Below are 280,890 nucleotides of genomic sequence, written 5' to 3'. Positions count from 1 at the left end.
TTGCAAGGTTTTTCTAATATTTTTGCTTCTCAGTATATGAATGAGGTGGACACAATATTCAAAATCATTTGTTTATTATTTGTCATAATCAAATAACTATTTAAAAACAGACTACTATGTACATTTCCGGAGTTAGAAGTCTTCAACACTTCCTGTGTTGAAGTCTTAACACAGTTCATGGTCCAACATTGAGCACAGGGATGTCAAAGAGGTCACATAGGCCTTCACTCTCATCCAGATTATAGACGTATTCATGTTCAGATGGGGGCGGAGACAGTCGAAGGAGCGGAGAAAAAACTGAGAAGCAGAGGTACACATGTGATTAATACAAATATACTACAAATACCAATATATCATGTATGTATGAATATAATATATATAGATATGAAGTCAGAAAATAAAGTGCACTTACCTTCAGAGGCCATAAGCTCTGTGATTAGATCTGCATTCATTATTTCTACAAAATGAGGGAAGACACACTTAATCATATTTCATATGAAAATAAATAATTCAGAGATACAAGATACAACAAGGGCCCTACCTTTGGTTGGGTGTAGTAGGTGCCCCCGGTCTTTTGATAAATCTCGCACTGGAAAAAAATATTAAATCACAAATCAATGTAAATGCCCTCAGCAATGAAAGAAACATGCATAAGGCATGAACACATTATTGTGTGAGCATGCAAGATATAACCAAAGACACAGAGAAATATATTGTATAACCAGCAACCACTGAGATATATAACTGATAAACTGTTTTCATCAGTCAGTGAAGGAAGAGCTTGACGTCTGTGCTATCTCCTCTTCAGTTCAGATAAGGAGTACTAGCGATGCTAAAAAGCTATTTTACCAGCAGTAATGTTGGTCACGTATTAACCTGATCAGTGTTATAAATAAATGGTGTTTTTAACTTAATATTAAATCCACTTTTTTGATTTAGTAATTTACATGCCACTTTTTATACTGCTCAATTAACTGACTCTGGTCTCAAACTAAAGTCGTCGTTGCAACAGCAGTTCTTTGCCTCGTACCAGAGGAAACGGAGTAACTGCGGGAAAAAAATCAATGTCGTTGTTTTGTTCTTCATGGCCCTGAAGTTCAAAGCAAAGTCATATTCTCTCCAATCTAGACGTTGGATCAATATGGGAAGGGGTTGATTTCAAGCTAAGATGGAGTATTAGGTTTCTCTTTCAGTGGCATATCAACAAAAACACACTCCAGAAATTGTACAAACTAAAATACTCACATTCAGATGCATCAGTCCTGTTAGGCACAGCTTTTAGAAACGACGATGCCTGAAGACACCGCGTGTCCTCCATGGCCGTTCGTATAGATCTGGTGCTATGTTTGGTATTAGCTGAAGCCTGACAAGGTGTAATACTGCTTTCTGTCTCATATGAAGTGGACATGGCTGATTTGGCGTTCCGTAAAATTTCTTCAGACGGTGGGACTGGCAGTACGACAGGATCAGAGCTGACAGAGCCTTTGTTAAGAAGTAGGACATCTATCGGCCCATTGGTGCTTTTCAGATGGATCTGGTACTTTGCTGGGCTGTTCTGGACCTGAAAGAAAGATGCATGCACATACTGAATCATCTCATCTGAATTAAAGGAAGCCTAAAAGAAGAACCTACAGTGGGTTCCAATGAAGTAGAACTTACAGCTTTGGGAATGGGAACATCTAGCTGAGTGCCAGATGGCGCTCGCACTGCCAAGAGAGTATGGCCTGGAGAAAGAAGAGAGTAAAAATCATTGGTCAAAAGACAATAATTTTGTTTGGTCTTTATGTATTTTTAGCAAAAAGAAATGTGTAGTTCTGTTTGCCTCTACTCTAAACAAACTGCAATAATGTCAGCTGTTGTGGTGACGCATGTGCCAGCATGAGCACAGCTGTGTTGATGTTAGTCCAACTAGGAAAATACACTGAATCACCAAAACATCAGCTGATTCGGAGCTGCAACCTAATTTTATAACTCTATATCTTGCCTAGTCAGAGCTTAAAATTCTCCTGTAACACATCTCTCTGGTATCAATCTAGTAAGGGAAATCAATGAGAAGTAACAGTTTTTAACTTTGATTTACCTCATATGTGGACTTCATGAAAAGTCCCTAATGTCCCAATTGTTTCACATGCTTTGATGTACATTTACAGTCAAAAACTTGGAACACACTATTCTCTGAGTTTTCCTACAGATACTTTAAATCACTTCAACTCAACAGCAGCAGAGATGAGAGAGGAAGAAATGTGCTGAGGAGATATATTCGTCAAAAAGCAGGGCTAGGATTTGTATTTCACTCTAATGACACTCATTGCGTCCTCCACTTGGATTTTCAACTGTATCAAAATTATGCTGACACAAAAATGTAAACAAGAGTAACTGTTAAAAAGGCAAGAATGATTATACATTACCACTGAAGCAGTTGCAGATGTCTTCATGATTCACATAGGTCAGAGTTGACTTGAGTTAAGGTCTAATTTAATTGCATTCAAAAATATTTTGTTAGGATTCTGTCAGTGTGTCAGAAAGTAGCAGGCCTGCACGATATACTTTCTTTTGCAAAAGAAAGTACAGCATTTGTGTCATAAAAGAATAAACCATATGAAATCTGATCTGATCTAAATCTACTGTCCAACATCTCATTTTCTATTTTTTTTTTTTTTTTTTTTTTTTTACTATTTTAACATATACTTACATTTCTGCACTCTTTGCTATGTTTTTTGTAAAAAGGATATTTGCTGCAGTCTTCTGTTGTGTTCCTGACGCTCTGTTCAACCCAGAATTTCTGCTGGTCCAACATATGTTCCTTCTGCTCCAAGTCCTCCAGCTCAGACTTTAACTCTATCATTCTCTTGTTTAACTGGTGTCCATTTTCGCCTGGCATTGTACCCCTCATTTAGAAAAGGCATATGTGTTATATTGTAAAACATATTTTGCATCATACACTTGGCACACATGCATATCCAAATGCATGCACACAAGGCAGGGTTAAAAACTTACTTCCACTTTACAATGCTCTTGGACATTTTCACAATCAGACCAACGCCCTCCAGCACATTCGTGATGTCATATATTCGCCTTTTCTGTCCGACAGCCAGGACCCTGACAGCCTAAAAGAACACACACACACACACACACACACAAAGAAAAAACATTTATCCACCACAGCCTCCATAGCCTCATCCTATCAGAATTTTTCTTTCACAAATGTCCACACAGTCTATGATCTGGGTGTCTCAGGGGATCTGCTTGCAATTCAGAGATCAATTAAACAGTGGATATTAAAAGTCCAAACCTGCTTTCAAAAAACCCAATCAAGCTCTCAACACACTCTTAGTTGTTTGTTTAGGAGGGATACACTTACAATTTTGATAACATTGAGCTTTTGTTCCAAAGGAGGTCAAATGTACTTATTGACAGTTGCTTCAGACAACAGCTTCTGTTACATGAATGAAATCTAATGTAATTTTGGAGGTTTTTACTTAAATGTAATATGAAATAAAAATCTGAGGGCTTTAGTTCCTAAAAGATCTAAATCTGTATTAAGTAAACTTTCTTCCCCCACTTTGTTTCACATTTGGTTATAGTAGACAGAAACACTGAGGTATGAACAGTCACACCTTTCTGACAAAGCATCTGTGCATCACACTGTGAACACTGACAATCATGGGAAATAAGATGCAGAATTTTAAGTTACATTAAAACTTTTGAAGGTGTTCTGTAGGTATGACCAACTGGGTGTATGTATATTTTGTGTTTTATGATACTGAAATGTAATACATTTATTGTGCAGGCGTTTGTAGCCCTGGTCCAGATACAGTTACATCACATACAACAGTCAAAAAGAAATCTAAAAGTGTCATTTTATTCATTGTCCAAATATGATGAAACATTATGGTGTTTGGATCAGTGTTTGTTGTACTGTGTGACTGATTGGTCTCGTCTCACTTACGTCTTTGAGGTCCAGCACGCCGCCTTCAGCTTCTTGTAACAACCTGACAAACCTCGTGGCGAGCACGTTTAGGCTCCTCAGACTCCTCTGGTATTTGGGGTTCTGGTCTGGCATGACGGTCTCTCCGTCTGGACTATGTGGGCTATCGGGATCCATTCTGGACGTGAGAAGAAAACAAACCCGGGAGCCTCCCTGCGCTGTGCTGTTTGAATCAGCTGCAAAGAGCACACAACCGGAAAGATTTTACTTCGAAATAAAATCTTGTCAGGGTTTCCTGATTCCTCCCTCTTTTGTAGTTTTATGTAGATTTTAATATACATTGTGAAAAGAAGAAAACATTGTCATGTAGGCTACTTTTCGTCTCTAATTTCACCACGGGTTGCTTCTCTCTGGCGCAGACCTATTGTGAAAGTTTGTACCGGAAACACTAACATCTTGTGTAGCTTTTCACTTTCGTTTAGCTAGTGTTAATACAAAGTGCTTAATTTGTTGTATAAGTGTTGGTTGTTCGAAAGAGCGCGAATACATACATGCAAACAGACTATATACATGACCTCAGTGGCGAGAGTGAAAATTATGAGAATTAATTGTTTTTACCTGGATCGTTGTCGCTACCAGCTGTACAGAGTTGCTACCGAGCTAACGCTAGCAGTGCGAACGACGACAACCGATAGTATTTTATCTTTAGATACACGTTTTGGTTGACAGGTACATTTATCCACAGTTTAATTCCAATCTAAAGCAAATGTTTACGGCAATGTCCCAACTTTTCTGATAGTCCACCCCACTGTTATGGAGTTAGGCGCGTATTTTTTCCGCCTGCCGTATATATCTGCCTTCACAATAAAAGTCCAAACGTTCGAGCGACCACAATAAAATCCTCTCTCACTAAAATTATACAAAATTTGTTTTTAAAAAAAGGCAACCTGGAACAGATATTAACTAAATTCTTTATTTGATATGTATTCCATCTATATTAAACCTTAAAAAACGAATTTAGTTTATTTGCACATACATTTAGAAAAAGCCAGTAAGCATATTGAACTGTTTAAACATTGTGCAGGAGAGGTTGGAAGTCAAAAATGGCTTATGAAAATACCTCGGCTATATAGGCTAAATAGTAATAGTCTATGCAGTTCTGGAAAAATCCAATACCATAACAAATACCATAATATAGAGCGAAGTAATGTAACTAAGGTTAGCTACAGTTGCTGCTGGAAGCTAACATGCAGAGAGGACGAGACGGTTTCCCAGCGCAGCACAGCAGCTCCAGACAGCGATGCTCACAACTCTCCTGCTACTATAGCTAACAATACAACAACAGCAGATCCTGGCAAACTAGAAAGTAAGATGAATGTCCGCGGGCAAGTCATTTAATGTGACCTGACACAAATCATGGCTGGAATAGTGTTGTGTGGCTCGGTCTGAGCCACTTTGTTTATTTCCCATTTACAGAGCCAGGGCTGTGTACAAACACTGGATTAGCTGACTGTGAGGAGATATTCGCTGAATTTGACAAAAAGATGTGTTTCAGATTAGAATCGCATACCACACCTATAAAAGAGAAAAAATAAAAGCAAAGATTGCGTAATTCATCAACCGTCATCCTTAAAAAGATCTTTTTTTAATTAAACTAAAAAAATTGTCCAATAACATTCAGAAGTCCATTAGCTATTATTGTTATTTTCAGAGAATGCCCACATTAAGCTAAAGTCTCATCTCCCACATGAATTTGACCACAAAATAAAGTCTCAAAATGTTTTAATTTTCTCAGATTTTTAAAAAACATTTATTTCTTTTATATACTTAATTTATTTTTTAGGAAATAATGGGTCATTGATTTATTTGTTGGCCCAGAATTAGTCAAATTTAAACAGCTTATAGATTATTCACCAAGTGTTAGTTTATAATTGTACATTGTACATACCCCCTACTCACACTGTCAATAATAAAACAAAATATTCATAAGAGGCCATTTATAAGAGGAAATTAAACAAACGACAAAGCAATTACAGTGAGAAAGACATTGAAATTAGTATATACTGAGACAATCAAGTATATATTTTATAAGACCCTCTTTTTTTATTACAAGGGCAATGTTTCCCCATTTGCATACATTAATATATTTTCACATAAGAATAATTACTTTCCCTGTAAAAGATATATTTGTATTAAAGTTCATGTACTACATATGACAGATGAATTAAAGGAAGGTACGTTGTCAGTCTTCTGTGATAAAAAGCTATGAGTATTTTTCCAAAACCGTTGAACCCCTAAAATTTGGAACACGGACTGATGTAAAAAGACTGGTTACTGGTTTACTCAAAGAACTCAGTAAAACTTTTTGGAACAAACCTCAGGGGAAAAACAGAAATTGAAAGAGAAAGTTAGAAATAAATTAGGTGAGTCACAACCCTCTGAGAAATGATATGCATAGTGTTTATTATTTTCCCAGTATACTGGAGGTTTATATAGCAGTTCATTTGTTAGTTTTTAGTCTATAGGGAGTTTAAATAAGACATCCTTTACTAATCAAACAAGTAAGACCCTATCACCATGGACATGGGGATTGGCCTTTTTCACAGCAGACATTTTTAGGAAAAGCACAGGCGTTACTAATAACATTAACGATTGCTCTGTGGGGAAAAGTGCAGGTCTCTTATTTTTATTTTATGTTTGCTAATGAGCAAGCTACTCGCTATATCTTGCCAGCGTTGACACACCCACCGCGACGAGCGAGAAGTGGCGAGGCGCTGTATTTTTTTATTGATCATATTACATATCATATATTACAATATATTGTACAAAGAGATATACATTTGATTGACAGTTGATTATGTTGGCGAGGTGATGTTGCGCGCTACCACTGGATCAGGACAGACTTCCGTGTAGAGTCAGGCGCTGGTCACGTGGCCCACAGCAGCAGTCATATGACGTTCTAGTTCTAGTTGTTCACGCGGAGCTGCCGTTGGAGGAAGTCAGAAGCCTCGTCGTCTCTCTCTGACATTGGTGAGAAGTGTAGTGTAGTGTAGTGTAGTGTAGTGTAGTGTAGTGTTTTCTGTTACAAGTGAGTTTAGTTCAGTTATGTACGCCGGTGGTTTGTTGGTGTGTTTGCTGGCCGCGTTTCAGCTCGGCTCCCGGGCTCAGTACGCTCCTGATGAGGTGACTCACCTGCCAGGTATGATGTTCAAACCGAAATATCGACAGTGGTCGGGACACCTCCAGGCACAACCGGGAAAGTTTCTCCATTATTGGTAAGAAACAGTAACCGACTGGCTTTCTGCAGTTTCTCAATAAGCATCACCTTGCGCCACCTCAGTTTCGCATGAAGTAACATGTTTGTTCTCTGGAAGTGGACCAGGACCGTCGAACAACGTGAGCTATAGATGCAAATAAAAAAACAATCAGATCACCTGCAGGGTTCCCATAATCTAGTATTTTTAGTCTAGGCTAAAGTTTAATTTTAAATTAACAGAATATTACTGCTAATTGAACAAACACTGTTAATACTATCAGTTGTACTCATCTTTGGAGTGCCATTAAGTAATTTTGAATAAGGTGTAAAGGTATGTGTGGCCTTTCAGTACTTAATGCAGTACTAATCCTGGTCCTGATCTCCTGCAGGTTTGTGACTTCTCAGCGGGATCCAGTCAAAGACCCTCTAGTGCTCTGGCTGAATGGAGGCCCAGGCTGCAGCTCGCTGGATGGATTCCTGTCAGAGAATGGACCCTTTCATGTGAGCATGCTAACTTTATAAATAATTGCACTGAATAAAAGTGACTTTGACTAGGCACTGTTAATTTCCCTTTTCAGGTAAATGATAACGGGGCCACTCTGTATGAGAACACATTCAGCTGGAACAAGATTGCCAATTTGCTGTATGTAGAATCTCCTGCAGGAGTAGGATATTCCTACTCTGATGACAAAAAGTATGCCACTGATGATGACCAGGTGAGTTCAGTGACTGACTGACACCCTTTTTGAAAAGTAATGAAAAGCTTAGAAACAGCCTTTCTATTTTACATGTTCTTCTCTTAGGTCGCTGACGATAATTACAAAGCTCTGCAGAGTTTCTTTGCCAAGTTCCCAAATTTCACTAAAAATGAGTTCTTCATCTTTGGGGAAAGTTATGGTGGAATTTATGCACCAACCCTCAGCCTGCGCGTGGTTACTGGAGCTGCCAAAATCAACTTCAAGGTGAGATGCAAGTAAAGTGCAAACTCATCTTGAACCTCTGTTTTGCTCATCAGCACCATCAACTGCTCAGTATCAGTACCTCCACCCGAATGCAGTTTCATGATTAGATGTTTTGTGAAATTCAGAAAAGACTTTTGTAGTAAAGCAGATGGATATTTTAACTACCAACATTTATCTTTGAATATATTTTTGTTTTCAGGGCTTTGCAGTGGGAAATGGCCTCAGCAGCTTTGCTCTGAATGACCAATCTTTGATCTACTTTGGTTACTACCACGGCCTCTTTGGAGAAGAGTAAGTGGCACTTTGTTGTAGAGGAAGCTTGTTTTCTTTGAGGGAATACAGTGGTGTGAAAAAGCGATTGTCCCACCTGTTAAAACATATATGTGGTTTATCACACCTGAGTTCAATTTCTCTAGCCACACCCAGGCCTGATTACTGCCACACCTGTTCTAAATCAAGAAATCACTTAAATAGGACTTGCCTGACAAAGTGAAATAGACCAAAAGCTAGACATCATGCCGAGATCCAAAGAAATTCAGGAACAAATGAGATAGTAATTGAGATCTATCAGTCTGGAAAAGGTTATAAAGCCATTTCTAAAGCTTTGGGACTCCAGCGAACCACAGTGAGAGTCATTATCCACAAATGGCGAAAACATCGAACAGTGGCGAACCTTCCCAGGAGTGGCCGGCCGGCCGACCAAAATTACCCCAAGAGTGCAGCAACAACTCATCCAAGAGGTCACAAAAGACCCTACAACAACATCCAAAGAACTGCAGGCCTCACTTGCCTCTGTTAAGGTCAGTGTTCATGACTCCACCATAAGAAAGAGACTGGGCAAAAATGGCCTGCATGGCAGAGTTCCAAGACAAAAACCACTGCTGAGCAAAAAGAACATTAAGGCTCGTCTCATTTTTGCCAGAAAACATCTTGATGATCCCCAAGATTTTTGGGAAAATACTCTGTGGACAGACGAGACAAAAGTTGTGTCCCATTACATCTGGCGTGAAAGTAACACCGCATTTCAGAAAAAGAACATCATACCAACAGTAAAATATGGTGGTGGTATTGTGATGGTCTGCGCTGCCACAGGGCTGATTGCAGTTGTTGCTGCTAAGGCTGCCCCAACCAGTTATTAGGTTTAGGGGGCAATCACTGTTTCACACAGGGACATGTAGGTTTGGATTTTGTTTTTCCATAATAATAATAATAATAATTAATAACCTTCATTTTTAAAAACTGCATTTTGTATTTACTTGTTATCTTTGACTAATATTTAAATTTGTTTGATGATCTGAAACATTTAAGTGTGACAAACATGCAAAAAAATAAGAAATCAGGAAGGGGGCAAACACTTTTCCACACCACTGTATGTTAAAAAAGCAATGCCTTCATGCATTGCTTTTTGTGTTCCCCTGGTTCATTCAGCAATGATGCACACAACATGCGTAACCTCCAGTTTGAGTCCTTTTGGCTCTTAGTTTAAACAATATGATGCTGCATTTGAAATGACACTCACTGGAACATTGGGACAAACAGGTTTCAGAAGTCACAAACATGTGATTTGTGTATGTAAAAGGAGATATTGTCTATAGTTGAAGAGCACCTACAGCTTGTATTTTAATCAGTCAGTTAGGAGGAACAGCAGTATTTTAATGTTCAGAGTCCTTTTCTTTACTGAATGCCAAACGACCAAAGAAAAACATTGTTTTTGTGGTTTTAATTGTGCCAGTGAAATCAATGTAACTGATAGTATGTGGAGTGCCTAATGCTATTGTTCTGCATTAATATACAGATATTGAAAGTATCGACAAAAAGCTATAAATGACTCGCATGTAGGTGATGCAGTGATTTTTCAAGTTATGTTTCATGTGCAGTTTGTGGCGTGATCTGAACATAAATTGCTGTGACAAGGGGGGCTGTGACTTCTACAACTCCAGTTCAGAGACCTGCACGACACTGGTACGTGTGCACTGTTTCTTCAGAATTTGGCATTTCTGATGCTACCGGATGACTCATTCAGGTTTTACTTCCTCCTTGTCTCCCTTCAGGTGAATGTAGCCTTTGGTATTGTGTATGGTAGCGGACTTAATGAGTATGCCCTGTACTTGGATTGTGAGGGTGGCAGAATGTCCCACAGAGGCTATGAGAGGACCATGAGCCATCTGTTTAAGAACTACAGGAAACACTCACACACCCACAAGGTGAGGGTTTCCCAAGTGCTGCTTGCCCATGCACCTGTGCTTCAAAATCTTCTTATTGACTTGTAGCGTTAATGATAAAAAATCTTTTAATGAAGTTTTCAGATCGAGTGCCTCCCTCCGTGTCTCTGGGTGAAGTCCCGCCCTGCATCAACAGCACGGCTCAGATTAACTGGCTGAACAGAGGCGACGTGAGGAAAGCTTTACATATTCCAGATACGCTGCCACCATGGGACATCTGCAGGTATGTTACAGCAAAATCATGAATGTGGTTAGATGAATGTAATGTCGGTATTTGCCTGTAGTTGGTCAAAACATCCCTAACAAAATGAAAGGGAGGTCCTTGTATTGCAAGATTCCAGCAAATCTCACCGTACCAACCAAAGGTGCGTAACATATGTCAAAGTGTATCTTCATTTATCAATCTATACACAGAATAAAGTGACCATCTCACCTGACAATGTCACATGAAGAACGTGATAAGAGACATTTAATTAAAAAAAAAAAAAAAGGTTCCAAATGACAAAACGGCACAGTTTGCCACATGAACATCTTACTCACAGTGCAGCAATTTTTATTAAAAGACAAAACAGGTAGGTATGCAGAGTACAGTAAAACAAGACTAAGCGTCTACAGCCATGGTAGCTGCTCTGTGAGGCTGTACTTTAGCACAGCAGTGCTTTGAGCTAAATGCTAACATCCACATGCTAACCTGCTGATAGTAAGAAGGTATAATGTTCTCCTTAGTTTAGTTAGCTGTATTTTGTGTTTAGTGCTTATTGACTGAGACTGATGGGAATGTCATTACTTGAGCAAATATTTGGTCATAAACTAAGTCAGGGGATCACCAAAGAGATTACAATTCATCCTGAGCAGAGCATGAATGTATGTACCAAAATTCATGTCAATCCCTCCAATAATTGTTGAGACATTTCACTCAAAACTAAAAATATGAACATTATAGTGGCACTAGAGGAAAAGTCCAGGGATCACCAAAGTCAGGATTCATCATCTGGGGACCATGCATATCTGTTGCCTTGATAACTGCTGTTGTTTTTAACACCCTGAAGTAGTTTTTAGACAATAGCACAAGCCAAATTGCAGTCTAGAATCCATTGTTCATTCATGTACCAATCCCATCAAATGGGAGTGACTAATTTGTAAATGAGGCATTTTCCCCTCTTGTCTGTGTACAGTAGGAGGTCAGCGACATGTTGATCATAATAAACTCTTTTCTTCCTTGTAGTGATGAAGTTGGAGAGCAATACACCACCTTGTACCCAACAGTGAAGGACGTGTATCTGAAGCTGCTCTCTCTGGGCCTGCGGGCGCTCGTCTACAACGGAGACACTGACATGGCCTGTAACTTCCTGGGAGACCAGTGGTTTGTGGAAGACCTCGGCCTGAAAGTAGGGACTTGAATTTTAGGATTCTAAAAATGTTGTTTTCCCCTCAAACTGTAACCAGATGCACTTCTTAATACAAAATGTTGTTCTTAGGCAACCACTAAGTACCAGACCTGGCTTCATGATGACCAGATTGCTGGTTTCTACCAACAGTTTGGAAACATAACTTTCCTGACAGTCAAGGTAACCACCAATGTGTTGTTTAGTGTCTGCCATGGAAGCATGGTTGCTGTTTTTTACATTGATAATATGGTTGCATTATTGTGAAATGCCACTGTCCTGTGTTTCAGGGTGCAGGTCACATGGTTCCTCAGTGGGCTCCAGGTCCAGCTTTCCACATGTTTCAGTCTTTCTTAACAAATGACTCCTATTGAGCCATGATGGAGACTGCTGTATGTAATATACCTGCACTCATCACTTAGTAGATGGTACATTTTTCTCAGGGATGTTGATTTTGGAGGGAAAAGGACTTTTAGGGCACGTATTCTCATAATTTCTATTGTTCATAGAGTACCTTCAGTGCAGTGTGAGTATTTGGAGAGGGACACATTATTTGTTGTGTTGTCTTTGCAACACATTGGATTTAAAATTTAACAAGTCTTGTGCCAACCTCCAGCTTTGAGGATGTTAACATCTATATAGGCTAATAGTGTAGAACTGGAACCCTCTTAAGACAGTCTCTCAAATTTTGACACATTAACAAATGTGAATTAAAATAATTCTTTAATATTTGGTTACCAGCCAGCTTCACTTCTTGCTCAATTTGGGGATTTGTGCCTTCAGTCTGATTTTCAGTAAGTGAAAAGCACCAGCTCAGTTCTGCTTAGCCTTAAACTCGTTGGTGGCCTTGTCGTCTTATTGAGAATTATCCGGAAACTGGGGAACTACATATAGACGTATAAAAGGGTACAAGTCCTTTACTAATCACCCAAAATAGAAATGAAAACCCTGTCAGCTCTTTGAGCTCACCATTTCATTTCATATCTAATGTGCTGATTAAAACGCCAAAACAGAAATTGTACATCCACTTAGACTTAGCTTAATTTGATCATGTAAAGGTATATTCTGTGGCACTGATATAAAGCTGAATCTTGTTTTGTGGTTTTCATTGACATTTTCAGCAAAAGTAAATTCAGTGATACAAGGTGATTGTTCTGAACTTAGACTTTTGGTTTTGGTTTGGTAATTGCCATTTATCAAAAATGCAACTCCACTTGCATTTATCTCTTTATTAAATGTTTTGAACTGCCAGTGACATATGAATTGTTAGATTTATTCACATGCCTTGAATGTAGTTCATTTATTGGAATATCACAAGTATTTCCATTAAAACTTGACATGGACACATTTCTGATTTAACTAATGCCTTTGGAATAAATTGTACATCCTTTAGCCTGAAAACACAGTAAATCAGGGACAAATCATAAACGCACCTTCACTCATGACCAGACAAATTGTTGTCTGCAGCACCAAAACAGTAAATCTTTTTTTTTTTTTTAAATTAAAAAAAAAAAAGACACAAATGGTTCAACACCAAACCATTAAAACAATATATATTCCAACAATGAATTCAAGAAATTTCAGTAAACAATCTGATGTTCTTGTACTGGTCACAGACACCATTATTGTTTTGACTATAGCTCCTTTCCCTTCCTTTTCAATACAGTAGCTGTATCAGTGTATTTAATCCAACAGTGTGTCCCTCATTTCCACAAATAAAACACTGTATATCGCTGGGTTTCATAAAACCTGGATAAACAAACACAAGGCTGTCAAGTCTTGAATCTCACTTGACTTATGGATCATAACATGCTTAATGTACCCAAGATTATTAGCTGTGATAATCTAAATAAATGTAGAACCAGTGATTAAAACAATTCAGTTTAATCTCAATTACTGTCATCGTACACCCCTGAACATTCATTTTAAATATACTTCAGCTGCATTTGCAGCTTGTTTTAACTTGCAATCCAACTTAATGGTCTCTAATTGTGTTATGTGTTAACATTAATTAGTGTTAAGTAGATACGGTCTTGATACAGAATATAGGGGCATTAAAAAAAGATTCCTCACTTTTCATTCTTGAACTTGAAACAATGTCTGGTGTGTACTGATTCAAATAAATAAAATCTCAAACTCAGTTTGACTAGTTGGCTTCTCCCCACTGACAGCCAAGCTGTATCTCACCTGTGCACCAAGACAAGGTTTTTTTTTTTTGTTGCATACATATACATTTAAAGACTACCATTTCCAGACCCACCCTGTGAGGATCCTGAGGATATCTTGAATGTGGAGGTGCTGCTCGTCTTGGACACCCTGCAGATCTGTACTGTGTTTACAGAGGCACGCTGCTGTGGTTATCAGCCTGTGTGGCAGTTGACTGTTTGCACATTAAAGTGATGTTGGCCTACATGAACGTAGCTTTATACTTTTGCAAACTTGTCTTAAATGATTTCACCTCCAAACCAATTGTAAAATCATAGTAACTTTATAAAATATGTAACAATATAAGAAAACAAAATAACTCAAATGGTTTCCTAAATATATTTAAAAATATGATTAGTTGGCCGTGCCCAAATAGTTAAGAACCTCACTTTTTTTTAACTCATTTAGAGGTACTGACTGGAAACTAAATCAGCAAGACACACTGCCCAGCCCTGCTGCTGACATCACTTAATGATGCAAACATATCAATCAATTCAATTTTATATTGAAAAATTTGTGGACAAACTACGAGCAGCACCAACAAAGTCTTGACCTGGGAACCACAGCATGTCATTTTCAATAAGAAACATTTACTTTGACATGCAAGTTAAAATACACAAATTGGTACAATTTCATTATTAAAATCAATTTGATTGTAAGACCTTTCTATACAAAGTATTTCAGCTCTTGTAAACAGGACAGGAACGGGTTGCCCATACAAGGTCCAGAGACAGGGGAAGTCATTCTGTGCCCCTGTGGATGGCTAAACCGTCAAAAACTGTTTTCATGGTTAGGTTAAACTATCATAAAAATAAAACATGCAGTTTAACCTTTACATAAAATAAAAGGCAAAGTGTCTGAAGTGACTTGGCAATGTGGGCTGTCTCTGACTACTACCTGACTGAATCAAGAGCTCTGGAGCTTTAACTCAGCATGGAGCAGGGATGTGACATGCCGTAAAAGGTGTTGATTTTCTAAATGAGTGTCATGAGACGCTTCTCTAATTTATCCAGTAGTTCAGAATAGCAGCACAGGACTAAGCACCCACTCAATAACGAGGACACCACTGGCTCCGATTTAAAAAAAAAAAGTTCTTTTTAGCTGACGACATCTTGATAAATGGAGTTGGTCGTAGTAAGGCCAAAGATGAATGCTCCGATTGTAACCATGACAACACCGAAGCTCACCAATCCGTGCCAGCTGTAACAGAAACCAATATTAAAGAAAATCATCATAAAAAAATGTTTAATGCAGATTTGAGTAAACTTATTTCTGTGAAAGAAACTGAATCAAATGTCTCTAATGTGAAAGGGTCGATAATAGTGGCAAAATCACAGTAACACCCAAATACAATAAACTTTTTCACCATCAATTAATTTGCTGATTATTTTATCAATTATTCAAAACCAAACAATATTCAGTTTACATGGATACAAAACTCCAAATGAATGCTATGTTACTCTGTCTGCTAAATGTTTAATAGTTTTTTGACTGTTAAGCCATAGCAATTCCATAAGCTAGCGATATTTGTTTTGATGTTTTTCCTGCACCCCAATGGCCAAAGTGTGATAATACATCTTTAAGTTATACTGTGAGGAAATTCATACTGTTTTACCAATCCTAACTACATAGTAGTAAAGGGCCACTAAAATGCAGCACCCATGGACCAACTCTAGTTAAAAAAGCATGCAAACTCCACACACACTGAGGCCCCTCGTGGGGTTAGATCTAAGAACCTTGTTGCTGTGCCACACTAGAATTTAATAATTTTTTTTAAATTTCCAAAGACACCGAAAGACATCCAAGAATAAGCAGCATCTCACCTTGCAGATCGACTGTCTGTCTCTGACAGCTTGGCTTGCATCAAACATAGACCTGTTAAGTTAGAGATGTCGGACAGACTTTACAATGTGACATTAGAATTGCACAGAAATCTGAAACCTTGCAAAACTATGAGGGAAATGTTACCTGGGAAGACAAAGATAAAGCATGCTGCCAATCCTCCAATCAGTGAGATCACCCGACCAATATCTGGGATGAAGAGGGCGAGGACGAGGGTGACGGCAAACCACACCAGCGTCTGCAGGATCCTTCTCCTCTGCTCACGACGTACACACACCTCCACCTGCTCGCCTTGGAAACGCAGCCAAAGTCCTTCTATAACTGCCCTGGAAGCACACGATTACACCAGAGTGCAATGAGGAAATGCTGCATTAACTGCATCGTAAAATAAAGTTCTCTTTATCACACACTAGGGATGCACTGATCCCATGTTTCCTTTCCCAAAGAAAATATATATATATATATATATATATATATATATATATATATATAGAATACTTACTCTCAGGGCTGATACCAGGTACCCATTTCAATACCAGTGCTCTTTTCTTCCTTTTTTAAATTTAAAACCTGTATATCTCACTGTATGTAACTGATCTGGATCATTCTTCTATGTGTAAGGTAATACGAGGCTGTAACTACACGTCACTGTACTATAGGTAGAAATATTCATACACAAATATTCTTTTTAGGTTTGTGCAATTTAACAATCTTTATTACAATCTTAACAACAGTGACTGAGATACAGTATGCTGAACAGGGAGACCAGACGTGTGGAAATCACTGTATCTTACCTGCCACAGAAGTGTAAAATGGGGTAGGAGGTGATGACACAGATGACAATAAAAGCTCTTGCAATGGCCACAGCAATATCATCAGGAGGGTATGACATCAACACATCCTGACTGACATTGGAGCCAAATGTCAGGAATCCACAGACACCTGATCAACACAAAAACACAACACAAAACACGACAAGCATTTAAGTACTGACAGCCAGTCACGAGCCATCTGACTGGTAACAGCACTACACAATAGGTGTCTTCGGCTATCAGCATAATTTTAACTGACATCAAATATTCAGACCCGTTATATGTTGAAAATTATGAACGACTTTATATCTGATCCATGTGATAAGAATCAATAAAGTAGACAAGTTTCACTGTATCAGATGGTTTATCATGATTGTATAATGTCATCAAAACCTCTTTACAAGCAGTTTCCTAAATGTAATCACAGGTTATAAAAGGTACATTATTGAGAATGCCAGTGCAAACATTGATAATACCTGTTCCTGTGTAAACGAAGAGACAGATTATCATACTGAGAGTCACTACAACTCCCCAAGGTTTGATCTCTTTTCTGCTCATGCTGTCGAACACTGGCACACAGCTGACATGGCACTGGGGGGGACGACACAAAAATAATTAATCATTATTAAACTAAAAGAAAGGCATATAGTTTTATGATCTCAAATGATACCAAATGAAGAGATACCTGGAAACCAAAGCATATGGTGGGCATTGCATTGAAAACTGCAGTCCAGGAAGCAGAACTGTAACAAACACAACGATTTAGCAACTCAAGCAAAGCATGACGACGAGGATGCAAAAGTTTCTGCTTGAATGAGTAGGTGGACAAAGCTAAAATGATAAAAAGCTCACCTGGTGGGAACGTAGCCCGGAGTCACCTCTTTATCCGGCCAGATGTACTTTATAATGACCACGATGGTAACATACCAGGTTCCCATCACGCTCAGTGCACTGCAATGAAGAACAACAACTCCGACATGATCATCACGCAAGGTAAAAGTGTTTTTTAATCCTCAGTGAGAAAATAAGCTGAGTGAGGTGACTGAGTGTTTGTACCTGGCATACTTCTGAAAGCCAATCTCCTTGGGGATGGAGAGAGGAAGAATAACCAGGACTGCAGTAACAACGATGGTAAATTTGCGGTCAGTGTACCAGTAGCTGCTGACTGTAGTGTCTGTTTCATGAGCCATCGCAGCTATCACTGCAACAAAAAAAAGGAATTACAAAAAACTTTGAGAGGGACAGACAAAAGGAGGCAGTAAAGTGTATGCTGGATTCGAGTAGAGAGTTCCACATTGGGAATTAACTCCTGTACACATGGAGATTTAGCAAAGCAGATAATTAATGTCATAAACACTCCATTCGTTCATTTCAAAACACCAAAAGAGGTGGAAGGTCACAGTTTCCCAGAAACAGGCAGAAGTAGGAATTCTACACAGTCAGCATCTCAGTACATGGAAATGTAAGACCGGGTCACATGATGGACATTTACTGAGAGAAAAAGTGGTGACATTGTTGATGCTCTTTGCCCTCGTCGATGATGGCACAGCCTTTTTGTTTTGTTTTTTTGTAAAAAAGGTAATCAACACTACTACTAGTAGACAAAACAATAAATAATGACAATTATGCAAAGCTAAGCTCTGATAAATGGCATTTTTAACTGTAACAGGTTAAGGAAAATATAAGATCACAGATTGACCAATCTGATGAAATGAGACAGAAACAGGGTGGCAGGTGGGTGATTCACTGCAACAGTGTGAATATACTTACAGCGATCCAGCTGGTCTCCAATGACAATAAAGAATGCAATACAAGTCCCAAAGGTGTAGACAGCTATGGCTACTTCACATAGGACTCCTGTGACTTTCCCACATGAGGCTCGAACAACCTCCTGATAGGTGCTTTCATTACTGACCTGAAGAAAACAGATAGATATTTAAAAAGTGGACATGGATTCAGCAGTAAAAAAGGTACTGGAATAGTCTTTTTGCTTGTCTGAGAAAAATAAATTATTGATGAAGTGTAAGGCTGTAGGCTTCAATGTCAAGGTAAATAAATACATCCTAGTCTGTAAACATTAGCCGGTTTTATATGCAAACATCCTGCTGTATCATTACTGAAGGTTCTTTAAGTCTTCTGGCATGAAATCTTAAACTGCTAGCCACCGGAGTAAAAGTCACCAGTTTCTATGACCATCTTGAGATGATGGATGTGTTGTGAGATGGTGCATTAACATAGTGAAGTTATCCATTTGAATTAGGGTAAACTGAGGCGTTGAGGTGATGCACCTGCTCAGCCAACAATGTCTAAGGTAGCCTGTGGCTTTTATACAATGCTGGGTCATTAACAAGGCCCTAAATGGTACCAAGAAAACAATCTCCATCGACGTTAAAACACGACCAGCATTATTGTGTCTCAAAAACAGAAACTAAAATTTGCCAGATCCAGGAAGAGTCCTCACATCGTCAGTGCCAAGCTCTTCCTTTAATGCAGTTGTAACACAGCATGAGTGGAGTTTAAAGCTAAAGTCCAAATAAGGTATCAGATAAGTTGTCAACCATAACAAAAAAGGGATCAAATTTACTGGTGTATTTGTCCTATGGCGGATTCCTTTCATCTGATATTTCCAGCAGGTTAAAACTGACATATTTTGCTAACTGTACTCATCTTCAGTTTAAGGCATGTTATAGAGAGAGTAATGATTGAGGCTGTTGAGTACAGTCAGTCAATCATACTCGATTCTCATGGTACCACGTGCTTTAAGACAAAGTTCATCCTACAGCTCAATATGGCTGATTTTTGCATTTCAAAGCAATATTCCGCAGATGTTTCTGGGTCAAAACGAATATCATCTATAAAGTAAAAAAGTGATCAACAACTAAAATGTATTTAACTGACTCAAACTTGGATGGACTCTCTATCCATGATGTTTTAACATGCAAGCACAAGTCTGAGCCATCAGGAACTGAAAGTTGTGCAATGCACTACTCTTGATCAGGAATACAACCACAGAACCAAGACATTACACAAGGCTGCTCCAATTATTTCATCACTACTGAAAGAGAAAACGTGAAACTCGTGAAAGAAAAGCAGTCGGATTTAGAAGGCTGCAGAACACGGTGGAGAAAATGAAAGAGAAACACTTGGAACAGTGAGAGATGGAAGTAAAGACTTTCAGGAAGTCAGAATCTGACGGTCCTGAAGTGACACAAACCTGTGAGCAGTAGCCCAGGATCACCAGTCCACTGATTATGAATATCAGCATGAACTGAAACAAAGAAACAGGAAGCATTACATTATAGTTCCCGATAATAGTGTCTATAGGCAGTTTTGCGATGGTCACAAGAAAACAGAAAATACATTCAGACTATCAGCAGTTATCAGATCTAACATTTAGTGCAAGGTAGAGTATAAGTACTGTGTTCAGTCCTAAGATTCTAATTTAGATAATCGATCAGTAATTTCATACAATTATGAAGTAAAACACCATGTTTTTGTCCTATCAGCTTCTCTTAAATCCAAAAAATACTTGCATCTCTGAGTTACGTTTTATGAGGGTATATGTTGGTGGACATAGTGAGCAATTTAAAGACATCCCTTTGGCCTAGGGATGAACACGTGCCTCATGCAGTGGGCAGAGGGCCTGTAAAAGGGGCCTACAGCATTATGTGCCTCACTGGGATCTCCTCACCATTTGAAGCATCACTCCTGCAGTTACTCCTCCCGCCATATTGAAGGCTGCGGGGAAATTGAGTAGACCCGCTCCCAGTGCCGCGTTCACTACTATGAAGACCGCTCCCAAAGGCGACACGCCCCCACTCCTCCTGTCCGTCTCAAGATGCCGGTCAGACTCCACGCTGGGGCTCTGCAGGAGCCACGCCCTTTCTCCAGAGTCATTACTCCCAACTCCGCCCCAGTCCTCGACATCAGTGTTAATAGCCATGAGTCAACAGGCTGTAGCTCGGCCTGCCAAGCCTTACACACCCCACAAAATGAGCCTCCAACTCTTTCGATCCAAGTGGAGGAAAAGTTTATCAGAAAGTCTGAGTGACAGGACAGGAAATCATGCAGTAGCACTTAATATTTTATGTCCAGTGTCTTAAGTTCCACAACAGACAGGAGGCAGCTGATGTTTCTCAAAGTGGTGGAGCCATTCGGTAATCTGTAATGAAATATTGTTTGCACTGAGAGATACTTGCATTTGTAAATAAAAACTGAGCATGCACAGTGCTGTTATCATATCAGCATGCAATTTAAAGTAAAGTAGTTATTTTACTTAGTGTTTGGATTATTGTGAACAAATGTCAAGCACTTATTTAGTTCCCAAGCAAATAATATTAAGTTCCATCGGTGAATAAACCATAACTCTTAAATCAACAATGAACCTTAATAAAAAAAATTATGTGAAAAGTCAAGGCAGGTTAACTTTTTATTCTATTGTTCAACCGTAGACTGTTTAGTTTTTGGTCATGAAACCTGCATACTACTGGTCTTTGTGAGTATATTAAAAGGTTCCCTGTGGAGTTTTTGACCACTATTGGTTCCTTAGAGCAAATAATTGATGAGCCAGTTCCTCAAATGTTTCTATCTTATCTTCTACTAACAAACAACACGAGGAAGTACACACTCAGGAGCATGGGAGTGTCCTGATGCAGTACATTACCCATTTAACTGTGCGAGGAATGCATACCTTCACCCAAGCAAGACCATGGTAGCTTTTGAGTCAGATTCTTCACTTCAATTTAACAATCTGACCACTGCACACCAGGGACCTGTAAAAGAGACATATAGCCTCAAGTCAAGCAGCTAAACTAGTATTTCCCATTATTACTGATATGCATGTTTGTAGAGTCTTAGAAATAAAAGTGGAAGAGGGTTAAGCCTTTCATACAAGCCAAACTAGGTAAAAGTAGGATTACTTTTTTGTTATTTTGTTTGTTTTAAAGACCCTGACACTTATCTTATGTCACTGTATTTAGTGACATGTCTTTTAAAAAGATCATGTAATACGACAATGGCTCTCGAGAACAAACAATCTCAAACTACAAGGCTATTTCACCGAAAGTATGCCGGGTGGATCTCTCATTAAATCACTAATGATCTTAAACAATGTCGACATAAACTGTAGGAGAAGAAGTAAAGCAAACGTTACCGGGAACAAGGGAAGAGGCTAATGTTGTCCAGCTGACCTTAATTTAATTTACTGCTATCGTATTCCACGCAGACACACCTACAGCTGCCGACACGAAATACTGGTTAAATAACGCACCTTTAAATGTGATTAGATTATTGCTTTTCTTTTCATTAACGTAACAATAACATCTGTCAACGATTGTCAAACCGGCCGCCGCTCGGCTTTTGATGCGCGTCCATTCGTAGTGTTACGGTATGGGTGCTTGGGGCGCCCAAAAAGGTCTAAGAAAGACGTTTTTTAGCAATAATTTGTGAAATATAACAAATTAGGTAAAATTTGTAAAATTGACTTATTGTACTGTACTGTTTTTTTACTGTACTGTTTTTTTTTTAATTTAAATTACTCAAAAACAGATCAAATATGAGAGAATGTTTTTATGTTATCATGTAATTGGAGCTGACTGAGCTTGAGCTGACTTTCCCTTTATATTTCTCAGAAACTGTACAGTAAAATCACTGAATATTTGACACGGGCATAGCCAGGGTCATCCTGAACAGAAATCCACTGAAAATTTCATGTCACCTATGAAGGAAAGGTTTCTTAAGGCAGGTCAAAGACCAACATGTGATTATGTTTTTGAGTTCTCTCTCTCTTAAATAAAAAAATACAGTACAATAACTTAAAATTTGATTATAACTGGATTTACTATAATGTGCAACATAATATTCTTTTAACTTGTTACCAAATTTTATAAATTAATTCCAAGCACCCATACCGTAACACCAAGATTAGACGCGCATCAAAATCCAAGCGGCGGCTGGCTTGAGAGTCGTTGAAAACGAAGTCAACCCCTTCGATAGTGTCCTACAACAGCTAGCTAGCCAACGTTACACCTAGCTGAACACAAAATACAACTAGATTAGGCACACAAAAAAATTACCAAACAGTTCACACACTTAAATATCTTATCATTTATATTCACTGTAATTTCGTCGCTGTTTAGTGATGTGTAGAGGATAAAATGCGGATCATGAACAGTACCTTCGATGTTAAACAGCCTCCACCGCAATGAAATGACTGAGCCGTTTGTGTTTTGGCGTGCAGAGCACAGGAGCATGTGACACTTCGTCACGTGACTGGAATTCTTCTTGTTTAGAATTGTGGGTATTGTAGTTCTCTGTAATTATATGCCTCGTGTTCAATTTAGTAGGAGCAAATGAAATCCCTTATTTATTTTATGGAAGAACGCTTGAAAACATTGATGTGTAGATATAAAGTCTCATGTGAGGTTTAGCATTCAATAAAAATAGTTACTGAAAATACTCATACAAGTAAATATCCTGTATTCAAAATCTTAAGTAAAAAAGTATTAGCATCAAAATATACTTAATGTACCAAAAGTAAAAGTACTCATTACGCAGAATGCAGCCCATTTCAGAATAATATATATATTACATTACCGGATTGTAATTAGTAATGCATTAATGCCTGCATCACTTTAATGTTGCAGCTGGTAAAGGTGGGGCTTGTTTTAATTACTTTACATACTGCCGGGTAGCTTATCATAATTTATTAGTTGATTTATATGTTGTATTAATAATCAAAATCTGCAAAGTAACTAGTAACTAAAGTTATCAAATAAATTTAGTGCAGTAAAAAGTAAAATTTTTGCCTCCAAAATGTAATGGAGTTGAAATATAAAGTATCATACAATTATTATACTTAAGTAAATAACAAGTACCTCAAAATTGTACTTAAGCACAGTACTTGATTTTTAGATCAGTTCTGCATTATTACCTAATCTTCCATCCTTGTTTTGTGTTAAAATGTAAGGGCCCACAGCTGAGGACCCTTAGTGAGTTAATCCAGCCGTGCTGCAGGTCCAGATGCCCGCTTGTAAATTTGAAGAGGACTGTGATCAGTAAATTTTCTTAAACACCTCTAGTCAATGATTAACAGAAGGAAGAAAACTATCAATGACAAAAATGAATCACTATACAGAAAGTTTTTAAATGAGCATTATGGCATCTCCATGTAGGACTACAGTGTACTGCAAGTGTGACATTATTGAAATAAGCAAGATGCAGGCATGGAAAGGTGGGTAAATTGTAAGGAAAATGTTCAAGTTAACTGATCTCATTAGGAGAAAAAAAAAGCACAGAACAGATCATTACTCTTTAACCATTTATTGTTTGTTCAATATGACCAGTGATCCATTATTTTATGACAGAATGCAAAACGTGAAGGCGAAGTGCCATAAGTTTCAGAAGTACGAGTAGACTGGGGGCAAACCCCACATTTCTAAATGCCATTTGTGTCTCAGAGTCTCAATGACGAACAGATTCATACACTGAACCATGATGTCTGAGTGAATGAGTGGCATGTGTCATGAACTGTCCAATGTTCACCCCAACCACTCATCTTTAATAACCACACAGAGTAACATTTGTACTTGTACCAAATACAAAGACTCCATTATGAAAAGAAAATAAGACATGGGGCGTTCAATTTGTCGCTATGGTGCAGCATGAAGACAAATTTCTCCATTGTGGAATTCATTCAAAGTATTGATCACTTCTCTGTACTGAGTTTAACTCTTTTTGGCTTGTGTGCTTGTTTGTATCAGGGGTTGAATGGGACTGATTGAGAGACGGCTGCCCTGTGACTAACTAGACTGAAACAAAAAAAGATTCACAAATCCTGCTGAAAAAGTACTGAATACAAGGAGATGGATAGGCAAATTCCAACCCGAGATAATATAGGAGACTAAATTACTGGATGATTGATTAGTTCAGATGAACAACCACAGATTAGCCTGATAGTGCACTGATTACCTGATTTACACATAACAAGTGCCTTACAGCTTATAAAGTGCTATGACGCCACCATTAAAATTAAGAAGAAGAAAAATAAAAACTCACATTTTCAACAGGCTTTCACATAGCTTGTACACAAAACTAATGCACCGTCTAACATTACCCCGATGTTGGTTCCTTGATCAACAAATAAACAGCACACATTTAGGAGGACACTAATGCACAGCCAACAGTTGATTCCACATAATAAATAAGCAAGGATGATCCATCAGTAGTGGGAGAAAACATGTCTTTTACAATTTGGCAGGGGAGCCTGTTCAGTGAAATGTAAAAAAAAAAGACCAACAGAAACTAAACCATTTAACAGCAGCAACTGTTCCAAGTTGAACTCGTGATGAAATCCAATCAAGAAAATGTCTAACTAAATATTGAGCTCTTTTCTAAAGGTGGAATGGAGGAGGCAGAGAATAATTGACGCACAAAGCTCCTCTTCAACACTGCTGCTTTGATTTTTTTGCTCCAGCAGGATCCACTCTACTTGGTGACAGCATGGATCGCCTGTGCCAGGTAGCCCACGTTCCCAGAGGACACACCTGCCATGGAAATCCTGCCATCCTTGGTCATGTACACTGAAAACTCCTTTGTCAGGCGCTCAACCTGCAGGAGAAATAAATAAAACCCACACACAACTCAAAATCCACATGTCAGAATTTTTAACAATAAACATTCCCACAGAGCTTTGGTCTCTCATTGTATCTTGTTCTGAATCAGCTGCAGCTCGACCTTTTAAAGAGACCTGTAAAGACAGCGTTACAGTAGTCGAGCCTACTGAAGATGAAAGCATGGACATGTTTTTCTAAATCCTGCTAAGATATAAGTCCTTCTGCATAATTATGGTGGGATATTTTGTTGTTTTCCAAAATATAAGCTAGTAGGAGCACGTAGATGTTGAACAGAAGAGGCCTGACAATGGAGTCTTGGGTAATTTTTCAATTTAAATTACAGATCGACACAAAACAGTCCCTGTCCTTCAAATAGGATTTAAACCAGTTTAGCGTTGTGCCATCTAGTTTTCCAGTCTGTCTAATGTGTTGTGCTGGACTGTGTCAAATGCAGCACTGAGATCAAATAATACCAAGACTGAAATTTTGCCACTGTCTGTGTTTAAGTGGATGTCATTCAAGACCTTAACAAGAGCAGTCTCGGTACTGTGGTGAGGTCGAAATAATACTGGAAAAAACATCAAAACAATTATTTAAGGCCAAGCTGTTCAGCTTTTAAAAAACAGCCTTTTCAATGAAGAGCTGATCAAAACAAGAACACAAACTCTATGATAAACATAATGTCACAGATTAACAGTATGGTGTAAAAATATAAAAAGGGACATGTGATTAAAAAATTAAATTTTGATCAAACAACCTTAAAAACAGATTTACAGTATATATTTTGTATGTATTATAATTTATAGAGTGTATACTTCTAAACTATAGACTACTTTGAACTAGACTAGACTGTATTAGAGCAGCTCTATGGGACAAATACAAATACTGATTTGTAATCATGCAAGACAAATGTGTGAATTCCCTTTTAAGATGGATTTTCAATTTAATACCAGAGAAAAAAGTTTCAATGTACAAAATCTCCTAACGTGATGAGCCAGACTGCTGTGCTAAATTTACCTTTAAAAAGGACAAGGCTGGTTGGGTTTCTCTGTCTCAAATACTTCTTCGTAAGCTGCAAATGTTTTCTTAGTGCTATTTGTATAATCTTAAAGGAATAGTTCAACATTTTGGGAAATACAAATAATTGCTTTCTGGTGGAGAGTTAGATGAGAAGATTGAAACCACTCTTAACACTGTACAGTAAATAAGAAGTCAGCAGCCGGATAGCTTAGCACAAAGACTGGAAACAGGGAAACAGCTAGCCTGTCTCCATCAAACAATAACAAAATCCACCCACCAGCATCTCTAAAGCTCACTAATTTACACATTATATCTTGTTTGTTTAATCCATTAAAAATGGGGGATTATGTAGCAGAGTATTCCTTGGCTATGAGCATTTGCCAGGCAACAAGTGGAGACTTCAGGAAGTTACTGGTCCCTGCTACTGGCTGTAGCCTTATATCTAACAGACAAATATGAGAGCGGTATCGACCTTCTCATCTAATTCTCCGCCAGAAAGCAAATTAGCATATTTCCCAAAATGTCAAACTATTCAATATGGTTTTTTGGAGAATTAGCTATTGTTGTACAGCATCATTTGATAAAGTCTGTTTAATTTTAGATTATAACAATGGGTAATTTGTCTGATTCAGTGATGAAAATATTTTTCTGTTCTCTACTGTCAACTGTAAAAGGCAGAAATGTGTGTGCGTGTACCTGTTCGGGTTTGAGGCCTGTGAAGCAGAACATCCCGATCTGGTCGATGACGTGCTGCCAGTTGTGGGTGGAGCCCTCCTTTTTCAGACCAGCCACCAGCTGCTCTCTCATCTTAATGATGCGGTTAGCCATACCATGGACCTCCTCCAGCCTGGGATGAATGACAGCAAGGTCAAACTGATCAAGGCATAGATTTTGTATTATATCTTCATCAGTTAGAGACTTGAAGCTTAAGTGTGGAACTTTTTTTGTAATATGTCTGTAGATATGCATCGATAAGCACATACCACAGTGAGCGCAGATCTGGTGTGTTGAGAATGGTTGCTGCAATTCTGGCGCCATTCATTGGTGGGTTGGAGTAAATGGGCCTGATGAGGATCTTGAGTTGAGACTCCACCCTCTTTGCCTCATCTAAGTCTTTACACACCACAGTGAAGCCTCCCACACGCTCACCTGTGAATATCAACATGCACATTGAGTGTTAAACAAAGTGATTTGCAGTGAGTCTGACCAACTCTTGTCTGTGAACTGTTAATCTCCTCAAAGAACATATTGTAAATTTGCAACCAGTGAAGTGTATTTTAGGCATTATAAATTATGTTCGAGGTTACACAAGCCAACATAGACAGGTGTTTCCTTCAGTAAGACTTCAGTTCTCGAAGTATTATTTTTCATCTGAATGAGATCTAGCTAATCCTAGCTATCACAGTGTTCACATTGTGAAACATTGTTTTGGTGAAGAAACAAACCACTCTCTGGACACAAACACATCTTCTTTAATGACTATTTACTAGATTACTTAATAGTTAAAGGTGCCAATTTGGATACTTGCAGGACAAAGACAAGAGCTTTTCACCTCTGAGAAAATATATGTCTTGTCACGCTAATGGAACAGCGAAATTTAAAGACAATAAATTCACTCTGGCTTAGTTTAAAGGTCCAGTGTGTAGGATTTAGTGGCATCTAGCAGTGAAATTGCAGTATATATATATATAACCATGTGAATACTGCTCACTTCACCCTCCTGTTCCAAGCGTGTAAGAGAAGCAGCGGTGACTGCAAAACTAGCGAAAAACGCAAACGGCCCTATCTAGAGCCAGTCTTTGGTTTGTCCATTCAGGGCTACTGTAGCAACATGGTGGTGCAACATGGCGGCCTCCGTGGAAGGGGACCCGCTCCCTCTGTAGATATAAACGGCTCATTCTAAGGTAATGAAAACACAACGATTCTTAGGAGAGGAGAGACTAAACACACACACACACACACACAAACACCCTCTCTCTTTCTCCCTTAATAGTAATACAGATTTTTTACCCTTTTTACTGCTGACCCTGTACACAGCAATAGGTTGCTTAGCTTCTGTGCCGGTACAACTCTGCTTCTCCAAACTGGGGACGTGCCGACCGCCATCTACTGCAGGTAATACACCAACTACTGTATGGATAAGTGCCTCATATAGCCCTGCTTCTAAAAACCCAAACTATCCCTTTAACCTCTTGTTTACCATGTGACAACTTCATCTACTGACCAACAGACATAAGTCTCTGCAACTATGGCCGCTACGAATCTGTGTAAGATTATAGCTTATTGTACTGTACTAAGTGATCAAAGTAAGTGTTGGCTAACCATGTGCCACCTATTAATAGTGTTGAAAATTATGTTCTGATAGTCAAATAGTGTTAGGAATCATCTCAACAGCTGATTAGTCAGGAATGTCATGTAAATGATTGAATGATCTGCTGAAATAGTTGCTGGTTAAACTTTGTTTCCCTGAATGTTTTCTTATAATCACTATGCAAATTTTATGTTTTGGATCAGAGTTGATTGACCATAGTGATGGTATGAGAGCATGTGAATTTTGCGCGTACAACTTAAATTATCTTAACTTAAATCTTTAGAGTCAGAAAATGGAAGAAGACGCCACTTTAGTTCCACACCACGTGTCCCTTAGGACAAAGGAACAGAAGATTCAGCGCGAAAAAGCTTCCTCCATTTCCTCCTTTGGCTAGTTGACAAAAAGAGCTTGACAGGGACTTTCCCTTCAGGCTGGCCCTCAAACCCCCTGAGCTCAACATCTTTGCATCTTTTTCTTAAACGTCTTTCTTTTTCGAGCCGCTAGAATCCAGACAACTTTATAAGTAAGAACTTTTTGAAAGACGCCTGCTGAATGGCTGAACCTGGTCCGGACCTTTGCCGTCGACCCTGAAACAAGACTGCCAGGCCGGCTAGGAGACCTCATCCGCTCGGTGACCAACTGCTCTCAAGGAGTCACACGGGAATGTAACCTGCAGCTGGGCTCCTAAACAACGGAGCCTAAGTCACAGGCAGACAGGTCTGAACCTCCCACTGCCACGGCTGACTCATCCTGGCACAAACTCATCCCAACACAAACTTTGGGGACGCTGGAAAGCCAGCAGGAACGTCTCACTCTGCCAGCACTTTGAAACAGTAGGCTAAACCATGGTTTTTGCTGTGATAAAGAATGGGGGTCAAATAAAAGAAATTAATTCCCATTTAGAGAAGTTAATTTCTCTAGTGTTACATTAGCGTCTCACTAATCCTTCATTTATTCAGTTATTAGGCATTAAGATATAAATAAATGTCCTCATTTAATCAGTAAGAAGTTGTCTTTGAAGCAGAAACAATGGTCAATCTATCAAAAAGAATTCAATTCCTTCTTAAGAGACTGATCAATTTAATGATTGAGTAATTAATTCATTCGGATTATTTGTTTTCCCTGTTTCCAGGGTGGTGCCCCATTGAATGAGTGTAACTTAAAGATTTAATCTTAAGGTAGTCACAGTAATCACGTTTCACCAACTAGTTTTTACTACTGGGTGGTGGTAAAACACAAGCTACATCACCTAATCAGTCAATATGTAGATTTTTCATTCTCTAACAGTCACCTTCAGACATGCACTCATCTTCCATAAATTAATCTCCAGCTTCAATGTATGTACAGTAGAGCATATCAATTATACATTCAGCAGTTTGGCTAAAACTGTATTATCACAAATAACCAGATACTCAAATAAGCAGACCTTGACCAGCACTAGTTAAACTTACCAGTACCATTTCTAATTTTTTTCTTATGTCTGTGCTGCTATCTGCATATCATCTTTATTAATATTTATTTAAGAACAGTACTGAAGTCTGACTGACCATAGAGACCCATATTCTTGGCAAAGGACTGGGACAGCAGGATGTTGTGGCCCTGCTCGATGAAGTAGCGCACAGCCCAGGCATCACGATCGATATCTCCACTCGCAAAGCCCTGATAGGCCATGTCAAAGAACACGAGCAGGTTCCTTTTCTGTAAGGTGAAAAAGAAGAGGGGAGGACACAGGAGTGAGACGCAGACAGAGCCAACCAGTTAATAATAATTCAAGTGATGGGCTTTTGAACTGTTCTGATTTTGAGATTAAAGAAAATGTGTGCTTACATTTTATGAAAATGTAACTGCAAAAATTTCTTAGACTTCACTGAGATGATGCGCACTCACCTTCACAATGTCAGCGATCTCCTTCCACTGCTCGGGCTTGGGGTCCACACCAGTGGGGTTGTGGGCACAAGCATGCAACATGATTACACTCTGCTCTGGGATTTTCTGTGACATAAAAAAGGTTTTGGTTAGTCACAATAAACATTCTTCTTTATGTGAATGCAAAAATATGATTAACTTTGGGCTTCCTAGCCACCAAATGTCAACCAAGTCTCTTCATAATATTTTGGTTCTAAACAAAAATGGAGGCAAAAACATAAAGTTCTTCCTCTAGGCTGTTACATACAATAAAATACACAAGTAAAAATACACAAATGAAAACATACACCACAGACTGGGTGGCGCTGTTGAAAACCCTCACGGTCCAACTCTAATGGTAAACTCAATAACTAATTAAACTGAAAATTAACGCAATTCTACAAAAAAGCATAATAAAATACTCATTGATTGTGTTTTGAATGGAATTACGATTTCATGTAAAGATGCTAAACTGGACTCATTTATCTAAATATTTCCCTTAAGGATCATGATGTCAGACAACCCTAAGGGACTTATTGTTGGAAATAATGATGTAAAAATGTCATTTTCACACATATCGCCTGCCCCCTTCCTGGCTAGTCCATCATTAATGTCTTACTGAGATGTCATCAAGAGCTCCTTTGAAGTCAAAGCCACAGGTGGAGGGGTCGTAGTATCTGTATGCTTTGAGCTGCATGCCAGCGTCTCTGAAGATGGGTGTGTGATTTCCCCAGGACGGTTTGGGCAGGTACACATCACGTGGACCTCCGTGGAATCGAGACTGTGACAAAGGAAAAAATCTGGTGAGATAACCACCCTGACCTAAATATTGTTTGTGCCAGGAGACCAATGCCTCACCAAAAAGTTGGCTCCAATGCGCAGAGATCCAGTTCCTGAGATGGTCTGGACAGTGATGTTCTGTTGGGAGAAGAGAACTGCTGCACTGATTTGGACTAAAACTGTCAGAACCGATTTGAACTTCATTTAGTTTGGAGTAGTTAACATGACCCCAACTTACCCTGCCACTCTTCAAGACCTCATTATCAGCACCAAGAGCAAGTTGGGCACAGGACTTGGTAAACTCCCCCAGACCACCAATGGCAAGGTACTCCTTATCCAGCTGTTTGGCTGTGAGAATAGCCTCTGCCTAGAAGGAAAGCATGAAAATCAAAAAAGGTATAAAACTGTAATTTCCTTAACTGGTATTCCCTGTTTTGTACATAAAACATCTATGATTTAGTTAATATTTTGTTAGACACCAAACAAATGCATACACACTTTGTCATGGGGATAAGGCAGAAAGTGTCCTAACATGTGTGTTTCACCCCAAAATACACTGAATGCTAAAATGTTCAGAAATGCTGATGTTCTACGGGGCAACTGAAGCTGAGCTCAGGATGACAAAGCAAGAATGCACCAATGAGAAAGACCCTAATCAGCAACAACCTTTTAACCCTTCAATCACCCGGTGAAAATGTAAACCATCCAACTCCCTGAGTTACCCCTCCATTTTCAAAAGACTTGCTTAAAGGTCACACAGTCTAATTGTGGAGTACTGTGGTTTTCTTTGAGTTCATTATCATAAGAAATTAAGACTCAGTGAAATGTGTTCCTCCCTTAGGTGAAGGGTTACATCTGAATTGCATGGGGGATATTCACTGTGTGCATGTGTGTGACATGAGAAAAACGTAGCATTAGTGGATTCGCTGGAGGGCTTGGTGACGGTTATACCTTGCGGACACAGCTGAGCACAAAAGGCTTGCCCTGGTCATCCCTGTAGGCTCCCACTCCCAGGTTCATCTTCTTGGGGTTGGTGTCCTTCTTGAAGGCCTCGCTCACCCCCAGGATGGGATCGGGGGGACCCATCTGCACTCCACCCCACCATGAGCTGCAAAGACACCAAATCAGGTGAATATTGATGTGGATGGGATGGCAAACACTGAAGAGAGTCAACAATTCACTGACAAGAGTTCATCTGTTCACACTGCACTGAAAAACATCTATTTCCCTCATAAACAGAAACACTAATGCGTCCTTACAAGGTCATGAAATGTGCTGCTTCTTAAGTTTTCATGTCCTTACGTGACACCGGTCACACTAATGTGATGGCCGTATTAGCCAGGCTCCTGTAACACCCTGTCGACCTAATGCTCGAGCTTAACTCCTCATGTGACCTGAGGATACCACATAGACATAGAGACACATGAACAACAAATGCTCAGTGGGCACAAGTTTCATGAAACAAACATTATTATAATCCATTCAGAAGTCCAGAGTCCAAAGACAAGAGTGAACAGTTAATCTTGGTATAAAACACAGTTTCCAAAATCACTCCCTTGTTCACTAAGTCACTATTCCCACCATAATAAAACACAAATACTCTCTGTAGTGAGAAAAATCTGAACATCATTCAAGAAAATGTTATTATGAACAAACACGCTAATTTGATTTACTATTTTTGTTACCTTTACTTATGCTTTTGGCAATATTTACAATCATTTCTTCTTATTTTCAACCTATTACTTTTATTCATATTTGTCTAGTGTTACGAAACACTCCTGACTGATTAATCATTAGCTTGGATACTGAAGACTGAAGATACTGATTCATTTAAGGACCCAATGTAATGTCATGTCAACCTTGTCTTTCAACAGTCTTAAAATGTATTGTTTTTTACATGCTGCTCTCAGCTAAAAAGAATGAGTGAATTTATTTAGTAATTATCTTTTTTTTCCCTCCACTATTAAGGAAATGCTAAAATATTCTCATGAACGAACCAAATCACCTACAATAATTTTGGAAATTACTGATCTGTGAAAATATAAGTATTACTTGTAAGAAGAATGAGGTAATACCTGCGCAGACACAAAAGTGAGTAAAGGCAGAGGAGTAAGTAGACCAGCATTAGACAGCAAATGTAAGCTGTGTATCAAATGTAAAAAGGTCATGCACTCTGACCTCTTGACCTCAGCCTGACACTGTCTACAGCAGGTTATGCACATGACAGTCATGCAGGCTGTGTAAATGTATTTGCCTGTATTCCACTGGCCTTGCTATGTACAACACACCATAATAAAACATAAGCATGCCTACATATATCAGGCTTTATATAAAGTAACATTGACCACTCCAATTTCAGTTGGGACAGATGGTTTTCAAATACTTTTCTTTCTAACTGAATGTCGGCACACTGGTGTAGGTGTCAGGTCCAGGATCACAGGCCCTCCATCCCTCTCTCTCTTTAATACATCCATCTATTATAAAATATCATATCTAAAAAAAATGAGTTTCTAGAGGAAATGAACCTTGATGTAAGTGAATCAGGCAAAAACTTCCAACACTTAGAATATCAACAACAACACAGATGTTTCAGTTAGTGTCTCTCTCAGTGTGGCTTCCAGGAAAACAATAGCTGAGTCATCTGTAAATGATGTGCGCTCTGCAGTGAAAAATAAAATGGCATCATGTGAAATCTACTGAAGATATCTCAGTGGTTTTACCACGCCAACAAATCAATGATGAATGCAGTGACTATCTCTACAAACATTAATTAAGGAGTACATTATTTTACATTTCTACTATTTATAACATGCAACTACCACTCAAAATAAAGGTCTATATTATAAATAAAGCTTATAGCCTACATTACATGAGAGTTAACAGTATGAAATTCAACTGCAAATTGAAAACTAAACTTTGGTAGATTACTAGATACCACTTGTGTGTTAAAGGCCTAAAAAAATCAGTGCATTGTTGATTGCTTTGCTACTGGATATTTGGCTACTATGTCACAATGGATTGCTACCAATATAATAATCGTCTTGTCACTGTAACCTTTTGTACTTTAGATGAATAAAGTAAATACATTCTGTCCCACATCTGCTGGATAAAAGAGGGTTGTTGCATGGTGCGACCTTCGCTGCACTACTGCTCAAGTATTGTCTCAGGTTTCTTCTACTTTGTAAACCCTCTAAACTTTGCAGCTAAATTTAGGACTGAACACTTTGCAAAGGGCAAGTGTCTCCAATCTCCTACGAATAATTTAAAAAAGATCACACTGGTTTATTAAATAGTGACTACAGTTCACTGACAAACATACAGATGGGTGACAAATGAAAGGAAAAACCAACATGAAGTGTCTTAGTATGGAGTCAGGCCACCATGAGCCTCCAGAACAGCTTCAGTGCTCCTTGCCAAGTCTGTGGATGAACACTATTCCTCCACAATATATTCCCTCATTTATATTACAACCTTTATTTAATCAGGTCATCTCATTGAGATCAAGATCAAACAAATCAAAGATCAACAAACACAGCCAGACATAACGAAAGGACATACAGCATCAGAGACAGTCACAGACGTCACCAAACAGATGTGAAGATGAATGTTTATGTTATATCATTTGGTGTTATGGAGATTGTGGTGGAGATCATTGTCTTACATGTTGGTCCAAAATCTTCCATAGGTGTGAAACTGGGTGGAGATCTGGTGACAGTAAAGGCTGTAGCATTTTATTCACATCATTTTCATACTAACCAAAAATTCAGTGAGCCCTGGTCCACAGAAGCATCTGCATTTGATATGTTTCTCCACTCTTTTATTCAGGTTGTTCTTTAATTTGTCTCCCATCTGTATGTTTATTGCAAGAAAATCAAATAGTGTGAACTGTTGAAGAGATCTGATATAATCATAAATGTGTCTGTGCAAAGTGCAAACAGAAGAGGTTGCATTTATTTTTCTATGTAGTTTTATTTTCAACACTACATAGTATTGTACAATTGAGGATCACAGCAGCAAAAATGCTGCATACTGTATGGGACATTTGGGTTCAAGTGGTCTTATTGTGCCTGCAGTGTGCATGTACACAGAACCTTTGAACAGCCGAACTTCAGCATTTCATCACAGTGACTGACAAGTTATCAGTGATCAATAGACCAAAGGCCTTTTTGGCAAGCTACAGGGCAGGACTGCTGGGCTTAACAGGGTGTTCCTTCCCCACCATCAGCTCTTGATACTACCATTAAATAAAAACGTCTGGTTACAAGTGGTGTCATTTATTTAGGTTTTGAAACCAGACAAATATGCTTGAACATGAGACGACAAGATGAGACAAAAGCAGAAATTCTGAAACACACCCACACATGCATCAGGAATATGATGGCACCGGCTAGCAAAACGAAACCGACAGTTACAAAGACACAGAGGCACGTACAAAACGCCTGATGACACTGTCTACATTTACAAAAACTACATATGAAATATTTTAAGCAAATAAAAGTGCTGCAGCAGATTTAAATAAGTTTGCCCTCCAATCAGTCCTGAAAGGACATCGGTATCTATCGCAGATTCACCGCTAGAAATAAGCCAATCAGCGATCAAAGGCGGAACACGATAGCCAATCAGGTCGCACGACTTCAGCAACTACGACAAGCCGCTTGGCTCTAACTGTGCGTGGGATTTGACAGTTGAAGCCACCGCGATCGTGTAAATCTTCAATAAAAATGCCTTTAAAACCAAACAAAGCAACATCGCAGCCATCCTAGACGATACATTATAATAAACAAGTTATTTATAACAAACCAAACCTAGCTGGGCTGTTATTTCTACCTAGTTACACACCAGCAACTGCTTCATGGGAACTTGTGCGGCTGACACGCCAACGTGACTTTCATCAGCAGCGAGCTTCACTGATAGCAACACCAAGTTACCCACTGAGGTCAACTTGGTGCAAATCGGAGAGGATGTCTAGCACAACAGGTGCTGACCTGTGAGGTTACCGAGTCATAAAGCTGGAGTCCGCAACATTAACCAACATATGAACATTAGCTGCACTCTCTCCACTGTAGCTAACCTCAGACAGCACATCGGGGCCTATTGAAACCATTTGACCCCTGTCTATGTTCGCTAGCCAGCTAGTATGGATAAAGTAAACAGAGCAGCGAAGCTTCGGCATACATTTGATGGCTGACAGAACCGTTAACGTTAACCTTAAAATAACGGCTTGTCTGCTGGTCAAGCTAGCTGTAACACTAATGTAACGGCACACCGCTGGCGTTTAAATGTTTCTATGTCCGTTAGTTTTGAGCGTATTATTGCTGTTTACCTGTTGCGGGAGGACAGAACTCCCAGGGACGGGGAAATGTTCCCCAGACAGTAGATCATCTTGTGTGACTTGAGCAGGGCCATGGTTGTGCTGCACTTGGGAGTCGAGCCGAGCAGGATGTGGACGGATGTGAAGGGCAGTCAGGACCACGACGCTACGCTCTGATTACGCGCTGACGTCAGCAAGCGATCAGTACAGTGCTACAGCGTCTGTAAAGCACACACACGAAGCAGACCTGGGATTATAAACTGACTGTTAATCCTTAGACTGGTGTGGTGGAGAGGGCAGCCACACACATACATACACATAACCCCAATACAATATTCTTATTTTAAATTGTACAGATCAATCCACATCTTGATATCTGCAGGATAAAAGCCATCTGACTGACATAGTGGAGGCCTTTGTGTTACAAGTGACTGAATCCAGTATGAGTATTAATAGTCTGAATCTGTGAATTAACTATTAGCTAAATTTATCAAATAAATGTAATGTAATGCAAAAAGTTGCAATATTTCCCTCTGAAATGCAGTAACACCATCACATATGTCCAAAGCAAATACAAAATAGAGAAACACAGAGTAAAAATCAGCATGAGAAAATAATATAATGTAGAAAACCTACAAAAGAATATAAATATGTCCCCAAGCCATTTCCAACATATAAGGGTCAAGATGGAAAATAGCAAGCATTATGATATAATAAATATCCCATAAATAAATGTGTACAAATGAATGTAGAATATAGAAGGTCAAAGAGTAAAAAAAAACATTGTAGGAAAAAACATTGGGTGCATATATAAATAGAAAAATAAGCGCACAACTAAATTCATCATTCATCACTGTCAACATTAGTCTCATGCAAAATTTTAAATTCAAGTATCAAAAAAACATGAATGTTTGTCACTATGTCCTCTGTGTAAATATGTAGAAAGAACCAGCAGTGAATATCATAGAGGATAAGTTATCAATTGGGTCTAAACCCACAAAGATGCAAAAACACAATAGATCATAGATAGGATCTATGGTCTTAAACCTGCTGATCCAGCCTGCCTCAGTAAAACAGGTGTGTGTTTTCCATCAGTTCTTCATTGGAGAAGGTAACAAACAGCAAAATGTAGGAGCATCTGATTGAGCAACACATTATTTAAAGAGATAAAAACAGAACTGTTTTACAATATTATGAAATGTATGTGTAAAATATGTTTTAGGGTTTAATGTCCCTTTAAAGATAGGGATGTCGATGAAGTTGCCTACTGTATATTTGTATATTTACCTCACTACATTTACACTCACTGTTCAGGATAAACCCCTTAATGCCAATTGACAGATGGGCCTTGTTTTTATCTAAACAACATATGATAGCAGTGACCACCTTTCTGGTGGTGGTCTTTTTAATGATAATATGACAAAAGTTTATTGTTATGTCTTCATTAACGCCAGTGTGCCTGCTCCTGAATGTTTGCTGTCCAACAAGTGCTCATATGCAGCACAGTTGGCTGAAGTGACAAACACAACTTTTATGGTACTTTTTTTATGGTACACTTGATTGCAGAAATGGTGGCATTCTGCAGTTACTTGATTTGTCCACTTGAGGGCAATGTCACACAATAGACACTGCATCATCTCTGATCTGTAGCTGCTTTTCTAGTTGCTCCATGCATGTTTATCTTTCCAGCAGTCTTCGCCCAGTTCAACATGGAGACTTTTCTAGTTGCTGTGATGATTACAGTATTTAATGCCAAGATGACATTCCACCTGTTTGCCTGAGCACAGGTACCTCCAACCTCCCACCAGATGGAGTCCTTCTCTACATGTCACTCCTCAAAGCTCACCAGCACTCACTCTTTGTGTCACAGCCTAATAATTATCACATTATTTGTTAACAGACTAGATGAAGACCAACCTTGCAATCATCAAAGTCTCTGAAATTGTTGACAACACTTGTGGTGTAAAATATTCTTCTTCTTCTATCCCTCTAATGACTCGGTGTTATGTGTAAGTCTACCTTTGCCTGATGTTAAGGGCCCACTGCAATAAGTAGCAGCATCAAGTGAAGATGCCAGGCATGTCATACAAGTTAACAAGAACAGCAACCTCGCTGTCACTCAGTCTGTGTAGAAGGAACAGCAACGTGGAAGAACATCACACAACAACGCCTGGAAGTCCATGAAACATTTTCCTGCAGCTAGACAGACAACTCACTGGCACCCCAACAGAGTGACAGAGCAGGACATGTGCTTGGCTTGCATGTGGGACTGCCAGTGTGTGGAGGAGATATGGATATTTCCAACAAACCCGTCATGTCAGAGAGAACTCGCACTGACACATGCAATGTTCAAAAACGAATCATTTATAGTTGGATTGTTTTGTATCTTGTGTGTGTTAGTACTGTGCATGTCCAAGAACCCCAGAAAAGAGCGGAAATCATTCTACAGTTGTCCTCAAAGCACTTTGTGGAAAGAAACTGATGACAGTATAATATCAAGCAAACCTGAAAGAAGCATTAAAATGAAAGAGAAGCAGAAAAATAATAATGGAAGAACTGATAAGAGAGAAGTGTTACTGACTTGTACAGACAACCCCTTATTTGGCCTTTTGTTTACATAAAGATTTTTCTATTTTCAAACACAGTACAATGCGAGTCAAGTCAATTCAAGTCAATTTTATTTATATAGCGCAATATCACAAATCACAATTTGCTTCAAGGGGCTTTAAAGAAAAAATATTCACTAACCTAACAACAGGTACACTGCATGTTTATCGTTTTTTTATTTGTGCCTGCCATTTGCTTGAGTAATGTCAAGTTGCAATGCATTCAGCTCTCTCTGTCAAAAGACGAAATAATAAAATAATGACATATAATTATATTTGATACAAATCAAAATGTCAAGATAAATCATAATATGTGCTAAACCGTGTTCACTTATCAGAAAAATCCTCCCTCTTCTTGCTGCATCTGTGATGTGGGGAATTCCTGAGGAGGTTGTTAGAGCTTCTTTAGTTTAGCCTTGCATACCTGTCCAGTGTTTGATGTGTGTGTGCTGGTCTTTTATGACTGAGCGTACATCCCATCCAGTGCATGTGTGTGTGTGTGTGTGTGTGTGTGTGTATGTGAATTAACAGGAATTATCAATTCACAATAATGAGACAGAGAAATTAGGGTTAATAAGTTCAAGCTAAAGTGAGTGCCCTCATAAATCATGTTTTTTACAATGAGTACAGCCATACAGTGAACATGATACTTGACAGTCTGTTAGTCTGAGAATGAATATTGTGACTTTAACGGCCCTGCACACCCTCACAGGTGTTTTTCTTTTTGCTGATTAGAGCTCTTCTCTGGACAGGCCTTTTTCACATCAGACAGTTTGACTTGTTGTAGAAGGAAAAGCACGTGTTACTGATAACATTAACAATACCTGTTCTGTTCATGTGCACCAGTGAGCCATGACAGTGTGACAGTGAGGCAGCATGGAAAATACCAGGACCCTGAAACTGAAGCAGCTAGATGGAATTCGGCCATCATTCATTTTCTTCTTTACACCTGTGCTTTTCCTACTGTGACATGTCAAAATGTCTTCTGTGAAAAAGGACAATTGACATGTCCCTCTTTTAACTTTGTTGTACACTTTTATTCTAATTATTACAAAGGCTGTGGTGACCTCATGTAACTCCCGGCATTGGTCCACTCAACCTCAGTCTGAGCAAGAGGTCTAGTCAGCCAGAATAAGTGAAAACACCTGTGAGGGTGTAAGGGGCCTTTAACAACATTGTTTGAGTTTAAACATGCAAGTGAATATGCCTCAGAGCCACCATGCTATCATAACAAATGTTGTTTTACTTAGAGGTTCACACATTAGGTAATGTTTGGATAAGATGCACCTGTCTTGACAACGTAACCTACAAACCTTCAATTAATTATGAATTATACTGTAATATTATTGTGACCCCAAGTGTGTCTATACGGTGCTGAGTACCAAACACTTTATGCAGCTAAACTGGAATCCCACATAAAAATTGGATTTGTATGCTATTTGAGTGTTTAAGTTGGATGCTGCAATATGATTTCTGTGGTTAAAGAAAAGAAAAAAAAAACATTGTCCCCAGTGTCTGTCATAAGAGACAAACAATTAGACTAAGATCTAAAAATAGAGCTAATATTTGCACAGATTTTCTAGGGCAACAGAAATCTTTGAAACAGCATTCATATCTTAGAAAACACTGCAATGACTAAAAACTCCACCATGAACATTGTCAATATGTTAAATTGTGGTCTTAATTACTTGAATCCAATAGAACACACAGTCTGATGTGTTGAATTGGAGATAAAGACAATGATAATGGAATAAAATACAAATAATTAGCATCATGGCATCTTTTGAGCCATGTGCAAAAGAAATGTTTGTTATTTCTGAGTGGTTTCACTACAGATGGAACTAATGTGACATGTTTTACAGTAAATTTCAATATCCTTATATAGTACACAAATAAATGTAACTATACAAAGGTATACAGTGCAGTTTATCTTGTCCAAATACTGTCTGTGCTTTTAAATCCATAATCATATCATACATTAAACTGTGTCTACTATCTTTGTAGGCTGTGTGTGTGTGTGTGTGTGTGTGTGTGTGCAGCTGGGTAAATAACAGAGGGAATCTCATCTGCATGTTTTTCTCACTTGTCCTCTCACTGAGTTGGGACTGATGTTTGTGAAGGAATCAGAGCGGATATAACTCTTTTTCCTTGTTGTCAGCAGTTAACAGCTTAAACTACAGCGCAATGTTACACTGTGTGCCCTTTTATATTTCTGTGTGTGTGTGTGTATTTGCACAACATGTGTATAACATTAAACATGCGTTGAAGGAGGTGAACACTGTACTGTTGTTATGTATGAGAGAGTGAGTGTGTAGCTACAGTGATAGTGTGTGCTTTAAAGATAGTGAGTTTAATTAAAGATGAAAGAGTTGATTATTAATTGATGGAAGGTAGACTGTTCCATAATGCTGATATATGGGGGTGTGTTGACGCTCTTTCCTATAGAAAGAAATAGAAAATGAGTAAATGATTAATGGCTTTTTGAGTCAACCAGGACAGCATATTTTAAAAAGAACTGTCTTTTGTAGTTTAAGTCACTAATAAATGTTAAATAATCCAAATAAAGTGTAATCTACAATAAAGATATGTTGTCATTAAGATATTATGGAGGCAAATATAATCAGTACAATATTGGAGAATATGTTTTGTCTGGTGAGGTGTGGATGCTCAGATACACACATTTGGACGAGAAAGAGACATATTTCAATTATTTAAAAGTGCAAATTTTGGTTGTCATGTTGTATTTTCCTGATTTTTATACATGTAGAAAGAGGTAGACAATCATCCTGCTGTATTTTTGCTGTCCCTGATCTCTCAGCTTGTCCCACTCTGCTCACTTCATCTCAAAGTGTCACAGAGGCTTCAGAGAGTCCTCTCTATGAAAAGCACAAGCTTTTTCGACACACTTTCTGTTACCGGGAGATAAAAAAAGTGAAGGTGGAGCACTCTGGAGAAAATACTCTTGCCCTGGGCATATGTACCGGAGTTGTAATCTTCACTGGAACCACACAACTCTCAGAGCGGGGGGGAAATTATTTTACACGGTGCTGAGAGAAAAGACTGAACAAACCTCTCACAACCGAGGCAGTCGCACAGTTGAAACGATCCCCCTGATAGCTGAGGTGTAACAGAACATCGTTTAGATGAAGATATGACTTGTTAATGCACGTGAATAATTGGGACAAGAGTTGTCATGGTATATTTATTCATTCTCTCAGCAATATCTTTAATATATCTTTAACAGAACAATACAAGCCTCATCAAATAAAACAGGATAATATTAAATTAAATAGAAATAAATAAAGTAAATGAAAAGATGATTAAGAACAGATGTATTCATTTTAAATGAATTGGAAGAGAACACATATAGATATGAGATGAATGTATAAAAACAAACAAATGCATATTAAAAACGGGAAGTCAATTAAATAAATACACAATATATTCCTGTAGTCATTGCTATGGCTATCTCACTATGGAACTGCATGTAAAGTTAAAAAAAGAAAAGACCTCAGAGGGGTTCAAAGCTAAAACAGCAGGGCCAGCGGTATACTTTGTGCTCTTAGGAGCACTTTTGTTTTCACTCTAAGTGGTGTAGCGAGGTTAAGGGTCACACATGCACCAGATTACATCAGGAGGTAGGCAGTGGGGGGTGGCAGGGTCCCAGGCAAGTAGGTCACAGCGTGGAGTCCCGGCAGAGGACGATCTCCAGCTCAGTGCGGTACAGTTTCCCTCCGTCAGACAGAGCCATGATGCTCTTCTTGTACCCCACCAGTCCTGTTGAGTCCACGTCCTGCCAGAAACAACACAGGCACACACGAGCAATGAGCACAAGGTGGTCTACGGATGGTGCAAACATAAAGTACATTGCAGAGGCATCTCAGGCAGCTATTCCATCTCAGCTCTATATTTGGCAAGTAGAAAAGTAACCTGAACTGATCAATCAATAAGCAAACTATTCATTACCATTTTGTTCTTGTCACAGAGGTCCTTCAGCAAAGCATCCAGCTCCTGCTCATCAATATACCCATTACCATCCTGGTGAAAGAGACAACACGAGAGGTCTGAATTGTACAGAAGAAATGAAAGTATTTAATGTAAAAACAAGACAAAGCATCTACAGCCATAGTAGCTAACATGCTGATGTTTAGCAGGTATAATGTTTACCACGTTTACCGTCTAATTTTAGTGTGTTAGTATGCTAACATTTGCTAATTAGCACAAAGTACAGCCAAGGATGATGGGAATGTCATGTACTGGATAAATCAATATTTTGACTGATGATTTTGTCTGATGATGGTGCTAGATAAAAAGTCAGGGGATCACCAAAGTTATTACAATTCATCCTGAGCAGAGCATGAATTTGACTACCAAATTTCATGGCAATCCATCCAAAAGTTGTTGAGACATTTCACTGAAAAACAGAAATGTCAAACTTCATGGTGGTGCTGGAGGAAATGTCAGGTGATCACCAAGTCAGTAGGATTCATCTTCTGGGCACCATGAATGTCTGTACAAAATTTCATAGAAATCCGTCAAATAGTTCTTGGACGAAAGTGTTGGACCGACTGACCAACTGACATCGATATCCCTAGAGCCGTTAGCATGGCTAAAACCTGAGCATTTATCATATACTTGTTTAGGTTAAGTGGCATCAAGTCTAAATATGCAATCAATTTAAAGCCATAAGTGCATAAATAAGAGGTAGTGTGAAATCAGTCATATATAGTCTCATAGGAAAAATGGAAATGTTACTTTTTATGCATTACACATAACATACAGACAAACATGCTCTTTTCACCTTATCATAGAAGGTGAAGAGGGAGTCAAACTCTTTAACTGTGAGCCTGATGCCCTGTGAGTAAGAGAGAGAGAGAAAGAGAAAGACAGAGAGAGAGAGAAGGGTGAAAATTGCTAGAAACCACAGGATATTTCTAGAGAGGTAAAAGCCCCATCAGATCCAGAACTGATATTAATCCATGCAGATTATGATAACTGGGACTAGAGTTGAGTTAATCCTGATCAGACTAATCCTCTGTCAGAAAGGAATTGTTGATCTGCTCTCACAAGCTATCATGTACATATGGGAACATACATGACAAAATACATGTGGGAGATGCAGTATATGTCGATCAATATTGTCACTGTGTTACAAATATTGAGGCATCCAAATGGTATACATACTGGCTATGTATTCCCTCAATAATGTCTTCTAGCTAAGAATATACATGAAACTGTGCAATAAGTAAAGCTGTTTTCAATTTAAGGTGCAAATTAAAGTCCTACAAAAAAACAACAACTCACAACCCACAGGATTTCAGTTTCAGTAAGTAAACATGCATGTGTGTCAATGACCCACATTTCCATTCAGTACTCTGATGACAAATAATCCTCTTGTAGTGAATCCAATAATGTTGAATTGTACCATTCTGACTTACAGGTTACAGGACTTCAATCTTAAGTAGCTACAGTTGTTGTGATTTTATGCCTAAAATCAATTTGAGTGTAATCTCACCTCAAACTTCAGCAGGAAGTTTTCCTGGACTGGCAAGAGCCTGTGGTAAAACAACAGGGGAGGTTTCATCTTGGCAGCATCCTTTAAGAGAGGGTTAAAAAAAGACAAACAAAACTGGACACGCACTCACCTCGCCATCTCAGAGAGGCCCAGCTTACCATCACCATTCAGATCAAACATCCTCAGCTGCACAGAGAGAATTTATCAGAGAAACCACAGCAAACAGAAGGTCTTCGTGTACGGCCCTACACACACATTTTACATGTTAAACACATCCATTCAAGAAAGCTTCAATGGCTGCAGTTGAGTGTGTTTAGACCACAGATGGCTGACTGGTGGCGAGAAAAGTGATGTATCAGCACCGCAGGTGAGCTGGAGGGTGATTGCAGACATTGATGTTGTTCAGTACATTCAAATTCAAGCCTTTAGGGATTATTATTTCAGTTACATTATGTAGAAATGTAGCGGCAAAGTGCTACATTTTGAACATATGGGCATGAAGGCATTGTTGATAAGCATACACGTGATGTATGATGTACGTGATCTGTATGTGTTAAAATGTTCTTTTTTAAAAATGTTAATTCTTAGAGTTACTGACAACTTTGTTAACTGATACACTTCAGTATATATGTAATACAATAGATTTTTTTTAAATGACACTGGGTCTAAAAGGTACATAGTTCTTTTCAGCTTATGTGCTGTCAGTACCAGTTTAGGCATCACTGTAATGTTAATATAAATAGAAAGAAATGTTGTATTTTCTACAGTGAATAGTCTGATTAAACTCTTACTCCATTATAATTTTGAGTTTGCTGAAGCAGAGTGAAGGAAAAACATATTCTATGCCTCATGATACTCACAATTGTCTGTGTGTACTCATTGAGCTTCTTGTCATCGTAGTTTCTGTTAGCCTTCTTCAGCAGGTCTGACAGGAAACCCTGACGAGACAGAAAAACTTCCCCAGTCAGTGACTAGATGGCATAATGCATTTATGATTGGTGGTTAGCAGTTATGGTGAAAATGAATGGTGTCTATGTACAGAGTCCAGGATGTGAAAGCAAGTGGAGTGTTTTTCACATGACAGTGAGAATATTCAGTGGAGAGCACAACACACATGTGTAGGTTCAGAGTAGCTCCCTCAGTGGAGACATTAGCACCAATTATACCACTAGCATGACACAGAAGCTAATCATCATCTCAACCAAGGTCTGGTTTGTTTACAGTGATTACAGTTATACACATTACTGACTCTAATTATCATGTGTGAGGGCATTTTTTAATACTTCATGGGTCGGATGCAGAACAGAGAGTGTGCATGTTTTTGCAGACGTGTAAATGACAGAAGCACTAAACCTCTGTGAGAGTGCTGTACGGCTGTCAGAGCAGCTGTGTCTTTAGCATGTACTTTAAATGATTCTACAGTACATGAATTGGCTTTAGTGCAGAGTTTTGGCATACTGTGTTTTACCTTCAGCTCATTCGACTCAATGTATCCACTCCGGTCAGAGTCATACCTCCGCCAGGCCTGCAGGAGAAGACAGATGTTGTTACAGTAACTCTCAGAAACCACGTGTGCTACTTTATGACGAGTCAAAATGCACACTTGACTATACGACTGGCAGACCTTCTCTGTATATTATCTGATTTACAGGGAGAAAAGGTTACAATAAAGAGAAATGACACTGGTACGAGGGTGTCATCTGACATTGTGTAAATATAAAATTTGTCCTTATCAAAGATGGATACCTAAACCCCTTCAGCACTCACTGCCTTTCCCCCTGCAGAAAGCTGTGCTCCATTCATAATGTATAGCTGTCTGAGAATAGCTTTAACACACAAGAGCAGCCTGAACATCACACCACCACTGAAAACCCTCCTCAGCCCAAACTTGAGTACACCAAGTGGGTGTATGTGCAGGTTATTTTCAATCACAGAGGACCAGATGTTCGATGCCTTACTGTTTTCTCTCTGATTATTTTAACATGTGCAACCGAAGAAGGCGAGAGGTTACTGATGTTTTCCTAGAGTGTGGGTCAAATATGCTGTTGTTTACTTGCTGGCAAAGCGTTAAATACCAACTATCCTCCTATATTCCTACTATTTTTGAGATTGGAGTTCATGTTTGGTTTGATAAAAACTGTTACACTAACATCAGCAAACATTAGCCACTAAAAATGCTGATTTGTGGATATTAACTGTGAATTCAGTTGATTACAATTTTTCATTAAAACTTCTTTGTTCAAAAAGACTATTTAATTCACCTTTATGCTGTCAGGGATGACTCTGACCATAATCTTAAACATGGTGCAGTTTAAATTAACAATTTATACCCTTACTGTATTGTTATCTACACAAAACAGGCATCCTAACTTGGCAGAGACACAAAAGGAATCGCAGGGCAGCTGAACATGTGTCCCGCAGGACGAGCTGTGATGCTCACTTGAGGCATTTGTGGGGAGATTTCACAGCTCAGTAAAGTTAATCAGCCAGTCAGTGAACAACTTTTTCCAACAGAAACAGAGAAAGAAGAAGGCTTATAGTGGCATTGTGGGCTGTCCATGTATCCTGTACCATATTTAAATTGAATCAGTTTTGATGACTGTGAGACCTTAAGGTGAGGGACACAGATTTACAATATACACAAACTTACAGCCATAAACTCGGCACTGGATCCCACAAACTCCCTAAAACAGAGCAGGAAGTTTTCCTCTGTGGGCAGAAGCTGAGCCAACTACAGAGTGGAAGGTAAAGAGACAGAAGGATTATTATTCCAGAGACCTATATTTTAGGTTTAATGTGTATGTTTATAAAGACAGGAAACATTTAAAATGAAGGCTTTGTTTAAACAGTTGCTATATTTTACAAGGACTTTTGTCCTTATTGGATACATTCACAGTTTAGATGCAAAAAAAATATAGGGACAGAGAAAAGGGAGATGACATGCAGCAAAGGCTGGAGACGAACCAGGGATGTTGTAGATATACCTTACAGTATGTGTCTTAACAATTAGACAACTATAGGATGCCCAAGAAGTAGCTGTATTTGATTTCTCACCTCTGACATCTCAATTTTCCCATCAGCGTTCTTGTCAAAGTTGGCCATGAACTCCTTCATCTTCTCTTTGAACGCAGCATGTGAAGGATCCTGCAAACACATTAAATCACAGATCACAGAGACATCCGATAATGCGGCCTTTAATTTAAACATATATTTAAGACAAAACCCTATTAAAACATGCCAACTAAGCCAACCCTGTCCCCCAGAAATTACATTTATAATACTACTGACTTGCAACAGCAACTCAGTTTTGTATAAAACTAAGTAATGGTTCCTATCAACATAATGAGTGAAACGTTGTTAACTAACGTATGTGGCAAGTCGCAAAATGTTGATACTGAATGTATCGGCAAAACATTCACTGAATATATTTCATGTGTTTTCCCCTGCACTCACTTTGTACTCCACCACTACCACCTAAATGAACTCTGAACCTGAAAATGAACTCAGGTGTCAGCTCCAAGAGACACTTTGGGTAAAGGTAGCTATGTTAAGTATTCAGAAATGTGTCACAGTAAGCACATGCTCACCACGCCTACTCCTCGTCTTGCAGTCTCCAGCTCTTTGAAGAAGTTCTCCAGCTCCTTCCCTTCGATATAACCGTTTCCTGTGGAGCGCCAGAAGAACTAAATTAGTTTGGCACAAATTATGTTATGAAGCTTTTAAGTCGCCTGAAGATTTGTTGACCGTTCAAAAGTTTGATGAAAGACTTAGATGTGGATGAAAGATTAAAGTTCACTGGGGGTGTTTAAATTTTTGGAACAGTCATCAAACCTTGAGTGCGAGTCCAGTCTCAAGTTCTTCTGTGATTGGATCCAAGTAAGCAGTTTACAGAACTGCTTACTTGGACTAAACTGCTTACTTGGACTGTATACAGAACATATACATACTTACAGCTGTACTTAAATCAGTTTCTTTGAGAGTATTTGGTTGGTTTAACCCTGAATTTAGTGCAAGTCAAATCACAATTCTAGGTCGTCAATATTTTTGTCTTGAGTGAAGCCCGGAGCACTGGGAAACAAGATTAACACGTTATATCATCTCTACACAACTTTTAATTAAAAACACGCTTTGATGAACTGAACGCATGCCGCACAAAAACAGCTCATGTCTAGAGAATATTCTCTATTCACGTTCATATATCGTGCCAAATTGGCATTTAGCAGTGGCAGGGACTGTGAAGATTCAGTGATGTGTTGCAGCAGAAAACCCCCCCACAAGCGTCCAGTGCAGCTGGAGTGTAAGCAGTATAATGAGTGTTTTCTAGGCTAAGAGGGTGAAAGTGGGCAGTCAGACTGATGCTTATTGGGGCATTCTGTCCCTGCTTCTGGATTTGTACTTCTTATGACAGCCACATGACAGGAGATGATTCAATATGATAATTTACTCCACTGTTTTCCCTGCAAGTCAAATGGTAACATATAGGACATTCAGCGTTCTCTTTTTAATCATAAGTGAGTCCCAACTGTCTACAGTCTGTGCAGAGGGATTGGGGGTTCATGCATTTTATCGTACAAAAATAGACTTTAATAAAATTGTTATTTTTAATTTAGAATAAAATACAGATGTACAGAATAAAATGCAGGCATTCACCCTGCCGTCCTCTTCATCTCTTAATCTCTTATCCTCTTATCTCCTTTCCTTTCTGATCATCCCCCCCTCCCAGATTCAATTGCACACTGTATTTTATAGGTGCTCCATGTCACCATCTGTGCTTCGGTTGAGCTGGTGTTTTAGAAATAAACAAATCACTGCATGAGCACAAAGCTTTGGGTGTGGAAAACAAAGCAGGCCGATACAAAGCTGCATTTACTCAGTATAACCTAACATTCATCTTCAATTCAGTTTCACTTTCAAACTTTAACTGCTAATAATTTCTTATCATCAGTGAGCATTCAAACTGAGTAATGGCTGGATTACCCCTTGTTGGCCAAATAATCAAATTCTGTACCGCCTGGGAAGAAATGTTAGATATCAAATCAGCAAGACATTCCACCAATGAAATTATCATATCTGCATCTTCAATAGCACTGACATATAAAGAAAACACTGGACGAAAAATTTATTTTAAATAATAATTAAAACGTCACATGTAGTAAAAAAAAAAAAAAACTACTTTTGACTTTGAGTGTTAGCCAGGTTGCTTCAAATTGCACATTTGATTTTTAGTTAAATAATGGTGAGCACAGTAATCCTTCACTATGTTACTTTCTATAACACCCAAACTCCAAAAGCTGCCTGTCGGGAGCCACAATCTGGACATAAACAATATCACTATATTATATCTTCACACTCTGTTCTTCACACTAAAGTCTTACATCAGTTCAGGTTTGACAAAGAAAAGAATGAATATGAACTTTCTGTTTAAGCAATGGAAAATTTCAAAATTGCAATTAAATCTTAATCAAAATGCTAACATGCTGATGTTTAGCAGTTACAGGATAAAGTTTACCATGTTCAACATCTTAGTTTAGCTTGTTAGCATACTAACATTTGCTAATTAGCATTAAACACAAAATACAGCTAAGACTGATGGGAATGTCATTAGTTTTGCAGGTATTTGGCCATAAACCAAAGTACTGATAAGTGATCAAATTTTGACTTGATGATGGCATGAGATGAAAAGTTAAGGGATCACCAAACTGTGAACCAAATTTCATGGTACTCCATCCAACAGCCATCAAGATATTTCAAACAGAACCACAAATATTAACTTCATGGTGGCGCAAGAAGAAAAGTCAGGGGACCACGAAAGTCTGAACAACAATTTATTGCAATCCATTTGATAGTTGTTGAGATATTTAGTCGGGACCAAAGTGGTGGACCGACCGACCGACCGACATTGCCATCCCTAAAAAGATTGTATATTGTAGTATCTTCAATATAATTCAGACACTTGTGAAGTTATTATTTATCTGTGCCTTAATTTAGAGGGGATGACTATTAACTACAAAATCACATTACTCCAAACTATTTTTAAAGCAGTAATTATTTTACTGAGTGCTGCATCCATCTTGCTTAGCTGGCCCTTTTCAGCTGGGACTGCAGAGTTTAGGCAGATCAAGTGTGACAAAAAGCATGCAAGAAGGGGAATATACACAATTTATTGTGTATAACAACATCAACAGACTGGTGGGTAACACTCTAGGCCAAGACCCGTACTCCTCTAAAGCAAATAGTGAGTATTTGTGTGTATTTGAATGCGTTCTTGTTGTCCTTCAAGGACATGGAAACGGCCATTTCCTATTCATGTACGTACAGTGCAGATACAGTAACTACTGGCCAGATAACTGGACGAATCTTGCTCTGATTGACTCTAAGTAAATTCTAAGTCAACCTCGACGCTGTACTGTTACAGCATCGTCTCCTGAAATTGTGTAAAATGATATATGAAAATGTTATCTAACCTTTTCACCTGACAAAAGACACGTCCAGTTTACTCTTCTGGATTCTGCTATCACATAATCGGATACATAACTGATTAAATACAGTACAAAGTGTCCTAAGTGAGGAAAGCAAGGAACAAATAATCTATGATGAAGTATGAGTGTGTACAAGTCCTGTGACTTCTAATAAAGCCCACATAAGTAACTGTGTTCTCAGGTCACTGGGGCTCACTGCCAGAGTTTAGCTGCAACACAAATCTCAGCTGCCACATGAAGCGCACCACTGCACACTGCATACTGAGCAGATGCAGCCCACAACATTTTCAAACACAGCTCAACTGCTGATTGCTCAACGGCACTTTGAAAACAACCCAGCTGCCAAACTCATAATGACTGAAAACAAATGTAAAGCCCACACAGGTTTGAAGACTTCACACCGTTGCTGGAAATCCTTCCTTCAGATTCACACTTGTTTCTGTTTGTCCCAGTTTCCCCTCAGCCAATAGGCGCTCCGGTCCTGTCGGTTGCTGCTGTGCTGCAGCTGGAGTCAAGAAAACAACCTGTTGTTGCCGTGATGTTCTCTTAGCCAACAACAATCCATTACCAAGACGTCCCCAAAAATAGACAATTTATAGCGAGAGGACAGAAGATTCTGTGTTTACTTTGAGTGAGACTATTTCTGTGATGAGGGACAAGGCGCTATTCCCCTGGATCAGCCATTTTCCAAATAACTTATTTATTTTACCAGTAAAAAAACTAAAGTAGTAGTAACTAACTAAGAGTAGTAACTAAAGACCATGAGGTCTGTGGAATTACAAACTTAATGGTCTAAACTTGGTCTACTTCTTATTTGCAGCATCATGAGCTTGATGGTTTATGTTTTTGCCTTTATTTCATAGTGCAGCCAAAGATAGACATGACAGGGGGAGAGAGAGGATGACATGCAGCAAAGGGCCGCGGGCTGCGGTAAGGAGTTTGCGTTGGCAGATGGGGCGTGCGCTCTACCACGTGAGCTACCGGCGTGCCCCATGGTTTTTGTATTAATGATGGTATCAGATGATATTAGATGAAGGCAATGCTTCAAAACATTTTTTCAAACTCAGGAGGGAGGTTTTAGCTTTTCTTCATATTGTGGGCCCAAAAAAAGCAAACGTATTTCTGTCACTTATGCAATTCAGACCCATGATCTTACCCATTTAGGTGGGGAAATAATTATGGTGGTGAGCTACCCTTGAGCTGAAAACTTAACCCCTGAACGTCTCCAGTGGAGCTGCTTGAAGATGATAGTTAAAAAAAAAAAGTCACTGCAGTCGTGAGTTCTGGATCAATTAGCCATTGATCAGTTAGCCATTTACACTAACTATCTGTTTTTTCTCTCATTACATAGTAAGACACGACTGTAAATGTTTTAAAATGTGACCTGTTTTAAGATTCATGGTTTTTGAAATTTTTCATTTGCCATTCACTGTATATAAAGATCTATTTATATACAGTCTATGGTCCTTCCAAAATGACCCATATGAGTGTTTTCTGATCTGGCGCCTCTATCGGCAGAACAACATGAAAATAAACTGAGTTTATCGGACAGGGTTTCCAAAGGGTTTAACAATAGAGGTCAGAGTTTTTACTGAACAGCTTCAGAAAATAATCCTTCAATTTGCACATGAACATGCAACATGAAAATCACTAAAGCCGGAGTGGCTCATAGTGAGACAGACAACTTTCTGACCTGAATCAGACTGTTACAGTGATGGAACGTAACAAGGTAAATGTACTTAACTACTGAACTTGAGTACAATCTTGAGGTACTTTTACAGAGAATTTCCATTTTTATGTTACTTCAAACTTCTACTTTATCAGATTCAACTGATGTACTTTTTACTCCACTACACTAATTTGACAGCTGGAGTTACTTTGCAGATTAAGATCTTACATGTGATAATTTTATAATATATGCGTTGTTATTAGAGCTGCAACTAACAAATCTTTCCACTATCGATTCATCTGTTGATCATTTTCTCAATTAATTGATTAATCATTTTGTCCATAAAATTTTAGAAAATAGTAAAAAAAATAAAAAAAATAAAAAATCATCACAATTTCCCAAAGCCCAAACTGACACATTCAAATTACTTGTGTTGCTGATCAACAGTTAAAAACCAGAAGATGTTCAGTTTAATATCATAGAATAAAACCAGCAAATATTAAGATTTGAGAAACTGGAACAGATCATTTTGGCATTTTTTTCTAAAAAAAAAAAAAAGCAACTTAAGCAATTAACAAAATTGTTGATCAGCTAACTGATTAATCAACTAATCACTTCAGCTCTAATTGTTATAGATTTAACTTCACAACAGCATAAAAATGTTGAGTTCAGTTATTTACTTTTACTTGAGTAAAATTTGGAAGTTTTATTTGTAACATGTTATGTTTTTATTGTGGTATAACTAGATGTTAAGGATCTGCGTATGTCTTCCACCACTGCCACACACACACATTTAGGTTAGTGTGCATTCAGGTTAAAGTCCCCACCGGGATATAAGAATATGAAACACACACACACACACACACACACACACACACACAGTTCATTCCCATTAAGCTCTCAGATTCAGAAGCCCCCCCCGTCCTCCCTCCTCTGCGTCCTTTTATCCCTCCCTCCCCCATCTCTCCTTCACTCTCTCATTCTTCTTCTCTTTCAGCCCCCTCTCTTATTTTTTTCACTCTCTCCTCTCCCTCGTTTCCAGCCTCCTCTCTTTAACTTCACTCTGTCAGTCATTACATTTTTTCCCATCATAGTTTTAAAAACCACTGTAGATCCTCTCACACATTTAAATCACAGCAAATGTAGTAAGTCACAACATACATGATATTACAGGATGTACATAAGAGCATTAAACACTCGTTATTGGGGGTTTTACAGTAGACACGAAAAAAATCAAGTAAATAAAAAATCAACACTTTAAATCAAAAATATTTGCTTTATAGGTCGTATTCGATTCATATTAGCTGGAGCGAATATATATATACATTTTTTTACAGTAGTTAGTAAGATTAATATTTTCATGATTTTCAAACAAGCGCTTCACTGGATTACTTTTAAAACACAGAAGCGGAATTAAATCACTGGAACGAAATTGTTGTAATACAGTAAAGAAAAACGTGAATTTCCAATAACACACATTTCTCATAATTATATTTTTTAGCTAATGAATAAATAAGTACTAATAAATCTAATAAATACTAATTGACCACTCAATTATTTCCACACTCATCAGCCTGGTGGACAGTTGAGCGCACTGACCGTCTGCGTCAAAATGTTTCCAGATGTCGATGAACTGCGCGGCGGTGATCTCAGCCAGGTGCAGGTGGGGCGGCTGCTGTGCTTGAGTTGCCATCTCTGCTGTTTCTCCCTCCTGTTAGTCGAGTGTGTTAGTCAGAGGTAAACTTTGTAGAGCTCCTTGGTACTGTGGGCAGCTCCTCCTCAGTTGAGGCTTTTAAACCCCCACCTCCTGGGCGCGCTTCTCCTGCCCGCCACACGGGGGCGCCTTCAGCGTGAACACAGCCCACAGGCAGGAGACCAATTACAGCAGGGATGAGGAGGAGGAGGAAGGCTGTCCTGGGCTTTGCAAATGAATTACCATTAGCTGCTGTCCAGGCTGCTGGTTTGATAGCAGGATCATTATACATCATCCAATCCTGCTGCTCCCACGAGGAGAAAATTACATCAAACAATTTATCCTTCAGCGGGCGCCCTGCTGGCTCCAGTGGATCTTGTAGGATCTATGTCACCCCCGTCACTTCCAATACGAAAGCTCTCTGCATTGTGAATTATCAAATAAAGCCTGAATAAATTAAATGTCCTATCCCAGGGGCCACAATACCTCAGGAGGAGGAACTCAAAACAATTGTGCAGTGATGTGCATCTCATGTCACATTTTCTTCCAAATCACTTCTTCCTTTACATTCTGTTGAGTTTTTGATTTTACCCATCAGATGTCACTTACACCCTCCCTCCATTCTTAGCTTTTACTTTCATCTCCTCCCTCCCTCAACCTTTCACACCCTCCATCACTCCTTCTGGCCTGCAGAGGTCAGAGGGGCACTCAGTCTCCTCTGCCAATCGAACCCATACTTGGCGTGAATCCAAGCAGCAGCATCCTTTGTTCATTCTGCAGGATGCGCCATACACTCCTCCTATCTTTTTCTCATCACCCCCTCCTACATGTGGTGCATCCCTCTCCGGTCTCCACAAGCTGGTGTGAAGGATGGGTGCTGTGGTGGTGGTGGTGGTGGTGGTGGTGGGGTGGGGGTGCTAAGATGGAGAGGATGAAGAAGAAGAAGAAGACACTTTATCTCCTCCCTGCAGAGCTGTGTGCTGCTGATCAGAGAGAAACGGAAGAAAACAAAAACAGAGAGAGAGTTGGAGAGGGCAGATAATATGTGTGTGTGTGTGTGTGTGTGTGTAGGATAAGTGTATATGTACAACTACTGAATGTTTATGTGGAAAAGACAGAAAGGGAGGGAGAGAAAATAGACAGAGTGGGGGGAGATATTTATAGGAACTCCCATTGTAAAGCCTAAACTCTATGAATAATAATTACAGAATTTATAGGATTTGTTTGCACAGTTCTGAGTCATCTCTGTTGGAAGTGTTGGAGGTGAAGCAATGGGATGAATAATGGAGAGGTGTGTTGGATATGAGAACAGCAATGATGAATGATAAGGGACAAAGATGTCAATGGACCTCTGATCACCTTTCAAATAGAAGTGTCAGGTGGACTTGAACACGCACACTAATGCACTTACATATAATACGGACACGTGCTGCACGCACACACACACATATGCGCACATACACACATACAATATGAATATCAAACAGGCAGCCGATAGGAAGGCTGCGGTGTTAGCTTTGCATGCCAATCATTATACATTTTGTGGATTGCAGATTACGGATAATTATGCAATCCTGTTAATGCTGTATTAAATATATCATGTGAAATTTAGATTAGTTCAAACTGGCTGTTGATAATTAACATGGAAAGAGAAAGCAGGATGAGGAAATGTTGCAGGCAGCAAGGTGTTTAAGAGGCTTTTCAGTTCACTTTGATTTAATTTAATGAAATGCAACGACAATGTAGAATCTCTGGTGTTATGCAGAATTATCCAGGATCAAGTGCACAAATCCTGTTTTAGTTTATGCATTAAAAGAACTGATTATTTAAGAAACAATGAAATGATAACCCATGGTCAGAGTGCAGACTTAGTAGTACTTGTTCTTGCAGCAAACTAAACTGAATGAACACTGACTGAAATGTATTCTCACTTAAATGAAGACAGATAAATTTGTGACTGCAGGTTAATGGTTTTTATTATGGATGATTGTTACCTTCAGTGTTTGCTGCTGTTTCACCACATCTGTCCTGCGTGAATCAATGAAAGCCAACGCCTCTTTCTTACCCGTTCACGCTCTCTACACCTCCCATTAAGTACAACCTAAAGTACAATAAAAGCTTTAATAGTCCAAGTTAAATAAATTGGTCTTCTCTGTGTGAGTATTAAGGTCATAGCTATATATTCAGCATCCGTTTTGTGTTTTCAGTGGCTCTAAAAACTAAAGTCGTGCTGTCATACAGCCTCCGAGGATGAGCTTCCTATTCCTTTTTTTACAGACTCTGACATAAATCCAAAGAAAGATTTTTTTTTGGAGAACTCAGCCTTAATTTGAACCTTTTGAGAAGCAAGAGTAAGAAAACAAATTGCCAAAGGTTTTATTTTATATTGTTTGTTTCATTCTTAGGGGTGCTGTGCTTTGCAAGGTTTATATGATAAGACGTTTGTTGTGTGTTTGAAAAAAAATATGGAGGCTGAAGCATATTATATTAAACATCAGTGTCTTCTAAATAACACAAATGCAGCTGCACAACTGCCTTCCTTGCTAGCAGGAAACACTCATGATACAAAGTCCAGTGTACTAACACAATTAACAGAGTGAGAAATTATATCTCACAAAATTAATCTCTCAAACATTAACTAGCGTACTGTTAGGGCACACTCATCGCTATACTGTGTGTGTCTGTGTGTGTGTGTGTGTGCGTGTGTGTCAGGACAGCAGCTGCCTGATGAGCCCCTCTGATGTTTGCGTGTACAGAGTAACCTCCAGCATGCAGTCATGGTTGAATCTCTCCGTGCCTCATACTGATGTCTGATCAGCCAACAGCACGTGAACCAAAGAGATGACCCACCTGGCAAATTAACTACACCTGACATGGTATGGAAAAAACAGAAATAAGAGATTATAGAGAAGAGAGGTCATGTGGTGTAAGGGAAAATTAATAACTGAAATACTGACTCATCTGTAAGTGTAGAACAAATTACACCTCTCATCACTCTCAATAGTTAAATGAATCTGGTGACCTCACGTACATAACAGCATAGTTTTGCCCACCTTCAACCTGAGCAGAGGTCTGACCAACCAAAACAGTCATGACCATGATGTGCGTTTCCATCAAACACAGCGTTGTGTCAGTTAATTCCACTATGATGGACTAATATTGACCCAGACTCAGTGAGTGAGATGCAAACTTCATGAGTGTGAGGAACCATCCATGTGGTTTAGTCCTGCACTTCCACACACTACAGACAACTGCAGGCATCTAGCATGCAGGGTAACTGCAACTGCACTTACAACATGCCTCCATCTGGTATTCACTACATACAGCATCAGGACACATGAAAGCACATACAATTCAGCAGACAATCATTCTTCTGAATGGATGCTGTCCAATCAGGCCTCTGTGGATAACAGTGCAGTGACCCATGTGACCCATTACCTCATTAGCTCCACAGACGCTCAGGACAGGCATATTAACGTGCTGATGAAAAGGGCATCCCCAAACCTGAACTTTCACTTTTTCACTACCATACCTCCAACAAGTCTATCCCTTCTGAAGCTTATTATCACGCAGCCAATCAGATATCAGCTGAAATGCATCGCTGAAATAATAATTACACCAAAGTCCTCCTCACTGATGTGATGCCACTGAGACAACACACATCCAAAACTGCTTAATCACATGCTCTGAGGAACAATAAATACCAAATGTGCATATTGTTGGTAGGAATGAATATCATGATGTGGGATTATTTGTGAGGACATGTGCATGTAGATTAAATTAGGCTTTCTGGATTTGACTGCAAGAGACATTTGCTCCGGCGTTAATACGGTTGAGCAGAAGTCAGAGTGAGAGTGTACTATCTGTGTAAATTAGAGTGACAGGGTGCCTCATTGCAGTAATCAGCCATTTTTATCAGCTGCACAATATGGACTATAGTGTGATCATCAGAGATGGAAACAGTTGCCAAAGGCTGGAAACAGATAAAGCAGAATCCAATTTTCAGTCTATTTGGCAGATTCTGTTGTGATTATTTTTCTGCAGAGCACTGGAACAGATAAACACCTTACAATGAGAAAATCTGCATCATCATTTACTGCATGACATTTATGCAGACAACAAATATGTAGAAAATCACATATAGTGATAGCAGCTCAGCAAACACTGCCAGTTGCGGGTGTTAGACTTGGCAGCCAACTTCTCATGATAAAATAGTATTTTTGAGTTTGCTTAACGGTTGTGAGGAGAGAGGCATCTCACTGCACGCAGGCAGGACGATGTGCCTGGCTCTGTCCAAAGGTGACAAAATCCACCTTTAAAGCTCACTAACTAATATGTGCTAATATCTATTTATATCTATATTTAATCCGTACAAAAAATAAAGTGTAAAACTGCCATGTTGTGGTTTTACAGGGGGTTGTTTCTTGACCAGGAGCAATGACTTACTGCAGTCTCTGGTTGTCTGGCAACCTCATGATGATGACAACACACCAGGAAGTTACTACGTGCAGCCAAGAAATAGTCAGGCACATAATCCCTTTGTAAAACCACCTGTACTTCTTACACAGATTGTTTTTTATGAGATATAACGTGATAATGAGTGAGCTTTAGAGGTGCTGGTAGGTGGATTTTGTTAACTTTGGACAGAGCCAGGCTAGCTGTTTTCCCCTGCTTCCAGTCTTTATGTTAGGCTGAGCTAACTGGGTTCTGGCGGTAGCTTCATATTTACCATACAGACATGAGAGTGGTGTCAAACTTCCCATCTAAGTCTCAGCAAGAAAGCAAAATATTCCTTTAAATGCTTTGAATCTGCCAATTACATCACAAATATACAGGGTTCAAATACTTACAGAGGTTGTTGACATTCTTTGACACAAAGAAAACACTGCTTGTGTCACACAGCCAGACTACCTGATGCAGCTGAGGTGGTTGTTATTTTACCGCAGAGACGTTCTATATGTCACATGTCCCTTCTCACTACCTGTACTACTGCCTCATAGTGTGTTGTCACACAATTGTCCTCCTCAGGTATTGGTAGAAGCATGGCAGTGCTGTGAGTAAAGCATGAGGATGAAAATAAAGAGTTACATGTATGGTAGTACACACCTGAACTGTGTGTTTTGTGGGACAACAAATCACACTGCTAACATTTGTACATAATTACATCTCTTGGTGACTAAACAAATTAAATCAATAGCATGGTCATGTCTTGCAGTATTGAGCCCTTTATAACCATCAGTTTATAAACTGAACTTCAAGTGTTGATCAGACTCAGAATGCATCAAATAATGTGGATGGTGGTTTCCAGGGTATCTTTGGCCCCACACACAACCACAGAGAAAAGGCTCACGTCCCACCCCGGCCTGCATCCACCACTCTTCGTCATTTGTGCTTTTTTGGGATGAGAAATGTGAATCTGTGCAGACAAACATGGATCACAGACATGGAGGGAAAAGATGTATAAGCACAGGAGCTCAGCGCCATGATGAATCCTCGTGAGTTGACAGGCCTCCATAAACAAATGCACTGATGCGCAACAAGCGCCCCCACATGCACATATAAAAGCGCAGTATACATACCGAGCAAACATATCCTCAGATGGGTGTGTACTGTATATGTGTGTGCACATATTGAATGCCAACAACAACAAGTGTCCCTGAGGCCTGATTTGTGCCCTCTGCCCCCACCTCTGTCCAGGCAATCCCTTTTATTGAGTCAATTCAATTCAGCGGGTGAACGGAGGTCTATATCGATGTGCCTTCAAGCAAAGAGGAAGAGACAGAGAGAGCGAGACACCAATGTACAGCAAACAGCACTGGGAAAGAGCTAATCGATCAGCCATTTATTGTGATTGTAAGAGAAATAACAGTTGGTCAAATCAGTCCCTGTGATTACAAGTGTTGAAACAAATTAATGAAATTAAACTAAAACCAATGCGGGCCATATGGGACATAATCTAGCTGCCAGACTGTTGGAAAACATGTGTGACCCAACAGACACTCAGCAGCTTCACACACTAACTGTTTTGGCAGCTGCACATTTAAAGCTTTGGCTCCATCGTGTTTTTATTTTGGACAGAAAATGACACAATGAGCTCAAAGTGCAAACTGTTGGCTCTGAATGGAGGCCAGGCAGGTTTTAGCCATACCAGATTAACATTTTAGACTTTTCTGATTTTTTAAAACACCCCTACCCTTACAGAGAAATATGCAAACTCACACGCAATGACAGCAGAAAGTTGATCTAAAAGGTGATTTTTCAGACTTCAAATGAAACATTGGTCCTTTAAGTAACTGACTTTGTACAGTCATCCATTACCTTCCTTTTATATTATTCTATCTTCTGTATCTGTCTACAAAGATGTGCATTACAGTGTATATATTAGAGTAAGAAAAATACACTTTATACACTTTTAACTTTTTTTACTTTCAAGTATCTTTCCAATATGCAATCCAATTTTTCTCAGTAAGAAATTAACTTTAAGTGAACCCAGTTTGAGACATTTGTCTGTGGATACTTCCACCCTGTCACACACACACACTGTTTCATGTATTTGCATCATGTTGATTATACAGTTGACCCACAGCAGTGAGTTAATCACCCAGGTCAGCTCTTAATAATACCATTGGTCCACAAACCACAACCCACACTGAAAGTCTGTGCTCCAAGCTGCATCAGCAGATGCATTTTCACATAAACTAAAGAGTTTTTTGTTTTCAAACAGTCCTTGAAAGTATACTAAGGGACAGGATTATAGCAAGGTATGATGATCTGTCAATTCAACTAAAATCTCTGCAGTGAAAATCCATCCCTCTAGTCACATTAAACAATAGTACACTGTCTGCCTTGAATTCCAGCTTTTACCTTTTGATACAAGATTCTCAGTGCAAAATTGATCACATCATCATAGATCATTCATACTGTATCTATGATTGTTAAATTACATAACACCAAGAACTGTCTTGTTGGCTGCAGGGGATGTGCAATAATTGTTTTGCGAATGAGTGTGTAAGATGAGAATGGTTATTGATCATGTGGTATCCTGTCGTTAATGTTTCGGAATGGAATTGGTGTAATGTGTGTGATTTTTAAGTCAGATGTTCGTAACTAAAAAAGCAAAGAACTGTGACATGGTCTGCATTCATTAAAAATGTTAAAATGTATATAAAATGAATTTTGCAGCTCATTTAAATCTGTTATGCTCATAAAACGTCACTTTAAGTAACCTTTTCAAATCTGTTAAAAACAGGATTATTCGTGTTGAGGTGCCTTGTAGTGACGCTGACTTGTGAGTGTTGAAGCAATGTGATCATTTGACCATGTAGGTCCTCGTCCAGTGTACCTTACGGAAATAATGCTGCACAGAAACATAAAATAAACAATAATCTTTTAGTTCAGAAAATGTTCAAATAGTCAGTAAACACTGTAAATCCTCATTTTCTTGTAGTTTATCAAGCAGGGGAACCAGGAAAACACAAATAGGACCCAAAATGCATACAACGGAGGCAGAGAAACGCAGTTCAGAGATTTAATGGCTGCACAAGGGCTTACATGGATTGACAGGCAAGCAGAGATCAAACTCAGAAAAGGCAGTCCAGAACACAGGCAATAAATTCATAAATATTTAGGCAGAAAATCCAAAATCCAGCAAGGTCTAAACGAAACAGAGATAGTCCAAGAAATGCAGGATACAAATGCAAGGCTGCCTGACACAGAACAAAGGAAGAACACAGACTAAATACACTCAGGTAGGGGAGACACAGGTGAAACTAATTGACACTGGTGAAAACAATCAAGCAATAAACAAATATATTTTATATTTTATACTTATACCCACTTGGTACTTAATTTATTTTCTGACCTGTATTATAGTGTATTATATTTTTTTGTTTAGTACTTCTATTCCTGTGTGCACTGACATAATAGTGAGCTGCTGTAGCAAAAGTGTTTCCCCTCGGGGATCAATAAAGTCTTTCTGATTCTGAATCAACGACAGGAAGCAAAACTACCAGACACATGAGGGAAGGAGAGTATTTCAAAATAAAACAGGAAATCAATTAGAGACAAACCCAAAACCATGACACATTTAGTGTTAAAACATCTTAGAAAAGTTTATTAATGCCAAACAAAGGGCCTCTAAAGCGCATTTTTGAAGGCATCAGAACAAAAGACTTATGGAGAATATGTGATCGTATAAAATTTCTTTTTGAGAACATTCAGTTTAACTGTGCAAGTAATTTTTTTCAGACTGCAATTTCACAGCACCTTTATAATCACACATTTAGATAGCTGACTTACCTGGATGTAAGTGTAAACACAGCTTCATCTGTGCCATCAGACTTAAAGCACATGTATGACAGAAGTTGTATGTCGCAGTTCATGAACTGCATTTCCTGCTGGTTCTTCTCTGCACAGATGATTGTCAAAGAAAAGCAGGAGCACCAGAGAGGAGAGTTAAACTGATTAGCATTTTAAGAAGACAAGCTAAAAGACCATTGTGCTTTGGCAATAAATCTGAGACTATCCAACATGATTTACATACTCAGTCCATAAAATCAGCCATTAGAACAGGAACTAAACTGCAATATTTCAAGAATCGACAAGGATTGACACTCCAATTCTGGCTGTGTGTCAGAGGTTAATTGGTTGTTGTTGTTTATGAGTGGAAAACACCTGCCACGATGAAAGATTTGTGACCCCAAATCCATCTTTTCTCCTCCAATGGGTTATTAATTTTTCCCTACAGACAGTAAGCCGTTGTACAACCTCATGTACTGAAACCATCGCACTAACTCAAATGAAAGTTGGATTAATGAATTCCTCCCTCCCACCGATTTTCCAACTGTGTATTCTTTCAGTGAGGTCTCGAGGATTAATATAGGAATAAACAGCACAGTATATATTTATCACCTGAAACATTATCTTTAACAGTCGGTTTATGAGCAGGAATGCTTTTATCTTATTTGATATGATTTTAAGTCAACAATCTGGCTGGATTACATCTTTACAGTTCTATTCTTCTTATCTATGGCCCTCTTAGTTTTTTCCATTTTCACATTTCCTCTAATACTGCAGAAAATAGCTAAATAGAGTTTCATCACTATCAGTAACTGTTCAGCAGAGCTCAAAAGGCTTTGCTTTGGGCAGTAAATTTTAAAAGCCCTCTGCAATGGAAGTAACTTTTTCTTAAAATGTGTTTGGTCATATCCCTGTTTATACTGTAAAAGTATTGCTTGTGTCTACTGCACATCACAGATGTGACATGGCTCATATCTCTTTTTCTAATTCAGAGATTGATCTATCCTCTCTCTGTTTTTAGATGATCCATCTTTGGTCTATGAGAGGGACAAAGAGGGTTTGTTGTCAGACAACAGCTGCAGGAGGAGCGAGAGCGACTTGTTTGCATCACTGCAGTGTTGCTGTGACAGAGAGCAGATGTTCACTGTGATTGCTTAGTGGTGTGTTTATTTCTACTCTGTTCCTCATCGAGTTAGACCTGAAACATTACTGTCATCTTCAACATTCATCCTGCATAAAGACTCACACTCCACTATTGCAAAATCCTCCAACCCTTAACAGCTCTACATGTAGGCTACTTACCTGTCATATTTCATTTTCTGTTGTGACATTATAGCTATTATAATGACTCCAGAAAAATAAGACCATCCTGTATGAACTGGTTTATTCTATGTGGCGCTTTATAAGTGTTGACTGCAGTGGCTCAAGGTATGATTTGTATAAGCAAGCATAGCACACTCACCTGGAGAAGACAATGATGAACCCGATGCTGAATCGTGACCTTTAGGTTAAATAAAGATGCTCCTCCTTGTCTTTCACCTCCTGGTAGAAGCCAGCTGGTTTTCTCCTGTTGTACGATGACTCTGCACCTCAATTTACAGATTCCTTTTTACAGATTTGCTGCAGTACCAACTGGACAAAATAAACACAAATAAACAGGAGGGAAGTCACAAATATCACGTGGCCCGCAAGCTGACAGGAAGCAATCTACAAATGTGCAAAACCCATTTCACATGTAAAAATGGATCCACAAATGCATATATATCACTTTACATGTATTTGTTGTGGTGAAACTATTTACATTTGTAAAACCGCTATCATATTCTGTGGAATTAAAATATGTTTTTACAGAGTAATTTATGCTTTTTTGCAAATCATTCCATATTTTTGTGTATAAGACTTTACACAACACAAATTTAAAAATACACGTTTGTGCATAGTGAAATATTTGTGTATTATGGTACACATTTGTGGATTGTCTTCTGTGGGTTACAAATAATAAAGTCCAATACAAACTTCCATAATGGTGGTGCTAGAGGTCAGGGGATCACCAAAGTTAGTGAGATACATCCTCTTGGGACCATGAATGTCAGTATAGAAATTTGTGCAAATCCATCCAGTACATGTTGAGATATTTCACTGGATGGCCATGGCCACCACTTTGATCCAGAGAATCAAAGTGGTGGCCATGGCACTAGTATGGCTATAAACAGGAAGAGGACTCACTTTGACTTTCTCTTCTCTGTGTTGTACTGCAGAGCTGACGCAGCATCTGGCAGAGCATCTGCTTTGGTAACAGCAACAGTGTCATCAACTGACCAGATAGCATGAAGGGAAATATATTTACTGAAGTGATGAAGTTAGAAGTTGTCAAGCAGATAAACCAAATTAACTTTTCTCATTCGTAGTATTTAGAGAGTCTCTAGTAAATGCTTCGATTTATAGCAATATGGTGCACCATTTTGCGAAGTATGCTATTCAATTTCTTGGTAAGAGTTAGATGAGAAGATTAATACCACTCTTAAATCAGTCCATTACATGTGTAGCTGGAGCCAGCAGCCAGTTAGCTCAGCTTAGCATAAATACTGGAAACAGGGGGAAACAGCTAGCCTGGCTTTGTCCAAAGGTTCAAAAAAATCCACAAACCAGAATTTCACAGTAACTTCCTGAAGTCTTGCCATCACCATGAGGTTGCCAGGCAACCAGTGGAGACTCCAGGAAGTCACTGCAATAAGCCAAGATATAGTCTGGCACATAACCCCATACAATGGCAAATTATCGTTTGTACTGGTTAAATAAACAAGATATAACGTGTTAAACATTGAGTTTTAGAGGTGCTGGTACAGAGCCAGGCTAGCTTTTTCCCCCGTTTCCAGTCTTTATGCTAAGCTAAGCTAACCAGCTCTTTGATATAGCTTTATGTTTACCATGCTAACAGCGGAGTGGAATCAATCTTCTATCTAACTCTCAGTCTAATGTACCAAAATGTCCAACTATTCCTTTGACGGTTGACTCATGAACAGAATAAAACAAGGAGTTTAATAGTCATTTTGTTATGCTGAGGATGTTTTGAGGAATGTTAATACTGTCTCTACTGCAAGCCTACTTTATTTCTCTCACAGATTAGCGATTGCAGCTACAAAGCGAGACTAACGAGCAAGACAGTTTCTCTTAGAATGAGACCACAGAGAGACAATTGACTGACTGAGCTGAATTCCTGTGATGAACACACCCTACTCTGCAGGGAACACAACTCTCCTCCTCACAAGTTTATTGCTGCTGCCTTATTTTTGTTGCACAATGAGAGTTTCACTTCATCTGATCTGTCAACATCTTTTCTCTGTAGACAGCGAGTCTCTGCTCAGTCACAGATACTGCATTCTGTCACAGTTGTACTGAAAGTATTATGATGCGTGGTCCTGGAATTCACTGCTTGCCTGAAGGTTCATTATTGTCAATTTGCATCTGATTTATTATTGGCTTTCTTTTCACCATATTTATCATCTCTCTATTTATTGTCTACTACTACTACTACTATTTCATCACCACATATAGTTGTATACATAATGATACAACATATGTTTTATTGTATGTTTACTTTGTGCACACATCAATGATATCTAAAATGATTAAGCAGTGTTATAGGTCAGCAACCTTTACATGAAACAATTAAATTAACTTGAAACTACATCAATTCAGAAAACTGTTTTGTTTTCACCTTGAATAAATTCTAAGTGAGTTCACCATCTGATCACTTCATCCTCACAGATTGGACTGTAGTCAGCATCAGCTGCAGAGATATAAATACTGGTTTGCTGGTGTGTGTGTGTGTGTGTGTGCGTACTAACAGTATTTGGAAAGGACAGAGTGGTGACAGAAGAACACTGACCTCAGGACAGAGGACAGCTTACACTCCTGGTACACAATACAACCCAATCACTTGACTCAATCACACACACGCTCTGTCTAACACAACTTCTGTTTTCATGAAACCTCACCATTTTGGGGTTGACATTTTAAAGAGACTCACTGTACAATATTTATTTGCTTTCTCTTCCTGTTGTGCATGTAAAGAATGAGGGAAAAATCTCCTAAATCGTCAATTTGTATGAATGTGTCTGATTTGAATTGTTTGTGTGGGCGGTGGTGTCGCTGGAGTCGGACAAACACGGAGAGAGATTAGTGAAAGATGAGTTGCTGATTTGCTCTCTGATCCAGTTTTCAACTGTAATCCACAATATCACAAGAGCAGAAACTCTGGAGGTATTAAACTGACAAATTAAAACCCAGCAAGTAACCTTTGGAGAGTTTTGTATGATAAGAGGTTGACCCAAAATACTAACCTATATCAGGACTGGTCCAAAGGGGAAAAAACAATGAGCTGAACACAGAGGACAACAATCAAATTGGCAATAAACAGATCAGAGATTGATCTCTCTTTTGACCTACTGAGGTGGTTTGTATTGTGTTTGTGCTGTCTGTGACCTCTAAAGTGAACCTACTGCAGGCAGGATTCATTTCTATTTTAAGATGCAACGTCTGGTCAGTTTTTCATTAGCAGGTGGAGGAGGTGATGACATGCTGCAGGAGATTATGCATGGATGATGATGCCTCCACAAACTCCATCTTCTTCTCCTTGTTCACAGATGCTGAGGAATTTTGGGTAATCGGCATTCAAGTATCAGCTCCGTCTGCAGGCACTGTAACGATCACAAAATCTACCAAACATATCCACCAATGCCTGCATTACACAAAGTAAAGCAGCTGAGATATGGCTGTGGTGGCAGTCTAGCTTAGTACAATGAATGAATGAATGACAGTGGCATAAAGATAGACATAGATATCACAGGTAATAAGACTGTTACAACAGTTATCTGACATTAACAGATACACCAAATACAATCACACTATTTCTTATTTCAGGCTGTGTCAGCGTACTGTAAATCTGCAGTCCCACCATACAGGCTCCACATTCCTCACTACAGTATCACTACAGTAGCTCACCCTGAAACGTACTAAAACCCACTAAAACACACTTGTACATGCATAAACTGTATACAGTATATAAATGCACATATAGTAAAGCCCTCACCAACACACTCAAATGTTCAAATCAGCGAGTCTGAAAGGCATCAGTGGACGATAAGTGATACAATCACACAGAGAGATGCACAATGGTCTTCCTGCACCTCTGATCCGTGTAATTATGCTGTTTTAAGTGATCTTGTTTTGTCCACAAGTTTCACTTTAGTAAGAAAAAAAAAACATTTATCTTAAGAACTCACTGTCTCTAGTCAGTTTAGGAACCGCTGCTTTAGGCGAAAATGAAACCAAAGTAAAATCTGACAACATGGAGCTGAGCCTGACAAACTGAGTCTGAAATGTCTTAAGATGGCCGCTGTACAGAAGATAAATCTTTCCTCTGGTGCCACCCTCAGGCCAGAAGTTACGTTTAAGCCCCACCAGTGGTAAGAATCTAGGAATTGCTTGAAAATAGTATTGGATCAATGAGAGTCATCTCCAGTGCACCTGCATGAGAAGTGCTTCTGCTAAGGAACTAAGAATAGCAAAGCTGTCACTCCAGTTTTCATCAATCTTATCTCTCAGTGTTGTTTTCTAGTGTGTAACGAACATTAAAGCCTGACAAGACTGCAAGCAAGTGGTAGACTTGTAGTTTTGTTTCTGAAACAGTATCTGAAGATATTTTCTACTACAAATTACTGAATTGACTAAAGCACATTGTGTTTATTTCAGAGAAGGAAATGGGAGGTTTTCTGTATGAACACTAGGCTTGTTACAAAAGCTTCAATCAATATGCAGATGTCCTCGTTTTCAGTTAGAAGATGTAGTGACATTTCAGCTGTCTCAGGGAACAGAAAACCTAGACTTCATGTTATTTGTTAGTGCACATTTTTATTCTTTTTGTAATAAAACTCCTCAGTTACATTGTACTGATATTATAAACCAAAAATAAAAAACTACAAATAAACAAATACAGCATATTTTTATTGAAGCTACATATGTATGTTTCTTTTCTCAACAGCTCCCTTGTTGTATAGTTCAAGCAGTATAAAACATTTTAGTGCACGCAGGCTATCGTTTCACATTTGTATAGAGAAAATAATTGGTTAACAGGAAGTCGACTAAAAACTGCATTATGGCATAAAGATCCCCAACTTCCTGGAATGAAATAATGTTTTGTAAAACACAACAGGCACTTCAGGGTAAAACTCCAGGGTCTTTGTGATGTGGATTTCAAAACAAACCATCTGTGACTGACAGGGGGTTTGGTGCCGAGGGTTGGACTATTGTTTATTCAGCCTCCCTAAAATCCTCAGTGAATTTAGCCACGGATGAGTTCTGCTGATCAAGTACTGAAAGCAATTTGCATTTTCATGCACTCCAAGTTTGTGTCATCAGACAAAGTTGTTCTTGTCTACAGGTTGTCAAAAGCTTTGTACATAGCACACATACATTTTGTTGGAACTGAAACGATAAAGACGTTTGAGACCTAACTGATGAAGTGAAGGCTTACCTTTTACAATTTAACATCAGTTTGGACATCTGCATTAAAGCACAACTGATACATCAGCATGGTAGATATTATTGGCTGATTTTAGCTCATCAGTGATATATCAGCATTTATATGTACTTCAGAAATAGTGTCACCATTACACAGATAGAGAGCACTGGCAAGTTTATTTTTCAACTCCAAAACATCAAATGTCCAGCTCAGCTATGGAATCCCAAAACATTCAATATTAACATAAATAAAGACATTATCAAATAAATGATTATATGAATAAATTGTGTAAAATATAAAAACGAACCACCAAATTAAGAAATAGCAGCTCTACACTCAGCTCATATCTTAGGCCCAATTCTTTAACAACCAAATGCATACCTATAATATATTGTTATTGGACTTTTTAAACTCTGAAAAAAATAAATAAATAAAATCAATATCGCCATCATACTCAAAATTCCAGTATCAGTTGGCCTCTAAACTAATTTATTATATATTCATCTTATTTCCTCTTGCCAAATAAGTAATGGGATAAACTTCTACCCTGACCGTCATCAAGTATAATAATAAAAATTATGGAATTAAAAAAAAAAAAAAAAAAAAAAAAAAAGTACACGTGACAGACAATTTCTGCAATCTGTGATACTTTAAAATGGGCCAATATAATCGGTCATGCCAAAGTATCTGTCAGGCTCTAATGTGGTATGCTAATCTAAATGGTACAGTGTCCAAATGTCCTTTAAACCGCTGGCTACATGGCACCATCCTTCAAAAGTCAGCCATTTTAACTTTTACATCATTACATTAAGTCCCAGAAGCATCCCTTAGATACTGTATCCAATACATCATTACACCAGCTGGAGGATCCTTAATAAATAAAAGCATTGAAAACACAGTGTAATATGTAGAATACAGCAGTTAGTTTAATACCATCGCTGCTGGTGAGCATCATTATTAGACTCCACTGATTTTACACATCAGTCTGGTTACAGTTGATGGGGAGTGCTACTGCATATGTGAAAAAAGCTGTATAAAGCCTTTTGTGTCTCCAGAGGGAGATGTGTGAAATCTGATAAATGTCCTCAAGTGATGTCACTTGAGTCAGCGTCAGTTGGGGCTGAAGACTACAAGTTTGAAAATGAAAAAAATCTGGGGGTGTGGAGTTGGAAAGAAGTGAGCTTACCAGACCTCTGTAGCTCGCGCTCCTCATCTCTGCTTGAGGCTAGCGGCTCTAGGCTACATTAGCCGCATAGCATAACACCCCTGAATCTCTGATCGAACTGTCAGCGGTTGAGTTGCATTGGAGGTAATGTAAGCGACAGGTTTTGACAAGGAAGAAGAATGTGTGGAATTTAAAAAAAAGATGATATCTCTGGTTATGCTGCATCGATTTTGATCCTGTCTTTAAAATTACCCATTGTGAGTCCAACCATTATTATAGGAGTGCAAAGCTAAATCAGTGGAGTAACATTTTACTATCAGCAGACAAAAATGATTCAATGACAGACTGCTGGAAGCTCATGTGGTTAACAGTCTGCTGATAAAACAAGAATAAAACAGACTAACAATGACACAGCTTTTGAAGCGATAGTATGTACCCCAGAGTCACAGCTCACTAAACTGCACTATGTTTGCATGAGCAAATGCAGCTTCTGTTGGATGATTTCAGAGTTCATGGTCCACAGGAACTCAGTCAGTCCTCCTGTGAGCAGTTCCTCCATGGGAACAAACTGCAGCACCTGTCTGTCACACCCAGGCGGCAGATTTTTACCCGAGTCGTCCTCTCCTCTTAATAACTGACCCATGCAGTTATGGACGTTAATGAGAACAGGGAGTATTCGTGCAGCAGCTTCAGGGCAGAAACCAATACACACAAGAACTGTCCCAACTATGCCTGAGGGTGGGGGGCACCTGAACGTGACTGAGCAAAAACACACATGCAGGCAGAGCACAACTGCTGCGGTGACACGGGTGAGGGCAGAAAACACAGGCAGCAGCAGGGCATCCCCAGAGTTCAGGGTCTGCAGGGAAAACACAACACAACCTAAGAGCTGCTGCTGGTACAGCGGCACCCCGTCATGCAGCATGCTGCACAATCTTTGAGGAAATGAAGGCTCTGTAGAAAATGTTAAGACTAAATCCCCAAGCTGGCTTTCACAGGCACCCCACACTGAGCGGCTGCCAAACACCAGACATTGCCTCTTCTTTTTGTTCCCATCACTGTCGGCTGTGAAGACGCAAAGATCTGCAATGTTGGACAAGATGGAGGCTGTGCAAACCACATGGCAAGAGTCACAGGGAGGTACACGAGTCCAGTCTACTGCTGTGTCCATCAGGGCTTCATTCAAGTGGTTTAACAATCCTCCTTCACAGAACGGAGAGTTTCTGACTGCAGGCAGAGCAGCCCCCACGATAACGTACCATGAATCCATGTGACACTCAGACAGCGGTCCTTCCAGCACGCAGCCTTGCCCACCAGCCTCAGTGTAGTGTCTCTGTACCAAGGTGGCATAGCAACCCCTCTCAATGCGCTCCCTCCAGCTCAGGGTCTGCAATTCCTGCCGCTCATTGAAGGAGCCTGTTTGCTTCTTCTGTCCCAGAGGTCGGCCCACTGAGACACTGCAGCAGGCGGGACTCACCGTGTTGCGAGAGATCCATCGACTCCGGGGAAGGAAGCTCACCTATGCCAGAGACAATGGATCAAGTTCAATTTTAGACTTTTAGAAAGCTTTAATTGCATTCAGCTACAATGAAAGCAGAGACCAATGTTGGATTTCAAAGGGGGGGGGGACTGCTTTAGGATTTTTGCTACTTAGTAAGCATTCAGCAACTTTACAAAAGACAATGCAAAATGAGTCACAGGTATAAAGTTTCCTCCATGAGAATTATCTGCAACTTGATTAGATCTCACCAATAAGGAATGGCAGGTTTTGTGCATTGTACTGTGATTAGCCAATTAGCTAATCAATAAACAAGAATAAGAGTCTACAACCATGCTAGTGTCTGTGTGAGGATGTACATAGGCCCAGGTAAAGTAACCATACTAACATGCTCACAATGACAATGTTAACATGCTGATTCTAAGCAGGAATAATCTTTACCATGTTCACCATCTTAGTGTAGCATGTTAGCATGCAATTAACATTTCTTAATTTGCACAAAACAAAGTACAGCTGAGGCTGATGGGAATGTTATTAATTTTGCAAATATTTGGTCTTAAACCAAAAGTGAGAGGATCACCAAAGTGATTAAAATTCATCCTAAGCGGGACATGAATGTGTGTACCAAATTTCATGGCAATCCATCCAATAGTTGTTGAGACATTTCACTCAAAACCATAAATGTGAACCCCCTGGTGTCGCTAGAGGAAAAGTCAGGGGACCAAAGTCAATAGGATTCATCCTCTGGGGACCATGAATATCTGCACCATATTGGAAATCCATCCAATAGTTGTTGAGATAGAGATATTTGTCTGGACCGTCTGGAAGTGGTGGACCGACCAACATTCCCATCCCTAGCATTACTAAAAATAAACTAATGACAATTGTGACAGAATATTAATCAGTATCATTTAGCAGCAAAACATATGCTAGTTGTATAAAATGTTGCTTTTCTTGGTTTCATACGATTACGAATTGAATACATTTTTACTTTTTTTGACTGTTAGACTGAATAACCTAATAAGACATCAGTTGGACTCTGGTAACCTTTGATGACGTGTCATTTTACAGATCAAACTATTCCTCAAAAAAACTTCAATAGTGCACTTCAGTGGACCACAGGGTCAGGCCAGACCTTAAAGAGTAACTTAACACCCCCTGAAAGTCTTGTCTTTGCTGACCTCGAGTGGTTTAACTTCACTTTGCTGCAGTGAAAAGCAGGTGGACTCCAGGACCCCGTGACCTCACTGCTGGGTACAGCACACTTCTGACCACACCCAACTGCACCTATCAGTGATCCTGGTTGTGGTCAAAGGTGAAACGGGCTTGAAACTTTCAACAACAAAGGGCAGCAAAACACTGGTATTCAGCCTGGTGTTAAAGGTGGAGTATGCGATTCTAATCCAATACACGTCTTTTTGTCAAATTCAGCGAATATCTCCTCACGGCCCGCTAGCTGTCCATTCTGTGTTTGCGATTTGCAAAAATACATTTAAAAAAAAAAAAAAAAAAAAAAGGACTAAAATTTAACTGAAGACTTCAAATGCAATGTTTCACTCAATCTAGAATGAGTTCAAATAGTGTGATAAACATCTGACAATTGACCAAAAAAAACCCAATTTCAAAGTTTAAAGCTTAATTTTTAGGTCAACATAGACAAAAACTCTGTTAAGTGCTAGAAAAAACAGTAGCATCTACAATTGCTTGACAGCTGGGCAAACTCCATCTGCTGATGAAGGACTAGAACAGCTGCAAAATGGACCTTTAGGTGAAATCATTTTTGGCAGCTGCTGTTTCAAAGGTCAAGAATTAACTTTGAAGCTCAATTATATGACAAGGTGATGGTCTACAAACATCCTACCTGGAAGCGCTGCAGGTATTCCTGAGCCGTACAGTCTCTGATGTAATCGAGCCGCTGCCTCTGCTCGGTGCTCATTCCTTCAGACAGTCGCAGGTTTTCTGTGATCGTCTCCACCTGCAGCGCGTGGAAGTACATGCACACCTCTTCGTGTTGTTTCAGAAACAACTCTGGGACAAGAGAGTTTGGGAAAAGCGCCTCTCGGTCAGCCAGATTTGGTCCGTAGTTACGAATCAGTTTTGAGAGCAGAGGCTTCACAGCTTCCTTGCCATCGTAGTTCAGACACACGACATAAACCTCAGAGTTGCCCGACTTGCTGGTGGAAGGTTTGAAGACGTTGACGGAGTGGAAACAGCAGTTCAGCAGGTAGAGTAAGCAGACAGAGGAGTGTTCATACAGGGTGAACATTTTCAGTACAAAGGAGCCACCGGGGCTCAGGAGCAGCAGTGCAGCTGTGACCTCGCAGAAATGCAGTGACGCCACCAGCGCCTCCTGCTCGTCTGGGTTCTCCTGACAGTCAAAACTGCCATCTGCCGTCACCAAATCAACTCTACGCATGTTAGACACAAACGCCTGCAGCTCCAGCAAATGCTTCTGGATCATGACATTGCCTGTGTTATCCGAGCCAAAGAACCACCAGGGCAGTGTGTTAGCGATTAACCGATCATCTGCAATCGTTGTGCTCCCGCCATTAGCCTCATGGTATGGGTTGAGAGTGTTGGCTGCCCAGTTCCAGTCACAGTAGCGCGTTGACTCGCTGGTTTTGATGTAGTGGTTCAGAGCGGTTATAAAGGCTCCTGGAGCTTCACACAGGTGGACCGTGTTCAGCTCTCCATTTTGAAGGGCCTCCTCTGGAAGAAGAGTGAAGGTTCCCAGGATCTCAAAGAACTTGCACCAGGCCTGAGTGCAGATCTCCGCATTGGCAGCAGAACGTACGGCAGCAATCACCTTCCCGGCTCGATTGGTGGAGTTGGTGTGCTGATGCCAGACCTGGACGTCCTTGTCACTGAGCTGGTTCTTTACAGCGTTCAGAGACGCCTTCAGGGCCTGCAGCCGGCAGTGCTTCTCCGCAGAGTATCTGAGAACAGCGTTTGGATCGGGGATTCGCCACTCCCCATTGGACGGTTTCACATAGGTTCTAACTTTACCAAAAAGGCCTTGAATCTCAGTCAGTGTTTCAGGGTCAATCGCCACCATGTTGTTGAAATGCTGCAGCTTGCCGACTTTCCTCCTGGTCCCATTGCCCGAGCTCATCCTCCACACCTGTTGTCGTAAAACAACAAGAGGAGTTAGAAATGCTCTGATTTAAAAAAAAAAACAAACAAAAAAAAACAAAAAAACAACTGCATCCACTTTCTGTTTTGATGCAATGCACCAGACTGTTCAGTGTTCATGTGACCTGCTTTCATGGCACAGGTAGAGTCAATCTGCAAACTGTACATTTCACAGTGAATTAAACCAAGCCCTGCTCTGCAACCCTTCTTTTTCCTCTACATGCATGAGTGGTGTTGAATTACTAACGTCGACTCATTGCGATGTGGTGCCCTCAGGCAACAGGGGAGTCTGAATACTGGCGATTACCTCGAGAGAACAAGAGATTTTCTACAATACAGCCTCTTCTAATAAGATGTGAAAATTATGGCATACACTGGAGTATAATGAACATTTTCATATGACGACTACATGAGGGTCCAAGTTAGATTAAAGATTTTGTTGCTGTACTGTGGAAACCACGTATCTCCAAATTGTCAAGAAATCCGCCCAGTTTTCAGCTTTGTGACAATGCATTTTTCCAAAAAGTGAGTTTTTAAATGATTTATTTATCTTAAGAAGTAGGAGACTTTTCTCAATCCATAGAAAAATTCAAAATCACCAAATTTGGAGATATGTGGTTTCACAAGACAGCAACGTTGTGTTTGTTTACCACCGTATGGCTGACACAAGAGCATGGTCATCAAAAAACTATATTCAGGTTAGTCTGTGACGGTACGACCTTTTACTAGGCCATCATGGTGTGCTAAAAATACTTTGTTACAATTCATGTAATTAGTGAGCACTTTCTAATTCATAACAAAAAATAATTTACAGTCATGATCAAATTAACCCCTGAGCTAATCCTCTGCTCATGATTTAGATGACAACACTGGACAGGAGAACATATTTCTGGATCATTCCTTGATTAGACTGCAGTGACACAGTGATGAATGGCAATATACGGTATATAGCTAATGGCAGCACATTCATCAATTATTCCTCATAAATAATATTGTTAAGCACAGCTTGTGTGTATGAAAGTGATCTACTCCGTTCTGTGTTTGTAAACGGTTCAGCTGCTGTTAACATAAACTAGCAAGAAAAACAGCCTGATGTTACGGTTTTATCAATACACAATATTTAGAAAGGTGACAGAGACTTGAGATAAGTTATACATTGATAATTAATTAGGTCTAAATTTATCATCTCAGATGTGCTGCAAGTTTATAAAGAATCTTTGAGACCTCAGCTGTAGCAGCATCTGAAGTACAGAGCATCCGGAAACTATTCACAGCGCTTCACTTTTTCCACATTTCGTTATGTTACAGCCTTATTCCAAAATGGATTAAAGTCATTTTTGTTTGAAATCTTTGCAAAATTTGTTCAAAATAAAATACAAAAAAAAATAAATAAATAAATCACATGTATATAAGTATTGACAACCTTTGCTCAATACTTAAAATGTTAAAGAACATTTGGCACCAATTACAGCCTCAAGTCTTTTTGAGTATGATGCCTTTTACTGAGGAGTGGCCTCCGTCGGGCCACTCCACCATACAGGCCTGATTGGTGGAGTGCTGCAGAGATGGTGGTTCTTCTGGAAGGTTCTCCTCTCTCCACAGAGAAACACTGGAGCTTTGTCAGAGTGACCATCGGGTTCTTGGTCACCTCCCTGACTAAGGCCCTTCTCCCCCGATCACTCAGTTTGGCCGGGTGGCCAGCTCTAGGAAGAGTCCTGGTGGATCCAAACTTCTTCCATTTATGGATGATGGAGGCCACAGTGCTCATTGGGACCTTCAATGCTGCAGACATGTTTCTGTACCCTTCCCCAGATCTGTGCCTCGATACAATACTGTCTCTGAGGTCTACAGACAATTCCTTGGACTTTATGGCTTGGTTTGTGCTCTGACATGCACTGTTGACTGTGGGACCTTATATAGACCGGTGTGTGCCTTTCCAAATCATGTCTAATCAACTGAATTTACCACAGGTCGACTCCAATCAAGTTGTTGAAACATCTCAAGGATGATCAGTGGAAACAGGATGCACCTGAGCTCAATTTTGAGTGTCATGGCAAAAGCTGCGAATACTTAGGTACATGTACAAAGTTGCATAAAGTCAAAATACTGAAGTACCTCAAAATTGTGCTTAAGGACAGTACTTAAGTAAATGTACTTACTTTCCAGCACTGAGTCTGAGTGATAGTATGTATGTATATAACAGATTCAGAAATGGATGCTTGAAATGAGAAATTCTGGCAACATGGAATCTGGAAATTTCACTTTCCTCCTAAACTGGATATATGCAATATGTGTAATGTGGGACAAGTCCGGTACGATAATATATTTCCTGCACACTGTAGGCAAAACAGAATTAACGGTGCAAGGTATTTAATGCTGAACTTTACAGCAAACAGCCTTAAATGTAGCTGCACCTTTTGGGCTGGAAGGACAGTGACAAACACAAACTGTGTTAACACAAGTCTATCCTCAGCTGAATCTGAATGGGACGCGTCCTACAGCGAAGTGCTCGAGGCCGAGTTGTGTCTCCTAAAACCCGCGATGACTGAGTTTTCTGACACGCTGTGCTGTCTGGAGGCTTTCAGAGACATGTTTCTATCCCAGTGTAAAGTCTGAAAAGCTGCCTGTCGATAAGGGGCACACAAACACATTGAACAGAAACTCACCTGACTTGCAGCTGCCGTCAAGGAACGGAAGTATGTACACTGCGCATGCGTGTGATCGAGAGGGCGGGGCCTCTTTTAAAGGCGTATGTCACTTTGATCTTTAGTTTTATTTGTTGAAATCACAGGAAATGACATAAAAATAAAAAGAGACAATGAACAATTCTACATACACATTTTTCATTTATCATTTTACTTTTATATTATCATTATTATTAGAGATTGTTATTCAGTTTCCATTCATTTATCATGTTGCATTTATATGTAAAACAATATTGTATGAGGAAGTCTGGAGTGGCAGAGAAGTATGTTAGAGTGGTGCAGGACATGTATGAGAGCTGTAAGACCGAGGTGAGGTGTGCTGTAGATGCGACAGAGGAGTTCAAGGTGGAGGTGGGTCTGCATCAAGGATCGGGTCTGAGCCCCTTCTTGTTTGCTCTGGTGATGGACAGGCTGACAGATGAGGTTAGACAGGAATCTCCATGGACTATGATGTTTGCGGATGACATTGTGATTTGTAGTGAGAGCAGGGAGCAGGTGGAGGAAAATCTAGAGAGATGGAGGTCTGCTCTGGAAAACAGGAATGAAACTTAGCCGCAGTCAGACAGAATACATGTGCGTCAATGAGAGGGACCCAGGTGGAACGGTGAGGTTACAGGGAGGAAGACCAAAGAGGAGATTTATGGATGTAGTGAGAGAGGACATGAAGTTAATTGGTGTGAGTGAAGAGGATGCAGAGGACAGGGTTAACCAAAAATAATTCCATAAGATATCCCTATATGGTATTTAGAAATTGAGCTCTGTAGGGCAGATATGTTTTTTAGAAGAAAAATCCAAAGAGAAGCTGGCTGCAGACAAGATCGCGCTTGACGTCCACCATCTTGTCTGCAGCCAGCTTCTCTTGGATTTTTGAAAGGATGAAGATTTTCGACTGGTTGAGAAGGAGTGGATCTGTGAATTAGTTTGAAAATAAAATGCTATCTTGCATATAGAAAGGCATATTTGGAAAACACTAATATCACAAATTGTAAGAAGGTGAGTTTTCTGAAATAACGGAGCTGATGGGGTGTGAGAATTTGAACAGGAAATTGTAATATATACTGTATACAATATTACTATACTTCCATCATTTGAAACTTAAGATCAAAGAATTTTCACATCAGGAATAAATCTTTCAAGGATCAGGTAGCCTGAAGCTGCTTTATACACAATTAGTGACAGAACAATAAACCCAATTTATTGGCGTGTTGTCTTGTAAAATCTAAAACAGAATCCTAATTTGTCCCCAAAAAATGTTGTTTGCTGCTTTTCTAGTTCATTCACTGTTTTGACTTTTTGTATATCCATTGATATAGATTATGACTCTGTAGACTACGTTCTGATTCAACATGTACGTACATGGTTTAATGCTCCATGAGATTCTAATAATATGATTAAATATATAGATCTAACTTTGAGTTTATGGGTGAATTCAGAAGAATTTGAGTCTCTGGCAGTTGAATAAACTGTATGATCCTCTATTCTACTGGATTTACTTGTGTGTGCATCTTTCCAACGAGATTATCCACAGTGAACTGATCTGTGTCATCATGTTGTATAATTATTAGAGTGTGAGCTGATGAAAACTGACTTTTGAAATATTGTGCTTCAATGCCATGTTTTAATGGGCTTAAATACCGTTTGTATCTCTGTATTTGCTTTTCTCTCCTCCCATTATACTTCACATACTGTAGATCACATATGCTGCTCATGCAAAGGTAATTCAAGCTTTAATAAGAAATATGTGACTAAGTAAAAACAGGACACTCACAGAGGGAGTCTCATTCATAAATAATGGACCTTTGGGATATCCAGGTGCAATTAGGATTTCCAAAAGTGGTAGATATAAATATTTTGTCGTCTGATTTACTGTTATAACAGTGACACCTCTTGTAATATTAATGTGTGCACTGTGGAGTTATCTTTCGATTTATGTCTTAAAGTTCCCACAGTACTGTCACAGTTTAGTTTTTCAAACTGTAGCAGGTGGAGGAAGGCAGTCAACTGGTGAGAGTTATAAAGACTAAAAACACAAATGGTATGAAGATAAATCCTGAAGTATTGTGTTTTGAAGACAAACAAAACAATCAAAACTATTGTTTCTTACCATGTAATTTCAGTACTTTGTTGGCTGCTGCTCATAATACATACTCAACATACTGTTCATCTTGGCTCTGAAAGTGAGTGCTTTAAACCCTGAATTGGTCTTGCGGCTATTTAGTGATTAAGTAAAACTTTATTTATCACTTTTCAAAACTAGGGTTAGAAAGTGCTTCACAGTTACAAAAAAGACAATAAAAAGCATTTGAATAAATGTTTAAATCAAAGACAAGCAAACACTGTTACAGAGTAAGAAAAAAGCAGTGCAAGGAAGCATCAATAAAATGCCTTTGTGAATAAATATGTTTTGAGATGAGATTCAAAACACAGAGTTTGCTGATCTCCAGAGGGCGACTGCTCCATAATCTAAGAGCCAGGACAGCAAAGAGCTCGGCTCACCGTGAGTCATGAAAGCCCTGGTGATGTGGCTTCTACATAAGCAAATTGATGCGTATAAAGATGAATGACCTAAAAACCCTGTTTCTTCTCAAAATTAGCACAATACATTTAGTTATATGCTGCAGCTTTTAAGTTGGTGTTTTTCTAAGCAATCTTTACAATAGCAGGCAATTCTTACATGCACATGCAAGTAGATTTGTAACATCATACTTCTTGAACAAATATACTACAGTACTGCTCAATTGTCTCTAAATGTATCTGCATCAAGTCGAGGGCACTTGAGAGGAGGTTGCTGCTTCCAGTAGCATACGGACATACTGGTGGGAAGCTGAGGAATGGAGAAAGAAAACACAAGGCGTGATTAACCCTTTTAGTCAAAAATGTATTTAAAAGAAAACTTGCTTAAAATGACAATAGCTCACAGGATTGAAATAATCTGTTTAGTACATCTCTGCACCTCAACAAGAGCTGACATTAAGTGGTTTATTACAGTAAATTGGTTAAAGATGTTTTTAAGGGGTTTCTGTTTTGGAAGTGTGTAGAGTCATGTGAAAGAAACAATAAAAGAAACCTCTGAGGTTACAGTATTCCAATCAACAGCATACTGCATAGTATATCACAATTGATATTAAAGAGATTGGGGTTTTAAAGGTCATGTGTGACTTTGAAAAAAATTAAATGTGCTCTGCAAATGGGAAGAGAGACAGACAGCATCCATACTCTATGTGGTATTTTATTCCTAAAGGGCAGCCACTCTCGAGTTCCCTCCAGCATTCAGCTCACTCAGGTTTCCACCAACCAACCGACTCGGCCAGTGACACTGTCCTTTAAAGTGTCCTGTGCACTGAATAACTAGCTGTAAGCAAAACTGTAACACTGACATGCTCTTCAGACTGACTGTAGTTTAGATAACTAACTCAGCTATTTATTGCAGACCTCAGATGGTTTGCCACTGCATTTTGTATTTTGTACATTTGGAAACCTCTTCTACCTCTTGGAGAGGGTAGGAATGGGGGGTATAAACTGGAGCTAGCTGGGTGCTTTGAAAGAAATCATATTTACAAAGTGTCTCAACTTCCATGTAGGACAAATAATTACCGAAAACACTTGTGCTTCCCTGGATTTGGTTATTTCCTCTCTGTTCATAGCATCCCAAAGCTCCAACACCACCAAAGATATGAATAGTACAGCAAGCACACAGGACATGAACCGTAGTCTTCGGTGCCAGTGTGTCACCACTACTTCTTCCCTAAGACTTGTTGAGGTGTTCACAGCGTCACCCTCTTTCCATCTTTGCTACTGAGAGAGGACCATTACTCGCAAAACCTTAAAATGTAATTTCTCTGAAAAATATAAAAATAGTTTGCTTTAAGAGTTGGAAAAAATGACCAGCTGTGTCATTTTTCTTTTCCCTGACAAAATAGTTTGTTAGATGTTCCACAGTCTTCACCAGCTAGTTGCTAACTTTGTCTGTCTGCCTTTTGGTATACAGCGGGTTTATCAGAGACAAACTTATATGTCCTTAAATGAAGCTGTCACACCAACTGACCTGTAAAACTATAATGAAGGTGTGGAGGTGTGGCTTTTAGACATGCTAGCAGTTTCGCTCTATTGGTATATTAACAATATCAGTCCACCACTTTGGTCCAGACTGAAATATCTCAACAACTATTAAATGAATTGTCATGAAATTTGCTGCATATATTCATGGTCCCCAAAGGATGAATCCCACTGAGTTTGGTGATCCCATGACTTTTCCACTAGCGCCAGCAGCAGGTCAAAGTTTTCACTAGTGAAATAAATGTATATCTAATATATCAACTTGGTGGATTGCCATGAAATCATACAGACATTCATGGTTCCCAGAGGATAAATTGTAAAAACTTTGATCACCTGATATCACCTTTATGACCAAATACCTGCAACACTAATGACATACCCATCACCACCTCCGCTGTGTTTAGTGCCAATTAGCAAATGTTAGCCTGCTAACTGCTCAACATCAGCATGCTAGCATTGTCAGTTTTAACTGGTATCTGCTGTCTATATGGATGCATTAGCTGCACTACACATTATGTTGAATCCTTATGTATTAACAGAAATGGGTTTAGTCTACTATTTACTTCACCTGTTAGAATCTGACACATTCATTTATTTACTGAGAGCCTCTGTGTTAATTATACATACATGATACTTTTTTATAAATTACTAAATTATTTAATGCAAACATCTGAAAACACAGTAAAGATTTTAACATTTTAAGAAATAAAAATTTTGTGATTAGATTAAAAAGGACAAAAGCCAAACATGTTTCCCTGTGGTCCCTGTTTTCAAAAATGTGATGGTGTTTTTTGTCAAGGGGCATTTTTTACCAAAAAGATGTGAATGTTGCAGTCATCACTAAGATGCTGTAATTAGATGGAGAGATAAAGTAGATGGAGAGATAAAGTAAAGTAAAGCCCAATTGCACATGACAGGGAGAATAAAGTAAATATACAGTCTTACTGCTGTTTTCTATTCTTCATTGTTATTCATAATCTCATGTGTGAATGCAATTATAGTAATGAGTCATATTTCTGGGGCTTTGTAGCTCTGGCAATCCTCCTCTTATGTTCGGTTTAAACTTCACTCAATACAGTCTCACAGTGTGTTTGTTTATTGACTTCAAGCTTAAAGGAGTTATGGCACACTGCCCTCTTTGGTTTGAAAATGTATGTTTTCAAAAGAAACACATAGATCAGAGGGTGTGAAATGTGAAAGATCCTTTACAAGTTATTTTTACATACATTTCAATATGCCAATTCCAATTTCAAACTTCAAATTCTGCTAATATATCAAAATTAATTTATAAATTGATTGCTTAAAGTAGATAAACTATGAAAAGATTTTTGCCAGCATGCAATTTAATGTGTTATTTTGTCATTTATTTGCACACAATATTTTGTATATATCTCCATCATGATGATCACAGCCTGCTGGTCATAACCTTGATGCATGGAAAACAAAGTCAAACACACATGCACACAGCATGTCATACAGACGGTACACTGTTAGACACACACAGCCACAGTGTTACAGTAACACCCCTCTTCCTATTTGGAATGGAGAAAGACATAAAACTGCCAGTTATCTGCAAGTTAAACAGGAGCAAAATAGGGTTTTTTTCCAATTCTGAACACAAAAGGTTTGCAGATTTCAATCAGTGTGACAGTGACATTGAGGGAAACCACACACACACACACACACACACACACACACACACACACACAGTAAAAGAAATAACACACATTCAGGACTTTTGCTGATGCTCTTATCAGGAACAATTAACATTTAAAAGGGACGTTGACACAAATTGCCATTTCATTAATTAGGACTGCAAGAAGCCGACATTACAAGTAATCTTTCAATAACAAAGTTGCTACAGGGGACAGCATAATAATGAGGACTGGAAATAATTTTTCAGAGGCCGAGGAAAATGAAAAGATAATCTAATGCAGAGAATAATGGATGATTTTTAGCCATGCTAGTGGAATGGCTCCAGGGATGGTAATGTTGGTTGGTGGGTTGGTCCACCACTTTGGTCCAGATTGAAATATCTCATCTAATCTTTGATGGATTGCTGTGAAATTTTGTACAGACATTCATGGCCCCCAGAGGATGACTCCTCCTGATTTTGGTGATCCTCTGACTTTACCTTAAGCACCACCATGAGTTTGACATTTGTGATTTTCAGTGAAATGTCTTAACAACTATTGGATGGATTGCCATGAAATTTGGTTCACATATTCATGTCCCCCTTCAGGATGAATTGCTGTAACTTTGGTGATCGCTTAACTTTTCCTGTAGCACCATCATCAGGTCAAAATCTTCATTTGTTTTCTTTGTATTCTTTGGTTTATGATCAAATACCTGCAAAACTAATGGTGTTCCCATCAGACTCAGCTCTACCTTGTGTTTAGTGCTAATTAGCAAATGTTAGCATGCTAACATGCTAAAATAAGAGGGTAAACATGGTAAACATTATAGGCCTACCTGCTACACATCAGCATGGCTGCAGACTCTTATATTTGTTTTTATTTTGTTTTCTTTTTTGGTGTGAAACAAAACAATGGCTGTTGTGAAGTCATAACTGAGAAAGGAAGGCCATTCCTTCATTTTGGGAGGCAGAAAAGTCTGAAATGGGTTAAATAGACAGAGAACTGCAGTGCTAAGCTCTTGGTAGCTGTCATATTTCCCAGGACTGCTGAGTTGTCTTTAGAAATTTGTGGGCCAGTTTACAGTGAGTGCAGGATTCAAGGAGTTTGTGTGATTTTCAAGGATTTTTTTCCCTGCATTTAGAGGATTTAGTGATTTGGCCAGCAGGATGAAATATAATCCCATGGGCTAAACACAAGTTGATCATAGCATTTTAAGGTTTTCCTTTAAGGATGTTGCACGAGATGAAAATAAACCCATTACATAACTGAATCGTTGATAAGGAGCAGCTGTGTGTTTCTAGATGGTCTAGTTCTTCTTCATCGTGTGTGTTCAGACAGATAAGTATGTGAAGTTAGCATGGCTGCTTTTAAGCAGACCCCACCAGGCACACATATAGCACCCATTTTCTGGATTTACTGTAAATCATTACTCGCTTGTACACTAACACACATGTGTGAGCGCATGCATGCTCACAGGCAGTGTGCCATAACTCCTTTAAGCTTGAAGTCAATAAACAATAAACAGCGATATTCATCATACCTCAGCCATCAATCTGTGCTCAATGAAAGCTGCAGATTTATATCACTCTTATGATTCAGGCCACATGGAGGTCAGTGGGGAGAGAGAATGGAAAAATGCAGAGGAAGGATAAGAATCATGTACTTAAAAGAAAAAAATCTTAATAATATTCACTCACATTATCATCTGGTAGATGTAAACATGCATTTCAAGGGCATAAAATCCATCTGTTTACATTAAAGAAGAATATTGTCTTGCTAAGTTGTCAAAATGATCCGTGGGACCATAATAACAATGATAAGAACTGTTTTTTTCTGTTATCTGTGTTGCCGTATTTATGCAGTTCCACTCATATATGAATGAGTGACAACGCAGATAAATATATAATGCCTCAGTAGTGCGATGCTGCCCCCTGGCAGCGTTTGCAAGTACAATTGAAGACTCAAAGAGGCAACACTTTGTGATTCTCATTTAATATTGTAGGTAAATTATTGGCATACCAAATAAAATAGTAAAACAGAGACATATATTCAAACATAAATATTTTTCTGCACATGCTAAACAATTAAATACCTAACAATGCATTTTGGCATTCTTCTCTTTGACACTATATAATTGTGCATTTAAATCCAATATGTATGCATCACACAAAAAAATGATTACATTCTCACATAGCAACTATATTTTATATCCAGGTCATGGATGACCTTGATAAGAATCATATATACAACTAAAAACCACCTTTACAAATGCAAGTTTCAGTTGTGCACAAAAGAGTTGAGCCTCACAAAACGCTCTGGAGTCACAGTGAAGCAGCTGCTGCAGATAGTGGTGATGATGGTGTGAAATTCAGAATTTTTGGAAAAGCTCCATGACAGCGATGGTTGTGCTCTGTCCGAAGATGAAGGCTCCAACTACAATAGTTATGACTCCCCAAACTGTTAAAATCACCCTGCAGAGAAGAACATCAGGGACATCAAGAGAAAGACCAGGACAGATGGCTTTTAAGTTATTATGCAACAAAATAAATGTTCTGCTTAACAGTAATTAATGATCATTAATCACAATTAATTTCCTTAATTCACATGTTATAACACAATAGATCAAATCTGCTCTGCCCATAGAGGCCTTACTTTTTTCTTGAAAAAACAAGCCATTTTAGTTGGGAGGCATCGTAATCTGAACTCTAAAAGGACTTTGTGGACTCATTGCTATGTTTGTATGACCTTCAGCAGGTTTTTATGTAACCCCCCTAACTTGTTTATAGTTTAACTCTTAAAAAATTAGTTTATTATACAGGTTCGTAATTTCATAACAGTTTCACTATTAATTTCCGTGGAATGTTCCTAAGTAATTTGGTATTAATTATTGGGAAAATAGGAATTTCCTTGAAAGGAAACCTCCATTTAAATCCAAGTAAATATTCATTCATTATCTGAAACTTAATTCTCCATATATGTTGAATTGTATGTTTGCTTGTTAACATATTACATTTTTGTTTGTAAGGTTGACCTGCTATGAAGCGACTAAAAGACTCTACAGGTTACACCTGCAACTGGAATAAATTAATTGGAAGTGTACCAGTTGAAAACTTTCTCTATTTTCCCGATAATTAGTTCCAATTACATGGTTCTTTTGGGAAATTTCTTGGATATGATTAGGAAATAATTCAGAAATTATGGACCCGAAAAATACAGCATTACCAAGAAATCATGAGTCTTCTGTATGTACACACTCACCTGACTCTTGGAGTCACAGACTCAGTTTGCATTATGAACACTAAGCACAGACCTGCAACACAAACATATACACACCACATTGACAGGGTTACCTTACTGAGTCACGTGCATGGCTGTCAATCTAACTTTATTTCTATAGCACCTTCCATACATGTTAGGCCATGTCCATACATTACACGTTATGTCATTGCAAACACAGATACATACACATATTAAAGGTTGTTTACATACCAGGAAAAATAAAGATGAAGAAGGCGCTGATTCCTCCAATGACACTGATGACCTCACCCATGTCGGGGACAAACATGGCGATGAGAAGAGTGACGGTGATCCAGATAACAGTGAGAACGACTCTGCAGCGACTCTCAAACGAATGAGTGACGATTCCCTGACGACGTCTTTGAACGCGCAGCATCAGGTTCAGGATGACAGATCTGTTCCACACACACACGCAGAGAGAGACGACATGTTAGGTGTTGAAACACAAACTCATACAACACAAAACCAACTCTGGTGTCACTTACCTCCCCAGAAGAAGAAGAATAGGATAGATAGTGATAATTGATATTCCAAAAAGTAGTCTGGAAATGATCATGACCACATCATTTCCTGGATATGACATCAAAATATCTGAGGCAACAGCTCGTCCAAACGTCATGAAGCCGTACACACCTGGAGATGGAGAGAGTGGATGTGATTAGCAGGTGAGCACATGACACAGTGAGGACGGCGCTTTAGAGGTGAACTCACCGGTCAGAGTGTAGATGAGGAGACAGAAAAACATGGAGAGCACAGAGATGACCACCCAGTGGGAGAGCTTCTGGTTCTCCATGCTGCTGTAGATTGCTATACTGGCTTCATGACACTGCAAACACACACAGCCATGCCGATTATTGAGATCAATTTTGGGGAGTTTGGAGGGAGTTAGATTTTTTTGTTTTTCTTCTATTTTTCCTACTTAGTAATCCAGAATCCAGAAGGTGGTTTGCTTTGCATTTCTAAGTTAGGCCTTTGCATTTATTGGACAAATATTCCAGGGGCAGAGATCTATTGGTCAGACACTGCCAGTTATATTATGACAGGAATACTGAGAAGTGAGCAAAGACCTCTGTTTAGTTGTTATTGTTGGTTGGTTTGTGATCCTACATTTCTTCTTATTTGGACAATATTAACTCCATATTAAACCACTTGAATGTAGTGCATTTCAAGTTCCATTTGCAGGCAGTATTTCGTACTGACATTTTTCAGTCTTAAAACCAGCATGAAGTTGATCCTACCTGGAAGCCAAAGCAGATGGTCGGCACGACACTGAACACTGAAGCCCACGAACTGACACTGAGAAACACCCAACACACACAATTAGTAATGCACTCAAAACAATAGCTGTACTAAATGAGAAGCTGATGATACACACATGCATCCATTAAAGACAGCGTTACTGACCCTTGGCTGTGCTCTGGAATTATTATAACAGCGTGGCTCTCCATCAGGCAATATTTGACGATCACTGCCACACACAGATATGTAGCAGCCAGCGTCCCCAACACACTGATACGAGGACAAAACAGTTAAATCACATAAAAGCTGGACGTCATGCTGACCCCAGATGAGTGTTGTATACCTTGTGTATTTCTGGATGCCGATTTCTTTAGAGATGGACAGGGGTAGGATGATGACGAGGCACATGATGAAGAGGGCAAATCGCTGGTCTGTGTACCAGTGATACGGCATCTCTCCCTCACTGGACCCAGTCACCGTCTCATATAAAGAAATACACACTGGAGAAGAACAAATCAAAATGAACTTTATTTATCTGCTGCAACATGAAGGAATGCAAAATGTCTTGTATTGTCCTGTTTACTTCGGTAAACAGGACAATACAGGACATTTTGAATCCTGCTAAACAACGTGGTTTATGATTTTTTAATGGCTGCAACATAATGCTTTGATGCTGGTGGATGAACATAAAGAATAATGAAAACAGAACATTCAACATGTGAGTGTGTTTAAAGCATTTCACCCTTGACGATATCTCACTAAGTGCTCCATCTGCACGGTGCTCTGTGCAGAATTTCCGATCAAATGTTTTTTTTTGTGGGGAGGGTGTGTAAATCCAATCAAATCCTCTGTTTAAAACTGGAACAGAGCAAAAACATTAACGGGATTTGAAGGGTTTCAGATGGACAAAGCAACCAAAGAAAAAATGAAAAATGTTTGCATTACTGCTGCCAGTCACATGTTTAGCCTGATACTATCTAGAATGGAAATTAAAGTGCAGATGAGTTGTGGTCTGAAAGAGTTATATTTTTTGATATGGGAAATGGCTCCTCAGTCGTGTGCCTTGATGAAAACATTCAAACACTGTAGAAATCAATGCTGACTGCAAACAGAGAAGTGTTTCATGATGATTAACTACAGCTGGTATAAAACATTCCCAACTAAACAATCAGGATGGCGACGGGAGCCTGGTGCACTGTAATGTCTGTTTCTAATGGGATCTCTAGGAGCAACATGTCTAACATATTATATGTTATGTTCTGCTAACATGTGAGTTCATACATCAAACTATGTATTCAGATTCCTGAGGTATTAGCAAGTTTTACTTAAGTGATTATTATTATTTATGACAGGTGATTGTGTCATAAAGGCTGTTTAGTGCCCATGTGGACAAAAGTTTAGGGACAATGGTGCTAGTTAAGAGATAGAGAATTCTGCAAAGCTTCAATCAAAACAAGTCTTTGACAGTGTAAGATGCACCTGTCTTGACAATGTAACCTACAAACTTTCGAATAAACCTTTATTCAATGTTTTCCCTTCCTCCTGGACCAGGGTTTCTGCAGGGTTCACCGAGTTAAGTTGAAGACCTTTTTAATACCACATAGAATGCAATTTAATATCTGTTTCACAGTCATAACATTCAAAGTGTAAAAATATGATGGAAAACCAGTAGGGACCAAATGGCACCAGAATTATTCATTATTATATCACATCAAATACAATAACTCCTAATGATATCATTAATCAAATTAATGCGACCTAGAGTATCATAAAATGGATGGATAAATTAACCAATTAACCAAAATAATTAATTAATTTAAGTTTTTGCTAAAATTGACACTTGCCCATTATGAGTTGATTAGCTTCCAGCTGTAGCTAACAGAAGTGACAGTGTTTAGGTCTGACGGTGCTGATTGAAACTCCACAATCCACTGCTGATACAATCCAGGCAAAAGAAAATGTTGAAGACTTATGTAAATTAAATTTAAGACATTTCAATACCTTCAACGGTCTCGTGTTTTGAGGGAATTCATTTCAATGCTTTTTAAGACTTTTCAAGACCTGCAGATTCCCTGTGGATGTGTGAGTACGCTAGTTTAATATATGAATATATTAAATTAGATGTAAGTAACATGAATACCTGTTACTAACACTGCTGTTGATGTTAGTTGATTACAGCTGTGTAATTATCTAATAATATGCGTCAGTCACAGAAATGTATAGCAGCCAGCATGTCCAACACGCTTACAAGAAGAAGAAAGAGTTTGATCATTACCCTGATGTTAATACTTAACCTAAACTATACTTAATTCAGCACTTACATTTCTCCAGCTGGTCCTGCACCACCACCAGGAAGGCGACGCTTATCATGAAGAGGTTGAAGCAGAAACAGACTTCACAGAGTTGACCCACAGCTCGTCCACACACCTCACTCACCACGTCCTGATAAGTCTTCTGTCTGCTGACCAATGAGGCATAGCCGAGGATGACCAAACCACTGATGAGGAAAACCAGTGAAACCTGCAGAGACACAGAGAGGAACTTAATCTTCATTTACCCACACACACACACACCATGGACGGATTATTAGACAATGGGACTCTGGGTACAGGCACGTCAAAGGCCCCCCCATCCTCCCGCTCCTCATGACTAGAAACATATAACTTGCAGTCAACCATAACTGATAATGATCTGATATTGGTTGAAAACTGAACCTAAATGTCAGGACTTGGTTTACACAACAGATGAAGAGAGGTGTTTAAATTCTTTCAAGGGCTACAAATAATTATTTTCATTATCAACTAATCTGGGGATTATTTTCTAAATTAATTGATTGACACTTTGGTCCATAATTTGGACCACAGTTTTAAAAAATGCGTATCACAATTCTGACAAGTTGACATATTCAAATTGCTCGTTTTGTCCAACCAAACAGTTCAAAACCCAAAGACATTCAGTTTGATATCATAGAAGTCCAAGCAAACAAGCAAATATTAACATTTGGAAATGTTTCACTTTTTTGCTTTAAAAAAATTACTTAAATCTTTAATCGATTCTAAATAAGATTTTCTGACAATCAACTAATTGATTAATCGACTGTTTCAGCTCTAATTCTTTTTAAAGCTTCCTGTCACAGCAGATTGACAAACGAAACCTGCGTTGTAAGTTATATTTTCCTAGAGCAAAGATTATTCTGCTTATTCTAATGTAGGTTCCCTTACTTGTTTTAATTTTAATGTAGACTGACTGTAGCCTAAGTAGGCTATGCATTATGTAGCCGTTTTATATGGAAAATAAACAAACATTAATTACAAATATTAGATCATATATGGTGTTTTCAAATACCAGAGATAGGAGCAACAAAAATGTGATTGAGACATTGAACTCCTTCCAGAGGGAGCTGTCACTTCTTAGCAGTCCCCTCACTTACTGGGCCCCTGGGCCCCTGGGCCCCTGGGCCTATTCTTGGAAAGCCCTGTATGGAAATCCATCCATGAGGCACATACACACAGACACACACACACATTTTTTGTGGCAGTCAGAAGAAGCAGCGCAATGAAAGTTCATGTCCTCACCTAAACTGGAAGCTTCATTAGAGCTCACCTGTGAGAAAGATGTGCCTGTTTCACACCAGGGAGAGACAGAGTGGTGGTGAGTCTATACATACTCAGGCTACAGGATAAAAGTCAAACTGACACCCCAAAAGCCTCTGGATAGTAACATATTGAAAGATAAAGGTCAATAAAATTAAGGCTTTTGCAGTTAAAAGTTCCTGATTATTCCATGAAAGTATTAAGAATAGATTGATGCAGGGCCATTTATGTGCACAACAAGCCTACAACACTTTTTCTTACCAATGCACCAACAACAGCAGTTAGCAAGACTAGCAGGTGTTTGATCTTTTCCTCACCAGCTCCACGCTGATGGCAGATTTCACTCCCCCCGCCTTCTGGAAAGCCCAGGGGAAGTTGAGCAGTCCGGCTTTAGTTTTTAGTCTTTAGTTCAAAGAGTTTATCCTCCAGGCATTTTGTGCTGTTTTCAGAAATATCTCAGGAGTCCACTTGAAGAAGTAAAGCAAAAGGATGTATTAATTTATCCATGTAAACCTGCAGAGTAAAAATAGGATGATGATGATGATCATTACATTTTATCACAAAAGGATGTTGAAGTGATGGACCACAAAAATACAATTTAAAGTGTTAGGTTTTACTAAACGGTTGGGCTGAAGTGCAGGACTCAGACAATGGGTAGGAATATATAGAGATTCATTGAAGAACGGGAAAGGGGAAGTGGATGAAGACCAGGGGTTGGGATCCAGAGCTGGCAGCGAGGACATGAAAACATGGTGGTGGAGCTTGGCGAAACTGGGATGAAGATCCAGAACAGGTAAGCAGGTAGCTGAGCTAATGGTGGCGACGAGGGCGTGGCTGAGAGCAAACGTGGAGCACAGAAACTCACGTTAGCGAATATAACACAGAACATGAACAGACTGAATGCTTTAGAAAAAGCAATGGATGGCCGACTAGTAACTACCACTGTGGTTGAAACAACAATCTGGGGATGAGTGACTGGAGAGCCGCAGTAGATAAACAGGAGACACAGGGCAGGGAATAACATTTGGAAACACTAAGGAAAGCAGACAAACTGTCACAGCTGTAACATAAAGAACATAAGACCGGACAGGAAGTGAATCCAGACCAACACTGTGCAGTTTTTAATTAACTTACAATTTGCTTTTTTGGCAGAGCAAATACATCACGTAGAAAAACAATGTTCCTTTAATTTTTTAATAATTATTTAGCCTGATGCAGGGATGCAGGCATTTGGAGGCCTGGGACCAGGCTAATAATTATTAACTTATCTTCATTGGTTAGTTGTCTTAAATTATCTTATTATCTTTAGAAAAAGGTAGGAAAACACTGACTGTAAAAGGTGGGAGAACACATTTTCCGAACTGACTGTGAAAAGACGCACAACTGATGTTTGCAGACGACTGCAGTCATACACAGGCACACTGCCTTTAGATTCCCACTCAGACTACAGTAACACCTTCATATTTGTTCATATTTAATGTGTAAAAATCAATCCTGATCAATATAATCATGAAGCTCAGTCACACGGCAACAGATGTGAATCCCCTCTCTGTCCGTGGTGACCTGCCATATGTTGTGCAGACTGTCCACAGTGTTGAAAAATCAGTCATCATGGCCAAATCAGGGTTATAATCTGGCTTTTCAACATGTAGTCTGTTAGTAAATAGTAGACAAAACCAGAGACTTTTTGACTTGCAGTCCGATTGCAGATAAAAAATATTATCAGCTACCACAGTCATGTTCAAACTGCAACAGGAATCAGATGCAGACAATCAACTAATTGATTAATCGACTGTTTCAGCTCTAATTCTTTTTAAAGCTTCCTGTCACAGCAGATTGACAAACGAAACCTGCGTTGTAAGTTATATTTTCCTAGAGCAAAGATTATTCTGCTTATTCTAATGTAGGTTCCCTTACTTGTTTTAATTTTAATGTAGACTGACTGTAGCCTAAGTAGGCTATGCATTATGTAGCCGTTTTATATGGAAAATAAACAAACATTAATTACAAATATTAGATCATATATGGTGTTTTCAAATACCAGAGATAGGAGCAACAAAAATGTGATTGAGACATTGAACTCCTTCCAGAGGGAGCTGTCACTTCTTAGCAGTCCCCTCACTTACTGGGCCCCTGGGCCCCTGGGCCCCTGGGCCTATTCTTGGAAAGCCCTGTATGGAAATCCATCCATGAGGCACATACACACAGACACACACACACATTTTTTGTGGCAGTCAGAAGAAGCAGCGCAATGAAAGTTCATGTCCTCACCTAAACTGGAAGCTTCATTAGAGCTCACCTGTGAGAAAGATGTGCCTGTTTCACACCAGGGAGAGACAGAGTGGTGGTGAGTCTATACATACTCAGGCTACAGGATAAAAGTCAAACTGACACCCCAAAAGCCTCTGGATAGTAACATATTGAAAGATAAAGGTCAATAAAATTAAGGCTTTTGCAGTTAAAAGTTCCTGATTATTCCATGAAAGTATTAAGAATAGATTGATGCAGGGCCATTTATGTGCACAACAAGCCTACAACACTTTTTCTTACCAATGCACCAACAACAGCAGTTAGCAAGACTAGCAGGTGTTTGATCTTTTCCTCACCAGCTCCACGCTGATGGCAGATTTCACTCCCCCCGCCTTCTGGAAAGCCCAGGGGAAGTTGAGCAGTCCGGCTCCCAGCGCAGACTTCAGCATGATGAACACCGCGCCGATCGAGCCGAGCCGCGGCGGGTCCGCATGAGACGCAGACCGGGCCAGCAGGCTGATGCTCTCCCGGGCCAGTTCTTCCATGATCCTGAACCAGCTCCGAGACTCACCGCACCGGGAGGAGAAGCTTCTAAATTATACTTTTCTAGAAAGATGTTTAATACAACTAACTTTCCCAAAGTAGTCCAAGTGTTTGGTTCATTCTTCTGAGTTTCTTTAAAAGTAAAGCGGTGTGTAAGTGGTAAACCATGCAAATATATAGTCCACACCCACGCGCCTCACGTGGTCTAATTGGACATTTTGACTATTAAACATTTCACTCTAAGGTGACAAATGTGTCACTAAAGTGAGTATGTTTGCTTGTGCTCTCTCTCTCTCTTTTAAGGTTTGTCTGTCTCTGATATTTATAGTAGTTCTGCTCAAGCTCTCAGATAAGATGCTACACAGAAGGGGACCTTCTCTATTAGCCATCAGTGAACATTAGAAAAGCATGAAAACGTGTCTGTCTAATGACAGCATGGCTGGATTAACCTGCTATGGGGCTCCAGAGCTATAATATGTTACTCACTCTCTTCACAATTTAAACAGGTTTTCTATGCTGGAATAGCATTTCAAAATATGCAACAAGTAAGCACAAAACTGAAATAATAGAAAGTCTTAAAACTAGATTTTGACACCAGGGACTCTAAATAAAGAAATAAGTGGTGGCATGTCTCCTCTCTCTCCTCTGTACTTTCAACTGTCAAATAAAGGCCACAAAAAACCTTTGAAAAGAAAGATTAGAAAACAAAGCAGGACCCAGCTTAAGGGATAATTGGCCATTGTTTAGTTTTCATTTATTTATTTAATGTATTTACAGAATAACATATGTAGAGTTGGTGTGCAATACTGTATACAGGGTTGTAGCATTTGTTTATGTGCTGGTAAAATAAAGTCCTGATCATATGGATCAGAAAGTACAGGAGGAAGGCAGGAGGAATCTTTCTTTTGTTGTATCTTAAACATTTCAACAGCTGGGTGCAGAATGTGAGGGGCACCTTAGAAAGATTTCATGGTGATGTTGCCGATTTCCTCAAGTGAAATGCAGGAGAAAAAGAGATTAGAGTGAGCAGGCACACCAAGGTGTTCTGGGGACAGTTCAAAGAGTTTATCCTCCAGGCATTTTGTGCTGTTTTCAGAAATATCTCAGGAGTCCACTTGAAGAAGTAAAGCAAAAGGATGTATTAATTTATCCATGTAAACCTGCAGAGTAAAAATAGGATGATGATGATGATCATTACATTTTATCACAAAAGGATGTTGAAGTGATGGACCACAAAAATACAATTTAAAGTGTTAGGTTTTACTAAACGGTTGGGCTGAAGTGCAGGACTCAGACAATGGGTAGGAATATATAGAGATTCATTGAAGAACGGGAAAGGGGAAGTGGATGAAGACCAGGGGTTGGGATCCAGAGCTGGCAGCGAGGACATGAAAACATGGTGGTGGAGCTTGGCGAAACTGGGATGAAGATCCAGAACAGGTAAGCAGGTAGCTGAGCTAATGGTGGCGACGAGGGCGTGGCTGAGAGCAAACGTGGAGCACAGAAACTCACGTTAGCGAATATAACACAGAACATGAACAGACTGAATGCTTTAGAAAAAGCAATGGATGGCCGACTAGTAACTACCACTGTGGTTGAAACAACAATCTGGGGATGAGTGACTGGAGAGCCGCAGTAGATAAACAGGAGACACAGGGCAGGGGAATAACATTTGGAAACACTAAGGGAAAGCAGACAAACTGTCACAGCTGTAACATAAAGAACATAAGACCGGACAGGAAGTGAATCCAGACCAACACTGTGCAGTTTTTTAATTAACTTACAATTTGCTTTTTTGGCAGAGCAAATACATCACGTAGAAAAACAATGTTCCTTTAATTTTTTAATAATTATTTAGCCTGATGCAGGGATGCAGGCATTTGGAGGCCTGGGACCAGGCTAATAATTATTAACTTATCTTCATTGGTTAGTTGTCTTAAATTATCTTATTATCTTTAGAAAAAGGTAGGAAAACACTGACTGTAAAAGGTGGGAGAACACATTTTCCGAACTGACTGTGAAAAGACGCACAACTGATGTTTGCAGACGACTGCAGTCATACACAGGCACACTGCCTTTAGATTCCCACTCAGACTACAGTAACACCTTCATATTTGTTCATATTTAATGTGTAAAAATCAATCCTGATCAATATAATCATGAAGCTCAGTCACACGGCAACAGATGTGAATCCCCTCTCTGTCCGTGGTGACCTGCCATATGTTGTGCAGACTGTCCACAGTGTTGAAAAATCAGTCATCATGGCCAAATCAGGGTTATAATCTGGCTTTTCAACATGTAGTCTGTTAGTAAATAGTAGACAAAACCAGAGACTTTTTGACTTGCAGTCCGATTGCAGATAAAAAATATTATCAGCTACCACAGTCATGTTCAAACTGCAACAGGAATCAGATGCAGAAGCCTAAAGCTACATGGGAAGTGTGTGAATCAGCACTATTCAAATCAACCATTAAACCTGTGAACTTTGGGTCACAGAGGCTGCATGGTGGTGACCTGACATTTAATCAACACAGGAATCTTTAAGTAGAAGCAGAATATAAAGCAAGACGTCCACCTGAGGGTTTCAGTGACCACTGCATTAACTTCTTAAATTCAGCATGCTGCAGTAATGAAGTTATCACTTCTGACCTTTAGTTGTCACACCTGTTCACATCATGTTCAAGTCATACTTCATGACAGCGCTGACACGGCAACACGGCACACAACCAATCATCATTCACTTCATTACAGTATTTATCCTCCATCTGAGGGCACTAAGACTGTTTTCAAGGGTTTCGAGGTGCAACCTGCTACACTGTGGATGAATAAAGACAGATGAGATTAATCTACTCATGATTCTGCTGTTATGAAACAGCTTAAGAGTATTAAGATTAAACACAAACACATACACACACACAAACGACACAAAAACCCATGACTTCAAGAAAAGAAAAACAAAAAATAGTTGTGATTTAAGGAGAATTACTCAGCATTGTGTACGTCAGCATACCTTTAATTTAAGTTTTTGTTGGGTTAAAAGTCAAAGTGAAACAAAGAGGCATGGAGCACTCTCTACTGCTGTGAAAAAACAGAATAATGCAAATAACCAAAAACAAAACCAGAAAATAATACAGTAAATACATTGGCAATGTGAAAACTAATCAATAAAATGCAGAGTGTGATTGCATAACAGAGCTCGCTCAGTATCAAAGAAAAGTTATATAACATTAAATAACATTACAGAAACTGTTAATGTTATGAGGATGAACCCTTCTCACTCCCTCTTCCCACCACAGGCTTACATACTTAGAATCTGCTTGTTGTACTTTGCACTTTATGCTATTTAGTACTTTGTAATTATGTGTTTATTATTATTTTGCCCTATGAGTTTAATTGAGATGTGTGTGCTCTGTTATGTGTCCTTTTTAACTGCTACACAGGGGATGCATGAAGTTATTCAATTGCTTAAAGTGAAACTTCACTGTATGCAGCAGTTCAGAATAGAAAAAGCAGCATAAAACTGCTCAAAAAAAGGACTGGAAAACCATTAAAAGGGGTCACATGAAATGACACAGTTTTAAACAAGTGATAACATTTAGCAGCATCATGCACACACTGCAAAGAATGCTTCCACACAGAAATCTAATTTTCTGACGTTAAACCAGTCATACAGGGTGATGAATTACTGCACAAACACTGTTGTGCACCCTGTGATAACACTCTCCTCTGGATCACACCTGATTGGATAACGAGCAGATCTGAACACCTGGCATTACAATGTCCCTTGAAATCTCTTTTGTCCTAAAAATGATGTGGTATTACTGATGTACTGCAGTAGTGATACAAAATAAAGTGTTTACAACAAATATTAGCTGATAACTGAGACTTTTTCTGGCAGCCGAGTGGAGGGTGTTGTTCTTCTCTCCCTACATTAACTGTTTGTCACTTCAAACTATAAAAGATTGACCAAGCAATATCACATGATGTGAATTTAATCGCAAATCAATTAAACACGTATCTTAAGTAACACAGTTGATCAGCTACTAGTATGCCTAATTTAAATATTTATGTCAGAATGAAAGCAACTTTTTGGTCACCTTCTTTCTAAGAGAAAGACGTGTGATAATCTGAATGTTGATTCTGAAAACAGTGTCCAGATGACTACGACTGAAACCTTTTCTACGATAGAACACTCCTGGACGAATGAGGGACTACACCGTCTTAATCTGAATGTATTGATATTTATTTAATACCTAAATAGATGCACAACCTTGTCCATGTAAGAAACCCTGAATCAAATGTTTCATTTTGATCCAGTTATTGAAATCCTTATTTTAGGATTGATATGTGATCATGATGAGCCTGACTTGTGAAGAGTGTTTACCCTCACGGGTTTGGATCGTAGGGGGAGCAGGACTCTGATGGCCAGCTGTCATCACTCTGAATAAAAGACTTAGACTGGTTAACTAACTCCTGAGCAGAAGTAGTAGGGTGCTGAATACAGGGAACAACAGTGTGGTGAGGGTGGGGCTGTGCTTGTATGTTTGCCCTTTCAGCGTTTCCTGGTTGGTCTGGTCGGAGGTGGGAGGGCTCTGGGGTGCAGGCACAGTGCTGGGTGGGAGGGTGCTGCGGCTGGCACACATGTCGTAGAGGTTTCCAGAAAACTGCGTCTTTCTGGATTCTTGCCTTAGAGACTCCCAGACAGCTGCTGCTTCTCCAGGACAGCCGGCCAGAGCTGAGTTGGCACAAACGTGGAACGCATTCCAGGACCTTCAAGGAACCAGGACATGAGGAGATGTCAGTGTTAAGTGTAGAAATGTAATCACTGCAATACATCATTTACCAGGGCCGTAAGTAGAAAGTAAACTACAGTAACACAGCGATGAGATTACTTATGGTTAACACCTGAGCAGGTGAGTAATTAAGACTCCTAAAAATCGTTTCTCACTGTCCTCCAGTGGTTTAACCCTTCACGATGCTGCGTTGCTGTACAGTTGTACTGCAGGACTCTGTGACATCACTGTTGGGTGTGGTTACAGGTGCACCAAAGCACCATTCAGACCACGTCCAACAGAAACAGACTTGAGAGAGGACAGTGAAACAATGCTTTCCAGTCTGGTGGTAAATTACTCTTTAAAGTTATAATCCTTAACTTTTTTTATTACTGGTGATAACGGCAAGTAAGTTTTAACCAAACAAGTCCATTAGGGGGCAGTAAACATGCTGCAGCTACTCTGGCAGAAATGCAACAGAAGAAGAGCATTGTTCATTGCATCATGTGTTTTTTAATAGAGAAGAGAGGATGTTTTCTGCCTGGTGCATCTGGAAATGACGCTGATGAGACCGAAGAGTCTGAACCAAAACAATAAAGTTGTTTGCATAAACCCAAAACAATGTGCATCTGAGGAGAAATGAGTCGGGTGATGATTCTCTGTGGGTTTGTCACTACGAGCACACATTACCATTATGAATATAACAAGAGACTAAGAATCTACAGCCTTGCTAGCAGCTCTGTGGGGCTGTACTTGGTGCTTTGAGCTAAATGCTAACATCAGCATGCTAACATGCTCACAACGACAAGGCTAATATGCTGATGTTTTGCAGGTATAATGTTTATCATGTTCACCATCTTAGTTTAGCATGTTAGCATGCGAACATTCGCTATTAGCACATAATGTTCAGCTGAGGCTGATGGGAATGTCATTAGTTTTTCAGGTATTTGGTCATATACATTTAGATAGTAAGATATTTCACTAAAAGCCAAAAAAGTCAACCTCATGGGGGCACTGGAGGAAAAGTCAAGGGATAACTTCAATGAGTAGGATTCATCCTGTGGGAACCATGAATGTCTGTGCAAAAGTTCATGGAAATCCATCATGTTAAAATAGCTCATCTGGACAGCAGCTTTAATGATTATAACATGAACAATTTGAGCCAAGTTGTATCAAGACAGACAAAGGTGTTACTGGATGGTTACCATGGTGATGGGCAGACACACACCTGCAGATTGCATCAATGTCCTGTGTGCTCTGGTCTTTTTGTGTTTCCACCAAACTGTCTCCAAGTGTGAGTAAACACTGAGCAAAACTCTTGTAGATGGACCCACATGAAATAGGAAGTGCAGCTCCGAAACACACAGGGACCAAGCCTACCGGAGAGGAGAAGACAAGAGAAAAGTATATTTGTACACTGTACTGAGATAATTTGATCAAAACTGGTGTAAATAAATGAATATGCATATGGGAACACTGGGGATGAGAAAGAATAAAATCACTAGTTTCTTTGGGTTGGGGATTTCATCTTGTAGAGTGAAACACAACGTTAATATGTTTATAGAGACATGATCTATCCGGTGCTTAGATGGATCAAACAAATATGGAAATATGTTGTATTCCATTCATCTGGAGGGATTATACATCCTCAAAGCCAAATTTAGTGTAGAACTACAAAACCATGTGTGAGCTGTCTGAGTGCATTGATCAGCTCATACATAACACATCCCTCTGAGATTGGTTTGAGCTTTCACTGAAAAGTTCCTGAAAAGGTCTGACTGGAATATTTAAACAGTGATTTGGAATAGAGGACTTCTGGTGAAAGTTAAATCTGTACATTAACCTGATCCATTCATGAGGGAGTGGAGGTGTGTTTGAGTTGTCAATTGGTAGATCTCTCTCCTAAAGGTGTCAGATGGGGTTGAGGTCGGGTCAAGTTCTTCCTCACCAAACTAAGAAAACCATTTCTTTATGAATCTTGGGCCTTCCCCAAACTATTGGCAGAAGTCAGACATTTATTGGGAGCTATCAGTACAGTGTGCAGATTTTTGTCAGACTTCTACCTTTGGTTTTTCTTTTGATTCAGCACCTGTAAACACTGTTTGTCCTCGCTTTACACTATTTTTGCCTTCCCAAAACGGTTGCCACAAGGTTGGAAGCACACTGTTTTCAAATATATCACTGTATATTGTAGTATTAATATTTTCCTTAATTGTAGCTAAAGAGCCAAGTCCAAAACATGAAAAACAGCCCCAGACCTAAAGGGTGTCCACATATTTTTAGCCATATAGTTTATAAACCAGAGGCCGGCCAACCACAAGTAGCACCTACCTGAAGAGTCGAAAAAATCACCTGCTCACGTTAATAAATATGCATTACTGTAATCATTTTAAAATTCCCCTTCTTTATATTCGACTTAATATTATTATATTATTAATATGATTTTTCCAATTATTGTTTACCAAGATCTGAGTCCTGTCTATGCCTCAGAGACATGCTGCTGTCTGATGCCAAAGTCTAGTTGTGATTCAGCTTTTGCTGTCCTGGTTGTCCTCCCTGAGGAGTTTATTAATCACGCATGAATACATAATGTTAAAAACTGTTGTTGTTGTTGTTGTTGTTGTTGTTTTATTCCTGTATTTTACTCCTGAATTTTAAGCATAATTTTACTGTCTGCAAAATGTTTTGAAATTCTCTTCAGAAATGAAAAGTGTTCCCTGTGTGCAGAGTAATCTCACTGGAAATACCCTCAAAAACGATAGATAGCAGAATTCACACCGAAGAACATGATGTTATACACCAAAAGCATGTACACACACACACACACACACACACACACACACACACACAGGGGAGGAGAGAAAGACAATCAGAATATGACAGTGAGCATTTCATTAAGGTAAGTGCATTTGTAAAACCTTCCTCTCCTCAATTTCAGAACAAGCTAAATGGAATATCGTTTATCAGCCATCTTTGTCAGCTTTTTCTGACAAACCTGCTGGAATTTCTCTGAGTTTCTAACTTAGTCCAGTTTGGAGAAATAACAAATGTGCAGAAACAGACACATCAGAAAAAACTGTGGAACAAGTAAGAGTGCACAAAATGGGACAGGCAAGAGCAAACTCGGCACTTACAAACTTTTTTTCACACTCAGACAACAATTAAAGAGACATCCTTACTGAGGCAGAGAGCGATGGGCAGCAGCATCGTCGCCGTGCCTGGTTGGGACTTCATCGTTCGTTCCACGAGTCCCGTGGATCTGAGTCCCACCTCTGAACCAGAGGCTCTGATGTGAAGCTCCCACTGACTGTAAATCCAAAGAGTATAAAGTCGCTGCTTCAAAATGTTATGTGTCCTGACATCCGCTGGGAATTCATCAGATTGCAGAAGTACAGCAATGCATAGAGGCACAACTCGGCTGGATTAACAGTGAAAGGGGCCGATGCATCGCTAAGAGTAAGAGGATGCTGTGTGTGTGTGTGTGTGTGTGTGTGTGCGTGCACTAGGGAGGGGCACAAGGCGAGAGCCACAGAGCGCTTGGAGGCTGCAGACCAATGACAACATCACAACACAGCACACTGGATTAGAGCGTTCTCATTTCCGGTCTTTAGTATCTAGATTATTTATTTGAAATACAGATAAATTATATCTAGTATAATGGTGATCAACACACTCAGGCACCATCTCTGCCTTGTTCATGCACATTAACCTGTTGCAAAAACATGGTTTTACTATTGAACAAGGAGTTTGTCACAAATGATGGTAGAGGGGAACATGATCAAAAGTGTCAGGAGGATTTTTTTTTCATGTGGACAGATGGGTGACGTCCCAGAGAGGATAAGGGAACCCAGCTCACCTGGGAGTCCATCATAGATGCAGAGCGCCCTCTGAGAATAGCAGCAACCCATGTGAGAATCATCTACAGCTATGTGGGTCACAAGGGGTTATTGAAGAGCGCTGTGATGTGTTAAACAGTAGTCACTAAAGATTGGACAGGGACAAAATAAACATGCAGACCCTAATTTTAGATAATTGTAAACCATGTATTTTATGCCCAACTTTCCTTACTTGAGTGTCTGTTTTACATCCCCCTCCTCTCCTCTAAATTCCCTGCTACACCCCCCAGATGGCTCACACTGGGGGGTGTGCACACTGTGCATTAGTATAAGTCCTGGCTCTGTATACTGACACAGGAGAAATGGTAACCCATTGTTAATCTCCATCTTGAAAAATCAACTAACGACAGCAGAATAATCTGTCTGTGTCTGAAGCCGTTGCTCCATATCAATACATCATAGGAGCTACTTTGACAGCAATTCCAGCTGTGAGTCTACCTGCAAACATCTGTATTAGCTCAGTGAAAAACTACTGTATGTTTAAGTCATTCCACACATTTTCAGAGATATTTGAGCTTGTTGAACATGTTGATGCAACCGTATGCAGAGGATGCTGACCCTGTGTGACACCCCTGGCCACACACACTTTATTGAGGCATATCCTGGGGCTGTTTTTCATTGTTTGGACCCTTGGCTCCAATGAAGATAAATCTAAATGCTGCAGTGTACAGTGATGTTTCAATAATAGTGTGCTTACAACTTTGTGTCAAATGTTTGGGGAAGGCCCTTTCCTAATTAATCCACAAAGTGAGGTTCATAAAGAAATTGTTTTCCCAGTTTGGTGTGCACAGAACCCTGACCTCAAGCCCATCCAAAACCTATCAGATGAACTTGTACGGCGACGGTGAGCCAGGCCTTATCATCCAACATCAGTGGCCGACCTCACTGATGCTCTTGTGCCTGAACGGGAGCAAATCCCTGTAGCCAGGATCCAAAATGTTAAAAAAATGACTGTGGATTAGATGTTAGAGATGTTCATCAATCACATATGGGTGTAATGTAATGTCTTTGTCACTCTGAAGCAGGTGATCCATCCTCACCAATATGCTCTGCAACAAGAAAGGTGTTATCCTGGTGCCTGTCGTGCTTTTACTGCAGCTGAAGCATTAAACATGTGTTGTCAGGTGTCTGTCAGAGTGTCCAGATTCATACAGATGTGTGAAGTGCTGCACTAATTGTTCTCCTCCAAGCACAACCAAAGAACTTCCACAAATCGCTGACCAATAGCCTCCTTACCTGGTTACTCAGTTTCATTGCACAAGTAGTTCAAAGTTGACCCTGCTTTGACCCATGTTTTTTTTCCATTATCAGTTCACAATGCTCTTGTGAATCCTAAAATTATGTCTACACCTTTCCCGCATATTTGGTTTTCTCGCTGTTGTCTGATAAATCTACTCAACTTTCTTTGGACCACAGTGCAGCTTTTCTGCTCTGAAAAGTGCTGTCACGTGTGGTGCTGTTATTCTTATGTAGACAGATGTGTCTTATTCTAAATCCAGTTTTAAAGACAAGGACTTTAAAAATGTATCTCAAAATCCTTTTAAGTAATACCAACTGCACCAAAAATGAGAATGAAGAGTCACTCCCCCCAGTGTTGCCTTCTTGTCAGCCTACATGACCCTTTTTTATTCATTTAACAAAAACAGGTAAAATACTAATACTGCAACTGGCAAATTTTAGATTTAAATCAGTAAATATCTGATGAAAGAGTAAGTAAGATCCAACCCTAAATATCAAAATACCATAAATAAAACGCCCATATGAGATTTTATATAATGGCAATTTTCTTTTCTTGATATTTATATATACATATACATATATATATATATATATACATACATATACATATATATATACATATACATATATACATATATATATATACATATACATATATATACATATACATATATACATATACATACATACATATATACATATACATATATATATATATATATATATATATATACATATATCTAGTCTGATGTCAAACACATGTTGCTTACATTGTTTTACTTCATTCACATTACATAATTACTCTCAAAGCACAGGACAATCTGACATGAGAAGCTATTGTTTGGCCTGAATGTAAAGGCAGCAGTGGTAAAGAGCGGCAGCCATAGAAAAGGAAGACTGAGTTGTGTAAGTTTGATCGACAGCACTGGATTAAGCCATTACGCAACACTGTTGGGAGTAAAAAAAAATAAATCCAGATGAGATTAGGATCTGGATCCTCGCTCTCTCCAACACTCTCTGTCCATTCATTTGTCTCTCCCTCGTTCTCTATTACATGTAACACATTATCACGGTAGGTGTTCAGAATTACACATTTTAAATTGATGGGCTGAGTAACTGCATTACAGCTTTACATTCACATTAAGACATTCAACATTTCAGTGCTTTAATATGAGTACCATCCAAGCTGCCAAAAAACAGACAGATAAATGAAACAAATTAGGCCATATAGACAGGAGCTAAACCTCTGCTCTTCAAGCTTTTATCCCACCGCCATCTAGAGGGTGGAAATCATGCTGCAGCATATGACTACTGCCAAAAAACACATTTTACCACTTGCTGTAAGACAAATCTGCTATCAACCTGTGAAAAAGTCAAGTAAATAAACAAAAACAATTATGTGATTTATGAAGTTAAATAGCAAAAAAAAAAAATGCTGCTTTAAAAACTTTCATTGTGTTCTTTTATTTTACCAAAATAAACAATCTGAATACACTATTTCATCCTCTGGTATCTTGTAATGGCCACTTTTCATTATTTTTGGACATTTTATGGACTAAATGATTAATTAATTAATTAATCTGATACAGTAATAACTGCATACATCAATAACACAGCTAACCCTAAATTGCAATCCTCACTGAAACCTGAACAGGAATATCAGTCACTCCAAGTACAAGTAACATTTCCAAGAATGATTCAGAGGAAACAGCTAAAATGATGGGTTGCACACTTCACATCACACCGATCGTGTTCATCTTAATAAGGCAACATCTTGTTCAGGACGCTATCTTAACGCTGACATAGTATATGTTAAGTGAGGCTTTAAGCAGCAGGTCATCCAACAGGTGTATAAAACCGTTGTTCCCGTCACAAGTCATTGATTTAATAAGGATAGAAATTGTATTACCTTTTCCACAATACAAATTTTTATCTCTTCTTTCCTAAAAAAAGAAAAAAAAAAGAAAGTCCAAACCCAGTCCCAGGTAAATTGAGCTGCAACCCCTCAAAACCTAAAAGGTAAAAACAATAAGAGGACCTTCCGACCCACAGCCTGTCTGCTTTGTTACTGTGAAACTGGACAAAATCAGGACACATTTCATGAGTTGAGAAATTATTCAGCATGAATCAGCACTATTTCAAAATGAAATTTACTTCAAAATGTGAGCAGAGCATAGCTGTTCAAAAATCTGAAATGTATGTAACATCCTGTGAATAAAATGCTCGGAACAAGAAAGGGAGATGCAGCCACTAGACTTCTGTGTAGAGAACCATTTGACCATAAACAGGCACATAAAATGAAACCATGAATCACACTAAAACAAGCAGATGGTTTTTCACAGAACAACGTTGGGGGCAGACATACATGTTCAAGTTGCATAAGGTATCTTGACAAAATCTTTTTCTTTGTACTTCTCTTAAGATTTCCTTAAAAAAAAAAACACTGAACAAACTTAACGCATATCTTCAAGAAACATCCTTTAATAAGCTTACATCTTTTGAGTGTCCCTTCAAGTTTTAAGTAATTCCTTAAAGTCAGTTTTCTGTTGCACAAATGTCTTCAGCAACAAAAATAAAGGAAAACAACTAAAGGCAACTCAGAAAAAGTCATGGTAGAGTTTTATTTCATTGACTAACACCATAAGTGTGCCAAGATAGTGTTTTGTTTACAAAAAATCCTATGGATACTTAATCTTGGCATAGGCCTACTTTACATTACCTCTGCAAATCTACTGTGAGATGTTTCTTGCAACAACCACCTAATTTAAATTCATAGGTAAGGAAATAAAACATTGTAAGAGAAATCTTAAAGAGAAAAACTTTCTATGCAACTAGGCAGTTTTCTTGTAAATGTATAAACCAGCCTGTGAGTCTGTGCAAACGATGAGTCTCGTTGAATGAATAAAATATGTATTATTGACCTTGGTAGGGCTGCAGGCCAAGAGTGGACTGAATAATTAGCAATGAGGTTATTAATATAGCCTAAGCTACATACACAAGCCAGCCAAGTTTTTTTTTTTTTTTTTTTTTTTTTTTTTTTTTTACATCAGGCCTACGAAAAATCTGTTCTACTTGTTGAAAATAAATTGTCTTCGCTCGTAGTTTTATACAAAATAGGGCTGGATCTGCTGTCTTCAAACACCTCGGTGTCATCTCCGTTAGTCTGAGTCTCTGTAACGGGTCGTCTCCGGTGCTGTTCACCCATCAGATTTTCTTCCGGACGCTAAAAGCTACCGAGTTTCCGTACAGCAGCCGGTCCCGCTCCCGCACCTCCTCCTGTAGCTTGGCCTCGGCCACCCGGAGCTGGCGGATGGTCGCCTTCATCTCCTTCATCTTCACCTCCATCAGTGCGATGATGTCCCGCTGCTCGTTCAGTTTCCGCAGCAGCTCGGTCGACGTGGTGCCGGTGGTCAGCGAGTACGAGTGGTCCAGCGGGCTGCTGGTCACACTGACGTACTGCACGGCCGGCTGGAGCGCGGTGGACGCGGTTTCCACCGATGAGTCGTCGGCGGTCAGCTCGTCGGCGCTGCCGATCGGCGCGGTGTAACAAGTCCCCTCTGACTGGGCGGGCAGCCGCGCCGTGCCCAGGTACTCCCCGTTTTGGCCTATCTGAACCACGGTGATGCTGTCGTCGCTCGCCTCGCCGCCAGCATTGCCCTCGGCTCCTTCGGCCGTGCTGCCCAGTACGCTGGTGATGACAATCCCGGAGGTCGCTGCAGCGGCGGGGGCAGGAACCGCCGCGGACACTTTCCTACCTCTGCCCCGCCGACTCCGGCGCTCATTCACCCCCCGCAGAGGGAAGAGGGACGGTACTCGGATGCTGTAGGTCTTCCTCCCGCCGGCGAAATGCACGCTGCAGACTCGGTGTCCTGTGGTGGGCTGGAAGGTGCTGAAGCAGCCGCTGACCCCGGCCCGGGAGATGTTCCTCAGCCACAGCTCCCTCAGCGTGGTGTCTTTAGGAAATGTGTAGAAGCGCAGGTCCCGGTCCCGGTGCGAGTTGTTGTAGCAGCCAGGGACACAGCAGGTGAACCCGGGCATGTTTACTTCAACGTCAATGCTAACAGCACGGTCTTCGGGTTAAGTTTAGGTTATTTTACTGTTGTTTCTTTATTCTATGCGTTGTTATAAAGCTCAGTGGCCTGCAAGCGGAACTACACGTCCCACAACGCTAACAACTTCCTGTTTATTTTTCACCAAAAGTGAGCCACTCTTCTTCGTACGGCGACTGAATCCACCCGAATTTATCCGGACTCAAAGCATACGGAGCTCGTACTTGTGCTGAATTCGAGGCTGATGTTTTATTTTCGTTGGTAAATGTCTAGTTTTGTTCTTCGCGGTGTTATCAAGCCAACGGTCCTCCACTGAGAACTAAAAGTCCCATAATTCCTTGCGCTTCCTGTCCAAGTCCGTTAGTAAACTACCGCCCCTGCTGGTCAGTATGTGGTAACGCAAGTCTGAGCTCAGCTGAGAGGAGTAGGCTACTGTACTGTTTGCATGTCCAAATCTTTTTATTTGGTCATTATACAGGCACGCAGAAAACAGTATCAGCATGTAGAAGAACAATAACGTCATACATATATTTTTTTAATTTTTAAAATAATCATCTGTTTCAAAGATCACCCAGTTATATCACATATTCAGGGGAGTATGGGAAATAATTGCAAGGATGATGAAGTTGAATCCTCATTGAAATAAAGTTTCTAGTATCTGATTGAATCCAAAGCTTTGACAGCATTGACAGACTAAACCCTTTTTGTGGCAGGAATGGGTTGACAAGAGAGTCCTTACACTAAAGATTTGTATTGTGAGGATGTACTTAAATCATTTCATGGTTTATCTAGATCTCATCTCTAGATTCCATGCATGATAAAACTATTTAAGGCTCTGCATGCCCATACAGGTGTTTTGAGTTACACTGGCTGATTAAAGCTCTGGTCAGGTTAAAGTTAGGCAGAGCTACGCTGGGAATTACCTGATGAAACCAAACATTATGAACTAATAAGTCCTGGGAAAAGGTCAAATTAGGCAACATAAGTAAGAACACATGTGAAGGTGGACCATGGGTGTGTAGGGCCTTTAAATTCAGAATGTCCTGGCTGTTAAATCTCCTCATCCTCATATTGAACACATCTTAACCCAAATTGCAAGTGTTCAATATCCACCCACAAAAGTGCAAATGCAATTAAAAATGTAATGGCTTATTGTTCAATTTTCAAAAGAGTAATACACACTATTTTGCTGACACAGTCCCAATACTTACACTATCAGCCTACGTGAGGGATGTATTTCTTGAGATACCAAACAGTGTAGCTTTAATCTTGGATACTGTACATATCTAATCAATTTTTAACAAGAATAGTATTCAATGATTATTAAAGCCTTTCATTGAAATTAAGGATGTGATTAGCTGTTTTCCTCCACCATACATATGTACTGATAGCAAAGCAAAGCAGTTTGTTTGTTTTATAATATATCAAGCATCCATGGAGGGTGAAATCCCATGTGTCCATATTCCATGTGACGAGGTCCCATGTCAATAGGTTTGAAATTAATTATTAACTCTTGTTTAATATGAATCCAGTCCAGTAATTTGAGTCTGTTTCCTTCCACTTCACATTGTACAGCCATGCATGTCTGCGTGTGGCAGTAACCTTTATCAGCCGCCTGATGGCCTTGTAGATTCCTCTTGTGTGGTTGAGTCTGTGGTGGCAACCACAGGGACGTTACAGCCCCAAATCTCCCCATGGAGGATGTGCTGGTTTGTATGTTGGATTTCATCCATGGAGTTGTATGGTTGTGGATTTCCTATCATATCATCCCCATACAACCATTATGCCCCCTGTCAGACACATCTGGGTATAATCTGCTGATCCACATGTCAAACTCTTTGCTGCATGTTAGCAGACACATCTGTAGCTTGAAGTGATTACAGGTGGATCCACTGAGACGTCCTTAACTGAAATTTGTAAAGTCGTAGATCTCTTTATGCTACAGGAAAGAAGAGGAGGAGGAAGTGCAAGATGTCAGGAAAAAGATTATGATGGAGGAATTTAAGGTCAATTCTTAAATTTAAGGTGGGGAGCGAGATAACGATTAGTCCAATAACTTTGACAACAGGATTGAGGAAGGCAATTGAGGATATAGAAATGGCAAAGGTGTTGCGTGAGGGCAGTTTGTTGGTGAAATGGAAAAATGTGGTGCAGAGAAATAAAGTGATGAAACTGCAAACAGTGTGTAAAAAAGAAATAATGGAAAGAAGGATAGTTGGTGAGAGGAGAGGAGCTAGGGGAGTGATAACAGAAAATTTGGAAGAACTAGGGAAAGTGATGAAAGGAGGAAAAATCAGGAATTAGACAGCCGCAGGCCTTCAGGAACGGGGAAAAAGTGGATAGTGAGTCAGTACTGCTACAGTTCAATGATGAGGTGCTTCCTGGAAAAGTGATGGTAGGCTACATGAGCTTTAATGTGAGAGAATATGTTCCTCCTCCAATAAGATGCTACAAATGTCAGCGATATGGACATACGGCCAATGTATGTAAAGGAAAACAAAGATGTGGAGGATGTGGTGCATATGGAGGATGTGGTAGCAGTGCTCAAGTTAAGTGCTGTAACAGCAGAGGAAACCTCACAGCAGCGCATGGTGGTTGCACCGTCAGGAAGCAGGCAGTGGAGATTCAAAGGGTAAGATCAGAACGTATGTAACACATGCAGAGGCTGTGAGGATGTGTAACAGTGAAAGAAGAGAAGCGGGAGACAACCAAAGTCACCCTGAAACAAATGCAGGTACAGCACAGGCACACAAGGACAACACAGGAATATCACAGGACAGATTAGTGCTGTTTTTAACCTACGTCATCAACTGCTCAGAGCAAGTAAAAACCAAGACAGAAAAAATCAAAATCATAGTTAAGGCAGCGGCAAAATTCCTAAATATTTAAGATTTATCGTGGGAAAAGATACATGCTGACCTTAGTCAGGGAGAAGGGACCTCAGAGACAGCATCTCATATCAGACCATAATGTCATTACTATTACAATGAAACGCCAGAAGTCTGATAGCAAATGGACAGGAGCTTAAAGGCTTAAAGACTGATAAATTAAATAGGAAACCAGATGTCATATGCATTCAGGAGACATGGCTCAAGCCAAATCTGTAGTTCATTATTAAAGGATATACAAGCATACGCAAAGATAGATACAATGGAAATGGTGTAGGGTGTGCAATATTAAAATATAAAACATAGACGGTTAAGTACAGTACAAGAAATGGAAGTAGTAGTTGCTGAAATATGGTGCAAGAAAGAAAGAATATTAAACTTCTATAACCCATGCAAAAAACTAGAAAAGGTAAAACTAGAATCAATACTGGAACATTGGAGAGGTAATATCATCTGGTGTGGAGACTTCAATGCGCACAGCACAGTATGGGGTGAGCAAGAAGATTTAAATGGAGAAATCTTAGAGGAAACAATGGACGAAAAGGAAGTGGTATGTTTAAATAATGGAGCAGGCACAAGGGTAAATTTGGTGAAGGGTACAGAGTCTGCAATAGATCTTACTTTGGTATCACAGTCGTTGGTCAGGGAAAGTAGGTGGAAAGTACTTAAAGGAAGCACTATAGGCAGTAATCACTATCCTTTATTCACAAGTATTGGAGTAGAAAGGGAAGTAGAACAGGGAGAGAGAAGGAAGATGGAAATTTGAAGAAGCAAATTGGAACAAGTATAGAGTAATAACTGAAGGGAAATTAAAAGAGGTAAATATGAACCAGACAATTGATGACCTCAATGCAGAAATAAACTGTATTATATTAGGAGAAGCAAAAGAGTCAATACCAAAAAAAGAAACTGTAGGAAAAGGGAAAAGAGAGTGAAAAGGGATTTTTGGAAGAGATATTGGGACTCACTAGGAAGGACTTCACCATTAGACAGAGTATGGGGTATGATTAAGGATGTCCAGAAATAGAAGAGAATATGGATAGCCTATAATGAAAGATGGGGGGAAAGTAGTAGTAGAAGGTAAGGATAAAGCATCTTATCTAATAAGCATAATAAGCATCTGATGAAAGAATTACCAAAGCGGATTTAGAAAAGGAAGAAGTACAATTGTGTCTCTGTGTACTCTGTGTTTAGAAAATGAAATTAGGAAAGCTCAAATGAATAAAGAGAGTTTAGTAGCTATATTTTTTAATGTTGAGAAGGCATATGACATGTTGTGGAAGGACAGATTAATGATCAAGTTACATCAAATGGGAATAAAGGGGAGAATTTGTTGATGGGTTAAAAACTTCTTAACAGCGAGGTGGATATCAGTAAGAGTAGGGAAAGATTATAGTCCTCAAGGGAGTATAACCAGTCCGGTTCTGTTCTCAATTATGATAAATGAAGTGTTTAATAGTATAGATGGGTCGATTGGTGTTGCATTATTTGCAGATGCTTGTTTGCAGAGTTGTGTGGAAAAAGGGAAGGAATGTAGAATATGAGTCAGGAAAATCCAAGAGGCAATAAGGAAAGTAAAGGGCTGGGCAATGGAGTGGGGCTTTCGATGACAAAGGCAGTATTTTTCACAAAAAGGAAAATTCAGGACCAGATTAAACTTGAGTTCTATGGAGAAAATTTAGAGAGGGTAGAGTGTTTCAAGTATCTACATATCTGGTTCAACAAGAATCTTACTTGGACCACTCATATAGGAAAAGTTGTTGAAAAGTGTAAAAAGGTACTGAATATTTTAAGGTGTTGAGGGGTCGAGAGTGGGGAGCAAGCAGGATTTCTCTGAAAACTGTATATATTCGATTAATCAGGGCAGTTCTAGACTATAGCAGCATAGTTTACCAATCTGCATCAAAAACATTATTAAAGTTAGATACAATACAATATCAGGCCTTGAGACTCTGCTGTGGTGCCATAAAAACTACCCCAGTATCAGCCTTGCAGGTGGCAATGAATGAAATGTCACTGGAAATCAGAAGAACTCAATTAGCGCTAACATACTGGGCAAACTTAAAGGGGCACAAGGAAAATCACCCTACTCAGAAGGTGTTGAAACCATGCCAAGAGAAAAAAAACGACAGATCAAGAGCTTCGGCTGGACGATAGGAAATACAGCGAATGGGATAGAGATAGGGGATGTAATGTACGGTACCATTCTCTGTTGTCCCACCTCGGTTATTAGGAGAGATAATGGTGGACCTGCGCCTTCTGGAAAGGAAGAAAGAGAGAAATATAGATAGGAACCCAGTTAGCAGACATATAGAGGGAAATTACGCTGAGTATATTAAAATATACACTGATGCATCAAAAGTAGAAAATAATAGAGTAGGAGTTGCATTCATAATCCCAGATTTAAATGTAGTGTCAAATAAAAGAGTTAGTAACAACCTTTCAGTATTCACAGGGGAAATGGTGGCTATTCTTTTAGCCCTTCAGTGGACAGAAAGCATCAAACCAGACAAAGTTTTAATAGGTTCAGATTCTAGTAGTGTGTTAACCAGTTTCAAGAGTATACAGGCAGAAGCAAGACAGGACATTATGATGGAAATAGCACAAACTATCTTCAGAATTACTAAAGCAGGAGTAATAGTGAAATTCATCTGGATTCCAGCACATATAGTGCCATAGAGGGAAATGAACTGGAAAGACAAATATGCAAAAGATGCAACTAAGAAAGTAGAAGTAAATATGACAGTAAATTATAGCAGGGCTGAAGTTAAAAGCATAATCAAAGAGGAAATGAAAAAGAAATGGCAGGAAATTTGGAACAGGGAAACTAAAGGTAGACATCACTATGGTATCCAAAAGAAAGTAGGAGAAATGAGGGAAACCAGTATCTCGAGAATGAGGTTTGGGCATACTGGTCTTAATAGTACACTTAAGATAACTGATAAACATGGGACTGGTATGTGTGAGTATTGTAACATACAGGAAACTGTAGAACATGTGATTATCAATTGTCCTAGGTACATGCAGGAAAGACAGATGCTAAAAAACAAACTGGGGAGAGATTGCATCAAATTCGGAATAAAGGAGTTACTTCAAATGAACTCAGGGCATGTGGGGTACAGGGCAATATTTAGTGTTTTGGAAAAGACAGGACATAGAAGAAGAATATGGGGAGGGCATAAGACCTCTCTGATCCACAAACCATTTCAGAAGGTGGCGGTAATGCACCAAAAGCTGTTTGCCAACCGCCATAAAACATCAGAAGAAGACAATTTTTTTTTTTTTTTTTCCTCCAAAGGATGTCAGTGCGGCGTGCAGGCTAGCATACTGAATCATGGGAAAACATGATGCCCGGTCACAGAATGCACTTGCTCCATCGGCACACCTATATTAGTTACATAAGTTCATCTAAATTATTTTACGTTAACCTTTCATCTGCAAATAACATGTTTACGCGTGTTTGGTGTTCACATGCATAGGGCCGAGTCTAGCTGGAGGCGTGTCTGCATCCCTCGCTGTAGTTCTCCGCTGGTGACCCATCTCCAGCCTCTGTTAGCATCTCTGGCCTCCCCACAGTCCTGCCGTTGCTACTGAAGTTACCATTAGCAACTGGGCAGCGCCCGGCCAAGCACCTACAACCGCTGTCGATGTTGTCCTGGGAAATACAGTAGGTAGCTAATATTACATTTCATTATGAGTTGTTTTTCATACCAAGTTTAAATACCGATGGATAAATGAACTTTAGATGTTAACTCTGTAAAGTGCCCACGTTTATCGGGAGCTTTTTAAATTCGCTTTGCGACTGTCTGGCCGGCTAGCTGAACATGCTAAGTTAGTCTAGCTAGCTCAGTGTGTGTGAACCGTAGCTATCCAGCATATACGCCTCTGTTAGTTAAAGTGGATGCCGCTTTCCGCAAGTCTGGAGTATTGTAAGAAAGTATGGCTAATGCCCAACTACTATTGATCACGGCTGCGACAATTTCGTGTGACATGGCTTTGTTATCTGACCAGCAACACAGCACGGGTAGGTTACTTTCCAGTCGTGTGTGTGTGTGTGTGTGTGTGTGTGTGTGTGTGAGAGAGAGAGAGAGAGAGAGAGAGGCTTCAACTGCTGTCAGACTGGTAAATGTGTGTGTGTTTGTTTGGCTCACGGTGTTTGAGCCCTGAAGTGATGCAGTGCGAAAAGGGCTTATTTTTTATGTAGGTTAACTACATAGGTAATGCAGGTGCACTGGCACTAACATGCCTTTATCAGTCTGTTGTTGTACAGTCATGGCTGCAGGGAGACAAGTATGGCACAGTGTCAGCTCCGGTCAGCCACTACTCTAACGTTAACGTCACATACTGTAAATACATATTTATTATATTCTACATAGACTAGTTTTTGCACAACTTCATTACAGCTCAGCCAAAGAAAAAGCTGCCCATCCCACCCTCCTTATCAATATTAAATAATACTGTGGGCAGGTGCTTCCACAACACAGCAATTACATGGGTGACTGAAATCCACACAACAGTTACAGGTCCATAACAATTGGATTAGGAAATCACCAAAGTGGAGAGTTGGGAGGGCCTCAGGTGAGCACTTAGGATGAATGTTATTTAATGTTGTTAGATAAATTGTTGACAAATTCAGCTGTTTTGTGTGCAAGTTTTACATAAATGTCACTAAATACCTAGATAAGGTCAAACACACACAGACATAAATTGCGCTTGCTTCAGAGGTTGAGATGACGTTGACTTTTGGTGGGTGGAGAACATCTGAGGAATGGCATGTTAACTATGTAGCAGGACACAATGGAAGTAGCTGTCAGAGACTGCTGTTTTTAAAAAAACTAGTCTAGACCTCTGTCACACACGTTTGTCTTGTTTGTTGGTACAGTCACTAGGGCTGGGTAAAGTGATTTTATGAACTTATTCAACAGCTTTTGCTGAATTAATTATTATTGCTTTTACATGCATGGTCATTATTGCTCACCTTAAGTTTAAGTATTGTATGGAAACGACATAAAAAAATGTCTGATTATGTAAATGTCACATACCTTCATTAGTCTGTTCTTTTATTTTTACAGGTACAGTAAGCGCTCTTTGATTTCCAGACACAGTAAAGGCCTTGACAGACAAGTGAATCATAGGCTGTTGGGATGTTGGCTGGCCATGGTTAACACGTAAGGTCGCAGTGAGTGGCCCTGCCATGTTGCCAGGAGTCGGTGTGTTTGGCACGGGGAGCACAGCCCGAGTGCTGGTCCCGTTGTTGAAAGCTGAAGGCTTTGAGGTTCATGCACTCTGGGGGCGAAGTGAAGAGGAAGCGTGCTGCTTGGCAAAGGAGCTTGGCATCCCATTTCACACTAGCCGATCTGATGATGTCCTGCTGCACCAAGATGTCGACCTTGTTTGCATCTATATTCCACCTTCAATGACGAGGCAGATTGCTGTCAAAGCACTGGGTAAGAGGTCACAAACACACATACACTTTTACTAAAATGCAGACCTTTTTTCCTTTTCACGGCTGCCCTGTCCAAAAACCTTAGGTATGGTTAAAGTGTATAACTTGTACTTTTACACTTAACATTTGTGCTGAGTGTACGTAGATGCAGTCACTCCATCACAAGCCATAAAACACACAGCATTGCATCAATATTGGTTGATTGAATTTTAAAACAGCTTATTTTTTCTTGTACATAACAGAATTTATGGGTACACTCAAATAAGCTCAGTTTTCTTCCTTAACACAAGGTTCAGGTCTTATATTCCAGTTTCCACTTGCACTGTATTTGCATGTGAGTTATACAAATTGCTGATGTGACCTGACCCAGCTGGGCGTGGCAGGTCGGCTCTGGAACAGATTTGACATTTTTGACTGTAATGGCAGTATTCCCCAAAACATTCATATACTGAAAATGGCTGCATTCTTCTTCTGCGACGTATTTCTCAAGGTTTATCCTTTAGATGTGATTAATAGTGATCATAGCCATGACCACAGGGAACATAGTCATTTGTGGGTGGGAAACCCAAAACAAAACTTACAGACAAAAAACTTGAAACTCAACTCTGTTAGCAACACATTGGATCAAACATAATCAACACATTGTCGTATCAGAGGAGAGTAGATCTGTTAAGTTAACTTACTGTATCTGATGGAATTCCTGAGTGTTGACCTCAGCTTCCTGTTTTAGTTGCAACTTCCGGAGTCGGTCCCCACCAAAGGACTTATCCACAGCACTACTTCCAAGGGGTATTGAAGGCCACTTATCTCCATATAAAAACTATGCACACAATCTCTGTGCTATCACATGCGGTTGCAGGAGAACGTTGACTTTTTGTTTATTCATACCAAACTCCAGGAACTGCGCAGTAATGCCATCTAAGGCAATCAACTCCACAGTGTGCCCGAGCTCCACCCGACACCTTCAAATCATATTTAATACAACAGCCCTGTAATATTTTTTTTGTTGTTGTTGTTGAAACTGTTTGTAAAGAAGCATTGAATCAGCTTTACGGTCATTTTTGAGGCTGCAAGTTGGTTTGTAATGCTGTTGAATTGTATTGCAGTTTTCTGAGAGCTGAGATAAATTGTGTGTAAAACTTTATCACTAATTAAAAGCAGATTAAGAACCATAGTGAGTGAACAGAATGAACAGAACACCTGCAATATAAAAGATTAATTCAAAGGAAGTAAATTGTTTAACCTTTTTTGTTGCTGCAGTTGCAAAACAAGACAACCAAAAATCATGAAAAGGTTTTGTGTGGGAGATTTAAAATTCTAGTATTCTCATTGCCTTTACCTCAGAGATCATTAAATTCAATTTTATCTGAATAATAATCACCTCTGTCCCCCCCCCCCAGGTATAGGTAAGAACGTTGTGTGTGAGAAAGCTGCAACTGCTGTGGATTCGTTCAAGATGGTGACTGCCGCCAGATACTACCCCCAGCTGCTCAGCATTATGGGTAATACCCTGCGCTTCCTGCCAGCTTTTGTTGCAATGCGCCAGCTGCTGGTGGAGGGATATGTTGGCAAAATGCAAGTGTGTGATGTCCGAGTCTATGGCCCCAGCCTCCTGGACCAGTCGTATGGCTGGACATGTGAGGAGCTGATGGGAGGAGGCGGTCTGCACACTGTCGGCTCTGCCATCATTGACCTTTTAAGTTACCTAACTGGTGCACGAGCCCATCGTGTTCATGGCTTACTGCGGACCTTTGTACAACAAAATGGTTTGATCCGAGGCATCCGCCGCATCACCAGCGATGATTTCTGTTTCTTCCAAATGTTGATGGGTGGAATTGGGTCCAGCTCTGGTGGTGTGTGTTGCACTGTGACCCTGAACTTCAACATGCCAGGGTCATTTGTGCACGAGGTTATGGTAGTTGGATCCACTGGGAGACTGGTTGCCAGGGGGACAGAACTGTATGGCCAACGCAATGGGAGTAAAGGTGAGGAGTTGTTGCTAAGCGACAGTGGGTGGGCAGGACCAGAGGTGAACGAGATGCCCCTGCCTCAACTGCGGGGGCTGAGTTCCATGGTAAAGGCACTGAGACAGTCTTTTCAGGCTCACGAGGAGCGCAGGTCATGGGCGCAAGGACCGGTTGCCATGGCACCAACATTTGAGGATGGTCTGTATGTGCAGACGGTGGTCGAGGCAGTGAAACGGTCCAGCTGTAGTGGAGAATGGGAGTGCGTTGAGATCATGAGTCAGGAGCCAGATCCGAATCACAACCTGTGTGAGGCTCTGCAGAGAAATAAGAACTAAATATATTTATACACCCAGTGCAACTACTAGATGTGTCTGACAAAACTGGGCTCTGAATGTTTTTCCTTTTAATTCAGCTGCTGACGCAGTTTACATTACCCATGACTACTTTTTGCATTTTCACATTTTGAGCAGAATATTTTGTTTGAGAAACCATAACTGTGTTCTGGATGTTTGTACCCTCACACCTGTGATTTGTTTGTACACTAAACTTGTTAACCGCAGCTCCATTATTTTGATTCTCAGCAGAAGATATTATAGTAGCTGTGTCTTAAGTTTGTGTGTCAAAATCTACCTGTGCCCCGCTGACATGTATATGACCAATACCATGCCAAAAAGTAGACACAGTTGTTATTCTCACTGAAGCTTGAAGTCATGCCTGCAGGTTTCCAGCTAAATAAGGTTTATATTTGTCACCTGTCAGTAAAGAGCAAAATTATTTGAGAGTTAAAAAAACAACCTTTCGCGACGTCTGACCTTTGCCTTTATCGTCACTTTAAGCAGCTTGTCTGGATACACTTCTGTATTTTAATAAAAATGCAGGTTGTTGTATTTTACTGATAATTAGAGATAGATCCAATAAGCCTTTACCTCATGCTTGTGATTGGACAAGAGCACAGCTCTTCCTGAGGTATGCCAGAACATTTTTGAATATTTCCTCTTTTAGCAGTTTTTTTGAAAGTTAAGTCATCAGACCATCAGTGGTTAAAGTGTTTGGAGATTAGGATACACCAATAAAATGGTTGACTGGACATCAGCACTATCAAAACAAAGTTGTAAAGTTAGCGCACAAGCATATACTTTTCTTCTAACAACCCAGTTTTGGGCAATGACCAATTTTTGAGAACCACAAGGTTTTTGTAATGTTAGTAAATTATCACTTGCTTTTCAGTTGGGTCCCGCACAGTTTTTCCAAGCCTTGAATTGAGTAATTTAGCTCAGATTAAAAACTGTTAGTGTACAGTCTAAGAGAGAAAACATTTTAATCTCTATTGTACATTTACGTAGATGTTGATGCTATGGTGTTAATAGCACCTTATTCTGAAAGGAAGTGTTTACCTCAGACATGAATGTGAATATCAAAGCATGAGGATGATTTGACAAAATGTGGTGACTGGCAGAATTCAAGTGATGCTCCACTGGAAAATTTAGAATAAGAATAATAGAGCTGTGCAGAGTTTAGTTTTATTTTTAATTTTTTGTAATGTGTAATAATAAGCATACATTTAAAAAATGGGAAAGATTGCAAGAGGGGCTTGTAGGTTTTTATGTTATGACATGCCAGGGCAAACATAAGATACCTGGGATTGAGTAAAATAAGCTATGTAGAAAACACAATAATGAAAAGTCTAATTTGTAGCATCGCCCCTGAGAAAGTCCAATTCTTTAAGTGATATTTTCATCTTGAATCTTTCTTTTGAGTATCACTCACACCCTGTGGGCTAGAAGTCTTCATAGTGGGGGAAATGTATCAAAACCTCTTCTAAAGAAGTCTAAACTTCAAACTACTCCTGCATCTTCCATATGCTCAGTATGTTCAGTCATCATCTCATCAAAACATACTACTTCCAAATAAATACACTACTTCAAGAAGCTTCAAGACAGATGTGTTTGTAGTAATATTTTGGGTAAACAAAATAACAAAACATGGAAGGACAGAGGTGAAGTGGAAAAGGACTTTTAGGGATAATTGGTACCTGTTCTCGTCACCAATGGTAATCCATTTAACCATTGAAACTGACTGAAGAAGGAAGCTACCAACTTTTCACAGCCACCTGTCAAGTTTACACAGGGTGAGCATTTGATGCTCAAAGGAGGGATTTTACATGGAGTATCACATTAAATCTGACATTAGCAGAAACAGGCTTGTCCTAGAAATTACAGAGTAGTGACCTTTTATTGTTAAACTTTTGTTAAAGTTTTAGATACAACGCCTGAGGGTATTTGACAACTAAATTGGTTTAAAATGTGTGTAAAAGGTTTGTTTACATGTGTTAACCATTGAAGTGATTTGATATGTTTTTACAAGATTTTGTTTCATGCAATATATGCATTTAAAGTTATTACAGATGTTTAAATCCAGAGAGTGAGGCCACCTTCCACCCTCTCACGCCCTTCATCCTGAAACCTTACTGATCTTTTCATTGAGTAGAACCACTGGATTTGACATGCGTGAGAGTGTAAATGTGTGCTCAGACCAAGAGAAGGAAGTGTAAAACAGTTTACGGTTGTTGTAGTCACTCACTGCATCTCAGTACTGCTGAATATCTTAATGACTGGAGGTATTGAAGCAGTGTAATGGTTTGGTTTGATTGGTCTGTTCCCTTCTTCTTCTAGACCTATGCAGGATCTGCAGATATGATACATACATGCTACACGCTTACCTCACGCTATCCCAACAGTGCTTTACAAAAACAATACACCAAGTTTACATTAAGTGTCTTTTATAAAACACATCACATTTGCCTGCAGGATGTTCCATAACCCACCACTATAAAAATACATTCCAACCTAGTTTTCACCTTCTTGTTAACTGATGTTTTTTATTTGTTTTTTTGCACTGATAACTGATGCCACATATTTAATATGCAGTGGGAAGCTTGTACCAGCCAGCACACTGCAAACATGAATATAACATTCGTCTGTATAAGGAAGGGTTTTTGTATTTATTTATGTCTTGGTGTGGAGAAACTTTCCTATCGTTTCTTCTGTTCAGTGTTTGTGTTTCCAGCCTGTGAATTTCTGTTTAAAGCTGTAATATTTATCTTGTTTAGATTTAGTGTTGTTTTAATTGGTAATATGGGTTTTTGAGCACAATGTGTTGCATTTACGTTGGGAAACTGAACTGTTCATCTCCCTGACAGACATTTCCTTTAATAAAAACAGTTGTATTCATTTAGTGTCTTTGGTCTGACTTCAGGTCATTAATTCTGTTTTTAAAAAAAATACCTTTACTTGCAAGTTAAGTCTTTTTGTATTAATAAAAAAACAGATGTTCAGTATATTTTGATAAGATATACACTTCTTTACTGAACTGAACATTGCAGTAATACTGTTGACACCATTTTTAACATAATCCAATATTTTGTATGCCACATATTTGTGCCCAGTTCAGTTGTGTCAGTGTTCAAGACTGAGCTAGTCAGACTGAATGATCACTTTGAGATATCTTTGCTGCATGATGCAATATGTTAATACGTCACGTCTCCTCCCTCATCTCCATAGAGTCATCATTTCTCCATGGAAGCATTATGCTGCATTCATGTGGGAATTACAGAATCTGTTTGCTGGAAACAACTGTTTGTGTGTTGAACTTACCTGTGCCTGTTCTCAGAGTGCAACTTTGCTGGAAACTATTGTTCTGTTATTAACCAACATTAGCTTTATGTGAGAACTTACACACACCACTAGCTAAACCTAGCTAGGTGGCTGAATTAATTGCAGGACTGTTGTATTAGACTACATCTGTTTTAGCTATTATTATTAAGCTCTAAATTCATTCATTCATTCATTCATTCAGCTCTAAATAAACTTTGAACAATGGTCCAATACTAGTAATATGTCATCTTGATTTATAGCATAGCTACATCAGATTACACAACTCTTAAAATTTAAAGGATTAGTATGATGCCTGATATATTTAAAGATTAGAGATATATTGTTTTTCAAGCACAACCATAAATACAGACCACAAAAACTGCAGAAAATCATTCAAAAATAAACTTCGGTGACAGAATTATTTGGATATATTTTGTTTGTTTTATAATGCACTTCTTTTGCTTTTGGGGCAGGATGAAATATTAAATATTTTGTAATAACTTTATTAATATCAGTTTTACATACATTGTTATTCTAATGGGACAAGGGAAAGATTCCATAGTGAGAGCAGCTTTAATCAACTTGTTATTGCACTGTCTGTCACTAAGGTTATAATTACAGATGTACTTGTTATGATACAGGAACCAGAGAACAAAAGGACAGTGACCCTTTGATCAAATAAAGCAACGGTGATGGAATTGCCTGAATTGCACCACCATATTCCTTTGTGGTCATCAAACTTTAAATATCCCCTTGTCCATTTACCAAATGTGCAACAGACGAAGTGCACTTCAACACTCAAATTCAGAAAAGGACAGATTTTCATTACAAAGCATCTATTATTTCAAATGGGAGTATATTATGACCACTAAAGCGTTTGTAAATGAGTTTCTTTAGTTGGCAAGCTCTGCTAATGAAATGACAGTTTAATATGTACTTTACATGGATCTTATTATATTTGGTCATTTACATGAGTGTATAAAGAGAAAGAGGTAATTTAGAGGTAAACAGAGTAGATGTGTTAAGAAGTAGGGGAACAAAACGGAAAGAGCAAGTAATAAGTGAGAACTGGGGCCAGCACCCTTAACAGTACACTTTCCATCACAGGAAGACATCTAACAGGTCTGTGGCTCCATGCCATGAGGCTGAGACAGTTGAGCATGTCCTCATATCATGCAGGAAATTTACACAAGACAGACAAGAAATGATGACACAGTTACGAAAAATAGAGCGGTTAGAGGACGATAGAGTCTGTTGCGGAGACTGTGGTCCAGGGAGGAAACGGTTATTTAATTTGTCAAGGAAAGACGGCTGTAAATGGACAGTAAAGGAGAACAAAACCTGAAGGTGGCAGTAATGCAACATCGTGGATGCCAACTGCCGTGAAACCTCGAAGAAGAAGAAGAAGAAGAAGAAGAAGAAGGAGAAAGCTAACAAAACATCCATGCTAACAACAGCTAAAGCTACTGATACTAATTGTTACGGGTTAAGTAAAAAGTCGATACTTGTTTGTTTTTTTTTAAATACCGAGAAGTGTAAATTACATAGTCTCCTTATGTCACTCTTAGCTACGGCTGCAACGCTGAGTATGAGCAGCGCGTGATGTGCACCACAGTGGCTGCTAATGTGTGTTGACAGACATGGTCCGTAAGAGAAGCGTAGTTTGGGTCTTTTTTAAAACCGTCGACTCAGAGTCGGTCCAGTGTCTGCTCTGCAGGGATTATCTGGTCAAACATGGTCAGGGCACCACCACGGCCATGCTGAGACATCTGCGTGTCAAACATCCCACCGAGGTCGTGAAGATAAGTAAGAGGCGTGTAGCTGAAACGACCTCCATCAACGGCCATCACGACATGGAGCCGGACAGCGAACAGTTCTGCTCCGGTATGGTCACTTATGAATCACGCCTGCACCTACCTTAAATGTTTTTACAAGCTTCTGGGAGTACACAGCAGACATCTGACTTGTCATAGTAATGAAAAACACAGCAATTAAACAAGCCAGTCATAATTAATGTCGTTATTATATAAAGGCTTTTTGACTTCAACTTTTAAACCCACTTCTCTGTACACTCAATTGTCTCCCGCGGCATCAAGAACAGATTAAAATGTGAATGAAAATGTGCCTCAGTTGTTTTTTTCCTACAGTCTTGTCTGAGAGTCTCCTTTCGCTATGATCAACATTTGGCAGTGTAGTCTATTAAAGTATATGACATTACTCGCATTATTGTTGCTCTACAATGGAATTTACGTTAATGATTAAATTAAACTAATCAATTAAAAGGTGTTATGTCCGTCTGTAGCTGACGGTAGTCAAAATGCTTTTGGTTACACTCAGCTTTTTAGCCTTTTTAGTGTCAGATTTTTCTGTCACATCTGAAATAAGAATCCAGTAAAACAGCAGGTTATCATAATAGTGCTGCAATTATTTGTTGTTACGTCAAGTAATTGATCAGGACTAAATTAATCACCAACAATTTCGATTATAGAGTAATTGTTCAAGTCATTTACCAAACAAAAATGATAAGTATTTGCTTCTCAAATGTGAGGCATTGCTGCTTTTCTCTGTTTTTACATCATTATAAATTGGGTTTTGGACTGTTGGTCAGACAAAACAAGCTACCGAAGGTGTCACTCTGGGCTCTGGAACTTGTGATGGGTATTTTTATAAAATTTTCTGACATTTTATACTCAATCTATTTTTATTTTATTTATTTTTTTTATCATTTCAGCCCTAATTCTAACTTTGTTTTCACCTTATTTAGTGGAAGTGGCACTGGAGGACGGGGACTCTGACACCCTTATTACAGGGAATGAAGCTGAGATTAATTCTGCTATTACTGGCATCCTGGAAGCTGCAGGTCCAGCAGAACAAATAACACATGAAGAGGCGAGTGACGACTGCCCTGTGAGACGTAGACGAAATAAACGGAGCTTGATTTGGAGACACTATGAGCACTTGGACAGTTTGGCTGCTGCTCGTTGCCGTATTTGCATGAAGAAGTTACAGTGCTTTGAAGGTGGCAGCACCAGCAACCTGCATCGGCACATGTCAAAGAGACACCCGGAGGTGTTTTCTCAGCTAGTGGCCGACGGGCAGAACCCGCCACCGTCCCACGCATCACAGGGCTCAGATGCTAATGGTGACACATCAACACCAGGTAATGTTTTACAGCTCACTGCTGTTTGTGTATGTAATGAATTCTGACATTTTCAAAGACGTCTTGCTGAATAAGTGAAATATATAAACACATCATATCAACATTTTAATCAATAATGAATCGTTAGTTGCAGCCCTAATTCTAACTTTGTTTTCACCTTATTTAGTGGAAGTGGCACTGGAGGACGGGGACTCTGACACCCTTATTACAGGGAATGAAGCTGAGATTAATTCTGCTATTACTGGCATCCTGGAAGCTGCAGGTCCAGCAGAACAAATAACACACGAAGAGGCGAGTGATGACCGCCCTGTGAGACGCAGGCGGAGTAAGCAGAGCTTGATTTGGAGACACTATGAGCGCTTGGACAGTTTGGCTGCTGCTCGTTGCCGCATTTGCATGAAGAAGTTACAGTGCTTTCAAAGCGGCAGCACCAGCAACCTGCATCGGCACATGTCAAAGAGACACCCGGAGGTGTTTTCTCAGCTACTGGCCGACGGGCAGAACCCGCCACCGTGCCACGCATCACAGGGCTCAGATGCTAATGGTGACACATCAACACCAGGTAATGTTTTACAGCTCACTGCTGTTTGTGTATAAACTTTTTTTTTTTTCATTTAACAGAAGAAGACAAATGTTGAATGTTTTCTAAACACAAACCTAAATAAAATACAATCTAAAATACAGGAGGGAAAATCAGATTTTGATTTAAATCAATCAAAGGAACCAGAGAACTTAATTTAAATCTGATCAAAGAATAAGTACATAAGAATATGAATTTGACCAGTGACAGTTTTCAATACTCTGCTGTGGACACATTTCGGTTGGTACCAAAAAGTATTGAGGTTAGATACCCAGCACTGGTTTTATCAAATTAACATTTTGTTTGAAATATCAGCCAGGTTGGCATCATCATGGCTAGAGTTTCAACATGGTGGAATAAGGTTATATATTTTCCCTGTAAATTTCTTTATAATCCAATTGGAAAAGAAGTAAATATGAAGGTAAAACATTGTCCGGTTCGAACATTGTTTAAGTACTTATGTGCTCAACCACTAGTAGTTGTGTTGTCATGAGGATTCTCTCAGTAATTTTAAGAAAGCAATGTGGTATCTCAGCAACCAGCATCACCTAATGTACGTTGGTTGAGTGGATGAATCTACTATTTGAAGTAAATTAATATCAAGTTTCAAAAAATAGACATTTTGTAGTTCTACTGTATCCAAGATTGTAATGAGACTAAACGTGTGGCCATCTCTTCCTCTCTTCTTACAGGTGTGCTGAAAGTTTCCGGAGAGTCTCAAGGAGAGAAACGTGTGTTTAGGAGAGAGCGGGAGCTGATAGAAGCTCTGAGGAGAGCGCAGAGGGAGGAGGCTCGGGCTCTGGAGCATCAGAGGGAGCTGCTTGAGAAGCTGCGTGCAGCGAATGACAGGGAGGCAGCTGCAGAGAGGGAGCAAATTGAGTCATTGAGAAAAGCACAGCTGGAGGAAGCCAAAGATTTGAGTAGACAGAAAGAAGAGCTGAAGAAGGAAAAGGCAGAGCTACAGAAGAAATGGGAAAAGCTTCAGCAGGAAAAAGACTAACTTCTCTTGTTTTCCAGAAGGCAGCAAACCTCCTGATTCTGTTACAACAGGGCTGTCATGTTGCTCTCATCACTGATTACAGGTTTTCTATAAATGCTTTGGGACTAATTAAATACATGATGTAAAATCAAGCTAGTTGCACAAATTTTCATCATAAGTTTTACTTATCATTCAAATGTGTCATTTGGCAATCAAACTGGAATGCTGCCAGTAGAAACTGATAAACTTCAGAGGCTAGCATATAGTTACATTTTAGATGTGTGAAAATAAAAATAATATTTTACTCTGGTTACTGTGAGGGCTTGAAATGATCAGCCAAACTAATTTGCAACTTAATTCATGTTTTTTCTTTGTTTTGTTTTTTTCTACCACAATACATCATGTTGTCACTAACAATTGGTGTGATCCTGTTATGAAACTTAATTGACCTTTTGAAGTCCATTGAGTCTCTAGTAGCTGGTAGGATGATACGTACCTGTATGCTGAATTAGGCTCAGTTGGCCTTGTTGTTCTTTAAAGTCCAAATGAAATGCCATTTTGAGAGCATCATATTTTCATTATTTGACCTTTTTGTTGAAACAGGATGAAAGACAATGTTGGGAGGGGTCATTTAAAAGTGTAAACCAAGATTTAGAGAGGCAGTTTTAATTTAGGTAATAACTAGTTTTTTATACTCCCACTGGAGTATTAGGTGTTCATCTATTCTACAGAAGCACTGTAGGTAATGACATTAAAATTTTGATGTGCAAAATAATATTTTGAAGAAAATGAGATTTCCGCACACTCTTCTTTATTAAATCATCACTAATGTTTCAGTCTTTCAGGACCCATTATAAACGGAAATGATAAGGACCTAAAATCAAGTTTGAATACCTTCGTTATTTCAGTTTATATGATTCTTGCATAGTGCATATTCCTACATTATATTATGAACTGCCAGCAAACCGGAGTTAGGGTACTATTTTAGCACAAGATCACTGGTTTTTGCAAATTGGGTTAATTAACACAATAAACTCATTTCCATGTAGTGCTTATAAATGGCTTCCGTTGCCATCCTAGGATTAAATCCCTGCACATACAACGCATGCGTAATAAATTCAGGTTTTATTACCCAGGAGATGACTTCTCAGGTAGTGCTGGTGTTCCGTTCCGCCACAGCAAGCCCACCACCAACGCATAATAATGTGTGGGTTTATGTTACAGATAGTTACGGTCATGCTTTGGGTTACGTTTACCCAATTTTAAGACGAGGAGACAGCGTGTCTTCTCTGTAGACTACCTTATCCTGCGAAGAGGCGCTGCCTGACAGGCTAAACCCAGGGAACACTATGCTCGATGACGTGGACTCCTGAGTCCTGCGTGTGTGTGGCGGAAGATGGCTGACAGCGGACCCGTCGCATCGAAAAGATGCGAAAAGATGTCCTCTGTGAGTATGGAGACCATCTCAGCCCTGACGGAGCTGGAGGACCTGGAGAGAGTTTACCAGCAGCTCTGCGTGGAGGAGGTCCGTACAACCGACCGTTAACGGCAGTTTGTTTGACGTGTACACACTGTCGTCATCGACGTAAACTTCCGGGACGTCGCTGGCTCAAAAAACTACTGAGGGAAAGAGCTAAATTATGGCTAAATTGACAAAAAACAGTTAAGCTAATGGTTTATCCTTACAGGTTAGGCCAGAGCTACTGTTTACTATTTTCTAGACGAGGCGGAAGACGAGTAACTGTGTAGCAGCCGAGTTGCAAGGGTACAAAACACTTCACACCTTTAACACCTGTCTAAATACCACGACATGTTGAATTTTGGCCACAGAATTGGTCCTGGTTGTCGGGATTTTGATTCTACAAAGTTTACCATACATTTGTGACAGCTGGTTGGTAGTTAATGTCTCACCACCAACTGAATCTGACTGAGATCTGTTCCCATCATTGTAAGACCATCCTGAAGATATACTGTATACCCTGCTGCCACCAAGGATGTATGTCAGTCATGTTAAGATAAAAATTCAGTTTTTATAATTAAATGTTGTGCCGCTTTTATTGAGGATGACAAAACAAACACCCCACTCCGACCTAGAAATGTTATCTGCACTGACTGATATGACTGCACCCACTCTACAGCCCAGCACAGATCGTTACAACCTCTTTTTCAGCTTTAGTTCATCAATTATGAATATCTGTTTTTTTGAAACTTTTAAAAGATAGGACTTACTGATTGGCATGTATATCTGAGGAGATCACCATCAAATGAAGAAATGTGACAGTGGCTTCAAAGAAAATGAGAATTCATGGGCCATTTGTGCAAAGTAAATTCTAATGGCGTGTCCATGTGATGGGTTTTTATTTTTATCCATGCTTTGTGTCATTAAGAACAATGACCAAAGTAAGGAATGAATTATTGTTCAGAAATCCTCAAAAGTTTACTAGATAGAGCAAATAACGTATGAACTAAGGCTCCAAAAGCCAGAATTTACAAAGATGTGGAGTCATAATGGCTACAGGTTATTCATCTCTTCGCTCTCTTAAACTTAAACTATATTTTCTAATATTTGACACTTCTCCCCTCTATTTATCACACATCTACATGCATAGATAATTATTAAATGTATTTGATTTCTTTGAATTATTTATGTATGTTTTGATAGAAGTTATGAAGGCAGTGGGACACTGGATATACAGTATGTGTGTATTGTGTATAAGATGCTGAAATCAAAATAAAATGAATATTCTTGTTGCTCATTACATGTTCTGTTTTCTCCTGTAATACAGAAAGAAGTGGAAGCTGAGCTGGACAGGCTGGTGGGGCAGGAGGGGACCATTCACACAAAGATGCTGGCACTGCAGAGGATGGGGTACAGTTTATAAAGATTAGTGTAGTTCCAAAAGTTTCATCATTTATTTGAGCTCCAACCACCACAGTCTTTGTTCTTTAAACCATCTGTCTGCTCTATAGGCCCAAATTACAGTTGATCGGAGGAGACGCCAGTCAGCTGTCGGGCATGATCACATTTACCTGTAGCCTGGCTGAAAACGTCAGCAGCAAAGTCAGACAGCTAGACCTGGGAAAGGTAAATACACCAACTTATTACATCTATCATAGATACAGCATTTATTCTGTACTTTCAGGGATGTAATGTGGTCAAACCTCATTAACTTTTTTCATTCATAGGAGAGAGTTTACTTTTTCAGGGTTCACATAATTGTTGGTTACATGCATGTTGACACAAACACACCTCTGTCATTTTCAACTGCTACTGACAGTGTGTGAGAGGTTTTGATTCAACTTGTTTATAGATTGTATTTATTACAGGAATGTTGTACTGGATCACATACACTGATCTCTTCAGAATCAGGTTTATTGCCAAGTGGGTTTTCACATACAAGGAATTTAACAGTAAAAATAAACATAGCAAGAGAAAAGAAAAAGAAACATGTACTGTAAGTCAAGAATCTTAAATATAAAATAGAAATTTACAATAAAAAATATGTGAAATATATCTGTTTTAAAATGAAAAAAGCTGTACAGTGTTTAAAACGAAGAGGATGGAGTGTTCAGATATTCACAGTATAGAGAATATAGAGACTATGACGCTTATCTCACTTATATCTTATTTTATTTTTGTAGACACGGCTGTATAACGTCATCCAGCGTGCTGACGATATCCTCGATCTGAAGTTCTGCACAGACGGTGTGCAGACGGCTCTACGTAACGAAGATTATGAACAGGCTGCTGCCCACATCCATCGATACCTCTCTCTGGACCAGTCAGTTATTGAGCTGAGCAGGCAGGGAGAAGAAAGTACGAGGCCTCTAGTTCTCTGTCATAGTGCATCGCTCAGCATGCAGTCTTACACTGCAGAGAAGAAGTACTGTAATCTTATTAGATATTTTGTGGTTTTGCACTGTAGTTTTCTCTCTGCACTGTAAGTAGCAATATAATCAGCTGCAAAATAGATACAATATATGTGTAGGCTTTCACTATAACACTTCCAATGCATCATGTCTGCACAGGCAGTGCTGTGGATGCCAGTCTGATAATGCTGCAGGAGGCAGAGCAGAAACTGAAGGTCATCGTCGCTGAGAAGCTGGATGAAGCTGTAGCAGCAGTCGACCTCGCGCAAGTGGAAAGGTTTTTCAAGATCTTCCCTCTGTTGGGCCTCCACCAGCAGGGCCTCGCCCGCTTTGGCCAGTATCTCTGCAGTCAGGTCTGTTGTGTTTTTGGTCCTGTGTGTGCTTTTTGTATAAATTAACTTTTGGTGGAAAGATAGGCCATGGACCAATGAACAGTTGGTACACTTATGGTGCAGATCCAGGGATTTATTTTTTTTTTTTTAGAAAAGGATTTCTTTATGTTGTTCTACGTTGTTACATTTTTATTATTTTCTTTGCTGCACTTGATTAAAATCATTTTGGCACATATATTCCTTAGAAGTCTATCACAATGTGTATTGTGATGAAGATCAGATGGAGTTTCTTGATCCAGATGCAGCTTTAAAAACAGTTTCTATTGAAATATCAGAGAATTATGCAGCCTTGGGTGAGACACTTCCTATTAGTTACTCTGGTAAAACATTTGCACTCCTTATTGTTTGTTGCTTGTAAATTCTATGAAACTAATAACTTCCTAAAACTGATGTTGCACTCATTGTATTTGGTATAAGAGTGTCAGCTAAATGCATAAACTAGCAAAATGTTCCCACTCTGTAAGTCCATGTGGATAACGGCTGTCTCCTGAAACAAAAAGAGAAGGCACCGTGAGTTAATCTGATGTTATTGGTTGATCATATGAGATCAGGAATATAGATCTCATAAGCCGTCTTTGTATTTTGGTCAGAAATAGTGATAGATATGTTATGTCTCACACAGCTTGCCTCCAAAGCTGAGGAGAACCTGCTCTTGGCTACAGGAGGAGACCTGGGCGAGAAGAGAGCACCGCTGGTGTTTGCAGACACTCTGACGCTGCTGCTGGAAGGTGAGAAAGCAGGCCTGATACTCTGCGTGTGTTTGTGTGTCTGTGTGCAGTTTCCTTTGTTTGCTCGGAGTGGACTCCACTAATGTGTTGGTGCGTGTTTACAGGTATTGCTCGTGTTGTTGAGACTCATCAACCTATAGTAGAGACGTATTACGGTCCAGGCCATCTGTACACACTCATCACTCACCTGCAGCAGGAATGTGACCGACAGGCCCAGAAAATAGTCGACAAGTTCATCCAGCAGAGAGGATACCACAACAAGGTGTGCACCTGAACTGCATGACCTGTTGTTGTTTTGTTTTTTTTACTGCATACATACATGAACTTGTATCCCTCCTGTAGTTTCAGATTGTCCAGAGCAGCATGATGAAGAGCGTGCCAGGGGAGAGGATCGAGCCCAAGTATTTGTGTTTGTCTCAGCAACATCCTGCTCTCCTCTCTGTGTTTGTGTCTCTATGCTGGTTTTGTTTATACCTCTGTCTTCCATGAACAGGGAGCTGGACCCTGTACTGACAGAAGTAACCCTGATGAACGCAAGGGCGGAGCTCTACCTGCGCTTTTTACGTCGTCGCATGCTGGCCGACTTTGAAGTTGGGGATGCTCAGAGCGTCACACAGGGTAGTTTTAAAGTAACATGTGGTGATGCATACACAGATGCCCTTTTGAGATGTGGAGCTAAAAATCTATCTGTCCATCTAAAATATTAATGAGGTTTTTTTTAACAGAGCATCAGCAGAATGTGGAGACGCTACTGAAACACTGCTTGCTGAGCAGGACGATGCAGGAGCTGATTGGCTACTACATTCCAATGGAAGAGTACTACATGAGAGAGTCTGTCAACAAGGTAAATTACTCAGTTTTTATAGTACAATATTAAAAGTTGGGTAAAGCCTTTTGTGGCACAAGAGGGAGCTGTGCGAAGTGTGATAAATTGTCTCAAGTGACGTAACTTGAGTCAGCGTCGGTTGGGGCTGAAAACTTAGAAAATGAAAGAAATCTGGGGGTGTGGAGTTAGAAAGAAGTGAGCTTATCAGATCTCTGTAGACGGCTCCTTATTTCTGCTTGAGGCTAGCCGCTCGAGGCAATGTTAGCCGTTACTAGCATAACATACCCGAATCTCTGACCAAACTGTCAGCAGTTAAGAGTTGCATTGTGGGTGATGCAGGAGCCATATTTTGACAAGGAAGAAGAATGCGTGGAATAAAAAAGACGACATCTCTGGTTCTGCTGCATCGATTCTGGTGGGGTTTTTAAACTGTCTATCATGAGTGTGTCAATGTAATAAGAGCGCAATGCAAAATTGGTGGAGTACTCTTTTAACTATCTTTTCCAGAGCTTTCAACCTCATTTCACAATCTTCATCAGTGAATGGAGTTTGCTCAGTTGTCATGGATATTGTTCATTTGTCATCACGTGACCTAAGTATGAATCTTTGGTCATGTAATAACAGTGAGATACGACTGAAAGGTCCAGAAAAAGCAAGTCAGTGGACGTTGAGTGAAGCTTATTTTGGCAAACTACTCTACGCACCAGGAGAGACTCCGTGGTGTCTGAGTCTGTCACGCAACAATTATTGGTTATTTGATCGTAAATGTATTATTCACATTCAGCTGTGGCAACAAGAATGTGATCTATGTTACATACTTTAATGTGTGCAGACTTGACCTATTACATGCAAGGCTTTATGCAGAAAAATGTACACACCCTACATGCAGTACAGAATGACTTCATTATAGCAATTGTTCCTCAGGACGGCCACAGTGTCCATCCATCGTTAATGGTCCGTGCCTCTATAAAGAGACTAGGCTTCTTGGAGTATTTATTAAGTACTTAATATTTCATTGCAGCATTGAAGTGTTTAGAAAAAGACACATGCTGTGATGTTTTAGAGGCTTAATGCAAATAAATAGTTCTATGAAATAAGTTTACGTGTTTTCCAAGAAGATATAAGATGAAATAACCATGTGGAAAATAACACTGCATTTCCCACATTAGATGTAAAATTTACTCATCAGAACATTCAGTTAAATTAGTTAAATAAACTGAATTGTCCTCCTCAGGCTGTTAGTATGGATACATATGAAAAGGGTCAGCTGACCTCCAGCATGGTGGACGACTGTTTCTACATTGTGAAGAAGTGCATCAGTAGAGCTTTATCCAGCTCCAGCACCGACTGCCTCTGTGCCATGATCAACCACGCTAACTCTGTGCTGGAGTCAGACTTCAGGTGCTCACTCTTCCACTTTCCACTTGACATATTCACTATTTTTTTATTATTTTTTTTTTACACTTCTTCACGTCTCATGCATGAATGTGGCCCTTCCTGCCTCTCTTCACTTGTCAGGGAGGTGTTGTATAATAAGTTGCGGCAGGGCTTCCCGGCTACGACGCTTCAGGACATCCAGCGTGGCGTCAGCAGTGCGGTCAGTCTGATGCAGAGCAGCTTACAGCAGGGCAAGTTCAACACACTGGGCATCGAGAGCGCTGAACACGCCAAGGCTGCATTTCTGGTAACAGACAAACACACACACACACATCCCCTCCGCGTTCTCAGGCAGTAACTTAGAAATTGTTGGCTAGACTATGACAAAGGCTTTTTTTTTTTTTTCAAACGAGCAGCCGTAATTTAAGTGAGTGAATCGAATGCATGAATAACCTCTAATTTAAGTGAGGTAAATAGTGCTTTAATTTTTAAAATAGCTCTTAGCCGAAGGAAGCACTACTTCAAAAACCTTTTAACTCATTTGTCAAAAGGTTAATTGGAATCAAGAAACACTTAAAGGTTCATATTCCAGTTGGACCTTAGAGCTCAAAATACTCAGTCTTGTGCAGATTATATTTTCAGAGACAGAATGAAAGAACAGGACTGAATCATACTGAACTATATCGGCTGTAAGAATCCTTCATTCACACTCTTTTATTTTTTCCTTTCTATCTCAGGTGACTCTGAATAATGTTGAGGTGTGTAGTGAGAATATCACAACTTTAAAGAGGAACCTTGAGGTAAGTTGCATCTGTGCTAGCACTCGGCATCTCGTCTATTCATCTTGTCATTTATAGATTACCTCATTGCTTGGAATTGTTTTTTACCCCCCCCGCAGAATGACTGCTCCAAGTTGTTCAGTCAGGGTGCCGGCTCTGGCGAACAAGCCAAGATTGAAAGCTGTTTGTCCGACCTCGTCAACACGTCCACCAAGTTCAAGGATCTCTTACAGGTTGGAGACACACACATACATTGATCAATGCGTGTCAGAGAGTTGTGTAATGACTTATTAACAGTAGGTACAGCAGAGGGAAACAGTGTTTAATTTATTTATTTAAGAATGAAGTTACTGGCGAAAAAGAAGTACATTCCAACTTTTTTGAGGTTTGGTAATGTTTTACTTAAATAATCTCAAATTTTAAGGAGATAGTTTCTCAAATCACTTGTGTCTAGTCATTTTAAACAGGAGGGATGAAAACCTCCTTCCACAGTTTGAATAATTTTTTATAGCAAGGATAATACAAAACATGCATCAGAGGTCTTGTAAATGTGTGTAAATTAGACCCACTCATGGTATTATAAGCCTCTTTGGGTCAGAGTATCCACTGAGTGGTAAAAGTTTCATACTCTGATGGGATTTTATTTCACAGGAGGGCCTGACTGAGTTAAACACAACAGCCATAAAGCCACAGGTCAAACCCTGGATCAGCAGCTTCCTGTCCATCTCACACAACATAGAAGAAGTAATGGCCTCAGAATAGTGAACAAAAATAAGTCAGAGGTCGTGAAACATGTCGCTGTAACTGCTGGTGTTCCTCACAGGAGGAGTTTAATGATTACGAAGCCAATGATCCCTGGGTGCAGCAGCTCATCGTTAACTTGGAGCAGCTCATGGCAGAGTTCAAGGTATCTTGTCTGAGCAACATTTCAGCTACAACTCCAATTTCAGCTACAACAAATATATGTATATATATTCTCCCTTATTATTTAAACTTCTCTCTGTCTCCTCACCAGACGGCCCTCTCCCCTGTCATCTATGACACCCTGACCAGCCTGATGACCAGCTTGATATCTATTGAAATGGAGAAGACCGTCCTCAAATGCTCGTTCAGCAGGGTGAGGAGCTGGGCTCGGCCCCAAGGTGGCGCCGAGCACCCTGTGCATCACTTCACTTCACATCACATCTGATCTGACACGTGGTGAAAAACCTCAAGCAATGATTTATTAATGAGTTCAGAAAGACCTGCAGGAAAGGGTGCTTACTCTTGGCACGATAGCGTCTTCCTATTTTGAGCAGTGCGTTCTGAGGAAACCTCTAAATAAATGCTTATACTTTGTACATATAGTCTATATTCACTGTTTCTGATCTTTTCGTTGTAGCTTGGAGGGCTGCAGTTTGATAAAGAGCTTCGGTCTCTTGTGGCGTACCTCACCACTGTGACCACCTGGACCATCAGGGACAAGTTTGCTCGTCTCACACAAATGGCCACCATCCTCAACCTGGAGCGGGTAATTTAGATAGTTTTACACACACATACACAAAATATACATCAGTATAAAAGCTAATTTTATGTGTTTTTGTCTTAACATTTGTAGCAATTTACACCAGTGGTTGAATGTAACTAAGTACAATTAATACAAATTTGAGTAATTCCATCTCATGCTACTTTATACTTTTACTCCACTACATTTACACTTATCTGGCAGCTTTAATTACTAGTTACTTTACAGATTAAGATTTTATATACAAAACAAATCATGATTTTATAAAATATGATGCATTGTTATAAAATAATGACTGACAAGATGTAAAACAGTTAATTTAGCTCCACCTCGACCAACTACAACAGTAAAACTGGGCGTCCAGGTGGCCTTGGGGTCTATAGATGCAAAACTGCCCTAAAAAAAAAATTTGACTACAGTAAAATGCTAATTACACATTAATGCATCAATAATAATCTAGTAATTATAAATTATAATAGTTTAATACTCACAGGGGCAATTTTCTGCATTATGAGTATTTTTACTTTTGATACTTTCAGTTAAAAACACTTAAGTAAAGGATCTGAATACTTCCTTCTGGTTTACACAGGCTCATGTGTACCATTTTGTACTGCAGGTAACGGAGATCTTGGATTACTGGGGCCCAAACTCGGGCCCCCTGACGTGGCGGCTGACCCCGGCGGAGGTGCGTCAGGTTCTAGCGCTGCGTATTGACTTCAGAAGTGAAGATATCAAGAGGCTGCGACTGTGACTCACAAACCAGTGCGCTGGTTTATCAGTGATTGCCGTGTAGTACCTACCTTGTGATGCTTTTCACTAAAGAGCTCTGCGCAATCCAGGTTTAATCCATGTTTCTGTAAATGGATGCGGGCAGGGCACGGGAAAATGGCCGGGAAACAAAAATGCTCGCTGCTCATCCTGGAGATTTCAGGCTCTGCCTTCTGTTGCACACCCGGCTGATGTCTGACATCTGTGTCAAAGTTACAGCTCATCTTTTAGCGGCATGGTTTGTGGTTACGAGATATTTGATATGAATGATCTGTAAAATGTGAGAATATTCTCTTAAATGTGTAATTAAAAAGTGTAACTGTGTCACACCGGGAGTTCCAACCTTTTAACCTGTAACTGGCTCTGAGAAACGAGGACACGCTGGGACTGAGGAGAGGAGCTCTGCGGCTGTCGGTGAAACAGAGCAGTAATGAACATCATACCCATTAAACTGACAGAAGCAGGTCAGACAGCTGATCCAGCCTAGTCATTCAATATATGAATAGCTCCTTGTCTGTGCTGATGGAACACTTTTAACCTGATAAACTGAGAGCCGCTGTGCGACGCCTCTGATCCCTGCCATCCACCACATTTCACAAAGTGCTGCCCTATTGCCATGCAAGACCTGTTCCCAATCTTTTATACGTGTTTCTGACACTAAATAAAAGCTGTGTTCACCAGGCAATGAAGCATTAAAAAGTGCTCCATTCTGACAATGTTCAGCCTAATTTTCTGGTCTAACCTTAATTCCCTGCACAGATTAAAGCAGGTCAGTGTGTATATAAACTTTTGCTGAGAGGACGGCGTGCAGTTTGTTGTCAACCCTCTTACCTTCTTCAGTGTAATCAGACTCAGACCACGAACGCATGAATAGTTAGGAAAAGTGTGGCTTTAATGTAAACACAACATTCGATTGGCTCAGCACAAACATTCCACATGAGAGCAACCAATAAACTACCAAATAGGATGGGGATGCAGCACAAAAACATTCACAGTAAAAAAAAAAAATCTGGTATAATCATAATATATATACAGTACGGTGCTTTTAAGGTGAAAATGGAGATAGGATATGGGACTGATATGTGATAGATAAGAGTATACAGAAATGGGAAGTTGAATTTCTGGGTGCACAGGTGAAAACGGAGAGCTGTACTTTTTCTCTGTGAGAAGAGAAACGTGACAGACGGGGGTCCCTGTTTACTGAGCAGGGGAGAAGAGGGTTTAAAAAAACCCACGACTCCCCAGACAGAGGCTGCCTCAAATGATATTGTTCTCCTCGTGCAGTTGTCTATTTCTACACAGATTCACATCGAAGGGTAAAGCACCACACGGAGAACAAGATGTCATTGGAGGGCTGCTTTCTACCCTCTGAACTGTAGACAGGTATCGGTGTACCCCAGTTTTTCATGTCAGGAAATAAAGATGTGGCACGGGATTTCAGGAGGTAGGAGGAGGCATGTAGGGCATGAGGCTTAAATAAATAAATCATTTGATGATAATAAAATGTTATATAGCTATGTTACTTAAATAATATTAGTTGATAGTATGAACATGAACCTTGATTTCTGATCCTAATCCAGAATGTGTCATTCTCAGATGGTTGGCACCGATATGATGGGGGTTTTTTTCTTAGATATCATTGGCTGATAGGCATTTCCCCACGCTACAGGAGGCCAATGGCAATGGGCAGCCACTCTGAACAGAAGAATCCTCTCATTATGTTTTAAAGTAAAAGAGAAAACAGAGAGTGGAAAAGATCTGCAGGCTACTCAGTCATGTGTGGGTCTGAAGGAGAGGGGAGCTTTGTCCCGTCTGAAAGCTAAAATAGCCTCCTTCCCAACCATGACCCTCAGCCACGAGTACAGCACCTCCCCAACAACATCATCATCTCCACCTTCATACACACAGCAGCTCTTCAAACGGAGCACAACAGGCTATATTCAGTACAGATATAAATGCCTCGAGACATGCACATAAAAATGTCACATAGAGATTGGGACAGTATTCCGCACTGGGGTTAAAAATGACATTGCACACGCCTCGCGTTGCATTTTCTGAGCTGAGTTTTGCAAAACAAGGCTCCAGCTGAATATACCCCTGGTGCTGCCGCTTCTGACCTTACCAGTTGTCGACATAATCATCAACAAAACATGAAACATTCAGCTTAAAAACACATTTCTAGGAGACAAAACTGGGGTTGTATATTGAAATCAAAATAAGAGGAAAGGAACAAATCATGGCAATAATCCAGTGTGGTGTCTGACGGCAGCTCTTTGGGTCCATTTGGACGTGTAGAATTACATATTTATGTGTTTAAGTATCATCAAAATTATCATTATTAACACCTCATACTCTTCATGACAACCTCTGTGCTTGGCCAGGCCTCAGTATAAGCCACACCCTCTAAGGTTGTTTGCAATAATGATGTCAGTGACGGCATCAAACACTACCTGGATGTTTCCTGTGTCTGTGGCACAGGTCAGGTGACAGTAGATCTCCTTATTGGGAGAGCGGTTCTTACTCTCAAACTGAACCTGAATATATGCAGTAGCATCGTCGTAAGTATTAGCACCTGGAGACAAAAGGAAGAAACAGAGCAGACAGCATGAGGGACCGACACTCATCACTTTGCTCGTGAAGTAGCTCTGCTCACTAATGAAAGTCAGGGACTCACCTGTGTATTCTGGAAAGCAGATCGTCAGCGGTGACTTCTTGATCTTCTCAGCAAACAGATCCTTCTTGTTGAGGAAGAGGATGATGGAGGTGTCGATGAAGAACTTGTTGTTACAGATGGAGTCAAAGAGCATGAGCGACTCATGCATGCGGTTCTGCATGAAGAATAATTATGTGGTTCGTGTTACAGTGATTGAGAGTGCCTGGAGTAGAATAACTCAGGTTACGCCAGTGTAACAATTATATATCACAACAACTTCCCACTTTACCAAAGGGATGGGAAACAATTATGATTTTATAGGTTTATCTTTCAAAGGTTTTCTATTTTATTATTTATAAAAATAATAATCAATTTAAAAATGGATTTTACTGTTTATTAGAGGTAGCAGTGGTAGTTTCACTGTCCTAAAAGAAGGATCCCTCCTCTCCTGCTCTTTGTGGGGTTTCTCCCCCTTGACATTTTCCTTTATTCAAATCAAGCGTCTAAGGATAGAGGGTGTTGTACAGATTGTGAAGCCCTCTGAGGCAAATTGGGCTATGAACTTATGCTCTAAATATGTTCGACTTTACCTGAGTGGAGAGAGAAACACTGAAATCTTGCAATTCATTGAACTATTTCTATGAAAATTGTGAAGTGAATAAAGGCAGAAAAATATATCGACCTTTAAGACGGGGGGAGGTTTTCTGGCATTTTGCCTTTAATAGATAAGTAACAGTAGAGATGCAGATGGGAATTTGAGAGGGACAAAGGTCCAAAGTGAGGATATCAATGCAACAAAGGTCCTCGTCCAGACTCGAACTGGCGATGTTGCGGTTATATTATATGTATCTTAACCACTAAGCCTCCAGGACGCCCCGATATCAGCCTTGAATTGTGCACCAGAGGGATTCAGAATGAATTAACCGAGTCACACTTACAGTTGTTTCATCTTCATGGAGCACCTGGTCGTATCCGCTCAGAGCAACGCAGAAGATAATGGCCGTCACATCTTCAAAGCAGTGGATCCACTTCTTCCTCTCTGACCTCTGACCTCCCACGTCAAACAGCCTGGGAAAAAGTGCAAGAAGTCAGTTCAGACACAGAGCTATAATCCCTGACCTAATCTTAAAACAAAACGCCATCAACAAAGGCCAAGTCGTCGTGAGCGACGATGCTGCAGCGGCTCCAATGTATCCTACCTGAAATGGAGGTTTTTGAAGGTGAAGTGGGTTTCGACAATGCCAGTGGTCTTCACTCGGGTTCTCAGGATGTCCTGCTCTGTGGGCTGGTATTCTGCTGCCCCGATCCGGTCTAGAGAGTCCAGGTAGCTGATTAATAGAGGGACAATGATCAAGAAGAATGTGGATTAGATGACCAGTGTTTTTAGGTTGTTTTTTTTTTGCAAATAGGGGTTCTTCTTTATATATATATATATATATGGATAGATAGATAGATAGATAGATAGATAGATAGATAGATAGATAGATAGATAGATAGATAGATAGATAGATAGATAGATAGATAGATAGATAGATAGATAGATAGATAGATAGATAGATAGATAGATAGATAGATAGATAGATAGATAGATAGATAGATAGATAGATAGATAGATATTAGATATTAGATTCTTATAGTCCTTTTGCTCCACTCACTATTGAGCAGAGTCGTTGAGTTGGTATTCCCGGGCACGGCTGAAGCACTCCTGAGTCCCGGCATCGGCCCATACACGCTTCATAGCAGTGAGAAGTTCTGCAGAGTACGGCTCTGTGTCCTCCATACGACTGACCACATCACAAACCAGCTTAGCATCCGCCTGGACACATTTCATAAGATCAGGGAAGGAGGAACAAAATTATATCTGTATATTTATTATTTATCACCTGTTGTAATGGTATTGTGGGTATATTATGAAACATTATACCCAATGGTTTTCTTTAAATTAACACTCTAAATCAATTACAAAGTCAAATATTTCCAAGAGTCAGTCTTAGTCTTTGTCAGTCTTTGGCACTATCACATTTCAAGGTTGTATAAATAAAATCTCTGTGTAGTTTCTGTGTAGTCTGTAGGTGAACATTTCAGCTGGAGGATAAATGTAAGACTAACTTTTCTATCCTTGTCTCCGAACTCGATGCCCAGTGAGTCCATGGCTCGGAGGATGGCTGCCAAGCTCTGGATGGTGTTGCTGTAGACCACAGGCTTATATTGCTTCACGTCATCCCCAGAAAAACCATCTTCATGGATAATCCTGCATGTGCACACAGATATTAGACACAGGCATGGACTAAACAGAAAAAGTCACACATATCCGTGTGTTCATAAACAATTGTCTTTTCACAATAAGAGCTTTTTCTTTGTGTGTGTCAGGTGATTCCTGCCGTCTTGCCATCAAACACATACATCTTTAAGTCCTCTCTCGCTTCTTCCTATCACAAGTGTGTCAGTGTATAATGGGATGGGAATTGATCGCATTCTCAGTCTGTGATCTGTAATTGGACAGTAATGTGATATTTAAGCCATTTATAATTTATGATGGGCAATGGAGTGGAATCAGTCAAGCACTTATCAATCACACTACACGGGAATCTACTGTTACCTTTAGTACGACACAGTTAAACTCCTTATAATCTGCTCATTAAACATAAAACTATCCATTACACATGCTCACATGTTTAAATTTTCCACAGCCCAAGGTGACACCTTGTTTTGTCCGACCAATGGTCCAGAACCCAAATGTATTCAATTTACGTTCATGTAAGACAAAGAAAAGTCAAATCCTCACATTTAAGAAGCAGGAACCGGCAAATGTTTGTTTTTTTGTTTGTTTTTAAAAAGACTAAAATGATTATTCGATCATCAAAATAGTTGCAGATTAATTTTCTGTCAGTCAGCTAATCGATTAACTAATTCAGGATGAATTAAATAATTTCAGCTCTAAATTAACTGAGACTATTGTTTAGGCGTGAGATGCTTCAGGATCTTTGTGGTTTACCAACTCTGCTAAACATTTTTAGGGGGATAAAAGAGGAGGCGTTTTTAGTCTGTATTTTGTGAGTTCAGTGTGTGCAAAATGCATGTAATTAGGGATGATAAGTGAACAGGCCTCACAAGCCAAAGACAGCAGTTCAAATTAATATACAGTTAAGGCTGCAACTAACACTTTTATTCATTATTGATTAATCTGCAGATTATTTTCTGGATTAATTGTCTATAAAATATTTTGAAAAGTAGTTAAAAATGCTCATCACAATTTCCCAGAGCCCAAGGTGACCAATTTGTCAATTTGTCCAACCAACAGTCCAACTCAAAGATATTCAACTTAATATCACAGAGAACGAAGAAAACCAGTAAATATTCACATTTAATAAAGTCAGAATCAGTGAATTTTTGCCACTTTTGCTTGAAAAATTACAAATAACAGTTAATAGATGATCAAAATAGATTAATGTTTAATTTAATGGACTAATCATTTAAGTTCTGTATGTGTTATTGATGAAAACTGAACTGACCAATCAGGCTTCTGAAAAGAGAAAAGTGTAAAAATAGACACCATTGACATTTCTGCAGCTGCAGCTGAGAGCATGGTTAGCATACATCATGAAGGTGCATCTTGTTTAATTCATATAATCCGTCCCTCATTGTGTACATCTTGTCAGCTATGGGTTACATTTTCTGACCATTGTAATGTTTTTAAAACGGTTCTGGTCAAAATGTCTTCAATCCTAAAACTACCACAGCCAGGCCAAACAATATAAAGAAACTCTCAACCATTATACAAACCTGCACAGCATGTGATGATGAGGAGGAGTGGACAAATCACAGCAGTGCATACTAAATTTACCCTCCAAACTTTATGACCCACAGTGTTTAGTAAAACCCACCCACCCATCTGCTGCCTGCTTAGGCTAAAACTAACCCTGAAACGTGTTTGTAAACACTCTTTGGTCCAGTGTCTTGTGTTCAGGGCAGAGCAGTGAGTTATGGAGAACCAGAGACCACAGGGAGGGTAATGAGGTGAAGGGAAGAGGAGGAAGCAGGGCATGGAGGGCAGGAGGGAGGGAGGGAGGGAGGGTGCAGTCAGTGCACTGCAGGCCGGGATGCGCTGAGCAGGACGGAGGCAGAGAGACACACAATGCTACCCACAAAAACTGGGAGAGATGTTTCACAAGACAAAATATGCAATGGACCGAAGCCTTTTCCGGACTGAAACATCTAGAAACTTAACTAAGAGGTTTAGAGAAAACAACAACAGTGATTTAAAACATCAAAGAGTGATTTAGCTTAGACAGGGGAAGGTTTAGATGCGTTTTTAGAAGCCATATTTCTGCGTAAATCCGCTTTATAGCCAAAGTACTCCCGGCGATATCGGGCACTTAAAGCCATTAAGATTAAAAGCAGAGGTATTCACTAATGGAGCTGTAGTGACCTCAATGTAATTCACACACACACACGCACAGAGTAACAACACCCACATAACCCCCAGTCGCACACTCCCTGTAGTCAAACCCTCGTTAACTACATTTCAGCACCCAGGCAGTGAACAGCGCCCTGGGACGCACCGGTGCGGCCTCCGCAGCCTCACTGTCGGTCTGCAGGAGGTGCTCGAGTCACCGGCACTCCTCCGGGGCTACGGCCTCTCGAAACATGGCGGCTCAACCTGCCTTAGCACAGATAGGGGAGGCGCAATCTCGGGCCTTTCACTCTGGCTGTGCCGACGAGGGTTATAAATAAGCAACAACAACAAAAAAAAAGACACTTACTTCATCTGTTTGACGATGGTGCTCTTGCCGGACTCGCCGCCGCCTGTAAAGAACGGAAGGCAGAGTGAGAGCCGGCAGTGAAATCAGTACCACGGAGAGCACCTCCGCCCCATGCAGCCCCACCACAAGCAAACCGAGCCGTGCCGCGCCGAGGCGCAGCAGCCCCGCGGCCGGAGAGGCTCTTCTCTTACCGAGCAGAAGCAGTTTGACATCCTTGGCGGCGACCATCCCGTCCTCTTTCAGGTTTTTCTCGATGGCCTTGCTCCGGTCCAGAGCTGCGCGCTCCTCGGCGCTCAGTGTACATCCCATGTTTCCAGGCGAATGAGCAATCCCGTCTTCTCTCCGGTCCGCCCTGTCCCTCGCCGACTCTCAATCAGTGCGTTGTCTCTCGCTCGAGCTCTCCTCCTGCGCTGTCTGCTACAGCATTAGGCCCGGATTGAGGGCAAAACAGAGCCGCGATCCCGAAACGGTGTTTTCTCCGTGCCTTTCTCGATCCGTCTCCTTACTCAGAGGGGACTGGGGGGTGGGGTCGTTGTGCTCGAGCCTGCGGGGTTGGGGTTGTTGTTAGGTGGAGAGGGGGGGCCTCTCTCTCTCTCTCTCTCTCTACAGGGCGGCGCTGGTGATGATGATGACAGCGAGCGCGAGCGATTTCATCGGTGTCTTTTCACGAAGGCAGGCAGGAGGTGCGCGAGAGGAAGAGGAGGGAAGTAAGGCTGGCTGCGCGAGACTCACCTAACGCGGACAATCTCGCTTACGTCAGAGCAGCCGAGCTTTAATCACGTCCTATGAAAGATTATTCAAATGAAAGAGGCGTTTAAACGGCAAATGTTGTCCTCTCGTCTCTCGGTATTAGTGGAAATTGTGCTGTTATCGACAAATTAAAACGCCACGACACCGATATTCTTCTATTCTACAAGGATTGCACTGACGTTCAACAACATAAATAAGTCTGAAACACACAGGCATGGTGGTGGACGAGGAGCACAAGAGAAACTGTGTTTTAAATTAGCCCATAAAATATAGTCTGATAATCAGTTGTGGAAGAGTAAATAACAGTGGAAGAGGTATTCAGATCCCTTACTGGCAATGCCACGGTGTTAAAATGCACAATTACAAGTAAAGGTCCTGCATCCAAAATGTTAAGTAGGCTAAATAAAACTACATAAGTATTAGCAGTAAAATGTAGGCTACTTAAAGTAGGCCTATCAAAAGTAAAAGTAGCATACTTATAGGCTATATCATTGGGTAAATTAACCTAGCAATGCTGTGTATTTTATAAGCTCATAGGTTGTGTATATTATAACTTGGTCTGCAAAGTAACAAGTAACTACAGTTGTTAAATGAATGTAGTGGAGTAGAAGGACAAAGTAGAATAAAATGGAAATAATCAAGTAAACTGCCTCAAGATTGTACTTAAATACAGCAGATGAGTACTATATGTACTCAGTTACCTTCCACCATTGATACAAACATCCCATTACAAATAAAAGTCCTGCATTCAAAATCTTAAATAAAAGTACAATTATTACAAAGTATTACCAGCTAAATGTGCACACAATGCAGCAGAAGGGTCCCAGTCAGAGTAATTATATTGCATATGAAATGATTAGGTTATTATTACTAGCACATTACATAAACTGTAAGAAGCATTGTAATGTTTCAGCTGGTCTAGGTGGAGCTGAGTTTACCTACTTTATATACTGCTAGGCAGTTTAATCCGTACAAGTGCATCATATTCTATAAAATGACCACGTTTTGTCTTAAAAAAATCTTATTATCTGCAAAGTAACTAGTAACGAGCTGTCAAATAAATGTAAACGAGTAAAAAGTGCAATTTTTACCTTTGGAATACAAAGTATAAAGTAGCTGAAAAATAGTACCTCGAAATGGTGTTTAAGTACAGTACTTAAATGTACTTAATCACTCTCCACTAATCAAAGACAGTTTATCTGGTGTGTGTGTGTGTGTGTGTTAGCATCTTCTTCAGTTACAGCCAGGGACATATGCCACATTTATTATTCATTATGGTCTAAATGTCTTTTCAAATCCGCCTTTTACACTGCCACGTATGACTTAAATGTCATTGTTAATAGGCAAAATAAAATATTTAGCCTTTAATAATGTCAGAATCAGCTTTAAATAACCCAGAATGTGCAATATTTGTGTAAGTGTAGAATATAAACTCCTCTTTATGTCAGAAACCCCCAAGATTCTCAGATATTCTCAGAAATATTACTGAGGACATATATTTTTCAATGGTTGATGCGGCCCTGATTACAGGCGATGTAAAGAGAGATGTGTGTGTGTATTTATCTTAACTTGTAAAACTGTGTATGTCTATGTTGGGGGTTGTGTCCATACCATATAGCAGTAATAAGGGTTTGTGTGTGTGATAAAAGCTTCTAATCCACACATCACATCTGGATGGATGGTCAAGTGGAGTAAAAAGGGGGGTTGGGCTTTTACAGTGGACCCTGAATAAAAACCAGCAGAGGAGCTCAACCTGAAGAGACTTCATCCATCAATGAATTTCCTCTTTGACAGCCATCTCCACCCTCTCTGCCCTGAAACTCCCACAACGTGACACATGCAGGCACATACACACATTCAGCAACAACGGTGATCAGCACAGTTTAATCATATGAGCATGTGCACGTGTGTGTGTGCGCGCGTGCGTGCGTGTGTGAGATAGGGAGTGATGGGAGGGAGGATTAACACTAAATTATACCTGAGGGAATTGTGGCAAAATTATGTTTTCAGTTTTAATTACACTAATGCATCAAACACAAACATGAAGACTTTTTTTTTTTTTTTTTTTACAACCATTTAATTTGTATGAACCCATTTTGTAGGAAAAAAAAAATCAATAACCTTCAGTTGTGCACTCATTAGCAACAAGACCCAACAGGTTCCACCTGTAAAATGACTTATAAAGCAGAACAGTGCATTAAACTCAAGACAGCATATTTTTTCATCAGTGATTGCAGATCATTTCATCTAAATGGAAACAATAATCAAGAATACTAATAATTGAAAAGCAAATCAAGATATGAATCAAATCTCTCAGCATGTGTTCACACAACCTGTCTGAAACATGCACACACTCACACTCACACACACACACACAGGAATGATTTTAAACGTAAGGACGACAGACGTCAATCATACTGTATTTAAAGCAGGCAGGATAAAGGCAACCGCTCCTCGAGTACAGAGGACCTGTCCCCCTCAGTTTTCACGACTCATACACAGAGTTACTCTCGTGGCTGTATGTCCAGAATATTTTCAGCCAGGCTGGTGAGTTTGCAGTCCTCCAGTGCTTTGACCAGCCGGCTCAGCTTTGCCGCTCTCCCCTCCGCCTGGATGAAGCGGCTGAGCAGCTGATAGGCTTGCTCATACAGCCCTTCTCTCTCGTACTCATAGGCCAGGTTGTCTATGGCCGGACCCTTCAGAGCCCGGCAGCTCTTCCCCAGGGCCCTCCCTACATGCTTCCACTGACGGCCCGCTCCGTTAGAAAAGCTCTGAACATCTGCCGCTGTCAGCATTCGGTCCTCTGACGGGCCAAAAGATAAAGAGTGAAGGAAAAAACATTAATGTAAACTGTACTTAATTGTTATTACATAAACTCTTATGTAATAACAATTAAACATATGGATTTATAAATATATGGATATGTAAACAGTAAACATTTCCCAGAATAACTTACAGAGCTGCTGCTCAGTATCTTATTTATTTTACCTAATATCTCTGAAGCATTAAAACAGCATTAACTGATTTTTGTTTTGGCCACTTGGGGAAAGTGTGTTTACAAGTTGTAAACACAACATTTACATATTATCACATATAAAGTTGTTTTGGAGAACATGTTAGCAACCGGTTGCTATTTACACATCCAGCAGACAAGCAGCAACATTAGCATTCACAGTAGTTGGAGTCATGTTTGTAAGTCCAACATTCACTCTCCTTTTAGCTCTGATTTGGTCCCTATCAACGTCTGAGCTCTATCTGGCTCTTAAATGCTCCACTTTGTTCACCAGCTAGTCACTAACTGTGTCTATCTGTCGTTTGGTGCTGAGCAGGTAGAGTACAGTGGGTTTATCAGTGATCTTTAGCTGAAAACAGCGCTGATGAGAGCGGTGAAAATTAACTAAAAAAGTAAAGTTGTGGGTCATAAAACAGAGTTGAGTGATGATTGTCTGTGGGGATTGTCACTACAAGCGACACCTTTCATATTACCTGTAGTCAATTAATCCATTGTTGATACAAAAATATTGATTAGTGCAGCTTTATGGTTGTAAATGTGTGTGAATGACAGACAGAATGGCCAAAGTGTCTGTCTGCTCTTGGCTCTTTAAAAATCAGCTTAGAAATGCCAGTAAATATCACTGGTGGTATATTTTCCCACTTTCCCTTGTCCCATCAAAAACACCAGCATTAGTTTACAAATCCCAGGAGACAAAGTTAATGTGAGCTTGAGTGTTTCATTTCAACTGCTGGGCAGCTCTGTTTTGTTTCAGCGTCCCTCTGAAGTGAACTGTATTCCTCATTTTATTCACAACACTCAGGGAGTTTGACAAGGTTTGTAGCTTCACGCTTTAAAAAAAAAAAAAAAAGCCACCACATTTTATTCACAGTTGCTGTCATATACTAACTGCTATATTAGACTATACACAGTTTACACACGTGGTCTCCAGGCGAGTGACTGAAATTAAAAGAGATTAGTGCAACCTAAAAATGCATTTTTATTGCATAAATAAAAAGGAGTCAATTTACAAAAATTAATTTGTAATCAATTAATTTGTTTCAGTTTTCACATTTGGTTCACCTACTATGAAAGCAGTTTTCATAATTCAGATTCAAGTTGAAGACCAGGGCAGCTGCTGCTGTAAGCCTTGGAGGAGGCACTCAGGGAACAGTGTCCCTCATGCACAGATACAGTAGTGCGTCTGAGGACGCTGAATCTAAATTTACATTAACTGAAATCAAATCTTTAATTATCTCCATTAGAAAATCTAATTAACTTCCAAGACATTGTAGCGCCTCATCAGTTAATGTTAATTTAACAGTTCAATATGAGGTCGACAAATTTAAACCAATGCAATCCAACATTATTATACATACATTATCTGCTGGCCCTAATCTCTTCCCATAGACTGACCATCAATACATAAAAGGTTGGATTAGAGTCGGCTGACAAACTGCATTGAATTCATATGCTGTCAGAAAATCTAACGCAAGACGATCAATCAGCAAAGTTGGATGTTGTAGAAAAGATAAATTTGGCTTCTCGCATTAAAAAAGTTCCTGATTGACTGGAGATCAACAAATCTCAGATGCTGAGGGCATGAACACACCAACATAAAAGAGGGTTCAAAACAACACTGCCTCTAGACTGTACGACTCTGCAGCACCGACACAGTTGTTGTAAAAAATAAATGCAGGCTGTTTATACTGTATATTGCAAGCTTTCTTATTTTTTCACGTATACACATTGTTGAATGAACTGAAACGAAAGGCTGCCTGGAAGATAGGAAATCAATTTAAATACATGCTTGGGAAAATGATTGGAAGTAATGTAGCGTGCACTAACTATAAAAACAAAAACAACTGTATGGTCATTTAAAGTCTACAGCATGGTTTCTTCACCATTTGTCACTGAACCATGTGCTTCTGGTGAATCTAATAAAAGGCACGAGAAAAAAAGTCTCTATCTAATATATATGCTATTTTAATCTCTATTGTGACATCTTTAGGCCAAAAGTCTGGCACCAAGTCTCTGAAGGACAGATTACACAAGGCTCAAAAGTAGAAAAGGTCGTCTTGACTCACCAAACACTCTATTCTGAAACTTGAAGCAGTTGCTGGGGACAGGAGCGTCTTCCTGTGTGATGGCGGTGGACTGTGGGGCAGGACCGAGGGCCTGAGTCTGCAGCTGCTGCTCCAGATGATCAATCTCCTCGTCGCGCAGGCGCTCCGGCTGACACAAAATGACAAAGATCACTTAGTGAATAAAATGAATGAGAACCTTTAGGTGAACTTTGTGATGTGTGAGTGTACACGCTGACTCTGTCTTATTTCCATACTACACAATAACTGTACACAGTTTGTACTATATGCTACTATGTTTTTGCAGTTAGTAAGAAATCTTAATGCTTTAACATTTTATACCAACAGGAACATGTGCCATGTTTTTTGTGTGTTGTTGTTGTTTTTCAAGAACTTTCTGGGGATGTCTCACCACCATCTGCAATTTATTTAAATTTTTCGCAGCTATGAGCTGTAGTATATGGCCTCTGGTTCCCAAACTCATGTAGGCTGCTGAGGGAAAAATGTTAATATATTCAACAAAACAGCTTGGAATGAGTCGTGTAGCATTAATTGTATTTGGTGTATCTGTAGCAGTCTTGTCAATTAAACTCAACTAAAACTGACATCAGGGCTCACAGCAAGTCAGATGTAGCTTTCAGTAACAGGTAAGTCAGTAACAAACTTATATTCGTGCATCTTTAAAATTTGTGACTCATGAGAGAGAGTACCAACTAACCTGGTTCAAGAACTCTGAATGGCCGTTCACGTTTCAGATATGTTCAGTGGGTGCACTCCAAAACCCGCATGTTACAGTGCCAGTTTGTACTCCATTTTAAATAATTTTATCATTTGTTAGTGATTGGTTAGGCCAAAACAAAACAAAATCCTATGAACACAATGTCAGGCTGACGTGAAATGAAATGGCACTTTAATCTGATTATCTGGCTAAGTATCAACTACTTGAAATATTTAAATACTGGAGCTCCATCTCAAATCGCCAAAGAATAGACAAACAGAAACATCCAGTATACCTGTGATAGGTGGATGTGCTGTAGGCAAAGTTCCAGCTTGTCCAGATAGAGATCCAGGATGTGTGTGCCGGCTTTCAGCTGGGTTTCCACTGTGAGCTCTTGGGGAAGAGCAAGAAGCCGGCAGGCATGCTGGGAGAGGGACTGACGCACCGCTCCAGAGCTGTAGCTCTCGAGGAACTGCTGACATGCTGCCACATCCACAAACTTCACCTCCACCCCCAGAAAGGGATCAGCGTCATGGACCTTAAGTATCTCATAACCACCAAGACCTCCTGCAGAATCTGACCATGGAAAATACTGATTAACAAATGTAACATCCAAGAAAATAAATATTTGTCTTTTATCTTAATTTGTATGCTAGACATGCCTAATAGATCCTAACTAGAGTGCTCACCTATAAGTGTCAGCTTGATGACTTTGAAAACGATGAACTTTCCTTGCTGGTCTTTGTAGAGAGAGAGCAGGTTCGCATCCGGACAGAGCGACTGCAGAAACATGACCGCACATCCTGTCCATGGCCCACGATCCACAGACTTGTCTGCCATTCTCTGAACACAGTTTGAGACATACAGTACATGGCTTCAATGGTGTCTGATGAGTAGACAAAGACACAAAGTATGGACTGATGAGTTAAAGCCAAAAAAGTGTGTCAAGTTGCTGTACAATAACAATCTGGAATAACAATCATTATCTCCATTTTCTTTGGGTATGTTCCTCTTCATAACAACACTGACTGGAGCTAAAGATGCTTACTTATGCCGTGTGTCCGCAGCTCTCCCCAACAGTATCTGTGTTTACTGTATGAATAACTATGTAAACCTGAAGAGAAAAATACCTTAACTTCACACAAGTTCAAAGTAAAGACTCTGAGGAGTTTAACAGTAAAGCTATCAAATAGCCTCCTGTAATATTGGGAGTTGTGAGGGTCAAGAAGTCTCAGTGCCTTTAAAGAGAAATCAGGATGCTTTCCATCCCCACGAAATGCTTAGATTATCCTCCATTTCCTCCAGGGACATCAGGGTTCCAGGTTCATCCTCTCCATTCAAAAGTCAGATCACCGAAACACTGATTTCTGTGGATTATCCTTCACAGTGTGTATATGAATATGTGGAGTTCCGCTGTCTCTTTTTTTATTTAAATTTCATTGTGTACCCAGCAGTCAGTGAATCGTTGAGTGGACTGACAAAGTCTGTATGTATGACTGTTACATAGTCTTATTCCATCTCTCCTCTGAAAAGTGGGATTAATCAATAGAATTGACTTTAATTTAAGTGATTGGTTTTTCTTTAAGGATTTTTTTAAAGGAAGGGCTATTATTACATAATACTACAACCATTTCACATGATATCATGAGACCTAAAAAAAACTAAAACCCACACAAAGATCAACACTTCCAAAGGATTAGAGATGTAGCAATTCAAAATATTCATGATTACATTCAGTATTTTACGTTAGTGTGACAACTTAATTCATTTTCAGTGGAACAAACATAAGCAGCATCTTTGAATGGTTTAATATTTAAGACTTCAGAATGAACTATGAGGTTTTGAAGGACCCTGTTAGAGTGGTTTCTATGGTGGAAAATACAATATGTAAGAGTGGAATCGTTTAAGTCATTTTCAAGCAAAGTTGCCAAACATTCACTGGTCCGGCTTCTGAGGATTTCTTGTTTTCTATCATTGTAAATTGAATATGTTTGGTCAGTTGGTCGAACCATCACCTTTGGCTCTGTTAAATTGTGACAGGCACTTTTCACTATTTTCTGACATGTTACAGACTAAATGATGAAGCCATTAATAACATAATTATCAATAGTTTAATTGCAGCCCTGCAATAATTAAAAAGCATACAGTATGTGGTGATAAAAGTTCATATTGTCTCAGTTACACAACTTTTGAACTGAACTGTTCATCAGATTCTGAACTTGAGACATGATAAAATGTTCAAGATGTATACAAATACACCTTTCCATTCATCTGAGGCAGATGATACAATTTCCCAATCATATAACCTCTCTAAATTTAGCTGCCTGGACCAGTGACAGCCAAAAGCCAGCCGGTTTCCTCCTGGAGTTAAAACCACTTGAGTCCTTGTGGTCCCTGGTTGCTGTGGCCTCACTCCACCTTGCCCTTTTATACCCCAACCTCCTTTTGAAACCCTCATTATATAAAATCATGTTTAATCTCAGTCCTCCCCTCCCCCAGTCCAGCCCCTAACTCCTGTACTCTGAATGAACCACTGAGGCCCGCTAGACTCAACACTCTTGGTGTTGTCTCTATGCACAGGGTGCAGAGCGCTCTGTGTGGAAAGAGCATCCTCTGAGCTGGATTATACGCATGTCCTCACATTTCACTAATACACACGATGCTTGGCTACTGGGCCTACAGGAATCTCCACAACTTAGCCAGTATGTAATTATATGCTGTCCTATCTACCGGTACTCTGGAAGTACACTTTGAGATTTGTTCACCAGCTGTATGAGGATTAAGCGATCATCAGGAGCTTAAAATATATATATTTAGCTTTTGCTGCCAAAAGGCAACCTCTACTATTCCCTGGACAGCTCGTCTGAGGTGAAAAGAAAATGTTTGATTCACACAAGGATGCGCTTCCACAAATTAGTAATTTCACCTTTTTGTGATGATGCCTGTTTCTGTCTGTTTTGTATTGTTGTCTTTAATGCTTTATAGCTCCAGATGTTAACTAAACAGACCCGTAAATGATGGCTTGAAATAAAGGAAACCCACGCAGCATCAAGTGTAATAAATTGTAGAGCTACCAGTAACGATTATTTCCAGATAATCTGTTCTGTAATCATTTAGTCTATAAAATGTCAGAAATTTGTGAAAAATACCCATCACAATTTCCCACAGCCCAATATTCAAATTGCTTGTTTTGTCCGACCACGAGTCCAAAACCCAAAAGCAATCAATTTATAATGATTTAAAACAGAGAAAAGCATTAGAAAAGCAAGACCTGCGAATCTTTGGCATTTTTGTTTGATAAATGACTTCAGTTATTACGCTATCATCAAAATTGTTGACGATTAATTTTCTGTAAATAAACTAACAAATAAACAATACAATAGACTTTCGGCACTAATACATTGTTCACTCAGCCCTATAATTGAATCATAGCCATGCAATTTAGAGAGACAAGTGAATACACAGCCATCGTGGAAAATAAAATAAAGAAGTCGCACTTGTTGTGTTTACAGTAAACCTCTGAAAATCCAAGAAACAAAAACAGGTCAAACGTGTCATTTTCTAATTTACACACTTCTTGTCTCAATGTGTACTAAATACAATGGCCCTGCACACCAACACAGGTGTTTCCAGTTATACTGAGTGATTAGATCTCTGCTCATTATATATTTCACAATTATTTAATACAAAAGCCTGAAAACCAAACAAACATGGATGCCTCACATCAGTCCATCATAATGAATAAAGTGTTATATTGTCAATGCAACGTATGTGTAACCCAACTCTGTATGCATATGAATGTCCTCAGTTGTCCTGTAATGTGAACACTTGCAAGTCATAAACATGGGAATCAGGTTGAAGCTGGATGAAGCAATTCTGGGAATTACAGGACGTCACTAAACTCCACGTACTACTATGATAGAGGTGTAAGTTTGTTGTACCATGTTTGTAACAGGAGAGTGAGGGAGGTGTCAGGTCAGTCAAGTACGGCCTGTACAGTACATACCCGCAGTCCTAAGAAGAGGTCTAATCAGGCACAATAAGTGAAAACACCTTTGTAGGTGGACCGTGGGTGTGTAGGGGCTTAAAGAATAGGTACACAGATTTCAAATCTGTCTGAAAACAATACTCACAAGGGTATACACACACACACACACACACACAAAGAGTCACTGGTCAGTGTAATCATTCCTCCTGTCCATATTGGCCACAAAGAAACGCATTACAAGTGTGATTTAACCAACCTGAGACAGCAACCGGCCATTTTATACATCGCAAATTGACAGACAAGGTAAGTGACAATGATGAATTACAAAAAGGAACCTATATTACTTGTATAGGTGACTGTAGCATGCTGAAATAATTAATCAATCAACAGATCAACAAAAAAGGAACATGGCCAAAATTAGGTGGTTCCAGCCTTTGAGGGATGTGGGACCAACTCAGGGTCATTCCTATGTTCCCCAGATTAACATGGCACATGATGGGAACATGACAAAGGGTCCTATGTTCCCCAGTTCTAGGGTTAGGGGGTTAACGGGTTAGGACCCTGGGAACAAAGATAAGCTCCCACAAAACCCAGTCTTTTGTCTGCAAAAGTGAATGTGAACGCTCAGCTGAAGCTAGTATGAGGAGCAGTATGCTGAAGAGCAGTCTGTGTTTGACAAATCAAGTCAGTATCTTTCAAAGTTACAGTATTAGGTTGAAATTCCTTTTGAATTATTCAGTGCTTACAGATGTGTTTCCTTGCTGAGCTGCAGAGGAGAGAGAGCAACACAGAGGGATTTTCCTCAGCAAAACAGCAACTTTGGAAAATCTCCACCAGATTTGTAGAGCATCAAACTGTCTAGCGTCCTTTCCAAAAAACAATCCAGTCATTGCTAAAATATCCTGTGCAGTATTTCTGGAGATGTCTTTACAGTAACTCGGGTGAGAACAAATGCAGCCACATTGTACTACAATTTTACGTGACTTTAATGTCAAAGTGATGTATGTTTTTGCCCAGACACGTAACTATAATTTAACACAACGGGCCTAGCTAAAGAAGTGGTTGCTAAGCGACCCACACGTACAGGTACAGGTGATTTTCAGTTAGAACACGTTAAGTTAGCTAGTTACCTGCCACAGGTGTGAATTTTTTATCAAGAGTTTTGCACCGGCATTTCAGTTTGAATCGACCAACTGGAGGGTATGTTAAACAGATAAAAAGGGAGTTAGGAGGGTTTTTGTTTGAGTACAGCTCGTGTTGGTAAACCTCACGTACAGTAGGCACAAGTGCCGTAAAACTAAGGCCACGGCGCGACAAAACGAACTGCTGAAGTGTTTACTGGACAGCTAACAGACGCAGCACCAGGCACACACGGCGTCTAACTTATCATTCTTCTGATTCACTGTGAAGTAATCCTTAGTTAAAGTCGGTACAAACTTACCTTAAAACTTTGCTATATTGTTCGGTGACGCTTCCTCCTAAGGGATCACGCCCACTGTCACGGTAACAACTTCCTGGCCTCCCATTGGCTGAGCGGAAATCAAAAAACGCTCTGATTGGTGGAAATCAGCATGCCGCCTGTGGAAAAAGTCATGACAGGAAGGAAGTGAGTTTTTTTTAATGTAGGAATCCATATGTAGGTCAAAACATTTCAGCTACTTAACATTTCTATTCTCGACTGAAACATAATCATTAATGTAAGGGGTAAAGCCGATGAGTTAAAATAATAAATCAAATATGACATCAAGGTAGTGGTTGAGAGCGAGACTGGTCGGTCAAGTGGCTAAATCGGTGGTACTGTAATTTATGGAAACACAATGCTCTCAATTTTCACGGCTACATCGATTTCCTCCACTTTCCTGTGATGGACCTACAGGCTTTGTGTTTCTGCAGTGTATCGATCCTTACTGTTATTAAATAAACTGTATTCATGCTAACAGTTGTAACACAAGCTGCTGAAAACACAAAAATGCAAAGCAGGTCAGATACAGCACTGACAGAACAGGTTAAGCCACAACTATGAATTACAAGAAGGAACCTATGTTACTTGAAAATTTGTGGCACTGGTGCTGAAATTAGTAAATCAATTAATCTATCGACATAAAATTTGATAATCAAATTAATCGTTGAGCTCATTTAGCAAGAAAAAATGTCATAATCTGCTGATTCCAGCTTGTCAGGTGAGAGGATTTTTAGTTTTTCCTGTTTTATAACAGAAAACACATTTCAATGTGCTTTTTGGGGGGACATTTTTACATATTTTCCGTGACACTCCAAAGAACCAAAGAGATAAACCTTTGAATAAAATAGATTTTTTCAAAACATTAAAAATGTGCTTTAAATGAAGTCATTTGTATAGTTGTGCATCTCTTTTATCATACTGATTTCACCACTGACACAAATCAAAAGATATCAGCATTATCCTTTAATGTAAAAGTTATTTTCCAGCTCATACTCAGTGATCTTAGATTTGAAGAGCACCCCAGAGGGTGTTTTTGTTTCCAGCATCATTCACTGTAAGATTTTTATTTCTCTCTTTGTGACGCACTCTGTACTTTGTTTTGATAAGTGCTTTATCTTATAATAATACAACTTTCTAAATAAAATTTTATTATTATTATTATTTACACACAGTCCTTCAGTGAGCCAAACTGTTGTTCCATCATATTTTCATTAGCAGCTGGATTAAGAAAAAAACGTTTTTTGTACTCACTGACTTGTCCTCCAGGATGGTTTTCTGACTACACTTTTTAGCGATGACCGTGTTAATAGCAGAGAATCTTGAATGCTTAATAATTTAATTGAAGACAAGAATCACAAAGACTGTTCTACTACATTTTTTTGTTTCAATAAAATGGATGGCCAGCATCTGTGAATGTGTTCATGGGATGTCCTCTTCTCAGGTGGAAATTTTAAATATACACAACACTTTTGAAAGACGAAACAAAGATGTAAAGAAACCCACAAGATAGATAAATATATTTATTCATAGTACACAAAAGAGAAGTCATAAAATGTTCTGCCGGTAGAACTGTCAGCGAAATCAGAGGAGCTTTTGTGGTTGACATGTTTGACAAATTTGAGGGTTTCTTTGTCTCTGTAGACGAGGGCAAGGGAATTGTCTTCTGGATACACTGTCAGAAGCTGCGATGAGGAGGAAACCAAAGCAAAGATGACAATCACTCAAGTATTGCCCACACATGTACAATTACAATTTATACTGTGATCAACACTCACCTCCTCATCCTCTTCATTAGCAACGTAACACGTGAAGCCCCCAAACTCTGACCGCCAGTCTATGAAAGACAGTTACAATATTGATTGACAATTTGTTCTTACTGTGTGTGTGTGTGTGTGTGTGTGTGTGGACTCACCCGCACAGCCAAAAGGCAAAACAAGGTCCAGAGCGTACTCTGCCCTTGCTGCCTCTGTATCATGCAGCAGAGTGTAGCCGCCATGAGACCATCGACGCAGCTCACCATGACATACAGGTGTGCTCAGCTCTAAAGAACAAACAAAGGGTCAAAACACACACACACACACACAGCTGTACAGACTTGTGGCTGAAGAGACCGACTCACACTGACACACACCTTTCTCTCTGCTTGTATTTGTTGATGGTGATTCTGTCGAAGACCCCGTGGCTTCTCCATCCCGTACGTCCTCTTTCTCTTCATCTTTATCCTCATCGTCAGCAGGACACAGGTAGTGCAACCGAAGGCCGGTGAAGTTGGAGAGAAGCAGGAAGAAAGCCTCTGAACGAAGCAGCTCCCAACATGCACTCACACACTGCGGCAGAGTATCCAGAGAAGCCATATCATGGCATCTAAACACACACAAATACAGCGCATGCAATCACACTCTTCAACAAAGAACAGATCAAAAATGTTAAAAAGTGAAATGATCTGTGAAACATGCCCTACCTCTTATTGGGCGGACCACTCTTCGTCCACTGAATCTGAGTGAGTCGCAGTGCTTCACTCACCTCCCTGAATTTCTCCTCCTGAGGACAGACACCTAATCAGCTGACAGGAACGAGTGGACACGTGAAAAGCAGAAAAAAAAAAAAAAAAACAAGAAGTTACCCTGAGAAAATCTTTGAGCTGAATTTCAGAGCTGTCCTCAAACTCCTCCTGAATCTGCTCTTGATAGGATATGTCCAGGTAGACTGGACTGACCCACTCCAGCAGCAACGTTTCCTGTGATGAACACAGCAAACACGACAGCAGGAACACAGGCTATCAGTTAAAGAAATAGTTTGACATTTTGGGGAATACACTTATTTACTTTCTTGCTGAGAGTTAGATGAGAAGATCGATGCTATGCTTGCATCTGTCCGCTAAATATGAAGTTGAAGCTTAGCTTAGCTCCTATTCAGGAAGTCACTACACCCGGCCGAGAAATAGTCCGGCACATAAACCCCCGTAAAACTGAAACATGTTGTTTATATCCTTCGGTATTTGTACAGATTAAACAAACAAGATATAATGTGTTAATTAGTGAGTTGTAGAAAGGTGCTGAAAGGTGGATTTTGTTACCTTTGGACAGAGCCAGGCCAGCCGTTTCCCCCTATTTCCAGTCTTTATGCTAAGCTAAACTAACCTAATCGGCTGCAGCTTCATATTTAACAGCTAGATGTGAGAGTGGTATCAATCTTCTCATCTGACTGTTGACAAGAAAGCAACTAAGTGTATTTCCCAATTTTTAACTATTCCTATAAAGATAAAATAGATAAAATTGTACACATCTTTGTGCACGTTTGACTAAACTCACATCTCTCGGTAGGTGTGGGCTCCGTGCGACGGGGGCCTCTGTGTGGCGAGGAGGACGCTCCAAAGACGGTCCGTGGAACCAGCCGCTCAGAGACAGACGACACTTGTCCTCTGTCAAAACCTCTGACACCTGGACAAGCACAACACAAGCTATCGATCTCCAGTCACAGGTGCAACAGTGATGAAAAGGCAAGAGCGGTTATTCTTACTTGGTGAAAGGAGACGGGAGAAACTTCAAAGAGGACGAGCGTGTTCAAAGAGGGTACGAGCGACTTCACGATACTCTGTGGTTGGAAAGTACCTGATGACAAAGATGAAGATTATACAAGACTTCTGTTGTCTAAAAGCACAGAAATACACACACACACACACACACACACACACACAGTGGGATACTCACTGTCTGTTGAGTAAAGATCGAGGGTTCCTCCGTCGCTGCTCTGCCACGGAGGCACAAGATACAGGATGAAAGCAACGCGCCGCCCCTCCAATTCATCGTCATGACACAAAAGAACATCTAGAAACAAAAGAGAATGATTTTTTAAATTTTTATATATATATATATATATATATATATATATATATAAATAAATGGAAAATTTACGGGATATTAGTCATCAAAAATCTGATCAAAAGAGCCTGAAAATGTAACTCAGTCCTTCCTTCCTTTTAAAACAAAGCTCACCTGTGTATTCATATCTGGCACAAGAAATATCCACTGTGGGCTCCAGCTCAACCCCCAACACTTCCCCGAGCCAGGAACGGAAACGTCCAAACAGTGCTGCCCTGAAAACACAGAAAATTGTCAACTGCATTTCATTGTGCTATCCTGTACTGTAATGACAATCACTATAAAGCTGAACCTTTAACCTTTAATAAGCCTCGCCACACAGACAGATTGTTCGACTGCTCAAACCTACCATGACATTTTGTTGTAACATAAATAATAGATGATCACAAGAGGAGGCCGTTGTTGTGTATCTAATTATGGTATTTATTCTCCAGGGCTGTATTTCTTCAGTAGGTGTAGCACCGTATAATCGCAAATAAGTACTTAGAAGAAATTAGATGTTTCTCCACTGTAAACACAGCTTGTCATAATCGTAATGAAAAAACTCCACATTATTTCTCAATAAAGAAAGCTTTGTACATTATTTTGCTATCTGGGTGATGTAGGAGTCTCAAAGTCGCTAGTTTGGATTTAGACTTGACACCCAGCTCATTTTGGTCTTGATTTATACATTGAGATCTTAATTTTTCTTGGACTAGGTTCAAACATTGAACCTCTTGGCAGGTTTGGCAGCTCTTAATGCGCCATAATTCTACAATAACAGCTATGTTTGTTGTCATTTGTTTGAAACATTTATACTGTTGTAATAATTTAAGAGTCTGCTAGCCTTGTGTTCACTGCACTGTAACCAGACTGAATAAGAAACAAACAGTCTTTCTGCTTTAACAAGGATCACCTTGTGCTCACAGGTTTAACTGCAGCTGAATCCATTTTCCATTAAGGTTACTGTACAGTTCTACCATGCCAAATGTTAATGCTACCTTTTAGAGTCAACAGCATTAAATAAAGGAAACATACTAATTAGGAGTCAGATGTAATCTCTGGCTCCACCTGGTGGAGCTGATAAATACACCCCCAAAATGTGTCTCTACCACTTGGCCAACTTCCTATGCTGCTGACATAAAACTACTTATTTTAACCTACTTAACAACGCGGACACAAATGACAAATACTGAATTTGCCCTGTTGATATGTGGATATGAAATGTAATTCCCTCAAGAGAGCTCTGATAAACATGAATGTATGTCAAGTGTTTCCTTGTAGAATATGTTTGTGAGAATGACAGCAACATGTTCTCTATAATTTAATAAAAAGGTTTTAGAGGCTAAAACTATGTTTAGACCTCATGTGCAGCACATAATATACTGGATTTACAACGCTGAGATCAGCAGTGAGTAAAAAATAGGTGTCCTGACAATTTGAGCTGTTCTCTCAGTGGTTTAAAGTGAGGCAGCTCATTTCAGAATCAGAAATACTTTATTGATCCCCGAAGGGAAACTCTTTTAAGTTTAAAAATGGTGGTTCATTTCTTCAGGTAGGAATCTATCAAAATGGACAACCAAATGTGCTGCATTTCATTTTGTCAAGAGGGAAAAAGCAACAAAGTCAAAATCAGAATGACCAACTAATAACATAACCGGGCTTTAGAGAAAGGCAGGTCCTTCTGTCAGGTAGCAAAATATTGATTACAATGCTGTACAGCTGTAGAGATTAATTGGCCATTGATTCTTGGGTTGGTGGTTCAATACCAGCTCTTGAGGAAGACAATAAGACACCAACTTGCTCCCGATGAGTTTGTAAAATTATGTGTGAAAATTGATTGAGTCTACCAAATGAATGTAATGATGTCTATCGGAAAAGACAACCTGTAGTATAAATGTGCCGTGTCTCTTTTTTGATCAAATTTGTTAGGTTATTTCCCACCTGACAGAATGAGCTGCCTCACTTTATGTCACGTTTCTTCCACTTGTAGCTCACGCCGAGAGAGCATTATCCACACTTCATCCTTATCCTGTTTTACTCAATAACTCTGCTGAAAACAAGCCTCATACCAATATATATATTAGGTCTGTTATATTCAGTACACAAACACAAGAATACAAGCCATTTTCTTACCTCAGTCCAGCGATATGCGGCTCTGTTCTCTTCCTCAAGTCATCTGACTGTATGGGAACAACCACAAAGTGAAGATAAGACAACACAAACCCACTGGAATAAATCAGTGAGACGATCAGTTTGATAGACACCTGTTTAAATTTGTACAGATCGTTTGACTTCTCGTGGAAGTTGAGCTCCAGCAGTTCTCTCTGCAGGTTTTCTACGAAGGTCTCGCTGCAGAGGAAGTTCCTGATGGTGCAGTGAGGGAACGGGTGGCAATCCAACTCCAGATCCCCTGCACATAAACAACAAAAGATGAGATGCTGACAAATAACTCACTTCTGCTTTTGCAAATATTTGTACATGGTAAACTGGGGGGAGACACACACACACACACACACACACACACACAACATGACATGAGAAGATTGTGTTTATAACATTGTAGACCTTTAATATCTCTGGATTTGTTAAATAACTGTGGACAATGCTGCAAATCAATGAGCAGGACTGTTTTATGGCAATAATGGCCAAAAACTGAAATTCCTGTCTGATTATGTTATCCATAAACTTGTTTCTTGTATATGTTAGTAAATGTGTGTCTTGATGGTCAAGCTGGATAAAGTTGTCAAAAGGCTAAAACTAAATGTCCGTGAAAAAACATAACGTGGTTAAGTAATGAGGGTTTAAAACTGTAACCAGCCGGGGTTTCTGTGTGCATTAACGTTACTTCACCAGTCACCTGTCTCTCGTATATTTGCTGATATGTTTATGATTTAGCAACGTTTCAATGTGTCAAAGAGCAACAAGCCCAGACAAACCAGGGCGCAAAGTTATATAAACACTGCAGCTGACTGGTTCCTAGCCGATAACCTGACAGACCTGTAGGAGACTGTCAGCTCATTAAGTTGTAAGTTATATGTGCGGCTTGCTTCACTGACCCTGGCTGTAGTGAGTCCTCTGGCTCCATGCCTCCTTCACAGCTCTCTTCACCTGCTCGTCTTCTACAACACAACAAAGTTCAGCGGTTTCCTCACAAATCTTCTTCTTTTTCTTCTTCTCTGTTTTCTCACTCTCAACCGGTCTTCGTTTAGATGCCATTGTACAAACTATCCGGTGTGAAACCGAGTAAACACGCAGTTTATGAAGAGATTCGACAACACTCACATTAGTAACGTGTGAAATGGCCCGTGCGTCGCGGGTAAATGACGTTATGGACGACTACCCGATTCTGCCCTGACTTGAGACTCTCAGGCAGCATCGCAAAACTGATAAAAATCTCTCTCTCTCTCTCTCTCTCTCTCTCTCTCTCTATATATATATATATATTTATATTTATATATATATATATATATAAAGAAATGTCATTCCTAATTTTGAAAAATCGCTTTTTAGGAGGGATTAGGAAATAAATATATTTTTTCTTGATTTTCCAAGCGACCAGGTCAGAAAAAATATCAGATATAATTTCTCCTTAAAGGGAATGGATAATTTACCTATAATGTTTCCAAAAGATAACAGATACAAATGTAATGAGAGACCACAGATATTCTGTCCTTTTAGTGTAATATTTTTGGTACCACTTGAACAGCAGGTTAAATTCTAAAATGTACATGTTTGCACTGATTACAGGAGAAAATGTTACATTTTGATTGCTTTTGGAGAACACCGGTATGTTTGCCAAGTTCAAAAATGCAAATGGTCTAGGCTGTATTTAAGAATGAAATGCAGACTTTTCTTAAATCTCAGAGATGTATGATACACTCTAACCCGTGTTTCACTGTATCGTTTATCTTTTATGTTCTTGTGTTCAGTTATTTCACCTGACTGTGAGACAATCAGTCCGTTCCAGCCTACACTGTATTGTGCATAATCACAGTCCCACAACCAAAGTCTGCAGCATTGCAGAATTACAAATGAAGTTCAAAACAATAAATACATTTTAATAAACTGCTGACAAGAATGTATTTACATGTGCATAGTTACATGCCCAGTATGTGGTTCTACGTTCTATTAAGGGATCGGTGATTTGTTTTCATCTGCTTTGACTCTAACAATATATACAGTATAATAATGTTGCCCACTGTGCGCTGGGATGACTCGAGCACCATGCAACCCTTAACAGGATAAGCGGTTTAGAGAATGGATGGATGGGTATGGCATACAGCCGACATTCAGAAAGTGAGCAAACAGTCAATTTTATTAACCTAAATAAAAAATTTGACCCTCGCCTCTGCCTCGAGGTAACGTGATTTGACAAAATGCTGTTTCAGTCCTCATACAACAATTTGAGCAATGCATTCTTCTACAATTAAATTTTCCTCAGCACATCAGCATGTATTGCAGTCTGACTTGAATTCTGTGTTGCAGTAAAGGAGAACGGTGTCCATTCACACAATTCTAAAAATGAGTGAAATATACACAATGCCAGTATTATTTTGTTACTTTTCCATTGTGAATGTACTCAAAACTATATTTGACTCAGTCCTTAGTATGCGATTGCAACACAGCACACATCTAACCTTAACCTAGACATGATAAAGTGACAGCTGAAGCTTTTATTGGGTATTCAGCTGCCTATGAGGTAAACTTAGGCAAAGTAAGTCAGTTACAGGACCAATTCTTGTGCCTGGAGGTACAGGCTGCACACACTTGCATATACTCTGGATACTTGACCACCATGTTTAGATATGATTAGGGTACATGCCTTTTTTTTGGCAAATGTACAACCATCTCCGACAAGAAATAAAAACATAAAACAAGTGACCATATAAAACAGCAGCATTTGATTTTTTTTGTCATCAGAAATATTTCTGATACTGCTGTCTACACACAGAACAAAAGTACTTTTTTTTAGGCCATTTTGATATTAGCAATCACTTCCCAAAGAGCTTTAAATTTACTAAGTATCAGTCAGCCACTCACTTGCTCTTTGAACTTTATAAAAACATACTCAAAGGACTGTTTTATTAAAAAGGAAAAAAAACAGCATTGTTACAGGTTAAAACAACAGGCAACTCAATGATGTGGTTTGTTTAATCAAACATTGGCCTGCTCTGAGAGGACATAAAATCATCTTAGCACACTGGATTACAGACTTCCATACTACAAAACTAGCAGTTTCTCAAGATAAAAAAAAAAAAACCCAGACACATGACATTTTCTTTTTCGTCTAACAGTATAAACACCCCTGTGAACTGTCAATATACCTGACATGACACGCTTTTCTTTTGTGAAAGTTGAGCTAAAGATAAGAAGTATTTTTCTCTCATGTTCACTCAGACAGGGCTGCACTCACAGAGACAGCCAGACGCACTTCTGTTCACTCAAGTTAGTTGTAAATGAAGTTGAACCTATAAAAAGAAAAAAGAAAAATTCTTTTTATGTTAAGAGAAAACAATTTTCACAATAATGGCATTGCATTTTTTTTCTTTTCCAATTTAATCTTTTAAATTCAAATAAATGTTTTATGAAGAAGGAAATGTATTTAAACACATTTGTTTTGATCTCAAGGATACAAACGATGAATTTTGGTGAGCAACAGTGAATGTAAACATAACTTGTTTGTTCTCGAGTCTTGCTGGTGTCATTTCCTGCTCAGAGGGATTACTAAAGCACCATCCGATCATTCTCTTGTGACATTAATTTAAGTTCAATGTTAATCTGCTGCTTTCAGTTTTTACCAGCAAATACTGTGTGTATACGTATCATTTTGTTTCCTGGCTTGTATAAAAAAAAAAGCGGTGGTGCAGGTTCAGTTACTGTATTTGGAGACGCTTCAGTGCTCAGACACTTCAACGGGATGGATATCTAAAACAGCTCTTTAAACCAGAGCCGTAGTCTCTGCACTCTGCGCCACCCTGCAGCCCACAGCTGAAGCTTAGACATACGGAGTGCTTTCATTGTGTTAACTGGTGTTGATGAAATGTTAACCAGGTCGTTACACAAGAAAGACGCTAATTGATTGGATTACAAATTCCAGGTAAAACAAGTTTTGTCTGTAATTTAACATAACAGATCATGGAGACAAGCCATTCATGTAATGATAACCTTCAGTTTCTCATTTAGCCACTGTGATAATGAACATAAAAAAATAATACATACACAATACCTGCTCAATAGCTGTGGTAGACTGGAAATGATTGGTCCATATCCAGGAGCGTTGTCATATAGTTCAAACAACGGTGCTGCCACCAGTTTATAGTTCTTGGGGACAGCAAACAGCGCTGCAGAAACATGAATCACAGGTTTCAAAACAAGAAGCAATGATACAAGGGAACTTTTTCATGCGTCTCCTCTCCTTTTGTTTATACAGCCATCTACCAATTTTCTAACTTCAATGCTAAAACACAACAAGTTACATTGTACTGACCTTTTTCCTGCAACTGAACCAGGAATAGCTTCTTATGCTCCTTAGGTTTGGTGATGTGAGCTGGAATATAGGGATACTGTAAAACAGACAACTTCAGATCAGTTCACATTAGCACAGACATAAACTACTATCTGTGTGTTCATTGCTGATTGACTACAGAGATTTCCGCCTGGGAGTCAGAGCGCATTTTCACATTTTAGCTGGATTTATGAAAATGGCAGCCATCTGCAATATGTTGTAGTCAGTAACTGTTGTGTTGCACTGCTTTCTACTTTACAGTAACTCTACAAGTAAGAACTACGCAGACACAACACCCTTTGTGAATTTGACATTTACTTCTCATTAGTAATATTGTTAGGCTAGCAATGACAGTGAAAGTAAGTGTGACCACATTGCACAAGTTTCAAAATCGTATCTAAATCTCATTTGGAATTCATAAAAAGTATTTTGGACATTATAGCCTAAAGAAAGAAATGGACTATACAGGAGTTTGTGGATGTTATTTCAAACCCCAGTGAGCACAAAGGGACAACAGATGCTGACTAGAGGCTCCTAAAAAAATAACACTGAAATACTTAACTGTTAATGCTACACTGCTTTCAATTAAAATGTTAGAAAAAACAATATCTATTAAAAATGTTTCTTCAGTTAATGAAATCCTCAAAACTTGTTATCATCCCTGTCCTCTGTGTGCACTAACCTGTGGAGGCTCAAAGTTGGGGCGCCACCAGTTGCCGATACAGTCGTCAATCACCCAGTCCTGCTTCACGCCGTCCTGCCGTCCGAGGATCTAACATCCAAAAAAAGGTTAATATGCATCAACTCCACAATCACCACAGCAACAAGAAGCTTCAACTGTGCTGTGATGTGATGTAGCTACCTCAGTCATCAGGCGTTTCAGACCCTCCACCTCATCTTCTCCAGGACTCAACTCTCCGCCAGGCCTGCAGGAGAGAAGCAAACTGTCAGACGACTGTTCGTACTGCTGGTTCATACAGGAGCCTCTGAACATGAACTACTCACAGTTTGAAGAAAGTGGTGCCCAGCTGCAGAAGTAACACATGAGGTAGCCTGTGTTCATGGACAATGAGAACACCCTCCACTGTCCTCCGCATTCCCATTTTATCAAACTCTTCCCGCATCCGCTGGAAGCGGGCGGCCACGGAGCTGTCCTTCTCATACAGAGGCTCCTTGGTGCCGAACGTGTAGTTGGTAAGAGGGTATCTGAAGTAAAAATACACACGTGAAAAGTCACTAAGCATGACCAGAGATCATTACAGTGTGGTTCATACCTACATGCTATAAAAAGTAAAGCTGTGATAGAGAGTATAATAATAATAAAAAAACCAGACAATTACTGTCATTATTGATTACACCATCTATTGGTTTTTTTTTTTTCTGGATGAATTGATTACTTTTAAAAACTATGATATGTCAGAAAATAGTGACATTTGCCCATCACGAGGAGACAGCTTCAAATTGCTTCTTTTGTCTGACCAACAATCCAAAAACCAAAGATAATGAATTTTTAATGATATAAAACAGAGAAAAGGAGCAAATCATTACATTTGAGAAGCTGAAAACAGCTAATATTTGCCATTTTTTCTTGATGAATGACTCCAGCTTCTAAAATGTGAATATTTACTGGTTTCCTTAATCTCCCATGATATAAATGTCGGGTTTTTAAACAAGCAACTTGGATATGTTAACTTGGGAAATTGTGATGGGAATTTATCACTATGGTCTGACATTTTAAAGACCAAATAGAGTAGGCAATTTATCAAGAAATAAATTGGCGGATTAATCGATTAGGGCTGCTGAACGATTAATCTGTCGATTATTTCTCGATTCATCGTTGGGTACATGAAATGTAAATGTGTTATGTAACCAACAGTCCAAAGGCCAAATATATTTTGTTTGATATTATAGAAGACAAAGAAAACCAGCATATATTCCCATTTGAGAAGCTGAAACCAGTGGACTTTGGGCATATTTGCTTAATAAAAAAACAATTAGCTAACTGAGCTAGATAGATAGATAGCACTGATTTTACTGTCGGTGTGCGTCAACTAACCGGAACATTTTGATACTGATAGCAGCTGCATGGTGTGCATTATTTGCCACATGAACTCACAGGTTGATGGTCCTCTCCAGGGTGAGCGGTTTAGCAGGCCCGGTGATGTATTTGTTCCCAAACTGAACGGCACCACCGCGCGGCCAGCCGGTGGACGAGCGACTGGGAGGCACGACCGACATCTCTAACGTGTGCACGACGAGGCGAAATGCTCCTGCAAATGTACCTCGGGTGGGAGTTGGTTTGTAGCTCGCTGGATTATCTAAATAACGAAAGATATTCTGAGGACTTCTGCGGACAGTCCACAACAATTTCTCTACCGTCGCTTCCCTCGGTCCTCCTCTTCCGGGTGAAGTGCGGTTTTCTGGGCGAGCTCACCGCCACTGACCCCTGCTGGTCTGGATGATGAACATCAGTGGTTTACATTTCACCGCGTGTAGTTTTAAACGGTCGTTTGTTGTTATTTAATTATGCTATATGTTAATGAAGGTCGTTTTTTACAGATGTGTGAATTTTATCAACCAGACCTGAAACTGCAAACGTGCCTATGTTATTATGAATTCCACTTTTTGCACTTTCGCGCTTACACTTTGCTTAAGTAAGTCAAATTTAAGACTTGAATGAGGCCCAAAATACTTCTCCCCCAACCCCTTTATTACACTCTGTACTACAGGCTTTGGCCAGTTGTCTTCATAAGATTTAAATAAAATATACAGTAACTTTTTAGAAGTTTGTTGATACATGCAACTAAATACATTCAAACTGCAAATTAGATAGTAAAGAGCATTTGGTTTGGATGAAAATGTCACTGTATTTCAGTTGTGAAAATCTTAATTTTCTTGAATGACCTCCATTTCAGAATTAAGGAAAGATCTGCTGTGCACATATAATTTAACCCCGTTAGGCCGCATCATTATGCAACATCATAACTGGGATACTTCTAGTTATAAATCGGTTTGTTTTTATTTTTCCTTATGGAGACATGGCTTAAGAAAAGAAATATATATATATAATTCAAGGTCTGCTTACTACCTTTTTCCGAAGCTTTCAACAACATTTTGCAGTCTTCCTCAGCAGATGGACTTTGCTCAGGCTATTCGAGTCTGGCACCAAAGACCAATGTTGAACAGAGACAATGATATAAGATCACCTGTGATAACAACTGAGCTATCTCCATGACAACTGAGGAAGACCATGAGCTCAAGTGTACCTTGAGTTAAGATTTTCATGTCAACAAACATTAATTTGTTATATATAATGTATTAACACAAAAAGAAGCAGAGGGAATGACTCAGTCAATTCAATATTCCATTTAATAGTCATAACTATGTCTCTTATCCATCTATTGTAAACATGGTGTATTTTACCACAATAGTCGTCTTATGGTACATAATTATACGTGCAATGCAAAAATTCAAACAAAAGTTAAAAAAGGACAAAGACACTGCTGGATTTATTGATTACATCACACCATGGGGATCTCAGTTCTTTGGTCCAGTGGCCCACCCTTTGTGGTGTGCTGCTGTAATGTGGTGGTCCCTGTAGGCAGTGCCATGGATCGTCTCCCCCCGCCCCCCTTTACCCTTTACTGTGGTCTCTCCTGCCCCTGTCACAGTAGTTGGTCCCGTATTTAGCTATTTCTTTATTTCTGAATTACTTTTCACCCACTGACTTGGTTTCGTCTTGTTTTTGACCTTCTATCACCCCCTCATCGCCATGCAGCCCACCATCTTTCCCTGATGCAGGTTCAGCCATGCCCACTTCTGTTTTCACTGTGTCTTCTTCAGGTTTCACACGTTCTTCCTTTATCACTTCGCTGTTGACCAGAGCTGGTTTCTCGTTTTCACTCTCGCTCTCCTTCCCACCGTCGACATCTTTCTTGCTCTCATTCATCACAGTTTGCTTGCTTTTTTGAACCATCTCAAACTTCTCATCTGCTGTTTAGAGAGGAAAATCACAAAAAGGAAAATGTTGAACACGCCATTCAACCTACATCTACATGTATATACATGAACGCAAGCATACATTACATATTCACAGAACTTAAAACTTACGTGTGCCTTTTTCTGCGGGCTCTACACTGGATCTTTCTTCAGGAGATGTCTGTAAATCGTTATCTTGGCCTGGACTATCATTAGAGGGTGCTGGACTGGTCAAATGGTGAGAAGTAGCACTTGAGTTATCGGTAGCGGGGAGGCCAGAGATAGTTGGTGTGAGGCTAGTGTCGTCATTGTTAGTGTAAGGTGGGTCTGAGTCGGTCAGGAGCGGGGAGCTAATTGCAGCTGTCGTTGCTGAACTGGTGGTGGAAGTGGTAGCTGCATGGTTTAAACTGGTGGCGGTGGTAGTGGTGTCTGTAGGGTTTGTTTCACTGGAAGAAGTGGAGGGAGCAGAGATATCCGCAGAGCTAGAGGTGCCTGGGTGAGTAATGGTGGAAGAAGAGATAGAGTTCATGCAGTCGGTGGATGTTGGGCTTGTAGTGGTGGTGGTGGTGGTGGTGGAGGTGGTGGAAGAGGTGGAGCTGATGGGAGGGAGGGCAGAAGAGGACAAAGTGGTAATGGGGGCGTCAGGTGAAACTGGAGTTGTAATGATATCACTTGAGTTAGGAGGTGGGGATGTTGTTTTAGTGACTGATGAAACTGAAGTTACAGAGCAAGCGGAGGTGACTGAAGTGGAATCATCACTAGCTTCAGTAACTGAATTGGTGGTAGTAGACAAGCCTGATGGCATGTCTGATGTGCTGGTGGAGGGTGAAAAAGAAGCTGTGGTGATGGCAGAAATAGCTGCTGCGTCACCACCACCACCAGCAACAGGAGCAGCATCAACTGAGAGAATACCATTTGGCTCTGGGAAAGCCGATTTAGTTGACAGATTTGTTGATGCTGTGGAAACCAGGCTTTCGTTGTTAGGAGCAGAAACAGTTTCTGAGGTGGTAATGGAAGGTGTAGTTATTGTTGTTGAGTTGAAAGTGACAGAGAGGCTTTGAGTAATGGATTCAGAGGAAGAGGAAGTAACTGAGACAATGGCAGGGGGCTCTGTGGGTGTAGTGATGCTTGTAAGAGTTGTGGGAAAGGTAGCGGTGGGTAGTTCAGTGGTAGTAGCATTAGTTTCAGGGATAGAGGGTTTGCTGTTGAGCTCTGTAACATTTGTGGGTGATGTAGCTGCTGCAGTAGGGTTAACAGAGTCAGTGCATATATCTGTGTCAGAGGGCGGTACAGTACTTGAAGGGGAAATCATAAAATTGGTTGAGTCAGGGACTGAGTTTGAGATTGTCGGTACAGTAGGAGTGGTGGTAGCAGTGAGGGCAGGAGCAGCAGGGACAGACGGAGCTGCAGTTGGACTCAGTTTAGTGGGCGTCTCCCCTTCTTGTATTTGGGCTAGCTCATTCTCAGGTGTGTTGCGGCCAGATGTTGTGGGCGGTGGACCTGGCTTGATAACTGGCTTTGGAAGCAATGCAGGTTTCCCAGCTGACTCATGTGCTGACACACTTGGGCGAATTTGATGCCTTGTATCTAAAGAAAAAATGTATGTGCAAATGATTTATCTTATCGTACACGTGAGAGAGTGAATCAGGCTTTGTGTTGGTGTTTTACCTGATGACGCTGACATCGTTCGAGGTTTTGTGAAAGTAGGTGGTGGCTCAGGTTTACTGTCAATGATAGTACCTGAGGCACAAAGATCATTTACATCTTATTTTACCAGATTAATTAATTCCCTATGTCCTTATAATGGATGGAGAACAGTCTTATCAGCCCAAAGCAATATTACATCTTTTTAATGGAGAACTGATCCATGTCAAAAAGTCTCTCCTTTTGATACAAATCCCTCAACTTCAAAGATTAACTTCATTAACACAAAGCTGGAGCAGAGTTTAATCCATCAAAGTGATAAAAGGACATACCTTCAGATTCAGCTTTTTTCATCTCTCCCTCCTGATTCTACAAGAATAAAACAAAACACTTTTGAAGACTCCTACGGTATACATATCTAAATTCAGACATACACATTCACACACCTGTGTCTCTCCAGGCTGGGCTTTGGAAACTCCAATACGTTGAAGCATGAGATGGAGTTTCTGTTCAAAGCTATGTTGGCCTTCAAATTGTTTCTGAAATCAGCAACAGCAGAGTAATGAGTGCTTTTCAAAACCTATCTTCTGATCTACATGTATATATGGCTTAAACGCTACTGACACTCACCTTTGCAGTGTTTCTGGCATTAGTGGTCCCTGCTGCTGCTGATCCAGACAGCAAAATGAGAGACTGGGACTTCCCCTCTCTGAGAGCTCGGCGGGGAGGCACCGCTTCACCCCTCAGCGGCGGAGCACCAGAAACAGGTGTCTCCTGAACAGCTGACTCTCCAGTAACCGCGCTGGGATGCTCTTTTGCTTTCTCCTTTTCATTTTCCTTATCGTGTTCCTTGACTCGGTCCTTATCTTTTTCTTTCTCTGCTCTGGCGACCTCCCTGAGCGGGCGGATGAGATCAGCGATGGAGGCCTTTTTGGGACGCCCCTCGTGGCTTGTTTCTGATTTCAGACCTCGTCTCTTTTTGAGTGTAAAGAAATCACCAAGCTTCCTCCTGAGTGTTTTCGTCGGGGGTGGACAAGGGACAGAGCTGGCAGGAGCCACTTCGTGCACTGTGATAGATTCCTCATCTTGCTTTTTCCTATATAAAGGATCATATACTGTTTATCAAATCACTACTGTGTACATTCGGTTCTATAGTACAAGTTTATTAAAGCAGTACTGTTAGTGTCTAGATTAGCTGAATATCAAGGAACTATAAAGAGGCTTGTGTGGCAGCTGGTGATACTCACAGTGTATCAGTAGGAAGTACTCTCTTAGTAAAGAACTCTTCAACTCCTTCATCCACCCTACCCATGAGCTCAAGGACTTCATTGTCACTCTCAATTATGGTCTCCTAATTACCACACACATACACAGAAAACACATTTTACACCAAAGATCAAACAAACTGATACCGAAAAGCAACTAGCATCATATGTAACTTTACATTACGTAACCCTCACCTCTGAAAAACCCACACACTCTGGCACTCGTGTTTCTTTAGGTGTATTTTGGTTTGAATCTCTCATCAAGTCATGCTACAAACCAGCCTCCTGGGAGTCAGTTGCTCAGTAACGTACAATGGGGGGGGCGTCACTGGATTTTACATGCGGAATGAAAGCAGGATAACTCATTTTGCCAATGTAGGTAATGTGATATTGAAATTGCAGCTATACAGTGTTGCATCATCCTAATCATATTAACATCTGTGCCCACAAGTAGCAGTAAAAGCCAGGAGGTTGACTGCAGGACACAAATTTAGCAGAAGTCACCGTTATATGATATCCTGTCAAGGGAATTGCTTGAATTTTGTCTCCCTGGGCCATTGGCTCCAAGGGAGTGACTATATGTCTACAGCCTAATAGCTCTGTGACAACATGATCAGCTCAGTGGAAAATGGAGATGATCACACACACATTGAATAAAATCCTATGAAAAAATAAAAACGCCACTAGCTTTTTCCAGTGAGAGCACAAGAAGACATTCAGACAAATACCAAGTGCGGGTTCTTCAAACAGCCGGTGACCGGTACAATGGGACTGCCTTATTCACGCAGGGACCAGGCATCTTTTACAGCACTCCCCCTCCGTCCTTCCCTTCCCCCTGCCTCTCCCCTCTGTACCCTATTGCATCTTTCCTCTCTCCCTCCCTTCCATTTTCTCTCCTCACACACACACACACCACCTTTCCCTCACACTCCATTTTTACCAAACCTCTCTGATCCTCCTTCACAGTACCTGCAGTCTGCTGGGACGATAGTTCAGTTTTTGTCGGTGAGGTCTCGGTCTGCTCTGGGTGTAGTGCCTGAGCACTGGTCCGCCCAACGGCAGCTCCATTGGGGAGACACGGCACGCTGTTGCCGTGGAGCTCTGTTGCCGTGGCTCTGTTGCTGAGGCACCGTTGCTAAGAGCAGGAGCACCAGCAGTATGTAATGCCTCCGCTGAGGTGGGAGGGGCCAGGCTGGCTAGACTGACAGATATGACAACAGAACCTCGCCTTTCTCTGCCCCCTCCCCTCGGAGAGGAAAACCATGAGAAAAATTTGGTTATAAAATAAGAAGAAGCAGAGAGAGAGAGAGGAATAAAGTGACCACACTCACATTTGTTTCATCCATGCATCCTAGCCTGTGACACGTACATATAGGCCTATATGAATATACTGTAATGGAAATAGCTGAAATGAACAAAATGTTCTACTGGTTATGTAACAAATTAATAATTTATTTTAAATGCGGAAAAGATGCTCTGAAATCCTGTAAGTGACAAAAGTGTACAAATACAGTGTTGTTGTAAATTCCAAAGTTGATGTCTTACCAATTTTAGAGGAAACTGTCCTAAATAGTACTGAGAGGATTGTTAGGGACCTTGATAATGAGCTGTAAGACTTGTTCAGAAACCATAAAATAACACACAGGCATCCCTGAGGGCATGTGTAGCAAGTTCCATGGGAACTGTGTTGCCTGGTTTGAATATTTGATATTCAGGCAACTCACTTCCTGGTTTGAAACACTTTGAGATAAATGTATAATTTATTCTGGCTTTATTGGCAGATTAGAAAATGCTTTATATCATTCATACATCGATTTATGATTGCAACAGTTTGATTAACTGGCCAAACCTGCACAATTTCTCTATGGGGATCATATTTATTTTCTTTATGTTTCTGAAAGTATTTCCATAATTCAGGGAAATGGCGTCAGGACTGTTTTCTTTCTGAGCGGTTATCCCTCAACCCAACAAAACAACACAGAAATAACTTGTTTTCCACTTGTGGTTTTCCATGCGGAGTAATATGACATCAGCTATTTTTGCGTTAAGGTGCAGTGAGTAGCCTACCATAGAAAAGCTGTAAACAATGCACAGAGACTGCAAGGACTGGGGGGTAAATAGGGGCACAGCAGCTAATTTTTCCCTCCCAGATGTTTAATCTGGTCATGCAAATATCAGGATTTTGGACAGTATCAGTTTTCTTTTTTTAAATGCTGGTTGGAAACCCGATATAACTAATATAATTGATTATTTGGATGTAAAAATGCCATCTTCAACCTACACTGTGACACAATTATATATCAAAATTCTTGAGGATGATTTTCACTCACGACTTTCTGTATGTTGTGTGAGTCCTGTCCTGCACCTACAACTCATACTGCCCTCTCGTGACTGATTTTATGAATTGCTTTAATTCAGAAAATGAGTTGTAACCTCGATGTAACAATGGTTAGACGTTGTTTGAGGTCTAGAAGTAACGCTCAGGCAAAAGTGATCTGCACTTCTCGTCAGAAAACTAATAAATAATCTCTCAGTTCTATCGATCCTCTTCGTCATGTGTCCGGACGCCACGCCCACGCCTGAATTCAAATCTGGCGCCCATTATCACAGCCACAGCTCGGCCACTCCCCTCTACTCCCTTGGGTGCTGTGTTTGCGCAGCCGCGTTAGCGCTTATAGGCCGCCATTTTGTGTTAGGACCAATCTTGCAAAGCGGGAGAAAATTATTAGTCCTGCGCTCAGCACGTAGGGACGGCCACAGCGGGATTGAAGGGAGCAACCACAGGCATCGAGTTTCCAGGAGGATAAAACCGGGAAAATAAGCAGTCGGGAGTAAGTGAAGCTGTTACATTGCCTCCAAACACGGAAACGTTTTTGTAGGAGCCGTCGTCGGCCTCTAGGTGTCACGGTAGGGCTTACCGGGCAGGCGGGGGGTGTTTGTCTCCCTCTATCGTTATCCAAAATGCACTAAATGCGCCTATAAACTGTAAGTCCATGTCTCATTTTAGTGTATTGGTGCTTTTCGGCTGATATTTTGTGGTATTTGCACCGGGATGGTTGTATTTACGAGTATTTCTGTTTTAAGTTTGTTCAGGCCTGACGTCCATCTTATCGTGTCCTTTGTTTCCTGTTTTCAGACGTGCTCGCGCCTCCCGAGTTAAACCAACTAACACGAGTTGATGTTTAAGTAGTCTTTATCGTTTTAACAATGCATCACTTTAAAACTGTGGACTGATAACGAGATATTACAAAGTAAGAGTTCTTAAAATAAGCGAGTGAATAAACGAGTGACTGAATCATTGATTGATCGACTGATTTCTATAAATGGCAAACAGAGGCACCTCATCAATGTCTAATCAGCACACAGGAAGGCGTAAACTACCGCTTTTCAAAAGTTTACCTCACTTTTGGACAATACTACAGTGGGATAACGTTACGATAAACTAACACGGGGTGCTTCTTCACGACACACTGTTCACCTGAGTTTTGCACTGAGCTCCAGGTACTACTTTAACGCTGTCTGACTCATGCGCAACTCTACCATGGCTTTGTCAGATGTGCAGTGAAATATTTTATATAAAACGTAGTCCAGAAGGCAGGATATACCAGTTGTCCTTCATTATATTAACTTTGGCGTATTATGTGCCGTGCTATATATTAATGCTCGCTGTGGTAGAGAGACGATCTCCATATGGCACCTTTTTAGTAGCCCAGTGCATTATATAACATTTAAAATACAATTAAGTTTACCCAGTTCTCTATCACTACAACTCGAATTACCCGTTTGAGCCTTTAGGATCCCAAATATGTGAACAGGTAAATTAAAGTCTTGATAATCCACATTGCAAGGACTTGTAGTTGGAGTGGTTAGTCTGTATGTTTTAAAATGTAAGCAATGCAATAGTTGATAAACTCAAGAGATGCAAAACTAATCGGTGGCCCTTTAGTGATCTATTAAAGGATCTTAAGTTAAGATAGGATCTGCAAGTTAGGAAGTTTCTGTAATATGGCCCCAGGTTAACAGAATAATAATATTGCTGATACTACTACAATCAACAACATTTGTTGAGCTCACAGAATTGGAAAAACTCCGCTACACTTCGACTACTTCGGTTACTCAGGACAATCTACTCAGTTGTCACAATTTATACTGTTTTTTTGTTTGTTTGTTTTGTTTTTAATAGAAAACAGTTCACAGTGAAAACTGTGCAGTTAGGTTAAGTTCAGCGGTTCTATCATGTCTCCTCAAATCTTGAGCGCCCCAACCCCCACGTTATGGCTGACATTTATTTATTTATTCCATTTAAATAAAAATTGAATCTTGGCATTTAAATCTGAGTTTTATAAACTGAAAAGTAGTTTTTCAGCATTAAATACCTGTTTCTTTTGATATTCAGACTCTCAGCAAAGGGCAGGGAAACATACCTGACACCGGTCCGTCATACAGCTAACATGTTTACAACTATTTTATACAGCTAAAGAATAACACACAGTGGCAATTTAGAGTCATTGGTTGATGTGTACCCAAATGTTGTCACAGTTTGAACAAGAGTTGGTTTTAAAATTAGGGTTTTAAGTGTAGTTCAGTTTGAAAATATGTCCAGCAACAAATTTTCGGCCATTTATTTAGTTTTGTTTTTTTAAACAATGTGAATAATTGCTTACATAAGTCTTATTCACTTTTTGATAACTGTCTTCTCTATTAAAGGTGTTAGTTGGCCCGTCGCCATGGAGGGCGAGGTTGTTTCCATGGAGACCACTCAGGCTGCTGTGCTGGCTCCTGACGGAAAGGTCCTGTCTGAGGGTGGAGATGCCTTTATACAAGGGGCAGCCATAGCTCCACAGGGGGAGGTGACTGGTAACATGGAGATGATGGTGATGGACGCTCTCGATCCGACTCTGCTGCAAATGAAGACAGAGGTGTTGGAAGGTGGCGGCACAGTGACTGTTACTGGTGGAGATGAGGGTCAGATCATCACACTCCAGGTTTGTATAGAATACAGGTTATGCTAATGTTGGTGGTAATTTGCCTTTTTGTGAAACGTTTTTGTCATTTGATCAGGTTGAAAAGGTTCTTTCTTCTATATACGTAGGTGGTGAATATGGAGGAGCAGGCAGGAGCTGCATTAGGTCTTGGTCAGCTTCAGCTGGTGCAGGTACCCGTCACAACAGCAACTGTAGAGGGGCTCCAGGCCACCTATGTTGACGCATCAGCAGCTAACAAGGATGCAGAGCCGGTTATCTGTCACACTCTTCCCTTGCCCGAGGGTTTCCAGGTGAGAAACAACTCTGGACTGCCTCGATGTCCTCAACTCGGCATATTCTGTGAACTCCTTTTGTTGAATAGAGTCTGGTCACAACAAGATGAATTTATAATGTTTGCTTTTAGGTGGTAAAAGTCGGTGCCAATGGGGAAGTAGAGACTGTAGAGCAGGAGGAGCTCCAGGCGGCCCACGAGGAGCTTCAAGGGACGAGGGGCGAGGAGGAGGAAGAGGGGGGGGAGGAGGAGGAGGAAGCGGAGGCCGCAGAAGTAGTGCCCCCTGTACCTCAGCAAGAACACCCAGAATGGTCCAAGGACCCAGACTACCAGCCCATCACCACTATCCGTAAAGGAAAGAAAGGAAAGAAGAGCCGTCTGCGATACGGGGAGGGCGATCGTGACATGGATGTTTCTGTGTATGACTTTGAAGAAGAGCAGCAGGAGGGGCTGCTGTCGGAGGTGAATGCTGAGAAGGTTGTGGGCAACATGAAGCCACCAAAGCCCACCAAGATCAAGAAAAAAGGTTAGACTTTAACATGATTTCTTTAGACTCCCAGATGTCGCAACACATTTTAGATTGTGGTTTGGCTCGGTGATGTTCCTCTTTACAATCCTAAAATGGTGTAGATTTGTGGTGCTTTAAATTAACCGATTATCTCCAGGTGTAAAGAAGACTTTCCAGTGTGAGCTGTGTAGCTACACCTGTCCAAGGCGCTCCAACCTGGACCGACACATGAAGAGCCACACAGACGAGAGACCACATAAATGTCACTTGTGTGGCCGTGCCTTTCGAACAGTCACACTGCTGAGAAACCACCTCAATACACACACAGGTAATGCAAAAACCAATATTTATCCTTTTGATAATTGGAAGAAAAAAATGGTATTGTTAATAATTCAGGTAAACTGGTCAGTTAAGAATTTAAAACTTTTCCCCTCTCAGAACTGGCCAGCTGGAGAATTTACTTGAATGTTATTCCTCCCATTACGTTAACACCACACTGTCAAGAGTTTGCTTACTTTTCATCCATCCTTCGATTGCTCTTGCTTCATGTTACTTCTAGACAAAACAGGCACAGAATATTTTCATTAACAAACCTTGTTGGTATTCCTTCATTGTCACATCTGTCCATTTCTTTAGGCACACGGCCACATAAATGCACAGATTGTGACATGGCATTTGTGACCAGCGGTGAGTTGGTGCGTCATCGTCGCTACAAACACACGCACGAGAAGCCCTTCAAGTGCTCCATGTGCGACTATTGCAGTGTGGAGGCAAGTAATCACATGTTGATCTCTGTTAAGTACTTATGTAATCTGTAATTTTCCTCCCTATATATCCCCTGGGATAAGCTTTTTTTTTTTTTTTTTTTTTAATACTTCTGCCTCTTTTTCTAGGTGAGTAAGTTGAAAAGGCACATCCGCTCTCATACAGGGGAGCGACCCTTCCAGTGCAGTCTGTGCAGCTATGCTAGCAGAGACACTTACAAGCTGAAGAGACACATGAGGACACATTCAGGTAACGTACTCACACCATCTACTGGCCGAAAGATGGATTACCCCCAGTTTGAGAAGAGTTCCTCACTTACTAAATTCCCTCCTCTTTATTGCAGGGGAGAAGCCGTATGAGTGCTACATCTGCCATGCCCGTTTTACGCAGAGTGGCACCATGAAGATGCATATTCTGCAGAAACACACCGAAAATGTGGCTAAGTTCCACTGCCCACACTGTGATACTGTCATCGCACGCAAGAGTGACCTCGGTTAGTTATGTGTTTCCATTTTTACTTAGAACTTCATGTTATTAAAGTGATCAGACGTAGTAGAATAAGTGCTGGGAAGGCTGGTTTGTATGTGGGTCTTTCGAGCTCATGAAGCATGTCCATGTAAACCATGGTTGTACAAGAAATCCTGTTACTTCACATCATGTAAACCTTTTTATAATAGAAATATTGTCTAAAACTGGCTGGTCCCAGTCATTGGAATATTTGTGTGCCGCCTTATGTAAATATGCTCACTCTAGAGAGGAATTAAAAGAATCTGTATGTACTGAATTGAAACAGAGTAACATTTGTCAAACAGATTTTCATGTCTTTGCTGTTTCTTTTCCAGGTGTTCACTTGCGGAAGCAGCACTCGTTTATTGAGAAGGGAAAGAAATGTCGTTACTGTGACGCTGTGTTTCATGAGCGATATGCCCTCATCCAACACCAGAAGTCCCACAAGAATGAGAAACGTTTCAAATGTGAACAGTGTGACTACTGCTGCAGACAGGTGTGTGTCAAGTGGAATATAAAGCACTTATGTGGTGTTAATTTATTTTCATGCTCAATTTTTCTGACCGATTACCTCCTAGGAACGCCACATGGTAATGCACAAGCGTACACACACGGGGGAGAAGCCGTTCGCCTGCAGCCAGTGCGAGAAAACATTCCGGCAGAAACAGCTTCTGGACATGCACTTCAAGCGCTACCATGATCCCAACTTCATCCCCACTGCATTCGTCTGCAGCAAGTGTAACAAGACATTCACCCGCAGGGTAGGACTGAGCTCCGAGCTTTAGCACACAAATGCACCAGTTGTGTATTTGTTTTGTTTCTCTCTCGCAATATGTCGCTGAGATGTGATGGTTATGTGTGCTCCACAGAACACCATGCTGCGTCATACTGACAACTGCACAGGTGAAGCTGTTGAAGAAAATGGAACTCCCACACCTAAAAAGGCTCGCCGGGGCAGGAAGAGGAAGATGCTGGCCAGGAGGGGTGATGGTGATGACACAGGTATTGTATACGTAAGCTTTTGATAAGTCGTTGTGCATTTATTTCATCTTGTTGGTAAATTTGTTTTGTGTAGCAGCTGCTGAATTTGACATCAGAATATGCACTGAAATTTGTTCAAAATCAGTCAAAAGAGCCCATTTATCATTTAACCTAGCTGTAAAAAGTTGTTGAGGTAAGTTGTGAAGTTAGAAACTAAAATGAAACTCTGGAAAAGTCTGCTCGAATTGTTCATGAGGGTCTTGTTTTGGCCACCAGGAATCATTAGTCCTGATGACTTAATCCACTATTGATTAAGATTGTACAGTGATTTGGAGAATACAAAGTACAGGATCAGTCACATTTATCGGTACAGGTTGGCACATAAAACCCAACCTAAAGGCATTTCAGTAGTTTTAACAGGCAGCTATTTAACCAGCAGCACCATAAAATAAAATGCCATTTTAATCTGTGGGGTTAGGGGTTGAAATCTAGATTCACTGTACTTTTTTTCATCAATTTCTTCATGTAAAATGATCTTGTCTTTGAACACTTTCAAAACCTTGGTATTTGAAAATACAAAGTGTGTGTGTATATATCTATTAGACACGTGTGTGTGGGTGGCACATAGAGTATATTATAGTTATGTCAAAATTAAATTTTATATCTGCTTGATGTCCTCATTCATTCATTCATATGTAGAGGATGAACTGGACGAGGCAGAGGAGGGAGATGAGCTGTTAGGTGAAATTGAGGTGGAACAGGCCCCACCAGTCGTCCCTATCCCCGCCCCTGTGGAGCCACCGGTCAAGAGGAAACGTGGACGGCCCCCGAAGAGCAAACCAGACAGTAAGTGTCAGACTACGATACTTTTTAGGGCAACATTTTGCAGTGTTTCCGTGCCATATAAGGTGAGACTCGATAGCTGATTATGGACTGAGTCTGAACACAACTACATAGCTATTTAGTCAGATCACCAGTGCGAAAAGCATATTTATATCTTCTAGTACCAGAATCTGACCTGAAACTCTTAACAGCGGCTGCGATCATCCGTGTGGAGGACGAGGCCACTGGAGAGGTGGATGACATAATTGTGAAGAAGGAGGTTGGCGCCGAACAAGATGACCAGGAGGACGGCAACGAGGAGGCCCTTGAGGAGGTGGTGGTCGGTGGAGAGAAGTCAACCATTCAGATGGAGGAGTTGCCCCACGAAGAGGGGACAGCACAGCAGGTGCAGCTGTCGGAGGCCCCACCTAATGGAGACCTGACCCCTGAGATGATCCTCAGCATGATGGACCGGTGATGGATGTGAGGGTCGAACCTGTAAACACACACATCGCATCTTCATTTTAATTCTTGGAAATTAGGATTACAAATACTTGCATCCTGCACAGAAACAAACATCACTGGTGTAATTTAAGATTTGCTTTTTAATCATGTATTGATAAAGATTTGGATGAGTGAAAAAAAAAAATTTAATTATGATTTTGCCTACCAAAAAAATCAGTACATTGGCGTTGTGGTGGCTGTAATTGACAGCAGTATCTTTAGCCTTCTCGTTGTTGCCTTTGGTGTTTAGTCACTCTTACTCTCTGTGGTATAAAACAGCTACATTATCTACATAATAATCTTATATACACCTGTCTACCATTGGGTTAAAGTTGTAGATAGTGGTGGACCTTGCTTTACTTCTTTGCCATAATTCCAATCAATGTTCAATATCCTCACTGAAGAGCTCCATGTACCTCTCAGTTTGGACAGAAAACTTCTGTTAAAGTTTGGGTTTGCTGTTTTTAGAGCAGTAGAAGATGGCAAGTTTTTAGGTCCATGTTGAAAGTCACTGACGTGTCAAAGATTTCATAAAATTGCAGAAACAAAAACGCAACTTTCAGGAAGAGGATACTGCCATTAATCACAGCCACTTCAAGATGAGATATGTCTTTTGAATATTTGTATTTTTTGGTTTCTTTTTCTGTGGTTAGTAAATCCCTTTTTTAAGCCTATTCTAGTTTTTTAAAAGCTTACTAGACTTATCTTGAACACCTTTCTTGCTACTATAACACCCCTAGATGATGCTTATGTACTAAACATTGTCACTGATAAGTGCAAGGAAAGAACGCTGTTTTGCTCCTTTTTATGTAGCCATTCCACTTTGGGTTGATGTTTTCTTTTTGTACCATTGGCAATGCAATGCTACGTAGCAGCTTGAATGACATTTTAATAACTGTGTGGCAGATGAGACTGGATGTATGACTGTACAAACAATAAAAAAAAAAATGTAAAAGTAGACATTGACATCCACATTGTAGGTTTCTGCAGATGTAATAATCTGAATCATGGATATTGAAAATCTGTCCGGTTTGGTTGAGAAGTTAACACGTTTAGTAGTACAGTTACAGCAAAAAAAAATTATGGCTTCATTGTTTATTGACAAAACAACTGAGTGCTAACAAATATCCATGTATTTTGCTTGCAGATATATTTTATTAAATGGACGACTTGATATTAAGATCTTCACTCATTTGTATGTCTAAAGAACATATATGAACTGACAAGACACTAGTTGGCTTGTGCACCATTGTACTGGATGTCTTGACTACTTCAGATATGTCCTATTGTGATATTTTAATTTTTTTTGCCATTTTATTCCCATTCAGCTTTAACTGGGATTTGATTAAAAGTATTGTGAGTCAGGTGCAGCCTTTTGCAGTCACATAATGCATCTCTTCTACGTGACCAGACTGTGATGGCTTTGATCCACTGTAAAGTTAAAGTTTTTTGCAGCTCTCACCTCATTTACAAAAGCTTGTATTACTTAGCTTAGTTTTGATCAATGTTACACACCAGATAAAATGGGTTTCTTTTAGGTGATATGCTCATCACTCAGTTTAAGCTTCCATATGAAACGCTTGGCAGCATTGATGCATTTTGGCTGTTACTCATACTTAAGTGCAATTCACTATTACTTATTCACTGTAATTATCTCCAAATTGACTGGTGCCAACAGACAATAGCATGATGCCAAAATACTGACAACTTCTGTGCATGTGACAAGTCACATGAATTTGCATCATGTGAGAAGAGCATGCTGACGCCAATTAAAAATGCCTTCACTGGCACTCTATTATACTTCATCCCAAATTCCTGAGAATTGCTATGGTCTCCACTGGTTTTGTTAATACAAGTAACAGCACCAAATCACTGCAATGTGCTTCAATGGCAAGAGAAGATTAGTTATCTGCCTTAAATCACACTGGAATTAAGGACATCTTTTATCAAGGTGCTTGTAGATTCTCAGATCCCAACTAGCTAATACTATGCTAACTGTCAGGCGGTAGACACACACTTCACACTTGCATGCAGCCCCAGTTATTGGCTTCAGATGATATTGTTAACACCGTATCGGTACTACTGGGGGAAAAAGGGTTGGTCACACTTCTGCTAGCTTAACTAGCTACCGTTTATAAAACACGTAACAGCTACCTAGATATAATACGACAGACAGGACATGAAATGTGGATCCAATATTTAAGTTATTTCCAGTGTGCTCTCTTAATAGTTGAATCTCTTCTTTAACACGTTCCTCAGCAGGCGTTAATCTTACGTAGTAAGCATATTTTTTTTTTGTTTATCCTGACTACACAGAAATTTTGAGTCTTCGTGCACAGAAGTTGGTCTTCGTGGTTTCTGAGGTTTGGGAACCTCCTAGTTGAAGAAGTCGCTGTAACTTTAGCTAAAGCTAGTTACTGTTATAGCTAGCTGTAACGGTTAACGTTAAACGCAGCAAAAATGGACCGTTAGACGGATTCTACACTTTTTAACGTTCGTCAACGTCAAGCAGTTAGTGATAGTGGCAGACCTTCACTAATCTAGCACTACATTGTTTCAAATGTGTTTACCCGTCGGTAATTAAGTGGTATTTAGATTTTCTTTTTCCAGTTTATCTATCGTCCAGCTAACGTTACCCTCACTCTGAATTATGGTTTGTATAAATACTATAAAACGCGCAGTTTTGTTTCAACCAGCGGCGGGCAGTTATTTAACTAGTTAATCTGGAAGATTAATAGCGGCACTCGATTATTTTTGCCAGCTGCAACGTCCTGTTCTGGAGGAAAAAGCGCCCCCTCCCCGGCTGGACAAACGGCCCAGACGCTGCTGCACCCGATAGATTTAACTGCTAAATTGAACCTACACGTTTTATTGGGCCACCCATATGAAGGTGACTGCTATGAGTGAAAGAGATGTTGGTACTTTTCTCTCCTTCGGAAACATCCTGTCTCTTTCTGTTGGATTCGCCGTGGCATCGCCAACGAAGCACAGGCAACAACGGAGAAACCAGTGACAGACTCAGGGACATCCTTGTTGCCACAGCAACTAGCCGAAACATGATTTCCTGTTGGAGCGACATTTCAAAATAAATTTACATTAAAGTGAAATGGTCTAAACTGTTTTCATGTACAGAATCTGCAACATTGCTGGCTTCAAGCATATTAGGTAGTTTTGTCATAGGTTTCTAATACACAACAATCCTAGCGAGACTGTGTCTTGATATCTGGTAGCTAATGCAAAATGTCATAGGGTTCACAACAGAAAATGTGTCATCAATGCTGTATGTGTATATAACATGGCTTGTTGCTAGATTTGTTCCATCAGAGATGTGGTTGTGGATTTCTTGAAAATGTATTAGAATTAAAGTCAGCGACTTGTCACACTGCTCCATACATAAAACTGATTTATGTCTGTTTCCCCTTTGATGATATTTACAAGTTAAGTATGAGTAAAGGGCTTCAGCAAGGTAGAAATAAACAAGTTGTCACAATCATGAGGACAACATTACAAAATATGGGCATACACCACATCTATAGATTTATAGCTTTGATGGTGGTGTGGAAGTGAGCAGCTGTTTACAATCTGGTATAGCTACACATAGAGGGACAGAATATTGTACTTATATTCTGTCCCTCTATGTGTAGCTATATTGATGTACATTTTATTATGACTCATCAGAACAAACAATAGACTAGTCCTGTCCTATCTGGAGCCAGTGTCTTTTTTACAATCATTCATGATTGTCTAATAATTTGTTTTCAGTCAGTGTCATTTGTTACTGCTGACAATGATACTATGCTTATTCTTGATGAGCCCAGAAGGTGTGTATCTAAAATTGTACATACATGGTTTAAGTGTTTATACCTCTTGTCTTTTGTCTCTTTAACTTACCATATTACACTTAATATTCACTTAATTTTATATATTTTTGCTTCGTTGTTGTCATACTGTTGCTCCATATTGTAATTTACAGATATTTCTGTCTACTGTGCATGTACGACACCTATTCTGTCTGTCCTGAAAGAGGAATCCTTTCACTGTTGCTCTTTCCGGAGGTTTCTCCATTTTTTTCTCATTATTTTCCCATTGATGTATTATTAGAACTTCTTATTATTATACATCCATGTTAAAGGGCATTTTGGTGAAGTTTTCCCTTAACCAAACTGAGGTTCTAATAGAGGGTGTGGTATTTAGACAAATTATAAAACCCTCAGAGAAAAACTTGGGATTTCGAGTTATATGAATAAAACTGACAACTAACAAAAAAAAAATCATCAGCCCTTTTAATTTGTGGTGTACCCCAGGGGTCAGTACTTGAGCCACTCCAGTTCTCCTCTCCCCTAGATACATTTTTATAGAGTTTTCTAAACCATATGACAAAATCATCTTTGAGTATCTCCACTGAAATACTTGACATTTCATTCATGTTGTGTTTGTGCTTCCAAATCAGCTGCTTCACGTGGGGAGCTTTTACAATGAAAACCCTCAACCGGAAGTCTGTTTTGGTAACTGCTGCTAGCTTGATTGTGGACACAAAAAACTGCGAAATCAAGGAGAGGGACAGCGCCCAGAATAACTGTAAACCTGTGGTAACTGCGTGGAGCATCGCGTTGGAAATGAGACTCCGGTCATATTCTGCGGGTTGTCGGACATTAAAACAGAGGTAGGGGGCTGCTGCTTTTATCGCCAAGGTCACAACAAGAAGCCCGTTACATTTTTCTCTACATGGGCACGAGTCCGTCCGACGTGAAGTTGCTTTCCTGCGATGTTGTCGAAATTATATCCGCCAGCTGGCTGTGACTGACTTAATTTCCCCGTTTTTCCCTGCTGTGTTTGGTGTTAGCTATGAGTTGATGGACCCACACTTTCAGGGAAGAGGGCGGTGAGGGTCCTGGTGTGGACTTTTTTGTGGCCTGTGATGAGGTCCGGGGGCTGGGGTGGGATATGTGCGGAATACAAAACCTGGCACGACACCGTTTCCTAAATTTGCTGTTTGCTCTCCATCCTTTGCTGTTAGGCTACTTGAAATAAAGAGCAGAGCAGGGCTGTGATGTGTGAGTGTGTTTATCCGACTCAGTGGCCTGCTGCCGCCCGGTTTGGCTAATCCAGTAATCTGGAAAAGAGGTGGCTGCATTTTATTGTAACACCATTACTCCTCAGCCTCCTCCTCTTCCTCCTCAAACACACACTCAGACCCGCAGAGTATGGATGAGCACTGGTCTAATGGTTTGTGAGCTACATAGTTGTTCATATGTGCACTAATGCTCCCTGAATAAAAAACAAATCGATTAATGAATCAGTTAATCGATTAGTGGATGAACAGATCAGCAGGAAATTAATCACTTTCAGTAATGTTTATGATTCATCTCTAAACTTCACATACGTGACTTTCTGTTCCCCATTCTGTGTTATAAACACATTGGACACTGAGTTGTTGGCAGTTGGTCTGTTCAAACTCAATTTTAAGACATCACTTGTTTGTGGTACATCATGATGCCCAACTGATTTATCAGCATACAGGTTTAGTGCTGAAACATTCAATCAATCGATTAGGGCAGCAGCAGAACATTAATCGGAAACTATTTTGAGTTTAGGTCATATATCAATGAAAAATGCAAAAGATTCACTAATTCCAGCTTCTTGAATGTCAGGATTTGCCTGTTTTATCTGATTTATACCATTATAGGTTGAATATCTTTCTCTATATTGTTCATCTATTGAGATGGACATTGTTTTACTTTTTTGTGACAGTTTATAGACTAAACAATCAGTTGATTAAATACAAAATCAGCTTGTTATAAAAGTAATCATTAGCTGCAGCCCCATTCAGTATACATAGTAAATGATTCTGAGATTGTTGCAGGCCCAAACGACTGCGTGAACAAGGATATATGTGCTTGTGCATGCTGTGAGTGCACCAAAGGGTTTTTTAAACAAAACTCCAGTCTTGTGAGGTGATTGGAAACAGTGTCCTCTTTGTTCACTCTGCTCTGAGGAGAGGATTAATCCAGTTAATGATCTCTAATGCAAGGAAAGGGATAAAAGCACATCTGACGGAGGGGAAACTGGGCACTCATGATTATCAATATTCCTGAAGTCTGCCGAGTGTTTGTGTGGGCTTCGGGTATAGCTATTTATGGGTGGGTGGGAGTGTGTAAGATGTGTGTCTCTGTCTTTGTATGTGTGTATCTTCATGATGACTTTGCACTTTTATAGCTGTGCTGTCCTCAGGGTACAGGGTCCGAGTCCTGCACATGTTCCTTGGCCATGTTTGGCAGAAGGTGGGGTGTTTTTATCCGTAAAGGCTCTCTGGTATGGCACCTTTTCTTTGCCATGTCCTAACCCTGACCAACTCCAGTTAATCCCCTCAGTGTGCAGCTAAGATTAGTGGTTTAACTGGACCCCCGGCCTGGTGCCCCCCAAGCCCACGTCCTCACTGTGTGGCAGGAGGACATAGAAAGAAAGCAGGGTGTATACAGCTTGTTCTTGTGTCAGCGGCATTGTTTCTAATAAGGCTTTGATCATATAAAACCATAATCTGTGTGTTTTCCATCTCAGCAATTCCCAACAGGTGGAACATTTGATCCTGGTTTTAAGTTTGGTGTAAGACAGTGGAGAGCAGATGTCACCTCTGTCCTGTGTTGGCTCATTCACAGATCCCATGTGTTAATATGGGTTTGGCTCCTGCTTGACAGATTTAGTTTGGTTTAAGTCTGTAATCTCTTTTGTGACTAGATTAGCTCAGACACGACCCTCTCTTCCTATAGTTTTCCCTGACTGCAGCAGCTAATCTGCACGTTTAATGGCTCGGAGTAGAAAAAGGGTACATTTTTAGTGAAGGCATGGTTTTATATTCTTGGGCCAAACTTCTGTGTAGAATTTCCTGTGTAGAGTCAGCCATGAGACTTCCTGTGCTCTGGTGTTGGATGTGGAGGGGGGTGGAGAAGTAGGGAAGGAAGGGGAAGAGAAGCAAAGGCAGACTGTACTCCCTACTGTTGTCAGTGGTGGAGTGTGGCTGCTGCATGCACGCCGCTCACCGTCTCAGAATTTCAACAAAACAATGTGGCCAGACTGAGGAAGTGAGTGGTTTCTGTCCTCTTTTTTTTTTTAACCCTCCCCTGATTTTTCCTCCAATGACTTCTGTAATGATCCGAATCTTTGATAATCACAGAGAGTGGAAGCACAAATCCTGTCAGGATGTACAGTGAGGTATGAGGTGAAGAGGGACATTTTTGTCACTAATGTCTCCTTTTTGTATAATTACAGGACATGTCCTTCGGTTTGTTAAAGCCACAGTGCTACACTCAACTCTCCAAGCATGCTACAGTAGTGACAATCTCTTTCTACTCAGCAGGTGAGCAGAACTCTTTCTTGATGCCCATGTTGAATGTAACTGAAATAATCACGAAGCCCTTATCAGAAATGATCCCGTGTTTTATCTCTCTCTGCCGCTTCCTCCCTCAGCACTGTTTGATCCAAGAGAAACGTGCCTTGTAAGGAAGCAGGATGTTCACAGGCTCCACCAAACTGCCGCCCACTAAAACCCCCCAGCCTGAGCGGCTGGATGAAGTGTACGCTGCCTTACGCAGAGGCTTACAGTGAGTAAACACATCTCAGGCACAGTTTGCATTGATTCTAGTGGATGCCTGCCAGGTGGAATATCACTGAATACGCAGGATACGACTGCTTTTGAATCTTACAACGAAGAATTAACGGTGGTGTGTTTTTGTTGCCAGGTCGTACTTGCAGGTCCACCAGCTGGAGCTGGACAGTCTGGGTCAGCAGATCAGAGAAAACAAGAGGAACGGTCGTTTGGTGAGAGCTCATGTAGTCAAACCAGTCCCACCAGTATCGACTTTCATCCAGTCCCAGCCTGGCTGCTGTCGTCTCCAATCCTCAGTCAGGATGTTAATTTGACACTTTGTGATGCTAAATGTTTTTATTCTTGTTGTTTTCTTTGCAGGGGTCTTTGTATGAGCAGGATAAGGTGAGTTTCATTCACACCTGTTGTATACAGATGTGAGTGCAGGACACTAAAACTGAATAAAGATGGAAGAGAGACTAAGATTTTGTTTGTCAAGTTTAATAAATTATTTCTTCCCTTTTTTTTGTAGCAAGTCAAAGCCATAGAGAGGTTCATGCGTCGCTTGGAATTCCACCTCAGCAAGGTGTGTATGTATTACGAGGAATTTCTTAAATAAATGATAAATAAATAGTTTTATTATTTTAACCACCATCAATGTGTTTCCAGCTGCAGCAGGCAGCTGTTTATAGGTAAACAAGCTCTAAAAACCCACTGTACACTGACGTGCTCAGCACCAAACAGCAGACAGACACAGTTAGCGGCTAGCTGGTGAACATAGTGGAGCATGTAGCAGCTAAAGAGCCAGATATTTCCCTCGGGAGTTGGTGGATATTGTCTGACTGCTTCAGAGTGGCTAAAAAATCAATGAATGCTGCTTTAATTATTACATGAAAATTATGCATTTTCAAATCCGATGTTCTTCATAAAATAACAAAGGCACTAAATCAAAGTAAATTCATGATAAAATTCATTTTCATTCTCTCTTCAGGTGAGAATTTAACATTTTAACATCCATTGGTTGAAACCTGTATAATATTTGCTTCTCCAGGTTGAGGAGCTGTACGATGCTTATTGTATACAGCGGCGACTGCGTGATGGAGCAAGTAAGATGGTGGCAGCCTTTAACTTGGCCACTGGCAGCAAGGAGGCCAGAGAGAGCCTGAGTGAAGCCAACAAAGGCTACAAGGAATGTACAGAGGCAAGTGACCGACCTGAGGTCAATGTGTTCGTATGTTTCCGCGTGTGCGCTGGGTGTGATTCTCTGTACTGTACTTTATTTTTGCTAAAAATAGATATCAGACTGTATAATCTAATGTTCTAACAAATCAGTATTAAATTATTCAAATCCTTTCCTCTATCTGTCTGCAGCACATGTGCTCTCTTGAGAGTGAATTAGAAAGCCAGATGGGAGAATTTCATGTCAAGATGAAGGGTGAGTCACTTTCTACACTTCCTATTTGCTCCACTCTGTATTTGTCCAGTTCTCATTTCTGTTGTCCATTTCGGATGTTTCAGGCCTTGCTGGCTTTGCGCGGCTGTGTGCTGGTGACCAGTATGAGGTAAGAAACACAAATACAAGCACGTAGACACAGATATTGACTGCGTCTCTGCGTCTGCTACATCACATCAGCTGTTTTTGGCCCCATCAGGTCCTAATGCGTTATGGGCGGCAACGTTGGAGGCTACGAGGCCGCGTGGAAGTCAGCAACAAGCAGATTTGGGACAGCGAAGAGTACATCTTCCTGCCTCTCGTCACAGAACTGCTGTCAATCAAGGTATTGAAATCGGCTTTTAGAGGATAAGGCTGGTGTTATTTCTAATTGTTCTTAAATCCATGAAAAGACCAAAAGCAACAATGTCTGACTTTCTTTTTTTTTGTAATTCTCTTTTTATTAACTTTTAAACAGAGAACGAACAAAATATGAAGAATAATTAAATACATGCATAGACAACGGGAGACTAAGGATTACACTGATGCACATTTACACAAAGTTTGGTCTGAATGTTGAGACATAAATAATCCATTTTGTCCAGTATTCCACAAAAGTATTCTTCTGGGTTCCCAAGTTGAAAGTAATTCTCTCCATTACGTAAATTTTGTAAACCAGGTTAATCCATTCGTCAACACTAGGTATTTCTTTTTTTTAGCCATTTCTTAGTTAGGGATTTCTTACAAGCCAATGTCTGACTCTCCTAACCTGTCTGTGGCACTCAGCTCCAAGCTCACTGGTTCCTACTAAAGACATAAATCTTTAGTTTCATAAAAAAAAAAATAAAAGGTGAAATAATGTCCTAAAACAGCTCAGTAGTTTTTAGCTAATGTAACTCAAACAGCAGTAAATTGTGCATTTGTTGCTGACTATTTTCAGCTGTGAATCAATATGAAGAAACATGTCTCCCAGTGCAACAGTGCGGCTTATTAATGCGTTTCTGGACAACAAGGAGGAGTAAGCTCTATCAGGCTACATAGGTAACACTGGTTTTGGTCTTTTAATGGTATTTGTTCACAATTGGCAGCCTTATCCTTTAACTTACTACATGCATTCTCACAAAAATGCCAGCTTTAGCTAATTGTCACCTTGGTCTTTGCCTGTCCTCATCTCTCGGTTTGCTTGTTTTGGTTGTCAAGGTGACAGAGCTGAAGAGCCTGGCCAATCACGTGGTGGTGGGCAGTGTGTCCTGCGAAATGCTCGACCTGTTCTGCCCACTTCCCCAGACGCTCGCCGTGGATATCAACGACCTCGGGACGGTGAAGCTGAACTTGGAGGTCACCTGGAGGTACTTAAACCTGCAGCCCTTTTATTTTTGTATTTTTACAATTTTAACGTGTTTATTCAGGTTGTTCAAGGTTTGCCCAGTTTCTCACTCTGTGTCCTGTTTTGTGTTTGTTTTTTTCAGTCCATTTGACAAGGATGACCAGACATCATCCACCAGTACAGTTTCCAAACGGCTGCTGTCCAATCAGAGCCCTCCTAACACGCCCTCTATGCGGGAGCAGGTGTTTTATGTGAGTCACATTTAAAGAGATATCAGCATCAACAAGTCCATCACACCTGCTTTGTTATACCACTAGTTAATAATTTGTATTAAGGGTTTGTAAACTCTTTATTTTGACTACGTATATACACTGTATATTATCTTACTGATGGCTATTATGACTGTCATTTCACTGGCTTGTTCTATTTCAGCTGCTCCCCAAATGCTTTGTCTGTAGCGGTAGCTCTGATGTGTGTGAGGATATTCACAGAAGACTGTGTGTTAGGACATGTGGCTGTGGGAGTGCCGTGCCTAATGCGAGCAGAATGAATGATAGCAGTAGTGGGATGTGTGACAGCAGCAGTATGTATGAACAGAGCTGTGGTCCTTGTAGCTGTTTAATAGTGGTTGAGTAGCGCTCCAATATGTCCCTCCTCTTCCTCACCTTGCTGAAGAACGTGCCTCGTGGCGGGCCCAGGCACAGCCGCTCGCTGGTGGAGGCGTTCCACGATGTCGTAACGGACAGGACGGCATCCTTACGTTGTGAATTCAGCCGCACAACACCCCGATTCACCTCTGTACAGTCGGTGTGTTGGGATGTAGTTGTAGCTGTTGTTTATAGTGACCAAAGTAAAAAAAATAATTAGAAGCGAAATAATAATAATAATAATAATAATAATAATAATAATAATAATAATAATAATTCAACCAAAAGACACATATGCCAATGAGTCTGCAAATGTTTTGTAAATTAAATTGTAAATTGTTGCAGTTAATTTCCAATGAAATCCAGGATCCTGATAGAAAAAGCCTGATCATGTTTCATTTGAATCTAAACTGAAGAAGACAGACACTACTGTATATATGGTAATTTGTAAGATTTGTATCACTTGTTAATTGATCATTGCCATTGCCAATGAATTGAGTGATTAGTGATTCTTTTTTCAATTAGTTATATTGTATATGAAAATCAATATAATAACAAAAGCTGTAAATATTACAAATCATGACTAGTCAGAGCCCAAAATGATATATTAACAATATATTAACAGATTGTTGTCTGTACAGAAGCTAAAAATTAATATATTCACTTTATATTATGATGCAGCAAATCTCTAAATCTGTATGTGTAAAGCTCCAAGCAGCAACTGTATGCTGTCTTTAGTTGATAAATGAAATCAAATATTATAGTAATTACCGAAATTAGAATGAAGTTGCTGTCAATTGACAGACTGGATTGATTTATCCAGTGGTTCTCAAACTGTTTCTGTCATGCCCCCTTTTGGGAAGTTTCATATCCCACTTATCTCCCTGTAAACCAGTACAATTTTTTATCAACCATTCACAGTGTTCAGGAAATTAGCAACAAAATGAGCTTAATGAACTTTGCCATCAAAATAAAATGATCGTGGTGCAAGTCAACATGTTTTTAGACATAAAAGACACCGTAAACCCGAGAGCACGATAGATTTTCTTGACTGACGTGCTAGCTTGATGAGCATCACATGTTTTTCTCTTTTACCTGCCAAAAATCATTTTCATTTTGCTGTTTGAATAAATCTCACTGACCTGACAATGTATAGCCTAGCATCAAAGGACAGATTGGTCCCACATGTAACCGATTAATTTAACTTTAGTTCCACTTCATATTTTTAGCCTTGGTTGCATCCAATGGCTGTATAACCCACAGTTTGAGACCACTGGATTAATGAGTTTGTCAGTTGTATTCATCAAATGTATATTGTTTTTTCTGGATGTAATTTGATAACTAGCACGTACACACAACCTGTAATCATGTCCTGCTGTATGTATACATAACATAACATGACATAGTCAATTCCTCTTGTTTCCCTTCTAGTCTCTGCTAAAGCGACAGGGAGAAATGGAGAACGGGACAGTCTGGTCCAACTCCTCTGAATCCTCTGACGACTCCTCCAGTCCAGCCCTGGCTCACCACGCTCAGAGGCTGACGGCCTCCAACATGCTGCAAACCACTCTCACCACTCAGCTGTCGTTCACGCCGAACAAGTCCAGCGCGTCAACGCCATCGCTCTCCTCCAACCAAGAGGAGGACGAGACAGAAGCTGGGGAGGTTTTCTCTCAGACAGATGCGGTGCCCAACGGCCATCTGCAGACTTCCTGCTGTCATAGCCACATCGGCGAGAGTAGTCCAGACTGTACTGTGTCTGATAGAGCGTCTGTCCAATCAGCTGACCTCTCTGAATCCTTAGCAGACCTAAGCTGCTCATGCCCCGATGTTTCTGTACCTCCCGTGTTGCTGATGGAGAGACCTGATTTGTCTGAAAGTGGCGTCCCACAGGTGTGTATATCTGCCGAGGAGGTAAAAGGTGACGCATCTGAGGGCTCGTCAGTACAGGCTGGACAGACTGAAGCAGAATTAGAGGACATCACCACTGAAGCAGGAGAGGGACTCCAGGTAGAAGCATCAGAGAAACACAGTCAGCCACATCAGTCCGTCCAGGAGTCAAAACAACCAGAGGACGCGCAGACGGTGAGCTCTTACATTCACTTTTGTGTTTTTGTAAAGTCTAATGTGTTGATAGTGACATTGAAACACCTGCATTTGTTTTCTCCGTAGGTTCCTTTTCCTACTTCTATTAGTTTCACTCAGGAAGTCGAGACAGCCCTTGAAAGTTTCGACTTTCTCAACTGCTCTGACCTCGATGAAGATGAGGAGGAAAAGGAAGATGAACAACAGGAAGACAAAGGAGAAAAGGAGGCAGATGATGGGCAACGTGAAGAGAACCAAAACAAAATGGAGAAAGAAGAAAAGGATGAAGAGAAGTTTTACTCTGGAGGAAGGTCAGTGTCATGGTCGTCAGGTTTTGTTTTTGCGTCAGAACTTAGACAAACTTATTGGTCATTGTAATAGTTATATAGTTAATAAATAGTTATTACTGCCTGCTCCCTGAGCATTTTTAAGTTTCCATTTCACATGACTCATAAACTTAATAAAACTAGTTTCCATTTCCCATCTTGCTGTAAATATGCTGCATTCACGCAGTGTTGGCAGAATGATAAGAAGAGGAAAACCTCCCGTTATTCTGACGTGGGAGTTTTCTTGCATTATTTCAAGATGGTTACCCCGACTGCTAACACTGTAGGCACACCACTGAAATAGTCTACACTAGTTACTCAAGTGAAACCATACAAACTCCTTTTTAAATGAGCTGAATCAACTGCTGTATTAGTAAAACTGAACTTTATTTAGATGTAACTGCCAGAGTTGGAGGCTTTGTGGCCATTTTGCCAACAGTCTTTGGAAGGTATCGTAGCTGTCAGAAGTTATTAAATTATAAATTTCAATCTCAGACTCGGTATTACGGTCTGAATGATATAATGTGGACGCAGCGATAGATGATACTAAGGAAGGTCCTATAGTTCCTTAAACCCCTTGTGCCTCACTGACCAACTTTTACTTTATTTATTTATCAGGGACAACAGACATTAAGTGGAGATCCCAAAATTCCCAAAGACACCAAATGCATCAGGCTGTGTTTGGGGAAATGTGTATAACATGATGATGTACACAACATTTAGATGTTTACATACAGACATGGAGTCTTGGCTTTGACGGTTTCACTCAGTGTTTACATCGTTTATCTTCAATGAAGAGTTGGAACAAGCTGATATAGAATACATGACAAGGGGGGGAAACTACATTAAGGGGTTTTAAGTAAAGTGTTTGTATTTGACCTACCGTGTACATACTTTTTGTGTCACTCTGCAGCGATGAAGACGAGGCAGATGGTCTAGACATCCTTATGGAAGCCCCAGAAGGATTTAGGAACTCAGATGAAGATCGTTTCTCTGAATCACAGGTAATCAAAGTATCCGTTGAATTCTTTTTAAAGCATTTATGTGAGTGTGTTTATTTTCATGTTAACCAAATGAAAGTTAAAAGAAAAAAACTGTGGGTTCCCCCCCCCCCCTTTTTTTTTTTTTTTTTAAAGTCAAGCGTGGAGGATGTGCAGGATTTGGCTCAGATGGAAATGCCCGAGGATGAGGAGGAGCACAGCGAGGAAAAGGGAGAGGAACAACATGGTGAGAGGAGTTTGTCAGTAAACAGAAGCTGCAGTTGTTCATGTGACAGCAGAACTGCAGGCGTGAGAAGTTTGTTAATTTGCCCTGTTTTTAATCTTTCAGGAAAGGACACATCACATGGTCAGGAGGAGCGTCCCTCTACTCCCGGCCATTTGGCCACTACTGTCTTCTAACGACACAGTGGAACCATAGCTAAACCATTTCTCCCACTCTGATCACCATCTCCCTCTCTCTTACACTGCGTGATTGGAGGCCTTGAGGATGTTCCACTTACTGCTCAGACAAACAAGCTCCTCCATCACGGTGGAGTTTGTGCACATATTTGCCTTGTTCTGACCAAGAACGATAAACCTCGAGGTTTCTGCACCTCAGTCATGACTGAAAGAAAACTCCCTCCAAGGTCCTTATTCTTTTAACACACACTCCATCAACGTTGCCTGGGTTTAAGTGGGATACCACTTCGTTTACACTTTCATAAACTGTTCCTGTCATGTGAAAATGAAACATTCAGGAACAGCTAAAGGCGGCCTTGTTTTTGGCTTTATTACAGTGCATTTATGAAGTAATCTAATCATTTTGAAAGGGTTTTATAAGTTCAAGTTTATGTATTTCTTCAATCGTTAGAGAAACATACAATCATTGACAGAGTTGCATTGCAAGGTTAAAAAAACTAACAGTATTTGTGGATATGAAAAAGTATCGAGGTTATGATTTTCAGTGTTAAATCAGTGAACAGGCCAGAGCTCTTTCTGTTAGTGGGAGAGGATAAGACTTCATAAGCATGTGATGTTTGTCTGAAGATTTGAATCGTCGTGCTGTGGATACAAAATCATTTCCAAAGCAGGAATGTACTCTGAAAACCAACCTTTCATTTTAGGCTTCAGAGACAGTTAATGAAAATAATCAGAAATACACATGGAGTGCAGACGTTACATTCAACCTTCAAAGCAACACCAGGAACATAAATAATATTAGGAATGAATATAAAAACACTTGAAGGACAGGAGACAAACTCATTTGGTCCAGTTTTTTACAAACATGAAAACAACCTGCAGTGTAAAAACTATATTTAAATGTGCATGTGTAGCTTCCTCACACTGCCAGCATGTCTGTATAAAAAGCTCAGCTGATCAGTTTAAGTGTGTAAGCTAAGCTCCTGTGCAAGGAAGCCATCGGGTCTGTAGCTGTGTTCAAAAGCTGCCTCACGGGGGCGCTATAGTCTTTCAGCATCATGCTTTACGTTGTTCTACAAAAGCCTCGACATTCAGAAAGTGCCTCAAGTGACAAGATGTAAGGTTTTAAATGCCACGACAGGAGAGATCAGGCAAAAGTGTTTATTTTCTGAATTACTTTAAGAGTGTGCACAATAAGAGATATTTACTGTTTCATATAAAGAATTGTATATGTCTTGGAATGTCAAAATGTTTATGTTCAGAAATGTTTAAACTTTATAAAGGTTACTTTAAAATGAACATGTCTTCTGGTGTGCTGAATGAATCAGCATGTGTAAGCTGTAATTAGGACTGTGACCTAGTCAGATTTAGTAAATATCATGACAACAAGCGTGCAAAGACATTTCCTGAAGAATTATTTATTTTTAAAACACCCCTTAAATTGAAAATGTTCTCTTGTGAGCATAAATGAGTGAGTGTTTCTGGTGCTCTCTGGCTTGCAGACTGAAGAACTGAATGTTAAAGGACACTAAGGCACTGCTGAATAAGAAATACAGACATTTTATTCAGGCAAATGAACTATGCCTACATATAAGGAAGGGTTGAGGAGTTGTGTTAATCCACATCTCTGTGTTGGCTTGTCTTAAGGAAATTTCCATCAGTAGTAAGTTGAGGGGAAAGACATGTACAAATTATTTGCATTGTCAATCCCCAAACAGGTAAATTCATTAAAAACGCTTCATTAAACAGAAAACAGTTGGAACAAGGAACCAGTTAAAATACCTAAAATCAGACTAAATTTAGAAGAACACACATTTAACTAGCAAAGTGTCAAAATCACCCAAATCAAACCCACAACAATATCATAAATGCTTAAAATGATGATCCCAATCAAAACCCATCGACCTGACGTGTTTACACACATTGAACTCTACAACAATCTGCTTTCAGTGCAATAAAACATGACAGATAAAACACAGCATGATAAAACAAGTTTAACAAAAACACAGTCCATCTTGCAACTGTATTCTTTTTGTTCCATTTCTCTGAAAATAAAACACAGTAGACATATTTGAATAGTATTATCACACAGAATGCATCAAGTGCTAAACTTTCAACATAGACATGTCTGCTCACTTTCCAAATTCCTGTCACTTTCAACTGAATTATTTGTGTACTGAATTCAAATCGTTAGCAACCCAAACTTTTGGAACCCTAAAATCAGCCTTTAATGTGAAAGTGGAGCTGCAGGTGTAAATGTGGAATTTAAGGTCACAGTATCTCTTAATCGTGTCCTTTCATATAAAAAAAAAAAAAAATACTAAGAAATATAGTCAAAACAAATCACCATGTGTCACAGCCCAAAAGCTTTAGCTGCCAACACCGTGGAGTTGAATCTCTTATTCATAGTGAAACATACATTAAATATTAATATTATTTGTAAGTTTTGCGGGGGGAAAAACATGTCTGAACCCTGTGATAAAACCAGAATAAGCTGTTGGAGTGTCCTCACCTAAAAACTGAGCGGCTTCTCCGGTGATCCCCCCAGCTGCAGTAAAGCGGCACTGAGTCCGGCCTTCAGTGCGGTGTAGTCCGGCTGCTCAGAGTACTGCAGAGCCATCACTGCAGTCAGGTACGTTTGAAATGCATCTACACCGTGACACACACACATGCAGAAATATATCAGCAAAGGGGATATAATCACACACTTGTTTTATGTTATATAACAAACACTCACCGGAAACTCTCTTCTTCCCAAAGCAGTGACTCAACAGTGCAGGAACATCCTCCATGTACCTACAATGAGAACTTCTTTGAGTAATTTGCATTTTCTTTGTATTGAACTACTAACTTGCCCATATAGGTTCACGTTACAGCAGGCATGCAGCAGTAATTTGATACAGTAATTCTATGGTGTTTCAAAAGGTGTGTGGACTTAAAATATCCCAGTGATGATAAACTCTCTCCCACCTCTGTTTCTGCGTGGCGACCTGGTCTGGGTGAGTGAGGATGGTCCACGGCAGCGTCCCCGCGTGCCAACGCAGCATGCAGTAACCCAGAGACTGCAGGTCACTGCGTCGCGACGGAGCTGAAAGAAGAACACACATAAACACAGTGATGACCAAGTCTGTTTTCCCTCCCAGATTTACCCTGATACATCAACACCACAAAACAATCCTCAGATGTACATATCACCTTGTTTTGTGGTTTTCATAGTGGAATAAGTCAAATGTTGAAGGAACCTTTTACACATTCAGTCTTATTATGTGGAGCCTGTGTGTGTGTGTGTGTGTGCCTGATGGCTCTGCAGACAGGTGGACTGTGGGAGGACTGCACGTGTCTGGTAGCATTTGGTGTACAGTAGCTTATAGAGCAAAATTATTCACTGACGTTAGTGGAACAAGGAATCGGTGAAGCACAGAAGTGACGCACCTGCTCCCTTATGTGCGTCCAGGCTGATAAACTCTATGGTGCCCTCGTGTGGTGTTCTGCTGGCTTCACGGTACTCTACATGTTGTCCACCTGGACAGTACCTGAAAGCATGGCAGTATCCTGCCAGGTATACCTAACCCCCACACACACACACACACACACACACACACACACACACATATAAGCAAAGAGTGGTCAGCATAAAACACACTTCATCAGTTTGTACTTCAGAATATTTCTCACCTGTGATTTCTGTCCTGGTTTGATGTAAATGTTTTCTGCATTAATATCAGCGTGAACATACTCGTTTGAATGGATATACTGCAGCACATCTAACTGCAACGAGAAAGAAATGCTACCGTTTAATAAGTGAGGGGGAATCAGTTCTGGATCGTGAAGATTAAAAATGTTGTCTGAAAAACAACCCTACAAGTTTACACTCACTATTCTACAGGCGAGCTGAAGAACAGCTTCCTCAGACAGAAGCTCGTCTTCTTCCTCCATAACAGACTGGAGAGACTGACCCATGCTAGGGAAAATCAGAAACCTGTTTAAAAAAAAAAAGAAAAAAAAAGAACATATAGCAGAACCCCAAGTTAACGTAAAATTCTTTCATATAATACGTAAATATTCACAGATTTTCACACCTGTAGGAATCTGCATGAGGGCCAAAGCCAACACAGGAAGGAATCCCCAGAAAATCCATCTTGTTTTGTTTGATCCACTTGTCCACTGGAGAGAGACAACAGCTTTCAGTGTGTGTGGTACATGTGCAAAGTCAGAATTGCACCTAAAGAGGGTTAAAGGTGGCATGACGATGCTCCCGTTGAATACATTCTTGTCCACTTCTGCTTTTCTCTCAATGGATTGTGAAATGAAAGACAGACACTTTTATGGGATATTGTGTAACTAGATCACATGACAAACTGCCACAACCCTTCTTACCGTCCAGCTCTATTTCACACTGTAGTTGTTAGTGTCTGTTTCTAATTTCTGTTTGCCACCTGTTAAAACTTTGATTTTTGATCAGCTTGTTACAGCCAATATAAACACTGAACAACTCTGAGATAAATACTGCTGCTACCTTTGTTTTAACAAAGTTTACTTCTCTCGTAGTTATCATCAGAACAGTTAGAGTCAAGGTACGACTGCAGCCCACTCTCCACGAGTGACGTGAGCAACAGAACTGTTCGGAGGTGTTAAACTTGAAAGGAAACCCTCACCAGATGCAGGTTTAGCAGCTCTCTGCAGAAAGTTCTGCTCATTGAAGATTCTTCCATCTTTAGCTCCCTGAGAGGAAGAAATACAAGATAAACTTTATTGATCCCACTCAGGGAAATTGAAGAACTGAAGAAGTATTGGTTGCGGGAAACAGAGAACAAATAAAAACAATCAATTTGTTGATGACTACATAAATTGGAAAGCGATTATTTCTTTATTCATGGCACCTCAGTGACACATTATAATAATAAGGACGGAGAATTCAGAAAACCTTCATATTTAGTGTGTTGAGGTGGCACTTACCAATTTGAGGATGTGATTTGATTCCTTGGAATTGGATTGTGAAACTGTTTGGAAAAATGAAAAGGACAAAACAATAAGATGATATGCTCTTTTCTACCATTAATTTTTCTTTTTGTTCAATAGTTATTTACTCAGTCAGCCATCTCTTTGTTTACCACTGGTACAAAATCTGCTTTAATGAAGTTAACTGGACCCAAGAGGCTGTTAAATACATTTTAATTCATAACTCAATCAAAATACTGGAAACAAAAATAGAGTTTGATAAGAAGTACCACTAAAATAACATAATTTTTCTATTTTGGTATGTTTTTTATTTTATTTTGGTAAACCAGCTATGTTGTAAATGACAGAGTAAACATAACTAGTTCACTAGTTGTTTATAAAACCTTCAATGTAAATATTCCTGTTTAATAATAATTGTTATCCTTTCTCTTGAAATATCAATTTGATCTAAACTTTAGTATTTTTTTTTATTCTGTATCTAAATGTACATTTCCTTATTTGTTGTAATCTGTCTTGTTTTGATCTTAGGATGCTTTGTATCTGCTTTAAGGTATTTGACAGTAATTGTGTGATTTTCATCACTAATATGCAATCTAACTGTCCCAGAATATTAAGACTGTTTAATTGTACATTTATTTTACTTTCCAGTATTTGCCCTGATGTCATGTACACAGTCTCACCTTCGTAGCTGAGCTCTGTCGTGCTCTGACTGAGAAGTTTCATCAGCTTCCACCTCTTGCCCGTTGTGTCCGTCACCTCCTCACCTTCCTGCAGCGGATCCACGGCGGACCCAGACCTTGCCTTCTTGGCTTTGCTTTTACCTGTAACTGTACACGCATACAAACATGACTAACTAATTATCTTGTATGTATGATGAGAGAAAAAGTAATGTTAAACAAAAATTATGCGCAACTGATTTCTTGTACAGTTTTTCTGTCTGGGCTTAAAATGACATCATGATGTCACAGAGAGCAAAATACTGTAAATTAATCTGGTTAGTTAAAAGCAAAGAAGTAGACATGTTGACTGATAAACGTCCATTTCACAATCAGCCAAACATTGGTATCAGCTGATATACGCCTTGTTGACTGCTATCGGCCTATCGACAAATAGGATGACCTTCACCGATGGCAGTGGCCGATGTTTATCTGTTGTGACGCATCAATTTTGCGTTGGTTATTTGTATTTGTAGTATAGCAGGTTAAAGGGCTTTTGAAGTAGTTTTTTTTTTTAAGACAAGGATCTTTTCCATGGGAAAGAACGTTATATTAAAGGTTGTTTCATAAATTTGTATGATTGAATTTATGCTCATTCAAAGATAGTGTATAGAAGGGCTGAATGACTTTAAAACAGTTCAGTTATTTTTTATAATGATGATTTCTTTGTTTCCCTGGCACAAAAGGGGGAGTAAATACCAAAAAAAATAATAATAATCTGAATCGGCCAAATTGTTATTTTAAACATCAACATCGGCCCAGAATTTCACAATCGGTGCATCCCTACAATAAAACATATCTTTGAAAAATATGCAAGTAACAATTCATGTTGTGTGGTAATAGCCAAAATTTGCTCACCTTTTAAAGGAGACCTGGAGACTGGTGATGAAACAGGGGAAGAGACAGCCATAGGAGAGCCGTCTACCGTTGATTCCTCTGCTTTTTTACTTGTTTTATCAGTCAGCCTCTTTCCCTCTTCTACCTGCTTCACAGCAGGGCTGGAGAGTTTTGCCTTTCCCCTGACTACATGTGGATCCAGCCACAATCAGTATGGATGAGAGAAAAGAGAGAGAGAGAGAAAAGTTTATAACAGAAAAGAAGAGAGACACACTGAATTTTTCATAATGAATGATTAAAACAGATTCTGTTTGTTTTGTGTTTCAGCTCACCAGGTCGAGGAGATTTTCTAACAGGAGGAGAGGAAGACTCTAGCTTTGGCTCTACCTCTGCGTCGAATTTAAAAGTGACTCTGTGCTGCTTTGGTGGAGTTCCAACCAATCCAACACCATTATCTGTATATACATTCATACAAAGCCTTTTTGTTCCAAAGAAAGGCATCAGCTGTCAAATTATTTTATTTACACCTGTACCACCAGTAAGTATTGCCTGAAGTTTAAAGCTGTATGTCACACTGATGTCTCTGTACATACGTCCCTGACATGTTATCAGAAAATTAAATAAGAACTTTGTGGCAAATCTCTCCTTCAGAACAGCAAAGCAGAGTAGCTGCTTCCAGACCATTTTAATTACCTTCAATCCCGTCATCTCTGGCAAGGTAAGTGGAGGGCACCACAGGTGGAGTGGCGTCTTTAATGTTAAATTTAACTTCCCTGTCCAGGCGAAGGGAGTTACGGGTCTTTCGCAGTGCAGGACGAGTTGTAATTGGAGTTGAGCTGATACACGTGTGGGCTGTAGAAAAAGAGAATTTACATTTCCAAAGGTTTATAACCACACAAAGAAAATCTATGGATAACACCTAATAAAATATTGCCAAGCTATTTACCCTTACTTTCCGTGGGCTCACAACTTGTGCTTGAAGCAACGCTTGTTCTAACTACTGATGTTGCTGCTTCATCCCTTTTGGGTGGAGAGAGACTTAAAGACGCTGTCGAGCTCAAAGGTCCAGATTCATCAACAAGACAGGGAAGCTTCTCCCCACACGATGGACAAAATCTGAAATCAGGCTTCAACTTTGTCCCACACTGAGGGCAGAAATGGAAAGGCATTCTGCAAGAGTAAACACACACATTATTATATTATCTATCCTCTCCGCCTCAAGTGTGGTGTCTCTCTGGGGGTAATCCTGTGTATGCATCCTCGTGGATGAACCCACAGGCTTCACCAGACAAATAAACACACAAACTAGCTATTATTGCAAAGTGCCTGATGCTTTGTAATGCAATAGTTGGATAAATCAATACAAAAAAAATATCATTCGTAGTACATATTTTACCCAGACTGATCAACAGGAATGGTTACACTCATTGTGTGAATGTAACTGTCACAACCAAGAACATTATCACTTATTAGTATTGAATACAAACTGAACTTGTCTATGTATTGACAGCGACTTAATCAAGGTCAGATGAAAAAACTATGCCCGTTGCCATAGAGATAAATGTTCTGAACATAGTTTACCATGGCAACTACAGCAAGACTCGTCTTCCCATAACCATGTCCAACTTGGACATGGTTATGGGAAGACGGCTAACACGGCTACATTAAACGTGATGAGTCGTTTTATTGTTATTTCTGTAAAAAATCTAGCTAAAGCTGAAGGTCATTCTGCTCTCGTGTCAGTTAGGCAATAGCCTAAACAAAAAACTAACAGCTGGGTTAAGGTAACGTTAGCCAGCTACCATTAGCGGCAATATAATAAATAAGAGTCGGACCTCGACAGCTAAAACCATTTGATCTAAAAAAAAAAAAAAAGGGTCCTGTGTGTATTTTTTAAAGTATTTCAACGTGTCACTTTCCGTTAAGAAAAAAAAACAATGCAGTGACTAAACAGCTTAACGTTAGCTAGCTAATTCTGAAGCGAAACTTTTTAAAAATAAAAATGCTAACTCGTGAGTTTCAGGCAGAAGTAGTGGTTTTGAGCCACTGCTTTCAGTGAAATTGGCGCCTGGGTAAAACATATCATATCATAGCATCGCATCGCATCGCATCGCATCGCATCGCACTGTATTATAGTATAGTATTAAGTTGCCAAAACAAATCCAAAGCGTCTCAGATACCTTCCCAAACACTCCTCCCCGCTCAGGCTGTGTTTTCGGGTTTCGTGCTGGTGCTTCTTCTTCACCGGATAAATACTCCTGCAGTCGGCGCTGTGCGGGCGGAGTGCTGCCCCCTGCAGGGGTTGAGGACAGTTGCAGCCAAGCAGTTTTCTTATATTCAAAGAAGTAAAACTTCAATCAGCTCTCAGAAAAACTGGACTTTTTCCACAACTGATGATGTGATGAGGATGTAGTCTGTATTCAGAATAGATTCAAAAGTTTTGTCAACAGTGCCAACATTAAAGCAAGTTTATTGGCAGCAAAAGTCTCCAGCTAACTTGTAGACAAATCCAGGACGACCTGAAGAAATGTGTCACTGCTTTAAATTTTTTATTAACTCGGAAAAATGTGTAAATAAAATATCCTTGCCATTATGGGGCTTTGTGCATAAATCAGTGAGAGAAAATTAAAAGCATTTTAAATTTAGGCTGTGGTATCACAAAATGCTGAAAAACAAACATGAGGTTTAATATTTCCTATATTATGGTGAGATGACATTGACTTCTGTATGTTTCATTAATACATAAGAGAATAAGTTCCTAGAAATAGGACCTGCTATCAGTTGAACTCATACCCACGCTCAGTCCACATTTTCAAGATTGATCATATAAAATTACATACTGCTTCAAGGAATACATAAATAAATGTTTTTATTTTTGGACATAATTTACATGTGTTGCATATGAAACTGTATGGCACACTTGAAAATATGAAATATTTCCATTTAGTCTTACTAATATAATCAAATTAAATTTTAGTGAAAAAAAATCTGTAGATTAAAACAGTGAGTGGAAAAATATAATTGTGTCTTAACTAAAACTTCAAAATAAAAAATCCTCACAATAGCATTTCAGTGTTTTACTAAGCGTAAATACTCTTAATTTTTGTAAAATATAAAATATCAGTGGTATTATAAACTGATCTGAAAGGGTGAGCATTAGGATTTTAATGCCTTACTTATAAAACTTGCCTAGTTAACACTTTCCATGCTATAATGTACTGAAGACTAGGGAATACTTGAATACAGGGTATCTTTGTTTGTTTAGCTGAGACGATAAGCCACACAGATCCTGATGCATCTTGTCGTATGATAAATTGAATCAATAGATAACGGCCTAAACAATAGCCACACTATTAAAAATATAGAATGAACTGTTTGAAATATCATCTCTGCTCACTTCCCCTGAAGATTAATATATGATTTCATAAAAAAATTATAAAATTCATTGTTTATGATGGTCGCAGCGATGGTTGTTGCTTCAGGCGAGTTGGCCCACCACCTCCACTATAAAACACTGTGGGCCTGGGCAGAAGGTGTGAGTATCTGGGATCTCTGCTAAGGAAAATCCTGTATACTTTAAAACATGTATAATGCAAAGCTGTAGGCATCATTACAAGTGAATAATGATAAAAATGAGCAATACAGGAGACTGAATCCAGGGAAGGTCAGCCTTACTACAGCTGGTGTTACTTAATGTTTACAAAGTTTGACTCTGTCTGTGGGAGCTGCAAAGGAGAGAGTCATTAAACTATTTCAAGACTGAAGATGGAACTTCATTTCCACAATCTCAAATTGTGTCATTAGAGACAATACTTGTTTGAATGTGTATGCATTTAATTGGGAGGCAGCGGGAACTTTTGGGCAGTTGTTTGAATCATCTCTAGTTGCGGAGTCATTTTTTTTAAACCTGAAGCCCTGAATTAAAATGCAACTGAGTGAACTGTGTCACCTTCACTAGATCCAAAACAGATATTTTAGTTTAAAAGGTAAATCTAAATCTAGTAACACATTTTGTCCAAACAGTCAAAATATGCACAAGAGCTACTTTTTACATTTCTTTCTTTAAAATATATTAAGAGAATTTGAAATTCTATTTATCTATTTATTTTTTTAGGATGAATTACCTGAATTACTGCTCAGTTTTTATTTTTGCTTTTTATGACAAATTTATTCCTCTTATCAAACTACTGGCCATCAACGTTTGCAAACCTGTCGCTGTACATAATGAAGTGTAGATGACTTATTCAAACTGTATTCCATAATTCACGTTTTGGAGGCAAACAACCACAAACATTGATTTAGAAAAGAAAATATATGAGTGTTAGGTGTCCATCTAGCTAACGTTGGATGGTCAATGTGAGCAACATTTTTCTTCTGGCTGTGGCACCAGTGAGACTGCAGCTGGACATTCAGCAGAGCATCAGTAGCACATAACAGGCTACCTAAAGTTTCCTAAAAGTACTTCCATAGCAAATTATGCCAACAAATTATGACTGCAGGTATCACAGTGAACATTTTTCTGACTGTAGCAAGAGAAATAGAAGTGGCTTCTTTCTTGAGTTAACTGCAGTGTGAATCTACGCTAACCTTACAGCAAGTAAAGAGTATTAACAATATATTTATAGCACATCTGGCAGGGCAGCTCACTTCGCTGCGACTTGGGAGCACAAAGTTTATACCTGAAAATATAATCACCATATCCAGCTAATGACATATGTTGGACATTTCAGCCAGGCATCATAACAAATAACTATCCCACACTCCAGTATGAATTAATTATTCAAAAGACCCATTATGTGAATTGAAATGCCCATAGTCAAAAGGCAATGAACTCTGTACTGACAAATAATACAGCATGTCAATGAAAGTATATCAGTAATGCACTGTTTTGTGGGGCTATGGACACAAATAATGTCAAGTTTCACCTAACATGGAATATATACTTCCACTGTTAAACTTGGATATCTTCCTATTTTTTCACCATTATTATGGACACAGATATGTAACCAAAATGGCTCATCATGGCTCATTCTAACATGCACATTTGCTCGTATCAGAGGCCTCTGAGATGTCTGGGTTGGTGGGTCCATTAGCTCGGACGGTCCCATCAGGTATCCAGGACTTGTCAACACATCGTTCCATCCTCTTCATGATAAGATCCAGCAGGACGTCCACGGCCTGGCTGACGTTCTGCCCGTTTGCGGCACTTGTCTCAAAGTATGGGATTCTGCATGGAAGAAAATACTGGTTATAAACACGGGATCACAGACAGCTGCTGCCAGTTACAATACAACACAAACTTTTGGGTTAAGAGAAAAAAAGGACCTTAAAAAAAGAATTTTATGTTTTTCCAACTTTCACAAGTCCCATAAAAAGATAAAAAAAACAAACACACTTTAGTCCGTCTCTCAATACTTTCCAACCTCTCCAGCCTTCTATGTTTCTCTCAGCCCCAAACCTATTAACTCCTACTGAAGATGTAAAGCTTTAAAAAATACGTCACAAATATATAGTTAAAAATTTTTAAAGGCTCAGTAATATCCTAAAACAGCTGGACACTGTTGCTTTTGAAAACTGTACTCCAACAGGAAGAAATAGGGATTTGTTTGGGACTATTTTCAGCTGAGGATCAATACACATTTGGTGTGGTACAGCGTCCTGCTACAGCAGCAGGAGGGTGAATATGTGATCATCTCAAAATAAACTACAGACCATGTTCATCGTAATAAAGGCACATGTCACAGTGCAACAGTGTGGCTCCTTTATGTGTTTTTAACAGATTCTGGACAACAATGGAGCTCTATGATACAGAGTAATAATATCAGCATTCGTTACACAGACAATTATTGTTAGTAAGACCAATTAATTGGTTTTGGTCTTTTCCCAGGATTTGTTGACATTAAGAAAAATATAGAATATCTTCAGCCTTATTATTTAAATTTTGGTGCTCAGAGTCTCGTGAGAATCAAAGCAATGAAATCCAAACAAAAGTTTATTTAATGCATTTCTATGGTTTAACAGAATTAACGTGAACCAAATACATTTGTTGGGTCTTGATCATACAGGTGAAAGGCTAAACAGTTCAAGGTAATAATCAAAGGAGACAGTATATACTGTCCAGCAGAGTCAGCTTGGGATGATATGTTATATTTACTACTGAGGTTTATTCTTCTCTTGAAGACCGTTTATTTCATTCAGTGTATTTCCACCGCAATATCTATGTTTTTAGTAAAGGTGTGTCTAATAGGCCCAGAGCAGGATATTTTACACATGTGCACAAATATTTGCTTTTCGAGGAGGACCAATTTATTCTGACATTCACCTGCACAGACTTTGGCAAACAATGCAGCCACTGCCTTCTTGACAAACACTTCAGGGAGAGGTTCATGTACAGATGGATCAACACTGAGACATACCCGTACTTCTCTGCCAGCTCACGGGCCGCTTCTTCACTGACTGCTCTCTGATCTGACAGGTCACATTTGTTGCCACACAGAACGACGTCTGGACTATCGCAGTATGCGTGAATCTGTAACTGACCTGAAAGATACATTCAGCGATTTATTATGTATTTAGTCCTGATTTAATCTGTAATATCTTTACTTTTGAGGAAGATATAAAACATAATTAATGTATCATATTCACCTGAAATAAGACATTTGAGCACAGACTTATTCATAATTGGAAACCTACATGTTTGATTACACAATATTTTGGGTCTAACAACAGTCTAGTATCAATTCTACATGAGCCAGACACAAAGAGTGTTAGGTCATCAATCACTGGTCAACAAGGTATTTAATATTGCCAAATGTCCTGTGCACTTGAATCTGTCTTAATTAAACTAACTCAGGACTGATTTTTGATAGAATCATCAGTTTAATGACTAAAAGAGTACATTTAGTATGATATATCAGAGGACATACTCATCCAGTTTCTGACGTTGAGGAAACTCTGTTCATTTGTGAGGTCAAACAGGAGGAGGAAACCCATTGCATCTCTAAAGAACGCAGTCGTCAAACTCCGAAACCTGACATCAATCAGAAAAAAAACTTGATAAATATACACAAGAAAACAAGTGAAGACAAGACCATGTTTGAGAAGGTGAGAAAGCGCTTGTGGAAGTACTTCATGTACCTCTCCTGCCCTGCAGTGTCCCACAGCTGCATGTGGATCTTCTGTCCTCTACCTGAAGATCCATCTGGACCCGTTGATTTGTATACCTGAGTGAAACAGAGACAAGTACGGTCAAACTGGATGTTCTCTGGGAATTTGTAAAGTAGAGTGTTTAGAAACAATAAAACAAGAATGACTAGGCATACTTGGTAACATCCATCCAGATACTCCAGTTAGTTAATTAATTAAATAAATAATCCAAATAGGTCTGTGAGGAGAGCAACCAAAGGCCAGGCCACAAACTACAGAGTATTCTGGTTACTTAGCTAGTGTTGATGGTACTGACAGCGAGTGTTCAGGTCTGGTGGCGAGACACAGTATTTTATGCCCCAAAAAAACAAAACAAAATAAAACCAGGTTTAAAGCAGATTTGACCTCATTAAACAGAAGTCAAACAGAAGTTTAAGATGTATTGAAGCACTTATTGTGTTTTAACCATGACGACTAGTTTTGATATGTACAAAAGCTACTCTGTAAGTGAAAGTTTCATAGCTAATGCAACTTTTCAAATCACAGCTAATATAAATATAAAATATAATTAAAAAAAGAGATAATGATGGGCAATGATGGACATTCAGTCACTCAACATAAACTGTACTGGTTTGACTGATTACCAGTACTATTAACAGCCAGGCATCAGGCTATATTCTTGGAGCTGGAGGTCAGCAGCATTAAAGAATGAATACTGAGTAAATATGAAGACTGCTCAGCTGTTTGCTAATGGTATGAAATATTTATTCTTAAGGAAGGTGCTGCCTGCCGTTCACCAACATTAGTCATTACTCACACATCTTTTGTTACAAGAAAGTTACTTAATGGTGTAGGAATGCATTTAAGCCGCTAATTAGGAAGCCATAAATGCTTGTAGCACACAGGGACACAAGGAAATGTTACATCAGAAGTGCCAACAGAACAATCCCAACAATTCCAACGCTGGCTTGAGAAAAGTGTGCCATTTTATTCAAAATTAATTGAACTTACCACTCTTTTTTCTCTGAAGTCTATTCCAACTGTAGTGATGAACTTGGAGTTAAACTTGCCATCTGTGTATTGGTAGAGGAAGCTTGTTTTTCCTACACCAGAGTCACCGAGGGCTAGGAATTTGATGAGGTAATCATAGTCCCCATCAGACATAGTGAGTGCTTAATTTCTGAAACACACAAACAAAACAACTCAGTCAACCAACAATCACACTATTTGGCAAAAAAATAAATCTCTAAATGAAGTGACAGTGAAATTGTAAAGTGGACAGAGGATCATGTCCATGGTGACAAGCAATCTGACTTACATCTCATCCAACCACTCAAACATCAGGGAACCCTTAAAATGCACGAAGCTCTTGATATTTAAAAGGATAAGCCAACAAATCCCATTAAAAAACTAAAACCAACAATCTTATCTAAATTTTATAAACAAATGTTGCCTGTATAGCCAAAGGATGATTTTTTAAAAGCCTTTATTTAACCAGGTAAGTCCCATTGAGATTACAAAATCTCTTTTCCAAAGTAGCCCTGGCCATGATAGCAACAATACAATGTTTCAAACAACATACACACAAACATTAAAACACATAAAACAAAACACACAGTATGAACTCACAGAATCATATGCCTAGGAAGAGAGACAGGAAGAAACGGATTTAGCTAAGGAAGCAATTACAAATTCCTACTGAATTAGCCTCCAAACCCTCAAAGCTTTTAAATGCTCTAATTGGGATCAGCCTTTCTAGCTGCAAAACTGTCTGCAAGTGGTTCCAGGTTGCATGTAGCCATTTTTTTTCCTGGCAACAAGTTTTCAATATGAGGTTTAAAAGTTAAGCAATCACCATTAAGATACCTAGATACGTGTACTGTGACACTAATTCAATCTGACAATGCTAGGAAGAGAAGCTGATGTCTTCCTGGCATTAGAAAACAACATCAATTTAGTTTTTCTAGCATTCAACACAAGTTTCAGATCAAACAACTGTGATTCTGCAGATACTCAAGTGATTGAGCAAGAGTGGCACCACAGCAGTAAATGATCGGTGTAAAAATTAAACTGTGCATTGGGAACATTTTGACCCAGGTTGTTAGCATAGATAGTACACAAAAACAGAACCTTGTGGGACCTCTGTCAGAGAGATCATTTTCAAACCAGCCAACAGCCTGCTCAGACAGCCCAATATTGAGCAGCCATTGCTTCATGATAGAGTGGTCAACTGTATCCAAGGTTGGAGAGTATCGAGAGAGAGAGGCTAACATATTGTTGGTTTTGGTCTTTTCATGGGACAATGAGAAAAATAGAGAAAAACACCAGCCTCATAGTTTATATAATAAGGAAATATGAATATTGCTGTGGTGTGTGTACACGTTTTCTAGAGAGCCATGACTTGCCAGCTCTCGAGCAGGGCTGTGTCTCGATCACACGTTACCTACTCTCTATATAATAGACACTCAGTAGTTTACTCAATAATGAGCAGTGCATTTCGGACTCTTATGAATATTCAACGCATTGCATTGTGGAAATGTTAGCAGAAAGTAGTGTACTTGCCAGGGACACTACTTTATTCATTCCATTGTGGGGAATTTTGAGGGCACTATATAGTGGATAGATTTAACACTCAAAATGTGGACACTCAAATAAAATGACATTAAATATAGGGCACTATGTAGTAATTATGGAGTGGTTTCGGACACAGCCCAGGACTTCTCTGATGCTATAATGTAGCCTGTTGTCTACAACAGGTCTAGCAGGGCTTTTTAGCTATTCACTACAAGGCTAACACGCAGATGTTTCCAATAACTGACTGTCTACACCTCTACTCATGTTGTAGCTGGGTGGAGCTAAGCTTGGAGTAACTGATGTCACAAAACTCCATTGACCAATGAGAATGATAACAGGGTAAGTTGTCCTACCCTAACAGGAGAGTGAGGGAGCTGTCAGTCAAGTCCAGTTTGTACAGTACATACCCACACAGTCCTGAGAGGATCGCAGTGAAAACACCTGTGTGGGTGGACTATGGGTGTGTAGCAGCTCTGAGATCTGTCTCTCAAGTTCCTGGAGATCATTCAGGTGAAACATTTTAAATGATGTTGAATAAACAATAGGATTTTGGCAGCCTGTATCTACAGTATGTATGGCACTTAGTCTGTTGTCTTGTCTGTCGTCTTTTGAGTCCAAGTGGTTGATTTAACAATTAACATTTAATTGCAGTCGCTAATAATCTTTATATGAATTCCATCTGACTCTGGTGCAGGACAACAGCCATAAAAACAAATGCTAAAACACGTCATGTCTTTTCCAGTTTTCTGATGTAGCGTTAGGAGAGGAACATTGTCTCCTGTTACATGCTAACCTTAAGATTTATGAAACCACAATGACACATTGAGCCCATTATATGTGTACAACAAGCCACACAGCACGAGGAGAGCTCGCAATCTTCCAACACTCACGGTAATATACCGTATACGGTGCGTTGACAAAGTGCTAACCATGAAAGGGGAAACAAAACTGATGATAAAAATGAAATAATTAAAATGAAGTTATTTGTCCTTTCAGTGTTACCTTTTCTGAAATGCACCTTTTTGTTTGTTGGGATTTGTTGGGTCTCTGTAATTAATATTATAAAGAGAACGGTCTAGACCTGCTCTATAGGAAAAGTGCAATGAGATAACTTCTGTTATGAATTGGCGCTATATAAATAAAATTTTATTTAATTGAATTGAATTGTTGACCTGTGAAATTACAAAATGTTGTTGTGTGGAAATCAGTTTTCTTTTATATACAGTCTGAAGGACCAGTGAAAATTGTCAGTGACAGCATGTAGGCTTAGCTGGCCAACTATTAATTATGCATGCATATGGCCTAACATTCATTTGCACATTTTCCCACACATCTTAAAAGTAACAAAAGAAACAGGCTCAGGTCTACCTCCATCTGTCACATATACTGTCTAGTTTAACCTAGAGTCAATGCTCAAGGGAGAAATACAGAAGATATTTTACACTTTTCCAATATTATGCAAGACCTTCAGATGTAGATTTGTACAGCTGATGGCATTGCGGGCTAATGTGTGTAACGTAAGAGCGGTTTCATCTTGCTGACACAGTGACAGGAAGCATTTTAAATTCCTCTGTCCCTCTACAGCCACAGACACACACCAAAACAGACTCAAGTTCCCGTCTACTCACTATCACTCTGGCAAGAAAGTAGTTGTAATTTCTCTCTACAGATTAGTAGGTTGTTGTTCTACACACTTTGGAGTAAAGGTTAACTTGATACTTATTAAGGACTTAAGTGTAGAGGCACATCTTTTCTAACACAATGAGAAGCCCACTATAATATCTACTAGATTAAACTTTTTCGCTTACTTACATGGTCAACCAATTCCGGTCAAAACATTTTAAAAGAAAGCGCAGATGCATCATATGACCAGTGTGTAGAAAAATATTCAGACAAGTCTTACATTCTTTCACTGTAACACCCAGTGAACCTTTCATCTGGAGCCATAAGCAGCTTAAGGTCTCATGCAAAATCAAGATCCATGATAAAACCACTGAGATGGAAACGGCTACCACAAGCACTGATGAGGCCATAAACGGTGCGCAAAGACCACCGAGCCCCAGAACTATGAAGTCCACATTCCTGCTCATGGGCCTGTTCTGACTCAAGTAGGTTAAAAGTTATAAATATGGTTTTAGTTACAACTTTTAAAAGCCATAAGCCTTTCCATCAGGGCTGCTAAAGGAACCTCAGGTTGGATCAGTTGCCATCAACTATTAAAGCCACTCTTCAGATGTAGCCATTGGTGAGCCACATGCCACAGGCTCTTTAACCTAGCTAAAACTAATGCAGTCAAATACAACAACACATTCTATCTTCATGAAGGTTATTATGTTCAGTTTTTGTTTAAACTGTTTTAAAGAGGTGTTGATTCAACTTTATGGTTATTTTGGTGACTGCAGATTGTGGTGCTGCTGAATTTTATTGCGTTACACTGAGCCATGTTTCTAAAATTTTGTCCACCTCATTTAAATCACAACGGTAGACCTCTGAAATGACTATAAACATGAATTAACCTCCTGTTCTGTAGATTGCATTAGCCAGGTGTACCTAATAAACTGGCAACTGCATGTCCCCAGTAGCCCTTTTTCACAGCAGACATTTTGACAAACACAGGTGTAATGAATAACAGTAACCAATAACTACCTGCATCACATTTATTGTGCATGTTGGCTCACAGGAATGGCTAATGGGATGATTAATGGAACTGACACATCATTAGTTTTATTAATAACGCATGTACTTTTCCTATTTTGACAAGTCAAAGAGTCTGCTGTGAAAAAACGTCTATTCATACATTTTAGTATATGTCAACAAAAAAGGTAAAGCAGCACTAAAGCAGCCATATAGCCTACTTCTTCTAACTTTGTCACAACTCTGACTGCAGATTATATTTTTCTATGCAAGTTACTGATGTTATTATTGAAAACCCTGACAGAAAAACTTGAGTCACTATATGATTTCTTTTTCAGTGAAAATAGGTCACAGAAGCAGTCAAGGAAAACCACACTGCTGGAGATGCAGATTGTGTCAGCAGATTTCTGCAGACTATTATCAGGCTAATCAGACAACTCCTTATTAAGCTCCAGTCGAAAACAAGAACTAGCATAATCTCATGTTAAACAAGCAAAGTTTATAATGAAAAGAAAGCAAATGATAATACAGTGCAAGTGCTTCCTAGGCACATTACACTTCCCAGTCGTATCACAGCTGTGAAAAGGAAGCAAGCTGGCAGAGTATGATCTTCTGCTGTGTTGGGCAAGAAAACACTGAGTTCAGTAAACAATCAGAAAGAACAACAAGTCTTATCCTAATTACTGCCTCACATTAACCTTTCTGAAACAACAATGTCCCTACCTGATCTCCTCTACCGGATGTAGAACTCTCCAAATGAAACATAATGACGGAGGTTTCACGTCAAAGAGGTGGAAAAGAGCTGACATTAAGAAAGCATTAAAAGTTGGCACTAAAAGAGACTTCTTCTCTGTGAATCCTGTGGTTGAGTGGTCTGCCAATTACCTTCTTAATATATTAACTTTCCCTAATTACCTTCTATACCTTAAAAATTGCACAAGTTCAACTAATTTGGGTTAAGGAGGAACAACACTAGACAGTCTCATGTTTCCCACAACCTTTTAACAGACAACAAACGAGCCCCTGTTGTACTACAAGATTAAGTACTCCCCTCAGTGGAAAGCTCTCACAAGCAGCATTTAAATAGCAGACTAAAACTAAGTGTGACATGTATCTTAACCACATTTGTTGGTGTCATTAACAACAACAAAAAAGGATTTTATCTAGTACCGCACCAACAGCTACATATAACTGACGATTATCCTGACATATGATGTGACAGGATAGTGTGGAGGTCTGTTTATTATTCTTAATTCATAGAGCCAATATATTGGTGTTTCAGACAATATCAGCTTTAAAATGCAAAATCAGTATCTATTTTCTTTTGCTGCCATTTGTTGAACTAACCTTTTAATGTTTTATGGAAGTATGTCACTTAATACAAATAAGAAACTAGGAACGCAATAATTTGACATTTTTTTCTTCCAATACTGATTCTGATATCTAAACATAGTCTATTAGCAGTTACAGAGTAACAATCTAACGCCATCTTATCCCAGGAGTAGATATTAAAAATGTAGTTGGCAGCTTGCTGTGACTGAATTAATGCAACTGATGATATTGACTGAAGAACTGTATTCAACGAAGATCTGTCACGTCTGACCAATACCAGATCCACTTATCAAGATCAGTTTCGGTGCCAATGACCAATCCATGTATCGGATCAGTGCATCCACTATTACTAACTGGCTAAAGTGGGCAACTGCCCCAGGGGCCCCAAACCCTCAGGGGCCCAAAAGCTTCACGCTCACCAACTTGCAATTGCTAATTGGTTTGATACTACTGTTTGCACGACTGAAAAACATAATAAACTGTAACGATAGGGGCCTGAAACAGCTGCATTGTTGCCCAGTCTTGAGGCCCCATCTTGTAGAGGGGCCCTAAGTTAAATTCTATTTTTTAAGGACTTTATTATTTCAGTATATATTGTGATTACATGGTGCAATTTACAAAAAAAAGTGTGTTTAATTAAATTACCACAAACTAATTATTAACTAATACAAATACAATGTGCAGAAAGTGGGAGAAACGAGGGTCAATAGGTCCCCACTGTGTATTTTTGCCCAGGGGCCCCCTAGTGGGTTAATCCGGCCCAAGTGAATCCCTATTAGAAACTGAATAAAACTATCACAGCCTTCTTTTAAAAACTTCTTAATTAAAAGCCCGAAAACATAAACCTGTGTTGCGCCTGTGTTTGCACTATGACTTCATGAATAAAATCGGCTGATGTGAATGTGAGAAAATTGTGAGCATGAGTGACAGTTGTTCATGGGGCCGCAGGGCTACACCACGTTTTTGACATCTCTTGGGAGGGTTTAAGGTGCTATTTAAGTTAATGAAATCTCTTACATGATTAATTCTATTCATGATTTTATAATTGCATTTATGTTTAACTCTAATTTTGTGGCATCTTTTTTGTTAACTGTCTTATGTTGTTTGTCTGTAATTATTGTTATTTCTGCATCTTTTGGCCAGGACTCTCTTGAAAGAATGTTTTAATCTCAATGAGGCTTTCCCATTTAGATAAACTTTAAATAAAGCATAAGTACGTTAATATCTCTTGGCATTTTCTCCTGCAGTGGGAGTTAACCTAGTAGCTGTGTTTGCCAGGCAAGTACTACCACCCATGCAGACCAGCAAACAAAAAGTAGCTTTAATCATTTGTCAGGGAGAAGTGGAAGACCCACCCTGGGCAGCTGTCCAACACAGAGGCCGGCGGCTCCTCGGGAAAATCCGGATATGTACACACCATAAACTTAAAAGGGTGCAGCACCAGTGTGACACTATAATGATGTGCAACTCTGAGTAAAATCTAATGATTTGATATGGGGTGCCCATATCAAATCATGCATGTTTAAAACTTCTGGCTGCCAAAGCTGGTAACTATCTAGTCATTAAAATACCTTGTGGAGGATTTATCTGCAGCAGCAGCAGCAGGCAGTGTCAGGCACATGAAACTGAGACAAACAAATAACACTCAAATCGATTAAGTGAAACGAAGAAAAGCTCTAATGACCCTCCTCAGCTGGTCCTCATGGGGCTATGACTGGTGGTCAGGCGGTCTCTTAAATAATCACGTTTTTACTTAATATGGATCCTGCCAAGAAGACTATATTGGATGTCAACTTCCCAGCTTCCTCTGTCAGACATATTGCAGCCTACATATGAGTCCAAACATGCCTGAGAGCTGTGATAAATGTTAATAACTTGTAGTCCTGCTGGGAGAAACCCGTTTTTACTTGTATAAAACAGTGGACTGTAACAGTTATTGAGCAAATGTGGAAAACGCTAACAACTGTGAGAAGAGGATAAGGCAGGTGTAAAATGTTTCCCAACTCCAACGGTCTTTGATTATGTGAGGGTGAATTAGAAAAGCAGTTTGTGGGCAGTCAATCTGTTACTAACTCAGATAATCGAGTGAATTAAAGTTAAAATGAAAAGTCTTGCTAACTCCTGACAGATGCTACAGACGGATTTTTTCGACTGACATTTCCTGAAACACACTTAACTAAGTTAACATACTTACCAGCCCCGGGGCGTTGCTGCGGCGCACCGTGTTAAAATAGTAGTTAGAAGTGACCGTTGAAGACGTTTCCGAAAGGTGAATAAATGAAGACTTTACTTTCTCCGTCTTAGTTAGTTTACATTAGTTGACATTAGACCAGCTTCATTAACACTGAACACTACCTTTACTCTCCGGGGTTGTCGTGCGTGCTGTTGAGAAACAGCTCCTCCTCACGGAGCTCACGGCCGTTACATTGCTCACAGCTAGCTAACGTTAGCTAACTGAAGGGGAAACACCAGCCGTTACATTACTATGGATACTCACAGCTTGCTAACGTTAGCTAACTGAAGGGGAAACACCAGCCGTTGCATTACTATGGATACTCACAGCTTGCTAACGTTAGCTAACTGAAGGGGAAGCACCAGCCGTTACATTACTATGGATACTCACAGCTAGCTAACGTTAGCTAACTGAAGGGGAAGCACCAGCCGTTACATTACTATGGATACTCACAGCTAGCTAACGTTAGCTAACTGAAGGGAAAGCACCAGCCGTCAGAAAACGCTAACAGACATTATACATTTATGCTGCTTAAGTTACTTTACTCGAGTATTTCTATTCCACGCTACTTTATACAACTACTCCAATACATTTCAGAGGGAAATAGTGTACTCTTTACCACTGTGTACCACTACATTTATCAAACAGCTAGTAACCAGTAACTTAACGTTAAGTAGGCTAAATTTCCGTGGTGAAAAGTAACTAAGTACATTTACTCAAATACTGTAGGTTACCTAATTACAATTTTGAGGAAATTGTACTTTACTTGAGTATTTACATTTTCTGTTAGTTTATGCTTCGACTCCACTACATTTCAGAGGGAAATAATGTACTTTTTACTCCACTACATTTATTTAATAACTTAACTTACCAGTTACTTTGCAGATTCAGATCAATACAAAATATAATCAACAATGCATTATTATGTATTATTATAGGTTAAGATAAGACTTTATTGATCCCTGAAGGTAAATTTACAAGCTACCCAGTAGTATATAAAGTATGTTAATTTGACTTTTTTTTAAAAAACAAAATAAACTTACAAAATATAATGTATTGTTAAAGAGTAAACCGCTGGTTCACGACCTTTCCAGCTTGTAACCCCTTACAAAAGTGTCCGGTTGGTGCCCTTAATCACATTTCAGATGTGAGTTGATAGCACTTCCACTCCTAATCTTCTTAGATGGTTTGAACTATTTGAGGCCCAAAGGTGTAAAATTATCCAAAATTTCACAAACAGAGCAAAGTACGATGAAAAGGCCAACATTTTTTGATATATTTGTGTATCAGAGTTTTCCTTCCATTAGCCATTTCATTTATTTATTGTGTGACCTTCTGGAGGGGACCCAACCCCCTGAGTTCCCCACCACAGGATTAAACTACTAAACTTTATCTAAAGTAGTTAAAACTAGCTCCACCTGACAAGATTAAACCTGCCTGTTTCTACAGCTAATGCTAATGTACCTGAACAAAACTGTGAACACACATCTTAGTCTTTTAATCCAATGTTTTGTACTTTTAGTTGGATTTTGAATGACAGAGTTTTAACAGAGTATTTTTACATTGTTGTATTGGTACTTTTACTTAAGTAAAGGACTTGAATACTTCTTTCACCTCTGCCGGATGTAGTGGGTTCATGCTGTAAAAAAACTATATTGTATAGCTTCATAATTCACAGATATTAATGTATTTTATGTTGTATAATAAAATGTGAACCATTTTCAGGCTTATGTGGACCACAGACCTAATTTTCTGTATAAATGTTAATCCCTGTGGGGAAAAAGGCATTGTGAATCTGACAAAGGAGCCCATGGCTACAATACTTTTTTTGGCAGGCATGTATAATGAACATTAAATATTTTATTTTTGTACATTAACAATCAAACAAACAACCCCAACGAAGCATGAATTTATTCTCCAGCTCCAGCAGCCTCTGAGTTCTTCTGGCTTCTGTCTGTGAAGTATTTCCTGGGAGTGAAGAATTACTTCAGTCTGTTTCATTCTGTTTCTTAGGCACATCCTGGTTTTGTTGTCCTGAAGTCTTCAGCACCGGCTCAAAATAAGGTCTGTAGATATAAATACCACCAGCGACTCCAAGCAGTGTGGCAAAGGCCATCTGTGTGAAGGGTATTCTTCTTCGAAACATGACTTCTTTTAATATGAAATCCTAATGTTGAGACACAAGATGATCCTGAAAGAAGAGTAAAGTGGTGTTATACAAGACACTTTATCTGGACACTTTTGAATTATAATCTAAGTGTCTTTTTAATCATTTTGCATCTCCTCTGCTCTGTTGAATGTTACATGTTCTTGCGAAATTTTAAGCATAACTTGCTGCATGGATGTTGTTAGCTACTCTACACACAGTGAAAATAACTGCCGTGTTGCTGGCTGTGCTGGAGCAATGCTACTGTTCTAATAGCATACAGTAATATCCAGAGCCATCACATAGTATTTATGCATACATTTCAACATTTTAAAAAGAAATTAAAAAGAAATCCACAGGATTCCTCTGCATGTTCCTCAATGCACATGAGAATGGCTCAGAGGTTACCTTCAATCCACTAAGTATGGTGCCTTTTTACAGGATCAGGTCTATGTGAGAGTGAACCTGCAGCCCAGCGCACAGCTCAACACACATAGTTTTATTACTACCAATTACTTCCAACACCATCCATCCTCAACATCTTAACACTGTTTTTACAATTACTAGAGTGTGAGGTAGATTTCCATGTGCTGTTTATTGTTTTGCACCATAATACCAAAGCAAATTCCTTGTATGTGTAAACCTACTTGGCAATAAAGCTGATTCTGATTAAGTCATTAATCAAACACTGATATTTTGCACTGGGCTAGATACTTTAATCAATGGATCCATCAGTGTGAACTCAATAGAATAATTAGACTGCCAAAATATTAGTTATAGTCATACAAAGTATCGTGCAATACAAATGTGATTTTTTTTCCCTGACTGCAAAACTATTTCCACTGAGCATTAAATACAGTTTAATGAGTCTTATTTTGACAAATCCAGACCGGATATACACACACTAGCTTGACATTTTCCGAACCGTTCCGCTGAATACAACTCAAACATGACATTTTAGCTAGTTTAGAGGCGATTCTCTATAACATTTATAACTCACCGAGGAAGCGGTTTATTCGAAGTGTCTATTATCACTAAACACAGACTGACGGAAGAACACAGAGGTTAAAACACAAGATACAACTAAAAGACTCCAAGGAGACGTACGTGCAGCAGGCAAGAACTCTTCTTCTACTCTAAATTCTGGCAGAGCAGCTAAAAGCTGCAGTTCGCCGCCTGGCGGAGCAACGGGGGAAGACGACACGGCGATGAGCACATTTACCTGAGCGACATTACAAAGACTTGAGTTTAAATCATTTAAGCGGTAGTGGAGGAAGTATTCAGATAAAGTACTAATACCACGCTGTAAAAAATACTCTGTTACAAGTGAAAGGCATGCATTGAAAATGGTACTTAACTAAAAGTATGTAAGTATATTTAGGAAAATGTACTTAAAGTATTAAAAGTAAAAGTACTCAATGCAGAAAAATGTCCCCTGTGTTATATTGTTATATATTATATCATTAGATTATTATTACTAATGCATTAATGTAAGAGTAGGATTTTACTGTTGTAGTTGGTTGAGGTGGAGCTCATGTTTAACTATTCTATATAGGGCTACAACTAATTTTCATTATGTATTAATCTGGTGATTATTTTCTCGATTAATCAATTGATCGTTCAGTTTGTAAAAATTCAGAAAATAGTGAGAAATGCCAATAGTGAGAAATGCCATCACAATTACCCAGAGCCCAAAGTGACACCTTTACCTTTTTTTGTCGAACCAACAGTCAAAACCTCAAAATTATTAACAATAAATTAAAATGATTAAAATAAGTAAAAAGAAAAGCAGCAAATCCTCACATTTGTGAAGTTGGAACCCTGAAATGGCTTAAACGATTATCAAAATATAGTTGCCAATTAATTTTCTTTCAATTGACAAATTGATTAATCTTTTCATCTGCACATCATACAACATCATATTTTATAAACCCTTCGTATGTTTGTATGTAAAAATCTTAATTTGTAAAGTAACTAGGAACTAAAGTTGTCAAATAATTGTAGTGAAGTAAAAAGTACAATATTTCCCTTTGATATGTAAGTAAAAAGTAGCATTAAAAGAAAATACTCAAGTAAAGTACAAGTACCTCAAATTTTAACTTCAGTACAGTACTTGAGTAAATGTACTTAGTTACATTCCACCACTGCATTTCAGGTTTTTCACTGTAATGTATCCAGGGAGAGTAACAACGGATGAAAGGGAATGATAAAAACAAAAATACTAACGGTAAATTGAAATTACTGCTTTTACAAAGTCAAGATTTTGACTTGCTCACTATCGTTCTTATCTTTTAGTAAGCCGTTTTGTCTCATTAAAAAGTCAATACTTGGAGTAACTATCTCAATTTTCATTCATCATAATAATTTTGACTTAGTAAATCAGAACTCTGACCTTAGCATGCTGTGATTCTTACTCAAAAAGACATAATTCATTTCTACTTTCTCATGAATAGTAATGATGAGTGAAGTCAAGTGATGTCTTTTTGTATCTATAATTTTTACTTTACCGTGAGTAGTTTTATTTTTCTCCTATTTAACATTTCCTCCGTTGTTACTGTGTAAAATGGGCCTCCATACTTACTTTATATAAATCAGCTGCAGTTAGAAAATTGAAGTGTTTCTGAGGCTCATCATACTAAACCTTTACTTTGAAGTCGGGAAACAACGTTCCACCGGAAGTAGTTATGAATGCGGAAGTGCAGCCAAAACCTCTGAGCACAGTTCAACCTGCGCTCACTGGAAGTTAATATTATTCATTGTCGTGTAGCCGAAGAAGTAAAAGTTTAATACTGTTGGTAAAATAAGCGGAAAGATTGAGCAGGTTTTTTACCCGCAGCACCTGACCAAATAGCTTACGTTCATTTCGTAAATTTAAAATTGATTGTACCTTATTTCCTTGTGTTGAAGAGCTCACTTAGGCTTTGACTCTGACTGGACACACCTGACTTACATCCTGACAGGTGTACTATGTCGAAAGACAAAATGCCCTGATGGAGAACATCCGATCACGTCTGAAATTTGGGAATAAAGTCGAAGATGTGAAACTGAGGAAACGAAAATCCCAACTTTATCCAAAGGAAGATGAATCTCCTCTTAGCAACGGTGGGACCCTTATGTGATATTTTCATTTCTGGACTAAAACTAGTAGATTTAAGTAGTGGTGACCAAACAACTGTGAGCAGTGATGATGAAAATAAATTAGTAATGTTACTAATATGAAGTGATTCCACTCCACAGGTGTGCTGAGAGCCAGAGTTGTTGTGTTTTCTGTGGCATTCAGGCTGATCAACTGCTTCCTGGTTCAGACCAGCTTCGTCCCAGATGAGTACTGGCAGTCTCTGGAGGTTTCCCATCATATGGTCTTCAAATATCCTTTCATCACCAGTATCACCTGCAGCTGTGTGACTGGACTTGTGACAGTGTAGTGAGGGCTGCTTTAAGGAAAATGTTCATTGTAAATAAATAAAATAAATAATGATCTACGTCCATCAAATTCCCAGATCCCACAGTGATGTATCCAAGTAGTTCAATCTGCAGCAACCAAACAGCTTTCAGTTTCTCTCCATTGTTCGGATGGTCTCATATTGTAACTGTTAATTATTTCTGGTGCTCTAACCAGGTCAGTTGGGAACCTCTCGCGCAAAGGAGACCTGGCCAAGATGACAGTATGGAAAGCTGCAGATAAAACAATACTAAAAATGTCAACAACACAAAGAAGGCTAGAATAAGCTAAGACCAGAGAAAATGAACAAAGGAGTCATCTCTCAGAGAATTTACTATAGTGTCGAATTCGGCCGAATATTCTTCAGTTTAGTTTTCTTTTGCAGACAATTTCAAGTGGCTTGAGCAGAAAACGCAAAGGCTTTCTGTACAGACAGCAGAAATATGTCTTACTCGACTTTACTTTTCACATCACTGCCACATAGAAAACACGGTTTAGCAATGAAGAAAATGCTTTGTCGGATCATTCGCTGTGTGACTATGCAGAGGTGTTAAACTCTATAATCATTAAGAAATCACATGCAAAGAAACACCTGCTGTATGTCTGTCTGTGTACGTGGAAACGAAGATTTGAAAAGGTGTCTTTTTTTCTTTTTTTCAGCAGCATTTTCTTTTTCGACACAAGTATGTGATTTTGCTGTTTTGCCAACTAGAACTCTTGGTGTTTGAGTCACCTGCTCTCAAAACTGAGCAACAAAGCAACAAGCAACTCTTCACATTTGTGAAGCTGAAACCTGTAGCTTCATTATTTTTTATTTTTATTCTATTCTTTTATGCTGTTACAACCTTAACAGTGTTGACTTATGGGTATCTGACGTGGGAATGGAAGGCAGGAATAAGAGGATTCTCCTATCCACTCTTCTTTGCATTCATATACAAGATATTACACTTCATAAACTACGACTCAGTCTATCTCCTGGCAAGTTCACATATCTTCTATTCAGACAACTTTTATATCGGCATGTCTTTGACCAGATACATTTCCAATAGTCACTTTGTTTCACTGATCCTGGTGTGGTTGGTTCTGCAGATATGGCTTCCACGAACGATTCAAGCACTCCTGGCTGCGTTCGCAGATGTCAAATTCTTCTTCCTCATCCGAACGTTGGAGAGTCATCATGTTGCAAAATGGACGGTAAAGAGTTTACTTGCACACTGTGTGATTTTACTGCCCTTTATGTCTGTTCAGACCTCATGCAGATCTTCTGTGTTCAAATCACAGACATTTTCTTTAATTTGAGGAGAGAATACAACTGAAGAACGTGTATTATTGTAATGAACGGAGAACACAGAAATGTAAGATTGTAGGCGTACAAAATGTGATTAATCTGTACGTTTAGGTGTATTGTGATAGTATCCACGCTGTACATTATTTTGATGATTTGTTTGGTTGTCTTTTACCTTGACTTTCCTTTAGATTTAAAAAAACTCTTTTGGATTGTTTAGTTAGTTAGTTTATTGTCCTCGGCTTCACCACACAGCATTAAAAACAGCAGGACAAACAGCATAAAAACCCCAAATACAGTAAAGAATAAAAAGGGAGAAGCGCTGGATGTTTGTGAAATCACGAGGAAGCAATGTGTACTTGCTGAACACATTGTGACGGCTCCTACTTGCAGTTTCATGCTGTCTCAGTTCTCTAGTCACCTAAAATACACGACTTTCCTCACTGTTTCTTCTTGTTTTGGTCTGTAGTTCTTCTGCCATCTGTGCTCGTGGTTCTCTTGGTTCTGCTGCACCAGGACTCTGACCAACAGCATGGAGACCACCATCACCTGTCTGGCTCTGTTTTACTTCCCCCTCCCCGGGTCCAAAACACACAGCAGGTCTTGACTCAGTACACCTTCACCTTTTCTCATTTTAAATTAATCTCCTCTCTAAAAATAGATAATTTACAGACACATTGTTGATGTTTTTTTACAGCAAAAAATATCTGACCCTGGTCGCCTTGGCTGTCGTCATTCGTCCGACAGCCCTGATTGTCTGGTTTCCTCTGCTGATGTACCATTTCTGGCAGGAACATAACAAACTGAGACTCATCACTCATAACTTCATTCCTATAGGGTTTGTACTTTTAATCTCTCGTCAACTTCACCTGTTTTTCGTCCTCATGTCTTTATTGCTATTATCCTTTTTTTCCTCATTTCCAGAGCGCTGGCTGTTGGGATTTCAACTGTGATCGACTGCATATTCTATGAAAAGGTCAAACATTAAATCCACGTGATTTTTAAAGTACAGTGACTGCTGCTGATGAAGTCAAATGTAACAACAGCTACTCTCTCTGTTTGTCAGTGGACCATGGTGCAGTTCAACTTCCTGAAGTTCAACATCTTCTACGGTGTGGCTGATTTCTACGGCTCTCATCCCTGGCACTGGTACTTCACTCAGGGCTTTGCCGTCGTGATCGGCCCTCATCTTCCACTCTTTCTTCATGGGTGCACCATCGCCTTCAAAAGATACAAGATTCTGTTGGCAGCAGTCGTCTGGACACTCGTGGTTTACAGGTAAAATGTTCACATTCATGGGCCCGCATTTATCAAACTTAAAAGAATAGAAGAAAATAATAATTTAATTTCTGTTTATGTGCTGTAGTTATCTACAATCTACTCTTAACCAATTTAAAAGACCTCTGGAGTTTGTGAGTCGGAGTAATAGTGAAGCATCTTTAATTTCATCTTATACTTAAAGATGGAGTTTTCTTGTAAACAGTTATGTTTACGTTCAGTGTTACTCACCAAAATGCACTGTGCGTGTCCTTGTTGAATGCATCCCCTTCCTCATAAAACATTTGCAAAGCTGATTGTTTTGCTAACTTTGAAACCTGTATTGTTTACTTCCATATTTACTTGCTGGCCGTCTTCTTCTTTACTGCCTTTGCTGGCACATTTCTGTGTTTATTGGCGCGTTGCTGCCACCTTTAATCAGCGGAACAGCGTGAAACCACTGGCAGGACTGTATCGTGGGCACGAGAAGAAACAAAACAGGGACCCACTCGTAAAAACATTGTTCCATAGTGCTGCTAGTGGTCAAAAACTCCACAGGGCTTCACTTTTAGGAGTTTGATGAGCACAAGTCCTGGTCGGCAAACAAACTGACATGTTTGAATCCTTTGCTTCAGTTTGCTTCCTCACAAGGAGTTCAGATTCATCTACCCGGTGCTGCCGTTCTGTATGGTGTTCTGTGGTAAGCTTTCAACTTCACATCAAAAATGTCTTTGTGGTTAAGAACAGCCAGATGTGTGTTTTAATACCTCTTGTGCTACAGGGATATCTTTGGCTAATCTGAAAGCGTGGCGACGAGCTGCTGCGTTCGTCTTGTTAGTGAGTAACCTGGCTGCGGCTCTGTACACCGGCCTGATCCACCAGCGAGGCACTCTGGATGTCATGAGCCGTCTTCAGACACTTTGTGACGTCAGCAGCATCTCCACCGCTCCGCAGCCAGATGTCCTCCTCCTCATGCCCTGCCACTCAACACCTTTTTACAGGTACAGTACAGCCATTCACACCTGAGGGACAGACTGCAGGTGATGAGCTGCATGATGGGATCTGAACAGTGATGAGGTTATTCTTATCAAAGAAGATCATTCATTCTTGACCTTGGAAATGAAAGTTGAGAAAACAGTCTCACCTCAGGTCCATTTAGTAGCTGTTGTTGAAGCTTTCGACCACGTCATATGTTCCATGGCAATCAAGCAAACTGAGTCGAAAGCTCCAGAACAGCTATTAAAGGGCATTCAGGGCACTATAGCAGCTTCGATACACAGATACTATAACAGCACTGAGCTGTTGAGGACTAAATATGCTCCCCACCTTTCAGTCCGACCCCCATAAGTATCATGTTGGAGGTTATTCTTTTCAAAATGTAAATATGTCGTCCATCTCTGAATAATAAGACTGGCTAGGTGAAAGTAGAAAAAAGAAACTTCCTACCTTGTACTGTCCCTGACCTAACAGGCTAAAAGTGATTTGATTGGCTGATGCTCCCTGCAGCAGCTGATGGTTTTCTCTCTGTGTAGCCACGTCCACTGCCCGATGAAGATGAGGTTTCTCGAGTGTCCTCCAGATCTCGGAGAGGAGGGTTTTGTCGACGAAGCCGACAGATTCTACGACGACCCTCTTCACTGGCTCAGGACTTCATTTCCATACAAATCTTCTCTACCGACCCACCTGGTTTTGTTTGATGTTTTGGAGAAGGTAAGATATTCACAAATGATATTTCTCTATGTAGTATTGCAGAACAGTGAACCCATTAATGTGAGTCACAGCTGCATTAAAACACTGGACTGTGTGTAAGTATAAAATTTTGTCTAAACTTTTGTGTTTTGTCGTTGTTGTAGGAAATCTCCGTGTTTTTGCAGGGGAATCACTTTGTGAGGACAGCAGAGATATTTCATACTCATTTTCCAGAGGGAAGAGTTGGAGGAAGCATTTTTATTTATGAAAGGCACTGACAAACACTGGAACAATGGCAGTTATGGATTTGCTACTGAAATATATATTTTAAACTTAAATGTTATTTTGAAATATCACTTGTCAGATGTGTTTTTTATTCACAACTACATTTGGTGTGACATTATTTTTTCCAGTAATTTTTTGCCCCAACACATGTAAATAAAACAAATAAAACTGCCAGGTCCAGTCAAAACAAGCTCGAGGTGGAATGTTAGAAAACTGCATTTTAACTCTGAAAGCAGATTGCAACCCGTCACACAAACTGTCTTTGTAGCAGCAAATTAAAACAACTACACGGCTGTACCACTGACTGTATACAGTCTATGGGCTGTACACGGAAACATCCTAAATGTGGCACGTCTGTTTTTTGTTTAACATAGAACAATAGTTTGCTTCCCAATTAACATTTTTTGCTCAATATTTTTATGTTTATTTTTAAACATTAAGTGCTGTGGTTGAAGATGAGTATCTGCGGAAATCATCAGGTCCATAATTTACAGTGTTTCATTTTCACATTTGTAAAATGTTAAATGAACTCCTACTTCTCATGTAGGAAATGTGCAGATGACGTAAGCCACATCTTTCACTCAAACCTAATAACGATTACGTCACTAAACATAAAACAGATCAAGGACGTTCAGTAGCTTTAAAAAGTGACCATTGTGCAAACATACAAAAAAAAAATTAAATAGATTTTGCAACTATAATATTAAACCAGTTGAGATATTTTCAGTATTTGGGATCGAACGGCATAGGACCCAGTTCTATTTTGACGTCAGCAATGTGTCTGTCTGCGTTTTTTCCCGATCTGCTCCACTTGCGTTCACTGTGTGGCCGAGATCTGGCTCTCTGCTGCTTTCGCTGTTGATGCTTCGCCCTCGACTCCTCCTTCGAGTCTGCGTCGGGTCTTTCAGACGGCCCGCTGAGTGATTCAAACACAAAACATAGATGTGAATATTAGTGTTAAACTCACTAATTACTCTTCAAGCTGCAGCACGATAATGTAAGAAAACGTATTCACAAAACAACCATGTTTCTCCTGACTGAGTTAAGAGAAACATCTGAAAAAATAAGGGGCGTATCTTAACTTAAAGACTCTTTTTGAGTCTAAAAAGTTCCTCACAAAGTATTTTAGCTGTAAAAGTAGCTCCCAAGTCTGAGAGGAGAAAATAATCAGCTAGCTACTAATTGGAATTAATAAATTGGAAGTCTCTACTTTAGTTTCAGATTAAGTTCTTCAATCCAGGAAAATTCTTGGAAAACTTGAAAATTATTGGGAAGCTCCTCAGTAGACGTTGCTCTATGCAACTTTGTGAAAAGAGGATACTCTTACCTGGGAACTTTTTGCATAATTTAGGATACTTAGTGAATACAGCCACAGAGACTTACTTCGGGCCATAGCTTTTTGTGTAAGCCTCTCCAAAGAAGTGCCGGTAGATGTAGTCATCAAGATCTCCGAACACGTCGTCATCAAGGCCGTGATACTCGTGCATGTCGGTCAGATAGTCCTCCACGCCGCGGACAAAGTGTGTGAACAGCATCCGGTCGTGGATGAACACTCCGTTGTGGAAGAAGTTGTTGATGAACGTCTCCAGCTCTTTCCAGTGGTGGAAGTGGTCAACTTCTTGCTGCAGGTAGCTCTGCAGCAGCTGGTAGAATTCGTCTGCTCTGATCGGCTCCATGGCTTTGTTGAAGAGACTCATGGACTCCTGGTAGGCGCAGTCAAAAACCCCGGAGCATCCTTTCAAGTTGGCCTTGTGGGTGTTTTGACCTTGATCGTCGTGAACTTTATATCCTGATTTTCGGGTGTTGTGGTCGCTCTGAAAGAAGTCGTGAAATTTGTGCGGGTCTCTGTGATGAGGCTTGTCGGATCTGTGCTGCCACAAGTCTTTTGAATTCTTGTCATCACGTCTCTTATTATAAAAGCCTCTGGCTTTGTTGATGAAGGTCGAAGCCGAATCTTTGAAGTGTCGGAAAGTTAATTTGACAGAATCTGAAAACTTCCTCAGGTTCTCCTTCACAGCTGCCTTTGCTTTCTTTATCTGCTCTTTGTGGTGATGGACAAACTCCTTGGTGGAGTTCTTCACAGCATCAAATGTCTCTTTCACTTTCCCTGCCATGCCCTCTTTTGGTTTTTTCCCTTTGGACTCTGTGTCTCCTTTGGCTCTTTCTTCTTTGGTTTCCACATACAGCCTCTCCCACAGGTCAGAGCGCTGCTGCTCGAAGCTCAGTCTCTTCTCCAGCTCCATCAGACGTGACTGCAGCTCTTCTGCCTCTGAACCGGCTTCCTTTCCAGCTCCAGGGATGCGACTTCTCAGCAGATGCAACTCTCTCCTCAGCTCACCTGTAACCAATCTCTCCTTGTCGAGCTTCTTCCTCAGTGTCTGTGCTTCAGCCATCATATCCTCCCTCTGGCCGTGGAAGCTTCGGATCAGCTGTTTCTCCTCCTCCAGCTGGTCTTTCAGCCTCTGGTTTTCCAACAGCAGCGAGTCGGCAGCAGCTCCTGTCGCCTCCCAATCGCTGATCTTAGAGCGCAGTTTTCTCAGCTCCTGCTGTAAGGTGGACAGGGACTTTTCTTCACGTTCCAGGGAGCTTTTCAGCTGCTGGTTCTCGGCTGTCAACCTCTGCTGCTGAGACACAATGTTCGTCCTCTCCTCAGCCTTCTGTTTCAGCAACATTTCCAGGTCATCTCTCTGGGCCTTTTATGGAAAAAACAAGGAACAAAAGAGGGAAAGTTATGGCTTTTAAAGTGACGTTTACATCAGTCATGATTATTGAAGGCGAACACAAATCATTTGAACAGTAAAACAAAATGCAAGGAGAAAAATTAAACAAAGAGCTTTTTGCTTCAGTTTTGACTTATAACTCATAACATTTCCTTATTATAACATTTGCATTTATATTATGTTACCAAAACAGTACAGACTCCCACATTACCTGAATGTACGCCTTGTTGATGTTGAGCTCCTGGTTTTCTTTCTTTATCTTCTCAATCGCCTCTGTGAGCAGTGAAATAACTTTTTGCTCCTCCACGTCATCCAGACCAACTTCACCTCTCCGGACCTGAGTGAGAAAAGGAAGAAACAAGTTATTGTCCATTAAACTCGTGGTTACCTGGGTCATGACTGTTGAAGGTGATGAGGACGTTAACTCAAAATATGAATCGTTCGGCATCCGAGTAAGTAGGTGAACAACAAAACAATACATTTACAATGACTTGTATTACAACATCATTTAAAATCTGTCAGATTTATTTGTTTTATATCATCAAAGTGGAGCATGGATTTCCAAGTTACAAGAGCTTCTGGTAATATTTAGGGGTGTTCCTCATTTACACAGAATGACCCAAAAAAGTAAAAACACCTGTCTGGTGTAATGCAATGAAATAAAGAGCCCTGCAGCAAATACTACCTTACTTTGAGACTTAAAAAGGTAGGATTTATCATGGGGACTGTTGTATTGGGTTGCATTGGAATGTGAAAGTAAACGTTAATAAAATAAACACAAAAATAAATATTATGCATGAAATAAGTCACAAAAGTCAAGAGCATGTCACAGAATGAGCTAATGATTATTGTTATGTACGTTCTGAGTTGTGACCTGTGTTGTCACTGACCTGGTTTGTAAAAGGTTTTTCTCTAACATGTTGGTGAAGCAGATCTCTCACACCATCAAGTTCATTCACTCTGATTTTCTCCACAGTTTTCTGTCTTTCTTGAATCTGGACTGTGCCTGTAAGTGAAATTTGTAACACGAACACATTATTTACACACAACATTAGAAAGCATTGTTGGGGCAAGTCTACATGTGATGAAGCAGCAGTCTACAGTGATCTATGATGTCTATAAAAGGTCACACACAGTTATGAGGAACAAAAGTGGGACAGGTATAAAACCTACAAACTGTAATAAGCACTGTAGTTCCCACCAAAGATAAGAACCGCTGAGCTATCTCTTGCACCTGCTCTTACATCTAAACTAAAGAGCTGTGTGAAGAGAAACTCTGGACAGAAAGACCAAGAACCTGAAGACAATTCTGACGCAAAGTACATTTCTAATGCTGCAACAGGAGACTGATTGACAGATAATGCGTTTCAAGTACCTGCAGCAGTAAGACACTCTAGTACAGAAAAAAAATCCCTTATGAAAATCAGTGGGATTATTTGATCTTTCACAGACGATGAAGGTGCTGTACTGTAAATCTTTTAGCAATAACAAATATGTACATTCTGCTAACTGGAAAGTTTAAATAAAGTTTATTTTCTACATTTACAAAAAACTTCAGTAAAATCTTCCAGTTCCGCAGTGAACTTCTTACCACAGAAGTGTCCAAAGCCCATGCTGATGGCTATGACGAGGGCAATCAGGATACACGTGTTGAGGATGCTGCTGCGCTGGCCTTGCATTTGGACATCCGGAGCAACAACGGGTTTAACTTCTGCCCGCTCCTCCTGCTGCCCCTTGTCTTCCTCCTCCTCCTCCTCCTCGACACTCTGATCAGACTCCAGCGCCGCCGCCTCCTCCACCTCAGGTTCTGTCACGATGCTTGTGGTATTCTTCCTCAACCTTCGTCTTCGGACAACACTACTGGCGCTTCGCCCTGCCTCATCCTCGCTGCTGCTTGAGTTTGTCACTGCAGGCTGCTGCGCTGGGAAACCTAAAGCAAAATACACAAAGTTATGGTCGCAGTGATCATATGGTGGAAAGAAATTAACAGAAAGAAGAGGTTCACACAATAATGACATGCGTAAATGAGGTTAATCATGCAGATAACAAATATTACAGATTAAGAGAAACTGCTTCGCTAATGCTGAACAATATTGTTGCAAAGTCTTGATCCAATTTTGTGTTTGTGAAATGTTTTTTAGAATACATTAAAGGAATAGTTTGACATTTTCTAAAACACATTTACGTTCATTCGCTTTCTTGTCGAGAGTTGAGGAGATCGACAAGAAATAGATCTACAAACACCCACACATGCACACACGTGAAAAAACAGTGAAGGAAACCACGCTGCATTTTTTTCATATGTGGTTGAACATGCTTCTAAAAGAAGCACAGCTGGCTCACATCAGCATGTGTTCTTGTCAGCAAGTAATCAGGATTAGTTCTGTGCTTTGCTGAGCAAGCCTAGCATCGTATTAGATTCACTCCGGTTTCAATCAGGCCACCTGGAAAAGAGCGGCCTCCAGTGAGCTGACTTCTCAGATGGTAGCCTAAGTTCACGAGACTCTGTGGAAGTTTCCAGTGACTCAACATCAAACCTGCTTTGGCGACGTGGAAAACAGGCAGAGGAAGAAAGTTTTTGTGTTGACGTGTTAAATTTCTCTATGTTGACTCTTTGGCTGTGAGTGTAAACAAAATCAGCTTGCTAAAGAAGACATATGACAGTTCAGTGTGTCAGTGTGTGTGGTCCTGTAGCCCTACCAGTCTCTGCAGCAGTGAAAGCATACTGGCTGCTGCAGGAGGTGCCGAGGTAGAACTCCTCATTGGCTGCCGCCTCCTCTTCCACCTGAGCGTGCCCCTCCTCCTTCAAGTCTCCGAGAGTCACAATGTCTGAGTGATCGCTGGAGGACAACAGACTCACATGCTCTTTCCCTGTGGTGTTGTCTCTGGCCTGGAGAAGATATTTATACTGTGTATTGAAGATGGAAGGCGAAGGGAGCAGCAAGTGGCTCTGGATCATTTACAGAACTTCTCACCTCTGAGACATACAGTGTCTCATCTATGGTTTGTTCTCCCAGAGTGTCCTCAAGTGAATCAGCAACCCTCTCTTCAACACACTCAGCTGAGAATATAATAAATACAAATTAAGATTAATGTGTGAATTATGATTGTTGATTACAAAGTCATATAAAAATTTTCATTGTTGTCGATTACTTTCTTAATTAATTGATTCATTGTTTGGTCCATAAAATGTCAGAAAATAGTAAAATGTCCATCACAATGTCCCAAAGTCCAAGTTGAGATATTCAAATTGCCTGTTTTGTTAAAACATCAGTCCAAAACCCAAATAAATTCAGTTTGATGTCATACAAGACTAAGAAAACTAGCAAATAATTGCATTTGAGAAACTGAAAGCAGTGAATTTTGGGCATTTGTGCTTAAAAACTGACTTAAATGAATCAGTTAAGAAGATAGTTTCAGATTAATTTACTGTCAATTGACTAATCAGTTATTTGACTAACTTTTTCAGCTCTAATCATGATTAATATTTCTTTTCAAAACAAATACATTTCCAAGGACAAGCAGCACAACAAACACATTAAAACTAGGTACAAAATGTAAACGGAGGGCAAGTTATGAGAAATAGGTCAAAATAAAAAATACACATTAAAAGGGCAAGTTGATAAAATGAGTTTTAAAGAAAAGTAAACGGCTACTGTGTGAATTTCAGATGTCACACTGATAACTGGCATTCAGCTGAAGGAGATTTAGTCATTCTCACTTGTTTTGTCAATTCCATAATTTTCCTGTACACACATAAACACGATTTTTTTTTTACCAGCAGATGCAGCAGCCTGTGTGTCCTGCAGCTCTACTTCCTCAACTGGAGGGCGCTCTAACAGCTCGGCTCCATATTCCACTACAGCCTCCGATGCCAACGTCTCGATATCTGAACCCTGTGAACACAATAAACATACATTAAAACTGGGCATGATGGGAGAAATACATCTTTATCAATTCACATTTATAACTAATACATGATAAATATGAATAATTCAGACTTCTATGTAAGATGATATATAGCATTAACTGGTTTTATTAGAAATACTAGAAAAGCTTCCCGCAGTAAAAGATAACTGACATTCGCCACAGCAAGCTAAATAACATCAGTTGGTCAGCGTGATGCTAAAGGCATTTCAGTGTAAAGGTTTCATCAGTGTATATGTTAAAAAAAAGAAAGAAAAAGGTAAAATATATGCGTATATATTTCAAAAAGATCCCATACAAAGTGAAAAACAGCAAATGCAGCAAATTATAAGCAGAAATAGTCTTTAATTGCACAACCCCAGCTTGGATTTTAGGAATTAGAGTATTTTTGCACACAAGTTGCTGCAGTTCATTCTAGGGAATTGCTGATTTTACCCTTTTAACCCCTCATTTTTTCATAATGTGGTAATGTTTATTAGCTTGTGCTGTCACATCAGTGTACTATGTCTAAAAGTATCATATAAAACTCTATAAAGTTTGTCTCTATTGACTCACAAAGGTCAGCTCATATGCTGCTAAGAAATTAGTCTCCAATAAAAAAAATAGAAAACAGTTCCAGGAATGAGTTGAGAAGAAATTGCGAAATGTTAATCAATTTGCTGAAAGTTGTGATCAACTTGTATGATTGAGATAATCAACTGAGTGTGTCATTTTGATGACATTCACAGAGAAACATCATTTTCCACTTCTCATTGTAATAAATGCTTCTCTCCTTGCTGCCACCTCAAAATGTCAAAAACTATACAACAACAAATGAAAATAGCTGGCAATAGGAGATTAGGAATAAGGAGAAAGGATTTATACCTCATTACTAATAATGGTCCATCCACAGGACGACTCTGCATCACTTGACGTCTCTGACATTTCTGTCAATTGTCAGCAATAAACAGGGATCTAAAGGAGATAAGGAGGGTAAACACTGGAGACAGCATGTTGTGCTGAAACAGATAAGGTAGGTCAGTGTGTCACGACGAGCTGAAAAATAGTGCGATGATTAATCTTCAGTTTAAGCAGGAAACTGATACAAGCATCTGCTACTAAGTTACTGTATTTATTTGATGAAAATGAATGGGTTGATGCTGCGATTCAGACCTGCCTTTTGGTGTGGTGTCACACTGATAACAAATAATGATGCTAACATTTAATTCTGAATCAGGTGTACACCAATAGGCTGCTCGTGTATCTGATTGAGCAAGAACTGTTTTCTTTCCAAGAGGTGGCAGGGTCAGCACACCTGAACACAAGCAGCCTGTAACTGTTTCACTACTGGAAAGTACCCTTCACTGGAAGGTACTGGAAACAACTTATGGTTTGTTTTTGATGGAAAAAGTGCCACCAATGTATAGAGATACAGTAGTTATATATTAACTATGAGTCACATCTGGTTGCTTTGGAAAAAATAAAAATGTTATCAGTAATAGTTAAGCACTATTGTTATGGGTGGCTAAATCTAGTTCCCTTCACCATGTCAGCACGATGCCCTGTCTAGTTCTGTAATTCATACTCATTCCCACCTTCATTACTTTTCTCTAGCTGGTCATGAACTGAGTACTTGTCTTCGCCACTTGAATACTTAAGTAGCTAGTTCTCTATATCTAAAAACATAATTTCTCTTCCCATAATACACCAATCTGGAATAATACATGTATACTGATAAAGAATACGTTTTATTTTAAAGGATGGATGACTGGAGCAAGGGATATGGTCTATTCAACATCTAATGGATGACAGAGGCAATATGTTGGACTACAATGAGTTCAGTCGTAAATACAATCTAATATGTACTAGTAGAGAATATTTTGCTGTGATTAGAGCGATTCTATAAGCCTTTATTCGTGTGTTTAAGGGGGCCTTAATGTACACATTGATAGTACTAGGTACTGTTCACGTCGTCTATTGAAATTTGTCCTTTTTTAGACAAGAAATGTAATAACACATTTTTAAGATCTTCTCTCACCAAGGAATGTTTTCCCTCGTCTCTAAAAAGGAAGTACATATAGCAGGAATACATCACTATGGCCTCTAAGAGAATTAGATGTAGATATCTCAGTTTCCCTATACTGCCTAAAGCTAAAGAAGGACATTTAAAAACAATTAATGACATTTATCCCTGCAGTGAATTTTTACAACCTAGGTTCAATTTTAATTGTAATGAATGTGTATTTTGTAAAACAGAAATAGAAACAATTGAGCTTCTGATGTTCTCTTGTAATGTATCTAATTTATTTTGGGAGGATTTTCACAATTGGATATTGAGTAATATTTTGATTATGCCAGCCCTGACTTATAGTAATATTAGATTTGGTTTTATAATGGAGGACAGAAAATTTTAATTTCTATACAATAACTTGATAATACTCACCAAATATTTTTTACACAAATTTAAATTCTTAAAAACCACCACACATTTCACTAAAGTTTGAAAAGTTTCATCTCTTTAGTTAGATTCACTGAACTTGATTAGATCTAGGAAAGCCATATTTCTATATGAATATTTATCAGTTTTATCATTTAATTGGACCCCAGACAGAGGATGACTTACAATTTTACATTTTGTTTTTCTGGTTTTCTTACCTTTTATGATTTTTTTGTACTTGTTAATTTTCATTTTGATTGTATTTGCTCAGTCTTAACCATAGGTCCTAACCTGTACTTCTTTTTGGGAAGTTACTATGCTTGTTAAATCTGTACTCTGCAATAAAAAAAATTAAAAATATAATAAAAGAAACTTACGTTGTTAGTTAGCTAGCTAGCTATATAAAACAAACAAACAAACAGAAGTAACAGCGATCTCTAGCGGTGAGCAGCTAACAGAGGCGATGCCAGCTCCTGCGGCCTGACAAGCCAACGGCTGCTCAACAGCAGAGATTAGAACGGTGAACACTGCAGCCGTTAACTGTAGCTGACGTTAGCTTCGTCTGTTAGAATTAAATAACGTCATTTAACGGTTGGTTCGCAGCCAGTTAACTAACTTAACAGGCTAGTTATTAACGTCACCTCTCTGGACATCGTCGGAACAATAAATTAGTGCCATATCGATGTTCGTTATGTATAGCAGCCCGTTAACATCACTAGCCTTTAAAAAAAAAAAAGAAGAAAATGACTAAACTCACCGGTGGTTTGTGCCCAACGACGAGGCAGCTGTTTACAAGAAGCTCCAGTTATTGCAGTATGCCCTAGCCCAGGTTATTTTCTAACAACACTGCAAACCGACGGGAAATGTAGTTTAAAAGAAGCATAGCTGGACACGCAGCGCAACGTCTTCATCGTTCTCTATGAACTACATTTCCCTTCAGTGCGGTTTCCAAACAGGCTCAGCTAGGGTGGAGCAAACCGTTCAGAAACAAATCTTGCGGCTCCGAAAAAAACATAAACAAGGAAGCGTGACAAAGCAGACCGCACACGGAGTTAATTATGTGTGTGTTTGTGTTGTGCTGTGGCAATAGCAGAAGTTTTCAAAAATCATATGTGTATATGTGAAAAGTTCAACTGTCCATCAGAAAGCACGTGCTCGTCGTTGATTTGGGCTGTGAGCGCGTGTCGTGTGGCTATTTGGTTGAGGAATACAAAGTTATGTTGCTCGACTGGTAGGTAGGGTTCAGTAACTGTGCATACTGCGTGTACAATGACTATGAGCTGCAGTGGAGACTCACCTGTCAACAAAACCACCACATGTATCTATGGCGATAACGGCTGTAAACACAGAACAGACATAAAATACGCGAAACTAAGACTAGTTATCATCGGGTCCTGTTTGTTGTCGCATTAATAAAGCAAGATTTTTCTGACATTTCTGGAGAGGGGATTTTTGAAGTGTGAAGACTCAAAACTCTACAGAATAAGGAAGCTTTATGGAACTAACCCTTCAAAATTATAAAGTATTATATATGCTTATTTATTTATTATAGTTTCTGGGTTTTTTTCATAATTATTGTAAGATAATGTCATTATGGATCAGTAATCATATAATCTTAATTGTGCAATATTCTCTGTGTAATACTCCGGTGCAATATACTCTGTTTTCAGTTTATTTTATTGATATTTATTCATACTTCTATTACTGCTGTGCAATATCCACCGTCACATAATCATCTTAATAAGCTACACATAACTTGACAGTACATGCACTATTACTTATTACTTATTGTTACATTGTATTATTATATCGTACATACTTATCATCAACCGGTAAACCCACTTTGTACTTTACACTTATTTAGCTGTTATACTTATATCCACTTTGTACTTATTATATTATATTTTTTGCTTATAACTTCTACTCCTGTGTGCACTGACATGATAGTGAGCTGCTGTAACAAAAGAGTTTCCCCTCGGGGATCAATAAAGTATTTCTGATCTGCTGTTAACATGTAATACCAGTAGAGGTCAGTGTTGAGCCGATTTTTGTAAGTTGTAGGTCTGCAAGGAGTAGTAAGTGTGTGTGTGTGTGTGTGTGTGTGTGTGTGTGTGTGTGTACTTTTCTTATAGTTTTACATACTAGAAAATAGAGGATACGCTCATAAACATGCAGCAATTAGGGAAATAAAATTTTGGACCAAGTAAAGCACAGTAAGGCGATGAAGACTGTATATAAGATAATCTTCAGCATGTGCTTAAAAATGCAATGTAATTTAAACTTTAAATGTCCCAGTTTTGGGTTTATTCAGTTTCTAGGTATCACAACTTCCTTTACAACATCTTCAAATTAAAGTGTGATTTATTTTTTAAGGGGAATTGTTGTAAAGTATGATGTGGTTTTATGTTAAAGTGGCATAGATATTAAGATTCTGTAAGTAAAAGGTGTAATATTACACAGTAAAAATACTCCATTTCAAGTCCTGCATTAAACATTTTATCTAAGAATGCAAAAATACTAGCAGAAAAATTTAGAGTAAAAGTACACATTATACTGAACAGCCCCTTTACCTTTTCTAATTTAAAAAGTGTTACAATATATAGTTTATTATTCGATTATTATTACTTTATAATCATTAAGCAGCATTTTAATGTTGTAGCTGGTCAATGTTGCGCTAATTTGAACTACCTTTTATACTGTGTTTAATGTAATAATGCATCATAGTTCATAAACTGATCATGTTTTGTAGGTAAAACTGAAAATCTGTAAATAACTATTAACTACAGCTGGCAAATAAATGTAGAGGAGCAAAAAGTTCCTTGTAAACTGAAGTAGAAGCAACAGTGGAACTAAGTACATTTACTCAAGTGCTGTATACTCAAGTATAAATTTGAGGTACTTGTACTTTACTTGTGTGATGTCTTTTCACGCCTCTTTCTACTTCTACTTTACTACATCTCACAGGGAAATATTGTCCTTTTTATGTCACTACATTTATCTGACAGCTTTAGTTACTAGTTACCTTGCAAATTAAGATTTTTACAAAACACATGAAGAGCTTATCAAATATGATGCATTGTTATAAATTAAACCAGCCAACAGTTTATAAACATACAGTTGAAACGATTAGTCCATTAATCAATTAGTTGACTGACTGAAATTAATCAGCAACTATTTTGATAATCATTGTGAAGGTGTGGCTAATTGTGAAGGCATTTATCACTGTTAATGGATTTTTACAAACCAAATCAAATCAATCAATTAATTGAGAAAATAAATAGCAGATTAATCCATAATGAAAATAATCATTAGTTGGAGCCCTGTACAAAATAATTATTAATAATAATTAGCTCCACCTTAAACAACTGCAGTAGTAAAATGCTGCTTAATGCACAAGTATTAATACTGTATAACAGTCACAGGCCATTTTTCTGCATTAAGTACATTTTCCTGGTTATACTTACATACGTTTACCTAAGTAAGTTTCTGAATGCAGGACTTTAACTTGTAATTTAGCATTTTTACAGTGTGGTATTAGTACTTTTACGTAAAGGGACAGTTCACCCCAAAACCAAAAATACATATTTTTTCTCTTACCTGTAGTGCTATTTATCCATCTAGACAGTTTTGGTGCGAGTTGCCGAGTTTTGGCGATATCGGCCGTAGAGATGTCTGCATTTTCTCAATATAATGGAACTATATAGCACTCGGCTTGTGGTGCTTAAAGCTGAAAAAAAAAAAAAATACATTTGAAAAACTCAACAGTAATGTCTCTTTCCAGAAATCATGACCCGGTTACTCACGATAATCCACAGATTTGTTGTGAGCAGTTTCATGTGGGAACTATCGGTAGAAAGAAAATAGTTCCTACATTAAACTGCTCACAACAAATTATAAAGTAGCATCAAATGAAAATACTCAAGTAAAACACCTTCAAATTGTACAAATATATAGTTCATGTATGTAGTTACCTTTCACCACTGTTTTAAGTGTAATTGTTAATACTGATCAACAGTTGTTTGAAAGGAGTGATCACCTGAACTACACATCCAGCTTTTGTATGAAAATGAGAAACGATTATCAGAATAGTTGCGTTCAGTAAAAACAACTGCAGACAAGTTGCAATTTTTGTAATTTTATTTAAAGTGAGAATCAGACTTTTCATGATTAACCACTGTCTAAAATCTCCTAACTAAACAATTTTGGCCAAAACCAACTTGCAAGTGATTTTCTTGACAAAGACAAACTGACAAAATATAACAAAACAATTAACAGAAAATATCAGAAAACATCATAATTACAAAAAGGTACATTCAATTTTCAAGACACCTGCTTTCTCTTTAAGGAGGAGCAGCTGTGGGTTCCCCTGAGGTTGACTGTAAATGACCCGCAACGCTGCCCCTCACATTATTTAAACACATCATTACTGCAAAAGGGAGAACAAAGAGCGAGTCAGATCACACGCAGACACAGACTCTGTGTTTTATCCCTTTAAATTCACATGCTCGGACAGCAACACAATTCCAACATAACACCATTCATGAGATGAAAGACAGCAGACCAACATGCCGGGTCCTTTGTTTCATGACGGTACATCTTGACCTCAACCTTACAGACATTAAGCATATTGCGTCTGCACCTATCACAAGAATATGAAAACATAAATACCTGAGGTAGCACTAACGCACCTGTATGAGCTATAAAAGGCCCAATTCAGAACCCGTATGACTCCAGCAGGTGTGTGTGTGTGTGTGTGTGTGTGTGTAATTATCACGACTTGAAAACATAAAACAGCTACAGTTTTTGTGAAGTAGGAGTTCAGTATCTCCACAACATCACTTGAACATAGTGCTATTTTCAGATTCTGGATTGAGCCCTTAAAGCTACAGAATATATGAATACATTATAAGTTAAAATGGAAATACTTTGCAAAAGCCGATTAAACAATACTCAAATGTATATAAAAACATTTTATCTTGAAAGACAACAGACTAAAAAAAAAGGAAAACTTGATTTTGTGGAAATAAATGATGATTAAGAAACAAAGTGTAACGTTTTCTTCCTGCTGCGTATAGTTATAAAATTAGTATGAGAACACTGAAAATGACAACATTTCACACAAAGATAGGATGCTTTTAAACTGATCTCTGTTGCCAATATGCAACGATGACCTTAAAAAAAAAAATTATTTGGTTTACGTTGTTTGCTTTTCAAAAGAAAGTTAAACTGATTGTGTCATTTTTCATCCCAAACGTTTCCCATGATTGAATCCCCTGCAGAATCCTCTGATTAAAAATACAGAAATGTGAAAACTTTTGTGCGCCCGCTGACTTTTCTACAATCTTTGTTATGATTTAAATTATTTTTTTATGAGATCTTCAAATTATCTATATGAAGGAATGACATTTGAATACTTCACATGTATTTCTTGTTATAAAAATACTTTATGTATGTCCCATGTAAATTATTTTTCACTCATTCACAACATGAAAAATCAGCGGGTGTACATTTACACACGACTGCACCGTTGCAACACAGACTTCTAATCGATATAATATACTGTATTTAACTCTTTAATTTTCACCTAAAATGTACAGACATCTGTTGGCAACAGTTTTCGAGGAATTCTGCGACAGGATAATTTGCCTTGTGTGCATAAAATTGATTACTAATTGTCACTCCATCGTCATTAAGTGCCCGTGTATCCTGCTGGCACTTCCTCAGAGTTTTAACCTGCAACTCTCTGCACTCTTTTTGTTGCAGGTCAAGGCCACTAATGTGCAAGGCTTTGTTTGAGGAGCAGCGCCTCAACTCGTCTCAAAGGCCGCGTTTCATCTTTGGTCTAATGTGTTTTTCGATTATTTCTCATTCCTCAGTAACCTTCTGCCAGAGATTAGTTGAGAGACTAAAATAAACTCAGGTAGCAAACAACTCTTTGGGTTATAGCGTCACAGTCACCGCTGCACATTGGCCAATAATACAAAACTACTTGGCAGACAAGTGCTAATCTTTATCTACTCTACAGCAAAACAAAACAAAAAAAACTACTAGGAACAAAAGTAACTACAACGTGTACTCAGTAGTACATTATCTTCTAACAAAAATATAGACTATTTTCAAACTAAAACGTTTCATGGTGTTCATTCAATTCTTCACTTTCATCTCTGATTAAACACTTCCATTGCTTTTACTACAATCATTCTTCATGTGTTGCATCCTCATGTGGAGCTTCTCCCTCAGAAAGATTAGGCTTTGGTTTCAGCATCTGGGGCGCTTCCCACATTAAGGCCAATTATAAAGCTTTTCGCTACCGACATGTCACTGCAAGCACTTCTGGTGTGAATCTTTACACGAATAAAAAGGAAGAAGTCAATAAACAAAAGAGTCTGTTGTAAAAAACAGACGTTATAGGACCTGAGGAGAAACTACAGAGGGGGTTTCCATCAGGGCAGCACAAACATCTGAGCTACTGGCACACAATGTCAGAGATACATTCATAGCATATTCTATTAGGCAATTACACACTACAGCAGTTCAGTACTGAGAAGATACCCTGTCAGTTCAGCATGTAACACTACGTGACTCTTCAAATGTACTAAACTTTGTTCCCTGATGAAAACAACAAGACAGTAAAATTAATTCTTAAACGAGGTAGTATAAAACAGGAATGGCAAGGGCAGCTGCACACTGACATACAAAACAAAGAGCAGACATTCGTTATCTTTTCATACTATTACTCAATAATGGACAAAATGAACAAAAAATATTATTAATACTGGCTCAGTACCTCAGAAACATCTGAGGAGATAAATAAGAAACTGTGTGTGTGTTTCCCATCCTTCAGTCCACATAACAGGTGGAGAGGAGTAAGCTGCAGTGCCCTTACCATCCATCAAATCAGAACAAAATAAGAGAAAAACACAAAATGGGATGACAATCAGAGAAAAGTCATCAGGAAGTATCAAATGTAATGTAACTGAAGCAGCACATCACATAACGTAGGTATAAGTAGTTATTAAATATACAGTGGAAGTTTACCCGGAGGTAAACCGAGGTAGATAATCAGTGAAAAGGACTCACGCTTCCCTTTCGCTCCAGTGATAAACTCTCTTAAATAATGTCAGAAATGTCACTTTTGTCACATTTTTGACAGGCTTTTTAAACATTCATGGTGGGTGAGATTTTTTTTCCATAAACATACACACACAAATAAAGAACATTTTTGACTGTAAAGTACATGAACGTTTATAAAAGAAAGAAGTAAAAGAAATCAAATGACCCTCCCTGCCAACATTTTATACTGTAAAAGGCTTTGTTGGCTTCCTGTTCATTGTGTGCTGGACCAAAAGAGGATAAAGGTTAAAAAAAGGTCTCACTCTTACATTCAGGCCTGCAGTACACTTGCAATGGAAAATAACTACAGGAGGGTTATGTGGATGAATTTTAGTCAAATCCGTCCTTAGCTTGACTCGCTGAGTCGGAGAATATCTGAAGCTTTTCTAAATCCTCATTTCCGCTTCTCTGTCATGCTTTGTTGTTTTCAGTGTTGCAGAGTTAGATGAGAAGATTGATGCCACTATTATGTCTGTACAGTAAATATGAAGCTACCACCAGCAGCCAGTCTCTGAGCTGTTCCCAGGTGACCAGTGGAGACTCCAGGAAGGTACAGGTCCCGGCCAAGAAATAGTCCAGCACATAAAACCTGTAAAACCAGTTTGTTGTTTTTACACTTGCAGATTAAACAAACGAGATACAACAAGATAAAGAGTGAGCTTTAGAGGTGCTGATAGGTGGATTTTGTTCCTTTTGGACAGAGCCAAGCTAGCTGTTTCCCCCCGTTTCCAGTCTTTGTGCTAAGCTAAGCTAACCGGCTGCTGACTGTAGCCTTCTATCTAAAAGACATAAGAGTGGTATCGATCTTCTCTAACTCTTGCCAGAAGGCGATTAAGTCTATTTTTTTGCAAGTATACCACTGCCTTCACACCCACACACACCCACACACACACACACACACTCACACACATGCCCACACACTTGGAGAGTGTGCAGACTGAGAACTGCTCTGCGCTTCCTGATGACAGCAGACGTTCTCGACGGACTCCATTAACTTCAGGTCATTGTGACTTTCCTCCAGCAGCTCGCCCGGCTCTTCAGCGGGGCTACTGCAGTCTGAGCCTCCGCTGTCCTCCGCTGTCAGAGACGGTGGGCGGCTGCTGGGACCAGACGACATGTTGGTCATCTCTGTCTCGTTGTGAGAGTAACGACCTGAGTCACCTGTTGCGTGGCTGCTCTCGCTGTTGGAGGAGCCCTCCATGTCACCGGGACTCCAGAGGAGGGCCTGCAGGGTGGTGGGCTGGTCTGGAGACATGGACAGCTCCTCTTCAAAGGTCAACACTGTGGTACCCGGCTGGTAGGAGGCGGCACCATGTCTCATATTCTACAGCACAGAGAAAATGTTGCTTCAGTTAGTCTGAGTGTTTATGGCTTCAGTTGTGTAGTTACAGATAGCTGCATCTTGATGTCAAAAGATCTTATTCTGCCTTCGCATCCTATCATCCAAATTACAAATAGGAGCTTCAGAAGTCTTTCTGATACAATTTTCCAAGCAGTGAGGTTTAGTCTTTAATGCAGTTCCTGAAAGCCCTATTTATATTAATTACTCAACTAATGTGTTTCCTTAATTTTGTAGTACCGCCTCCAACAAACACCACCAATCAAATAGTTGCGTTTAGGTATAGGCTACATATGGTTAAGGTCAGCGTTAGAGCCATGGCTGAAGTTTAGGCTTGCAATCTTGTAAATGTAGTCTGAGGCTTAACTCAGGGCAAGAGCGTCCCATGTAATTTACAAACACTGGGTAAGCAGTGAATTGTGGGGAATTCTGCAATCTATAAATTGACAATTTAACAAGCAGGACTCCTGATTCTTAATCTTACCTGCACTGCTTTACTGTCTTTTTTCACATTAGTGCCGAAGGAAAACCATTTCTCTTTCTTCTCAGTGCTGGGCTGAACAGGACCGAGGCAATTAATAATGAGATTTGTTCCACCCTAGAAGTGAAAAATATATATTTTTTAACGTATGAAAAGGTATGAGCCATATCCAGTACTGACTGTAAAATGGATATAATTGAAAGTGCTATGATTTTCAGTGGCTTTGCTACTCTTGCAACTACATTTGATGTGGTTCTGATTACGTCAGGGTCCCCACACTTAAGTTCCAAAATGTTTCCATACAATATCAAATGTCCATGATTGTAATACTGTATATTTATAATTAGTATCTTTATTTACAATTTCATGTTTCCCAAAAGCTGAATAATATTAACAAATTCCCAAACATTTTCCAGGCCCGAAAAACAACTTTCTAAAGTTTTTCCAGGGTTTTAGCCACCATGTTACATGCTGCAGTAAGTGCTAAGTACCTTTGCATCAATGAAATGGTTTTGACTCATCATTGGCACAGTCACATCAGCATTCTCAGCTTGACCCTCAGAGCCCAGATGTGCTGCAGCCGAGGCAGATGTGCTCACTCCTTCTCTGTATGTTTTAACAGCTGAAAATTTCCTGGAGGGAAACAAACATGACATCACTACAGACAGAGGATACTCAAAGGCAACATGTATTGGCCCCTTTTTCTAAGGACAGTGAGCCCTGCCTTCGGTGTGTTCAGACATACTAAGTACCTGTTTTTGCCTCTGCAGACAATGATGAAAGCACAGATGATGATGCAGATGAGAGCGATGCAGACTCCCACAGTGATCCCTGTCATTGACTTTTGGTCCAGGTGGTAGAAGCCATCAGAAAAGCCTGTGAAGGATGAAGGCAACATTGTCAGATTATCAATCATTTGCCACAGTGCAGTCTCCAAAAGCTTAATAAGTTTCAAGTTCTATTAAAGGAAGACCCCAATCGTAAGATATCAAGTGACCTGTGGAGTGTGTGGAGCCACGGGAGAGCCGGGGATCGTAACCAGAGGAGAGATCTGCTCGTACTGTCAGCTCCACCGTATGAGAGAACGGCCCATCACCTATGTCGTTGGATGCAGAAACTTTCACCAAGTACACCTGGCCAGGCTTCAGGTTCTCCAGCAGTGCCATGGTGATGCTCCCTGTTGGTGAGATTAAACTCTGGTGTTTAACTGCACATTGTGAATATATTGTTGAAAAAGGAGTTTTTGTTTATTGGTGTTTTAACAAGACGATTGCAGCCCTCATGTATGAATAATGGAATCAGCAAGGTGTGTACAATAACTTGTATTGTACTTGTTTGTTGTGGCTTCATTGATTGAGCTTGTAATTTCAGACATAAAAAGACAATTCAATTTGGTTTAAAGTACAGATTTCAGTTCAGCATTTCCAAACCAATTGGATGAAGAGCTTACCGATTTGTGAAAGATAATTTTTGGCCTTGAAAAAAAGCACTTCAATAAACAGATCTTAACTCAAGGCCCACTTATTAACTTTGTGTGGAGCTTTCAAACCACATCCATACTTCCATTAAGTCACGTGATTGTGAGATGTGGTTAAAAGCTTTGGAAAAAGCTTCAGTATTAAGTGGTCCGTGAGTAAGAAGATTATTTTGTCAAAATAAATTCAGTCAGTCAGGGATCACATGTAATCAGTAATTATATCTCTAAAACTCATAAAGCAAGTTTCTTATTATGTAGGTTTTTAAAATCACATCTGATTATTCACTCTAAGGTTGTGTAGTGCGTAGCTGGGAGGAAAGAACTACTTTAAAAAAGATCACAGTTTTTGATCACATGCTGCAGTTGGGTATTTAACTGGATTTAGTTGTAATATTTTGGGAAATGCCTTTATTCGCTTTCTTGCCAAGACTTAGATAAGGAGAACAATACCACTCTCACTAAAAATGTAGCTGGAGCCAGCAGCCAGTTAGCTTAGCTTAGCATAAAGACTGGAAACATGGGGAAACAGCTAGCCTGGCTCTGTCCAAAGGGAACAAAATACACCTACCAGCACCTCTTAAACTCACCAATTAACGTGTTACATCTTGTTTATTTAATCCGTATGAAAAATGTGTAAAAATTACAAATCGCTGAAAATGAAGAAAGCAAAGTTTGAAGAAAGCAAATTCCAAGTTTGGAATTTCCAAAAATGTTCAACTATTCCTTTAATGTAAGTCTATATGTATGTATGTATGTATGTATGTATGTATATCTTTAAGCACCCTGACATAAGAGATAATCTTGAATAAACACATGTAGTTCTGTTACTCTAGTATGTCTCTGTCGAGATACACGCACACCTCTGACTTTTTCAGTCAGCTGACCTTTGAAGAACAGGACTTTGTGATGCAGTGAAAGACATGAAAGACAAAGATAAAAACAATCCTCATGGCTGAGAGGTGCTATGTTTGAGGAGCTTCTGAGGGGAAGAGCAGGGGGTCAGGGGATCAGAGCTATACACATTTCCTTATCCAGTACCACCCACTCTACACACCACCAGGGTCCCAGCAGAGACTGAAGGGGGGTGGGTGTTCAGCTTGAGGTGATAGGGGGCTGGGCTGAGCTGGAGGGGCTTTGTGAACGGCTTCACTTTTGACCCCTTCACCAGGGGCAAAGGAGGAATTGTGTGTTTTTTGTGTGTTTCCTGGGGTCATCTGCTCTTAAAAACACCTACACTGCCTCACAAACCAGATACAACAACAGCCTTATAGTCACTGATGCCTGTGACTGAGAAGAAGGTTTACTTCACAAAGATTTCTTCTATTTCTATATATTATGTTGATTTTCTAAGCTCTCCACATTAACCACATTAACTGAACTTTATCATATCAAACATGAATCATTTTTCTATGAACAGATAATTCTCACTAACAATCTCTGTGAGCCTACTGATTACACAACTACAAATGCCCCATTCTAAGCGTAAATTCAAAGACAAAAACTCCCAGATAACTGTTAAGCTGTTGCAATGCGTATTTCTACGGACAACTTCATAGGAAACTGTAACTCTTGCTTTAGAGGCCCATTTTAAAACATTGTGCCCCTTACATAGTTATGGACACAGTTATGGCTAATGGTTTTAAGAAACTGTCTATAGAGCAACTAGAAACTGTGCACAGTTACACAGTACATAAAGTCAGTATGTTGACTATTTCAGTAAGTTTCTACATGATGAAAACTAATTAAATACACATAATTCTGACAGACCCTACAGAGACAGAAGATTCTGCTTTTTACAGCAGCATTGAGAATTAGAGTTTAAAACTGCATTAATCAGTTTTTTTAATTAACACTGGATTAAATGCAAATAGAGTAATAAACAATTGAAAACAGATACCTAAATGCATTCAACACTGCTGCACTTCGATGGGAATCTGTTTGCATAAAATGCATCACTAGGACAGATATGGTCTGTTTCAAAATGGTCTTTGTGTGAAAAGGGTCAATAAGAAGGTAAATCAAAGTCTTTGTTTTAATCACATCAAACTTCCAAACTGGTCTTTTATCAGTAAAACAAAAGCATTGAGCTCAACCTGTCCTGGCACCATGAACAGAGACATAGACTGGAGGATGAAATGAGTTACTGATTTCCAGTGGACCATTTGTGTAGGACAGGAGGAAGGCTCTGTGGCTTTCTCTACGCATCTCTTTCCACACTTGACACTCCTCCTTACCTTCTCTTTGCAGCACTTGCCATTCCCCAGCTATCCAGGCGTGTCTGGAGGCGTACAGGATCGTGTAATATGTCACAGCTACATTGGGTTCATCTGGGGGTTTCCATGAAACCAGCGCCGTGTCCTCTTCGATCAGAGTCACTTTCACATTGGAAGGGGGCAGAGTGGGAGCTGGGGGGGATGGATGAAAAAAACATGGTCAAATAAAAAAACTATGAACGCCACAACAGAATACAAATTGTCCTTTTACATGCTCATAAAGACTTTAACTTGTGAAAATAATCATAATTTGAATTACCAGGTTTTCATGGGTAACAGCAATGTGTATAGAAATTATAGCGGCCGATACAGGATTTTTGAGGCCGATACTTGATATTTGAGAGTTATAAAAAACTGATAATGATATATTGGCCGGTGTTAATTTTCTTTACACAACCCATAACATAAATAAACATTTTTGATAACGTTCCCTTAAATTAGATTTTTTTAAACTATTGCAACCAAAAAATGTAATGGTGACACTGTTTCAAAACATAACTTTGGCATTTCTGTACTACACTTGTCATTTATCAACTGTCTTATACGGCAACATCCGCAATGAGCTAATATAGGCTGATATATCCCTAGTAGAAATAGTATAATGTTTTCCCCACAGTAAGACATTCAAACTCAAAACACCAACGTCTGGTACCCTTCAGAGATATAAGATTGAAATGTTTGATAATTTTGCACTCACCGTCAGGGAAAGTGCTCTGATAGACCACAGGGCTCCAGGGGCTGGACAGCTGGTCAATGTGAAGGCGAGCAGCAAATTCATACTTGGTGTTGGGCTCCAGATCTCGCACCAGGAGGCTCTGCTCACTCCTGCAGGCGAAAGACATGACAGAGGCTTAAAGGGCCAGTTCACTCAAAAACATACAACGTGTGCCTAGACGAGGATCTATCATCCAGAGGTCTGGAGATATTAGTTGTGTAGATCACTCTAATAAAATGTTCTCTATGGCATTTCACGCCAACGTGACATCCAATAACTTTAACAGCCACGTGTCTTTCAAAATAATATGATGTAGTTAGTCATATTAATCCACAGATGTTGGTTGTGAACTGGCCCTTTGATAAGAGGTCTTGCCCAGCAGATGGTGATATGGAGCTGTGCTGGCAGTGGAGGAAAAGAAACAACTAAGAGGTTCTGTTGACCTGTAAACTTTCCCCAGCAAGTGTGAGTCAAGTATTTATGTTATTGTAAAGTGTGTAAAGAAACAGTTTAGGTGATATGATGATGATATTCAACTGCTGCTGAAATATCAAATTATTGTCAATAACAAAATACAGGGTTAAGATAAGAGCTGAACTGTGGTATGAGACCAAGCCATCATACAGTAAACTATGAAAAACACACAGTTATATGTGTTATACATCTGGTTTCGCTTTTCACGAAACCATCCTCTTCAAATAGTAGTCCCCACAAATGTATTAAAGCTGCACTAATCAATATTATAGTTCATCAGGTGACCAGAAACACATTCTGTGTCTGATGAATGTGTAAATGGGTTTGCTAACACGTTGGCCATAACACCTTTATAAGACCATAATATTTCAAATGTGTGAGTGATGTTCAGCTTGTTGTGGAGTTCAGTCCCCAAGTGGCCAAAAAAAAAACGACCTTAAAGATTAAAACTGCTTTCAATGAAAAGTTGTATTATGAAGGAATTCTTACGTCTGCAGGTAGAGCACCAGGGAGGCGTTCTGCAGGCCGACTGGGTTGCAGCGGACAGTGTAGTTGACTGCATGGCTGGAGGTGAAGGCTGGTCGACCCCAGTGCAGAAATACGGCGGTGGAACTATTTGTCTTGGCATACACATTGTGTGGAGGAGGTGGAGGTGGCACCAGGCGATCTCTAACAGCTGAGAGATACATTAAGAGTAATGTTGTTTCCCGCACTTTGGTAGTTATAAATAGGGTAATACAAGCGACATCATCGTGGCTCAGACGCACTGAAAAAACTAAATAAAATAAGTATATTATTGGACTTACAGACACATCCAGGGGTGCTTATAGTCTGGTCTGCCTGGTAGCCATCTCCGACAAAATTATAAGCCAGAAGTTTAACGTGGTACTTCTTCCTTGGGTCTACGTTAAGAAAAAGAGAAAAAAGTAAACGTGTAAATAAATCACATCATAGAAATGTGAAAAACACCCAAAGTTCTTGCTGCAAAATACATCAGCCTACATGTGGTCTCAGATCTGGCCTTCATTAAACATCCTTAGAGACTTATTCTCACCGACACTCTGCGGACACGGACCACAACCCCAAGACAGACGACAATGTGACTCCTACGGCCAACAGGAAGCAGGGCTGATACATGAAAGAGACCTGGACTGTGTGGGTGTGGGGTCAGTGAGGTTTTCTGGTTTAATGGTGTGGTGGGAACTAGAGGTGAGGCAGAGCGACAGATGCTCAGTGCCGTAAGTCCTTTGGTCAGTTTCTGCAGCACTCAGGGCAGCAGAATAGAAGAGCTCTGTCACCCTGAGTCTTTTGATTGCAAATACGAAGGCCCTTTCTCCGGCCCCAGTCAGGCCTGCTGGTCAGTGGTCAGCAGCTACTCCTATTCAGGTCTAGAATCTGGGGGTTAAATTGATGGACAAAATCCCCTGGGAAGGACATTGCTGACAGTCAACAGCAGTTGCAGGCCTCAGTGACCCTGAAGACCCTGCGCTGAACAAAAGCCATCTGACCAAATGTGCCTTTTATCCCTAAAATAATAATGATCAGGGTCCGATGTGAATATTACATACGATATCGATATTGTGGATCGTATCTGTCGACTCTTACAGACAGTAAAAGAAATGCACACTGATCCCCAACCTCTTTAACTAATGTTTCTCAACTGCTTGGTCACAGTTTGGTGGGAGACACAAGATTTTCAAGCTGAAAATCACTTTTGCAAAACAAATTTTTAATTGACAAAATACTATTGCATATGCATTTTACTGCGACGAGTTGGCCACTGTCCAGGGGTGTACCCTGCCTAAGGCCCAAAGTCACTGGGATAGGCTCCAGTCACCCGCAACCCCTAACGGGACCAAGCGGTAGAAAATGGATGGATGGATGGATGGATGGATATGCATTTTATTGGCCCTATTATTACTAAATTACTAAATTACTTATTACTAAAACAGAAGAGGGAGACCACAGGAGATGAATTTGTCTCCACAGAGGTTAGAGAAGTTTAGGAGGGGTGGAGTCGAGCTACTTGCACCCCCACGCAGCCCTGAGGAGTTTCACCGGAGCCAGACCAGGGCCAGCAGGTCAGGTCGGGATTAAAGTCTGAAAGAATCTGAGGTCATGGGTGTGGAATATGAGATGAGCCTCTTTTTTACTACAACTACATAGCTATTGACAATTAAGAGTAAAAGAAAAATACTAATCGCCGATCCACTGCATCATGAATTCTCTGCACAGGGTAGATAAATGTCTAGCATACCAAGACAGAGTAGGGAGATGATCTGAAGAAAAATAAGTCATCTTGATATATTTCTTTTTCTTATTGCAAGAGATAAATAAAGCCTATATTTTTTGTATAGAGTTTCTGCCCAGTTTGTTACGCCTCAGTGTCCACCTATAAAAAGGAACAGGCACATAGTATGCACCTCTACCCAGCCCCATAATACAATGGACTGGCCGTAATTATGCAAGAGAGTAGCTCTGCGAGGGGGGAAGCTGTGACATCTGGGGCACGACCTTTGACATGGAATCTGGGCAGGCTAAATCCTGCAAAAGGAGGGGTTATAGGGTGCTCTCTGAAAGGGGGAGGGGGTCAAGCAGAGGAAGTGAGTGGAAAAACAGGGAAAGATAAGAGAAAACTCAGAGGACAGGTTTGATTTTTACTCACAATGGACCAGACACCTGTAGATCTTACCTTAAAACATTATATCATCAAATCTATTGTTATTATATCCTGGTGTGTCCACAAACAACAACTAAATTAAACAAGATCAGGATGTTACTTATCCATCCATAACACACACTACTTAAAAGAGACTGTGGACTAACCCAATAAATATACTCACAGCAAACAAAATAGTACTCATTGAACGTATTATACTTTTCTATAAAACCAGGATATTAAGGATGCAACTACCATTTATTTTTTTATTCTCGATTAATCATTTAATTTGTGAACGTAAAAAAAAAAATGTGAAAAATGCGTATAGCAAATTCTCACAGCCAAAGTTAATGTCTTCATATGTCTTGTTTTGTCCACCTAACAGTCCCATACCGAATCATATTCAGTTTACAGTGATTCAAAACACAGGAAAGTAGCAATTCCTCACATTTTAAAAGCTGGAAACGCTAATGTTTGGCATTTTTGTTTGATTAAACGGCCAAAATGATTTATCGACTATCAACATTTTTGCCAATTAATTTTCAATGAATCAACTAATTGTTTCAGCACTACCTGATAAAGCATTGGACACAGAACTAGAGTTACTAGAGTTAGTGGCTGCATTACTACACATTATATTCTTAGAGTGCTGCGTTCTGCTTGAGTTGCCATTCCTTGAGTGCAGACATGTTCCTGTCCTTCCCACTGGAATAAATCTCACACAGCCTTACTCCCATAAATTATGCTGTTTGTATTAAAGGGCATATTTGAGCCATTTGTGGTCACCCCCTTTTTTTGTACAGCCAAAATGCAGATCCTGTTGGCCCCTGAGGTTTTGTTCTGGCTTGCGAAAGGCCCCCCAGGCCGCAGCAAGCCAGGCCTGAACAGGGGCCATAAATGTCAACTCCTTCATGAACCGGCACACCAGCATCTATCATCTCCCTCTCCTCCCCTCTTTCTCCCTCTCTCTCTTTTGCCCTTACTCACACAAATCAACACAGTGACACATGCTGACACACACGCACAAGTTAAGCACAAAATAACCTTTTAAACTGATGGCCGGGATACAAATCTAGTTTTCACACTAAGCACACTTTGCCCCGTGTTTCATTAAAGGAGTGAACAAGATGCAAGAGGGCCTGCAGCTGTGAGATAAATCTATAGTTGTGCACACAGCGCTGCCAGGTGCCAACAGGTATGAGAGGTATTTAAGCTTCGACTATGACTACATGTTCCTCTCACGGGCCAAGCAGAGAATACACATGCGAGAAAAGGTCACATCAGCAAGTCATTTATACCCAACTGGAGCCTCTCAACCACATTCCTGTCTCATCTGGATCGCCATGAGTGATAATTTAACAGCCAGCTCAGAGCATGTAGTTCTACAGCTGTACAAAGAGCTGAGTCAGCAGCATCTACTTTTGCCACAGCTGACAGTTCAGAAATCAATGTTATTGGCAAAAAAAGGGATGGCTGCTGTGAACAACATCACTGGGATTATAGGAAATAGCATTTACAGTATGAGCAGATTTAATTTGCACAGAGAAAACCTGCTGAGAAAAATCAACATTCAGCATTTGGTAGTCTCAAGCACACAAAATGTGGACTCTCATTGGAGCATCTGTAGCTTCAAATCTTTAGAGAGTACTTCAATATGCAGTTAAAAAAATTGCAAATAAGTAATCTGTCAAAAAATGGGAAAGTAAAATATATTTTGCAATGCAGTAAATAACATGTTGTAGCAAAGAACAATCACTGTATTTATTCATAATTAAATAGACCAATATTTGATCTACCACCTCCTAAAATGCATATTATCTTGTATATTATCATTGTAAAAGCAGAGTAGTTACTATGCTCCACACTTGTGGAACATATTACCAAAAGATCTAAGGTGTGCCCCAACTCGTCACCTGCTCACCTTTAAAGTGAGACTGTGACTTCTGAGAGAAGAAATGACACATTCTTCTTCTTGCAAATGAAAAGTGACACTCATTAGCAATAAAACGTATAACGTTTATTCAGGGGTTTTGTTTCTATAGCCTTATTTGGTCTGACCAGTAGCTTATGGTGCCTAATTTTAGCTAATTTGGCAAACTTTAGATACAGTAGATGTTGCTTTATAGCTGACATTACAAATGACACTACTGAGTGAGTTCACCGACTTTATGACTCTTTATGGGCGCTTTCAATTCCTTTTGAAACTGAAATGTTTTTAAAGCATTTTAAAACAGCCTCTTGTATGAATTGTGCTATATCAACAGATTTGCAATATAGCAAAAAGTTATGTCTTGAAGAGGGAGTAATAATTGGTAAAAAGCATTAAAGCCATTTAGTCAGATTCTCACAGCATAGCAGCATTTTTACACCTCTCTCCCTGTGCACAGTGCTGAAGCTAATACACGAGAAAGAAATCTCAGAACTACAAGATAGTGAGCTCACAAGACATGTTCATTGTTTGGCCTGCAGCTCACTTGGTGAGAGGCTGCATTTCCGTTAAGTCTTGGCTAATAAACTATCTTTGTGGCTCTCAAAGCCAAACACAATGAGAATCTTTGATGTCAATGCTCCTCCAGCAACACTGCTCAAAGCAGTCATAAAACACATAATAAATCCACCTTCACAAAACAGCTTCCCTGTCTTCAAAACAAAGCCCTGCAAAGCTCCTTTATCAAAGGGGAACAAAAAGATAATTCTTCTTATTCAGCTGAAGCTCTATTTTAATGTTTTGTGCTAATTTTGCTGGTTGGCTTAATATTTATCCTCTTCCTCCCAGAACATTTATTCAATATTCACAGCAATCTGATGAAGCAAGAAAAAAAACAGGTGACTTTCAAAAACTGCAGATCTCTCCATATTAATACAAACCAATACAACCATTATGACAATAAAATAAAACAATATCAAAGAAATTTAATGAATAAAACACAAATGAAACTGAATTCAGTGGAATTTTATTTCTTTAGTTATTTCTTTTTGAAGATATTATTAAACTGGTATGATTTTATATTTAGCTAAGTTAGTTTAGCAGTTTTTGTAATTTTATCAGTATTAGTGTTCATTGCTGTTAGTGTCAGTGTTATCAGTAGGAGTTGTTGTAGGTTTCATAGTATTATTAATAGTAGTGGTGTTTAAACAATTGAACTAAATATGTAACTAACTAAATGCCTGCAGCAGTTAAGAGAATTTATAGTGCCTCCTCATCTTTCTTTCTCATCCCGTCCAAGCACTGAGCTTCCTGATTTACAAGTCAGCTGCTGACCACCTGGTTGACCCCCTCTGGCCACAGATGGTCAGTTGTCCACTGCATTGGCCAGATCCCCCAGCAGAGCTATGATATGCCCCAAACACCATCCAGCAGCTGCTGAAAAGACACAAACACGCTGAAATCCTGCACAGAGGTTGGGAGGTTATGGAAGTGGGATGTGGTGATATTCCACAGATAATGAACCACTGCTCGACACATGACAAGACTTAAGCCAATTAATCACTCATAAGCTTGGCTGTCAATAGATGCTGCTGCCGGTGTTAACCAAACTTCAACACAACAAACTATTTCACTAAAACGTTTGTGAGCTCGAACGTTTTAAATGACTGTTAAGACATGCAAGTTTTTAATTAAAAATTTTTGGGAGCATCTTACACTCATTTGTAGAAATATGTGGGTGCTTGCTCAAATCCTTCTGTGTTGTCATATTTCCTCATAAACTCTGATATGCGAACAAGAGTACTGCAGCTGCCTAATGACCCACTTTAATCACTAATGTATATGAAATGTTATGAGTTATGCTAGTAAGGCCAATAGTTACACAAATTTAGGAATTGGATAGCAAAAATGTACTTTTTTCACATCACAATCGACAGATTTGATAGGAACTGGTACCTTAAAGCACTAACAAGTTATACAAGTTTTAAAAAAGATACTTTTTCTTCAGCAAGATGCTCTAAAATCTTATCCGATCATCCACTGTATACACGCGGTATAAATAAGAAGCTTCTGTCACGTGTTGTTGTTAACCATCTGTGTTCATAAGAAAACCATGAAAATACTGTATAATGTCCTGCATAGCATGTACCACTGTGACAGGAGGTAACTGAAACAAAACTCACCAAGGCCTCCGATGGTGTGTGTATTATCCGAGGCACGCAGCTGAACCGGGGCGTTCTCTGACTGGCTCTCCTCATGGTAGAAGAGTCTGAAGCCTTGCACACTGGCTGAGTTCCTGGGTGCCAGCTGCCAGCGCACCAAAATAGTCGTGCAGTTTAAAGGCTCCAAATGCAGCTCGGGAGCCAGAGGAACTAAAGAGAAAAGAGTCAGAAAAATATTTGTATCATGATAATGATGTTCCGAGATGGATTACAATCCTATACTAAAACAAGAAAGGTTAATTAATAAAGGTCCATGTGATCAAAATGCTGCTCTGTGAGTCAAAATAAACACTCCTTTAATTTTCGTACTGTGCTACAGCAAACAAGACTTCAGAGACATTGTTCTGCTATGTGTACTTTATGACGTTATGAAGTTTTTCAGGACAGGAACTTGTTCTTAGAAAACTGTAATCTCTTCACCAAGATGTTTCCGGTGTTTATGTGATGAACAGAGGAGGTTTCTGACCAGGAGTTTTACACTCAATGCAGACCAGAGACAACCACACTGGCAGTCAAGGGAGCGATTTCACACATAGGAATGAGGGGAATGAAGTTTATCAATAGAAGACTCCGGTCTGAGTTTAAACTGGAGACAGAGGGCAATAGAGATGGGCAGGAAAAACAAATCCTCCCCACCCCCGCCTCAAAGCTTCAGATGTGGCTCTAAGCAGCTATATACTCTTTCCCACATGGAGGCCTGAGTTGCTCCCTTTATGACCCATGACTGAAACCCTTCCAGTGTTATTGACAGTGCAGGGCAAAGGTCACAGAGTAACAAACGCAATGCCTTAACAAGATTATTAGAGCAAGATTTTTTCACTGTGCCTGCACATTTGAAATTCAGACAATCACAACATTTTTACTTCATCTTTGTGGCTACACGCTGCCATTTCAGAAATTATGAAGACAGCTCTTCCAAATGTTGTACCTCGAGCACCGGATGCCTTTGGAGTGCGGTGGGACGTCCAGGCAGACTGCTCACCCCACCCTACGCTGGTGGCAGCAACTATACGCAGGAGGTAGATGGTGTCAGGCTGCAGGTTTTCCAGGAGATGCTGGGTCTTCTCTCCAGGTAGTTCCATCTGTGAGATTGTATTTTCAGCACTGGTGCGATATGACAAACGGTAGGCGGAGACTCGGCCACGACTCAGCTTGTCTGGAAGGGGCTGCCAAGACACCTGGATGTCCATGGGGCTGTTGCTGGTGAGGCTGAGCTCAGGGGCGCGGAGGGGAACTGTGGACCGACAAGACAGTAAGGTTAAGACCAAAATAAGTCCTTTGAGTCAAAGAAAACAGAAAAGTCACCCTTGATGATTTGAATAGCTGTTCCTTCTTGAGGTTTGTCTTTATTAAAAAGGAATAGGGGAACCTTAGGAATGGGGTTCGGTAGCTACAACTTGGAAAACATTTAAACATACTAGATCACTGTTGGATGTATTTTGATAATCATCTACATTCAGTGGCCTCAATTGGTACATTAAGATCTGCAAACAAGGGCTGGAGTTATGCATGAAAAACAACTTAAAATAAACCAAATGTCACTCGTGTTCAGATTTGTAACAACCTGCACCAGTCCAGAGGAAAAAAGTTTAGATACAAACTAGGGTTGGGAGATAAGAAGATATATACTGTGAGACAACAGAATTTTGTCAACCACTTATATTATAGATATCCAGTTAATATGAATGGTTGTTTTATGCCATTGTGGGCAATGTTGCAAATCAATGCAGGGCTGTTTTATGGCAATATTAGATTTTTTTCTTCAATCAATTTTCCAGAAATTCACCATATCACGATATAAAGCGATATAAAATTACATATACAACTATACAATATTTTATCCATATCACCCACCCTAATACTCTAAAACTGGAAGACAGAACAAATCATGGTGGCTACAGTTTGTAGTGGAGCCACTCTGGTATTAAGTCGCATCAGGATATGATACAGCTACACGTCCTGTTTTTAAGTAACATTTTCACGTGAAAAACTGACACACATGATCTTACATGTTTAACTAATTGAATGGCATTCTATGTACCTCTCCCTAATTAGAATTGGATTAAATTGTCTTTACCAGAGCACCTATTTAAGGTGACCTCGAACTTGCCCTGCAAGCTATGTAATATCAAGTAATAACTTCAGTCATGTAGAACAGACACATGGCAGCCTTTGACCCTCAGGCCAAGACCATTACCACATGAGGTTTGCCTGGAATTCAAAAACACTCCAGGGGCATGGGACATAAAGACTGATACACAGACTGTATATACACATGAGCTTATGTACATAGGGACACACACAGTGTACACAAATAACTTGATTGTCTCTTACATCAACAACAAAGCTCATTCTGCAGTGAAAATATTCAGTGAACAAACTCTGAGCTCCCACTGGAATAACATTGAGTCTAACAGTCTGTTTAAAGATCAATAATAGCACTGATTCTCCTTTATCTGTCCATCTCGCTCTTATATATGACTTGCTTCTGACTTCTGGGAAGGATTATATCATTTATGGCCTTCACTGGATGTATGCCTCACCATCCTCGAGCGTGTGCTGGAACACGTGGTCCGACATACGACTGGCTCCCATGGGCATGTAGGCCACGACGTAGAACGTGTAGTTGCGCGCCGGCTCCAGGTCATCAATAATGTAGCGAGTTGTATCGTTTCCAATGACAACTTGATATTCCTCGTTGTTTAATCCTGGAGAGATGACAACACCGTTAAAGGAGTATCACAGTTTTATATCTAAATCATCGTCACTTCCTGCAGCAGGTTTTTGGTGAAACAAACTGACATGTATCTCCATGTTCACTTGCACTACTTTATGACCTACTGTAATAGTTGTTTAATTAGAGCAGATCAGCAAAGTCACACAAAAGATGTATTTGTCTCCTGAGGAAAAAAATAACCTGGTCTGATTTCTGATCTGGTAAACGAGGTACTTGAGGAGTAAACAAAAAAGCTTTCTCTGTGGACTGAATGCCTCAGTAAGCCTCTCTGAAAAGTCTAACAAAGTCTGCCTTCCGGTCCAATTCACACCCTCCCACTGCCCTCACAGAATATACACTTTTGGACACTCCATCACACGGGCTAATTAGTCCCTTCATTCATAAGAGCCTCCATTTAATGCCAAGTTTCTCTGTCTGCAACCTCAGGTGCAGAGCGTACTGTCTGATACTCAATGTCAATGAACAGCCATTCTCTGTGACAGGGACCAAGGAGATTGTGTCACTAAATCAAAATTAAGTGCAGAAAATCCCTGACAGATTTTGTGAACTTGTTCTTTTTATTTTGACCTCCAGCAGGTGTTCCTTTTTCTTCAATTCTGTACATTTCACCTCCTCAATGAAAGTCAGTGGCATTATAATTAAGTGCAGGGCTTGAACAAGCTGCATTTTTTCTGAAATGTTGCATTGTTTGAATGTGACTTTTGTTGTCAACAGCAAGAGTTCCCAGGAAAGCTGAAAGGCTTTTCTGCTGCCACACTACAACCCTTGTGCTTTTTGTGAATAGTTTTGTCTGCATCCTGCATCCTATCAGCCAAAAGGAAGGGACCTTGCATCTTGAAACTCCACAGGGCTGTAGTCTATAGAGGACTATTCCTGTTTGTCAAGAAAAAGCCATTGTTCGTCTTTATTTTGGAGGAGTATTTCTTTTTTCCTCTGCCCACCAACGTAGCTTTGACAACACACAATATACATTTTAGACAGGAAAGGGCAGAATTTAACTTCCTAAACTGCTATTTTCTGAGGCTTTAAAGGGGAATTCCACCGATTTTATAAATCAATGCCTGTTTACAGGTGTTGGGGAGTACTACTGCAAATATGAAAAAAGTTGTATAAAGGCTTTTGGGGCTACAGAGGGAGCTGTGTGAAGTCTGATTTGAATTGTGTTCTGCTGCATCAACTTTGATACTTTTTGTTTTAAACTGTCCATCATGCGTCTAACAATGTTACAGGAGTGCAGTGCTAAATCGGTGGAGCGCTCTTTTAAAGGCCATTAACATGAAATATCTAAATATATTAACAGCTTCCTTCTGCTACAGATAATATCCCTGTGTGACAAAAAGACAATGAAAACATGATCCCTGTTTGTTTACACACCACTCACCTTCAGCCTTCATGTAGTGCACCGAGTAAGCAATAACTTTATCTGAGTTATACAGGGGCCTCTCCCAAGCCAGAAGGATGGCGGAGCTCGACACTGTGTCAGCTCGGATGTTCCTGGGGGCACTCGGCCGATCCTCAGACATCACAACAATGAGCCTCGCCATGGAGAGGACTGATCCCTGCTCGTTCTCTGCCTGACACTGATAGATGGCATCGTCCTCAGGGATGATCTGGTTGATGACCAGTTTGCTGTGGGACACAGACACACACAACTGAAGAGTATCCACACAGACAGCTTCATCCTGAGGCTCCTTTACCATGGTGTAGTCATTCTATAATACCTTTAACAAGCACTGACAGCTGAATAAGGAGCAGGAGAAAAATTATAGGAAAACCAACTAAAACTCCATTTGCACTGCTGTAAATTATTCAGTTTCCTCTCAACTGTAGGGACAATAGTGCATTATTTATTTAAACTGTTTCAAATTGGCCAAGAAATTTGTGTTTCATGGTAAAAGGAGTGTAGTGTTTTCATTATCTCTGTGCGTACAGACACAAAATACATTTGAAACGGGATTTATGGATCTCAGGAATGATCCTTTAAATGAAGACAAAGATACCTGTTGTACATCTTAATACGACCATTGGAGTGAACTTTCTCTCCGTTCTTGAGCCAAGTGATTTGAGGTGTTGGAACTCCTTCAGCTTGGCACACAAAGCGGGCGGTGCCGGCACGTGGTCGGGTCAAGCTCTCAGGCCACTCAACCAAGGAAGGTGGTGCTTTAGAAGAACATCAATGAGAAGAGAAATATATACATATATATATATATGTTTTTGAATTATGAATTATCAAGACAAAATCAAAACATATACTGTACAGTATTTTATATCGTGTTATACCTAACACAGTGACATTGGCTGAAGCGACAGTATAGTTTCGCGTGCCAGGAGTGGTGGCTCTGCACATATAGACTCCTCCATGCTGGGGCTTGATGTCTGTGATAATGAGGTTGCCATTTCCCAACACTTTGGTGTTGTAAACATCAATGGACTTGCTGTCTGCTCGACTCCAGGAGATGATGGGCCGGGGATTGCCTGTGGCCATGCACTCCAGGATGGCATTCTGGTGCAGCGACACTGAAATGTTCTGTGGCCCGGCGATTATGCGTGGCCTCTGGGGAAGCTGGGGGCTGGGAGCTGCAGAGAGAGAGAGAGGAAGACAGCTTTAGCACATGTGGTGTTATGTGAAGGACATTAAGCCTTTCAACAAACTACTGACCAGTCTACAACTGCTTGAGAGACACAAACCAATTACGTTACTGTGATATTGCAGTATTAGCTTTAATATGCTAATACCTTTCACAATTTAGCTCATAAAATCAAATATAGAACACCCATTCAATCGCCTTTTCCTTTTATCTAGATTTAGGTAAACATCTACAGCAAACACAGTTTCTGCTTTGTAATGGACATTTCACTACTGTACTGTGTGTTGATGCCCTTTACACAATACATTTGCAAAAAAAGAGCTGATTCACACACCTGGGGTGACAGTGAGGGTGGCCTCCGTGCTTCGGCGGCGGCTGGCAATGTTGGTGGCGATGCAGCGGTAATTTCCAGCATCTGCCCGCTGCACCCCGTAGATCTGAAGTACACCACTGGGCAGGACTGTGATTCTGGACGACAGAGACACACACAGATACGATAAAGTGTTTATCACTTACAGTATGGAGCAATTACACATCAAATATTTCTAACACCTGATAATGGCTAAGAGTGGTCACAGATTATATTTCATGTCCCGCTTCCAAAAAATCTGCTGTCCAGTAAGTATGTGAAAAATCAGTACCATGAAGTTAAGCTGAAAACAGCAGGGTGCATACCTTTCAGTGGAAAGGGGTAATGTGACCCGATTGAACTCCCAAGTGATGATGGGAGGAGGGTGTGCACTGATTTTGCAGGAAAACCTGGCGACTGAGCCTTGAGTCACCACTATGGACCTTGGCTGGATTGCAAAAGAGGAGATACCTGCAGCAAAACAGAGCAACAAGAGACGACTTTTAATATACATTACAAATACAAATACATTTAATGTTCTGTATTACTAGTGCCAAACTGAAATACATTTTTAAAAGTGTCTTCTACAATGTTTTTCCCTTTATCTTATAGTGTCAGAATGAGATGGTATATACTGTCTCCCAGTAAATCCTAATAAATAGACAGTTTCTTAGGACTGGCTAAGAAGAGGTGAACATTACCTCACTTGATTATTAATGACTGGTTTATTGTAACACAGCAACATTTATCAACTTCTCCAGGCCAATACTGATGTTGTGCATTGCCAGAGTATTCACGTTTTTATCTCATACATATAGTCTTTTTAAGATAAAGTCAAAGCAAACTCCTTTCCCTTGAGGTGTTTCTTTGTTCTGAAAGCTGTTGTTGTATTTTGCTCCATGAATTGCCACAAATGCTTTGAAATAAAACTAAAGCATATTAGAAATCTAAGCCAAGACATGAAATCAGTAAAAAAAAAAAAAAAAAAAATACAAAACTGCCCACAATATCAGGATTAGAGAGAAACTCAATAACGTTAAATCACTATTAAAAGCTGTACTATTAAATGCCATTATAAACAAAGTGTACGTGGCCAGTTCTACAGGATCAATCCAAATGATGATTATTCTATTATCTACTTCTGAATTACCTCTGTCCTTTCCCAAACATATTGATGTATTTCAGACATCCATCCATCTCAGTCAGATCCAGTGGATGTCAGAAAACAGAGATGCCTATTACTTAAAGCTACAGACCTGCTGAGTTCTGCACGAAGGTGGTGACTGGAGTGGAACAGCTACATCCTGTGTGGATAGGGTTTCCCTGAAACTGAGCTGTTGTCAGCCACCAGCTGAGCAGCAAGCAAATGAGGCCCAACATGAATTACAATAAGGCCTTTTATAGTGAACCAAACAGCCAACAGAGGTGTATGCATTTTACAATGATTTAAGTTGTTTTAGCTCTTTTCGTTAATAAATGCTGTCTTTAACAGTGGTTCCTCCTGTGCCGTAAAAGTCCTAAAGGCCATTAAGGTCACCCACTGCTGTACCGCCTCCCTCTGTGCTCAAAAAGCTGCAGAAGCCTGAGGACAATCATTTGTTACAAGACATCAATTGCACTACTGTTCATGGTGGAGAGTGCAAATACTGAGATTACCAAAAAAGGGTAAGCATACAGCACGCTAACATTTCATTAATTATCATAAATATGTTAAATCATCCATAGTTCAGAGATGGATAAATCAATAGACTATAGAGGATTTTTCCAGTGGATCAGAAAAATAAAGTTGTATTCAACTAAATTACATTATTTCTCATTGGTCTGTTTCAAGTTGTAAAACTGCTGACTGCTTTCACGATGAAACTATCACCTCTATAAACAAACACACTGTGGTGATCTTTAACCTCCATGCACACATCCAGAGCTTCTTCTGCTGCAGGAAGCCATCAGCAGTCAGCAAAGAAGAAACAGAAAGAAGCCGGAGGCAGGGCATCAAGTTGAAACCACGTTTCTTAGATATTCAATGCGAAAAATGTCCAAAAAAACATCCAAAATGATCCTATTATGCCACAATCTTTTGCAAATGCTGCATGGAACCCACAAATACACGTACACATATGTGGATCACCTTAATATGGATAAATGTAAAGCTAATTAAATATGTGAGCAATAAGTGAGCAATTAACTTACCTGATATCCCACTGTGGTGTAAATAAATACAATATTTAAATAGAAAAAAGTGAATTTCATGTAACAACAACCATAAACAAAACAGTGAAAATACATAAATGACTTGCATTTCCAACCCTAATTCTTTCTACTGAATTGGATATCCAACATCTTTATCAACATATTTTTCCACGAAGACATACAACACCATGCCGTAGAAACCTTTGCCTTCAAGAAAACTCTACAGGAAATCCCTCCACTGTCATAAACACACAGTGTCTATGAGGATCCATGAAGGATGGCTGTGTGTAAGCAGTGTTGCCAGGTGTTGTGGTGCTAAACAGCAGGAGACCTCTGACTGCCAAAAAAAAAAAACATTCAGTGAATTATGACTTTTACACAACTTGCCTTCAAATCAAGCTGACATTTGTGGAGCAAAGAGCACCTCATTTCGGTTACTGAGATAAAATTATGAAGAATAATTTGTATTTCTGATTACTAGATCATTTTTTAATTAATGTATTGATTAGTTATAAACTTGTTGCAGAAGTGCATCTTATAATGGCTGCTGGGTTTATTTTTCCCCACTGTCATAGTGGGGACCTGATACAAGGGAAATTACTACACTTGTGTTTTGCAGACTGTGAAGGAAAATCCCGGGTACGTGCCTGATATTGTTCTTGTTGAACAAGAGGCAAACTGTTGTCACGATCAGATCCTTTCACCACTGACACATTTAATCAAATTAATCCTGAGCTGTTACCCCTCTTAGCTCCACTGTGTTTGTTTGATGTGAAGACAGAAGCAGGGAGAGGCACTCAAACCCCCTCCTTCACACAGCCACCCTCTCCCACCCCCCGTGTTAACGCAGGCTCTTACAAAAATGCCATTAATGTGCTGAAGTGATATGACTGCAGGGCATGAGAGATGAGCTGCACTGGGTTTCTGCCTCACACTACTTCGCCTTTCCATTCAGTCAAATGATGCTGGATTGACAAACAGCTGGATAATCATTGATTATTGATAAACTACTAAAACAAGATCGAAAAAACTATAACTGCTAGGGTTTGTTGAGCAATGGCCAGAGCACTCCCAGCTGAAAATAGGAGGCTGACCTTCTGCTTTGAGCGATGATGTTTGTCGAGGGGCATCTAATGTGCAGATGAAACATTTTAGCCAACTCAAATAACAGAATAAACTCCTCAGCCTATTCACCAAAAGCATGAAGAAACTGATCTGCCCTTCCCAGCCATCTCACCTCTGACCTCCGCAAATCCTGGCTAGCACCCGGCTCAGGCAGAGCCCTGCATGACCACCTGAAACCAGCACTGCTGCTCACTGCTGCCCAGTAAACTGCCTGGAAATCCCTCACTTTGTTCTCCAGCTGCAAGGTTTTTAAATGCTGTTTTGTATATCCTTTTCTGCTGTATCGATGACATCTGCCAGTCGCTGCTGCTACAGCAAATAAAACAATACATGTGGTCCAGCTGCTGCAAGACATTATACCACAGCTAGAGTGGATGGCAATATGATGAATTTAAAAGCTGCCTTGATACAAGTGAGTCTTTTTCTCTCTCTCTCAATCAGTGGTGAGGGAAGCAAGTATAATGTTAATGCACAAAAACTGCAGCATGTTAACTCACTGCATGCTTGACGTAAAGTGACAGCAATGTCCAGAGTTCAAAATTCAAAGCTAAAGATATACAAATATGAGTCAGTCTATATGTCTTTGTGGTGTATTACAGTACGTTCTCCCTACAGTCCAAACTGAACCTGAGGATTGAAGCTATATCTGCCTCACTTGCAACAGATGTGCCTACTGATGCCAGCAGCTCACCAAACTGAAGGTCAGTGGACAGGTCAGACCCAAACAAAGGTTCCCTTACAAATACCAGGAGGAATAACTTCAGCCTTCTCTCCTCTGGTTACTGTAGCACAGCGAAGTCTACCTGCGTGTGAGCTGCTAGAGGAACTTAGAAATAATCTTAAAGTCCATTTAGCTCATTTAGCTCTTCATCTTAACCAAATATATCTACTCGCTTTTTTTCACTTACTACTTAAAAGGGCACCAACAACAGAGTGAACAATCTGAAATGTTTGTTTTTATGAGCTTTTAATTTGTGCAAATATCTTTACTGCTGTTATTCTTAATAATACTGTGCATGGAGACATAGTACCTTGTTTCAAACTAATGTTGGACATTCCTCTACACTGTGATCCAACAAAAAAAACATCAGCTCCACTTTCAAACACTGACAGCACTGTCATGATGATATACACCAAGGCACATTTTACACATCTCATATTAAACAATAGCACTTTCTACGTAAGATGTATAGTTCTTATTCAGGTAAGGAAACACACTCTGTGTCAAATACATCCTCAGTCATGCTGAAGTGCCAGGACAAGATATTATCATGAAAGTGCTGTTGAACAAACAAAATTCTTTTCCACTGAAAGGAACAATCTGAGAAAAAAGTCACATTCACACATTCTTCAACTTTCTAATAAAAGGAAACAATGATCCCAAACTATCTATCCCTAATACAACCCAACCCCCAGGGTCCAATCTTTTAATCTTCTGCTCCTGCAGGCTAAATTGATCGGCCCATGAAAAACCTTCACTGAATCACTGAAACAACCCTGAAAACACCACATGGTTACACCAAAATAAGTTAATTTTAGATTTACTCATTCCACAACTCCTACTGAAAAACACTGCTATTTAATTGAGTGATGAGTCCTTTACAATGTTCAGTGACCCCAATGAACATTAATAAAAGGCTCTGGAAAAAAAAGAGAGGGCTGATAAGCAAGAAGGAGAAGAATGCAGAGCTGAAAAAGCCCACAAATCAATCACTAGCTGGCTGGCAGATGTGCCGCTGCTACACACAGGCTGCAGGACAGTCAAGTGACCACTGGCCTGGCTAAACAAAGAACTATTCCCATGAGCAGCGTGACCTCTCAAAGCACCGACCGGGCAGTGGGGGAGCGGTGTTGGAAAGAGCATTCATCCCCTCCTCCAATCCCTTATCTCTGCCACAAAGTTTTCCAATCATTCAACAGCAACCCTGCACTCACCACAGACAGTGGCTTCATTGTCTTTAATCTCCATGTCTGAGCATGGAGCTGAAGAAGTCAATCTGTAAATAGCTACATTCTGTTTTTAACAACAGTTTAATCCTTGGCATGGCATATTAGAAAAACAAGTTCATGTCACATAATGAAATAAAAGTAAAAGAGAGAAAGATGCTCGTGAAAACAAAAGTAGGCCCACTGATGACTAATTGCAGCAACTGATAAAACTAGATGAGCTTCCAGCATTATTGTAGGAAAGATTTAAGTCGTGTGCTCTGTCTCACTGCCCTCCATCTATTGCACTTTTTAGAGAAACCTTTGACCTCTTTGCCTGCCGTTCAGGGGAACCATGGTAACCTTTTATGTCCAGCAGAGGAGAAAAACATGATTCCAGGCTTTGAGTTGTCTCACTTAAGGCCATTTCACTCATTCACACCACAGCTCACACTGTGCAAGGTTTGCTTTCGTCTTATTGGGGTTTCTAATTGTGGCGAGCCAGTGCACGTCAGATGCAGTCCTTGGCAACTCAAAATAATGCTGTGGTAAGGTAAAATAAACTTTGAAAAGTGAACAGCAGCAGCTCCTTCAAATACCTCCTTTAAAGCTCATTCTGCTCTCCTTTAAACACGAATAAAGTGTCAGAATACGATATATAACATCTGTATCTCTGAGAATGCCTTTACTCCCTACCAGAACTAGAAACAAGCACACCAAAACTGTAATCTTGGATGCCATTGCAGTGCACTGACACTGATTTTGCTGGACAGCCCCAGTGTTTATGTAGTAAGAAGCTTTATAGTTCTCATATTACTTTGAATACACTGCCTAAATATATATAGTACTTCTACAATAAGCTACTTCACTCTTATAGGTGTCATGTTCAGTCTCCATAGATTAGGTTGTGAAGCGTTCCAGTTTCCAGTTGTAATTATCTATTTTCCAAAACAAAGCTATTGGTCAGAACCATATTAGGCCTCACATAAAAATTATTCAAATTAGTTCCCCACAGTAAGGTATTCAGATTTTAAATTTGGGATCGGTATCGAATCGGTACTCAATATCTGCATTGATCCTGAGTTGAGGTATCAGTGTTGAGTGCGTTTGGGAGATTAAAAAGTTGGATTGGTGCATCCCTAAAACACATTGCTCTGGATGACAACTGCAAATGAAGTGGTCACCACAAAACAAGCACTTGACTACAAGCAGCAACAACATACACCTTAAAGGTCCAGTGTGTAGGATTTAGTGGCATGTAGCGGTGAAATTACCTCTGTGGAAGGGGACCCGCTCCCTCTGTAGATAAAACGACTTATTATAAGGTAATAAAACACAACGATTCTTATTTTCAGGTGATTACACACTAATTAAAACATACTTATGAATATTATATTCCATTTCTGCCAATAGCTCCTCCTAAATGTTACACACTGGACCTTTAAGCTTACCATTATGTCATGTTTGCAACAAATGCAACAATCTGCTTTCTACTAGGTTGACCAGACATCCTCAATTTCAATTGTTCCTGGAATTGGTGTTTTGTCCCCAGCTGGCACTGCCCCCAGAAATGTCCTTCACCTACCACATCAATAATCCCGGGGTACAACAGAGCATTACCATTACAGACTGGTCTATGATTTTCTTAAACTATCAACATGTCTGAAACCAACATGGGGGCCACAACTGAGCCATACCTGTAAAAGTTTTTGAGAAATCCAACATTTTTCTCAGTTTTTATGCCTTATGTACCTGCGATCACATGGTGCAAAAGGCCAAAAAAGGGGAGCCAACTCTGAAGGCAATCTTTCTACTGAAATCCTCATCAATCTGAAGTCTACTGACAAAAGTCACATGGTGAGGCTCGTGTGTCACGTTCCTTCCTTCATCAAGGCCAAATCCCTTCTCACCTTTGTGCTTTAGCAACACAACGTTTAAGGTTACCCTCTGTTACCATCCCTGCACTTTATACATAAAACTCTTAAGTCACTCTTCCTACATCTTATAAAGAACTAAGCTATAAGAAAGGAAATGGTAGCATGACTGATAAAGAGGGATATCTAATCAGCTCTGGAAAGGAGGTACTGGGACTCCCCGCAAGGCTCCTAAAGAGCCATGCTGTTTAATGAGGACTGCCTTTTCAATCAAATTGTAAACTTAGAATCAATCTCTGATCTTCAGCTTTTACAATTAATATAATTAGCCTGGCAGTGGTGAATAGGTCCAGCTGTTCTGTCCACTGATATCAGGACAAACAATTGCCCCCAAAGAAACTCTTTTCTTTTGTGAGCATGGGGGGGCAATGTGGACAAAAACGGTCAAAGTGAAAAGCTTTTCAGTGTTTCACCAGAGTAGTGAGGCAGAAAACAATTGTGCGCAAAGCCTCCAGCCCCTACTGACCTGGTAAGACCTGCAATAAAGTTTGGTCATTTAGACACTTGGGGTTAGGTAGTGGAACTGGGAAACAGCAATTCACATTTGTGTGTGTGTGTGAGCACACCACTCACAACAACCCCCAACGCTACCTCTGTGTCCTTCAACTGAGCATTTCTCAGGTATGTGCAAACTTTATGAGCTTCCAGATAGACCCTCAAGCAGGTCTAAGTGCCATTTTAAAACAAACTAGTAAAGCGTACTGGCAGCCTTTATCACCTCTTAACTTCAAACTATAAATCAGGTAAACTACTCTATTAATTAATATAATAATATATATTTTTTATGTGCCAGAAAACATCTGAGTTACGACTGGGATCTGGGAAATAGCTCAAGAAACTCAACAAATGTTATGTAGCTCACACTAACTGCACTCCATTTGTCCATAAAGTTTCATTAAGTCATAATAAGTAATAGTAATAATAGTAATAATTATTTCAAAAGTGCTGGCAATGTTATTAAGCTCCTATTAATCTTTATACAGAGGTAGTGGTGGATACTGGTCTCACAGGAAACATAAAAGCAGAATTTTCTATTTTCATCTGTTTAAACAGAGAAAAAGAGTTAATCTTCAGCAACTCAAGAATAATGTTGCTACTTGGATCTTCTCAACATCAGGATCACATTGGAGGAGGATTGGACTCTAAAGTAAAACTATCTTCCACTATGGAATTACATGGAAACAAGGATTTTAATCCCTTAGACAAGACATGCAAAACAACTACTTTCTGCCTCATTAAATTTAACATAATATTAAATGTCAGCATCTTGCACGGAATGCTAAAAATACATGTTACAGTGCAGATGGGGATTCACTGCTGGCGGGGTAAAATACATTCAGGAAAAGTGGCATGGAAAGATGCATGGCCCGTGGTGTAGGAGGAGGTGATATAAGGTCCTAAAAGACCAACCCTGCTTGAAGCTTCTCCACTCCCCCCCCTTAAAATATAAGGCCAACTCGCACAGCACTGAGGGAGAAAGCATTCCAAAAGAACAATTCCTCAAGCGATCAGGGTGCAGTAACATGAAAGCCCCAGCCTGTGAATAGGGGTCATCTGCTCTTTAGCATTGGAGAGCCAGTATCCTGGACAGCTCCTAACCTTTCAGATCTGCTGCTCCTTCATTAACACACCAATGGGCATATTCACCTTCCAAAACAGCATCTTTTTTGGTGTCTAACTTTGAAGACTCTGTCCCTCTTCCTCCACTGCTACCACCAAAGCCGCACCGAATGCAAACACTGAGCAGCAAAAAAACTAATGAATAAACAGTAATGTGTGTAAGTTTAAATCTCCTTGGATGATTCATGTAGGGAGATTTGAATCTCACTCAGTGATTATTGTAAGTAAATGGTAGCAAACAGCCAGAATACAAGACACATGTACTCAACACGCTATCACGTTTCCGATGTGATTCCAGCACGATACTCACTTGCGATTGTAAGACGGGCTTTCTGGCTCAGGATAGCGCCATACTTGTTCTGAGCAAAGCATTGATAGAGCCCTTCATCTGATTTGTCTCCTCTTCTGCTCTCCACCTCTGAAATATAAATGGAGCCATTGGAGAGCATGTACACCCGTTCGTTCTCCACCACTTTTACTCCATTCTTGAGCCATCTGACGTCGATGGGTGACTCTCCATGCGCCTGACAGTCCAAAATAACAGCTTCTCTCCGCATGGCAGTGACATCATGGGGCTCCTTGATGAAAAATAACTCGCTAAAGCACAAAACACCTGTAGAAAGAGAGAAGAAAAGTACATGAGGAGTGAAAGTGGTTATCAGCATGGGGCCTTCTGTCAGGACAGAGGAACACTGCACTAACAGGAGTCCAGTAAAACATTTAAAGCCTTTGCACACTGATCTAACTGATCTGAGTTTTAACTCACTTAATGAAGGCTGTGGCTCATACCCTCTGGACGGGTATTGTCAGTGTTTATAGTCTCAGATGGATACAAGTGTGACACAGATTAAAACACCCTACTAAGGTTAAATATCACATTTGAGAGGCTTGGAGGCCTGCCAGCAGGAGGTCCACTGTCCTGCACAGTAATCACATTCCACTCCACTTTAATCCAATTACTTATGGCTCATAAAGTCACCAGCTGAAGGCTTATTAGTCCCTTTAGTTTACACAGAAACTATTACTGAACTCTCAGCAGGATCTTTACATAAAGTTTCATTAATGAGACCTTTGTGGACTGAATAGAGAGACAGTGTGTCATTCCTAAAAGGCTATAATTCAGTTTATCAACAGAATACATTGCTGGTTCTTCACTTCCAATTCAAAGCAATAACATAACAACCTGCAACTATGTGACATTTTTATCTTACAACCAAGTTAAGTCTGCTGCAAGACCAGGATTTTCTTCCAAATCACAGGAAGAAATCGATCACAAAGCCTGGCCACAGAATGTATCTTTCCTGAGCCATATATCTCCTACACCTGCTCTAGGTTTGAGATGAGGTATTGATTTTGTATTAGTATATAGTTTTTTGTTGGACTGACACATTGCTGATCTCTCATCTCAGCTCTGTAATTGGATGATCCTGATTAGAAGACCACATAATCACACTGTTGCTAAATACTTTGTAATACTTTACAATATAAATACTGTCACTTTACTCTTGCTTGCTCAGCTCTAACTACTCATTTTAAGCATCAATATGACCGTTAGGCATGGCAAAAATACCTGACTAATTATTCGGATCTCCACAGCACTTTTAATATCCTTAATAGCATTAGCTCTTTCTATTTAGCTGTAGCTTAGAGCAGTGTTGAATTGAAGTAGATATAAAAGTTAACAACAGTTGGAGCTGGTTAAATTGTACTGGTGAGTGAAACCACTGTTGAAAAACATTATTATAAAACTATTGAATATATTTATCAAATCTAATAGTTAACGGTTAACATTCGAAGAAAAAAACGGCTACATTTGAAAGTTAACTGACAGTTGAATTAACTTAACGTTAGTTAACTGAAAACAGGACCGCTTCTCACTCAGTCACACGATTAATTTAGCGTTTCGTGTCGTTTATATGAATATTCAAACGGGTTAATCAGCTTATTATTATGACACTTTATTCAATGTCACCGTCTTTGGTGATAAATGCTGACAAGTTGATTCTCAGTAGCTTTCAGTCAAGCTAACGTTAAACCGTTAAGTTAATTTACCGAGGAGCGTTAAACTTATACCTGCGGTCAGCGCCTGTTGAGGGTCCACAGTCAAACACACGGGTTACGGACAGTCACAGTGATGTACCTAACAGTTAGTTAGAGTTTTACCTCTCTCACAAAATATCATTGAAAACGCTCCTTACCTGAGATTGGAAGAAAAACGACAAAGAACAGCAAGCGCTGATATAATTTCCCTTTGACAGGCGCCATTTACATGAATTGTCCGTGCATGCTAGCTACTCTCTCATAGCTGTTTCCTCCAGATGAACTGCGCTGCTACTGAGAGGGAGGGCTGGTGGTGAGAGCTGCAGGAGTATAGTTTGCCTCCTCTGGGATGGACATTAGTCAATTAATCGCGTCTGTAGGTCTGAATGAAGCTTTTAGTCCAACGCCACCTAGCGTTAGCTGTAGGTCACAGGGAGGACCGCTCTCTGCTGACAGCCACCTCTGCAGTCACACATCAGCCCTGATCCAACTTTTAGGCTGGTGTTACCTACTTGAGACAGAGTCTGCATCACTGTAAGTAACCCTTTATCTATAGAAATACTAATAATACTCAATTACAAATAAAAGCTCTGCGTTAGAAGTATTCTTTGAGTACAAAAATTACACTACAGTAGTATCAGTAAAATGTGAAAAGCGTAGGTAGTAATTTTACATCTTGGGCACTATGTTAATATATAAATAGTAGGTTACCATATATTAATGTTAAAGGTATTCCAGCACTAGGTCTGACTACTTCATAATACTTTTGGGTAGCACTCAGCAATGTGTCATATTTTATAAGTAAATCTCATATTGAATGTAAAATACTTATGTTTTTCTGCAGAGTAACTAGTAACTACAGCTGTCAGATAAAAGATGGTGGAGTAAAACGTACAATGTTTCCCCTTGAAACTAGTGGGGTTAAGTGTTAACCTGCTAAAAGGGCAAACATTAGATGTGGGCCCACACTTACCCCCTGCTTGTGGTTGTGTACCAAGTGTGTATAAGCATAAAATAAAATAAGTCTTGCTCAAATGTTCTACGTTGTCTGTAAAGGAGCTAAATTTTTTTTTAAATTTTAGTTCTGCAGTTTAATTTCACTGGACAGTCTGTTACATGAATAATACCCTTTTTTCCTCTACAAAATATGTCAAGTTTAAGTTCATCAGTGACATAATTAATATTAATACTGCATGCTTTGTATTAGTAACTTTAAGATTAGATCAGCTATGTTTTTCTGTGTGGGCCTGACACCCAAGACCCTGACTGACCCATGATGGATGTTTTGTACATTTTGTAACAATGGGACTTCAGTACTCGCACACTGATATGTCATCTGACTTGCTCCACCAAGACCCTTTCACTTTTCCTTATTAATACAAGAGAAGCTGTATTGATGAGCGCAGATCCCACAGTATCAGAGACCAACTGCACACCAAATGGTTTCTACAAACTGAAAAAAAGACTGTTAATGGAAATGAGTTTGTCTCTTGTCCTTTAAAACTGGGCCCTGCAATTAGGAAGCATTGATAGGAGCAGGACAGCTGCTGTGTCAATGTCAATATTGATCCAATGTCCATCACTTATTGTGGAGAAAGACCAAACCCCCTCCCTCCCACGGTCCTCGCCCCTCCCTCTGTGAACCTTTATTCAGCAGCAGGACCGCAGCCCAGCTGTGATGTCCGGTCAATCAGAAAATAGAAAAAAACACTGAGTGCTGATTCGATCACAAAAAACTGCACTTTTCATTAAAGAGTTATGTTTAGAAATACAACAGATATATTACTGATGTTAACTCACTGTAGCACTGTTGCAAAAGTTGTTAACACTTGTTAATGGTATATTAAAAAAGCTATTTATGCACTTGGGAAAGACATTTTAAAATATGGAGGATCCTATGTTCAAAAGTCCAAACTGCCTCAATGAATTAAATTTTAGCCAGGTGCTATATGTGTTTGTTTCCCCAAAATAAATTCAGTAAAAAGGGGAAGAAATCATTGCCATCATCACAATTTCTTTCGTCTTTTTCCTGAATTTGAAAAAAAAATCGTTTTAATTTGGTAACTCAGGTGTAATTTTAGTCAAGATAATATGTTACCTAATTTTAAAACAAATCAGTTTTAAGTGTCCTCTCATATTAAGTGAAGGATCTTACAGTGTTAAGTGCATGAAGAAATGTGCAAGAAGATGTTAATATGCCACAACAGCCTCTTACACACACATGTTACAGCTTATTTGCTTGTGATGTTTCCCTGTAAATACTTGACCACAGCCTCAGTGCAGGCTGTGGGCTTCTCTCTTACATAATGTGAGAAAGTGAGAGCCTGGTCTTAGTGGGGCTCTCCGCAGGGTGTTTAATTAATCAAAAATTCAGTTTCGGCACCTGCCGATATGGCACAGTTGTCAGGTGGAGTGATGGTCGGCCTGCATGTGAACTTGGGTCAAGCTCTGCGGCCGGATCAATGGAGTAAAAGCCATTATCAGGTTATGAATGTTGGTAAGGTTGTGAGTAAAGGGGACCTGCTGCCATTGGCCGAGGCCTGTGTGTTGCTGCTACCACACATGCCCATCCCCGAATCCCGTGTGACCTTTCCACTTAGTGCTATTGAGCTGAATCACACAAAAGGCTCCGACCACAGAGATGTTGATGAGTCCTCTCCACAGACCCTGCTCTTGTTAACAGCTAACACTACATATGAATGAGTACCCGATACTGCAGGTATCACAGATTCATATTTGACTACAGCTAAATTAGCTTGAAGCAGTCAGACTGTCCTCCCAGCTCTGTTATGCAGTTTACAATAAAGCCCAGAAGGAAACCCATGAGAGACAGACAGCAGCTGGACGTAAAAAACTAGAACTGAAAGAGAAGAATGCCAATATGATGTGAAGCACACCAATGTTGTTTGTCAGATGTAGGTTTAAAAGTTAGGTGATGATCTTCGGGAAGAATACAGTGTGTTTTTATCTCCCCCAGCTGGTGTAATTCAGTACTACAAACACCTACATCTGTACAAGCCACAAGAATATGGTTAGATCCTGTGAGCCACCCAAAAGAGAAACAACATATCTGTGGAATGAATTTAAGGATATTTTGAAATAATGAAAGCAAGATATCAGCATCAGTTGTCAAAAATAAAATGTCAAATGGTGTTCATTACAAAAAATCCTAAAAAAAATCAGCTGAAATAGATTCAAAGAAGCTGTTTTTCTCTATTGATGCCTTGCTAGAAACAAAATCCCAGTTTTGAGAATTGGTGACAGCAATAAATTGTATAACAGAAGATGTCTGGTCAGACACCTTAGATATAATAATTTGTATAATTCATCCAACTTTGGCATGACTAGAGAGATGACATCTCTGAGTGTGACCTGGACATGAGGAACGTCACGCTGAAATAAATCTCATTATTATATTATATAATTATATTCTTGGATGGATCTGGAAACTGCAGTCTGCTGGAACCTCACATTGTCCAGTAATACTGCAGAGTTGGACAACTATTGTCCCTTCATGGATTGTCCCACATAACATTCAACCCCCCCACATCACAGCTGCTTTTCCCACTCTCTCTGCTTCTACTATTTTTTTTTTTAAGCAAACACCAGGTAAACCAACATATATGTCTGCATATTCTCACGCGGTAAATTAGCAAACACAGCTGAAAGAGATTTCTCTTCATTAGAAACAAGACTGTGAGAAGACTCTGCACTCAGTATCTTGTGTTTTTGTTAAACGCTCTGCAAATAACGTTTTCTATGTGATAGTTGTGTGAAAAGTAAAGAGAACTGGGAAACGCTTTACTTTAACCTCCTATTTAGCATTTATAAGCAGTATAATAAACATTTAATAAATGGTTTCTAACACACTATAGTTGTACCCAGCTATAAGGGCATTTTTAATGTTAATGAGCAGTATTAGTCAACATTTAAAACTTCTCCTATGAAGACATATTAAATATTATTACAACTGT

The 280,890-nt window shown here is 39.6% G+C and overlaps 25 protein-coding genes across 53 annotated transcripts; 7 read left to right on the top strand and 18 right to left on the bottom strand.

Annotated features, from left to right (window-relative positions):
- Window positions 1-57: 57 nt before the first annotated feature.
- Window positions 58-4,787, bottom strand: LOC122879475 (transcription factor E2F4-like). The gene is made up of 10 exons (XM_044203619.1): window positions 4,547-4,787; window positions 3,950-4,164; window positions 2,998-3,107; window positions 2,733-2,888; window positions 2,409-2,452; window positions 1,660-1,724; window positions 1,246-1,561; window positions 542-589; window positions 413-457; window positions 58-297 (listed from the first exon to the last, which is right to left on the bottom strand). The coding sequence occupies exons 2-10, from the start codon at window positions 4,103-4,105 to the stop codon at window positions 176-178; spliced, it is 1,062 nt and encodes a 353-aa protein (XP_044059554.1). The 5' UTR covers window positions 4,106-4,164; window positions 4,547-4,787; the 3' UTR covers window positions 58-175.
- Window positions 4,788-6,828: 2,041 nt separating this feature from the next.
- si:ch211-122f10.4 (cathepsin A-like) lies at window positions 6,829-13,100 on the top strand. The gene is made up of 11 exons (XM_044191774.1): window positions 6,829-7,203; window positions 7,574-7,685; window positions 7,763-7,900; window positions 7,988-8,146; window positions 8,346-8,437; window positions 10,024-10,108; window positions 10,198-10,350; window positions 10,446-10,591; window positions 11,594-11,756; window positions 11,847-11,936; window positions 12,044-13,100. The coding sequence occupies exons 1-11, from the start codon at window positions 7,034-7,036 to the stop codon at window positions 12,125-12,127; spliced, it is 1,392 nt and encodes a 463-aa protein (XP_044047709.1). The 5' UTR covers window positions 6,829-7,033; the 3' UTR covers window positions 12,128-13,100.
- On the bottom strand, window positions 12,968-22,924 carry slc38a7 (solute carrier family 38 member 7). Of its 6 annotated transcripts, XM_044191776.1 has the most exons (14): window positions 22,788-22,914; window positions 22,522-22,643; window positions 21,303-21,384; window positions 20,304-20,774; window positions 19,827-19,880; window positions 18,383-18,527; window positions 17,669-17,813; window positions 17,465-17,563; window positions 17,298-17,355; window positions 17,089-17,203; window positions 16,595-16,742; window positions 15,927-16,126; window positions 15,782-15,833; window positions 12,968-15,158 (listed from the first exon to the last, which is right to left on the bottom strand). In XM_044191776.1, the coding sequence occupies exons 4-14, from the start codon at window positions 20,553-20,555 to the stop codon at window positions 15,056-15,058; spliced, it is 1,371 nt and encodes a 456-aa protein (XP_044047711.1). In that variant the 5' UTR covers window positions 20,556-20,774; window positions 21,303-21,384; window positions 22,522-22,643; window positions 22,788-22,914; the 3' UTR covers window positions 12,968-15,055. The 6 variants fall into 6 exon arrangements, with proteins under 6 accessions (XP_044047711.1, XP_044047710.1, XP_044047714.1 ...); XM_044191775.1 differs by lacking the exon at window positions 22,522-22,643 and having other exon boundaries at window positions 22,788-22,924; XM_044191779.1 differs by lacking the exons at window positions 22,522-22,643; window positions 22,788-22,914 and adding an exon at window positions 22,729-22,750.
- A 992-nt stretch (window positions 22,925-23,916) lies between these two features.
- LOC122876584 (aspartate aminotransferase, mitochondrial-like) lies at window positions 23,917-36,724 on the bottom strand. The gene is made up of 10 exons (XM_044197108.1): window positions 36,564-36,724; window positions 32,192-32,348; window positions 31,479-31,607; window positions 31,319-31,378; window positions 31,080-31,241; window positions 30,443-30,547; window positions 30,103-30,253; window positions 27,228-27,393; window positions 26,941-27,091; window positions 23,917-25,219 (listed from the first exon to the last, which is right to left on the bottom strand). The coding sequence occupies exons 1-10, from the start codon at window positions 36,644-36,646 to the stop codon at window positions 25,097-25,099; spliced, it is 1,287 nt and encodes a 428-aa protein (XP_044053043.1). The 5' UTR covers window positions 36,647-36,724; the 3' UTR covers window positions 23,917-25,096.
- Window positions 36,725-42,345: 5,621 nt separating this feature from the next.
- LOC122879887 (calretinin-like) lies at window positions 42,346-54,601 on the bottom strand. Of its 2 annotated transcripts, XM_044204415.1 has the most exons (11): window positions 54,420-54,599; window positions 48,260-48,336; window positions 47,727-47,816; window positions 47,323-47,403; window positions 46,141-46,197; window positions 45,533-45,610; window positions 44,803-44,858; window positions 44,673-44,712; window positions 43,959-44,012; window positions 43,124-43,195; window positions 42,346-42,950 (listed from the first exon to the last, which is right to left on the bottom strand). In XM_044204415.1, the coding sequence occupies exons 1-11, from the start codon at window positions 54,511-54,513 to the stop codon at window positions 42,834-42,836; spliced, it is 816 nt and encodes a 271-aa protein (XP_044060350.1). In that variant the 5' UTR covers window positions 54,514-54,599; the 3' UTR covers window positions 42,346-42,833. The 2 variants fall into 2 exon arrangements, with proteins under 2 accessions (XP_044060350.1, XP_044060360.1); XM_044204425.1 differs by lacking the exon at window positions 44,803-44,858 and having other exon boundaries at window positions 44,673-44,753; window positions 54,420-54,601.
- A 14,103-nt stretch (window positions 54,602-68,704) lies between these two features.
- cmtr2 (cap methyltransferase 2) lies at window positions 68,705-77,857 on the bottom strand. Of its 3 annotated transcripts, none has more exons than XM_044200290.1 (3): window positions 77,796-77,857; window positions 73,859-75,118; window positions 68,705-72,018 (listed from the first exon to the last, which is right to left on the bottom strand). In XM_044200290.1, the coding sequence occupies exons 2-3, from the start codon at window positions 75,107-75,109 to the stop codon at window positions 70,963-70,965; spliced, it is 2,307 nt and encodes a 768-aa protein (XP_044056225.1). In that variant the 5' UTR covers window positions 75,110-75,118; window positions 77,796-77,857; the 3' UTR covers window positions 68,705-70,962. The 3 variants fall into 3 exon arrangements, with proteins under 3 accessions (XP_044056225.1, XP_044056215.1, XP_044056234.1); XM_044200280.1 differs by lacking the exon at window positions 77,796-77,857 and adding an exon at window positions 77,544-77,789; XM_044200299.1 differs by lacking the exon at window positions 77,796-77,857 and adding an exon at window positions 77,289-77,521.
- A 7,200-nt stretch (window positions 77,858-85,057) lies between these two features.
- slc38a8b (solute carrier family 38 member 8b) lies at window positions 85,058-94,607 on the bottom strand. Its single transcript, XM_044202855.1, has 10 exons — window positions 94,263-94,607; window positions 90,385-90,583; window positions 88,407-88,563; window positions 88,229-88,333; window positions 88,063-88,120; window positions 87,536-87,650; window positions 87,310-87,457; window positions 87,017-87,219; window positions 86,786-86,837; window positions 85,058-85,998 (listed from the first exon to the last, which is right to left on the bottom strand). Exons 1-10 carry the CDS (start codon window positions 94,449-94,451, stop codon window positions 85,896-85,898), a joined length of 1,329 nt encoding a protein of 442 aa, XP_044058790.1. The 5' UTR covers window positions 94,452-94,607; the 3' UTR covers window positions 85,058-85,895.
- A 2,834-nt stretch (window positions 94,608-97,441) lies between these two features.
- nrn1lb (neuritin 1-like b) lies at window positions 97,442-102,689 on the bottom strand. Its single transcript, XM_044202868.1, has 3 exons — window positions 102,401-102,689; window positions 100,450-100,597; window positions 97,442-99,219 (listed from the first exon to the last, which is right to left on the bottom strand). Exons 1-3 carry the CDS (start codon window positions 102,453-102,455, stop codon window positions 98,916-98,918), a joined length of 507 nt encoding a protein of 168 aa, XP_044058803.1. The 5' UTR covers window positions 102,456-102,689; the 3' UTR covers window positions 97,442-98,915.
- A 3,106-nt stretch (window positions 102,690-105,795) lies between these two features.
- On the bottom strand, window positions 105,796-108,758 carry thap11 (THAP domain containing 11). The gene has a single exon (XM_044195064.1). The coding sequence runs from the start codon at window positions 108,392-108,394 to the stop codon at window positions 107,561-107,563; it is 834 nt and encodes a 277-aa protein (XP_044050999.1). The 5' UTR covers window positions 108,395-108,758; the 3' UTR covers window positions 105,796-107,560.
- Window positions 108,759-114,567: 5,809 nt separating this feature from the next.
- Window positions 114,568-121,936, top strand: gfod2 (glucose-fructose oxidoreductase domain containing 2). Of its 3 annotated transcripts, none has more exons than XM_044194990.1 (3): window positions 114,568-114,960; window positions 116,366-116,740; window positions 118,140-121,936. In XM_044194990.1, the coding sequence occupies exons 2-3, from the start codon at window positions 116,488-116,490 to the stop codon at window positions 119,039-119,041; spliced, it is 1,155 nt and encodes a 384-aa protein (XP_044050925.1). In that variant the 5' UTR covers window positions 114,568-114,960; window positions 116,366-116,487; the 3' UTR covers window positions 119,042-121,936. The 3 variants fall into 3 exon arrangements, with proteins under 3 accessions (XP_044050925.1, XP_044050942.1, XP_044050931.1); XM_044195007.1 differs by having other exon boundaries at window positions 114,568-114,964; XM_044194996.1 differs by lacking the exon at window positions 114,568-114,960 and adding an exon at window positions 114,989-115,317.
- A 1,574-nt stretch (window positions 121,937-123,510) lies between these two features.
- LOC122875632 (zinc finger BED domain-containing protein) lies at window positions 123,511-127,388 on the top strand. The gene is made up of 4 exons (XM_044194989.1): window positions 123,511-124,243; window positions 125,124-125,519; window positions 125,686-126,081; window positions 126,792-127,388. The coding sequence occupies exons 1-4, from the start codon at window positions 124,000-124,002 to the stop codon at window positions 127,097-127,099; spliced, it is 1,344 nt and encodes a 447-aa protein (XP_044050924.1). The 5' UTR covers window positions 123,511-123,999; the 3' UTR covers window positions 127,100-127,388.
- A 559-nt stretch (window positions 127,389-127,947) lies between these two features.
- cog4 (component of oligomeric golgi complex 4) lies at window positions 127,948-138,007 on the top strand. Of its 2 annotated transcripts, none has more exons than XM_044194971.1 (19): window positions 127,948-128,603; window positions 129,865-129,947; window positions 130,049-130,163; window positions 130,721-130,895; window positions 131,108-131,301; window positions 131,963-132,068; window positions 132,173-132,330; window positions 132,411-132,469; window positions 132,562-132,686; window positions 132,794-132,912; window positions 134,129-134,295; window positions 134,413-134,578; window positions 135,009-135,071; window positions 135,170-135,283; window positions 135,702-135,794; window positions 135,874-135,957; window positions 136,066-136,167; window positions 136,432-136,560; window positions 137,171-138,007. In XM_044194971.1, the coding sequence occupies exons 1-19, from the start codon at window positions 128,475-128,477 to the stop codon at window positions 137,303-137,305; spliced, it is 2,316 nt and encodes a 771-aa protein (XP_044050906.1). In that variant the 5' UTR covers window positions 127,948-128,474; the 3' UTR covers window positions 137,306-138,007. The 2 variants fall into 2 exon arrangements, with proteins under 2 accessions (XP_044050906.1, XP_044050916.1); XM_044194981.1 differs by lacking the exon at window positions 127,948-128,603 and adding an exon at window positions 128,699-128,843.
- Window positions 138,008-138,193: 186 nt separating this feature from the next.
- Window positions 138,194-145,369, bottom strand: gnao1b (guanine nucleotide binding protein (G protein), alpha activating activity polypeptide O, b). Its single transcript, XM_044195021.1, has 8 exons — window positions 144,930-145,369; window positions 144,739-144,781; window positions 142,085-142,226; window positions 141,631-141,791; window positions 141,175-141,303; window positions 140,914-141,043; window positions 139,997-140,150; window positions 138,194-139,894 (listed from the first exon to the last, which is right to left on the bottom strand). Exons 1-8 carry the CDS (start codon window positions 145,045-145,047, stop codon window positions 139,707-139,709), a joined length of 1,065 nt encoding a protein of 354 aa, XP_044050956.1. The 5' UTR covers window positions 145,048-145,369; the 3' UTR covers window positions 138,194-139,706.
- A 2,168-nt stretch (window positions 145,370-147,537) lies between these two features.
- Window positions 147,538-156,865, bottom strand: tradd (tnfrsf1a-associated via death domain). Of its 3 annotated transcripts, none has more exons than XM_044195041.1 (5): window positions 156,712-156,865; window positions 151,972-152,125; window positions 151,578-151,858; window positions 150,568-150,715; window positions 147,538-148,291 (listed from the first exon to the last, which is right to left on the bottom strand). In XM_044195041.1, exons 2-5 carry the CDS (start codon window positions 152,120-152,122, stop codon window positions 147,993-147,995), a joined length of 879 nt encoding a protein of 292 aa, XP_044050976.1. In that variant the 5' UTR covers window positions 152,123-152,125; window positions 156,712-156,865; the 3' UTR covers window positions 147,538-147,992. The 3 variants fall into 3 exon arrangements, with proteins under 3 accessions (XP_044050976.1, XP_044050969.1, XP_044050986.1); XM_044195034.1 differs by lacking the exon at window positions 156,712-156,865 and adding an exon at window positions 156,401-156,661 and having other exon boundaries at window positions 151,972-152,168; XM_044195051.1 differs by lacking the exon at window positions 156,712-156,865 and adding an exon at window positions 156,401-156,659.
- A 1,373-nt stretch (window positions 156,866-158,238) lies between these two features.
- ogfod1 (2-oxoglutarate and iron-dependent oxygenase domain containing 1) lies at window positions 158,239-163,943 on the bottom strand. The gene is made up of 13 exons (XM_044194988.1): window positions 163,652-163,943; window positions 162,860-163,005; window positions 162,729-162,775; window positions 160,728-160,828; window positions 160,443-160,559; window positions 160,252-160,343; window positions 160,044-160,172; window positions 159,356-159,469; window positions 159,194-159,273; window positions 158,864-159,096; window positions 158,645-158,773; window positions 158,508-158,566; window positions 158,239-158,414 (listed from the first exon to the last, which is right to left on the bottom strand). Exons 1-13 carry the CDS (start codon window positions 163,809-163,811, stop codon window positions 158,253-158,255), a joined length of 1,569 nt encoding a protein of 522 aa, XP_044050923.1. The 5' UTR covers window positions 163,812-163,943; the 3' UTR covers window positions 158,239-158,252.
- A 949-nt stretch (window positions 163,944-164,892) lies between these two features.
- On the bottom strand, window positions 164,893-169,555 carry nudt21 (nudix hydrolase 21). Of its 2 annotated transcripts, none has more exons than XM_044195076.1 (7): window positions 169,217-169,555; window positions 168,106-168,306; window positions 167,963-168,026; window positions 167,783-167,872; window positions 167,083-167,158; window positions 166,815-166,936; window positions 164,893-166,063 (listed from the first exon to the last, which is right to left on the bottom strand). In XM_044195076.1, exons 1-7 carry the CDS (start codon window positions 169,336-169,338, stop codon window positions 166,037-166,039), a joined length of 702 nt encoding a protein of 233 aa, XP_044051011.1. In that variant the 5' UTR covers window positions 169,339-169,555; the 3' UTR covers window positions 164,893-166,036. The 2 variants fall into 2 exon arrangements, with proteins under 2 accessions (XP_044051011.1, XP_044051020.1); XM_044195085.1 differs by having other exon boundaries at window positions 166,822-166,936; window positions 169,217-169,553.
- An 896-nt stretch (window positions 169,556-170,451) lies between these two features.
- Window positions 170,452-176,503, bottom strand: LOC122875528 (flocculation protein FLO11-like). 3 transcript variants are annotated; one of them, XM_044194783.1, is made up of 8 exons: window positions 174,957-176,503; window positions 173,970-174,073; window positions 173,353-173,818; window positions 173,169-173,261; window positions 173,055-173,091; window positions 172,747-172,818; window positions 171,211-172,665; window positions 170,452-171,093 (listed from the first exon to the last, which is right to left on the bottom strand). In XM_044194783.1, exons 1-8 carry the CDS (start codon window positions 175,053-175,055, stop codon window positions 170,810-170,812), a joined length of 2,610 nt encoding a protein of 869 aa, XP_044050718.1. In that variant the 5' UTR covers window positions 175,056-176,503; the 3' UTR covers window positions 170,452-170,809. The 3 variants fall into 3 exon arrangements, with proteins under 3 accessions (XP_044050718.1, XP_044050727.1, XP_044050737.1); XM_044194792.1 differs by having other exon boundaries at window positions 170,452-171,090; XM_044194802.1 differs by having other exon boundaries at window positions 173,055-173,085.
- A 159-nt stretch (window positions 176,504-176,662) lies between these two features.
- LOC122875540 (transcriptional repressor CTCF-like) lies at window positions 176,663-184,504 on the top strand. 2 transcript variants are annotated; one of them, XM_044194817.1, is made up of 13 exons: window positions 176,663-176,818; window positions 178,695-178,972; window positions 179,080-179,262; window positions 179,376-179,769; window positions 179,909-180,079; window positions 180,388-180,521; window positions 180,645-180,765; window positions 180,860-181,009; window positions 181,359-181,519; window positions 181,602-181,784; window positions 181,893-182,025; window positions 182,704-182,850; window positions 183,039-184,504. In XM_044194817.1, the coding sequence occupies exons 2-13, from the start codon at window positions 178,715-178,717 to the stop codon at window positions 183,302-183,304; spliced, it is 2,301 nt and encodes a 766-aa protein (XP_044050752.1). In that variant the 5' UTR covers window positions 176,663-176,818; window positions 178,695-178,714; the 3' UTR covers window positions 183,305-184,504. The 2 variants fall into 2 exon arrangements, with proteins under 2 accessions (XP_044050752.1, XP_044050762.1); XM_044194827.1 differs by lacking the exon at window positions 176,663-176,818 and adding an exon at window positions 176,831-176,972.
- A 3,332-nt stretch (window positions 184,505-187,836) lies between these two features.
- On the top strand, window positions 187,837-199,428 carry LOC122875548 (rho family-interacting cell polarization regulator 1-like). Of its 2 annotated transcripts, none has more exons than XM_044194839.1 (17): window positions 187,837-187,993; window positions 190,597-190,684; window positions 190,795-190,928; window positions 191,067-191,145; window positions 191,294-191,317; window positions 191,445-191,498; window positions 191,964-192,113; window positions 192,284-192,347; window positions 192,431-192,474; window positions 192,565-192,690; window positions 193,545-193,693; window positions 193,814-193,922; window positions 195,750-196,403; window positions 196,491-196,714; window positions 197,643-197,733; window positions 197,866-197,956; window positions 198,059-199,428. In XM_044194839.1, the coding sequence occupies exons 3-17, from the start codon at window positions 190,837-190,839 to the stop codon at window positions 198,127-198,129; spliced, it is 2,022 nt and encodes a 673-aa protein (XP_044050774.1). In that variant the 5' UTR covers window positions 187,837-187,993; window positions 190,597-190,684; window positions 190,795-190,836; the 3' UTR covers window positions 198,130-199,428. The 2 variants fall into 2 exon arrangements, with proteins under 2 accessions (XP_044050774.1, XP_044050783.1); XM_044194848.1 differs by lacking the exon at window positions 187,837-187,993 and adding an exon at window positions 190,287-190,409.
- Window positions 199,429-199,673: 245 nt separating this feature from the next.
- vrk3 (VRK serine/threonine kinase 3) lies at window positions 199,674-206,971 on the bottom strand. Of its 5 annotated transcripts, none has more exons than XM_044194880.1 (16): window positions 206,822-206,971; window positions 205,588-205,811; window positions 205,335-205,493; window positions 204,974-205,096; window positions 204,663-204,827; window positions 203,769-203,915; window positions 203,086-203,129; window positions 202,785-202,851; window positions 202,209-202,293; window positions 202,006-202,108; window positions 201,805-201,897; window positions 201,562-201,694; window positions 201,100-201,217; window positions 200,867-200,925; window positions 200,642-200,778; window positions 199,674-200,174 (listed from the first exon to the last, which is right to left on the bottom strand). In XM_044194880.1, the coding sequence occupies exons 2-15, from the start codon at window positions 205,808-205,810 to the stop codon at window positions 200,642-200,644; spliced, it is 1,656 nt and encodes a 551-aa protein (XP_044050815.1). In that variant the 5' UTR covers window position 205,811; window positions 206,822-206,971; the 3' UTR covers window positions 199,674-200,174. The 5 variants fall into 5 exon arrangements, with proteins under 5 accessions (XP_044050815.1, XP_044050794.1, XP_044050805.1 ...); XM_044194859.1 differs by lacking the exon at window positions 206,822-206,971 and adding an exon at window positions 206,652-206,795; XM_044194870.1 differs by lacking the exon at window positions 206,822-206,971 and adding an exon at window positions 206,652-206,794 and having other exon boundaries at window positions 205,594-205,811.
- A 522-nt stretch (window positions 206,972-207,493) lies between these two features.
- On the bottom strand, window positions 207,494-221,034 carry rab27a (RAB27A, member RAS oncogene family). 3 transcript variants are annotated; one of them, XM_044194940.1, is made up of 6 exons: window positions 220,683-221,034; window positions 212,799-212,967; window positions 211,779-211,864; window positions 211,568-211,671; window positions 211,058-211,181; window positions 207,494-209,868 (listed from the first exon to the last, which is right to left on the bottom strand). In XM_044194940.1, exons 2-6 carry the CDS (start codon window positions 212,949-212,951, stop codon window positions 209,673-209,675), a joined length of 663 nt encoding a protein of 220 aa, XP_044050875.1. In that variant the 5' UTR covers window positions 212,952-212,967; window positions 220,683-221,034; the 3' UTR covers window positions 207,494-209,672. The 3 variants fall into 3 exon arrangements, with proteins under 3 accessions (XP_044050875.1, XP_044050858.1, XP_044050868.1); XM_044194923.1 differs by having other exon boundaries at window positions 220,522-221,023; XM_044194933.1 differs by lacking the exon at window positions 220,683-221,034 and adding an exon at window positions 219,899-219,947.
- Window positions 221,035-222,018: 984 nt separating this feature from the next.
- Window positions 222,019-223,920, bottom strand: LOC122875595 (protein PIGBOS1). 2 transcript variants are annotated; one of them, XM_044194960.1, is made up of 2 exons: window positions 223,814-223,920; window positions 222,019-222,751 (listed from the first exon to the last, which is right to left on the bottom strand). In XM_044194960.1, the coding sequence occupies exon 2, from the start codon at window positions 222,704-222,706 to the stop codon at window positions 222,548-222,550; it is 159 nt and encodes a 52-aa protein (XP_044050895.1). In that variant the 5' UTR covers window positions 222,707-222,751; window positions 223,814-223,920; the 3' UTR covers window positions 222,019-222,547. The 2 variants fall into 2 exon arrangements, with proteins under 2 accessions (XP_044050895.1, XP_044050887.1); XM_044194952.1 differs by having other exon boundaries at window positions 223,707-223,841.
- On the top strand, window positions 223,689-230,732 carry pigb (phosphatidylinositol glycan anchor biosynthesis, class B). Its single transcript, XM_044194911.1, has 13 exons — window positions 223,689-223,822; window positions 225,667-225,808; window positions 225,944-226,073; window positions 227,009-227,126; window positions 227,238-227,342; window positions 227,903-228,033; window positions 228,131-228,271; window positions 228,358-228,409; window positions 228,500-228,711; window positions 229,326-229,390; window positions 229,472-229,691; window positions 230,223-230,400; window positions 230,544-230,732. Exons 2-13 carry the CDS (start codon window positions 225,697-225,699, stop codon window positions 230,655-230,657), a joined length of 1,578 nt encoding a protein of 525 aa, XP_044050846.1. The 5' UTR covers window positions 223,689-223,822; window positions 225,667-225,696; the 3' UTR covers window positions 230,658-230,732.
- On the bottom strand, window positions 230,623-240,636 carry ccpg1 (cell cycle progression 1). 3 transcript variants are annotated; one of them, XM_044194755.1, is made up of 11 exons: window positions 240,485-240,636; window positions 238,176-238,265; window positions 237,163-237,280; window positions 236,360-236,445; window positions 236,085-236,274; window positions 235,829-235,924; window positions 234,976-235,314; window positions 234,275-234,390; window positions 233,596-233,721; window positions 232,048-233,357; window positions 230,623-231,580 (listed from the first exon to the last, which is right to left on the bottom strand). In XM_044194755.1, the coding sequence occupies exons 2-11, from the start codon at window positions 238,233-238,235 to the stop codon at window positions 231,388-231,390; spliced, it is 2,634 nt and encodes an 877-aa protein (XP_044050690.1). In that variant the 5' UTR covers window positions 238,236-238,265; window positions 240,485-240,636; the 3' UTR covers window positions 230,623-231,387. The 3 variants fall into 3 exon arrangements, with proteins under 3 accessions (XP_044050690.1, XP_044050699.1, XP_044050705.1); XM_044194764.1 differs by having other exon boundaries at window positions 235,829-235,921; XM_044194770.1 differs by lacking the exon at window positions 235,829-235,924 and having other exon boundaries at window positions 240,485-240,635.
- A 7,056-nt stretch (window positions 240,637-247,692) lies between these two features.
- Window positions 247,693-277,262, bottom strand: prtga (protogenin homolog a (Gallus gallus)). 2 transcript variants are annotated; one of them, XM_044190429.1, is made up of 19 exons: window positions 277,075-277,261; window positions 275,187-275,489; window positions 266,408-266,552; window positions 266,067-266,200; window positions 265,425-265,721; window positions 265,145-265,304; window positions 264,526-264,773; window positions 262,951-263,115; window positions 261,336-261,641; window positions 260,369-260,557; window positions 254,406-254,501; window positions 254,089-254,275; window positions 253,108-253,235; window positions 252,372-252,542; window positions 249,658-249,837; window positions 249,413-249,536; window positions 249,152-249,293; window positions 248,664-248,777; window positions 247,693-248,164 (listed from the first exon to the last, which is right to left on the bottom strand). In XM_044190429.1, exons 1-19 carry the CDS (start codon window positions 277,139-277,141, stop codon window positions 247,742-247,744), a joined length of 3,579 nt encoding a protein of 1,192 aa, XP_044046364.1. In that variant the 5' UTR covers window positions 277,142-277,261; the 3' UTR covers window positions 247,693-247,741. The 2 variants fall into 2 exon arrangements, with proteins under 2 accessions (XP_044046364.1, XP_044046374.1); XM_044190439.1 differs by lacking the exon at window positions 248,664-248,777 and having other exon boundaries at window positions 277,075-277,262.
- Window positions 277,263-280,890: the final 3,628 nt, after the last annotated feature.

The sequence above is a fragment of the Siniperca chuatsi genome, linkage group LG1 (genome assembly GCF_020085105.1).
Source record: "Siniperca chuatsi isolate FFG_IHB_CAS linkage group LG1, ASM2008510v1, whole genome shotgun sequence".
NCBI lineage: Eukaryota > Metazoa > Chordata > Actinopteri > Centrarchiformes > Sinipercidae > Siniperca > Siniperca chuatsi.
Note: the sequence above shows the minus strand (reverse complement) of the source record. Positions and strands in the feature narration are given on the sequence as shown.

Bases quoted from the DNA above. Each gene is read 5' to 3' on its own strand.
- LOC122879475 (XM_044203619.1), bottom strand. From the start codon at position 4,105: ATGGATCCCGATAGCCCACATAGTCCAGACGGAGAGACCGTCATGCCA. The intron at 2,889-2,997 runs GTAAGTTTTTAA...TTTCTAAATGAG, and splicing joins AAGAGCATTGTAAAGTGGAA to GGGTACAATGCCAGGCGAAA. The intron at 2,453-2,732 runs ATATCCTTTTTA...ACTCAAGTCAAC, and splicing joins ACAACAGAAGACTGCAGCAA to TCTGACCTATGTGAATCATG.
- si:ch211-122f10.4 (XM_044191774.1), top strand. From the start codon at position 7,034: ATGTACGCCGGTGGTTTGTTGGTGTGTTTGCTGGCCGCGTTTCAGCTC. The intron at 10,109-10,197 runs GTACGTGTGCAC...GTCTCCCTTCAG, and splicing joins CAGAGACCTGCACGACACTG to GTGAATGTAGCCTTTGGTAT. The intron at 11,757-11,846 runs GTAGGGACTTGA...TGTTGTTCTTAG, and splicing joins TGGAAGACCTCGGCCTGAAA to GCAACCACTAAGTACCAGAC.
- slc38a7 (XM_044191775.1), bottom strand. From the start codon at position 20,555: ATGGCTATTAACACTGATGTCGAGGACTGGGGCGGAGTTGGGAGTAAT. The intron at 19,881-20,303 runs GTGAGGAGATCC...TCTTTGTTTCAG, and splicing joins CAGGAGTGATGCTTCAAATG to TTCATGCTGATATTCATAAT. The intron at 17,564-17,668 runs GTACAAACACTC...TCTTCATTGCAG, and splicing joins GGCTTTCAGAAGTATGCCAG to TGCACTGAGCGTGATGGGAA.
- LOC122876584 (XM_044197108.1), bottom strand. From the start codon at position 36,646: ATGGCCCTGCTCAAGTCACACAAGATGATCTACTGTCTGGGGAACATT. The intron at 30,548-31,079 runs GTAAGACATTAA...TTTATGTCACAG, and splicing joins GAGCTCTTGATGACATCTCA to AAAATCCCAGAGCAGAGTGT. The intron at 30,254-30,442 runs GTGAGTGCGCAT...TTCACCTTACAG, and splicing joins AGATCGCTGACATTGTGAAG to AAAAGGAACCTGCTCGTGTT.
- LOC122879887 (XM_044204415.1), bottom strand. From the start codon at position 54,513: ATGGCAACTCAAGCACAGCAGCCGCCCCACCTGCACCTGGCTGAGATC. The intron at 47,404-47,726 runs GTGAGAAATCAA...TCCACTCTGTAG, and splicing joins GGAAAATTGAGATGTCAGAG to TTGGCTCAGCTTCTGCCCAC. The intron at 46,198-47,322 runs GTAAGTTTGTGT...CTTCTCCTGCAG, and splicing joins CCAGTGCCGAGTTTATGGCT to GCCTGGCGGAGGTATGACTC.
- cmtr2 (XM_044200290.1), bottom strand. From the start codon at position 75,109: ATGAGCTCGGGCAATGGGACCAGGAGGAAAGTCGGCAAGCTGCAGCAT. The intron at 72,019-73,858 runs GTAGGATGTTTG...TCTCTGGCATAG, and splicing joins AATACCTGCAGCGCTTCCAG to GTGAGCTTCCTTCCCCGGAG.
- slc38a8b (XM_044202855.1), bottom strand. From the start codon at position 94,451: ATGGAAGAACTGGCCCGGGAGAGCATCAGCCTGCTGGCCCGGTCTGCG. The intron at 87,220-87,309 runs GTAAGTGACACC...TGTGTGGAACAG, and splicing joins ATTCTTCTTCTTCTGGGGAG to ATCTGTCATCCTGAACCTGA. The intron at 86,838-87,016 runs GTATGTAAACAA...TTTGTGTTGCAG, and splicing joins CTTCATCTTTATTTTTCCTG to GTCTGTGCTTAGTGTTCATA.
- nrn1lb (XM_044202868.1), bottom strand. From the start codon at position 102,455: ATGAAGTCCCAACCAGGCACGGCGACGATGCTGCTGCCCATCGCTCTC. The intron at 100,598-102,400 runs GTAAGGATGTCT...CCTCTCCGGTAG, and splicing joins GCCCATCGCTCTCTGCCTCA to GCTTGGTCCCTGTGTGTTTC. The intron at 99,220-100,449 runs GTGTGTGTCTGC...GGTTCCTTGAAG, and splicing joins GACATTGATGCAATCTGCAG to GTCCTGGAATGCGTTCCACG.
- thap11 (XM_044195064.1), bottom strand. From the start codon at position 108,394: ATGCCCGGGTTCACCTGCTGTGTCCCTGGCTGCTACAACAACTCGCAC.
- gfod2 (XM_044194990.1), top strand. From the start codon at position 116,488: ATGTTGCCAGGAGTCGGTGTGTTTGGCACGGGGAGCACAGCCCGAGTG. The intron at 116,741-118,139 runs GTAAGAGGTCAC...CCCCCCCCCCAG, and splicing joins GATTGCTGTCAAAGCACTGG to GTATAGGTAAGAACGTTGTG.
- LOC122875632 (XM_044194989.1), top strand. From the start codon at position 124,000: ATGGTCCGTAAGAGAAGCGTAGTTTGGGTCTTTTTTAAAACCGTCGAC. The intron at 124,244-125,123 runs GTATGGTCACTT...CACCTTATTTAG, and splicing joins CAGCGAACAGTTCTGCTCCG to TGGAAGTGGCACTGGAGGAC. The intron at 126,082-126,791 runs GTAATGTTTTAC...CTCTTCTTACAG, and splicing joins TGGTGACACATCAACACCAG to GTGTGCTGAAAGTTTCCGGA.
- cog4 (XM_044194971.1), top strand. From the start codon at position 128,475: ATGGCTGACAGCGGACCCGTCGCATCGAAAAGATGCGAAAAGATGTCC. The intron at 134,579-135,008 runs GTAACAGACAAA...TTTCTATCTCAG, and splicing joins ACGCCAAGGCTGCATTTCTG to GTGACTCTGAATAATGTTGA. The intron at 136,561-137,170 runs GTAATTTAGATA...TTTGTACTGCAG, and splicing joins CCATCCTCAACCTGGAGCGG to GTAACGGAGATCTTGGATTA.
- gnao1b (XM_044195021.1), bottom strand. From the start codon at position 145,047: ATGGGATGTACACTGAGCGCCGAGGAGCGCGCAGCTCTGGACCGGAGC. The intron at 142,227-144,738 runs GTAAGTGTCTTT...GTGCACATGCAG, and splicing joins ACCATCGTCAAACAGATGAA to GATTATCCATGAAGATGGTT. The intron at 141,044-141,174 runs GTAGGATACATT...ACTTTTTCCCAG, and splicing joins TTCAAAAACCTCCATTTCAG to GCTGTTTGACGTGGGAGGTC.
- tradd (XM_044195041.1), bottom strand. From the start codon at position 152,122: ATGGCAGACAAGTCTGTGGATCGTGGGCCATGGACAGGATGTGCGGTC. The intron at 151,859-151,971 runs GTGAGCACTCTA...TTCCATGGTCAG, and splicing joins CATCAAGCTGACACTTATAG to ATTCTGCAGGAGGTCTTGGT. The intron at 148,292-150,567 runs GTGAGTCAAGAC...TTGGCCCGTCAG, and splicing joins GTTTCAGAATAGAGTGTTTG to AGGACCGAATGCTGACAGCG.
- ogfod1 (XM_044194988.1), bottom strand. From the start codon at position 163,811: ATGGCATCTAAACGAAGACCGGTTGAGAGTGAGAAAACAGAGAAGAAG. The intron at 160,560-160,727 runs GTGAGCTTTGTT...TTTTGTTTCTAG, and splicing joins TGCCAGATATGAATACACAG to ATGTTCTTTTGTGTCATGAC. The intron at 158,567-158,644 runs GTGAGTCCACAC...TGTCTTTCATAG, and splicing joins TTTGCCTTTTGGCTGTGCGG to ACTGGCGGTCAGAGTTTGGG.
- nudt21 (XM_044195076.1), bottom strand. From the start codon at position 169,338: ATGTCGGTCGTGCCTCCCAGTCGCTCGTCCACCGGCTGGCCGCGCGGT. The intron at 168,307-169,216 runs GTGAGTTCATGT...TTTTTACTTCAG, and splicing joins CTGGAGAGGACCATCAACCT to ATACCCTCTTACCAACTACA. The intron at 167,159-167,782 runs GTTAGTGCACAC...TCTGTTTTACAG, and splicing joins CCAACTTTGAGCCTCCACAG to TATCCCTATATTCCAGCTCA.
- LOC122875528 (XM_044194783.1), bottom strand. From the start codon at position 175,055: ATGGAGCTGCCGTTGGGCGGACCAGTGCTCAGGCACTACACCCAGAGC. The intron at 174,074-174,956 runs GTACTGTGAAGG...TGTGGTAATTAG, and splicing joins ATCGTCCCAGCAGACTGCAG to GAGACCATAATTGAGAGTGA. The intron at 173,819-173,969 runs GTGAGTATCACC...TCCTTTATATAG, and splicing joins GTACTTCCTACTGATACACT to GAAAAAGCAAGATGAGGAAT.
- LOC122875540 (XM_044194817.1), top strand. From the start codon at position 178,715: ATGGAGGGCGAGGTTGTTTCCATGGAGACCACTCAGGCTGCTGTGCTG. The intron at 179,770-179,908 runs GTTAGACTTTAA...GATTATCTCCAG, and splicing joins CACCAAGATCAAGAAAAAAG to GTGTAAAGAAGACTTTCCAG. The intron at 181,520-181,601 runs GTGTGTGTCAAG...ATTACCTCCTAG, and splicing joins GTGACTACTGCTGCAGACAG to GAACGCCACATGGTAATGCA.
- LOC122875548 (XM_044194839.1), top strand. From the start codon at position 190,837: ATGTTCACAGGCTCCACCAAACTGCCGCCCACTAAAACCCCCCAGCCT. The intron at 192,475-192,564 runs GTAAGAAACACA...TGGCCCCATCAG, and splicing joins GTGCTGGTGACCAGTATGAG to GTCCTAATGCGTTATGGGCG. The intron at 196,715-197,642 runs GTCAGTGTCATG...GTCACTCTGCAG, and splicing joins AAGTTTTACTCTGGAGGAAG to CGATGAAGACGAGGCAGATG.
- vrk3 (XM_044194859.1), bottom strand. From the start codon at position 206,722: ATGTTTTACCCAGGCGCCAATTTCACTGAAAGCAGTGGCTCAAAACCA. The intron at 202,294-202,784 runs GTGAGGGTTTCC...GTCTCTCTCCAG, and splicing joins AGCTGCTAAACCTGCATCTG to TGGACAAGTGGATCAAACAA. The intron at 201,695-201,804 runs GTGAGAAATATT...TGTGGGGGTTAG, and splicing joins AACCAGGACAGAAATCACAG to GTATACCTGGCAGGATACTG.
- rab27a (XM_044194940.1), bottom strand. From the start codon at position 212,951: ATGTCTGATGGGGACTATGATTACCTCATCAAATTCCTAGCCCTCGGT. The intron at 211,865-212,798 runs GTAAGTTCAATT...TGTTTCACTCAG, and splicing joins ACTTCAGAGAAAAAAGAGTG to GTATACAAATCAACGGGTCC. The intron at 209,869-211,057 runs GTATGTCTCAGT...TCTTCCATGCAG, and splicing joins GAGCTGGCAGAGAAGTACGG to AATCCCATACTTTGAGACAA.
- LOC122875595 (XM_044194960.1), bottom strand. From the start codon at position 222,706: ATGTTTCGAAGAAGAATACCCTTCACACAGATGGCCTTTGCCACACTG.
- pigb (XM_044194911.1), top strand. From the start codon at position 225,697: ATGGAGAACATCCGATCACGTCTGAAATTTGGGAATAAAGTCGAAGAT. The intron at 228,034-228,130 runs GTCTTGACTCAG...GTTTTTTTACAG, and splicing joins GGGTCCAAAACACACAGCAG to CAAAAAATATCTGACCCTGG. The intron at 228,272-228,357 runs GTTTGTACTTTT...CCTCATTTCCAG, and splicing joins CATAACTTCATTCCTATAGG to AGCGCTGGCTGTTGGGATTT.
- ccpg1 (XM_044194755.1), bottom strand. From the start codon at position 238,235: ATGTCAGAGACGTCAAGTGATGCAGAGTCGTCCTGTGGATGGACCATT. The intron at 234,391-234,975 runs GTAAGAAGTTCA...TTTCACTTACAG, and splicing joins GGGCTTTGGACACTTCTGTG to GCACAGTCCAGATTCAAGAA. The intron at 233,358-233,595 runs GTAATGTGGGAG...TTTCCATAAAAG, and splicing joins TCAACAAGGCGTACATTCAG to GCCCAGAGAGATGACCTGGA.
- prtga (XM_044190429.1), bottom strand. From the start codon at position 277,141: ATGGCGCCTGTCAAAGGGAAATTATATCAGCGCTTGCTGTTCTTTGTC. The intron at 275,490-277,074 runs GTAAGGAGCGTT...CTCTTTCTACAG, and splicing joins CGTTTTTCTTCCAATCTCAG to GTGTTTTGTGCTTTAGCGAG. The intron at 254,276-254,405 runs GTAAGTCCAATA...TGTATCTCTCAG, and splicing joins AAGCACCCCTGGATGTGTCT to CTGTTAGAGATCGCCTGGTG.